Source organism: Engystomops pustulosus, chromosome 6 (assembly GCF_040894005.1).
Source record: "Engystomops pustulosus chromosome 6, aEngPut4.maternal, whole genome shotgun sequence".
NCBI classification, from domain to species: Eukaryota; Metazoa; Chordata; class Amphibia; order Anura; family Leptodactylidae; genus Engystomops; species Engystomops pustulosus.
In genome coordinates this window covers 49,196,702-49,485,059 of record NC_092416.1, presented here as the reverse complement: position 1 = coordinate 49,485,059, position 288,358 = coordinate 49,196,702, and the positions used below count along the sequence as shown (strand labels likewise).

The 288,358-nt window shown below is 42.2% G+C and overlaps 2 protein-coding genes and 2 long non-coding RNA genes across 9 annotated transcripts; 3 read left to right on the top strand and 1 right to left on the bottom strand.

Annotated features, from left to right (window-relative positions):
• Positions 1–106,763: 106,763 nt before the first annotated feature.
• Positions 106,764–258,594, bottom strand: CFAP74 (cilia and flagella associated protein 74). 3 transcript variants are annotated; one of them, XM_072155986.1, is made up of 41 exons: positions 258,473–258,594; positions 207,746–207,890; positions 207,079–207,171; positions 206,385–206,478; positions 204,455–204,598; positions 201,232–201,330; positions 199,720–199,770; positions 197,366–197,470; positions 195,439–195,612; positions 194,332–194,442; positions 192,364–192,466; positions 190,869–191,026; positions 190,376–190,577; positions 185,514–185,684; positions 182,927–183,100; positions 181,308–181,426; positions 175,106–175,172; positions 172,690–172,779; positions 170,608–170,781; positions 168,330–168,504; positions 168,051–168,124; positions 164,725–164,847; positions 162,229–162,350; positions 159,824–159,952; positions 148,929–149,016; positions 144,020–144,193; positions 142,153–142,286; positions 140,286–140,562; positions 137,850–137,993; positions 131,593–131,738; positions 127,660–127,794; positions 123,913–124,022; positions 123,199–123,251; positions 120,637–120,759; positions 118,436–118,591; positions 117,004–117,130; positions 116,075–116,229; positions 114,736–114,856; positions 111,491–111,618; positions 110,419–110,553; positions 106,764–106,988 (listed from the first exon to the last, which is right to left on the bottom strand). In XM_072155986.1, exons 1-41 carry the CDS (start codon positions 258,584–258,586, stop codon positions 106,890–106,892), a joined length of 5,316 nt encoding a protein of 1,771 aa, XP_072012087.1. In that variant the 5' UTR covers positions 258,587–258,594; the 3' UTR covers positions 106,764–106,889. The 3 variants fall into 3 exon arrangements, with proteins under 3 accessions (XP_072012087.1, XP_072012089.1, XP_072012090.1); XM_072155988.1 differs by lacking the exon at positions 199,720–199,770; XM_072155989.1 differs by lacking the exons at positions 199,720–199,770; positions 207,079–207,171.
• On the top strand, positions 209,407–215,089 carry LOC140135034 (uncharacterized). The gene is made up of 2 exons (XR_011856451.1): positions 209,407–211,788; positions 214,864–215,089. It is a non-coding gene; the product is annotated as an uncharacterized lncRNA (long non-coding RNA).
• On the top strand, positions 239,055–242,384 carry LOC140135031 (uncharacterized). The gene is made up of 2 exons (XR_011856450.1): positions 239,055–239,687; positions 240,268–242,384. It is a non-coding gene; the product is annotated as an uncharacterized lncRNA (long non-coding RNA).
• Positions 258,595–258,852: 258 nt separating the features above from the next.
• On the top strand, positions 258,853–288,155 carry GABRD (gamma-aminobutyric acid type A receptor subunit delta). 4 transcript variants are annotated; one of them, XM_072155992.1, is made up of 9 exons: positions 258,853–259,306; positions 262,513–262,625; positions 264,577–264,644; positions 265,049–265,269; positions 265,448–265,530; positions 272,729–272,866; positions 278,937–279,092; positions 282,547–282,755; positions 286,428–288,151. In XM_072155992.1, the coding sequence occupies exons 2-9, from the start codon at positions 262,565–262,567 to the stop codon at positions 286,719–286,721; spliced, it is 1,230 nt and encodes a 409-aa protein (XP_072012093.1). In that variant the 5' UTR covers positions 258,853–259,306; positions 262,513–262,564; the 3' UTR covers positions 286,722–288,151. The 4 variants fall into 4 exon arrangements, with proteins under 4 accessions (XP_072012093.1, XP_072012092.1, XP_072012094.1 ...); XM_072155991.1 differs by lacking the exon at positions 258,853–259,306 and adding an exon at positions 261,114–261,788 and having other exon boundaries at positions 278,940–279,092; positions 286,428–288,154; XM_072155993.1 differs by lacking the exon at positions 258,853–259,306 and adding an exon at positions 261,115–261,788 and having other exon boundaries at positions 282,670–282,755; positions 286,428–288,155.
• The last annotated feature ends 203 nt before the right edge of the window (positions 288,156–288,358 follow it).

Below are 288,358 nucleotides of genomic sequence, written 5' to 3'. Positions count from 1 at the left end.
TGAGGGGAATATAAACAGATGCGCAAGAAGCGCTGAAATAATATCCGTAAATGGTAAAAGTTTGCCAGTATATTTTGTGGATAACACAGCAGGGTGGCGACAAAGTTAACAACTTTGATGTGGAATCCATGAAAACAACCCAAATTTCTGCCTGACACACCTCGTTTGATAAGGGGACGATGTATGGAGGCAGCTATATGGACGACTTTTGGAGGTAGCAATGGAGACAACGTGTGGAGGCTGCTATGGAGACAATTTAATTTGGATAGTGCCTGTATGTGGCAGTCCAAAAAAGTTTTCAAACCAGAGGAGCAGGTAGGTGGCCCTCCAGAAAAATGAAATAGATTGAGTGCCTGTATGTGGCAGTCCAAAAAAGTTTTCAAACCAGAGGAGCAGGTAGGTGGCCCTCCAGAAAAATGAAATAGATTGAGTGCCTGTATGTGGCAGTCCAAAAAAGTTTTCAAACCAGAGGAGCAGGTACGTGGCCCTCCAGAAAAATTGAATAGATTGAGTGCCTGTATGTGGCTCTCCCAAAAATTGTTTAAAACAGAGGACCGGGTAGGTGGCCCTCCAGAAAAATTAAATGCATAAAGTACTATAGCTAGAGCCAGTGGGCCGTGTCAAAAAATAGCCAGTTTCCTCTGCTTTAGTGTACAAAGAGGAGGAGAAGGAGGAAAATGAGGAGGAGGAGGAGTGCATAAATTATTCAGGTTGAGCTTCCTTCACCTGGTGGAGATTGGAAATTATGAGAAATCCAGGCTTTATTCATCTTAATAAGCGTCAGCCTGTCAGCGCTGTCAGTCGACAGGCGTGTACGCTTATCGGTGATGATGCCACCAGCTGCACTGAAAACCCGCTCGGACAACACGCTAGCGGCAGGGCAGGCAAGAACCTCCAAGGCGTACAGCGCCAGTTCGTGCCACATGTCCAGCTTTGAAACCCAGTAGTTGTAGGGAGCTGTGTGATCATTTAGGACGATGGTATGGTCAGCTACGTACTCCCTCACCATCTTTCTGTAAAGATCAGCCCTACTCTGCCGAGACTGGGGACAGGTGACAGTGTCTTGCTGGGGTGACATAAAGCTGGCAAAAGCCTTGTAAAACGTACCCTTGCCAGTGCTGGACAAGCTGCCTGCTCGCCTACTCTCCCTCGCTACTTGTCCCGCAGAACTACGCACTCTGCCGCTAGCGCTGTCAGAAGGGAAATACTGTTTCAGCTTGTGCACCAGGGCCTGCTGGTATTCATGCATTCTCACACTCCTTTCCTCTCCAGGGATGAGAGTGGAAAGATTTTGCTTGTACCGTGGGTCCAGGAGAGTGAATACCCAGTAATCGGTGCTGGAATAAATTCTTTGAACGCGAGGGTCACGGGATAGGCAGCCTAGCATGAAATCTGCCAAATGCGCCAGAGTACCAACGCGTAAGAATTCACTCCCCTCACTGGCCTGACTGTCCATTGCCTCCTCCTCCAACTCCTCCAACTCCTCTTCTTCTGCTCATACACGCTGAACAGTGAAGGACTAAACAATGGTCTCCTCTTGTGTCTCGCCAACATTCTCCTCCTCTTCCTCCTCATCCACCTCCACCTCCTCTGATATGCGCTGAGAAACAGACCTAAGGGTGCTTTGGCTATCAACAAGGGAATCTTCTTCCCCCGTCTCTTGTGACGAGCGCAAAGCTTCTGACTTCATGCTGATCAGAGAGTTTTTCAACAGGCCAAGCAGCGGGATGGTGAGGCTGATGATGGCGGCATCGCCACTGACCATCTGTGTTGACTCCTCGAAGTTACTCAGCACCTGACAGATATCAGACATCCACGTCCACTCCTCATTGTAGACTTGAGGAAGCTGACTGACCTGACTACCAGTTCTGGTGGAAGTTGACATCTGGCAGTCTACAATCGCTCTGCGCTGCTGGTAAACTCTGGATAACATGGTTAATGTTGAATTCCACCTCGTGGGCACGTCGCACAACAGTCGGTGAGCGGGCAGTTGGAGGCGGCGCTGCGCTGCCCTGAGAGTGGCAGCATCTGTGCTGGACTTCCTGAAATGCGCACAGATGCGGCGCACCTTCGTGAGCAAATCAGACAGATTGGGGTATGTCTTGAGGAAACGCTGAACTATCAGATTTAACACATGGGCCAGGCATGGCACATGTGTCAGTCTGCCGAGTTGCAGAGCCGCCACCAGGTTACGGCCGTTGTCACACACAACCATGCCTGGCTTCAGGTTCAGCGGTGCCAGCCACAGATCAGTCTGCGCCGTGATGCCCTGTAATAGTTCTTGGGCGGTGTGCCTTTTATCGCCTAGGCTCAGCAGTTTGAGCACCGCCTGCTGTCGCTTAGCGACGGCACTGCTGCTGTGCCTAGAGCTAGCGACTGATGGCGCCATGCCCACGGATGGTAGTTCGGAGGAGGTGGAGGAGGGGTGGGAGGAGGAGGAGGCATAGTAGGCCTGAAAGACCTGGACCGAGGTAGGCCCCGCAATCCTCGGCGTCGGCAGTATATGACCAGCCGCAGGGTCAGACTCGGTCCCAGCCTCCAACAAGTTAACCCAATGTGCCGTCAGCGATATATAGTGGCCCTGCCCGGCAGCACTCGTCCACGTGTCCGTGGTCAGGTGGACCTTGTCAGAAACGGCGTTGGTCAGGGCACGGATGATGTTGTCTGACACGTGCTGGTGCAGGGCTGGGACGGCACATCGGGAAAAGTAGTGGCGGCTGGGGACCGAATACCGAGGGACGGCCGCCGCCATGAGGTTGCGAAAGGCCTCGGTCTCTACTAGCCTATAGGGCAGCATCTCCAGGCTAAGCAATCTGGAGATGTGGACATTAAGGGCTTGGGCGTGCGGGTGGGTTGCACTATATTTCCGTTTCCGCTCCAGCGTCTGGGGTATGGAGAGCTGAACGCTGGTGGATGCTGTGGAGGATCGTGGAGGCGACGATGGGGTTTTTTTGCCAGGGTCCTGGGCAGGGGGCTGACTATCAGCTGACACAGGGGAAGGAGCAGTGGTGTGCACGGCCGGAGGTGAACGGGCTTGGTGCCACTGAGTGGGGTGTTTAGCATTCATATGCCTGCGCATACTGGTGGTAGTTAAGCTAGTAGTGGTGGAACCCCTGCTGATCCTGGTTTGGCAAAGGTTGCACACCACAGTCCATCGGTCATCCGGTGTTTCCTTTAAGAGCCTCCAGACTTCTGAAAATCTAGCCCTCGCCGCGGGAGCCCTCGCCACGGGAGCTTCACTACGTGACACATTTGGCGCTGATGCACCTGCTCTGGCCCTGCCTCTCCGTCTGGCCCCACCACTGCCTCTTCCAACCTGTTCTGGTTGAGGACTCTCCTCCGTCTCAGAAGCACTGTGTTCACCCGGCCTCTCAACCCAGCTTGGGTCTGTCACCTCATCATCCTCCGATCCCTCAGTCTGCTCCCCCCTCGGACTTCCTGCCCTGACAACAACTTCACCACTGTCTGACAACCGTGTCTCCTCATCGTCGGACACCTCTTTACACACTTCTTCCACTACGTCAAGAAGGTCATCATCACCCACAGACTGCGACTGGTGGAAAACCTGGGCATCTGAAAATTGCTCAGCAGCAACCGGACAAGTGGTTTGTGACTGTGGGAAGGGTCCAGAAAACAGTTCCTCAGAGTATGCCGGTTCAAATGCCAAATTTTCCTGGGAGGGGGCAGACTGGGGGGGAGGAGGCTGAGGTGCAGGAGCTGGAGGAGTGCCGATTTCGGTGACATGGGTGGACTGCGTGGAAGACTGACTGGTGGACAAATTGCTCGAAGCATTGACGGCAATCCACGACATCACCTGTTCACACTGTTGTGGCCTCAACAGTGCTCTACCACGAGTCCCAGTAACTTCAGACATGAACCTAGGGAGTGTAGCTCTGCGGCGTTCCCCTGCTCCCTCATCAGCAGGTGGTGTCTCACCCCGTCCAGGACCACGGCCTCTGACCCCTGCAGTAGTTGGACGTCCACGTCCCCACCCTCGTCCTCTACCCCTAGCCCTCGGGTTAAACATTTTGAAAATGAAAGTTATAACTTTAATTTTTTTAAAACTTTTTTTTGTGTTTTTTGGTGTTTTTTTTTTTTTTGTGTTTTTTAGTTTTTAAAACCAAACGATGCTATCCTATTGCTATGGCTATTTTCTAGCCAAGTATGAAAGCACACTGCTATGCCAGATGAGATGACGCTGAGTTATGAAAAAATAAACGTAAAATAAAAAGGAAATGGCAGACTGTGCCTAATTGAAATCCAACCCCTAATAAATTTTCCCACTTCGGTCTTTGCGATGGATATGTGCGTCACTAAGCGCTAAACACAACGGTCGCAAGTCTCACTACAAATTCCTCACAATATGGTAGTAGATGCACTGCAGCAAGGACAGCCACCAGCAGATCAACCAGAAATAAAATATATATAATGCTATTGTAGGCGTAAGTAAGCCGTTTGGATTCTCCTTTGGCTATTTTCTAGCCAAGTATGAAAGCACACTGCTATGCCAGATGAGATGACGCTGAGTTATGAAAAAATAAACGTAAAATAAAAAGTAAATGGCAGACTGTGCCTAATTGAAATCAAACCCCTAATAAATTTTCCCACTTTGGTGTTTGAGGTGGATATGTGTGTCACTAAGAGCTAAACACAACGGTAGCAAGTCCCCCTGCAAATTCCTCACAATATGGTACTAGCTGCAAATAAAAAAAAAAAAAGTATAACGTTATTGTAGCCCTAAGAAGGGCTGTTGGGTTCTTTTAGACTCACTCCTGCCTAACAGTAAGCTAATATAACACCCTAATGTTATCCCTGCAGCAGCAGCAGCTCTCTCCCTAGCGGCATCCAGACACAGAATGATCCGAGCAGCGCAGGCAGGGGCTAGTCTATTCCAGGGTCACCTGATCTGGCCAGCCAACCACTGCTATCGACGTGTAAGGGTACCACGTCATGCTGGGTGGAGTGCAGAGTCTCCTGGCTTGTGATTGGCTCTGTTTCTGGCCGCCAAAAAGCAAAACGGCGGGAGCTGCCATTTTCTCGAGCTCGGACGAGTATGTTCGCTCATCTCTAATCTAGAACCTAACCTGTTATAAAACTTTATTTTGGTAATCTGTAAATTACCTGCAGAGGCTACTGAGATGTGTAGTAGCCTTAGCCCCCAGTGCCCGGCCTGGCTAGTACACGCCCCACTAGCCTTTGCAGTTAATTTACAGATTAGTAAAATAAAGTTTTTAACAATTAAAATTCCAGGATTATTAAATTACAGATTGGGGCAGAGATAGGCAGGAGGATTTTACCATCACATCTACTTCTAATGGAAAATTCCTCATAGTAGGTTTCCTTTGTAAAAGATATTCTACTTTTTTGGCATTGATGGCATCCTTTGTGTAAATATACAGACAAAATAATACATTACAGAGTTCTAACATGGTCATAAGAAACAAGAGAAGTGAGGGCGCTGCTCGCAAGAGCTTACCACTTATGATTTACTTGCTACATCAAGCTCATTATGGGCAATTTATGTGAAAAAGAACCTCAGACTCATGTATGTAAAATTCTGGTCACACCCTCATCAAAGGCTACATCATTACAGGTAACATAAGCTTTTTATGGTTTATTCTTAATAACATGTTAGATTCACTTGTATTGTTATAGGATTTGGAAGAACACGTAACTGACATAAGAAATATTGACATTTAGTAACATACAGCAAGCATGGACATAGGGTGATTGCTCTGTAACATATAAGAAGCCACTTACTTTTCAAAAAGAACATTCAACATACTTAATGCGACAGAATGGGGTAGATTTTTCACCAGGCTAAATTTTAATCCAGTTTTTTGGAGTGTCTTTGTTGCTCTTTAGATGGTCCAGATTAGTATTTTGTACATCATTTTGTAAGTGTCTTAAACAGCTTGGTGAATATGGTTTCATTTTGGCACATGCGGTGTTAATGGTTGATATCGACTAAAAAGTCACAAAATTCAGTTTTTTGAGTTTCCCTGCTACTGGAGGACTGGAGTGGATTTGCACCTAAATTTGCAATTTAAAGAAAATGAATACTTTACAAATCTGTCTACCACATCTGTCACATACAAATCCATATACAGTATAGTGTATATAGATAACCCAACCACTATATATAGTATAAAAACATTTCAATCTTTATATAATGTATTGAAATAATATATCATAAATCATCAAGAATAAAATGTGCAAAAAACACAATAGGACATCATCCGAGATAACACTTTACATTATGTGTAAATGGACAAATGTATTACACAGACTGTAACTAGTTGGTATAAACATCTGTGTATAACGGCAAGTGCTGAATATTAATCTGCTAGCTCTCTGTGTCCGATATATTGGACGCAGAGCTGATGCCAGTTCAGCTCAGGATATGAGCTGAATCGGCATCGGGATACACTTGGTGCCGGCTGTAACTAACAGCCGACACCCCAGTGTAACACCCGGGTCGGAGTAAGCTCCGATTGAGGGTGCTTAATCCGTTAAATGCCACGGTCAACGCGACCGCTAAAGCTAAAATTTTATAGCCTACAAAAAGGGCCAATGAGAAAACTAAAATTCTGGCAGCTGCCGATCCCTCCTTCCCTTCTGCGCCTCGCTGTGCGCCACATGTGGGGGGGGTCTCTGTACTTGGGAGAAATTGCAAAACAAATTGTAAGGTGGGTTTTCTCTTTATATCTTTGGAAATATGTAAATTTTAGGGCTAAATAAACGTTTAACCCACAAAATTGGACCATTCTAAATCTCACCTCCATTTTGATTCAAGTACTATGAAGATCTATGTGCTAATAATATTACTCCTCCACAGTTTGTTTGTTATATATTTTTTTTTATTTTTCTTTCTTTGTGTTGTTTGATTCTGCCTGTTATAAATCATTAGGCTCCATTTGTTTAAGACCAGCCAGGAAGATGAGCCTGGCAGGGTGTTTATAACACCCCAGGAAGTCTATGTTTGATCAGAGAAGCATGGTCTTCCTAAGTGGTAAAATTAACACCTTTCGGCCAGAGTAGTCTAGCTAGTGGGGGATGAAGAGAAGTCACAGACTGCATGTTCTTTCCTCCAAATTTAGACAAAGGGAATATCATAGCTGTCCATAACTGGGACATAATTCATAATTATAGGTCCCAAGTTACACAGGACAGTTATGGGGTCTAGACACACTCCTGGACCGAAAATCAGAACGTTAGCTGCAATGGAAGGCAGCCAATAGCAGAACACCCCTGATATTAGGCTAAGACACCCTGAGTTTGGTATGGGGTTAATGGGAATAACATGCCCGTTTGGTTGGAAGCCATGGCACAATTGCGCCATCTCCCAATCAAAAGTTATGGGGTTCTGATAAAAACCCAGACCCGAAAAGTAGCTCACTGATGGGAGGGGGATAGAAAAATCCCCCTCACAGTGACATCACAGCCAGGGGTGGGGGTCAAAAATCACCTGGGCTTAAATTAATGAAGCAGCCACATAGTAGTGTTCAGTCTGAGGATTCTATCACAATAGAAGGCTGGATCGATGCTTATGCCCTGTCCTCGGGCTAAAGAATTTCTTCCTATTCCACTAGCAAGAATTTTTTGTTTCTTCTTCCATAACTGTTTGTAAGTATTGTATGTGTATTGTTTTAATCCTTTTTTCATTTTATCTGACAATTTAATTCTTTGAGTGTACTGCATTTTTATGTAAATTAAAACTTTTTAATAAGCCTCTGCTTGTAGCCTTAAAGAATCTGAGTCTCTGAAGGGAATCACGTTACCAGAGGTCATTATTAGCATAGTCCATGTAGTAAGCGATTGCATGTTCTGTGTGAATTTATAATTGTAATATCGTGTAAGTAGTGAGTGCATGTGCTGAGTTATCATCAGGGTGCATTGTCTGTGTGGTTGAGGTGCCTACGGCCTTCTTTGCATAAGTAACTCGTGGGTGGTGGCAGTGTGGATTGGCTGGGGCTGAATTTCTGTGGAGTAAATTTAGCGTAAGGACGCCATTTTGTGGAAGTGGGCGGAGCTTAAGGGCTAAATTCTGGGACTCCATGGAGGAGTTATCCCAGTGTGTGAACTCCGGTGAGTCGGGTTCGTGACAATCTCAAAGGGTTAAGAATCTTCCTAAAAGCTGTTTCTGATAGTTTGAGGGTGAAGATTTGAAAATGGGTTGATTATGTAGGGGGTTTTAATGCTAAATATGTAAAATTTCAGTTAAAACAGTATTTATCCCCAAAAAAGTCAATTCTAAAAATACAGAAAATCGATATTGGTTTTGTAAGCCGCGTGACGTCAAAATAAATTATCCAGACATTTCAAAACTTATGAAAATGTAAAGTAGACATATGGGAAATGCTATTCAGCAACTTATTTAGGTGGTAAAAAACGCCTAAAACGTGATGATTTCGAATTTCGAAAATGTCAAATTGTCAGGATCAGTGGATCCTCTGGACCACCGCGGGAGATGTAACTAGCCAACACCCGGAACCGGAGCCTAGCGGCACCTGGTATTCACCAGAGCCCGCCGCAAAGCGGGTTGGACTTGCTGCGGCAGGATACCACTAGGTCGTTCCCAGGTGTGACTAGCCCACGGTGGCAGCCGAGGGCGAGGTACCTTAGCGGATGACAATCTCGTAGACAGGTCCAGGCACAGGGTCAGGGCAGGCGGCAGAGATGCAACGTCAGGTCCAAGTCCGGGGTCAGCAACAGGAGGTCCAGGCAGAAGAGGACGGGAACACAGGCACAGGAACACAGCAACACGGAGGAACACGGGAAACACAGGACTTGGGAGCGGAGACACACAGGAACGCAGGAATACACAGGAACGCAGGAATACACAGGAACGCAGGAAAACACAGGAACGCAGGAATACTCGCTTGGAAGCTTTCTCTAAGGCTATGAGGCACAAAGATCCGGCAAGGGTCACAGGAAGGGGAAGAAACTTATAGCAGGCCAGCGCCAATTATTGGCGCGCTGGCCCTTTAAATCTAAGAGTGACGGCGCGCGCGCGCCCTAGGAGACGGGGACGCGCGCGCCGAGCTGCGGGAGCCAGGGAGGACATCGCGGGAGCCAGGGAAGGTGAGCGGGACCCGGGACCGGGGGCAGCAGCAGGAACACGGGTGCGCCCGCGATCCGAGACAGCGATCGCGGGAGCACCCGTGACAGTACCCCCCCCCCCTTCGGCCTCCCCCTCTTCTTCTTGCGGCCAATAAACCTCTGGAGGAGAGTCCGATCCAAAATGTTCTCTTCGGGCTCCCAGGATCTCTCCTCAGGCCCGAACCCCCTCCAGTCTACAAGAAAGAACCGCTTACCCCTCACGAACTTCATGTCCAGAACTTCCTTAACCTCATAGACGTCTGGGGAATCCGCCTCAGGAGCAGGAGGAGGGGATTGTTGGGAGAAACGGTTCAGGATGACAGGTTTCAGGAGGGAGACAAGGAAGGAGTTCGGTATGCGCATAGAAGGAGGAAGGCGGAGTTTGTAGGCCACTTGATTGATGCGCTTGATTACCTCGAAAGGACCAAGGAACCGGGGACCGAGCTTGTAGCTAGGTATCTTGAGTCAGACGTATCTGGAAGATAACCATACTTTTTCACCAGGAGAAAAGACGGGAGGAGCCCGACGCCTCTTATCAGCCTGGGTCTTGATACGGTCTGTAGCTCGCAGAAGAGACTGGCGGGTCTGGTTCCAAATAGAGTTGAGGTCCAACAGCAGATCCTCAACCGCAGGGACATCAGAGGGAGTAGACAGCGGAAGAGGAGGGCGAGGAATACGTCCATAGACCACGAAGAATGGAGACAAGCCAGTAGACCCAGAGTCCAGGGAATTATATGAGAACTCAGCCCAGGGTAGGAGGTCAGCCCAGTTGTCCTGACGGGCTGAGACGAAGTGACGGAGATAGCAGCCCAAAGTCTGGTTCACCCTCTCCACTTAACCATTAGACTGAGGGTGGTAGGCAGAAGAAAAGTCAAGGTTGACCTGCAGTTGGTTACACAAGGAACGCCAGAATTTTGACACAAACTGGACTCCACGATCGGACACGATGTGCAGCGGAAGACCATGCAGCCGGAAGATATGTCTGAAGAAAAGGCTGGCAAGCTGTGGAGAAGACGGAAGACCTGGAAGAGGAACAAAATGTGACATCTTCGAAAACCGGTCCGTCACCACCCAGATGACAGTACAGCCCGAGGAGACAGGCAGATCAGTGATAAAATCCATTGCCACGTGGGACCACGGGCGACTGGGTATCGGTAACGGTAATAACAGTCCAGCTGGCTTGAGACGAGAGGCTTTGTTGCGGGCACAGGAGGAGCAGGATCCCACAAACTCCCGAACATCTTTGACCAGGTCAGGCCACCAGTAGTAGCGGGAGATGAGGGCCACGGTGCGTTGCACCCCAGGGTGCCCAGCCACACGGGAAGAATGTCCCCAAGACAAAATCCTCTTCCGAAGAGCAGGTCTAACATATGTCTTGCCAGGAGGTAGCTGCCGAAGATCAACAGGAGCTGCAACAACAAGCTGGTCCGGAGAAATTATATGCCGAGGAGCTGGTTCCTCTCCAGTCACATCAGAGGCACGGGACAGAGCATCAGCCTTGACGTTCTTGTCAGCCGGACGAAAATGGATTAGCAGGTTGAAATGGGAAAAGAACAATGACCACCGGGCTTGCCTGGGATTCAGGCGCTGGGCTGACTGGAGGTATAACAAGTTCTTGTGGTCAGTGTACACACATACAGGATGAAGAGCACCCTCCAGAAGATACCGCCATTCCTCCAGAGCAAGTTTAATGGCCAAGAGCTCTCGGTCACCAATCGAATAATTTCTTTCAGCTGGGGAAAATGTTTTTGAAAAGAAGACGCAAGTGGAAGTTCGGCCCCTGGGCCCTTTTTGGGTGAGGACCGCTCCAGCTCCCACGGAGGACGCATCCACCTCAAGAAAGAAAGGTTTGTCGGTATCAGGCCTAGAGAGTACTGGAGCTGAGGCAAAAGCGGACTTTAACTTGGAGAAGGCCTCTTCAGCTGTAGGAGACCAGGAACGTGGATTGGCACCCTTCTTAGTGAGGGCCACGATGGGAGACACCACAGTGGAAAAATGGGGAATAAACTGTTGATAATAATTTGCAAACCCCAGGAACCTCTGTATGGCTCGGAGGCCCTCTGGGCGAGGCCACTGAAGAACTGCAGACAGTTTTGCGGGATCCATCTGGAGGCCTTTGTCGGAAATTATATAACCAAGAAATGGAAGACTGTGCTGGTGAAACTGGCATTTCTCCAGTTTGGCGTAGAGATGGTTGGCACAAAGTCGATCCAGAACTTGGCGTACGTGTCTCTGGTGGGATTCAAGGTCCGGAGAGTACACCAGGATGTCATCCAGGTAGACCACGACACATGTATAGAGGAGGTCCCGGAAAATGTCATTAACAAATTCTTGAAAGACAGCAGGGGCATTACACAGTCCAAAGGGCATTACTAAATATTCAAAATGCCCATCCCGGGTATTAAACGCCGTCTTCCACTCGTCACCTTTGCGGATCCGGATGAGATTGTAAGCACCCCGAAGATCCAGTTTGGAGAACACCTTGGCGCCGCGCAGGCGATCAAAGAGTTCCGTGATCAACGGCAAGGGGTATCGGTTTTTAACCGTGATCTTATTAAGCCCATGATAGTCTATACAGGGACGTAAGGAGCCGTCTTTCTTGGTGACAAAGAAGAATCCTGCACCAGCCGGAGAGGAGGACTTGCGTATGAAACCCCTCTTAAGATTCTCCTTGATGTATTCAGACATAGCAGCCATCTCAGGAACAGAAAGCGGATAGACCCTACCTCTGGGGAGAGTAGCACCCGGAAGGAGATCCACAGGGCAATCATAGGAACGATGTGGAGGTAGTGTCTCAGCTTGTCTCTTGGAAAACACATCTGCGAAGTCCATATACGGATCGGGAAGTCTCTGCAGGGATTTGTGAGACAACGTAGAAGTCCTGACAGGCAGTGGATGAAGGACCCGCATGCAATGTGAGGAACAATCCGGACCCCAACGGAGAATCTCTCAAGAAGACCAGTCCAGAACAGGGGCATGAAGCTGCAGCCAGGGGAGATCCAGCAGTAGAGCAGATGTGCTTTGGGGCAGCACAAAAAAAGAAAGTCTCTCTTGATGTAGGGCACCAACTTGCAGAAGCAGGGGCTCCGTGCGAAACCAGATGGGCACGGAGAGAATCTGACCATTGACCGAGGCAATGGACAATGGCTTCTCGAGACGAACCACCGGGAAGTGATGCTGAGAGACCAAGGCTGCATCCACAAAGTTCGCTGTAGAGCCTGAATCCAGGAAGGCAGAAACCTGGATCTGGGTACCGGTGCCAGCGCTGAGGAGCACGGGAAGAGTCAGACGTGGAGAAGCTGTACTTACACCTAGGGACGCTTCTCCCAAGAAGCCTAGGTGCTGGCGTTTCCCGGACGTAGAGGACGGACAGGACAGGAACTGATGAAGTGCTCTGGGCTGGCACAGTACAGACAGAGGTTCTCCTGTCGTCGTCTTGAACGCTCCTGTAGCGAGAGACGAATTCTGTCCACCTGCATAGGTTCCTCAGCAGACAATTCAGGCGAAGGCTGGAGAGGTCTTTGAAAGGCAGGAGCCAGGCGAGGAAAACGTCTTACCCGGGCTTGAGGGTGCTCGGTGCGGAGTTCCTCGGCGCGTTCCTTGAACCGAACATCAATCCGAGTGGCCAGAGTGATAAGACCACTCAGAGTTGACGGCAGGTCCCGAGCAGCCAGAGCGTCCTTAACCTGCGCAGAGAGTCCCTTCTTAAAGGTAGCTATGAGGGCTGCATTGTTCCAGGCAAGTTCAGAGGCCAGGGTGCGGAACTGAACCGCATACTCTCCCACAGACGAGCTGCCTTGGCGCAGGTTCAGTAAAGCAGTCTCGGCAGAAGAGGCCCGTGCAGGTTCCTCAAATACGGCCCGGAACTCTGCCAGAAAAGCCGTGAGAGTAGTCGTGACTGGGTCGCCTCTATCCCAAAGAGGGGTAGCCCAGGCCAGAGCTTTCCCGGAGAGTAGACTGACGAAGAATGCAACCTTAGACCGCTCCGAGACAAATTGCGAAGACATGAGCTCTATTTGCAGAGAGCACTGAGTTATAAAGCCCCGGCAATCCTTGGGGTCTCCGTCAAACTTGCTGGGCATAGACAGCCGAAGTCGGGGTTCAGCGGCAGGAGGACAGACCGGAACGGCAGGGGTCGCTGGAGCGGGCACAGGAGCCTGTTGCTGTTGCTGGGTGGCTAGCAGCTGTTGCAGCATGGTGGTGACTTGATCCAGCTGTTCACGCTGAGCGGCAATCTCCCGGGATTGCTGGACCACAATGGCGGCAAAGTTGGGACGAGTAGGAAGCGGAACCTCGGCGGGATCCATGGCCGGATCTTACTGTCAGGATCAGTGGATCCTCTGGACCACCGCGGGAGATGTAATTAGCCAACACCCGGAACCGGAGCCTAGCGGCACCTGGTATTCACCAGAGCCCGCCGCAAAGCGGGTTGGACTTGCTGCGGCAGGATACCACTAGGTCGTTCCCAGGTGTGACTAGCCCACGGTGGCAGCCGAGGGCGAGGTACCTTAGCGGATGACAATCTCGTAGACAGGTCCAGGCACAGGGTCAGGGCAGGCGGCAGAGATGCAACGTCAGGTCCAAGTCCGGGGTCAGCAACAGGAGGTCCAGGCAGAAGGGGACGGGAACACAGGCACAGGAACACAGCAACACGGAGGAACACGGGAAACACAGGACTTGGGAGCGGAGACACACAGGAATGCAGGAATACACAGGAACGCAGGAATACACAGGAACGCAGGAAAACACAGGAACGCAGGAATACTCGCTTGGAAGCTTTCTCTAAGGCTATGAGGCACAAAGATCCGGCAAGGGTCACAGGAAGGGGAAGAAACTTATAGCAGGCCAACGCCAATTATTGGCGCGCTGGCCCTTTAAATCTAAGAGTGACGGCGCGCGCGCGCCCTAGGAGACGGGGACGCGCGCGCCGAGCTGCGGGAGCCAGGGAGGACATCGCGGGAGCCAGGGAAGGTGAGCGGGACCCGGGACCGGGGGCAGCAGCAGGAACACGGGTGCGCCCGCGATCCGAGACAGCGATCGCGGGAGCACCCGTGACACAAATTATTTTAAAATGAAGTAGAACATGTGGGGGACAAACAATCTCAGAATCGTTTAGATAAGTAACAGTGTTCAGAAGTTATAACCATATAAAGCGACACATGTCAGAATCCAAAAAATGGGGCTGAGCCTTAAGCTACAAAATGGCTGCGTCCTAAAGGTGTTAATGTAAAACGGGAGAAACAAATCACCTTCCCATGAGAACCAGTGGTTCGGAGGTTTCTGTGATAACCTCAGCTCTGATATATGTGTCGGCTGAGCTGCCTTTGTCCAGGGGTGGTGTCATCCCAGTGTATCTATGTAATTATAGTGCCCTCTTTAAACAGGGAATCGGCTGGTAAAAATGACATGCTTGATTACTTTTCAGGCACATGTGCGGTGGTACGCTGTATGGGTCCCACCTACCAAGTTGCATTATCCGACACATGATCAAAAGACTATGGGGGAGATTTATCACAACTGCTGCAAACAATAACTGGTCATGCGTTACTGCAGGAAAGCAGTGATGTTCACCTGTGACGTTAGTATTCCCCCTTCAGTGACTGCTGTGCTTGCCGGAAGTTTAAACAATAGGCCAGAATACCACTCTGTGGAAATGGAGGGCTGAATTAAAAGTACCATTTATACTTGCCGAGTTATTTGTAGCACAATTTATGTGCTGAAAAAGCCCCATTCGGCTTATACTCGAGTATATAGTAAAAACCCTTAGTATTTACCTCGTCTTCTCTCCACAGCTCCTGTTTCCTTTGAGCACCTGGCAGAGGCACATCAATGCACTCTGCCTGCGCAAACACTATGAATCAGCAGTGTCGCCGCTTGATTACATCATAGTGTGTGCGCGGAAAGCCTGGAGGTGAGGATAATGTTTATTATTTTTAAAGGGGATTCTGCAGGACACTTTATTATTAAGGGCGGTTCTAGAGAACATTTTATTTTTAAGGGCGACTCTTCTGGACATTTTATTATTAACGGGCTCTGCAGGACATTTTATTAAAGGGGGCTCTGCAGGACATTTTATTATTAAGGGGGCTATGCTGGATTTTTTATTATTGAGGAGGCTATTGCTGGAGATTTTTTTTAATGAGGGAAGGCTTTTGGACATTTTAATAAAGAGTAGCAAGTACATTTACCACCCTAGGCTTATACTCAAGTCAATGGGGCACATTTACTTACCCGTCCTGTTCACGCCGCCGATCCGCAATGTCCTACGAGGATTCAGAGCTGCCATGATTCACTGAGATCGTGCGTCCAATTACCTGCATGTGTCGCTTCCCCTGCTAAGGTCCGCCGGAGTTCACCTTCTCGTTGCATGTGAGTGCTGATCTTGTGACAGAATTTGATTTTTAAATTCCGCGGTTTGTCCGAATCAGTCGGGTTGTCTGATGGCCATGCCCCCCGATTTGTGTCGCATGAAAGCCGGCGCTGATGCACCACAATCCGATCATGTGTGCCAATAACCCGGGGCAATTCAGTGCAAAACAAAAAAATTCGGGAAACCCGACGGAAATGCGTCCGACGGACCCTTAGTAAATGTGCCCCAATAAGTTTTCCTAGTTTTTTGTGGTAAAATTAGTTACCTAGGATTATACTTAAATATATACAGTAGGAGCATTGTTTTTTCTAGCTCTGCCTCTACCGAATTGGTGTTTTTAATTATTATTGGAAAGCTCCTTCAAATATTCACCTTAAGGCAAGTAGCCTAATCATAAGTTTTTTAAGGAAACTGATTCCTTAAAATTCCTGTAGGTAATTATTTCACCTAAAAAATATCTTAAAAAGTAATATGTGAAATCATGTTGGTCATCCCTGATATCGTCCATATAAAAATATTAAAGATTTCTTCATCTCTAACATGAAAAACAATGACTGGAGATTTACAAAGACTGTGTTGTTCAGCAAACACTAATCAGGAAATCAATATTGGCAAAGGCGATCAGTTTCCTTAGGAAAACAATTCGGTCAGGCTCTTGTCTGTTAATTAGAAGCCAGTGGAGATTAGACTGTGACATATGTGTCATGAAGTAATTGCTTATTACTTACCCATGTGCTAACCGTACTGACCCTGTGTACAAGAGACTCTGTGTACAATTAAAGCAAGGCTCCACTATTGAACTGTGCACATAATACGCTAGAGACAGGGGTAAGCCTATTCTATTGGGGATCTATGCATCTATCTATGGTGTTCTACTGATCAATCACTTAGTTATTGCTCTCTTGTACAGAGGAACCCATGCCCCCCCCCCCCATATTAAAATTGGTAAGTTTGGTATCTCTTTGTTCATACTGACCTAAACAATAAAGAGGATGTGTTATCAGGTCTACAAAGAGAAGGCTGCAAAAGGAAATCCTATTGGAAAATAGTGCAACTGCATTTTTGGCAATTTCTGTGTATTTGGAACTATTTTTCAGCTTCCCTGTAGATTGTAGAGATTATTAAATGGTGCAATTAAGAAGTACAATTTGTCCTGAAGATAACATGTCCTAATGCAGGAAGTCAAACAAAGAGACGCAAAAACTAAAAGGGATGCGGTCCTGCATGAGTAGAAGACCTGTCAATAAGCTGGCAATGTTATTTCATTGCTGTATAAAAAAAAGGTTACTGCCCTCTTGGTGAGTATTACAAATAAAATTCCAGGGGTTATATCTTTTATATGACTAGAAAAATCTGAAAAAAAAATGATCTAGGGCACAGCGGTATTCACATGAGACTTGTTCTTCAGTATTTCGGACTGGGTGACACATCCTCTTTAACAGTCAAAGCCAAAATTCCTATCTGTCCTTTTCTGCATAGTTTTCATACATACATGAATTGCTCTTAACTTAACCAGATCTATCCTCTATTCCCTTTTAGCCCAACACACAATGGGGCTCATTGTGTGACAGGGACTGAAAGACAGACTGGCCGTGACAGGGACAGACAGACTGTGACAGGGACTGACAGACAGGCTGTGACAGGGACTGAGACAGGCTGTGACAGGGACAGACTGACTGTGACAGGGACTGTCAGACAGGCTGTGACAGGGATTGACAGACAGGCAGCGACAAGGACTGAGACAGGCTCTGACACTGACTGAAAGACAGGATATGACAGGGACTGACATACAGGCTGTGACAGAGACTGACAGACAGGCTGTGACAAGGACTGAGACAGGCTGTGACAGTGACTGACAGACAGGCTGTGACAGGGACTGAATGACAGACAGGCTGTGACAGGGAATGACAGACAGGCTGTGACAGGGACTGAATGACAGACAAGCTGTGACAGGGACTGAATGACAGACAAGCTGTGACAGGGAATAAATGACACACAGGCCGTGACAGGGATTGATACACAGGCTGTGATAAGGACTGAGACAGGCTGTGAGAAGGACTGAGACAGGCTGTGAGAAGGACTGAGACAGGCTGTGACAGTGACTGACAGACAGGCTGTGACAGGGACTGAATGACAGACAAGATGTGACAGGGAATGAATGACACACAGGCTGTGACAGGGACTGATACACAGGCTCTGATAAGGACTGAGACAGGCTGTGACAGGGGATGACAGACAGGCTGTGACAGGGACTGACAGACAGGCTTTGACAGGGAATGAATGACAGACAGGCTGTAACAGGGACTGATACACAGGCTGTGACAGGGACTGAGGCTGTGACCAATACAATGTATTTTTATTTATGACAACATGAATAGTGAGACATTACAGTCTAAAAACATAAAAAATGTGCTATAATCAAGCACAATATCCCCTAATGGGTAGAGGACCTAGGCCCTGTACCCAGCGGATACCCCAAACACCCATACACCCTCCCTATACAACCCTAACCAAAAAAAAAATCACGAATACCAATGCATACATACCTCAGTAGGAAATATACATATACATCAAAAGCAAGATAGCTTGCAGTAAACAAATAAAGATGGAGGCAGATCGGAGAGGGGAGGGAGGGCAGGGTGGGGTGGGGGAGAATCCGTGACTTCCTCAGGGGTAATCAGGGACTGACAGACAGGCTGTGACAGGGACTGAGACAGGCTGTGAAAGGGACTGACAGTCAGTGACAGATAAAATATTTTATGTCCTTTTTGTCATAGCCAAGAACAGTTATTTACTATCCCGATAAACGCTGGGAGCTACGGCTAGTGTTTGTATAATCATAAAATTGTAGCAAAGAGGTGTCAAACTGCACTCCGTCATAGATAGTTTTGTTGTGGCTGTCAAAGTCCTTCAGTGGCATTTGTTTTCTGTTATTGTGACATTTGAAGTGGTTTTAAGTCGAGATGAGCAAACTTTTCAAAAATTGGTCTGTTTTGGCAAATTTTATTACAAATTCTCGATTCAGTCTGAATTTAATCATTGCATTAAAAGTGCTGTTTCAAGCATAATTAAAGGACACCTGTCATAAGATCTCTGTCACTATTTCTGTCACCACTACCTGTTAGAGCAGCTCACAAGGATCCCATCCCAGCATTTATCTAGTTATTTTATACATTAATCATTGCAAAATCATCTATTGTTTATTATGTAAATGAGGCTGGTCACATGGTCAGAGGCAGTGATGTCACCCCTGTTCCCCCTCCCCTCTCCTCCCCCTGCTCATGTCTGTGTGTAATGTATAGTAAAGCATAGTTAGTGTATCTGCTGACATGCTGCATCCTCCTAATACACAGAGACACACACATCAGCTACACAAGTACCTGACAAGTTCTGCTATAATATGGCTGCCTGTAGCTGCTGTATCTTTCACATACACACACAGGCTGCAGGAGGCGTGGCCACCAGCAAGCACATGGAGCAGCCATTACATGGAGCAGATGTCAGTCAAGCACTGGGGGTGTGGCTGTACCTCCCACTCATGAATAAACTGGACAGCTTGAATATGCTAATGACTCTTTGGACATTTCACAGGTCATTTGCATACAGCTTTAGGACCTCATTGCTTAGGTTTACAGGCCTGTAGAGGGACAATGAAAGCATACAGGCAATGCTTTCTAATGGCAGCTTATGAAAATATATTTAGTTTAGGGGGGTTATTGTGCATGACGGGTACTCTTTAAATACTGGCAGATTATGTACTGTATTTTACAATAACTGAGAGGGAAAGGTGAACCTTCATATACAGGCGGTCCCCTACTTAAGAACACTCGACTTACATCCGACCCATAGTTACAAACGGACCTCTGGATATTGGTAATTTACTGTACTTTAGTCCTAGGCTACAATAATCCACTGTAACAGTTATCACAGGTGTCTGTAATGAAGCTTTAGTGTTAATCCTGGTTCTTATGACAACCCAACTAGAGATGAGCGAGCACTAAAATGCTCGGGTACTCGTTATTCGAGACGAACTTTTCCCGATGCTCGAGTGCTCGTCTCGAATAACGAGCCCCATTGAAGTCAATGGGAGACTTGAGCATTTTTCAAGGGGACCAAGGCTCTGCACAGGGAAGCTTGGCCAAACACCTGGGAACCTCAGAAAAGGATGGAAACACCACGGAAATGGACAGGAAACAGCAGGGGCAGCATGCATGGATGCCTCTGAGGCTGCTTAATCGCACCATTATGCCAAAATTATGGGCAACAGCATGGCCATGACAGAGTGACCGAATGAGGCTAGATAGCATCTAAAACATCCAATAATTGACCCTGACACTATAGGGGACGGCATGCAGAGGCAGCGGCAGCAGCGGCAGGCTAGAGAGTGGCATGGCGACATACCCTAAATGGACTCAGGCTTCAAACCAATGGGTGGCAGAGAGGAACCAAAGGAGGTGAGCAAGAAGCGCTCAAATAATATCGGTACATGATAAAAGTTTGCCAGTATATTTTGTGGATTACACAGCAGGGTGGCGACAAAGTTAACATGGAAGCCATGAAAACAACCCAAAATTCTGCCTGACACAGCTCGTTTGATAAGGGGACCATGTATGGAGGCAGTGAACTAGTAGTAGATTAAAGGTGCTGCAGTTAAAACTATGTTAGTTGGATCTTGGGATGGAGCTGGCGCTCCGCTGCCAAGCGAGCTTTCGCCAATCCAAGCCCCTGTCTCTAGGCTACTCCCCAAACAGCACTTCTAAGAACCTTTTGTATAAGATCAAGTGTAGTAGCGTTCTTATAAGTTTGGGATATGGCGGGTGAGGGGAATGTAAACAGATGCGCAAGAAGCGCTGAAATAATATCGGTAAATGATAAAAGTTTGCCAGTATATTTTGTGGATTACACAGCAGGGTGGCGACAAAGTTAACAAGTTTGATGTGGAATGCCCTGTAATAGCTCTTGGGCGGTGTGCCTATTATCGCCTAGGCTCAGCAGTTTGAGCACCGCCTGCTGTCGCTTAGCGACGGCACTGCTGCTGTGCCTAGAGCTACCGACTGATGGCGCCATGGCCACGGATGGTAATTCGGAGGAGGAGGAGGTGGAGTGGGAGGAGGTATACTAGGCCTTTGAGACCTGGACCGAGGTAGGCCCCGCAATTCTCTGCGTCGGCAGTATATGACCAGCCCCAGGGTCAGACTCGGTCCCAGCCTGCACCAAGTTAAGTGTAGTAGCGTTCTTATAAGTTTGGGATATGGCGGGTGAGGGAAATGTAAACAGATGCGCAAGAAGCGCATGATGCGCATGGAGCTGGCGCTCCGCTGCCAGGCGAGCTTTCGCCAATCCAAGCCCCTGTCTCTAGGCTACTCCCCAAACAGCACTTCTAAGAACCTTTTGTATAAGATCAAATGTAGTAGCGTTCTTATAAGTTTAGGATATGGCGGGTGAGGGGAATGTAAACAGATGCGCAAGAAGCGCTGAAATAATATTGGTAAATGATAAAAGTTTGCCAGTATATTTTGTGGATAACACAGCAGGGTGGCGACAAAGTTAACAACTTTGATGTGGAATCCATGAAAACAACCCAAATTTCTGCCTGACACACCTCGTTTGATAAGGGGACGATGTATAGAGGCAGCTATATGGACGACTTTTGGAGGTAGCAATGGAGACAACGTGTGGAGGCTGCTATGCAGACAATTTAATTTGGATAGTGCCTGTATGTGGCAGTCCAAAAAAGTTTTCAAACCAGAGGAGCAGGTAGGTGGCCCTCCAGAAAAATGAAATAGATTGAGTGCCTGTATGTGGCAGTCCAAAAAAGTTTTCAAACCAGAGGAGCAGGTAGGTGGCCCTCCAGAAAAATGAAATAGATTGAGTGCCTGTATGTGGCAGTCCAAAAAAGTTTTCAAACCAGAGGAGCAGGTAGGTGGCCCTCCAGAAAAATGAAATAGATTGAGTGCCTGTATGTGGCAGTCCAAAAACGTTTTCAAACCAGAGGAGCAGGTAGGTGGCCCTCCAGAAAAATTGAATAGATTGAGTGCCTGTATGTGGCACTCCCAAAAATTGTTTAAAACAGAGGACCGGGTAGGTGGCCCTCCAGAAAAATTAAATGCATAAAGTACTATAGCTAGAGCCAGTGGGCCCTGTCAAAAAATAGCCAGTTTCCTCTGCTTTAGTGTACAAAGAGGAGGAGAAGGAGGAAAATGAGGAGGAGGAGGAGTGCATAAATTATTCAGGTTGAGCTTCCTTCACCTGGTGGAGATTGGAAATTATGAGAAATCCAGGCTTTATTCATCTTAATAAGCGTCAGCCTGTCAGCGCTGTCAGTCGACAGGCGTGTATGCTTATCGGTGATGATGCCACCAGCTGCACTGAAAACCCGCTCGGACAACACGCTAGCGGCAGGGCAGGCAAGAACCTCCAAGGCGTACAGCGCCAGTTCGTGCCACATGTCCAGCTTTGAAACCCAGTAGTTGTAGGGAGCTGTGTGATCATTTAGGACGATGGTATGGTCAGCTACGTACTCCCTCACCATCTTTCTGTAAAGATCAGCCCTACTCTGCCGAGACTGGGGACAGGTGACAGTGTCTTGCTGGGTAGACATAAAGCTGGCAAAAGCCTTGTAAAGCGTACCCTTGCCAGTGCTGGACAAGCTGCCTGCTCGCCTACTCTCCCTCGCTACTTGTCCCGCAGAACTACGCACTCTGCCGCTAGCGCTGTCAGAAGGGAAATACTGTTTCAGCTTGTGCACCAGGGCCTGCTGGTATTCATGCATTCTCACACTCCTTTCCTCTCCAGGGATGAGAGTGGAAAGATTTTGCTTGTACCGTGGGTCCAGGAGAGTGAATACCCAGTAATCGGTGCTGGAATAAATTCTTTGAACGCGAGGGTCACGGGATAGGCAGCCTAGCATGAAATCTGCCATATGCGCCAGAGTACCAACACGTAAGAATTCACTCCCCTCACTGGCCTGACTGTCCATTTCCTCCTCCTCCAACTCCTCCAACTCCTCTTCTTCTGCCCATACATGCTGAACAGTGAAGGACTCAACAATGGTCCCCTCTTGTGTCTCACCAACATTCTCCTCCTCTTCCTCCTCATCCTCCTCCACCTCCACCTCCTCCGATATGCGCTGAGAAACAGACCTAAGGGTGCTTTGGCTATCAACAAGGGAATCTTCTTCCCCCGTCTCTTGTGACGAGCGCAAAGCTTCCGACTTCATACTGATCAGAGAGTTTTTCAACAGGCCAAGCAGCGGGATGGTGAGGCTGATGATGGCGGCATCGCCACTGACCATCTGTGTTGACTCCTCAAAGTTACTCAGCACCTGACAGATATCAGACATCCACGTCCACTCCTCATTGTAGACTTGAGGAAGCTGACTGACCTGACTACCAGTTCTGGTGGAAGTTGACATCTGGCAGTCTACAATCGCTCTGCGCTGCTGGTAAACTCTGGATAACATGGTTAATGTTGAATTCCACCTCGTGGGCACGTCGCACAACAGTCGGTGAGCGGGCAGTTGGAGGCGGCGCTGCGCTGCCCTGAGAGTGGCAGCATCTGTGCTGGACTTCCTGAAATGCGCACAGATGCGGCGCACCTTCGTGAGCAAATCAGACAGATTGGGGTATGTCTTGAGGAAACGCTGAACTATCAGATTTAACACATGGGCCAGGCATGGCACATGTGTCAGTCTGCCGAGTTGCAGAGCCGCCACCAGGTTACGGCCGTTGTCACACACAACCATGCCTGGCTTCAGGTTCAGCGGTGCCAGCCACAGATCAGTCTGCGCCGTGATGCCCTGTAATAGCTCTTGGGCGGTGTGCCTTTTATCGCCTAGGCTCAGCAGTTTGAGCACCGCCTGCTGTCACTTAGCGACGGCACTGCTGCTGTGCCTAGAGCTACCGACTGATGGCGGCATACCCACGGATGGTAGTTCGGAGGAGGAGGTGGAGGAGGGGTGGGAGGAGGAGGAGGCATAGTAGGCCTGAAAGACCTGGACCGAGGTAGGCCCCGCAATCCTCGGCGTCGGCAGTATATGACCAGCCGCAGGGTCAGACTCGGTCCCAGCCTCCACCAAGTTAACCCAATGTGCCGTCAGCGATATATAGTGGCCCTGCCCGGCAGCACTCGTCCACGTGTCCGTGGTCAGGTGGACCTTGTCAGAAACGGCGTTGGTCAGGGCACGGATGATGTTGTCTGACACGTGCTGGTGCAGGGCTGGGACGGCACATCGGGAAAAGTAGTGGCGGCTGGGGACCGAATACCGAGGGGCGGCCGCCGCCATGAGGTTGCGAAAGGCCTCGGTCTCTACTAGCCTATAGGGCAGCATCTCCAGGCTAAGCAATCTGGAGATGTGGACATTAAGGGCTTGGGCGTGCGGGTGGGTTGCACTATATTTACGTTTCCGCTCCAGTGTCTGGGGTATAGAGAGCTGAACGCTGGTGGATGCTGTGGAGGATCGTGGAGGCGACGATGGGGTTTTTGTGCCAGGGTCCTGGGCAGGGGGCTGACTATCAGCTGACACAGGGGAAGGAGCAGTGGTGTGCACGGCCGGAGGTGAACGGGCTTGGTGCCACTGAGTGGGGTGTTTAGCATTCATATGCCTGCGCATACTGGTGGTAGTTAAGCTAGTAGTGGTGGAACCCCTGCTGATCCTGGTTTGGCAAAGGTTGCACACCACAGCCCGTCGGTCATCCGGTGTTTCCTTAAAGAACCTCCAGACTTCTGAAAATCTAGCCCTCGCCGCGGGAGCCCTCGCCACGGGAGCTTCACTACGTGACACATTTGGCGCTGATGCACCTGCTCTGGCCCTGCCTCTCCGTCTGGCCCCACCACTGCCTCTTCCAACCTGTTCTGGTCGAGGACTCTCCTCCGTCTCAGAAGCACTGTGTTCACCCGGCCTCTCAACCCAGCTTCGGTCTGTCACCTCATCATCCTCCGATCCCTCAGTCTGCTCCCCCCTCGGACTTCCTGCCCTGACAACAACTTCACCACTGTCTGACAACCGTGTCTCCTCATCGTCGGACACCTCTTTACACACTTCTTCCACTACGTCAAGAAGGTCATCATCACCCACAGACTGCGACTGGTGGAAAACCTGGGCATCGGAAAATTGCTCAGCAGCAACCGGACAAGTGGTTTGTGACTGTGGGAAGGGTCCAGAAAACAGTTCCTCAGAGTATGCCAGTTCAAATGGCAAATTTTCCTGGGAGGGGGCAGACTGGGGGGGAGGAGGCTGAGGTGCAGGAGCTGGAGGAGTGCCGATTTCGGTGACATGGGTGGACTGCGTGGAAGACTGACTGGTGGACAAATTGCTCAAAGCATTGTCGGCAATCCACGACATCACCTGTTCGCACTGTTCTGGCCTCAACAGTGCTCTACCACGAGTCCTAGTAACTTGAGACATGAACCTAGGGAGTGTAGCTCTGCGGCGTTCCCCTGCTCCCTCATCAGCAGGTGGTGTCTCACCCCGCCCAGGACCACGGCCTCTGACCCCTGCAGTAGTTGGACGCCCACGTCCCCGCCCTCGTCCTCTACCCCTAGCCCTCGGGTTAATCATTTTGAAAATGAAAGTTATAACTTTAATTTTTTTTTAACTTTTTTTTGTGTTTTTTTTGTGTTTTTTAGTTTTTTTTTGTGTTTTTTAGTTTTTAAAACCAAACAATGCTATCCTATTGCTATGGCTATTTTCTAACCCCTAATAAATTTTCCCACTTTGGTCTTTGCGATGGATATGTGCGTCACTAAGCGCTAAACACAGCGGTCGCAATTCTCACTCCAAATTCCTGACAATTGGCTAGTATATGCACTGCAGCAAGGACAGCCACCAGCAGATCAACCAGAAATAAAATATATATAACGCTGTTGTAGGCGTAAGTAAGCCGTTTGGATTCTCCTTTGGCTATTTTCTAGCCAAGTATGAAAGCACACTGCTATGCCAGATGAGATGACGCTGAGTTATGAAAAAATAAACGTAAAATAAAAAGGAAATGGCAGACTGTGCCTAATTGAAATCCAACCCCTAATAAATTTTCCCACTTTGGTCTTTGCGATGGATATGTGCGTCACTAAGCGCTAAACACAGCGGTCGCAAGTCTCACTCCAAATTCCTGACAATTGGCTAGTATATGCACTGCAGCAAGGACAGCCACCAGCAGATCAACCAGAAATAAAATATATATATAACGCTATTGTAGGCGTAAGTAAGCCGTTTGGATTCTCCTTTGGCTATTTTCTAGCCAAGTATGAAAGCACACTGATGAGATGACGCTGAGTTATGAAAAAATAAACGTAAAATAAAAAGGAAATGGCAGACTGTGCCTAATTGAAATCAAACCCCTAATAAATTTTCCCACTTTGGTGTTTGAGGTGGATATGTGTGTCACTAAGAGCTAAACACAACGGTAGCAAGTCCCCCTGCAAATTCCTCACAATATGGTACTAGCTGCACTACTAGTGCCAGCAAGCCCAGCCACAAGCAAACAAAAAAAAAAAAAGTATAACGTTATTGTAGCCCTAAGAAGGGCTGTTGGGTTCTTGTAGAATCACTCCTGCCTAACACTATTCTAATAGAACACCCTAACGCTTTCCCTGACCAGCAGCAGCTCTCTCCCTAGTGGCATCCAGACACAGAATGATCCGAGCAGTGCGGGCAGCGGCTAGTCTATCCCAGGGTCACCTGATCTGGCCAGCCAACCACTGCTATCGACGTGTAAGGGTACCACGTCATGCTGGGTGGAGTACAGAGTCTCCTGGCTTGTGATTGGCTCTGTTTCTGGCCGCCAAAAAGCAAAACGGGAGCTGCCATTTTCTCGAGCGGGCGAAGTATTCGTCCGAGCAACGAGCAGTTTCGAGTATGTTCGCTCATCTCTAAACCCAACATTTTTAAAATCCAATTGTCACAGAGACCAAAAAAGTTCTGGCTGGGGTTACAATGATAAAGTATACAGTTCCGACTTACATACAAACTCAACTTAAGAACAAACCTACAGACCCTATCTTGTATGTAACCCGGGGACTGCCTGTACTGTATCTTCAGTAAGGAAATGCTGGAGATGGCACAGGGGAAGTTTTCTATAGTGACTGTGACTGTGATCTCAAAGGGGATGGGTAGATGCTGGTTGGCTCTCAGCATGTGCTGACAATGTCGTGTACACAGGCTTTTCATTTCCGAAAATGTGACAACATTTTCTAAAGTTCACATCAAGTTCCACTTTCCGAATTGGTTTGCTCACCTCTAGCCACAGGGATCAAAAAAAGGGGATTTGGTAGAACCTGCTTACTGATGGTAAGGGGCAGTGGTGGAATTAGGTCTTCCCACTAGCTTTAGGTTTTTGAATACATAGGTACAGCTTCGTATCCCTGATCCCTCACTACACCGTATGGTTATATTCCTGTGAACATGCCATTGTTTGACCATGTTTTTCAAAGCTGAAAATCAGCCTATGAGGGAGCTTTTTTCCACAGGCCCCTTCAGTTCAATATGGGATCTGTATCCTTGAAAAAACAGTGCATGCACAATTTTTTTATTATTTACAGATCTCGGGTCCCAAGTCTGCAGCAACTTCTTTTACTGTCACTGCAGTTTCCCCTGCTCCTGCACTGAACATGCAAGCAGGACCAGGCCTCCAGCTGTCAGACGAAGCCAGAGACCCTAGGGAAGGTAGAAGTGTTTTATTACTGCTTCTGTGTTCTCCTTGGACAACAATAAAAATTCAGTGTTTTTGGATTTTGAGTATCACCTAATAGTGCTGCAGTAGCGCTATGCAGTGAATAGCCGGCAGTGAATAACCCGGCTGGGTTCTAAAACTGGGGCTCTTATAAATGTAACACACACTAGTAAATTAATACACGGTGGCTAAGTGGTTAGCATTACAGTCTTGCAGTGCTGAGGTCCTTAGTTCATGTCCCAGGGTCGACATCTGCAAAGAGTTTGCATGTTCTCTCTGTGTTTGTATGCATTTCCTCCAGTTTCCTCCCATACTCCAAAACATACTGGAAGGCTGATTAGATTGTGAGCCCCATTGGGGACAGGGGCAGATTTCGCAAGCTCTGTGCAGTGCTTTTGAATCTGTGTGCGCTATATAAATATATAATTATTATCATGGTCATTTTTGAAAATGTAAAAGAAATATGTACTATACATTACAAAAAAGTTACAAAAAGTAACTTTGTAACTGCAACTTTTGTAACTTTAACCCCCAAAGAAACTGAAAATGGAAAAATGCCAAATAGACCAATACATACAAAAATTTGTTAAAATGCCCCATTCATTAAAGCCTTTTATGGTCTGGTCAGAAACAGGTTAAAGGTGTATTCCCAGCTGATATATATATATTATATTAGATTGAATTCACTAGTACACGAGTGTGTATATTACTGGGGTATAATGATGTTGGTGCTGTGGTATTGCCAGGGAGCACGGGTCTCCTGCTCACACGCAGTGATCATCTCAGTAAAGCCTGACTGCTGACGCAAATATTTTATCATGTCCCATTCATTACAATTACGATAGCAATAACTGTTGTCACTTGACTGACACAATGGCTGCAGGACACAGTGTGCATGGAGATTATCCCTAGATGTGTCCTTTATTGATTATAGACAGACATAACCACCTATAGAGAGTGTTATGTAATTGCCTTTTCTGTTTGTTGTATGACATTGGTAACATACCTTAGAGCATTACTGCTGCTTTATTCTACTTCTAAAACATCCGCTAGTAACACTACTGCAAGGATAATGGAAGTACTTTATGTTGTACCCTTTTAAAACTATAATAGACAAGGTCACAATTATAATATAATGGCCTGTGTCGTGGTGAGAAGTTGTAACAGAATCCTGAAGCATTGATACATGTTAATGTGGCAATTTAAGACTCATTGGGGCACATTTACTAAGGGTATGTCAGATGCATTTCCGTCGGGTTTCCTGAATTTTTCCGTTTTTGTGCTGAATTGCCCCGGGTTTTTGCCACATGTGATCGGATTGTGGCGCATCAGCACTGGCTTTCATGCAACACAAATCGGGGGGTGTGGCTGTTGGACAACACGACTGATACGGACAAACCGCAAAATTTAAAAATTAAATTGTGTCACAAGAACAGCACTCACATGCACCAGGAAGAAAAAGGTGAACTCCGGCAGACCTCAGCGGGGAAGCGACACATGCAGGAAATTGGACGCACGACCTTAGTGAATCGCGGCAGCTCCGAATCCTTGTCAGACATTCCGGATCGGCAGCGTCAACGGGACAGGTAAGTAAATGTGCCCTATTGACATGTGCTGGAAAATAATCACTTTGGGATACTAATAGAGATGAGCGAACACTAAAATGCTCGGGTACTCGTTATTCGAGACGAACTTTTCCCGATGCTCGAGTGCTCGTCTCGAATAACGAACCCCATTGAAGTCAATGGGAGACTCGAGCATTTTTCAAGGGGACCAAGGCTCTGCACAGGGAAGCTTGGCCAAACACCTGGGAACCTCAGAAAAGGATGGAAACACCACGGAAATGGACAGGAAACAGCAGGGGCAGCATGCATGGATGCCTCTGAGGCTGCATAATCGCACCATTATGCCAAAATTATGGGCAACAGCATGGCCATGACAGAGTGACAGAATGAAGCTAGATAGCATCTAAAACATCCAATAATTGACCCTGACACTATAGGGGACGGCATGCAGAGGCAGCGGCAGCAGGCTAGAGAGTGTCATGGCGACATACCCTAAATGGACTCAGGCTTCAAACCAATGGGTGGCAGAGAGGAACCAAAGGAGGTGAGCAAGAAGCGCTCAAATAATATCGGTACATGATAAAAGTTTGCCAGTATATTTTGTGGATTACACAGCAGGGTGGCGACAAAGTTAACATGGAAGCCATGAAAACAACCCAAAATTCTGCCTGACACAGCTCGTTTGATAAGGGGACCATGTATGGAGGCAGTGAACTAGTAGTAGATTAAAGGTGCTGCAGTTAAAACTATGTTAGTTGGATCTTGGCATGGAGCTGGCGCTCCGCTGCCAGGCGAGCTTTCGCCAATCCAAGCCCCTGTCTATAGGCTACTCCCCAAACAGCACTTCTAAGAACCTTTTGTATAAGATCAAGTGTAGTAGCGTTCTTATAAGTTTAGGATATGGCGGGTGAGGGGAATGTAAACAGATGCGCAAGAAGCGCTGAAATAATATCCCTAAATGGTAAAAGTTTGCAAGTATATTTTGGGGATTACACAGCAGGGTGGCGACAAAGTTAACAACTTTGATGTGGAATGCCCTGTAATAGCTCTTGGGCGGTGTGCCTTTTATCGCCTAGGCTCAGCAGTTTCAGCACCGCCTGCTGTCGCTTAGCGACGGCACTGCTGCTGTGCCTAGAGCTACCGACTGATGGCGCCATGCCCACGGATGGTAATTCGGAGGAGGAGGAGGTGGAGGAGGGGTGGGAGGAGGTATAGTAGGCCTTTGAGACCTGGACCGAGGTAGGCCCCGCAATTCTCTACGTCGGCAGTATATGACCAGCCCCAGGGTCAGACTCCGTCCCAGCCTGCACCAAGTTAAGTGTAGTAGCGTTCTTATAAGTTTGGGATATGGCGGGTGAGGGGAATGTAAACAGATGCGCAAGAAGCGCATGATGCGCATGGAGCTGGCGTTCCGCTGCCAGGCGAGCTTTCGCCAATCCAAGCCCCTGTCTCTAGGCTACTCCCCAAACAGCACTTCTAAGAACCTTTTGTATAAGATCAAGTGTAGTAGCGTTCTTATAAGTTTAGGATATGCCGGGTGAGGGGAATGTAAACAGATGCGCAAGAAGCGCTGAAATAATATCCCTAAATGGTAAAAGTTTGCCAGTATATTTTGTGGATAACACAGCAGGGTGGCGACAAAGTTAACAACTTTGATGTGGAATCCATGAAAACAACCCAAATTTCTGCCTGACACACCTCGTTTGATAAAGGGACGATGTATGGAGGCAGCTATATGGACGACTTTTGGAGGTAGCAATGGAGACAACGTGTGGAGGCTGCTATGGAGACAATTTAATTTGGATAGTGCCTGTATGTGGCAGTCCCAAACATTTTTCAAACCAGAGGAGCAGGTAGGTGGCCCTCCAGTAAAATGGGATAGATTGAGTGCCTGTATGTGGCAGTCCCAAAAATGTTTCAAACCAGAGGAGCAGGTAGGTGGCCCTCCAGTAAAATGGAATAGATTGAGTGCCTGTATGTGGCAGTCCCAAAAATTGTTCAAACCAGAGGAGCAGGTAGGTGGCCCTGCAGTAAAATGGAATAGATTGAGTGCCTGTATGTGGCAGTCCCAAAAATTGTTCAAACCAGAGGAGCAGGTAGGTGGCCCTGCAGTAAAATGGAATAGATTGAGTGCCTGTATGTGGCAGTCCCAAAAATGTTTCAAACCAGAGGAGCAGGTAGGTGGCCCTCCAGTAAAATGGAATAGATTGAGTGCCTGTATGTGGCAGTCCCAAAAATTGTTCAAACCAGAGGAGCAGGTAGGTGGCCCTGCAGTAAAATGGAATAGATTGAGTGCCTGTATGTGGCAGTCCCAAAAATTTTTTAAAACAGAGGACCGGGTAGGTGGCCCTCCAGAAAAATGGAATAGATTGAGTGCCTGTATGTGGCACTCACAAAAATTGTTTCAAACAGAGGACCGGGTAGGTGGCCCTCCAGAAAAATTAAATGCATGAAGTACTATAGCAAGAGCCAGTGGGCCCTGTCAAAAAATAGCCATTTTCCTCTGCTTTACTGTACAAAGAGGAGGAGAAGGAGGAAAATGAGGAGGAGGAGGAGGAGTGGATCAATTATTCAGGTTGAGCTTCCTTCACCTGGTGGAGATTGGAAATTCTGAGAAATCCAGCCTTTATTCATTTTAATAAGCTTCAGCCTGTCAGCGCTGTCAGTCGACAGGCGTGTACGCTTATCGGTGATGATGCCACCAGCTGCACTGAAAACCCGCTCGGACAAGACGCTAGCGGCAGGGCAGGCAAGAACCTCCAAGGCGTACAGCGCCAGTTCGTGCCACATGTCCAGCTTTGAAACCCAGTAGTTGTAGGGAGCTGTGTGATCATTTAGGACGATGGTATGGTCAGCTACGTACTCCCTCACCATCTTTCTGTAAAGATCAGCCCTACTCTGCCGAGACTGGGGACAGGTGACAGTGTCTTGCTGGGGTGACATAAAGCTGGCAAAAGCCTTGTAAAGCGTACCCTTGCCAGTGCTGGACAAGCTGCCTGCTCGCCTACTCTCCCTCGCTACTTGTCCCGCAGAACTACGCACTCTGCCGCTAGCGCTGTCAGAAGGGAAATACTGTTTCAGCTTGTGCACCAGGGCCTGCTGGTATTCATGCATTCTCACACTCCTTTCCTCTCCAGGGATGAGAGTGGGAAGATTTTGCTTGTACCGTGGGTCCAGGAGAGTGAACACCCAGTAATCGGTGCTGGAATAAATTCTTTGAACGCGAGGGTCACGGGATAGGCAGCCTAGCATGAAATCTGCCATATGCGCCAGAGTACCAACGCGTAAGAATTCACTCCCCTCACTGGCCTGACTGTCCATTTCCTCCTCCTCCAACTCCTCCAACTCCTCTTCTTCTGCCCATACACGCTGAACAGTGAAGGACTCAACAATGGTCCCCTCTTGTGTCTCGCCAACATTCTCCTCCTCTTCCTCCTCATCCTCCTCCACCTCCACCTCCTCCGATATGCGCTGAGAAACAGACCTCAGGGTGCTTTGGCTATCAACAAGGGAATATTCTTCCCCCGTCTCTTGTGACGAGCGCAAAGCTTCCGACTTCATGCTGACCAGAGAGTTTTTCAACAGGCCAAGCAGCGGGATGGTGAGGCTGATGATGGCGGCATCGCCACTGACCATCTGTGTTGACTCCTCAAAGTTACTCAGCACCTGACAGATATCAGACATCCACGTCCACTCCTCATTGTAGACTTGAGGAAGCTGACTGACCTGACTACCAGTTCTGGTGGAAGTTGACATCTGGCAGTCTACAATCGCTCTGCGCTGCTGGTAAACTCTGGATAACATGGTCAGTGTTGAATTCCACCTCGTGGGCACGTCGCACAACAGTCGGTGAGCGGGCAGTTGGAGGCGGCGCTGCGCTGCCCTGAGAGTGGCAGCATCTGGGCTGGACTTCCTGAAATGCGCACAGATGCGGCGCACCTTCGTGAGCAAATCAGACAGATTGGGGTATGTCTTGAGGAAACGCTGCACTATCAGATTTAACACATGGGCCAGGCATGGCACATGTGTCAGTCTGCCGAGTTGCAGAGCCGCCACCAGGTTACGGCCGTTGTCACACACAACCATTCCCGGCTTGAGGTTCAGCGGTGCCAGCCACAGATCAGTCTGCGCCGTGATGCCCTGTAATAGCTCTTGGGCGGTGTGCCTTTTGTCGCCTAGGCTCAGCAGTTTGAGCACCGCCTGCTGTCGCTTAGCGACGGCACTGCTGCTGTGCCTAGAGCTACCGACTGATGGCGCCGTGCCCACGGATGGTAGTTCGGAGGAGGAGGTGGAGGAGGGGTGGGAGGAGGAGGAGGCATAGTAGGCCTGAAACACCTGGACCGAGGTAGGCCCCGCAATCCTCGGCGTCGGCAGTATATGAGCAGCCCCAGGGTCAGACTCGGTCCCAGCCTCCACCAAGTTAACCCAATGTGCCGTCAGCGATATATAGTGGCCCTGCCCGGCAGCACTCGTCCACGTGTCCGTGGTCAGGTGGACCTTGTCAGAAACGGCGTTGGTCAGGGCACGGATGATGTTGTCTGACACGTGCTGGTGCAGGGCTGGGACGGCACATCGGGAAAAGTAGTGGCGGCTGGGGACCGAATACCGAGGGGCGGCCGCCGCCATGAGGTTGCGAAAGGCCTCGGTCTCTACTAGCCTATAGGGCAGCATCTCCAGGCTAAGCAATCTGGAGATGTGCACATTAAGGGCTTGGGCGTGCGGGTGGGTTGCACTATATTTGCGTTTCCGCTCCAGCGTCTGGGGTATGGAGAGCTGAACGCTGGTGGATGCTGTGGAGGATCGTGGAGGCGACGATGGGGTTTTTGTGCCAGGGTCCTGGGCAGGGGGCTGACTATCAGCTGACACAGGGGAAGGAGCAGTGGTGTGCACGGACGGAGGTGAACGGGCTTGTTGCCACTGAGTGGGGTGCTTAGCATTCATATGCCTGCGCATACTGGTGGTAGTTAAGCTAGTAGTGGTGGAACCCCTGCTGAGCCTGGTTTGGCAAATGTTGCACACCACAGTCCGTCGGTCATCCGGTGTTTCCTTAAAGAACCTCCACACTTCTGAAGATCTAGCCCTCGCCGCAAGAGCCCTCACCACGGGAGCTTCACTAGTTGACAGTGGCGCTGATGCACCAGCTCTGGCCCTGCCTCTCCGTCTGGCCCCACCACTGCCTCTTCCAACCTGTTCAGGTCGAGGACTCTCCTCCGTCTCAGAAGCACTGTGTTCACCCGGCCTCTCAACCCAGCTTGGGTCTGTCACCTCATCATCCTCCGATCCCTCAGTCTGCTCCCCCCTCGGACTTCCTGCCCTGACAACAACTTCCCCACTGTCTGACAACCGTGTCTCCTCATCGTCGGACACCTCTTTACACACTTCCACTACGTCAAGAAGGTCATCATCACCCACAGACTGTGACTGGTGGAAAACCTGGGCATCGGAAAATTGCTCAGCAGTAACCGGACAAGTGGTTTGTGACTGTGGGAAGGGTCCAGAAAACAGTTCCTCAGAGTATGCCGGTTCAAATGCCAAATTTTCCTGGGAGGGGGCAGACTGGGGGGGAGGAGGCTGAGGTGCAGGAGCTGGAGGAGTGGGGATTTCGGTGACATGGGTGGACTGCGTGGAAGACTGACTGGTGGTGGACAAATTGCTCGAAGCATTGTCAGCAATCCACGACATCACCTGTTCGCACTGTTCTGGCCTCAACAGTGCTCTACCACGAGTCCCAGTAACTTCAGACATGAACCTAGGGAGTGTAGCTCTGCGGCGTTCCCCTGCTCCCTCATCAGCAGGTGGTGTCTCACCCCGCCCAGGACCACGGCCTCTGACCCCTGCAGTAGTTGGACGCCCACGTCCCCGCCCTCGTCCTCTACCCCTAGCCCTCGGGTTAAACATTTTTAAAATGAGAGTTATAACTTTTTTTTTTTTTTTACTTCTTTTTGTTTTTTTTTGTGTTTTTTTGTGTTTTTTTTTTTTTTGTGTGTTTTTTGTTTTTTTTTGAGTTTTTAAAACCAAACAATCCTATCCTATTGCTATGGCTATTTTCTAGCCAAGTATCAAAGGAAGCACACTACTATGCCAGATGAGATGACACTGAGTTATTGCCTAATAGAAATCCAACCCCTACTGAATTTTGCCACTTCGGCCTTTGCTATGGATATGTGCGCCACTAAGCGCAGAACACAGCGGTCGCAAGTCTCACTACAAATTGCTCAGAATTGGCAAGTACATGCACTGCAGAAACTACAGCCACCAGCAGATCAACCAGAAATCAAATATATAGAACGCTACTGTAGGCTTCAAGAAGCTGTTTGTATTCTCCTATGGCTATTTTCTAGCCAAGTATCAAAGGAAGCACACTACTATGCCAGATGAGATGACACTGAGTTATTGCCTAATAGAAATCCAACCCCTACTGAATTTTGCCACTTCGGCCTTTGCTATGGATATGTGCGCCACTAAGCGCAGAACACAGCGGTCGCAAGTCTCACTACAAATTGCTCAGAATTGGCAAGTACATGCACTGCAGAAACTACAGCCACCAGCAGATCAACCAGAAATCAAATATATAGAACGCTACTGTAGGCTTCAAGAAGCTGTTTGTATTCTCCTATGGCTATTTTCTAGCCAAGTATCAAAGGAAGCACACTACTATGCCAGATGAGATGACACTGAGTTATTGCCTAATAGAAATCCAACCCCTACTGAATTTTGCCACTTCGGCCTTTGCTATGGATATGTGCGCCACTAAGCGCAGAACACAGCGGTCGCAAGTCTCACTACAAATTGCTCAGAATTGGCAAGTACATGCACTGCAGAAACTACAGCCACCAGCAGATCAACCAGAAATCAAATATATAGAACGCTACTGTAGGCTTCAAGAAGCTGTTTGTATTCTCCTATGGCTATTTTCTAGCCAAGTATCAAAGGAAGCACACTACTATGCCAGATGAGATGACACTGAGTTATTGCCTAATAGAAATCCAACCCCTACTGAATTTTGCCACTTCGGCCTTTGCTATGGATATGTGCGCCACTAAGCGCAGAACACAGCGGTCGCAAGTCTCACTACAAATTGCTCAGAATTGGCAAGTACATGCACTGCAGAAACTACAGCCACCAGCAGATCAACCAGAAATCAAATATATAGAACGCTACTGTAGGCTTCAAGAAGCTGTTTGTATTCTCCTATGGCTATTTTCTAGCCAAGTATCAAAGGAAGCACACTACTATGCCAGATGAGATGACACTGAGTTATTGCCTAATAGAAATCCAACCCCTACTGAATTTTCCCACTTCGGTCTTTGCTATGGATATGTGTGCCACTAAGAGCTAAACACAACGGTAGCAAGTCCCCCTGCTAATTCCTCACAAAATGGTAAAAGATGCAAATTAAAATAAAAAAAGTAGAACGTTATTGTAGCCCTAAGAAGGGCTGTTGGGTTCTTTGAGAATCACTCCTGCCTAACAGTAAGCTAATAGAACACCCTAACGCTTTCCCTGACCAGCAGCAGCTCTCTCCCTAGCGGCATCCAGAGACAGAATGATCCGAGCAGCGCGGCCAGCGGCTAGTCTATCCCAGGGTCACCTGATCTGGCCAGCCAACCACTGCTATCGACGTGTAAGGGTACCACGTCATGCTGGGTGGAGTGCAGAGTCTCCTGGCTTGTGATTGGCTCTGTTTCTGGCCGCCAAAAAGCAAAACGGCGGGAGCTGCCATTTTCTCGAGCGGGCGAAGTATTCGTCCGAGTAACGAGCAGTTTCGAGTACCCTAATGCTCGACCGAGCATCAAGCTCGGACGAGCATGTTCGCTCATCTCTAGATACTAACCAAATTACGGACACACACACTGTGACCGGACCGAAAAGTCATGGATCAGCTCCATTGAACATACATTTAAAGAGTAACTAAGCCTGAAGTCTGAAGTAAAGTTTTAAAATTTCAGAAATTAATAGTAATAGTAAACTTTGTTGAGATAGAAATGAACACATATAGTTTAAAAGCTGCATGTTATACCACACAACACATTTGCTTTGGTGCACTTTCCAAGGGTGGGGGTGGCACTCACATGAGTGACAGGACAAAGAAGTTAAATGATGATTACCAGATGTGGGTATAGGATCACTAGGTGACCACGTGCTGTTCATGCACTTATGTAACCAATGGGGCAGAGAATAAGGTCAACCTATCCAATTAGTATGAGTTATGTATGTGTAGCGAATGTTGATTCATGTATACAAGGTAAGCCGCTTTGAGGATTCTCTTTAAAGGAAATCTACCTTTGCCTTTTAAACCAAACATACCTTGAAAATGCTGTAGCTACACTGACGCAGAAACATTCCTTGTTTAATCCCTGAACTGAGAGGTTTTGCTGAAAAAACAATTAGAAAATTATGATAATGAGGCTCTGGAGCTGGGGGCTTTTCCTCACCCTAATTATGCACTGCTTAAGCCTGCCCAGCATAACCAGAGAATACGCGTTATCCCTTAGAGGCAGAAGTAATCAATCGCTCCACTGGGGCATTCCTGTCCCTGCTCCTGCGCACTCGTTGCAGCCTGCAAATTTTCAAATGTTAAAAGTCGTCGGCTGCATTTATTTCTACGCCATTTATTTCTGCACAGGAATCCTCCGGACACATCAAGAGGCCAAAGCTGGAGCACGAGCACCGGCTAGTGATAAATAACCTACTATGTCTTTGCAAATGGTTTTACACAACATTGTAATATAGTTTATTAAGAGAAACAGCTTCTCTATGACTTTTGTCAGCTTGTTTATTTTGCATTCAGCAGTTTATCTGAAAGCTTTATGATATACGTCCACTTCAGACAGATAAGGAGGCTAATGATTCTCCTTTTATACCTAGAGAATATTTCCCATATTGATGCAGCTCTCTGAGGAGATTAGCAGCTTAGCAATAAGTGACGTAGAGCTACATCAGTCTTGTTAAGGGTTGAGACCTCTTCATACACACCTGGGGGAGATTTATCACTGCTTTTACGTCAGATACACGATGAGACCCTGGCAGGACATGGGGATACTTTGATACCTGGATCCTGGCAACTTGGATCACCAGCTGCGTACACACACAAAAATGTAAGCAGACTTCAAGATGGTCAAATTGGTTGCTGATCCATACCTGTTTTTTAATCATCTAAATACCCCATCCGTGGCATCATTGGGGTACTATATACTGCACTACAGTATTATAGTATATACAGTATGATCATGGGATGCCAGCAGAGGTGAGTAAATGATTTTTATTTCTTTTTTTAACAGCTGCTTGTAGGGGGCATTATATAAGGTAATAATGGGTGGAAGTATATGAAAGTAATAGGGGGGTGGAACTAAAGTAAAGCAAAGAAATCATTTGGAAGGCAAATTACATTATAACATCAAATAATTTGGGGGCACTGTATGTAGATAAAAGGAAACCTACAATGAGGAATCAGAAGTAGATCTGATGGTAGATTCCTCCTGCCTGACTTTGCCCTAATCTGAAATTTAATAATCCTGGAGCCTTACCTAACTTATTAAAACTACATTTTAGCAATATGTAAATTAACAGCAGAGGCTACTTGGCTGTGGAAAAGCCTGGCCAGGCACTGGGAGCTTAGGCAAGCACATACCCCAGTAGCCTCTGCAGCTAATTTGCATATTACTAAAATAAAGTTTTAAAGTTAGGTTAGTTTCCAGGATTATTACATTACAGATTAGGGCAGAGGCAGGAGGGAGAAATCTACCATCACATCTACTTCCGGGGTTGTCTGGCATTAAAATTGTAGGTTTATGGGAAGGGGGCAGAGATAAAAATGATGATTTGCTTGTACGCACTTCTCTCCACACTCCTGTTGAGGTGCAATACTTTTCTCTGCCAGCATCTGTTTGTGCACAGCAGCAGGTGGTGACGCCGCATGCGCGCTATAACCTTGAACTGGTGCTGTAGCAGACACATCTCTGTCACAGACGCATCACTACTGACCTCTCTATGGGGGAAACTACAGCTCTACGGGGCTATATGTAAGATAATTCAAAGGGAATTAAATATAATATGTGATTAATTGTGGCCCAACATTTAAAGGACATCTATTACCAGATCAAGCATTGTGAAACAATCACACCGACATTCGGGTGTGTGCCCCCTCTGACAGGATCTGCTCTTCTTTTATCTTGTTATGCCCTGGTTTTCACAAAAAAATGGCTTTTAAAATTATGCAAATAAGCCTGAGGGGCTCCAGGCTCCATAGGAGCCCCTCTGACTCGCTTGCATAATTTTAAAGCCCTTTTTTCTTAAAAAACAAGGGCATAAGGAGCTTACAAAAGAACATATCCTGCCAGAGGGGGCACACACCAGTATGTCAGTGTGCTTGGCTTAAAACCCCTCATGTGGTGATAGATGTCCTTTAATACATTTACAGGGTACAGTATTCATTCAGGGGTTATAGAATATACAGTAGTGTCATTTATCAACCGTTCGCAATGTAATAAGAGAATGAGAAGTGTATTACTTTATTTTTTCATTTCAGAAATATATTTAGGTAATAGGGTGGTCCTCGAGACGCTATTTTAATGGTGGGCCCTAGGCACTCCAGTGCGACACTGCAGCTCCCCATGGATGACTTTTTCATCAGAATTTGGGTACAACGTAGCCTCCGATGCAGATGTGTTCATAACCTTACACTATTTTTATAATAATTATTGTATGATTGAAATAAACCTTTCTTTTACAGAATCATTACAGTTTGCTTAGTACTTTTCCTTACATTAGGGGAAGTCACCAGAACTACATATTTCTAAGTGTAGTGATAAAACAACAATTGGTTCCCCCGGGCCCTACATTAAGAGCAGCATATGCCCCGTAATGAAAGCAATTAAATATAATTTGAAGATGTCTCATGTAAATCACGAGTACAGAGTGGAAAAGTACTGTGTCTCACACAAGGTCAGTAACACAGTTATCAGCATACTACGGGTTTACTTGTTAACCTGTTGTGTGTAAGGGCAGCAATGTATACAGTGAGGGCCCTCCATTATGAGTTTTATTTAAAGGGGTTGTAGATTGCAACCCTAAACCTATAAAATGTCTGGAGCTTCTACATTTATGCCTTGAGATGTTACTCGTTCTTTTTGCAAGTCTTCAATGGAAGTGAAATTGCAATATTTTTAGACTTTTGAAGAGGGTGCATCTGATATTCCTTGGTGTATCCCTATCAATCATTGTATCCAGGAAGAAAACTTTAGGTTGCTGATCCAGGTCAGAGCTGTGGAGGGTGAATATTTAGATGGGTTTTGGCCCTAATTTTCTGAAATGGTTATCCATTTAATATGCTCACCCACAAGCTAACATAGTAATAGAAGGGCAATCATCTAGGAAGGGGAATCAGGCAAGGTTGCCAGGTCTCTCCACTTCTTTTTGCCCAAGTGATGGAGCCTCTTACAAATAGGCTCCATTTTGACCCTATTTACAGGGGAAGACAGTTTTCCTTAAAGAGGACCTGTCACCCAAAATTTCATCACTAGGAGCTGCTTACTAAAGTAAGTAGCTCCTAGTGCTTGAACAAACGCCGTAGTGTTAGAAGGATAGCGTTACCGGAAACCTCCGGTAACACTATCTAACACTGCGGCAGGGTACAGTGTAATCATCGGACTGCTCGCAAAGCTGTCTGATGTATTCATGAGGGGGCGGGGTTGGAGCGTGGTTAAGGGCGATGACTGCTGCATGATGCGCAGCAGTCACCACCACCCTATGGAGCGAGCGCCTCAGACTGCCCCCTCATGAATACATCGGACCGCTTTGCGAGCGGTCTGACGATTACATTGTACCCCGCCGCAGTGTTAGATAGATTCCGGTAACGCTATCCTTCTAACACTACAGCGTTTGTTCAAGCACTAGGAGCTGCTTACTTTAGTAAGCAGCTCCTAGTGACGAAATTTTGGGTGACAGGTCCTCTTTAAGAGTAGAACATGCTGAGAATGTTTTTTTTTGTCTCATAACGATACTACCTTCCGACAAGCTATCCAGGTCATTGATATTTTTGGGTCCTACTCTGGTTTACACATAAAGTGGTATATGAATCCTCCTAGTTTCCCACCAGCAGCTCCCAATGTATGCAGAGAATAAGTTCAAATATCTACTGGTTGTCCTGATGACAGGAACAGACTGGAACGCAGGAAGGTGATCATGGGAACACAGGAACACAGGAGGGCTTTCACTTCAAAGGAAATATCTGAAGATCCGGCGGGGAATGATGGGAGCCGCCAGATTATATAGCAGAGCCGTAATTGACAGCTCCAATCACCAGGACGCTGGCCCGTTAAAGAGAGGTGGCACGCGTGGAGAGGTAAGTGCGGGCCTGAGGATGGGGCAGCGCCACACAGAAGGGCACGGGTGTGACCACGATCCGAGACATGGCTATAAGTCTGCACACTCCTGAAAGGCGGCCTTAATTGGCAGTCTCTGTAAGGAGAACTTCCTGGCCCTAGTCACAAGCTTCTCACTCAGCCAAACCTGTTCCATACGCTGTACTGAGGAGACCCAACCAGGTCAAAACAGCGCTGTCTACAGTTGGGAATCTGTTCCTTCTGGAATAGATATACTGGTTAGGTCTTAATCCTGCAGCATGTCATTAGGCTTCTTGAAGGTCATGCTTGATGTTAAGGGAGCTGCTTCACAAGGTAGCAAAAGAGGTGTGGTTTTCTTATCCCATCCTGGAAAACCTATTTGCTCATTTTCCCAGAATCCCTTAAAGAAGCGTCAATGGCTATAAGTTTCCATAAAGAGAAACTATATCTTCATAGGATGTATCTTCGTGGAGGTTGCCTGAAGAAATGGGACAAAGTATTAGATTTATGATGTGACTCCACACTTACTTTTATGCCTAACGTTACGTGGTCTAGGAGATCTATCTTTGCCTTGTTACGTCATTTTGCCTGTGATATATGCAGATATATGACTTGAAGCCACTTTTGCTCCTAGGGTTCGGACATTTTACTGAAAGAGCCCTACTTATATTTCTACTGTTTTCAAAAGTATAGTGAAAAAAAAATTAGATAGCGTAGTATGGACTTGGATAAAAAAGGGGGATAATGGATTCATATCCACATTTAAATTTTTTTTAATGTACACTATAGTACAAAAAAAGTATACATTTCTTTGTAGTTCACTTAGGAGATGTAAGCTGGAGTAGATAGTTGTGCCTGATCCATCATTCGTTTTCAGTCACATTGATAAAACTATCGCATTTTAAAACTCTCTAGTCTCAGTTTACAATCTAACATTTAGATTGTATTTGTTAAATTGTAAACTGTAAAATTCAGTTCCAGCACCTTCATTCTGGAGCACGTTGTGGTCTCATTTTACTAGAACACACTAATTATGTGCTATCTATCTCTATATGTGCCACTGCTTCTGCAATTTACTGGCCAACCTAACCAAATAAGAGTTCCATATATGAAACCTGACAAAAGCGATTTGCTGCTATACAGATGCTTAACGACCAGGCAAGGAGATGGAAGGTAGATACATCTTTCAGGCAACAGATCGCAGATTCATTAGGAGGAACAGATAATCAATCGTATCTGTGTCTTTAAGACACATATGCAATTGATTTAGAGAGCAGCGCAGACAGACACTGGGCACTGCGGGCAGAAGAGATAGTACAGGAGCATGGGAGGTAATTAATAAGTTTGTTGTGTTTTATAGAGGGCCCACCTGAACTCAGCATTAATTAATTGAGGGAGAGGAAGGGGAGCTGTTGAACTCTCTGCATTAACATTATTAATATGAGAGGGATCCATAACTCTGTATTAGTTAGGCTGTTGAACATTATATTAAAGAGGATCTGTCACCAGATTTTGACCCCCTGAGTAACAATGCCTGCTGACAAAGGGTTACAAGTCATCCCCATATCACCTTAAATTAGCTGCCATTGGGGCCCTGTACCTTAATAACAGACATTTTTCAGATATGCAAATTAGCTTTTCTGACTTATCTTTGGCAGCCTGAGAGAGGAGAAGAGTCAGAGATACCAGTGAGCCACGCCCCCTTATTCTGACTGACAGCTCCGTGTCTCTTCACAACACTGCTCTACCCCCTTGTACTAAGGGACCATCTTCTAATATTCAACATATATATATATATATATATATATATAAATATTGTGTCAATCATTTCAAATGGTGCCTTGTGTTACATTCAGCCTCCATGGAGGATGAAGAGGAGTAGAAGTTCATGGAGGCAGCTGTGACTTCATGTGGTCAGATATATGCATGGGGTACAGTTTGATATTATTAAGGGGCTAAAAGGGCCTGAGATGATGTCACTCTGGTCACATGACATGAACTGTGACCAGTAAGGAGGCATAAGGCATGGGGAGGATTAGATAGGAGGGGCCAGCTGAGCAGGACATGGCCCCCTCTGATGCCAGATAATATAAGATAAAAGGGGATTTATGTAGATGTAAGCGATACAATTTTTAGCTAAAAGAAGGGTGTCAGTCAGGTATTAGAGCTCTATAGTAACCTGTATATGTGCAAATGTGGTGACAGGTTCCCTCAAAGTAGGACAATAATAAGTAGGGGAAGCTACTGAACTCTGCATTCAATGTTAAGAGGTAAGGAGTAGCTGCTGATCTATCCACTAACTAATAATATAATGGGGCTCCAGAACACTATTTTTATAAGGGCAGGATGCTATGCACCATATTACCATATGCACCAGGTGCTGCTGTTTTACATATTATTCATGAGTTGTTCTATGCTCCATATTAATTAATGAGGGGGTGCTGTGCTACATAATCATGGAGTGTCAGTGCTTTTACATTAATTAAGGGCACTATTTTGTAAGTGTCTCTGTTATCTTTAGGGGTCCAGTGTGGCGTTGGGAGCTTTACCAGAGAAAAGTTATCAAAAATTAAGAATTCTGGCCAGAAGAAGTCATTTTCTATATGTCCTGGAGAAGAATCATCATCTGTGTTGAGCCACCATGGATGAGGACAAGAACTGATTAGTCCAGCACAGAGGTAGAATAGAGCAGCTGTAACTGATTTATGGTATACAGCAAGCAATGTCTATATCTGACTGATGGCACTTCTGGTGTGCAGTATATAAATTGCCACCAATATTTATTTATTTATTTATTTCAACTGTTAGGCTACATTCACACGTACGTATGGGGGACGTTTATACGGCCGACATATATATGGCGTATATACGTCCCCCATACACTTCTATTGGCTCACAGCCCTGTACGGAGTGGTACGGTGCAGCACAAGTGTGACATCACACCGCTCCATAGCCTGATTACTGATTATTTTACTATTTTTTTGATTTGACAATCTGTAAGCCTATAGCAAGTGTATAATAAACAGCAAGTATATGAAGGAGGTCCTTGTCCTGTTTCATTATAAGCAGGTAGATCCTAGTACTTGCTCTTATATGGAGCATGCATTATATCATTATTTTTAACCATAAAAGTAGAAGAAGGGATAAGAATGTGCAACATGTCAAACTGCATTGTGTGATCCTGAGATGAAAAAACACAGATATCTGACCATCTAAACAATGATGTTCTTCAATAAGAATCCAAGCCTACTGAACCACTGTTAGTAACCCCCAAACAAACCTGACAACTTGAAGTTACATTTTACAGAATCTTTAATAGAACTCTTTTCTAATCATTGAATTTTCTATGAGTCTATGTTGTATGAAAGTTTTTTTTACATGTTTTTGAGGGTAACCATCTTTCCAAAGCTGCTAGTCTAAGGGTCTTGGCATGTGACTGTTTTTGGTATGTGAAACATGGTCCATTTGCTGACAATATGCCTCCACAGATTAGTGACCTATTGTGAAAACAGTACAGGACAGTAACGCAGTGATTCTAGCATCATAGATGACTGCAATGCTTTGCTGCCCGCACAGTGTTTAGGCCTGGAAAACACATGATTATATGCAATGCTCTTTATAGGAACCAAATGGACATAAGAAGCTTTACTGTGTAAGCTCAATGACCTGTGCAGGATGGAAGATGTGAGCTTGGTCTATCACCTATTTTGAATGGAGTGATCCTGTGTTATCTGCTCTCGGTGTTAGTATAATAGTGACCGCAACAGCTTTGCAGCAATACAGTATACATTGGGGCAGATTTACTTACCCGGCCCATTCGCGATCCAGCGGCGCGTTCTCTGAACAGGATTCGGGTCCGGACGGGATTTATGAAGGTAGTTCCTCCAGGTGGCGCTGCTGCGCTGAAAAGCATCGGAAAGTGCCGGAATGCACCGAGCTGGACCAGGTGAAGGTAAGCGCTTCCCAAGCGACACTTTTTCGTTTTTTAAATGCGGCGGTTTTTCCGAATACGTCGGGTTTTTGTTCGGCCACGCCCCCTGATTTCCGTCGCGTGCATGCCAGCGCCGATGCGCCACAATCCGATCGCGTGCGCCAAAATCCCGGGGCAATTCAGGTACAATCGGCGCAAATCGGAAATATTCGGGTAACACGTTGGGAAAACGCGAATTGGGCCCTTAGTAAATGACCCCCATTATGTAGCATCTAACACTTGGAAATATTAAATAACCATGATAATATCATATATAAAGTGCAATAAGCAGGAAATTGGTAGTACATAAGTAAGATTAGGTACAAAGGCCCCTATCAACACAATAAAATTAAAGGGAAGGGTGTACCAAAAAAATTACTCTTTTTTTTAGATTTAACTGGCTTTTTATTGAAAAGTATAATACAAACAACAAAGAAATCAAAACATAAAAGAAACATAAAAAGTCCTACAGGAAGCAAGCGAGTACAAGAATGTTGTACAACTGAATGACCAATCATAAAACCTTCACATTGAAAAATTAAAACAATGAAATAAAGCAATTATGAAACATTTCAAATCAAACATCCAACAAAGAGATGATAAATGGAAAGCTACTTTAAAGTAAATAAACCATTTCCATAATACCGTACCATTGCTGAGAAAAACAATTTATAAAAAAGTATAAATTAGGCTGTGGCACCCCAGAAAGTCTCTGTTTAGCCGTTGTGTACTTCGCCTGCACACAATTTTGCATAATTCCCCCCTCCTCCCTCCCCCACAGTCAGTGAAATCTGTTGACTGAAGCCACTTCTGGTTGAAGCCATGACCGATAAACTTGCCGAGACCTGGCTTACGTCATCGTCTCTCGGCCAGGGGAAATGGAAGGTGAAGGAGGGAATTATGCACACAAGAGGCGTGCATAATTATGTGCATAGTGAGCACCAAACGGCTAAACAGAAATGCCCTGGAGCACCAGAGCCTAATTTGAATATTTTTATAAATCATTTATCGGTTTTATGAAAACTGAAATGAACAGCCTGTTTTAAGATGAAAACGCTGTCCTGTAGTTGAGTGCAGCTCAAAACAGTATTATGCAAATGCTAGATTTGCTTTATAGGAGGACTACCATCACAGTTAAGCTTGGATAAACCAGGAGCACTTACTCATATATCCAGGCACTGTGACCATGTTAATCATCTTATATGGCCTCCTTACTTTTAAATTCAAATGTTAAATTATGCTTATATTGGCTTGTTACAAAAATGCTCTGTGCTCTGCCTTTACAGGCTGTTGTTACACTGTAGCAGCAAGTATCAGTCTCATCCTACCCCTGTACTTTGAGAATGTATTAGCCTGTGAATCTGCAGCATGGAAGAGCTCTGATAACATGCCCATAGCACATAAGGCTTATTAGCATAAAAGTACAAAAACATTTAAAAGTTGATTTTAGAGGGAGGAAGACCATGGAGAACAAATATAAGAAGATTACCTGTGCATGGATCTATGAGTAAGTGCCCCCAGTTTATCATGCTTGATTTTGATAGAATATTTCCTTTAACTTCTTGGTCAGCACCCATATGGTTTTCTACACTGGTCACTAAGGTGCTAGTATAAGTATAAAGACAAACCATGGTCCAACAAGATATAGACAAAGGAAAATGGTAGACAAGAATTTCAGTAATATCATAGATATCATAGAATAGTTTTATCCTTGACCCGGGGTTCTAGAACTGAACACCTTTTCTGGGGAGAGAAGAAGGAATTTCTGTCAGTGTGACACAAATGAGCTAAATGTGTCCATTTTTGTCCACCTTCTATGTCTTGGCAAATTGTAGTGCATTTTGTGGGGAATTGCTCTGGTAGATGCTTTGTAGCAGTGCAGGAAGCAGGGACATACGCAGAGTTAAAGTCCAAAAACAAGTGTTTTATTCACACTTCCTTGCAAAAACACGAATGCAGCCTTGGCTTAGGCACATACAAAATAAATCCTGCCCGGCTGGGCACTGCCTAATACAAAGTAACACCTAACAATACATGTACCAGGCTGCCTGGCACACGCTCTTGGCCCGCAGTATAACAGGAGGCACTCAGTTACCTTTGCTGTGTGAACACGGTCCAGCCTTTAGCTCTCCAGGTAGTGCCTCACCTACTGCTTCTGGCCTGCAGTCTAAATCAGGCTCTAACGAGTCCTGTGACCAGCACCTGTGGGCTATACAGAAACCCAGGCCCAAAGCCCGGATGGAGTAGGAGTCCCACTACCAGCCTACCCCTACTCCATAATAAGCAGGCCCATTACGGACATTATAAAGGTGTCTATGCTAGCGAGGCCAACATAGACCAAACAGACTTCTCCTGCTTACCACATGTCTGCATTAACCCTTGGGTTACTGCAGACAAATCCAGGATTTTTACCATATACATTTTATCTGCCTGTAGGACAGGTAGCGGTTCTCCCACACAACACCTCTCATTTTCTCACAATTTATTATCCCACAGAATAATGCCCCATGGTGCTCCTACACAGTACTGTATATTGCCCATCATTGACCCCCAACATAATGGTTGCTTCTACCACTTTTTGAAACTTTTTTGTCTCAGTTCAGACAAAAAAATCTCAACTGAGACAAATAAGTTGCACCAAGGTTAGAAAAAGTCTCAAAAAGTAGTAGAGGGACCCACAATGGCGATAAATCCCTCCAATGTACTCCCAAACACTATATTCTCCCCTACACAGTTTGAAGTCTTCTTATACTCTCCACACAGTACACTGCATACCCAGTATGATCTTATACTACTTTCCAAACCACATGCCAATGAAGGACAACTAAAGTGAAATCTTCATGAATACCCCAGAGCGGGATACAATAGTAGTTCTCCAGAATGACCTGCCTCACTCTAATGCTCACCAGGAATTCTCCTAAGGTCTTTGAATTTGTTCTTGATTAAACGTTAAGTCAGGTGAATTTATGTTATAAACATTTGTAACATTGTAAGTTATGGTGAGTTTCCTTCGCCTCAGCTTAGAGAAACTTAGCTGGCCAGCTTCATTCTACTTGTGTGGAAATTTTTCTACTTTGTATGTTTGGCTGGAGGCATGTAGTCAGCAGGTCAGGTTCTGGATATTAGTAACAGTAGCTGTGGGCAGCCGTCCAGTTTCTATTACCTTTATCAAAATGCTTGTAATTAATGAGTTGCTGATCAGGTTTCTAATTTCTAATTTTGTTTAGAAAACTTTATTAGAAATCTCCCATTAGGAGACGCTTAGTTCCTAGAAAGGGGTTCTCTTTTCAGTACCCTAATCCAAGTCAAGCCAAACCCCTGTGTTATGCTGTTGTAAGGGAAAAAGTTGGATGGATAGACAAAGACAGTGAAGCTAAAGGTTAAAACTCCTTCCCAACTGCCCTTACTTAATAACCCAGCCTTCCCAACATGGCAGGTGACAACTGGTCAACATTCCCTTCCTGCACCAAAGTGCAAACATGGAGACAATACAAACACAGAAGAGTAGTCAACAACTACAGGTTAGAACCAGAAGGACAAAAGCATTACAGAATCTTTAAGCAAATGAAGTCAGATAAAAGGACAGCAAAAAATTACAGCAATATAAGACTTATAGCAAGCAAGGCGAACATAGAACAGAAACCTTTTATATATCAGAGCCCTGGTCCAGAATGATATTGGATCAGTTCTCTGACATGCAGATAAGACAGATAAAGAAGGGAGAAATGTGAGTGGAGGAAATCAATGAGGACAGCTAGGGAAGGAATAACCCAGTGTTCAGACTAGTAAGGTGGTATACCTTCAAAGGATTTACCATTGTATCATTGACTAAGGGCTCCAAAATATGTCCCTGTATAGGCATCTTGTACTTTTGCATTGGTTCAAGTTACACCTCTGGTGGCATACCATAGGACCCTATTTTGGCTTCAGAGTTTTTTTTTTAAATTCTTTAGGAGGGAACGGGAGTGATGAGGGGGAATAGTCACAATAGAAGGACATCATAAAGGATTCTTGGGCGAGTCACATGAAGGGGGCATTATACCTTGTTGGGTTTTACAGTGGGATATTATAGTATCTGGGTGCCACAAATGTAGACCTTATACAGCGTAGGGCCCATTAGGGAGATTATTATACTGTGTTGGCCTTGGGGGCCTAGAGGGGTGTTGGGGCCACTATTAGGTGTTGGGGCCACTACGGAAGGAGGGTATTATACTGTGAAGAGCACATGTGGTTGGGGTTTCCTTTCATGGAACATTGAACGGTATGATAATCTCTTAATATAACAGGGAACACAATGTCTAGGAGAAGACAATCCTTTTTGGTGCCACTAGAGCCTTTGTCAGAATTTTTGGATTCATAAATCACTGATATGTCTAATACAATAGAATTAATTGCTGTGTTAGAACTACTATATGTATTCTTAGTATATTACTTATGTAATGGCTGGCACTTGTGATCTTTGTAATTGACTCAGATTAGTAGGTTGTTTCCATTGCAAACTTTGTGGTTAACCTTGTGGAACGTGTATAACTACCATATTAGTGTTTGCATGTCTAAATAAGGGTATGCTGGTTTTGTCTATTAGTTCTATCACCTAACCTTGCAATGTCCCCGACATTTTCATTATTATATTGTTCCAAGATTTTCAGATTATACATAATTGATGCACTTTACATATGCTGGTGGGGTGTGACTTGTCCTACAAGATGCTCTAAGACATTGTCTATTGGCAAATAGTGGAGGTCAATCAAGGACAAGACAATAATTATCACACATGAATGAATTGATGACAACAGTCACATCTACACCCATAACTAATTCTAAGTTTTCTGGGACTTCATATAATTAGAATCATTGTTGTCTTGGATCACTTTATGGCTGTAGGATTTATCAAGTCTTGTGACTTCCCCCCATACGCCACCTTCATGCCAAAAAGGTGGGGCATGGATTGGGCCTATATTTAAATTCTATGACAGACAGGGCCTGGGACAGAATTATTCAGCTGCACAGATATGTACATGATGTACCAAGAGGCAGGAGACTCATGGTATATTTCTAGAGCAATCTGCAGGGAAGGTATAACACCACACACTGCTGGATAAATCCCCCACTACTATTAGGGTTATTTAACTCTTTTGGGCTATATTTCCAAATGGTTAACCCCCAATCTACACTCCACTTTTAACCCTATTTGGAGCTGGCTTGTTCATGAACGAAACATGGTCATGGTCAATGTTTTTGGACCTTGAGACCAAAAGTCTCTTAATGTGATGAGAAGTGAAGATGATGTAGGTTAAACTTTGAAGGGGCGGCATCCCACGATCTGTAGAAAGTCCTAAATCTAGACATACATTTTACCCCTCACGCATGGTGGGGAGGACTAGCCTGAAAGATCAGAAGAAAGAAAACCACGGTCAAAGCAGCAGCTTATATACCAGAGAAGAAAAGGATGGGTCAGTTAAAATCCAACATCCTGATCCTTATCTCCCCAGAGAACTATCTATTGAAAAAAATGTTATCATAGTATCATAGTTTATACGGTTGAAAAAAGACATATGTCCATCAAGTTTAACAAAGGAAGGGAAGGGATTTAGGGGAAACAATTCTAAAAAGACATCTAGACCCTTCTTGAAGCTCTCTGCTGTCCCTGCTGTGACCAGCGCCTGAGGCAGGCTATTCCACAGATTAACAGTTCTCATAGTAAAAAAGCCTGTCGCATCTGGGGATTAAACCTTGTTTTCTCTAGACACAGACAGTGCCCCCTCGTCTTTTGATTTGATTTAATCTGGAATAACTTTCCACCATATTTTTTGTATGGATCATCCACATATTTATATAAATTAGGTTATGTTCTAGTTGATTAATAATTTATTCCAAATCTAACCATCTGAATAACTCAGGTGCAGTATAGTACGGTATACTGACACATCTTATTGAAGAAAGCTACCATGACACTGCACATTAACCTACTGCACTAGAGTTACTGAGTAAGGCAGAGGTAAACGCCACGTATTCACTGCCCCAATGACGTGGCTTTTTATTATTCACTAAACACACTAACCTCAAATGATGCAAGTAAAAGAGCTATGATAGTAGTACAATAAAAAAATGTCTAAGTTATGTACACAAAGATAAGACACTAAATACTTACTGTGATATTATGTATACAACAGCGGCATATTCTATAATGTTTAACTCAGCCTTCAGCAGCATGAGAGTTATATTTTTATATATATATATATATATATATATATATATATTTGTGGGAATTTGGCCCAGTAGAGACCGTGGTAGCGGGGTGCTGTGATGCAGTTCAAGACAGTGACACCAAAGTACAGTCCAAAACAGGTCTAGCCTGTGTTTATTGTAGCAGCAAAATAAAACAGCCTTTACATTCAGGCATTAAATAAACAAAAATCCTACCCGTCAGGGCGCTAACTATACAGGTGTTCACTAACTCACCACTATACAAAATCACTTGGCTGCTCCAGGCACAGAGGTCAGGGCTGTGTGCTCTCCAGCCTCCTTTCAGAGAGAGACAACACTCTCAGCTCTGCTGAGCGGTTTAAAAAAAAGACTGATTGGGCTGCTCCCATCACCTGTGTCCAAGGTGCTGGACACCCAACCTCAGCACTAAGGCCTTGCATAATAGCAAAAACTAGGGGAAACACACCGCCCATCCACAGTTAACCCCTTCAGTGTCTCACAATATATATACATATATATATAAATATATATATGTATATAATTATATAGACATAGGGCATAGAGACTGGTACATTGTTGCATAGGAAAATACGACTATCTTGAACACTGTGTAGTATTTTTGGGGTAGCCATTGTTATGACTATGCATGAGGAGATCCGCAAGTTCAGGGGAAACTTGAAGAAAAGTTTGTTTTGGATACAAAAATCAAAAAACACTGCACTAACATCCTTTGGGGCCCAAAACATTTTAAAATGAGAACCATTGTTTTATTAAAAATGTTTGCATAACATTGAAATATATTTTTATACTTTACAACTAGGAGACAGGATCACTGATGTATCTTGGGCCACCTGGCTACCATAAATACCCATTGCACTCCCAGAATGTGAACAATGTCATGCAGTGGATAGGTGCAAACTCCATAGATGCCACAGTCGCTATTGACTGCAACATCTAAAGCTTCTGACACAATCTCACTGGCATAGCTCCATATATTATATACAGAATATACCCCCATTCCTGTAGATTAATGGGTAAAATATATCTAATTGCCTGATGTGACCTATGGCTTGCACTTCTATAGGGTAACGTGAAACAAAGGTCATAGCAAACTGTAGAAGTCACACACCCTCCACACCCACTGAGCTCTTGCTGAGCTTACTTCACCCTGGTTACCTTAGTTTCAAAGTCCTACAAAGAACGTACGATATGTCAAACACACGTGCTGATCTGTACACATGACATGACCTATGCCAGTAGGTAGTCTCTACGTATCTACCTTGTTAAGGATTGTATTCATTTCCTTTTAGTTAATCTGTAAACCTGACAAGCTGGGACTTGATTTTGTGATGTCAATGGTCACTGCTGGATCTTGGGGCCATTAAGTCATTTTGAGGAGAGAAAGTGTGGTGCATCCTACAGTATATTCTATATGGACACATATGAAGAAACAAACACAGTGCTGCCCATGAAGAATTCTTAAAGGGGTAATCCCAAATGAAATATTTCTTCAATTCATTGTTATTTTTAAAAAATTACCTATATGCCCATAATACACTGTAAATGATAGCAAGCTACGTCTTTTCATCCTGCAGCCTCCGGCTGAGTGACGTATACACCTAGCAGAGGCAATAGATTGTATATGGGAATCGGATGCAGTGTATTACATCTTTCCCAACAGGAAACGTCGTCGGCAGGAGGGAGGACCCGGTGATGTCACTGTCCATATTTGGACAGTGACATCACTGGGGGGAAACCCCTTTCATCGGCAGCAGCTCCATTAAGGGGAGATCCTACTGTATAGGCATACAGTGGGAAACGTCTGTGCCATGCGTTGTAAGGACACATCAGAATTCTCCTGACATGTCCTTAAAACGTATGCACAAAAACGAAGTGTGAACCCGACTTAAAACCAGTATCCACTGTGCACACTTTCTTCCACACTGGCTATGCACCAGATTTATGTTTTTCTGTTGAGAACTGGTCAGATGCCTTACTTCATGTGATGTATGTAGTAATACTGTATGGTTGTTTTATAACACACATGTTCAATATGGTGTCATACTATGGCTGTATATTCCGTACATCTGTTCCCTCTTATTGTATGATTATGTATATGTTATACCAAATGATAACATGTACAAGTTCTGAATATTTGGAAGATGGACCATCAGTCAGTAGAAATGGTAAATTACCAGTTACATAAGGGACTGTAATGTCACCGACTGCGTAAATTGGAAGTCCCCAAGTGACTACTTTTACCAGGAACTGTCACCACACAAAGAACGGTGGTAGACAATCAGGTACACCCTTAGCTGAGTCTCCCATTGGATAACAGGACATGGGTCAAGGTCAAAAATCATAATGTATTGTTTAAAAAGTCAAAGTCAGACATATGTTGTTATCAGGCTTCCAACTGAAGGTCCCACGTCACTGGTAATAGTTTTCATAATCAAAAGTCAAGAGAACAGGTCACAAGCAGACCAGTATTGTTATGAGGATGACAAGACACACTCAAGTAGATAGAGACAAAGCCTGTTCCTGTAGATGAATGCTAAACCCACTGGTATCTTCAGAACCAACTGACAGTGCAGTGTATATAGGGTTGGACCTTCTCTTGTCTGATGGCTAGACCACTTTTACCACTTATCACTTACCTCTCTTTACCAATTGAGAAGATAAGAACACTTAACCTGAATTAACACATATGTAATAATAAAAATCTTTAATTATATAGCGCCATCAAATTCTGTAGCGCACATATGATAAGATTTACATGTATAAATCTTCTAGTTGAGCCCCAAGTAGCAAAAATAAGACATGTCCTTCCGAACAGAAGGATGGTTATTTATGTTGTCTGAGACTCTTACATTTTAAGGGGTTATCTGAGGGTATAAAAAAATCCTCTGATGGCTGGGATGGGGCGATTAAAAACAATAAACATGTATTTACCTCCTGGCGCCCTCCTGGCCTCCAGCGCTGCAATCTCTCCGGTCCGTGCCCTATGAGCGGAAGTGCTCAGCTTCTGGCCGGCCGAGGCACGACTTCCGTGCCTCTGGTTGTTTATATGGGGTACGGACCGTTGAGATAGCAGCGTCGGAGGCTGGAAGGGACTGGGGAGGTAAGTATATGTTTGTTTTTTTTATACCCTTGGATAACTCCTTTAAGTAATTTATTTTCTAGGGAATTTTCACAGGTGTTCAGGTTTTAGTAAGGCAATAAATGGAGCTGAATTTCATCTTGACAATAAACGTAGGGTCTCCATAACAATCAGTCTCATGATTCCTAAATCCGAATCAAATACAATGGAGTCAGACAACCCCTTTAATATACTGAAAGCTAGACCTGAGTGTCGTATATGAACAATGTGTCTTTATGGAGAGATTCCTGGGTGAGCAGGCACATGTACAAGACTGTTTATTACACTTGCCATCTTCATTATACTGTATGTATTGTTATCTCCCAGCCTGGCACATCAATAAAGAGCGTAAACCTTTTTCCACTTTAAGTAAAACAATACAAGGGCTGTTTGTATTCAATTGCTTGTAGACACATCTTGTAGGGGAAAAAGTGACGAGAAGCTGTTGTCCAGTGTTCCCACAGCCTGGCACCATTCCTATGAGAAAAACAAATGAACCACAATCGTTGATGTGAGAAGAATTATTTGTGTAGAATTTTTCCAGGAACTTAGTATGGTATTAAACTCTTTCCAAGTACATATCAAGTCTTAAGAATCCACCATTTTAGATTATACTCTAATTTGCATGGATTTTAATACCCATTTGTTGTTTGGAATCTATGGCATTCTACTTTTGCTTTGAGTAACTGTTGGACCCAATTATGTGGATATAACATGTTATTTGTATAGTTATGTTTACTATTACATTGGTTGTCCAGACAAGTGTGACATATGTTATGCCAATGTTACAGATATGTAGCGCGGACCCTTTATAAATACATATGCAAGCCGTTTGCACTAGAAAGAACGTGCAAAGCCTGACAGTAGAGGTGTCCCACTGTGTCTGGAGAAAATACACAAAATACTTTTTGTGGTATCAAAATGGCCACAACAACAAAGCCATGAACGTATACATTAGAAGATAATGCCCAGGCAACCATAAAATCTGGCAAACCTCCAACTCACAAAGTCATCGCACAGCACCCAGGAGAGGAAAAAACCGTTATGGAGGAAATCTCTAGGGAACCATGGCAGAAGGATTGTCCTTCCCTTGGGCTTAGAAGGATAACGCCAACTTTATCTCAACATGAAGCAGGCAAATGGAAATATTACATGGTACAAAATACACAATGTCAGGATCCAACAAAAAATGTACAATAATGTTTATATAATTATATGTGACATAGGTCAACAATAGTAGAGTAGTAATGTAACAGGGCGGATGTGAGGGACTTGTTACTTCATGGTTTTCTAGGGAGAGAAAGAGGAAGAGAGAGACAAGACAGGACAGGACAGGAAGTCTACTACTGGGTCCCACCCCTCTCACATTACTACCTTAGACACAATGGAGCTTATTTACTAATTTTTAGGATTTTTAGGATTTGCTCAGCTTTAACAGGTATTTAACAGGGGTTTGCTCTGTTGTGTCGCACGCGATCAGATTGTGGCACAGCTGTGCTGGCATTCATGCAACAGAAATCGGGGGGCGGCCGTTGGACAATCCGACTGATTCGGAGTGAGCGCAGGATTTAAGATTCAAATTGTGTTGCAAGACAATGCACTTACATGCACCAGGAAGAAGAAGGTGCGGTGAAGCGACACATGCAGGATATTGGGCGCACAATCTTAGTGAGTGGCGCCAGAGTGCATGATCGTCGTACACCCTATACTTCATGAACTCCAGCTAGCGGCCGGGTAAGTAAATGCGCCCCAATATACTCTGTCCTCAAAGTACTGCACTACACACCACATACTCTGTCTTCTTGAAGCAAATCACCCATATTTAATCAATATAACATAAATATGCAGTTGTTATAGGTCCACAGCCATGTCTCCCTTTTCTTAAGGCCTCAGGGATGTCTTAACAGAGGGTATGGAAAGTATTCAGACCCCTTTAAATTGTTCACTCTTTGTTTCATTGCAGCCAATTGGTAAGATCAAAAATGTTCTTTTTTGGCTCATTAATGTACACTCTGCACCCCATCTAGACAGAAAAAAACTGAAATGTAGATATTTTATTTATTATTTAAACAAGAAAAACTAAAATATCATATGGTCATAAGTATTCAGATCCTTTGCTGTAACACTCAGCACACCCTAAGCACACAGCTACAATAAGAAAGCAGAGGCTTCAGAACATCTCTGTGACTATTCCTGACTGGTCCAGACAGAGCCCGGACCTAAACCCGATTAAGCATCTTGTAAATGGCTTCCACCAATGTTCATCATCTATCCTGAGGGTACTGGAGTGGATGTGCAAGGAAGAGGCAGAGGATCCCCAAATCCAGGTGTGTTACATCATTCCCAAGATGACTCATTGCTGTACTAGTTCAAAAGCTGCTTCTACTGAGCAATGGGTCAGAATACTTATGACCACGATATATTTAATGGCAATTATGACTCTAAATGTTGACTTACTGCATATGTAACTATATACTTTTGCGCTATATAAATAAAGGAATTATTATTATTATTAACATCACACCTACCTTACTGCAAAATACCTGTCTCTAAAACATTTCTAGAATCTGTCCTTTCTTTACCATGGAAACCTCTAAATCCTTAATTGTCACACTGACGCTGGTGTTGACTACTATAACTCTCTACTAATTGGTCTTCCACTTAGTAAACACTCTCTTCTACAATCTATTCTTAAAGCACCAGCCAGAATGGTCTATTACTTCCTTCACTACACAGATGCCTCTGCTGTTCTGGATGAGTTTGTCAGCCCTTGCTTTGCAGGTTGTTAGACATTTATTTCAGTGTATGATGCAATTTCCATTTCTGACCTAAGCTTGCCCTTGACCCTTTGCTTTCTTTTGTCCATAGCCTGGGATGCAACTTTTTTCTTTTGGCGCTTCTCAACTTTTGACCTTGACTTTTGTTTCTGACTCTAACTTTATTCCAGCAGAGATAAGTAGGCATAAAAAGTTAAGAGGGGACATCGAAAGGTGGGTGGGAAGCAACATAGATAGAAAGGGAAAAGAAAGATATGGGGGCAACATAGAGGAAGGGGCATAAAGTAAAAAGTGGGTGAAACAGAGACGGAACTTAAATATGAGAAGCAACATAGAGGGCATACTAGAAAAATAGGACTCACATAAAGAGATTGGGGTCATATAGAGAGAAGAGAGGGGGAAATGTGGGGATAAATAGGAACATAGATATATGTGGGAGAAACAGGTATTCTGTGATGTTTAAACTTTTATGGTCACAGCTTCTGGTCATTCCTCCCCTATCCCTTATAGTAGATGTTTTGCAATCTAGCTCCTCTGTGACCTGAAGTTTCTAATATTAGCTTGAACTATCCATTTGTGCAAAAGTAAAAGTATGGTTCAAGAACACCTTAAATTACCAGCCTCTTCTTTACATTTTTCATTGTCATGCTCATTGTAATGTACCTGACTAGCCGGTTTTAAATCTTTTTTTTTTTCCAATTCTTTATTTTAAATTTTCAAAGAAATGTACATGACATGACAGCATTACAGTATGCTGAATTTAAATGAGTATCTTGACTTAGCATATTGGTGAATTCTTGGGATTATTTAGATTTAGGCCCATGTACATGGCAAAATATTGAATCAGTTACTTGTTCTGACAGATGACTGACATTTTTGAGCTTTACTGATGCAACATTCTTAAACCAATTATTGCTGTATCTTTGCTCTATTATTATCATAACATCCGCATTAGCCTCCACCTGGCTGCTTGCCTTTTCAAGCTTTGCCTCTACCAAATGGATTAAACTGATTAAAGTTTTAGCTAAAAAGTTATGCAACTCCACACAGAAGTCCAATTGAGCCATGATTGGCTAATTCCAAATAGGTATTTAGAAATAAGTTTAATGGTAAAATTCTAATTGGTACAACCCTGCTTTATAAACTTTGGATCTTCTGCGGTTTCCAGATCTCTTGCATGTGAACTTAAAGGGGAAGATTTACTTACCCGGTCCTGTCGCAATCCCGTGGTGCGTTGTCTGACGAGGATTCGAGTCTGCCACGATTCATTAAGCTCTTGTGCCGAAGTTCCTGTTTCCGTTGCTTCTGTGCCGAGGTCCGCCGGAGTTATACAGATAAAAATTTTAAGATGAATGTTTCGGCAGCTCTTCAACAGATACTATCACTCTTCCCTCATCCCACAACAGTGTAGAGTACGGAGGAGACATAGTAAAAACACAGAAGTAAACAGCCTTCATCCTATGTATGCTATGCTGATATAGCCCCTTTCTCTTCACTGAACCGACTATAGCCTTATCAAAGCCTAGAGAGATATTGGTGGTGTGCAGGGAAGGCTTATGGATGATAATAGATTCTTTATTAAACTGAGCTACTGGGATGGGAGGAGGTGGATTGTGTGTCGGAACATGAGTGCAGAGTGTAGCCAGTGCAGACATAACAGAGATGCCGCTGCTTCTTGTAACCACTGAGCAGAGACCTAAACTACAAGAGATGTCGGAGACATCTGAGACAGGATAGCAGGGCATTAGCAGAAAAACAGCTACAATAAGGTAATGAGACAGTATTTATGAATACAATCTTAAGGTCCTGGAAGGTAGATTGGTCATAGACAGTTAGAGATCACATGACCTCCATCTCCAGCCTTTTTATGGACATGAGTGTCAGCTGATGAGGTAAAAGACATTTCTGAATCAGGAGGTTCATTCTGTGTCATTCTGTGTCATGAAATGGCTTTGGACTGGTCTCTGCTGCAGCCATACACAGGTATCAGTGACAAAGTTTTTTTTTTCTTTCGTTATTCTAACAGCTTTACTTTACACCAGCATATTCCAGGCACTTTTTGTAATTTTTTCATGCTTGCCTTTGAAAAGCCATACATTTTACATTTATAACATGGTCATATGAGGGCATAATTTTTTAACCGCACTATTTTGAGGCACATATATTTGGCAACTTTTAACCTTTATTTGGGGAGAGGGGAATCAAATAAGCTCCCATTCAAATGAGATGATCTTCAGTAACTTTGTCTGACCACTATGCAGAAAATGGAGCTGTCTCATTTCTGTTTTAGTCTCTGTTTATCTGCTACTAATTTGTCAAATAAACACCAATATGAAACTGATGATCTATTCCATAAATATATTATCAATGTTTGTAGCCTGAAAAATCTTTTAAAATTACGGTAATATCTATGGATGGGGATTTATAGCTCTTTATCAGTAAAACCATCTATTCTAAAATATATACTATGAATTCACTTATTTAGTTTATGATCTAGATGTTTTATTACCTATTTGTGTCCAATAACATTTAGAATACGTGAGCTTAGTCTAAGTTTAAGAATGCAAACTGTCCCTTATGTAAGTTCTGTACATTACGTTCCAATCATTGTTCTATCTGGATCAGAGCCAACATCAGGTAAAATCCCTACACCATAATAGATGCATTCAATGAACCAAATGATTTCCTGCATCGCTTTAATCTTCTTTGACATGATTGATTACTGCAAATTAATTTTGGCATGGTATACATCCTGTAAATGTTCTTGTAGGTCTTATGTACCTTATGTGATAAAAAAAATCATAAATGACAACACAAGATTTATGATGTGTTTTCTGACCTGTCTTCTTGGAAAACATAGTTTACATATGTTAGAAATTAACATTTTGATATACAATATTGAAAATGTTATGATCATTTCTGCTAAGAAGAAGGACAGGTACAGTGCTCACTTCTCACTGGACCCAAAGAATTAAATGGTGCCATGGTACTGTACATGTGGAACCACCAGGCATATAATTCAGATACAATGTATATACAATGTGTCCTGATTTTTAGCATAAACAGCCCAGAACAAATTAAAAACATTAGTGACATGTAGAGATGAGCGAACATGCTCGTCCGAGCTTGATGCTCGGTCGAGCATTAGGGTACTCGAAACTGCTCGTTGCTCGGACGAATACTTCGCCCGCTCGAGAAAATGGCAGCTCCCGCCGTTTTGCTTTTTGGCGGCCAGAAACAGAGCCAATCACAAGCCAGGAGACTCTGCACTCCACCCAGCATGACGTGGTACCCTTACACGTCGATAGCAGTGGTTGGCTGGCCAGATCAGGTGACCCTGGGATAGACTAGCCGCTGCCCGCGCTGCTCGGATCATTCTGTGTCTGGATGCCGCTAGGGAGAGAGCTGCTGCTGGTCAGGGAAAGCGTTAGGGTGTTCTATTAGCTTACTGTTAGGCAGGAGTGATTCTCAAAGAACCCAACAGCCCTTCTTAGGGCTACAATAACGTTCTACTTTTTTTATTTTAATTTGCATCTAGTACCATTTTGTGAGGAATTAGCAGGGGGACTTGCTACCGTTGTGTTTAGCTCTTAGTGGCACACATATCCATAGCAAAGACCGAAGTGGGAAAATTTAGTAGGGGTTGGATTTCAATTAGGCACTAACTCAGTGTCATCTCATCTGGCATAGTAGTGTGCTTTGATACTTGGCTAGAAAATAGCCATAGGAGAATACAAAGAGCTTACTTACGCATACAGTAGCGTTCTATATATTTGATTTCTGGTTGATCTGCTGGTGGCTGTACTTTCTGCAGTGCATGTACTAGCCAATTCTGAGCAATTTGTAGTGAGACTTGCGACCGCTGTGTTCTGCGCTTAGTGACGCACATATCCATAGCAAAGACCGAAGTGGGAAAATTTAGTAGGGGTTGGATTTCAATTAGGCACTAACTCAGTGTCATCTCATCTGGCATAGTAGTGTGCTTTGATACTTGGCTAGAAAATAGCCATAGGAGAATACAAAGAGCTTACTTACGCATACAGTAGCGTTCTATATATTTGATTTCTGGTTGATCTGCTGGTGGCTGTACTTTCTGCAGTGCATGTACTAGCCAATTCTGAGCAATTTGTAGTGAGACTTGCGACCGCTGTGTTCTGCGCTTAGTGACGCACATATCCATAGCAAAGACCGAAGTGGGAAAATTTAGTAGGGGTTGGATTTCAATTAGGCACTAACTCAGTGTCATCTCATCTGGCATAGTAGTGTGCTTTGATACTTGGCTAGAAAATAGCCATAGCAATAGGATAGCATTGTTTGGTTTTAAAAACTCAAAAAAAAACAAAAAACACAAAAAAAAAAAAAAACACAAAAAAAAACAAAAAAAAGTAAAAAAAAAAATAAAGTTATAACTCTCATTTTAAAAATGTTTAACCCGAGGGCTAGGGGTAGAGGACGAGGGCGGGGACGTGGGCATCCAACTACTGCAGGGGTCAGAGGCCGTGGTCCTGGGCGGGGTGAGACACCACCTGCTGATGAGGGAGCAGGGGAACGCCGCAGAGCTACACTCCCTAGGTTCATGTCTGAAGTTACTGGGACTCGTGGTAGAGCACTGTTGAGGCCAGAACAGTGCGAACAGGTGATGTCGTGGATTGCTGACAATGCTTCGAGCAATTTGTCCACCACCAGTCAGTCTTCCACGCAGTCCACCCATGTCACCGAAATCGCCACTCCTCCAGCTCCTGCACCTCAGCCTCCTCCCCCCCAGTCTGCCCCCTCCCAGGAAAATTTGGCATTTGAACCGGCATACTCTGAGGAACTGTTTTCTGGACCCTTCCCACAGTCACAAACCACTTGTCCGGTTGCTGCTGAGCAATTTTCCGATGCCCAGGTTTTCCAACAGTCACAGTCTGTGGGTGATGATGACCTTCTTGACGTAGTGGAAGTGTGTAAAGAGGTGTCCGACGATGAGGAGACACGGTTGTCAGACAGTGGGGAAGTTGTTGTCAGGGCAGGAAGTCCGAGGGGGGAGCAGACTGAGGGATCGGAGGATGATGAGGTGACAGACCCAAGCTGGGTTGAGAGGCCGGGTGAACACAGTGCTTCTGAGACGGAGGAGAGTCCTCGACCAGAACAGGTTGGAAGAGGCAGTGGTGGGGCCAGACGGAGAGGCAGGGCCAGAGCTGGTGCATCAGCGCCAAATGTGTCAACTAGTGAAGCTCCCGTGGCGAGGGCCCCTGCGGCGAGGGCTAGATCTTCAGAAGTCTGGAGGTTCTTTAAGGAAACACCGGATGACCGACGGACTGTGGTGTGCAACATTTGCCAAACCAGGCTCAGCAGGGGTTCCACCACTACTAGCTTAACTACCACCAGTATGCGCAGGCATATGAATGCTAAACACCCCACTCAGTGGCAACAAGCCCGTTCACCTCCGGCCGTGCACACCACTGCTCCTTCCCCTGTGTCAGCTGCTAGTCAGCCCCCTGCCCAGGACCCTGCCACAAAAACCCCATCGTCGCCTCCACGATCCTCCACAGCATCCACCAGCGTTCAGCTCTCCATACCCCAGACGCTGGAGCGGAAACGCAAATATAGTGCAACCCACCCGCACGCCCAAGCCCTTAATGTGCACATCTCCAGATTGCTTAGCCTGGAGATGCTGCCCTATAGGCTAGTAGAGACCGAGGCCTTTCGCAACCTCATGGCGGCGGCCGCCCCTCGGTATTCGGTCCCCAGCCGCCACTACTTTTCCCGATGTGCCGTCCCAGCCCTGCACCAGCACGTGTCAGACAACATCATCCGTGCCCTGACCAACGCCGTTTCTGACAAGGTCCACCTGACCACGGACACGTGGACGAGTGCTGCCGGGCAGGGCCACTATATATCGCTGACGGCACATTGGGTTAACTTGGTGGAGGCTGGGACCGAGTCTGACACTGGGGCTGCTCATATACTGCCGACGCCGAGGATTGCGGGGCCTACCTCGGTCCAGGTGTTTCAGGCCTACTATGCCTCCTCCTCCTCCCACCCCTCCTCCACCTCCTCCTCCGAACTACCATCCGTGGGCACGGCGCCATCAGTCGGTAGCTCTAGGCACAGCAGCAGTGCCGTCGCTAAGCGACAGCAGGTGGTGCTCAAACTGCTGAGCCTAGGCGACAAAAGGCACACCGCCCAAGAGCTATTACAGGGCATCACGGCGCAGACTGATCTGTGGCTGGCACCGCTGAACCTCAAGCCGGGAATGGTTGTGTGTGACAACGGCCGTAACCTGGTGGCGGCTCTGCAACTCGGCAGACTGACACATGTGCCATGCCTGGCCCATGTGTTAAATCTGATAGTTCAGCGTTTCCTCAAGACATACCCCAATCTGTCTGATTTGCTCACGAAGGTGCGCCGCATCTGTGCGCATTTCAGGAAGTCCAGCCCAGATGCTGCCACTCTCAGGGCAGCGCAGCGCCGCCTCCAACTGCCCGCTCACCGACTGTTGTGCGACGTGCCCACGAGGTGGAATTCAACACTGACCATGTTATCCAGAGTTTACCAGCAGCGCAGAGCGATTGTAGACTGCCAGATGTCAACTTCCACCAGAACTGGTAGTCAGGTCAGTCAGCTTCCTCAAGTCTACAATGAGGAGTGGACGTGGATGTCTGATATCTGTCAGGTGCTGAGTAACTTTGAGGAGTCAACACAGATGGTCAGTGGCGATGCCGCCATCATCAGCCTCACCATCCCGCTGCTTGGCCTGTTGAAAAACTCTCTGGTCAGCATGAAGTCGGAAGCTTTGCGCTCGTCACAAGAGACAGGGGAAGAATATTCCCTTGTTGATAGCCAAAGCACCCTCAGGTCTGTTTCTCAGCGCATATCGGAGGAGGTGGAGGTGGAGGAGGATGAGGAGGAAGAGGAGGAGAATGTTGGTGAGACACAAGAGGGGACCATTGTTGAGTCCTTTACTGTTCAGCGTGTATGGGCAGAAGAAGAGGAGTTGGAGGAGTTGGAGGAGGAGGAAATGGACAGTCAGGCCAGTGAGGGGAGTGAATTCTTACGCGTTGGTACTCTGGCGCATATGGCAGATTTCATGCTAGGCTGCCTATCCCGTGACCCTCGCGTTCAAAGAATTTATTCCAGCACCGATTACTGGGTGTTCACTCTCCTGGACCCACGGTACAAGCAAAATCTTTCCACTCTCATCCCTGCAGAGGAAAGGAGTGTGAGAATGCATGAATACCAGCAGGCCCTGGTGCACAAGCTGAAACAGTATTTCCCTTCTGACAGCGCTAGCGGCAGAGTGCGTAGTTCTGCGGGACAAGTAGCGAGGGAGAGTAGGCGAGCAGGCAGCTTGTCCAGCACTGGCAAGGGTACGCTTTACAAGGCTTTTGCCAGCTTTATGTCACCCCAGCAAGACACTGTCACCTGTCCCCAGTCTCGGCAGAGTAGGGCTGATCTTTACAGAAAGATGGTGAGGGAATACGTAGCTGACCATACCATCGTCCTAAATGATCACACAGCTCCCTACAACTACTGGGTTTCAAAGCTGGACATGTGGCACGAACTGGCGCTGTACGCCTTGGAGGTTCTTGCCTGCCCTGCCGCTAGCGTCTTGTCCGAGCGGGTTTTCAGTGCAGCTGGTGGCATCATCACCGATAAGCGTACACGCCTGTCGACTGACAGCGCTGACAGGCTGACGCTTATTAAAATGAATAAAGGCTGGATTTCTCAGAATTTCCAATCTCCACCAGGTGAAGGAAGCTCAACCTGAATAATTGATCCACTCCTCCTCCTCCTCATTTTCCTCCTCCTCCTCTTTGTACAGTAAAGCAGAGGAAAATGGCTATTTTTTGACAGGGCCCACTGGCTCTTGCTATAGTACTTCATGCATTTAATTTTTCTGGAGGGCCACCTACCCGGTCCTCTGTTTGAAACAATTTTTGTGAGTGCCACATACAGGCACTCAATCTATTCCATTTTACTGCAGGGCCACCTACCTGCTCCTCTGGTTTGAAACATTTTTGTGACTGCCACATACAGGCACTCAATCTATTCCATTTTACTGGAGGGCCACCTACCTGCTCCTCTGGTTTGAAAAATTTTTGGGACTGCCACATACAGGCACTCAATCTATTCCATTTTACTGCAGGGCCACCTACCTGCTCCTCTGGTTTGAAACATTTTTGGGACTGCCACATACAGGCACTCAATCTATTCCATTTTACTGGAGGGCCACCTACCTGCTCCTCTGGTTTGAAAAATGTTTGGGACTGCCACATACAGGCACTATCCAAATTAAATTGTCTCCATAGCAGCCTCCACACGTTGTCTCCATTGCTACCTCCAAAAGTCGTCCATATAGCTGCCTCCATACATCGTCCCTTTATCAAACGAGGTGTGTCAGGCCGAAATTTGGGTTGTTTTCATGGATTCCACATCAAAGTTGTTAACTTTGTCGCCACCCTGCTGTGTTATCCACAAAATATACTGGCAAACTTTTACCATTTAGGGATATTATTTCAGCGCTTCTTGCGCATCTGTTTACATTCCCCTCACCCGCCATATCCTAAACTTATAAGAACGCTACTACACTTGATCTTATACAAAAGGTTCTTAGAAGTGCTGTTTGGGGAGTAGCCTAGAGACAGGGGCTTGAATTGGCGAAAGCTCGCCTGGCAGCGGAGCGCCAGCTCCATGCGCATCATGCGCTTCTTGCGCATCTGTTTACATTCCCCTCACCCGGCATATCCTAAACTTATAAGAACGCTACTACACTTGATCTTATACAAAAGGTTCTTAGAAGTGCTGTTTGGGGAGTAGCCTAGAGACAGGGGCTTGAATTGGCGAAAGCTCGCCTGGCAGCGGAGCGCCAGCTCCATGCGCATCATGCGCTTCTTGCGCATCTGTTTACATTCCCCTCACCCGGCATATCCTAAACTTATAAGAACGCTACTACACTTGATCTTATACAAAAGGTTCTTAGAAGTGCTGTTTGGGGAGTAGCCTAGAGACAGGGGCTTGAATTGGCGAAAGCTCGCCTGGCAGCGGAGCGCCAGCTCCATGCGCATCATGCGCTTCTTGCGCATCTGTTTACATTCCCCTCACCCGCCATATCCCAAACTTATAAGAACGCTACTACACTTAACTTGGTGCAGGCTGGGACCGAGTCTGACCCTGGGGCTGGTCATATACTGCCGACGCAGAGAATTGCGGGGCCTACCTCGGTCCAGGTCTCAAAGGCCTACTATACCTCCTCCCACCCCTCCTCCACCTCCTCCTCCTCCGAATTACCATCCGTGGGCATGGCGCCATCAGTCGGTAGCTCTAGGCACAGCAGCAGTGCCGTCGCTAAGCGACAGCAGGCGGTGCTGAAACTGCTGAGCCTAGGCGATAAAAGGCACACCGCCCAAGAGCTATTACAGGGCATTCCACATCAAAGTTGTTAACTTTGTCGCCACCCTGCTGTGTAATCCACAAAATATACTTGCAAACTTTTACCATTTAGGGATATTATTTCAGCGCTTCTTGCGCATCTGTTTACATTCCCCTCACCCGCCATATCCTAAACTTATAAGAACGCTACTACACTTGATCTTATACAAAAGGTTCTTAGAAGTGCTGTTTGGGGAGTAGCCTAGAGACAGGGGCTTGGATTGGCAAAAGCTCGCCTGGCTGCAGAGCGCCAGCTCCATCCCAAGATCCAACTAACATAGTTGCAGCACCTTTAATCTACTACTAGTTCACTGCCTCCATAATAATAATAATAATAATCTTTATTTATATAGCGTCATCATATTCTGTAGCGCTTTACAAATCATAGGAAACAAATACAAATGTAATGTAACAGAGCACAACATTTGTATGGAACAACAGGAGTGAGGTCCCTGCTCGCCAGAGCTTACGGTTTATGAAGATGATGGGGTAACACGAGGTAAAAGAATATTTAATGGTCAAGCCATTCTTCTTAGGGAATAGAAAAAAATATAATAAATGGAATTGCTGTCGCTTGAACCACTCAGCCGTCATCTTATATACCAGGTCCAGGGTGAATGGGACTGCAGAGAAGTCTGGTGCCTGTTGGTTGCTGGATAACAGATGGGAGGACGACACAGGACGGGTTAGTAGAAGAGTTAAAACTTCATGCAGTTAATGAGTGTTATAGGCTTGCCTAAAGAAATGGGTTTTAAGAGCACGTTTGAAACTTTGGAGGTTAGGTATTAGTCTGATAGTCCAGGGCAGAGCATTCCATAGAATTGGTGCAGCTCTAGAGAAGTCTTGGAGACGCGAGTGGGAGGTCCGCACTAGGGTAGAGGTTAATCTAAGATCACTGGCGGATCTAAGAGCACGGGTTGGGCGATAGACTGAGATAAGAGAGGAGAGGTAGGGGGGTGCAGCATTATACAGAGCTTTATGGATGAGGGTTATTATTATTTTAAACTGTATTCGAAAGGAGACTGGCAGCCAGTGCAGCGACTGGCATGAACTGTAAGCATACATGGTCCCCTTATCAAACGAGCTGTGTCAGGCAGAATTTTGGGTTGTTTTCATGGCTTCCATGTTAACTTTGTCGCCACCCTGCTGTGTAATCCACAAAATATACTGGCAAACTTTTATCATGTACCGATATTATTTGAGCGCTTCTTGCTCACCTCCTTTGGTTCCTCTCTGACACCCATTGGTTTGAAGCCTGAGTCCAATTAGGGTATGTCGCCATGCCACTCTCTAGCCTGCTGCCGCTGCCTCTGCCTCTGCATGCCGTCCCCTATAGTGTCAGGGTCAATTATTGGATGTTTTACATGCTATCTAGCTTCATTCTGTCACTCTGTCATGGCCATGCTGTTGCCGATAATTTCGGCATAATGGTGCGATTAAGCAGCCTCAGAGGCATCCATGCATGCTGCCCCTGCTGTTTCCTGTCCATTTCCGTGGTGTTTCCATCCTTTTCTGAGGTTCCCAGGTGTTTGGAAAAGCTTCCCTGTGCAGAGCCTTGGTCCCCTTGAAAAATGCTCGAGTCTCCCATTGACTTCAATGGGGTTCGTTATTCGAGACGAGCACTCGAGCATCGGGAAAAGTTCGTCTCGAATAACGAGTACCCGAGCATTTTAGTGTTCGCTCATCTCTAGTGACATGCATTTATGTATGGATTATAGTGTATGCCTCACTATCCCGCTAAGTTAGCTTAGACATTGCTTTCAAATTAATCCAAACATATACAGCTAGCTTTTAATTCATACTGTGCCCCCTGTAATAAATATAGAAACATACTGTGCCCCCTGACATAGCTATATACTATGCCTCCTCTATTAAATACCATCCTCCCTTTATTAGATATATATGCTGTGCCCCTCTCTATTAGATTTATGTGATGATGCATCAGTATACATATCATTGATCACACAGCGTATACCCCAAACGCTTCATCCCCGCAGGATGGGCGGACTGTGTTAGTAACCACGAGGAGAAAACTATCGTATCCAAACAATCAATATTCAGAAGGGAATATTGGTATCCAGCGCATTGTCCACCAGTATATAAGCATCCAGCACACAACCAGCAGTATATAGGTAGCCAGCACACTACCACCAGTATATAGGTAGCCAGCACACTGCCCCCCCCAATATATAGGTAGCCAGCACACTGCAGCCTACCTCCAGTAAGTAGGTATATAGCACACTGAAGCCCCCTCCCTCAGTATATAGGTAGCCAGCACATTGATGCTCCTCCCCTCCAGTATACAGGTAGCCAGCATACTGAAGCCCCCCTTCCCCCTAGTATATAGATATACAGCACACTGAAGCCCCTCTCACCCCCAGAATATATTGCCTGATTCGCCCGGTGAAAGAAATGGGCCTGATTATGGGTAAGTCTATATGCAAGACTATAAAACATGGGAAAGAAAATAGTTTTCCCTTGGTTCCAATGATGTTGGTTTCTGCTATGTAACTTGTTAGATCTTCTGTTTTTCCTGGATGGCCCTGCTGGAATTTAAAAAAGGGCTATTAAAGGATCATTAGGCTTTTATCCTCTCAACCATCCTGGATCGATCTGGCGTGACAGACCCGGGTTTCAGGTTCTGTCCTTCTGTCCCGGTGGCAGGAAGAATGTACCGGGTCCCCCAGATCCTGATAGAGTTAAGTACAGAGATGATGCAGAGAGTCATCAGCTTTCTGCACTACCACCAGGAGAGAACTTAAACTCTCTGTTGCAGCAGTATGGCACCCCATATTCCCCATCCAGTTGTAGTATATCAGGTTATTTTTTTAGTAAGTTAGTTCTCCAAGTAGTGTCCCATACCTGCACACAGCAGAAGGAGAGTAGATGACTGTGGTAGACGACTAACGACTGGTTAGTATCTGGAAGAGAAGAGAGGGGCCACAAAATAAGAAGGAGCTGCTTGTGGGGGGCATTATACTGTGTGGGGGTATAGTAAGAATTGAGAAGTAGGTGTGGCTTAGGGGGGAGAAAATTCTCAATGCTCTACACACTACATCCTCTTGTTCTCCGTTTCACTAAAGTTGGGAGGTATGGGTGATCACTCCTTAAGCTGTGTCTATTATTTTTATTTACTTAGCGTGATTGAAGTGAAGTTGGCTGAGTAAGCATGTGTAAGAGAGACTTGCTTTGTAAGACTGCGATCGGCCCTCTTTTTGGCACCAGTTAAGCACACACGTCAGGAAAGCTTTTACTTTCAGGACGTGTCCATAGAACGTGCCCTTTTTACACTATCATCTTCCTGGTGGAGATGGTGGAGAGCGCAGTCAGGGCGGGTTTTAGACAAACCGGGGCCCTAGGCAAAACTAAAAGTGAGCCCCTGAAATAAAACTTGTTTTTCAGACTGATCTGTTAAAAATTAGTTTTAATTTGTTTTTATAGAAGTTTTTTTCCAGATAAAAGAAATATCACAGTGAGTGTACAGGCATGAAAAACGGTGAGGCCTATGCAAAGGCCAGACTTAAATACATTTCATTTTCCCAGATAAATTGGTACAGTCACATTCAGCTACAGAAATTGTCAGACATAAAGTGTCAGACATAAAGCCTATATACTTGTACTTAAAACCTCAAAATGGAGGGGGACAGACACATGGGAAGGTGAGAAGGGAGGAAAGAAGGAGAACTACCCGCTGGGGTGGGGAGGGGGGAAAGCAAGAGAAAGAGAATTTTGAGGTCGTAGAAACATAGGTAATCCAATCTTGCCACACTTTAGTATCGAGGCTTTCTTAATTGTGCAACATCCAGTGTAGTCTGTCGTTTGTCATAATCCCGTTTATCTTAGGTTTAACCAGCTGTGAAGGAATAGTTGCTTTTTTCCAAGATGTGGCTATGGTGACTTTTGCAGTCAGGAAGAGACAGAATCTGTACCTGTGTTGATCTGTTGTAACCCCTGGAATAGTGGTATTAAACTGGTTAATTAAAAATCCTTATCCAAAAGCTACGCACTTTGGGACATTCCCAATATATATGGGCATGCGTTCCAATCCCACCAGAGCCTTTAAAGCACCGAGGCGAGACTAACTGGAACATCACGGCCAGATGGGAGGGAATCATATCCCATCTGACGAAGAGCTTATAATTGGCCTGTACAAGTGCCGTGTTAATGGAAATTTTGAACTTACATTTGGCCATATCTTGCCCCTTGCGCACAATAAAGGATTCAGCCAAATCCAGGCCACCATATAAAGGAATTTACCCCTAGGAGTAATAAAAATGGAATAAATCTGGGACATGATTTAATGACCTGAGGACAAGAAGAGGCACAATGGGGCAGATTTACTTACCCGGTCCATTCGCGATCCAGTGGCGCGTTCTCTGCAGTGGATTCGGGTCCGGCCGGGATTCACTAAGGTAGTTCCTCCGCCGTCCACCAGGCTGCTGCGCTGAAAAGCATTGTTCCGCACTGGAATTCACCGGGCCAGACCAAGTGAAGGTAAGCGCGTCCCAAGCGACACTTTTTTTGTTTTAAATGTGGCGGTTTTTCATAATCCGTCGGGTTTTCGCTCGGCCACGCCCCCGATTTCCGTCGCGTGCATGCCAGCACCGGTGCGCCACAATCCGATCGCGTGCGCCAAAATCTCGGGGCAATACAGGGAAAATCGGCGCAAATCGAAAATATTCGGGTAACACGTCGGGAAAACGCGAATCGGGCCCTTGGTAAATGACCCCCAATGTTTTAAAGGTGTTCAAGTAGAGAAGTCAGGTGCTACCTTTTTGAGAAAAAGCATTAAATGTGTAATCTGAGAGAATCTGAACAATTCTGTGATCACTCTCCTAACCTTCCTTCTTTCCAACCACCACAAAAAATCCAGAAGGCTGCATTCCGAGTGCAAAGCAGGGGTTGGAGACCTGGTTTCCAACCTGTCCCAGAGTGCTAAGTTGGAAGAGAGGAGTGGACACATAATAGTCTTTCATTGGGTTTGACCCAAGGGAGCAGGTCTAAAGAGTATGAAGGGGAGGTCTGTTCAATCAGGGCCCACAGGGTAAGCTTTGACTTCCTATGGAGGGATATCAGGGGAGTCAGTCTAGCAGCCTAATAGTATTTAATATATAAGTATTGCACCCTCATACCTCCATCAATACTCGGGATATACATCACGTTTTGTGTAGCAATTGACTGCCAATTGCAGTTGGCGATAAAAAGATATCAGGGACCCAAGAAAGCAAAATCATCTCTAAAGCCGTAACTCGACCTAACCAAGAAAGGTGTAAGGAGGACCAGAACCGGAGATCATCTAGCAGTTTTTTCTATAGTGGGGGAAAATTTGCCTCAAAGAACTTAGAAAGATGAGCTGTTAATGCTATGCCAAAGTAGTTAATTTTATCTTCCTTCGAGTTGAATTAAAAGTTCAGTTTAAGCAATTTGACCATGGGTGAGGGGTTTGTTAAGTTAAGGGCAGTGATTTCATTGTGGTTTACAGACAAGCCAGAGATCGCAGGACATATACAGCCCTATATACAGCCCCCCACAGTATATACATAGCCCCTCTGCCACAGTTTAAATACAGCCCCCTAACCCCACAGTCAATATATAGCCTCCCTACACCAGTCTATATAAGGACCCCACCCCCACAATCGATACAGCCCCCTACCCCACAGTCGATATACTACACCCCACCACCGCCACAGTCAATATACAGGCCCTCCATCACCCCATAGTCAATATACGGCCCCCATAACCCCCCACAGTTGATATACAGGCCCCCCATCACCACATATCACAGTCAATACACAGACCCCCCACAACCCCTAACAGTCAATATACAGGCCCCCATCACCCTCCTGCATCAATATATAGCACCCTTATCACCCCCAGTCAATATACAGCCCCCACCACCCCCCACAGTCAATATACAGACCCCCCACAGTCAATATACAGACCCCCATCACCCCCACCAGTCAATATACTGCACTCCCCAGCCAAAATAGAGACCTTCTCATAATCAATAAACAGCCCCACTCACAATTTATACACAGCTCCCCCCAATAAATAAAATAAATACATCTATACCTGCCTGTGCCAACGCTGATGCCGTCTCTCTTCTTCTCTCATCACGCGCTGCCTGGGTCTTCCATAGTTTACATTGTATAGGTGCTATTGATATTTTTATGGCTGGTCCGTATTCCTAATGGGCGATTTGAGTGTCTTTATTCTCTGCATAATATTTTAACCGAAACATACTCATCTCTTCAGCCTGTATCGTTACATAGGTTGATTCATCAATTAGTTTATTCAATTTAAATAAATCAATAAAAGTTTGTTTTTAGTGATCCCTATTACAGGCAGTAAACTTCTCATCAACTCATAGACAATTATTTAGCTAACATTGTGAAATAGTACATATAGGCTCAGACTTCTTGTTCTCGGAAAAAAAGTGTTATGAACAGGGCAGTCTGTCAAGACATTGTAGCCCCAGGTCTTTTTCCATGAAACTTTATAGCCTTTGGAAGACAGCAATTTAAGAAAGGGACAATACCGGCAAAACATCCTACAATTGTGACACTTGTCATTAGTCCATCATTTTCCCATTACTAGAGCACTGAGCATTACTAAGGCTAAATTCACACTGCCGTGAGCCCGCCGCACCGTAGTACGGCGGGCACACGGCAGCGCGGGGAGAGGAGGTGAGCGCAGCTCACCCCCGCCCCTCTCCATAGGAATTAATGGCGCACGGCGCCGTAATACGGGGAAAGATAGGACAGGTCCTATCTTTCCCCGGGCTATGGAGCGGTACGGTGCCGCACGTGTGCTGCACCGTACCGCTCCCGTACAGGGCCGTGAGCACATAGAAGTGTATGGGGGACGTATATCGGCCGTATATACGTCGGCCGTATATACGTCCCCCATACTGTAGTGTGAATGTAGCCTAAGAGAGGGAAGAAAAAAAAGGAGCAAATTTCACTTTCTTCAATCTAAACTACTCAACCACAAAATTTTGTAGTACAAACAGGAGACTCTGCAATATCTTATTCGACCTGTTTAATGTTTGGAAGAAAAAGACTGTAAGGGTATGTTCATATAAGATATAGTGATTCACATTTTGGCAGGTAAAATGGCCTTTTCACAATAATTTTGGGGTTATTCATTAGTCACTAAACGTTTGCAATTTTCAGACTAGTCTGACAAAGGGGGCGTGACCTTCTGGAAATGTGGGTGGTCTCTGGTAAAGGAGGCATGGTCGGAGGGAAAATAGTCAGTGCGCCAAAAAAAAAGAGGGTCCACCACATCGTGGCCTGCTAAATGCAGCTCTAAAAGTAGAACTTTACAGTCTATATACGGGTATATACATCTGATGTATATACGTCCCCCATACACTTCTATGGTCTCACAGCGCCGTATGGGAGCGGTACGGTGCAGCACACGTGCAGCACTGTACTGTTCCATAGCCCGTACAAAGATAGGACATGTCCTATCTTTCGACAGAATACGGCGCCGTGCACTGTGTATTCCTATGGAGAGGGGCGGGGGTGAGCAGTGCCTGTCGTACTATAGGAAATGTGTGACAATGTTCAGAGAACTTTAGTGAAAACACTATGGGTAAAAGTTGGAATGACTACCAACAGATTTGCTAATATATCTTTATAGGGGAAAATGCTTCTTTCGCCTCTTACTTTGGTTCTTATCAAGCTCCCCCCTTTCGCTTCAAATCTGTTTTTCACTTTGAAATCTCTGCTGAATTCCGAAAATCAGACAGAAGCTGTGAGATAACATGAAAGATCTGTTTTCCAGTGAGCAGTGAGTCATAGCAGCTAGATCTCCACCACCAATACAAGTACAAATGTACAGATTTTTAACCGCTTAAGGACGGAGGGTTTTTCGGCTCATTTCTCGCTCTCCAACTTCAAAAATCCATAACTTTTTCATTTTTCCGTGTACAGACCTGTGTGAGGGCTTATTTTGTGCGTAACAAATTTTACTTTCCCGTAATTATATTTATTTTAACATGCCATGTACTGGGAAGCTGAAAAAAAATTCCAAATGTGGAAAAATTAAAAAAAAATGCACGTGCGTCACGTTCTTGTGGGCTCAGTTTTTACGACTTTTGGGCATTTGGGCGCCATTTCCCGCCTCGGAGGTCACCGCCGCCCGTAACCGTTTTTATATTTTGATAGATCAGGCATTTTGGGACGCGGCGATACCTAATATGTTTGTGATTTTTACTGTTTATTATGTTTTATATCCGTTCTAGGGAAAGGGGGGTGATTTGAACTTTTAATATTTTATTAATTTTTTTTATTTTTTAAACTTTTTTTTTCTTTTTTTTTCACTATCTTTTAGACCATCTAGGGTACATTAACCCTAGATGGTCAGATCGCTGCTACCATATACTGCAATACTTCTGTATTGCAATATATGACATTTTTGCAGCACATTCATTACAATGAGCCACTGGCTCATTGTAACGAATCTGCAGCTGCCAGATAGCCTCGTGTCAAAAGAAGACACGAGGCTACCATGGCAACCGATCGCCGCCCCCCGATGACGTTCGGGGGCGTGGCGATTGAAAAAAAGATGGCGGTGCCCGCGCCGGCGGCAACAGGGGGGGTTAATAGCCGCGATCGGTGCTAGGCGCAGAGCGTTAAGGAGTTTTAAACAACATGATAAAAGCTGTTATAAATTAAATAAAGCAAGTCAAATAATGGAAAGAAACAGTGTTTTACACTGGACTACAGATTCCAGCAAATTTTGATGAAAGTGATGAATGCAATAAGTGATGTGAAAAAAAAACAAGTACTATCTTGTAAAATTAAATCAGTGCGGAGCAAAAATGCTCAAGGAAATTGTAGTTTCTGTTAGATTAGAAAAAGTTCTGGTATAAACAGCGCCCCTCTTGTTTGTATGGCATAGCGGGAATTACAGGTCAACTTCACAGAAGTCAGTGGTGCTTAGTTGTATTACCAGATGCAACCTATAGACATAAATGGAGCTATTAGCTCCAGCAAACAAAACCAAGAATCACAATAATTTCAGACAGTTATTTCAACATGACCTCATTATGATGTGATATGTCGCCTGATCACAATGTATAATTGTCATATGTAATTACGTATACTGAATTGTAACTTGAGCCCCAAAGAGAAATCATCAGGACTAACCTGCACCCCATTCGTACAATTGAGTGAATCCTCAATTATTACGAGTTTGCACATTCCCCTAACTTCAGGCCATTACCACTTTTTTAATTCCAACACTCAGAAAATTCTCTTAAAAAAGATCTGTCACCAGGTTTTATCCCAATAAACTACCAGCCCCCTCAGGTAGAAGATTAAATGTCCTTTCTAGAATTCCCTCTTTTATGTGAAATCTCAGACGTTTACCTATAACCCCGACTCCCCCCACCCCAAGGCAGGCAAATATGACTCTTCTCATCCCATTTTCTGTTCAATGACATAGTTGTGAGTAATTACAACTTTTCTCAGGTACACAGCTGATTCAGATACATATACACCATCTACAACAGTACGAGCAGAGATACATTGCAACTAGTAATTATACAGACTATAGATGCGGTGCCTCACTGTGTGTAAGTCAAAGGTTCATACTGATATATGGAGCTATCTCCCACTATGAGTAATAGAAATAAAGATATTGGAATCTGTGCCATTTCAATAACACATATTAAAGAACATTTACCACACTAAGCATGAAGAACACTGGGAGACATTCTTATCCCATTTTCACATGAGATGAGTCAAGTTTAGCTGTTGCAGGAGAAGGGTCACTTCAGGAGCCCCTATATTTTGTTCTATAGCACCTAGAAACATGCTTTTGTATCATATAAAAAATGAGATCTCTTCTTTCAGATGCCATCACATTTTGGTTCTGTGAGCTACAGCACTGGACATACAGGCAGCTAAAAATAGGTGAGAACTGGAACTTTACCTGCAGCTTTCATTTCCAATTATGTCTTTAGCTGAATCTCCGGTTCTATATCACAAAGCCATAAGCCTGATGTGACTAGTAGTTTAGTGGGGTAAAACCTGGTGACAGGTTCCCTTTAAACCCATAAAAAGTGGGTCCATAACAAATGTAGGTAGTAGGTTGTAATTTTTCCGCTTTGTAGTTGGCATTTGCCATTGTTATACTATGTAAATTACAGCACAGTTTCCATCTAACCACAGGCATCCAATGCCCCAGGCTGTGTCCACACTCTTTATGTATTGTCTCCAGGTATCTGTTCCATTCCCCAGGCGAGTAAAAGCTGTAAACAACACAAGAGCCATGATGATCCATTCTATATTCTACTCAGTGTGATCATTAAGAGCTTATTACTTTTTTAAGTCTATATTTTCCATTGGCGCATGTACAAGTATAATACACAAGGAGAATGTTCCCTTTGAATAACGTATCAACTCCATGATAAGGATAATAGTCGTCACATTGGGGCACATTTACTTATCCAGTCCGGAAGAGTTCCCGAAAGTGCATTGTCCGACAACAATGCACTGTGCTGCTACTCAATAAGATTGTGAGCTTGATTTCCTGCATGTGTCGCCTCCCCGCTCAGATCCTCCGGAGTTCACCATGTTCCTCCCGGTGTATGTAAGTGCATTGTCTTACAACACAATTTGTAAGTTAAATCCCACAGTTTGTCCGAATCCATCGGATCATCTGGCGGGCCCTCCCCCCAAAATCTGATCGCGTGCGACACAATGCCCTTCTAAATCCCTGTCCCAGCAGCGCGATCCCCAAAAACGTTGGAAAACCCGAAGGAAATGCGATACACTGACCCTTAGTAAATTAGCCCCATTGTGTTATCTATACAGTAGTAGAAGTGCTAAATGCAGCAGAAGATGCTATATTGGTCCATCTAACCCCAATTGCCTTGGCATATATTACAACCCTTATGTTTTTAGCAGATTCCTCAGAAATCTCCATTACAATCCCCACATCATTTAAAAAAAAATTCCTGAGTGTTTTACATGGAGATTTAGTGGTTGTCCAGTCACTCACTTAAAAAAATATGTTTTCCTTGATTCTGTGGAAAGGAGATAACTTTTTAAACTGTGAGAATCCCAGTGTTGGGACCAACACAGATTAGGAGAATGGGGACCATTGTACCCCACATCTGTCTAGCTGCTCGATTCATATCTATGGCGCTGACAGAGTGAATGAAGCGTCAGCACACATGTCCAACCTGCCGCTCTATTCTATTGTGGTGCGATGGGGTAAAACAGACCCCCATTCCACTAAGACCCACGCCTATTAGCAAATTACATCCTGTCCAGTAAATAGGATTAATCATAGTCATAGTTTATACGGTTGAAAAAAGACACATGTCCATCAAGTTCTACCAAGGAAGGGAAGGGATTGGATGAGGAAGGGATTTAGGAGAAACAATTCTATATAACATAACAGTCAATGTTATTTAGGTGTAAAGCGGCATCTAGACCCTGCTTGAAACTCTCTGCTGTCTCTGCTGTGACCAGCGCTTGAGGCAGGCTATTCCACAGATTAACAGTTCTCATAGTAATAAAGCTCTGTCACCTCTGGTGATTAATCCTTGATTTCTCCAGACGGAGACCGTGACCCCTCGTCTTTTGATTTGATTTAATATGGAATAACTTTCCATAACTAACCATATTTTTTGTATGGACCATTCATATATTTATATAAATTATAAATCCAAGCCTTATTGGCAGCCTATGCCCACCCAAACCAACCACCAAATCTTATACTGAGATGGACCTTTGCCCATGACATTCTTATACATCTGTGCCTGTTCTCAATATACACGTACACAAGAGCCATTTCAGGACCTTTGAAGGACCTGAAACCACAAATTGAAAGCAGGCAGAAGGGACTCATTCCAATTCCCCAAGAAGCTGGATTCTAATACCATATGTAAGAAGTGATTTCCAGACTTATAGGAGCTATAATATTCATACAGCCCAGGGCCCATGGAAGTCTTAATCTGCCACTGCCCTCATTTGTACAATTTATACAAGGTAAGGGCTATGCATCATTAGCTTTATCAGTGTTTTTTCTATTTATTATGAAAATTTAAATACATGTTCTGTGCAGTCATTTTATCTGCCATCTGTTGCCCTAGTGACTACAGGATCCGTCTTCCTTGGCACCAGACATTCACTTCGGGTTCAACAAGTTCACAGTAAACAAATAATTATATACAATTGGGAAACTCAATCTGCTGATATTTTGCTCATTCCATGCACCAGATGAACTTTGATATTTCTTTCCAACCACTTATATCCGGATTGTGAGTATTTTATTGATTATTTATTAGTTCCTTTAATAAAAAAAAAACCATGAGAGGTTTTTCCATCTCAGATATTATCTAAGGGATATTCCATGAATGTGTTTTTTGCTCACTTCCTATCTATCCTGGGAAGGCTGGGGGGACCCCTATCTTATGGCCACTGTGAATGTGAAATGCATGTGTGACTCTTTATCAGTTTCTATAGGTATCCTGAAAGGAGCCAAGAAAGATGTGAGGGGTTTATCAAGGCATGGAAAAGTTGTAATAGTGGGGAGCAGAGCCCGCCAAATGAACTATAACCTGCTCTTTTCCTAGCTAGACTCTATGCCAGGCAGCACCTGGTAAAGAATTCATCCAGGTGGAACCTCTTAGTATATCTGATGGGATGTGCGTCAGCATAGGGAATATCTGCCTGAAAAAATTTCTGCATGACTTACCTGATATAGAAAGGATTTCCAGATAAATTCCACACCAGGCAGGATCTCATAGATGTTAGTGGAGCACTGTGGCCATCTCTCCATTCAGTCTGGCTAGGAAAAGGAGGTATCAAAACTGAGATACCAAGCTACAGCTTCCAGTGGCAGCACTTGCATCCATAAGATAGTGTATGGAGTGACTAAATCCCTTTAAAATCATCATAGCAGTGCAGATAAGTAAAAAGGAGAACCCATATGCCCATTACATGACCAAAATTATAAGAACATAATTTTTTATTAAATTGCAGGCTACACCCAACCGCATGGTTCTAAAGACAAACATTTGACATACAGTGGGGTAGATTTATCAATGTGTCGCAATGTTAATTGGTGCAGGGTTAGGCTAGACCAGTCTTCTGCTGCTCCTGATTTATCACTTTGTATGCAAAATCTCGCATTGATACTGTGAAGTTGTACTGTGCGGCATCTATTAGTTGAGTTTATTCCAGAAAACTGAGCCAAAATAAAAATTTTGGGCCCAAGAACCCACATTTTACCTACAAAGTCATGCCCTCTTTCTGAGGCCACACCATTTGGTTTTACTAGTCAGAAAGGGTCTAAAAACTGTCCACTCTTAATAAATGTGGTGCATTTAGTTTTTTGGCACAAATTATAACAAAAGTTTCATATTGAAGTCAATTTTCATATTTTAGTCAAGTCAATTCAGTTGAAGTAATCTTATTGCGGAGACATCTTGGCAGGGCGTTAGACAAAAGTTTACTTTGTCTATACTTTGTCTATATTAGGGCTTAAACCCATTCGCTACCAACTAGTCACTTTCTTGGTAAATAGGACACCATTGAATGGACTCTACATAAAGATCATATTATGAAATATGTAGCTTGTCAAGCCTCTAGTTGTTTAATGAGCACTTCCATAACTGGTGGCAGCTTACATTGACGCAGAAGGCTGGGTAGCCAAGGGCTGAGTAAGACTGCCATGGGCCCTAGGTCAGTCATGGCAAATCTTTTAGAGACCGGGTGCCCAACCTATAACCAAATCCCACTTATTTAAAATCAAGTGACAACATGACAATTTAAACAGTAACTTATTGCTCCATGTTCTTCCACAACATTCATTCGTATTGGCCCCCTGAGGACACCAATATAGTTTAAAGCAGGAGGGCAAATTCAGACTATCATTTTAGCTTCTCTCCAGGGTCTCTCTGTACAGGAAGAATCATGGGGCCACCAAGGGGACCTCCAAAGATAATCTGGTTCTGTACACACAATTTCACTCTTCCTGCAGTTCCAATCAGTCAATGATGTGTCACCTTAAAAGAGCATTGAGAGCAGCATCTGAGAACTGCAGTTAGATTCAAGTCTTGTCTGATTAATCTTTCCTGGGCAGACAGCCTGGGTGCCACAAAAAAGGGCTCCAAGTGCCGTTTCTGGCACCCGTGCCATAGGTTCGCCATCACTGCCCTAGGTTATGTGTTTATGTGAAATAAACAATCCTTATTCACCGGAGTGCTGCCCGTTTGCCTTCTTCCTTTGGACTTTTTGGGTCTTGGAGTCAGACCCACCGAGCCTGCACCCATTTTAGGATTTCAATCCGTCATCTCACTGTGCCGCCCTTCCCTGCTTGTGATTCTGCCCTAGATTATATGAATATTGGTCCCTACAAGTCCGTAAATCACTTTCTACATATGAAGGCTTATTTACTAAGGGTCCTGCTGCATTTTGTCGGTTTTCTCGATTTTTCGGGGATCGTGTCTGGGATTGTGGGAATCTGGGGGTGGGCCGCCGGACGATCCTACGAATTCGGACTATGAGCAGGATTTAATATTGCCGCAAGCCAAGGGAAGAAGAAGGTAAACTCCGGTGGACCTGAGCAGGGAAGCGACACATGCAGGAAATCGGGCGCACAATCTTCATGAATCGCGGCAGAGTTCATCCTTGTCAGACAGTCCGGATAGAGGATCACGTAGGGACCAGGTAAATAAATGTGCCCCATAGTATTCGAATTCTTGGAGAATGGAGGATGTGCCCCTTGTGCCTTTCAATCTGCAGTTTCAGGATCTTTGGAGGACCTTCAAAAGTCCTGAAATGTCTTTTGTGTACATGTAATACTAGAATCAAGCTTCTTGGGAGAAGGATTTAATGGGTGAAATTGTTTCTCAGTATAAAATTTGGTTGGTGGTTTGGGTAGTCATGGACCCTGAGCTACCGCCCCAAACTGCCTATATTTTAATCCACTACTGTGGGTAGTGGTGAGTGCAGCTGAGAAGTCCTCACTCCTCCAGAGTCCCCGAATACCAATCTGCTTGTGTCTCCTGATGCTGGTTGAATGCGCCGGCATCAGGACCCATCCAAGAGTGTACCCAAGAGAAAGTAGAGGACCCAGAAATGGAAAGTACTTGTCAGCTGTACTGTACTACTCCTGGGTCCTCTCCTGCTCCTGGTGCAGCTCTGCTCTGGGTCATAATGCCCATGCATACAACTAGCATGAGACATCGAGGAGCTACAGGGGGGTGAAGAGGTGCCAGGATAGGAGAATATTTTTTTGGCTGCTTTGGGGTCTTCAGTATTTGTCTGCTCTGTTGGCTTCCAGTATTTGTCTGCTCTAGGGGTATCCAAAATTAGCAGTTGTCTACTCTGGGGTCTCCAGTATTAATATTATCTGCTCTTGGGTCTCCACTATTATTGTCTGCTCTGAATGCACTCTTTGGTTGCTGGGATGGTATTTATTGCTGTACTGTAGAGGCATTTTGTAGTGTACTGTGGTTGCTAGTACATCTGGCGTACTGGGGTACTTGGGCCCTTGGACCAATCAATGTTGTTCACCACTAGCCTAAATCCTTACATCGGGAATAGAAGAGAAATTTATAGAAGGAAATATGATAATTTTTATAATTTATTATATGTTTGTGGAGTTGGCCTATTTTTATTACAATTCTGACTCCACCAAATTGGTCACTGTCTCCAACTCCACAACCCTGGTGCTACAGCTCTCACTCTCACCTTAATGGAAGAGAGCAGTAGTAACACTGTTGTATAGACATGTGTTATTTCTGGTGCTGCCCAATAGGCTCTGGGAGCAGTTCCTATTAAATTGATAATGATCCAACTATGAAGAGCTCATCTATTAAAAAAGTCCTGGAAAGTCACTTAAATCTTGATTTCCCCTGACCTACCATGCGTTAGGGTCTGGATGCAGAAGCTACCAACATGTTCTCTGATTGACATTACATGCACTTTATACAATATTATCTTGCAGAAACAACATTGATTCTTTACTGCTACTTTTTTCCTGCTATATAATAGTTCGGATCAATGGCTCAATATCAGTTCTCCATTAGTATCACCAGGTGAAGGTTCCTATAGGGAATGATATCATTACTGCGCAATGGTTCAGTATTTGATGTTTATACTAATATACATCATCCTGTGACCTTTGGCATTACACATAATAACTTTAATCTTAAAAGTCATCATTATGTAATGTATTTCTACGTACAGAATAATAAAGTACACTCTCTGATTTCTTAAGGGGTACTGTACATATTAAAATTAATTTGGGGGAAGTACTGTATATAATCTGGGGGATAGCTGCATGCTGATGCAATAATAAATAAGCTACCGTATATGCTCGAGTATAAGCCGACCCGAATATAAAACAAGGAACCTAATTTTAACACAAACCGGGAAAACCTATTAACTCAAGTATGAGCCTGGGAAATGCATTGGTCACAGCCTCCAGCCAGTATATAGCCAGCAAGCACATGCACCCCAGTATATAGCTAGCAGCCCCCATTATATAGCCATCCCCTGCTCCCTAGTACATAGCCAACACTTGCACCCTAATATAAAGCCAGATCCCTGCCCCAGTATATAGCCAGCAATCCCCTAGTATATAGCCAGCAACCCCCTAGTAAATAGACACCCCCTGCCCCCTAGTACATAGCCAGCCCCTAGTATATAGCCAGAAGTCCCCTTGTATATAGCCAATGCCTGCCCCCTTGTATATCCTGGATGAAAACCTCTTCCAGAGTTCTCTGGACCTCAGACTGGACCGAAGGTTCTCCTTCCAACAAGACAATGACCCTAAGCACACAGCTACAATAACAAAACAGAGGCTGTCCCAGACAGAGCTGAGGAAAATAAAGAATTGAAAAGGCAGAAGATCCAGGTGTGGAAAACTTGTTGCTTCATTCCCATGAAGACCAAAAGCTGCTTCTACTGAGCAAAGGGTCTGAATACTTATGACCATGTGATATTTCAGTTTTACTAGCTTAAAAATTAACAAAAATATCTACATTTCAGTTTTTTCTGCCAAAATCGGGTGCAAAGTGTACATTTATGAGCAAAAAAAGAACTTTTTGATCTTACCAATTGGCTGCAATGAAACAAAGAGTGAACAATTTAAAGGGGTCTGAATACTTTCTGTACCCACTGTATATAGCGCGCTGTGCTGCATTGTCTATGGGGTTCTATTTGGGGATATTTGTTATATATGGGGAGGGAAAAGCATGTCAGCTGTGTTTCAAGGATTATATATTACTTAGGAGCACAGTATTGTTAACCAGTGAACAATACTATAAATCACTTTTATTTAGGAGCGAAGTGTGGATATGTGCTGGGGGAAAATTCTGCAGAAACATGTCTTGGCCTGGAAAAGATACTGTAAAGTTGGGGCACAGTTTAAATTTCACTGATTTCTTTTTACACTGCTCAAAAAATAAAGGGAACACTCAAATAAAACATACTAGATCTGAATTAATGAAATACTCTCATTGAATACTTTGTTCTGTATAAAATTGAATTCGCAGACAACAAAATCAAAATAAAAAACATTCACCAATGGAAATCCAATTTTTTAACCAATGGAGGCCAGGATTTGGAGTCACCCATACAATTAAAGTGGAAAAACACTCTACGGGCTGATTCAACTTTGATGCAATGTCCATAAAAGAAGCGAAAATAAATCTCAGTATTGTGTGTGGCCTCCGCATGTCCGTATGACCTCCCTACAACGCCTTGGAATGCTCCCAATGAGGTTGTGAATGGTCTCTTGAGGTATCTTCACCCAGACCTGGACTAAAGCATCCACCAACCTCTGGACAATATGTGACGGAGCGAGACATGGGGGCAGATTTATCAAGCTGTCTGAAAGTCAGAATATTCCTAGTTGCCCATGGCAACAAATCACAGCTCCCCCTTAAAACATTCATGAGCACTGGTAAAATGAAAGCTGAGCTGTAATTGGTTGCCATGGACAACTAGGAATATTTTGACTTTCAGACAGCTTGATAAATCTGTCCCATGTGTCTAAGATGTGCTCAATCGGATTCAGGTCTGGGGAACGATCTGGCCAGTCCATAGCTTCAATGCCTTAATCTTACAGGAACTGCTGACACACTCCAGCCACATTGGGTCTAGCATTGTCCTGCTTTAGGCCAAACCCAGGGCCACCCGTATGAGCATATGGTCTAACAAGGGGTCTGATCTTGTTACTTAATGGCAGTCAGTCTACCTCTGGAGAGCACATGAAGGGCTGTGCGGCCCTCCAAAGAAATGCCACCACACACCATTACTGACCCACTGCCAAACCGGTCATGCTGAAGGATGTTGCAGGCAGCAGATTGCTCTCCACTGCGTCTCCAGTCTCTGTCATGTCTGTCACATGTGCTCAGTGTGAACCTGGTGAATTTGCCAATCCTGGTGTTCTCTGATAAATGCCAAGTGTCCTGCACGGTGTTGGGCTGTGAGCACAGCCCCCATCTGTGGACATCATGCCCTCATTTCATTCTCATGGAGTCGGTTTCTACCCGTTTGTGCAGACACATGCAAATTTGTGGCTGCTGGAGGTCATTTTACAGGGCTCTGGAAGTGCACCTCCCCTTGCACAAAGGCGGAGGTAGCGTTTCAGGTGTTGGGTGGTTGCCCAACTCCATGTTCTCTGGTGTATTGGCCCATCTCCTGGTAGCGCCTCCAGCCTCTGGACACTACAAAATAGACACAGCAAACCTTCTTGCCACAAGTCGCATTGATGTGCCATCCTGGATGAGCTGCACTACCTGAGCCATTTGTGTGGGTTGTAGAGTCCGTCTCATGCCACCACGAGCGTGAAAGCACCACCCACTTTCAAAATTGACAAAACATCAGCCGGAAAGCATTGGTACTGATAAGTGGTCTGTGGTCCCCACCTGTAGAACCACTCCTTTATTGAGTATGCCTTGCTAATTGCTTGTGAAATTGATTGTCAATCAGTGTTGCTTCCTAAGTGGACAGTTTGATTTAATAGAAGTTTGATTTACTTGGAGTTATAATGTGTTTAATTTTTTTAGCAGTGAAAACGAAATTTTCTTGAATTTCTGATCCAGGTACTGTGCTCAACTTTTTGGCATCTCCTGAAACCCATGTAATCCATATAAACTGAATGGGGAAGATGTGTTACTGTGTGGGTCTTCAGACCAGTGCAGAGTAAAACTAGACAGTTCTCTGCTGCGCCAGATTAATCCTTATGTCTGATACTGGATGGTTAATCTGGTGCAGTATAAGACTGGTACTGCTACTTTGCACCTATTAGTTGTTCTAGTTTACTGCGCCACAATATAAAATGTTTTGGCTATTTTCTGTCTGGTTATGCCCCCTAGTTACTGAAGACACACCCTTTTATGGACAAGTCGATTAACAGCCAAAAAATAGTCTAAAAACTTTTAATAAATGAGGCGTCCAGCATTTTAGGTGCAAATGATTCCAGTGTGTTAGTGTCGACAGATACATCTCCCCAAGTGTCTCTACAATTATTACACATGGCAAAGAGGTAAAATCATCTATAGTTTGGGTATGCTGAAATTCCAGTCCACACAAAGACTCCATTCATAACTTATCTTTCTCATCTTAATATTTGATCCCCAGGCAATTTACAACGCATTAGTCATTCATGCCCAGGACTGCTAGCAGGGAATTTCAATACCAAGATCACAGGAATTTTCCTTTACTTTAGACAGATCAGAGGTCCAGCACTCTCATACTTGTGGGGCACAGTGTATGGCTGCCCAGGAGAGGACATGATTGTTGGAGCATCTTTGTGTCTAATTATGTCAATGCTGAGATTCTTTTCTACACGAGTATGGCTTCTCAATGCTCATTTAATCATTGCCTCCAGGCTTTTTCCATCTCACCTACAAGTAGGACAAAAGTTTTAAAGGATAGGATTGTGAAAATCTTGTAATTCCAGATTGTAGCAGACCTGTTCTATGCAGTTGTGGGGTTATCTATATTGTTGGGTGCTCCAACTCCACCCTGATCATGGGGACCTGGTACATCTTGTACCTTCCTTGATCAGCTACTTTCCAGATCTGTATAAGTGATTATTGTTACTGTTGTTTGAAGCATACAAACTTAAACCTAAAAGTTCAAAGTTAAAGGGGTTGCCTCTTTCAGCAATTTTTGAATATTTTTTGTGCAATAAAAAGTTACACAGTTTTCCAATATTCTTTATGTATATTCCCCCCAGTTTTCTTGCTGTCACTCTACACAAGACTTTGTTGTTTACTTCCTGTGTATAAAAACCAAACACACGGCTCATTATAACACAAAGCTCTGATTATTTTCTGTGATACTAATGAGTCAAAGCTCCTCCCTTTGGATGGCCCCGCCCCCTCCTCCAACATCTCATAATCCCAGAAGAAGAGGGAGCAGGACTGCTTCAGGGGAACAAGGGAAAGGTAAGTAGAAAAGATTTGTTTTTTGGATACTCAGGATCAGGGGAAGACACTGGGGAAGGGGAAGGCTGCCACTCTCACAATATGAATGGAGGGCAAGAGGCCACACAATGAGGGAGGATGGAGGACAAGTGGCCACAATATGAGGGAGGATGGATGACAGGAGGTCATAATATGAGGGAGCATAGAGGACAGGGGGCCACATTATAAGGATGGAGGCCAGGGTTCCATAGTAAGAGGGAGGATAGGGGGCCACAATATTAGAGAGGATGGAGGACAGGAGGCAACAATATGTGGTGGCGGAGGACAAGGGCCACAATATGAGAGGGATGGAGGACAGTGTCCACAATATGAGGTAGATATAGGACAGGGGCCACAATATGAGGGAGAGATGAGGGGGCATAATATGAGGGGGATGGAGGACAAAAGCCACAGTATGAAGGGAAAGGACGACAGCGGGCAAGAATATAAGGGAGAAGTAAAGGGGGGCACAATATGCGAGGTAGGGAGGAAAGGGGTCACAATATAAAAGGGGATGGAGAAAAAGGGGCCACAATATATAGGGCATGGAGGACAGGAGCCACATTGATGAAATTATGCGCTACAATGTGTGGAGAGGGGGGGCAATGTGTGCATTAGGGGGTAATATATAGGCCCATAGGCCATAGGAGAGTTGGTCACAGGAAGGGGGCATTATATTATGAGGGGGTCATAAAGGACATTATTATACTATATTTGGGGGAGGAACAAGGATGGGACGATGGCCGTGGATTAAGAAAAAAGAGGGGACTTTTTGTTCATCTTGGGAGTTGGGAGGTATGCCAATGCCCCTCTGTGCTCTGGCTCCACAGGCTGTTACACTGTCTCTCCCTGAATCATTGATGGGCTCTGGTAATGCCACCCAACGCCCTTCAGACTCATCAGCATAATTATGAAAGTTGATTTTACAAGGAAGGAGGCCATGGATTATAAATATAGGAAGATTTCCACAGTCACTGTGCCTGGATCTATGCATAAGTGTCCCTGGTTTATCATGCTTGATCATGATGGTAGATTTCCTTTAAACTGTGCTATATCACCCACTGTCTAATCGTTGACGGAACCTGATTTAGCAATCAGCAGGACATGTCCAGTTTCTGTGACTGGAACGTGCTGCTATTTCATCTATTAGATGAATTCATTGCTGATATTTCAGGAATGTCTTTTGGAGAAGAGTATTTCAAGTACAAGCAGTATTTCAGTTACGACATAAATAAACACACCATATCTACAGTATTATCATGATAAACTTGCACATTTTTGCAAGATTCTTACGTTGATTTACTGTAGTTGGTCTCCCACCTCACTGGATGCTCCCCTGTACATTCTATCCTAAATCCTTCTATCTACCCTGGTGATGCCTCCACCCTTGGCCAAACGCTGTACGCCCAATTACTTTAAAATACACCCTTAGGCTACATTCACACTGGCGTTGCCTGCCGTACCGTAGCACGGTGGGCAGATGGCAGCGAGCGGGGAGAGGAGGAGGGGGTGAGCGCTGCTCCCCCCGCCCCTCTCCATAGGAACATATGGCGCACGGCGCCGTAATACGGGAAAAGATAGGACATGTGCGGCTCCCGTAGGGCGCCGTGCGCCCATTGCCGTCTATGGGGGACGTATATCGGCCGTATATATATGTCTCCCTTGCGGCAGTGTGAATGTAGCCTTAAAGAGGTTTTCCAGGCATATATCTGCGGGTAGATTTCCTTTACATTGCTGTCTAGCAGCCCCCTCCCCTCTCTTCATACTCATTAATATGTGGCACAGGTCCTCATTATATTACATAAATAATCATCACTTACCTCCTTTGTTGTGGTAAACCCGCGCCGCCATGTTCCAGTGTAGGACGCAGGTTTGATGACATCATGCAACCGTTGCGTCATAGAGTGTGCGCTGGCAGAGTCCACAGATGTGTCTCTGCCTGTGCTGCTTTCATGATTAATTGGATATGTGTCTGAAAGACACATCCGCCATTCATTCCCTTCCCTCTTATGGACCCACAATCTGCTGGATTCCATCCCTGGGTACATTTGCGAGCCCCCTGCGACCATGATCGTTATGCCCCTGCGTTTTAGCGTGTCCTAAAACCACCTGTTTAGGCAGGACTATCACATTCCATGATCTATTAAAACTCTTATCTGATTATTTACTTCTACATAATTCCTCTTCATCCAAAACTTACCACAGTGCTCCTTTAAATCTGTGCATCCATACAGAGAATACTGGTGAGGTGACTGACACACACCTCTGTGTGTCCTATGGCTGGGGCATTGTATAAAATCGTGAATTTGTTTGTTCACATACTATCCGAATTGCAAAATGCTGCTGGAGCTGTTGGAATTTTACAAATAAAGATGATAATTATCGTACAATATTGCATAACACATACTGGAAAATTTTTACTGACGATAGATCAGATCACATCACCTTTAAATTAATACAGCATTTCATCACGCAAAGAATATAACATTTCAGTATGACAAAATAAGGCAGACTGGAAATCCATGAACTGACAGGAGAATTCAGAGTATGCTATGTAATATAATACTATTTAACCCCTCAGTGACACAGATCTTCACCTTGTTGTGAAACTTTATCCGGTAATTACTTTAGAGCCCTTCAACTCGCCCAGGTAGTTTTGAGATTGTTTTCTCGTGCCATAGTGTAGTTTAAGTTAGTGAGGAGTTGCAGCTAATACACTTTGCATTTATTAATGATAAAAGGGGAATTTGGCAAAATTGTGGAAAAATTTGCCATTTTCAAAATGCTAAATGTTCCGTTTATCAAACAGATAGGGGCTCATTTACTAAGGGCTCCATGGCCGCACTTCCGTCGGGTTTCCCGACTTTTTCCACTTTGCGCCAAATTCTGCCGGGATTTTGGCGCACACGATCGGATCTCGGCGCAATCACGCCGGCTTTCACGCGTCAGAAATCGGGGGCGTGGCCGACGGAAAACCCGACGGATTCGGAAAACCCGCAAAATTAAAAAAACTAAGTGTGTTGCAAAATCAAGCATTCACATGCACCGAGAAGGTGAACTCTGGCGGACCTCGGCGGACCTAGGCGCAGCAGCTACACCTAGTGGACATCGGGTGCACGACCTTAGTGAATCGCCGGAAGACCCGAATCCTTGTCAGAGAACGCGCCGCTGGATCCCGACAGGACCGGGTAAGTAAATCTGCCCCATAATCTTACTACCCAAATTAGTTTGTAAGTAGGCACGATTCTAGACCCAAATTAGTTTTAACCATATTTCTGCTTTGTGTTGGTATCATTTTATAAGTGTCCTTTTGTTGTATTACGATGCTAGAAAGAATAGATTTTTTGGACTTCCATTTTACCTTTCTGTTTTTCGTTCCCCACCTTCTAATATACATAACTTTTAACATTTTTCATGTACAGAGCTGTATGTGGGCTTGTTTTATGATTAACAAACTGTACTTCTTGGTGACCATATTTAATATTCCACATCTACTGGAAAGTGGAGAAATTCCAAATACAGTGAAATTGACAAAGAAAATGCATATGCTTTTACTGTTCTCTCTAAATTACAACTCTACTTTTATTCTTTGGGTCAGTACAATTATGGGGATACCAAAATGATATATGGTTTATTAGATTTTTATAGGTTTTAAAAAATTAAAACCTTTTGTACAAAAATAACATTTATTTTGTTCGCCAATAACTTTTCCACACTTCGGTGTACGGAGCTGTGCAAGGTGTAATATTGTGCCGGATGAGCTGATGTTTTCATTGCTATTATCTTTGGGACTGTGGGACCTTTTGATCACTTTTTGTAAGGGTGGAAGCTCCCTCCCTTACAAGGTATGTAGATGTGACCGTGGGATCTAATGGGTTCACTCTGGATCAGAACATATTCCGATCAAGACACCCATTAGATTCTGCAGTCACATGAAGTGACCACAGGATCTAATGAGTTAACAATCTGGATCGTAACGTATTCCAATTTGGCCTGTTGTCCGGTTGTCATAAGACAGAAGAGCAACAGCTCCTCCCTGCACAGAGAATTGCGTATGGATGGTATTTGTATGAGGCAGATAGATAGGCAGGCTATGAAAATCATAAGCCGCAATAAGCAGGGCCGGCTCCAGGCTTCAGTAGGCCCCTGGGAGACACAGTTTCAGGGGGTCCTTTTCCAGTGAACAGTGGTGGCATGCAAAATGCAGAAACTAAAGACACCAAATATATCCCTCATAGGTATATTACATACAGTCCCTCAGTACTATTAAATAAAGCCCACAGGGACTAATTATATACAATTAGTATTTTTGCATCTTTACATCACCGTTTTCTAAGTGGCATAACACTTTTGGGAGCATTTTCATTGATTTATTAATTTTTTAAACTTTTTTTTAATCCGTTCCACTATGGGACATGAACAAGCAATCGTTTGATTGCAATGATCGTCATTCCCGGAGTTCCTAAAAATTAGATCATAGGGGGATTCCCCAGCGGGCATTTCAATGCTGTGGTCGCATTGACTACAGCATTGGTTAACAACCTTGATCAGAACTCGCTCTGACTGGTGGTATTGCACAGGGATGTCAGCTATAAGATACAGCTAACACCCTGTAATAATGATAATAATAATCTTTATTTATATAGCGCCATCAAATTCTGTAGTGCTTTACAAATCATACAAACCCTGTGATGAGCTGAACTGGCATTGGGTCCATGACATAATAGAATGTCATGGAGTGCTGTATATACTATCCTGAGGGTGAGCATATACTGCTGCTCAGCTCCTCATAGTATATAGAAAACCCCACACTCATCTCATCTGTCATGCTTCCCTTAGTGAACCGAATGTAAAATGTGCATGTAAACACACTGGTTTACTCCAAGTCTGACTCCAACTCCAATTCTGCATTCTCTGTGCCGTGGCTGCCAGTGCCTCTAAGCCCCGGGCTGCTCTGCAGTGGTATCTGCTGAGCAGCCCTTCTAGGGCATAAGAGAATGAGTTGCTCCGTGCAAGTACCCGTATCCGGCACCATCACTGGTCCCATCCCAGGTAAGCACCTCTGAGAAGAGCTAGTGCCGTGGGCCCCTCTGGCATCACAGTGTCCTGGAATTTACCTGGGTATGCCGGGTGCTGGTTCCGATGTGAAGGGAGAAATCTCAAGGTTATGCTTCATAGACGCTTGTGTGCACCAAATACATTTATTTACCTTTTACCATCCGATAACTGTCAACTACTGTGAAATTACTCTGCTCTAGATATGGTGTCTGTGTCTGAAGACTACTCCCAAAGACAGCGTCGGCATCTGAGATTAGACTGGAATGTGCCCACCCTGAAGTCTTGGTCATCTTGGATCTTCCTATCAAGAAGAGACACAGAACAAAGCTGGCAACACCTGCTCTTGTTTCTATATGAGTTTGTGTACTGCATTGCATAAAGCAGAATTGCCTTTGCCTCTGACCTAGTGGGAGTTAAACCGGAAATCGTTTTTTGTCTGGTGTAATCCTTAAATGATCCCTGAAAATGTGTATCTGCTCTGTATGTAGAAAAAACATATAGTACCACATCCCCCAATCTAAGCTCAATAAAATAAATATGTGCAAGGCTCCTGGACCACATGGGTTACACCCCAGAGTTCTTAAAGAACTCAGTTCTGTTATTGCTGTACCGCTCTGCAGAGATTTCCTAATGACTGGTACAGTGCCAAGTGGCTGGCGCAAGGCAAATGTGGGGCCAATATTTAAAAAGGGCTCTAGAACTTTGCCAGGCAATAACAGGCCGGTAATAATAATAATTCTTTATTTATATAGTGCACACAGATTATGCAGCGCTGGCTCACAAATCTAATCAACCTACCAGTATGTTTTGAAGTGTGGGAGCAAACTGGGGGACCCGAAGGAAACCCACGCAAACCTGTAAGCTTAACTTCCATTGTGGAAACATACAGGAGTATGTGACATCACATGGTATAATAAGTGACAGCCAGCATGGGCTTCTAGGGGTAGAAGTTGTCAGACAAACCTGATCTGCTTCTATGAAGAGGTGAGCAGATGCCTGGACAGAGGAGCTGCTGTGGATATTGTGTTCTTGGACTTTCGTGAACTAATCATTAAAATACGGTCTGTAGTGGATTATAACATAGGCAGTTTGGGCGGTAGCCCAGGGCTCAAGCCTTCTTGGGGGCCCTAGAAAGAAAGAATAAATACTTCATTTCCCAAGAAGCTTAATTCTAGTACCATATGTAGAAAGTGAATTTCGGACTTGTAGGGGTTGTTTGAAGGATCATATCCATAGAGTTGTTTAATGATTCTGTAATGGTTTTGGTAGAAAATCATTTATTATGAAAAAATAAAACACAAGAAAATAGAGCAAAAGCAACAAAAAACCCAAAAACAGAATGCAGGATACAAAACACTGAAAAGCAAAGTCCAAGGCAGGTTGGCAGGAGATGGTCACAGTAGGGACAGCAGAAAGCTTCAAGAAGACTCTAGATGTCTTTTGACACCTAAATAACATTGATTGTTATGTTTTAATATAGAATTGTTTCCCTTACTGTGCATCCCTTCCCTGTCTTACTATGTTACTATTAATACAGGGATTCTGCACATTACTACTTTTTGCTATATATTTTTTATGTATGAACAAGAACACTGTACATTCCCCTTTGCGTACTTCTTCTTGCTGATATCACTTCACAGATTTTTAAATAAGGATACAGTGAAGTGCCACTTTCCCGGTTCCCAGTATCAACTCATGTGTTTTGTACATAGGAATGCTGCGGAGTACAACTTCCCTTATTCTGTATGCATGGATAGTGTATTGCATCAGTTGTCCTATATTGTACACATTTTAAAAAAAAATAAAGGAAAACACTAAAATACCACATATTAGATCTCAATATATGAAATAATCCAGGGGCATATTTTTATTCATTACATAGTGAAATGTGTTGAGAGCAATAAAACAAAAAAATGATCAATGAAAAGCAAAATTAATATTCCACGGAGGTCTGGGTTTGCAGTGATAGTAAAAATCAAATTTTGGGCTCATCCAACTTCAGTGGAAAAGACAAGTAAATGAGGCTCAGTAGTGTGTGTGGCCTCCATGTGCCTGTATGACCTCAATAATGAGGCAGTGAATGTTCTCCTGAGGGATCTCCTCCCAGATTTTGATTAAAGGAAACCTACCACTTGATTTCATGCATTATGAAGCAAAGATACCTTGAGAATGCTGTAGCTACACTGATGCAGGATCATATCTTGGTTAATCCCTATGCTGAGTGGTTTTGCTGATAAAACAGATATAAAATTATGATAATGAAGCTCTGTTGCTTCTATGGCTGGTTCAGCGCTTCTCCTAGCAGGTGAGTTAGTCACTGCTGGAGAGGATGATGTAATCCCTGGCTTGTGCCTGAAGGCAGAATAATGAACTGCTGCACCATTCCCCAGTTACTGTGTATGAGTGATTAAGCTCAGGTTGGACAGTCTGTGATGCAATGTGATGTTGATGGATGGAACACAACATGATGTCCCATAGGTGCTCAATCGGAATTTAGGTCTTAAGGAAAGGGCAGATCAGTCCAAAGCATCAATGCTTTCATCATGCAGGAATTGCTGGCACACTCCAGCCTTGAGGCCTACTATTGCCATGCATCAGAAGGAATTCAGGACCCACTGCATATGGTCTCACAATAGATCTGAGGATCTTATCCTGATACCTAATGACAGACATGACTATACATAGGGTCCTGCACATTAACACTTCCCCTGTTCTGTATATAAGTGCACTGTGATGTGATACTTCCCCTGATTTATACATTGCACAGCAGCACCCTATACCCTGGGTGCAGTTCTCATATAAGTGAGGATGGCCTTGTCTGGCTGAAACCTGCTCCAGCAAGACACTGTCCTACCCCACTGTGACTGCTGTCTGCCATAGAACTGACTGTTATTATGGATAGTAGATGATGATCGGAAATACAAAGTGCAAACTCTTAGCAGTTTATGGATTTACCATAAAGCTGAATGACATACGTGTTATAAAGTTGCAGTAATATATAGGAGTTTATTATGTACTATACTGTAAACTAGTGAAGACTACAAGAGATGGTCAAGGACAACTCGGCAAGCAGCACCTGGCATAGTATACAAAAGTTTACTATTAGAGATGAGTGAGTATACTCGTCCGAGTATACTGCTCGGTCGAGTATTAGCATACTCGGACCGACTAGTTGCTCGGCGAGTATCTCGCCGGCTACAGATCGAGCATTAAATTAATAAAAGACAGTGAAGAACAGTGTTTACAGTGAAGAATAACACATTACACATGTTTTCCTTGTAAGAACACATTGAAATAACACTATTCTTCCCTTTGCAGGTGTTCGTGCGTGTCTTCCGCCAAGTTAGGAGATGTGCACGAACATCTGGAATGTGAAGAATAGTGTTCTTTCAATGTGTTCTGCACTTAAATGGTCCTGTGTTCACTGTTTTTATTCTATTCTTCACTTTGCAGATGTACGCGCACATCTCCGAACTTATCGGAAGACACGCTCAAACACCTGCAATGTGAAGAATAGTGTTATTTCAATGTGTTCTTACAAGGAATACATCTGTAATGTGTTATTCTGCACTGTTCTTTTAATGTGTTCTTTCAGTGAAAAATGCTCGGGTCTCCCATTGACTTTAATGGGGTTCGTTATTCGATACGAGCACTCGAGCATCAGGAAAAGTTTGTATCAAATAACGAGGACCCGTGCATTTTAGTGCTCGCTCATCTATATTTACAATACTTACAATATGTCTCTTCTGAACAACCACTCCATATATAATATGAAAGGCTCCCTATCTACAACCCATCTACTAACAAGAGCAACTTTATGTAGGGAAATTGAACGGTGACTACTAGATTTTACTTGGAGCATACACCTTGTATAGTTATATAAGGTGCACTCCTCTCTACCATTAGTTGGGAAGAATGAGGGTACCCCATACTAGTCCACAATTATGTCATGAGACTAGATGGTACAAGAGTGGTTCCTCTACTTCTTAAAGTCATCTGATATTTCCCTAATAATATAATAATGCTACTATTTGCAACCTTAGTAACATTATCACATCCAGATGACTTTATACATAATTCAAAATGACAAAAAACATATGAATAAATCTATTTATGTAAACTACAGAAATTCTAGGTACAGCATAACAACAGCAACTATCTACAAGACCTGGTAAATATAAATACTGTAATCATATTCAGGGCACACAGACGTGTTTCATGTGTACATAGCCATAAAATTACAGTGCCAGGTTTACTATACATTTCACATTCTTTTGCCAGGGTTTCTAATCCTTCACTACCTAAATATAACAGATCCTGTTAGTCACGGCTGATGATATGTGTATAAAGTATACTGGAGAGTGGTTTCCAAGACTATATGTCGCCCTCTGGAGGACCCAGCACATTAATGTATTACATCTTTATATTCACCAGTGGCAACTTTAACCCCAGTAGAAAGTTGGAAGAGAGGATACAGAAACTTTTCTTTACAGGACGGTCCCACATTTTATTGTTATCCCCATTCCACAGGATAGGGAAAGGGTCTAATTGGTGGATTTCCGACTGCTAGGACCACCACTAACCACTAACCCCTGCATTTTATGAAAAAGGTGGTCCCATTCTCAGTAAATGATAGAGTAGCATGTGTCCTGCTGCTGCTGAGCAATCTCCAGCACCTCCATAGACACCAAATGGAGTCCCATGCTCAATGCTGGAGGACCTGCCACCCCATCAATTAGAGAGAATGGTAGGCAGACCCCTTTGATAGATAGTGGATGACAATAAAATATGGTACAACCCCTTTAAGGTTATGACACGTTTCATCAGTCACATCCCAGTGCTGTCATAACTCCCCTTTGTACAACTTCCAGTGCTAGGAAGAGGGAAGAACCTTATTGGTTACATTTCTGAGATTGTCCTATCCAGTAAGTTATCATGGTAGTCTTATAGTAAGTTCTGTCCTGCTCTACATTGCTATCTATGGGCAGAGGCTGTGATCAGGTTTGGGTTTATTTTACTTTTGGCTTATATAATAACCAATTACTCCTGTTTCATTGAGTAGATCAACAGAATCTAAATTTATTCAATAAACTTAAGCAGCAAATATCCTTAATCCCTGTGTTACGATAGAGTACATCCATGGCTTGAACAAATACTGAAAAGCCACAGGGAATTGTTGCCTTACTTGGAGTTGTCAATACTTGGTATCATACAAGTACAGTTTATGCATATACAGAACACCCGACTTACAGACAACCCCTAGTTACAGACAGACCCCTCTGCCCACTGTGACCTCTGGTGAAGCTCTCTGGATGTTACTTAAAGGAAACCTACCACTTTAAAATGACCCTTCTGACCCACATTTAGACAGCTCAGGATGAGCTGATGCCGGACCATATCTCGAATAAAAGCAGAAATCACTGTATTCGTGGATACATTATAGACGCCGCTCCCGTCTATAATTTTGTCGTGCCTGAGAGCCGGTGACTTCAACAAGCTCTCGGGCACACTTGCGGATGCGCACCAACACCTCTCGTCGCGCACCTCTTCCAGTGCGCCTGCGTGAACTACCGCCAAAGCCTCGTAGTATCACAAGGCTTCAGAGAGAAGACCGCGTGCTTGCCAAATTATAGACGGGAGCGGCGTTGACACAACGAACGGTCACGAATGTAGGGAACACCAGGATCGTGGTGCGCCGAGGTGGATTTGAATACTGCAACAAACACTTTTTCCACGAATACAGCGGTTTCTGCTTTTATTCAAGATATGGTCCGGCATCAGCTCATCCTGAGATGTCTAAAGGTATTTGTGGGTCAGAAGGGTCATTTTAAAGTGGTAGATTTCCTTTAAGTCCCAGACTGCATCATTTTCTAGACAATAATTTTCGCTAGCTCATATATTAACGTTTAATTATGTTTGATGATTCTTGTCATGTAACTGCCTTGTTACAATTTTGCACATTTCTAATTATTATTATTTTGTTAGAATTTTGTAAACCTGCCCTTGGCTTTCAGCATTTCTGGGCATGCTCCTGATGAGATTAGAGCATGTCTTGACTAAACTCCCGGATGCCTGGTACTTGTGATGGTGACCCACATGAGAAAACAGTAAAGAGTGTAATGCTCATGGGTTCACTGTGAGATCATAGGAACTATCAGATCATTTACCCCACTAAACTCCATGCACCTTAAGGTTGGGGATGAAATGTCCATTCTAGAATTACTTCTTTTATGTGACATCTTAACCTTTTGCCTAAAAAAAATCTCCTCCAAGGAAACTTAAAAATGAGCAGAGCATAGTTATATTTTGCCAAGTTTAGAGGCTGCAGAGGGAGTGTCACCCAAACACCGTTTTATTGGGTTAAATACCAACTAGAAACGTATTTTTTGTGTCATATTAGAGATAAGAATCTCATCTTTTAGTTATGGTTCTGTGAGCTACAGAACTGGAAATGTAGATAAAAAGGCAAAAATTGGATTTTCATCCACAGCTTGCATTTCCAGCTATGTCTTTAACTGCCTTTATATGTATAATATGACGCCTACCATGTTTGTAGGTGCTTCCCGATCCCAGCAGATAACCTTTTTAGGGTACATTCACACAAACGTAATGGGTACCGATATCCGTCCGCACCATTTGCTGACAGATTTCGGTCCCTATTAACACGCCTATGGTGCCAGGTCACTGTGCGGTGAGCACATGTTGTCTCACCGCCCTGTGCATGTCGAAATATAGGACATGTCCTATATTTCGCCGTATTACGCCACCGATCCAGCACTGCTCTACTGAGAGAGGAGGGGTGAGCAGCACCTGGCCGTAGGCACACATTCATGTGAATGTACCCTTAGTTTTGACACACCGGCAATCCGCCCAAGGCTAACAATTATGCACCCCTTTAGTAGCAATGGTTACCTCTTTTTTCCTGCTGGAGAACCCAGTCTTGTAACACAGGAGGCATGCATAATACGTTATAGAGCATCCATGGCTAATTAGCATATTGTTAAAAGTCTTTCTTTTACATGATTACCGGCATGTCAAGACTAACAAAGGTATCTTCCAGTATTGGGGAGAAGACGCTGACAGGGATGTTCAGTCATGGCCAAAAGTTTTGAGAATGATACAAATGTTAATTTTTACAAAGTCTACTGCATCAGGTTTTATAATGGCAATTTGCATATCCTCCAGAATGTTATAAAGAGTGATCAGCTTAACAGCAATTAATTGCAAAGTCAATATTTGCCTAGAAAATGAACTTTTTCCCCCAAAACACATTTCAACTTCATTGCAGGCCTGCCTTAAAAGGAGCCGCTTACATTGTTTCAGTGATTGCTCCATTAACACGGGTGTGGTTGTTGATGAGGACAGGGCTGGAGATCAATCTGTCATGATTAAGTAAGAATCACACCACTGGACACTTTAAAAGGAGGCTGGTGCCTGGCATCATTGTTTCTCTTCTGCTAACCATGTTTATCTCTAAAGAAACAGGTGCAGTCATCATTGCACTGCATAAAACTGGCCTAACAGGGAAGAGTATCGCAGCTAGAAAGATTGCACCTCTGTCAATAATCTATCGCATCATCAAAGAATTCAAGGAGAGAGGTTCCATTGTTGCCAAAAAGGCTCCAGGGCGCCCAAGAAGGACAAGCAAGCGCCAGGACCGTCTCTTAAAAGTGTTTCAGCTTTGGGATCGGTCTACCAGCAGTACAGAGCTTGCTCAGGAATGGCAGCAGGCAGGTGTGAAAGCATCTGCATGCACTGTGAGACTGCGGAGACTCTTGGAGCAAGGCCTGGTGTCAAGGAGGGCAGCAAAGAAGCCACTTCTCTCCAGAAAAAACATCAGGGACAGACTGATATTCGGCAAAAGGTACAGGGAGTTGACTGCTGAGGACTGAGGTAAAGTAATTTTCTCTGATGAATCCCCTTTCCGAAAATAGCTTGTTTGGAGAAGACAAGGTGAGCGATCCCACCAGTCTTGTCTCATGCGAACTGTAAAGCATCCTGCAATCATTCATGTGTGGGGCGGCTTCTCAGCCAAGGGAATCGGCTCTCACAATTTTGCCTAAAAACACATCCATGAATAAAGAATGGTACCAGAATGTCCTCCAAGAGCAACTTCTCCCAACCGTCCAAGAGCAGTTTGGTGATAACAATGCCTTTTCCAGCATGATGGAAACCTTGCCATAAAGCAAAGGTGATGACTAAATGGCTCAGGGAATAAAACATAGAGATTTTGGGTCCATGGCCTGGAAACTCCCCAGATCTTAATCCCATTGAGAACATGTGGTCAATCATCAAGAGACGGGTGGACAAACAAAAACCAACAAATTGTGACAAAATGCAAGCATTGATTGTGCAACAATGGACGGCTATCAGTCAGGATTTGGTCCAGAAGTTGATTGAGAGCTGCCAGGGAGAATTGCAGAGGTCCTGAAGAAGAAGGGTCAACACTGCAAATATTGACTTGCTGAATTAACTCCTTCTAACTGTCAATAAAAGCTTTTGTTACTCATAATATGATTGCACTTGTATTTCTGTATGTGATAAAAACATCTGACAAACCAGAGGGCAACAGATCATGTGAAAATATATTTGTGTCATTCTCAAAACTTTTGGCCATGACTGTATGTATAATCAGCTTAAATTACTACGCAAGTGATAGATATCCCTTGGGCCTATTGCCCTTCAGGGAGTTTGATCAAACTTGCATCCAGCCTGAATGCTTATAAACCGGAACTGAACTGACACGCTGAGTTCAGATACAGTTTGTGAATGTTCTGGACAAACGTTCCAGCAAGTACATGAGTTTTAGTTGCACACATCAAACTTGCTTGTGAATATAAATGTCTGATAAAAAAACATAACAAATATAACAAAACTCAATGTCATAAGTCACAAAATGGAGCTTAAATAGTTTGATTTTACAATTCACAAAGTGTTATGGCCTCTCTAAAATAGGCAGAGTTATCACCAAGATGGCTGCCACTGGAAACTACAAGTCCTTTCATTTTCAGTAACTCCTCCTCCCTCTTATGCTCTTCTCCCAGTGATGATTTAATAGACTTTCCTGCTCTATTACCATAGTAATCATGTGTAACTGCCATCACTGTACATTACCTCACTGAGTTGGGTCTCACCACAACACCGGCCATACTGGGTGCACTGCAACCAACCGACTACAGCCAAACCTAGCCCGACCAGTTGCAGCACATGTGATGTGGACATATGACCAGCGGCCACCTTCTGTCCTGTGTCTGCTCCGTGTGGAGGAAATCAACAGCCTGATTAGAGGGCCAGTAGCATTGAAATTCTTTATTACAGTGTATGTCAGCAGCATTTTTTCTGCTATGGGGAGAAAATTTTTTAAAAACAACTAATTACATATTAGCTTATATTTTAAGGACCCATTTGTATAAGAATTATGCTGATTCTTGAAATACCCCTCTAAGGCTAAAAGGATTTCGTATTAAATGGTTAGCATCTGTAAGCAACTAGTCTATAACTTGATCTACAGTTACTGTGATAGAGTGGGGGAGGAATAATCATTCCTGGTACTTGTGTGCCGATGAATGATGAAATCCCTGCCCCTCTGGAGCTGCGCCTCCTGTTATATCTGTTTGTATATCCGGTTCACTGCAGAGCACCGGCCATTGCGCTGCCCCACTTCACATCCCTCCACTCCCCTTGGCACCAGTTTTTTGGAGGATAAGCCCTAATACATGTCCCCCAGTGTTTTGTTATAGTTTTCTTCTGGAGTGCAAACCCTGGGCAAATATACTTGTACTTTAAGATTCTATGAAACACAGTTTAAACATGTAAAGTAAATAAGAGATAATAAAGACAATTGCTGGTTTGTGTGCACATTATCAGTGGACTTGCACCTTAACAGCTGTACAGAAATGCTTCTAAGCTTATGACCTTTCCAGCATATTACAGAATGTTCTCACTTTACCCAGCGCCAGGCAGCATTGAGTGATCTTAGCTAGTTTATACACAGGACTTAATACAATCACCTTGCTTAAGTAACGACTGACAAATGGCACATAGAAGCTTCTATAGTACAGGTCCAACATTCAGGCATATACAAAGCTATTCTTCATTGCTGACTTGGCACTCGGCTTGCATTGCAAAACGTCTGTTTTCATAACCTAGTTCCAGAGAAAAAGCAAAAAATACAAGAAAAGACCAAACAACCATAGACACAATAATTTTTTTGCTTTTGCCATTTATAATATACGTATGAAGGATAATGCTACTAGGCTATAAAAAAAAGGTTTTGGAAACAGTCCATAATAATTTCAAGGAAGGAATGTGACAATAAATTTTTATTGGACTCTAAAGCAATTTTCCATTTGGGTGCCCAAAAACAATATGTAGGTCACAACAATGAATAGGTGATTCTTACCTGCTTTTCATTGCATTAAAAGATGTCACTCTTTGTTGGCTGGGTGACTTACGGTGATTGAAACACTTATGGACTATTATAAAAAGGCTAAGAACTGCTGAAGGGAAAAAGCAACAACAGAAGCGGTGACTTGGTGCTTTGGGTGACCATCAGGGGCCAAAAGAACTTTAACCACACACCAAGTGTGACACTACCATAAAGAATTCTCATCACAAATGTACAAAAATCTCCTCCAAAGGTCTTTAATCTGCAGAACTGAAAGTAGACAAAACCAATCTGCTTTGACACCATAGAAACCATTAAAGAGAACCATTCGCCACCTATATTTACCCAACCATGTGCATGCTTTATAACTGGTTGATAGGTGACTTTCGGATGTCTGCTCTGGCCCAGGACCACCCATCTGATAGTAGAGAGCCAAACACTGGGATCGGGACTATGATAATTAGGCTCGCCACTCTCATATTGGTGGTCCTAGGCTGGAGAAGAGTGATTCTGCCTGACAATAGATATAAAAAAAATAATGACATTGATTGGTCAGTAGTGGTAGAGGCTAGAGAGAAAGGTCAAACAATGCCAGAATCAGTGTAGGGGCAGCTATTTAGCAATGCAAAGAGTTGGAGTTGTTGAAGGCTATGAATTGTTCTCTTTAAATAAAATTGTGTAATTTACTTGAAAAATTATCCATGTCAAAGTCAAAGGGAACCTGTCATCAGAAATTGGCCTAATAAACCACTAGCAGTATGTTGTTGAGCAGATGAGCAGCTTCTGGATAATGTTTCTTTCATGGCCTAGTGTGGTGGCATCATCCAGAAAATCAACTTTGAAGTGAGATGAAAATTGGTTTTATGAAGTCAAGGTGGCGGAGAGTTTAACACTGAAGTTATCTATAACCAAATCAAATCAAATATGTAACTATTATTATAATTTAGATTTCTAAATGATCAAAATAAATATATTTTAATTACATATTTTAGAGATTCTTCCTATCTGGGAAAGGGAATACTATGTTGATGGTGAGCCGCTATATATATATATATATATAATACTATTGAATGTAAGACAAGGGGGTAACCAGATATATAATCTTGTGCCCTTCAGAGAGTTTTCATTTTCATCTTAACAGCAGATTACTGGAAACTCTGAGGAATAATCGATAATTTTACTAGTGATTCCTGGTCATAACACACGTTCATAAATACAGGCAGTTACATACAAGATAGGGTCTGTAGGTTTGTTCTTAAGTTGAATTTGTATGTAAGTCGGAACTGTATATTTTATCATTGTAATCCCAGCTAGAACTTTTTTGGTCTCTGTGACAATTGGATTTTAAAAATGTTGGGTTGTCATAAGAATCAGCATTAACACTAAAGCTTCATTACAGACACATTTGATAACTGTTACCAGGGGCGCACCTGCCATGAGACGAGTTGAGATTCTCGCCTCAGGCGGCGCGCCTCCTGCTAGACTAGGGGGCGGCGTCGGGCTCCTGCCCGCTGGCATGGGTTCCAGCTGGCACCTCTTAAAATTTCCCCCCGGACAATACCGCCGCCCATCACATTCACCTGGCGGCGGCCGGCTCCTGTGCCGGCGCGCAGGCCGACACTTCCCCTCAGCGGCCCGCCTATCACATTCAAACACCCGGCACAGGTACCAGCGCGCAGGCCGACACTTCCCCCAGCGGCCCGCCCATCCATTCAACACTCGCGCGGCCGGCACATGTACCTGCGCGCCGGCCGACACTTCCCCCACCCGCGGCCCGCCTATCACATCTCACCGCCCGGCACAGGTACCAGTCCCTGCCCCAGCCCAATGTCCGCGCTAGCCGTCGCCCCCTCCCCCCCCCCATTTTCGCTGCCCCCCCCGACTCCGGTTTCCCCCCCCCCGGCTCCGGCATCCCCGTTCCCCCCTCCCCCACCCCGGCTGCGATTCTCACATCCCCCCCCGGCCCCCCGAGGACAAGGTCCACGAGAAAGGAAGAAAAGGAAGAAAAGAGTGAAGGTAACTTCTATGTATGTATATATATATGTGTGTGTGTGTGTGAATGTATGCATAGATGTCTCTGTGTGTGTTTGTATGTGTGTAATATATATATATTCTGTATATGTATGGGTGTATATTTGCTGTATATACTGTTTATATATGTGTATGTATGTGTGTACATTCAGCGTGCCACCATGTAAAATATACTATATGGCGCCACGCTGTATGTATTATATGGTATATGGAGGCACACTGTATGTATTGTATGGTATATGGGGGCACGCTGTATGTATTATATGGTATATGGGGGCACGCTGTATGTATTATATGGTATATGGCAGCACGCTGTATGTATTATATGGTATATGGGGGCACGCTGTATGTATTATATGGTATATGGAGGCACACTGTATGTATTGTATGGTATATGGGGGCACGCTGTATGTATTATATGGTATATGGGGGCACGCTGTATGTATTATATGGTATATGGCAGCACGCTGTATGTATTATATGGTATATGGGGGCATGCTGTATGTATTATATGGTATATGGAGGCACACTGTATGTATTGTATGGTATATGGGGGCACGCTGTATGTATTATATGGTATATGGGGGCACGCTGTATGTATTATACGGTATATGGCAGCACGCTGTATGTATTATATGGTATATGGCGGCACACTGTATGTATTATATGGTATATGGCGGCACGCTGTATGTATTATATGGTATATGGTAGCACGCTGTATGTATTATATGGTATATGGGGGCACAGTGTATGTATTATATGGTATATGGGGGCACGCTATATATATTATATGGTATGTGGCAGCACGCTGTATTGATTTTATATTATATGGCGGATTGTTGTATGTATTATATGGTATATGGCAGCACGCTGTATGTATTATATGGTATATGGAGGCACGCTGTATGTATTATATGGTATATGGGGGCACGCTGTATGTATTATATGGTATATGGCTGCACACTGTATGTATTATATGGTATATGGCTGCACACTGTATGTATTATATGGTATATGGGGGCACAGTGTATGTATTATATGGTATATGGCTGCACACTGTATGTATTATATGCTATATGGCGGCACACTGTATGTATTGCATGGTATATGGGGGCACAGTGTATGTATTATATGGTATGTGGCAGCACGCTGTATGTATTATATGGTATATGGCGGCACGCTGTACGTATTACATGGTATATGGCAGCACACTGTATGTATTACATGGTATATGGGGGCACAGTGTATGTATTATATGCTATATGGCTGCACAGTGTATGTATTATATGGTATATGGCTGCACAGTGTATGTATTATATGGTATATGGCTGCACAGTGTATGTATTATATGGTATATGGCGGCACACTGTATGTATTATATGGTATATGGCTGCACAGTGTATGTATTATATGGTATATGGCTGCACAGTGTATGTATTATATGGTATATGGCGGCATGCTGTATGTATTATATGGTATGTGGCAGTACGCTGTATTGATTTTATATTATATGGCGGATTGTTGTATGTATTTGTGCTTTGTGGTAGCTCGCTGTGTTTATTCTATAGTACACGGTGGGATGCTGTATGTATTTTGCATTGCTTTATTTTAACATTAAACTAATGTGATTGGGTCTGGTCCTGACACTCCATGATATATTACATATATGGAGAGGGGGGGGGCGTCTTTTTATAGTTCGCCTCAGGCAGCAGAAAGGCTAGGTGCACCCCTGACTGTTACAGCTGATTATTGTAGTCTAGGACTAAAGTTCAGTAAATTACCAATATCCAGAGGTCCGTTTGTAACTAGGGGATGTATGTAAGTCGAGTGTTCTTAAGGAGGGGACCGCCTGTAACTCTAAGTATTTCAGTACAGGGAATAATAGCACAAAAAAGAACATTACCCGCGGGAGCCTCAGGGAGCCCAGTATTTTACTGTATCCCCCCCCATAGTGCTATCTATGCGCTATTGGGGGTGTGCATACATTAAAATACTACGTTCCCTAAGGCGCACAGGTGACGTAGCCGCAGGCTAATTTTCATAACTTCTATTTCTGCATTCACAGGATATGGAGTCATAATAAAAAGTCCTGAGGAACATCAGTCCTTCTTACTAGGACACATCTATTAAGTTGGGGACTGCTTGTATATAAAACACATAAACCAAAAATAGCTATACGACACAGGACACATGGACATTATCATTCAGGTCCCTGGCCTCATAGCCTCTGACTACTGTAGTATAAGACGTATTGGGTGGGGCAGGAATTACTGTAATCTTATTGCTAAAACAAACGGTACTTTATTTTTCCGAGCGTTGTGTTACACATGAGTTTTCCATGTATTAATAAAGAGCAGTTCAAGTGGTACAGATCACTATGACTTGGCGCTTGTGTTTCCTAGTTTCATAATGACACGACCTGCGTTGTGAAGATAACCTGGTACGTTTCAATGATATCGCCTTTCAATGTCAGTTTTGCTGTTGTCATGGCAGGGTTACTGGGCTGTAAAATGAGACAAAATTAAAAAACAAGGTAAGTATCTCGTGAAATCATAGAAGGGGCCTAAACCTTATGTACAGTAGATCAATATACAACCAATTATTTACAATCATAGTAACTTAGAGCCATTCACCGTTTTCATGATTTGAGATTGCATGGAGCATAATAGAGAAGCACATGGCACCATAGTAAGGAACAAAGGATATCAAGTACCAGCATGGAGATTTTGCATGGGTACATAATTTTGTGTAATCTTCCTTTCTACTCACTGGGATTTCTCAGAATGTCATTCACACTGTGCTGAAATAATCTGCAGAATTTCTCTGAATCTGAATCCACTATACACAGGGTCGTAACTGACATGAGGTGAGATGAGAGTCTCGCCTCATGCGGCAGATGTCTGAGCCCTAAGGGGGAGCGGCCCGCGGCAAACAGGTGAATCACTGTTCACCTTGTGGCACTGTTGTAATTGCTCCTGCCGGGTCCCGAGTGGTGTTCCTGGCAGCTCAAGGGTGACACTGCACTCACTGTTAGTGTTGGTGGGTGCGGAGAGGAGCTGTGCAGTGAGTACTGGAGAGGAGCCGTAAAGGGAGGATTGGAGAGGAGCTGTGAAGAGAGGAGTGGTGTAGAGAAGACCAGAGAGCCCCAGGCCTTCAGGCAAGTATCAGGCCCAGTACTCCAACAAGTGAACTGTGAAGCTATCATGCTCTAAGGGTTAACAAAGCAGGCACTCCCATGGGGTAGACCTAGTCACAGCTGCTTTGTTAACCCTTAGAATGCTAGGACTTCTCTGCCTGCTTACTTACTGCCTGCAGCAAGTGACTTGATTTAATTGCGGTTAAAATCCAAAATATCTTTATTAGGGTATCAAAAAGTTATAAGATCAAATTCATCTTGATGAAATTGCTTTTATTTCATCAAGATGAATTTGATCTTTTAACTTTTTGATACCCTAATAAAGATATTTTGGATTTTAACCAGGGATTAAACCAAGTCACTTGCTGCAGCCAGTGCCAGAAGCTCATTTTCTAATGAAGTTATCCACAAGTCTGGGTGTGTGCCTGTATATACTATCTACTGGGGTGCCTGAGGGACATTAGAATAGAAGTCACACTGGGTGCATTATAATGTAATATTTAATATAATTTGTGTCTGGTTGTATCATTAAGGTCCGTTAATGTTTAACACCCGTCCTTCCCTTCCATTAATTTGGTTGATGTAATCCTATAATGTAGCAGAACAAATAAAGTCTGACTAATAGGAAATATAGTGCCAACACCCTCTGTATGTAACACTACACTGGTATTACCTTTAGATGCAGGACTCTAGGATGATAGATAGATGGAGTAGGGTTTTCTTCTGCAGTCTCAAGATTTACTGGACTGGGGGCAGTTTTTATACTCATGACCTATCCTCAAGATAGTCTAGCAAAATATGGGAGGCACCACCTTGGATAATGAAGCATGGAGGTCAGAATAGGGAGCCAACATATGTATTACTATTAATACTCCTAACTGGGGCAAAGACATGTATACAAAGGGCCCAATATTGTACAAAAATAGTTTTTATTGCATTACCCAAAGAAGCAAACCACATACAAGACCAACCATTAAAACTATTAAAAGTACAATAGTAAATGAAAAGTAGCTATTATTAGTGTGGATAAGGTGGCCCCCCTAACTATACCCCCCCCCCCCCCTCAAAAAGACAAAAATGTACCATTGCCTACCTACGGTTGAATAAGGTATCAAACACCAATATGTGCATAAGTAGAAAGCAAGTCCAAATAAGTAACAGAACCAGGGTCCGACACACAATGACATAAAGCAAGCCATGTAAAGGGTGAACATGCAGTAACCCCAGCGGATACCAGGCATAAGAGAGGCAGTAGGTGGTAGGTAAGAAGAAAAGGGTTTTTCATTTTGCAATGGACAGGTAGTGTGAGGAGAGGAGTCTTTACGAAGTCATGCATGCGTAGACAGTGAAGCTGCAGTGAAGACACCCCTGTACATATCCGCAGCAAAGAGAAGACTGCACGGATACAATATTTCCATGGAGAGGGGGTAGGGGCGAGGAATGAGCGAAGCGGAGAATATATTAGCATGGCACAATGAATCGAAACCCTGAGTGAGAAGTTCATTTGACTACGTTGGACTTCTTTGGCAAGGTGATAGGTAGATTAGCCGGAGTTCACCATCTTCTTCCGGGTGCATGTAAGTGCATGGCTTGCAACACAATTTTAAAGTTTAATACCACGCTCTGTTGCATTTTTGTTGCATGAAAGCCGGCGCCGATGCGACAAAATCCGATAATCTGCAACACAATACCCCTCTAAATTCCTGCACGGAAAACCCGACGGAAATGCAGCCGCGGGACATTTAAGAAATTAGAGCCTTAAGAAATTAGAGCTCCCTGGCGCCAGGGACTTTTTAAGAAAAAACTGTTTGGGGTTCAATAATTAAGAAGTTACAGGAAGCTGTTTAGGTTTAAGTGTCAACACCTGATGACAGGTTCCCTTTAAGTGGAGCTGTTTGTCAAATGTAATGCTTCTGACACTAAAGGAAGATGGGATCTTTGGGCCTGCAAAATACATTGGACCTAACTGATATGATACTGAAGAACTATTCAGATGAAAGGACATTAGGTAAAAATATGTCCCTCAGTCATCTAGGGTTGGTCCTTTCATGCCCTTTTCCACTACAATTATAGTAATATTAATAAATTATAAAATGATAGGTATAATACTGACAGCACAATGATTCTTCCGTACTAAGCAGTGATGCCACAGGTTCTTTAATAATTGAGATTCATCGATTGTCTGGTGATTTACTGAACCACTTTATAAAATGCATTTTAATGTGAGTGATAGAAAATCAATGCTAAGATCCTGGCAAGCAATCTGTATGGCTGGATATGAGATTGTTATGTTCTGATATGTTTATTATAATTGATGATTTTGTTATTCACAAAGAAAAGGTGTGTAATCCATAATGCATTTCCTTCTATAAATAATTCCAAATGTTAAACAGTTGCCTTCAGGGATGATGTATTCATCCTTGAGATTGCCCGCGGGCCTATAGCTTTGGGTCAAAGGGATTCTTGCAGTGCAAGTATTGTGTAGAATAAAATAATAGGGGATGGGTTGTGTTTGCCAAATTGCTAATAATTGGCAAAAGATTTGACATCAATAATATTGATGGGGGCAAAGATCCCACTATGTATTTTGGTGACTTCTAGCTACAACTTTTTTTTAAATTGCTATGAAAACCTCGAGAAAGGATTTACTAGAAGGTTGTAGAAGGGATACATAAAAAAAAACACAATTTGTGTCTTCTCAACATATCCCGGTATACAGTGACCAATAATTAGATACTCCTGCTTGTCACTGAATACATCTGTCATTGACCTAATTTTCCATTGGGGATTTACGTACATCATATCCAGCAGGGGGTATCCATGTAATGGATACAGTTTTCCTCTGTCCAGCATCAACCACAGCTTTCACTGGTTCTATGGTGAATCCCTTCTGTTGTAAGAGCTGCACATTGTCCCAGATGAATTCTACATTCTGAAAGCAGAAGGAAATATGATTTTCTAAAGGTAAAGGTAATACTACCATTGCACACTAATATACAATTAAGGGGCTGTGCCACAAAAGGTGCTCTCTCGTTATATGGTCCTCTGGATCCACAGACCGCAGCAGTGATGTGGTGTGTATATGGGCACCTCAATGCTGAACCCAAGTAAACACCATAATGGATGGTGTCACCAGTCTCCAACATTCCATAGCAATGCAAAATTTATTAAAGGGAAACTATCAGAAGTTTTAACCATGCAAAACTGCATAAAGTAAGTGCCTTGGATAGCTACTTAGTCACACCTTTATGTATGTTGTAAATAGCAGCAGTATTGTTATAATGAACAGTGTGAAGAGCTTTTCCATAGCTCCTCCCCACTGCTGTAGTACCCAACCAGTAGCTCAAAACTGGGGAGAAGGTTCAGAAAGAAACTTAAGTTTTTCCGGCGGAAAGATCCTCCCAGAGCCCTTGCTGGAGCTGTAGACCAGTATTAAAACTCCACTTTTCACAGTCCTGCTGCTACAACACACACAAAGGTGGGATTAAACAGCTCTCCAGCTACCTAACACTGTCTGCAATTTTGTCAAACTTGTATGGTCAAACTTGCAGACAATTTCTCTTTAAACTACTTCCTTTGAATTATTTGTACCAGAGCTCCTCAGCTATTACACACCATTAAAAGGTTGATCAATAGTTTCACAAACTATCAGTTATCCCTATGTACTACAATCTTGGTACCAATAAATGTCAAATTGAACATGAGAATAGGGCAGTAGAGTAAAGCATTATACATGCGTGTTCATCTTGTGATATGGTAGATGGGCCAAACACAAGATGAATAAATCACAGAGTCTCATGCTCGGACCGGGCGCTGCTTGGTTACACAGGTTACGTGCTGTCTGTATCCCATATAACGCTCTTGTTTACCTTTTTGGAGGAAGATAATAATGTACGTATGCAGCCGATGTACAGTTCTCTGACAGCTGGTCTCATTTCATCCTCCGTCTGGGTACACTGAAGGGTCACCACTAGTGAACTCAATGCTTCATCTGATTCTTAAGAAGGAAACATGGCTAAATAAGTCATTGTAGCATGCACAAGTGCTGAATTGCAGAGCGCGCTCGTAGTAGACAGGTGCAGCAGTGCATTAAAGCTCAATCTACAAGCTAAGTGCTATGTATCAGCGCAACAACATATTACTAGTGTCAAGTGTTTGCAAAAAAAAAAACCAAGCATGACGTCAGGTTCGGGCAAACATGTTTTTTTTTCTATATGCTCCACGCACAGCCACTTCAGAGGTGATGTCTGGCAGAGATTGCTATTGACGTCAATTGGGATATTAGACTTATGCCACCGGTCCCAAGACAGCTGGGGAATTGAAATATATAGAGCAGAACGTATAAAGTACATGAATTATGCAGCGCCTGGCATGACGTTTAATACATTGTGATGAAAAGCAGTGGTGAAAAGGGTTTCCATTAGTAAAATAACATGAACAAGTTATAGTCAAAAGTCAATTTTTAATATGTTCTTAAGGCTCAAAGTAATGGATATATTGGTGGCCTTTTGGGTTTAGTAGCGTTTATGCAAAGTTGCATTTAAGAAAATCTACCATAAAAATCTACTTACTTATAGATCTGAGTACCGTGACTGTGGTAATCGTTTTAATTTAGTTATCCAAGGCCTTCTAGATTTTAAAATGAACTTTTAAAATTATGCAAATAAGCCAGAAGGATTCTCAGGGGGTGTTACCAAAGTCCCTCAGTGCTGCAGTTTCACAAGTTGTTACAATGAGCAGAACATGTCACACACTCCCCCTGTTCCCTCCCTGCAGGGAGAGGAGAGACCTGCTCTGCTCATTGTAACATAATGTGATGCTACACCCACCAGAGCCCTTTAGACTCATTAGCATAATCTGAAAAGTTGATTTTAGAAGGAGGCCATGGATAACAAATATAAAAAGGTTACCACAGTCACGGTTCCTGGATCTATGAGTAAGTGCCCCTGGTTTATCCTGATGGATTTTCATGGTAGATTTCCTTTAAAAGGGTATTTTGGGAAATACATATTTTCCACAATCCACAGTATAGGTGGGAATCCCACCACTAGTACCCCACTAATCATGAGAATTTATATTGCTACTCTATTCAATAGCTCAACTATAGAGCTGGAACACATAGCACATGCTGTAAGGCCCCTTCTACACTAGCGAGTGTGATGCGATGAACTCGCATCACACTCGCAACGCAAGCTGCCGGGAACGCACGGCACGAACCCTGCACCGCGGGAGTGAACTGACATGCTGAGTTCACTCCCGCGGTGCAGTGTTCGGGCCGTGCGTTCCCGGCAGCTTGCGTTGCGAGTGTGATGCGAGTTCATCGCATCACACTCGCTAGTGTAGAAGGGGCCTAAGAGCTCCACAGAACAGAAAGTTATTCGCTGCCCTGTGTAGACTGTAAGTAGTATTACTACATAACACAGGGATACAAAAATAGTATGTTCACCACACACATGCATAGCACAACTATACATCACACAAACATGTTGCTGCTGTATCAGACATCTGCATGGTACCACTATACTGTATATCAGATACACACAATACACATAGCAAACTTAGCAAATCTGATAACACGCTGCATGCGATGCCATTGAAAAAGTTAAGTGAGTTAGAGTGTCAAGTTGGCTGCTACAGCTAAATACATAATACACATACAGACATACAATATATTATATATATATATATATATATATATATATATATATATATATATACATATTTAGAGTACAGTAAAGAGTAGAAAAGCAGCACAACAAATGTAAAAGTGGTTGCAATGCCCAGGACTTTGACTCAGCCCATCAGTATACAAAAAATAAAGATTGGCAAAACTCCAAAATAGAAAAAATAAGGTCCATTTTCTTCCAAAGTGCCCATGCAATAGTTCAGATCCTACACACCAGCGGCCATCTTCTGTCCTGTATCTGCTCCGCGCGGAGGAAATCAACGGACTGATTAAAGGGCCAGTAGCATTTTAATTCTACATTACAGTCTATGTCACCAGCATTTTTCTGCTAAGGGGAGCAAAATTTTAAATAACAACTTATAAATGGGGTTGTGACCATCAGTTGTGTTGTGCAGAAGTCAGGTGGATACACAGCTGATAGTCCTACGGAATAGACTGTTAGAATTTGTATAATGGTTAGAAAAAAGAAATTAAGTAAAAAAAAAACTAGTGGCCATCATTATTTTAAAAATTACAGTCAGTCCGAAAAAGTGGGAAAACTTTGAAAGTGCCGATGCAGAAACCATCAAGCGCTACAAAGAAATTGGCTCACATGAGGATCGCCCAAGAAAGGAGGGGGAGGTGTGGGGATTTATTCAAAATTGAAGGTATACTGAACCAGCATGGTTACCACAGCGTCTTACAGCGGCTGCTATTCCATCCAGTTTGCATTTAGTTGGACCATTATTTATTTTCCTACAGGACAATGACCCCCAAACACACCTCCAGGCTGTATAAGGGCTATTTGACCAAGAAGGAGAGTGATGGGGTGCTACGCCAGATGACCCGGCCTCCACAGTCACCAGACCTGGAACCAATCGGGTTGGTTTGGGGTGAGCTGGACCACAGAGTGAAGGCAAAAGGGCCAACAAGTGATAAACATCTCTGGGAACTTCTTCAAGACTGTTGGGAGACCATTTCAGGTGACGACCTTTTCAAGCTCATCAAGAGAATGGCAAGAGTAGGCAAAGCAGTAATCAAAGCAAAAGGTGGCTACTTTGAAGAACCAAGAATTTAAGACATATTTTCAGTTGTTTCACACTTTTTTGTTAAGTATATAATTCCACATGTGGTAATTCATAGTTTTGATGCCTTCAGTGTGAATCTACAATTTTTATAGTCATGAAAATACAGAAAACTCTTTGAATGAGAAGGTGTGTCCAAGTTTTGGTCCAAACTATATATATATATATATATATATATATATATATATATATATATACACACACATTACCCACATACATTTTACAATTACGCACACCCCCTTACTATAGCGATAAAAGTATTAAACATTTTATTTGTTCTTTGAACGATATGTTGCTCTTTTTATTTTCATTTTTATAAGACGCAATCTAAAGGGACGTTTTTTTTTTTAGGGGCAATATTTACCTTCTATATTTACCGGAACATTGCTGAGAGATTCAGTGGGAACTTCTATTGGATCACCACCCTCAATAAACATTATGTGGTTTCTTGATGCTCCCTTCAAATGAATGGTGTGCTCAATGTGCTGAAGAGACAAATCAAAAATGCTAAAATAAGCAGCTACAGCAAGTTTAACATGTTGTATAGGCTCCCACATGTGAAGACATCTTGTATAGGGCTGACTGTCTTATTTCTTAGAAATTTGTCAGTTTAGAGAAAATTGCAGTTTTTTCTTTATGTTGAAGAACTTTATGATGCAGGAGGATCGTAGCTGAACTTTGTTCATGACCCACATTCCCAATGATATTTTACTACTTGCATCTCTGGTTCTATAGAATGCAGAACTACAAGCCTGAAACAATTTACCATGATACCAAAAGCATTGTTCTAGCCCACAATAGGGTGTCTAATGTGACCGTATGCTTCCAACCTCTAAAAAAAACTCATCTCTGGCGCAAAAGTGGCGATTATATTTATAGGTAAACAGATGGGTTTTACTCAAAAACAGCAGTTAGTACAATTACAGGATTGAAACACTCAGCATAAAGCTTCCATACTTAAATCTAATCAATCTAATCATTGTTGGATTAGTTGCTACAGATCATATGATTTCAGTTGAGTCCAGGTTTTTCAGTTCATGAAATATCTCCAAGCAAAGGCAATTGGGGGCTGGCAGTCAATTCTCTCTCTCAAATTCAACTTTCAGTGAATAATAGAGGAATATCTAGCAGTCAACAATATCTTACCAAGAGGTACACTACCCAAAAGTAGAGCCAGCAGAGGGACCTTCTATTTGCCCTTATGGCATCTAATAAGATCCCAACAGTAAGCATTTACATGACTACAATTTTTGTAGTAATCCCACAATGCTATCATATTATATTTCGCCAATGAGAGTATATATTAAATATCTTGCTGAAGGGTCCTCTCTGCAGTGTACTTAGAACAGGTAGTTCCAAAAATGACTATATTGTGACCTGAAATGCATTAGCAGTGTATAATAAAGGCAGAGATTACTTAAACAGCAATTGGGTCAGTGTCAGGGACATTACGCATTTATGTGTCATTTCACATTAGTACAATAACAGTCCCACAAAATAAAGGAAGACTGAAGATGAAAACTGGGACGCACTTGATGAAGTGTATCAAGCTGTAATAGCCCAATGTGTATTGTGTACATATTTTCAGTTTATAGATACATCTGTTATGTCTAGGCCCTTTTAATAAAAATGAAAATGACCTAGATCTATTTGTGCTCCATAGAAATAAAGGAAGAGAATATCTATAATGATGTTTCTCTTACCTTACCAAAGAGCTCCACCGTGAGGATATCCGAGTATAGCACACTCTCATGGTCTGGGGAGAATGACACTGTAAAGTCTTGTGTTTTATCAGGTTGGATGATGCCCTCTACAGGAGACACACTGAAAACACTACGTCCGTTGTAATTTTGTGGGCCTGAAATAGGATGTTAAAGTTGATGTGGATTAATAAGCTATCTATCTACATAGAGAAAATTCTAAGCAGCACAATTACAAACCTTAAAATGGATGGGTACATGCTAATCCGAGACCGGGCAACGAAGGTCCCTCCAAAATATCCAAAGAAAATATAAGTAAAACTCCAAACCACAAAGAATTCTAAGAAAAAAGGTGTTTCATTTCGAATGCTACTTTTTGGCTAATGAGCTTTTTTCTTTGGAATTCTTTGCAGTTTGGAGTACTGCTTATTTTTTATCTGGATATCTATCCATCTATCTTCCATCTATCTATCTGTGATCTATCTATCTGTGATCTATCTATCTTATCATACTGGGGCACATTTACTAAGGGTCCGAACAGCGCATTTTCGTTGGGTTTCCCGACTTTTTACCATTTTGCCCTGAATAGCCCCGGGTTTTTGGCGCACGCGATTGGATTGTGACGCATCGGCGCCGGCTTGCATGCGACACAAATCCGGACGTCGGACAACCCGACTGATTGGGACAAACCGCGGAATTTAAAAACAAAATTGTGTCGCAAGATCAGCACTCACATGCACCGGGAAGAAGAAGGTGAACTCCGGTGGACCTCAGTGGGGGAAGCGACGGATGCAGGAAATCAGGCGCATGAGCTATGTGAATCGCGGAAGATCCGAATCCTCATCGGACAACGTAAAGCGGGGATCACGACGAGACGGGTAAGTAAATGTGCCCTATTGTGTTGGAATTCTCCTTTATGGAATGACATTTACCAACAAAACTGCCCGATTTCTGTGAAGTGATAAAATCTGGAAGTTTTTGCATTTCTTCATACTGGGTCACAGAAAGACTCCGCAGTTTGATGGAATAATTCACGGGCACCCTGGATGTGTTGTGTAGCTGTAAGAAAAATACATGGGATTATAAAGGCATAATGGTATACTACACACTTAACTACAATAAATAACACTGACAACCCAATGAGTGGAAAAAGTAATGGCCACGGCGTTTTATTTATTAGCTTACATAAAACAACTGAGAAAAAACTTTATTCAAAATAACTTTGTAACAACTTTTATTTACAGAAGATACGTTTTGCCATAAGGCAAAACAAACAGGGAATTTCTCCCTGGTAAATAAAGCAAAGGCGGTGACAGGATAAACAAGAAATACAATACTACACTGATGCAGAAACATATCAAGTTTCATCCGTGAGCTTCGTGGTTTTGCTGAAAAAATAATTAGAAAAAAGCAAAATAATTAGCAAAAAAAAAACAGGTAGATTTTGCTTCAGGTTATAAATCAATTGCTGTAGGTTGAGATGCACATAAAAAAAACAGAGAGTGGTGAACGATCATTCAATTGATCCAGCCATACAACTTTATCTGAAATGGCAATACATGATCCTGGGAGTAGGATGAAGTGAGGCTTGTGACCGCTGCAGTGGTCCCCTGCCATGAACAGGAGATCACTTCTTATGCAAACCTCGAACCAACTTTTATGTCTGGCCTGCTGTCCCAGGTGGAGGGAGGTATGGCCTGGGCTACAACTCGCCCGGAGTGTTTAAAGGAAATCTACCCCAAGATCAAGGATTGTAAACCAAGCACATGGACTTACAGGTATGCACCCCTTCCGGTAGGATATACTCTTCTTTTAGCTTCTTATGCCCTTGTTTAAAAAAAAAAGGTTTAAAAAATATGCAAACGAGCCTCAGGGGCTCCAGTCTATAATAATATCTATGGAGCCCAGTGTCCCTCAGGCTCATTTGAATAATTTTAAAGCCTTTTTTTTTTTCAAAAAAAAAACAAGGACAAATTTCCTTTAATACAATGAGGGAGCATGGAGCAACAAAAATGTAGGTATAAGTGAGGGGGTAAAATAAAGTGGGATTTTTATGATGGGAGTTTATAAAGTTTAATTATGATTTTAAGGCATTTTAAGGGGAGGCTAAAAGTATGGGGCATTATAACTTGGGGCTGATACAATAGGGGAATTTTAGTTGATGGGGCACATAAGATGGCATTATAAGTGAAGAGCCATCATAATTTGGATATAAATATGGGAAGGTAAAATGAAAAGGGGCATTTGGAAATTTGCCCACAGGAAAAGAGAGATTATAGAGGGTTGCAAATTATTAGTTTACTGGGATTGCGCAGTAAATGATGTTATAATGAAATAATGATGTCGGACAAGAAAATACTTTACCTTAAATGTTGATGTAGTGCTGTCTTTAGCTAAAACATATCCCATGTCTAGAATTCCTGTTTCCAGTGAACAGGACAGGGAGGGAGCTAAACCACGCCCCTTAATTCCCAAAGTTAGAGTTGCTTGCCGGTTGTGCACCTCGAGATTTTCGAAGAACTACAAGGATACAAAATCAATATACAGCATTGCAAGACACAGCATTGCAGTCCCCCCCAATGCAAAACACCATCCCATTAAGCCCTAGATGTTTCCAATCCTATTTGCTGAAATAAGCAATCTAGCCATTTCTGTTTTAAAGGAAACCTACCACTTTAAAATGACCCTTCTGACCCACAAATACCTTAAGCTAGCTCAGGATGAGCTGATGCCGGACCATATTTTCAATTAAACCAGAAACCGCTGTATTTGTAGAAATATTATTTTCTTGTGGTAGTAAAATCTCTCTTCGGCGCTTCTGTAAGCTCCCGTCACTAATTTTGCTGTGCCCGAGAGCCGGTGACGTCACCGAGCTCTCGGGCACACTAGCGCATGCGCACCACCTCCTCCCGGCGCGTCGCGGCCGGATCCCATTGCGCATGGGCGAAGTCCCGAAGCCTCGTAGTATCGCGAGGCTTCGGAGAGAAGACCGAGAAGACCACCTCCACTATGCTCGCCGCTATACTTCGCCCATGCGCAATGGGATCCGGCCGCCACGCGCCAGGAGGAGGTGGTGCGCATGCGCTAGTGTGCCCGAGAGCTCGGTGACGTCACCGGCTCTCGGGCACAGCAAAATTAGTGACGGGAGCGGCGCTGACGAGAGCGTGATCGCGGAGCAGGGTCCGGGGTGCGCGCTGTATGACGCTTATAGAAGCGCCGAAGAGAGATTTTACTACCACAAGAAAATAATTTTTCTACAAATACAGCGGTTTCTGGTTTAATTGAAAATATGGTCCGGCATCAGCTCATCCTGAGCTAGCTTAAGGTATTTGTGGGTCAGAAGGGTCATTTTAAAGTGGTAGGTTTCCTTTAAGGTATCAAAATCTGTAATTTCAGCATATCGTATGTAGTACTCCAAATTCTCTACACATTCTGGCTACCTGCAGCCACCACTAGAGTTGGCTAAAAGGAGGGAAATATCTGATCACTAGGGTCCGTCTTCCTGATCGCCCCTGGCGATAACGAATAGGCAAAACTAATTACTCCATTGAACATAAAAGAAGAAGAAGTACTGTACAGGTTAAGAATGTGCATCATAGCTTCATTTACATCGAGTTGTAGACATTTAGCATCTATTCTGAGGAAAGGAGATAAAAAACATGTTATATGCTTCATTTAATGGGGTTGTTCAGCATGGGGAAATTTTACTTTATGGGCCATGGGTTTTGTGAAAATAACAAACAACGTATACTTAACTCTACCTGACACCCTGGTTATGTTCGTATATGGGGCCTCAGCTTTGTAGGGTGTGGCCTGTCTATTGCTGGAAGAGCGGTAAGTATACAATTTTTTGTTATTTTCCTGGATCCCATAAAAATCCATCACCACTCCTTAAAGGGATGTTCCCATTTTATCAAGTGATTGATTTTGTTTAAATAATAAAAAGTTATACAAATTTCCAATATACTTTCTGTCTCAATTCTTTACAGTTTTCTTGATCTCTGCTTGCTGTCATTCTATAGAAAACTTCTGTTTATTTCCAGTGAATAGAGATCTGTCCATGGTCACACATTTGTGCACGGCTCGTTTTAGCACAGCTCTGATTACTTTCTATGATGCTAATGAGCCGTGCACCTGTGTGACCGTGGTCAGATTTCTGTCCACTGGAAATAAACTTAGAAGCTTTCTATAGAATAACAGCAAGCAGAGATCTAGAAAAATCTGAGGAAGTGATAAAGAAAGTATATTGGAAAATTTTATTATTTTTCATCATACAACAATAATAATATTAATTTGCCAAAGTGGGAATACCCCTTTAAGATGAGCCTATTTGTCCAACTTTTTCTAATAATGTGACAAGTAACACTGAGTAAAATGAGCTCAAAGTCCCCTCTGGTGGTGGCTATTGGTAGGCATTCAAAACCTATGCAATGAATTTTGAGATTTATAAGGTAGAAGTTTATGAGGTTTATTATAGAAGAAGACTCTCTGTATTTCAGTAAGAACATCCACGTTAAAGACAATACTCTGCAACATTTTGTTATAAGAATTATCTGAAGACTTACAGTTTTGTCTTCCTCGGGTGCAAAGGCAATGAGAAGAAGACACTTTGCTCCAGGTTCCACAACACCAACAGGATTGAGCAACACAAAGGGACCACAGGGATTTAAAATAGAGAAACGCGGCTTGGAGAATGAGGGGTCAAGAAACATAATAGATGTCAACAACAAGTCATAGACTTTTACAGGCAATACACTTTTATACATCAAGTGCTTTGGTATCGAACATAAAATTGAGCTGTTGCAGTAACACTTTGCAGTGCTGAATTTTAAAAGCCATTTAAAGTACCCCATGCAATGTCATATTTACAGTCTAACAGCCATATATCATTAAATCTACATATATTCGAGTATAAGCCAACCCAAGTATAAGCCGAGGCCCCTAATTTTAACACCAAAACCTGGGAAAACTCATTGACTTGAGTATAAGCCGAGGGTGGGAAATGCATTGGTCACAGCCGCCCCAGTATATAGCCTGCCGAACCCTGCCCCATAGTATATAGCCAGGACCTGCCCCCCAGAATATATAGCCTACCAGCCCATATCCCCCATTATATAGCCATCCCCATGCCCCATTATATAGCCAGAAAGGGGAAGCCAGAAAGGTGAGTTTTGATATATATATATATATATATATATATATATATATATATATATTTTTTTTTTTTTTTTTTTTTTTTACTTTAGTATAAGCCGAGTTTGGGTTTTTAGCACATTTTTTTTGTGCTGAAAAACCAGGCTTATACTCAAGTATATATGGTAATTCTATTATCTTCATATTACATGCATATAAAAAACATCATCTGAGGATGCAAGTAAATTTCACAACTATACTCCTGAAAACTTTTCAATAGATGGACTGGTTCTGGCTCCAGTTATTTCATATTTTTATTTATTATGCCTATAGAGACCTCTTGTACCTAGTCTTCACTATGTAGAAAACAGCATCTTGCTTAACATTTTGACAATGATATTTCAGAATCTCCGAGGGCTTGGTCTCTAGTCCCTTCTCTCTCCTCCACTGAATATATTCTGTACTTAAGTATTACCAAATCATTCAGGAGGGAACAGAGAAGGGTTAGAGACCAAGCTATCAGAAAATTATTCTGTCGGCTTCAGATTTACCTCCGCATAGTATTCTGCAGCTAGATGTGTATTGTAAAACAGAGATGTAGCACAAGTTTTAAAGTTGGGGTACACAACCAGTGGCTGGTCTAGCCTCAAGTTGCGGCCTGCAACCTGCTGCCTTTCAGAGACCAACGAACGCTTTCATCGCTGATGGCGCGGCGGTCATTGGTACCGGAGGCTGGGAAGAAGCGAGTACAGGGGATAAATCCTCACCGCTGCCAGTCCGTCCTCTACTGCTCCAGGTGCCACTTTGCTCTCTGTGATGATGCTAGCGTTGGATTTCGGAGCAGGGACATAGAACATCTGACAATTTCTCACTGCTATGACACATATTATTGTGTCATAGCAGTGAGAAATTGTCAGATGTTCTATGTCCCTGCTCCGAAATCCTCTTCTGATCCGGGTGAAGTTCTGCTCTGGGTCCTGTAGTAAAGTCACACACATAGGGGGCTATTTATCATACGGTGGCACTTGTGCACCAGCATATGATAATGTTGCAGCCCCTTCTGTGCAGCTGGATACATCATGAGGTCATGATCATTTATGGGGTGGACTGCTGTGCAGGGTTTATTTCTGTGCCAAGTCCTACCGGCTGTAGAAATATTGTGCAACATGTGAACTTTCAGCTTTTGAGCTGGCCCACTCTGCTGCCAGCCTCCCACCTCCACCTCACTCCCCTCCATGCCCCATTGGCGACAAAAAGGGGGAAGTTATCTCAAGTTTTGGCAGATCTACAACTATTTGTGACTATTTCAGGGATTCTATGCCAGTTTTCTGGTTTAGAAGCCCTGATAAATATCCCCCATAGTGTTAGGACAGAAAGAGCTGAAGTGGCAAAGGGAGTAGAAGAAGAGCCAGGAAACAGTCAAGTATTTTTTTTATGTCTGCTCTGGGGGTCTCCAGTATTATTAGTCTGTTCAGGTGTTTCCAGTATTTGTCTGCTCTGGGGGTCTCCAGGATAAGAAGTATTTTCTGGGGTCTCTTATTATTATTATCTGTTCTGGGGTCTCCAGTTTTATTTGTCTGCTCTGGGGTCTCCATTATTAATATTTGTCTGCACTGGGGTCTCCAGCAGTATTATTTGTCTACTCCATGAAGAAACTGAATGATCTGAGCAAGTCTACATCTACAGAAGACCTTTTAGTTCTTCAGATGTCAGGAACTGGCTCCATGTCGACTTCCTGGTTATTCCCTCGTTCGAGGAAACCACTAATTGGATAAATTGTCTTCAATCCCAACATACTAGAACGATAAAGGAACCAGGAACAGCAGCGCGGTAAGTTGGCATTTTATTTTACCTACCGCTGACCCCTGGGGGTTTCCAATATTCCATGTAAAAGCCTTTAAAAACACCTTTATTGAACTTTATTTCGGTTTGTGGTTTAAATGATTAACAATCTATATCTAGGTGATACTGTACATTCTCTTTAAAGGATATTTCACAGGTTCAGAGGAAATGTTTTGTAAAGCTACTCTCTTTACGACTCTTTGACCTGTAAAGAAACACAAAGTACCTTTCAAGCAGACAAATATGATCAAGGACTATAGAAGGACTGAGTTTTAGAAGCACTGAAAGTCAACACACATAAAAAGTGAAATAGATCTTGGAGTACTCTATACAGCCTCCGGCCCATCTGCATGAGGACTAACGATTTTTTAATGGCGGCTGCTAGTTGTTAATAATTATTGATAATTACTAATATTGGCATTTCATTCAGCTAATGAATTGCCTACTATTGGATATAATATGGTCAAAACCATTACAACCTTGTTAACACAGCAGAAAAGTAGAGGAATAAAGCGATGACATGCCAACATAAAATGTAATTGAGCCGTTCAGAGTTATGCTTGTTGCTTTTAATTTGAGAATCCATTAAATTTAGTAATCTATGGTAGAAGCGCTGCACTTCAGATAAATACATCCCCCGTTCCTTCACCCATGATATAAAATATGGGAGAAACGCCAGCATAGGGCAATTTATACACATTTAAAATGCCTGGCTTGTTAGGAATTTACTCATTGAAGGATGCCAGCAGCTATCAATAAAATGTTGATAGTAATGTTAAATGAAGCTACTTTGGTCATTTTATAATGAAGTGTAAGGAAATGCACAGTCATTAACTGCTATCTGCCTCATTCCAGTGATTGAATACCTATAGCAATCTCTCCGAAGCTGATGAGATGACGTCCGTTTTCAGAACTGACAATCAAAGGCGGCGCTACTGCAGGACAGTGAAGCTCGAGGTACAGGGTGTTGTGCAGGCTGTAGAAACACATGGCAAAAAGCAGTTTAAAGAAATATTATTTGCTGGAAAATTTACTTATCACAGTCCTGCTGCTACTACTATCTACACAGATCTACAGGACTGCTACCTGGCACTGTCCGCAACTCTGCTTGAAACTGGGATCTGCCTCTGCCATCCTATGACCCTTGGCATAGTTGTCTACCACCCAAACCTGAAACCTTAAAGCTAATCTGTCACCAGGGACCTCATTTTCACTAAATACAGTTTTCAGGAGCCAATTACAGCTGAATTCCACAGATGCCTTTATGCCTTCTCTAAGCATTTGCATTACAATAGAATGTGTTTTATAACTTACCTTGCACCCTGACAGAATCATCTGTGTAGTCATAGGAATTGGCTTTGGTCTGAATTTTTAAAAAACATGTGACTTGTCTGTGCTGCTCACTCCTCAGCTCTCAGCCCCCACCTTTGTGCTCCTGTACTGCTCTTCCCTCTACCACTGATGTCAGCTCATCACGCTGTGACCTCTGTGAAGGAGCAGGAGGGAGGAGCTGTACAGAAAGACAAAGGTGGTGACCAAGAGCTGAGGAGTGATTCAGAGATCCTGAAAATAGCGATTGATTGAAGAAAAAAGCCTAATAGTATGAAGAATGGTAGAATAGTATGAAGAGATCCTTATTTACATCCTAACCAGTTTTTTTCATATTAAAAGTATCAGGTTGCACAAAAATGTGCTTCAGGTTGCTATACCTGATTTTTTTTATAATTTATATTATCATTGGGTATTGAGTCCTGAAAATCAAAATGAGAAAGCTTCACATATAATGGGGCAGATTTACTTACCCGGTCCATTCGTGATCCAGCGGCGCGTTCTCTGTGCTGGATTCGGGTCCTGCAGGGATTTATTAAGGTAGTTCCTCCGCCGTCCACCAGGTGGCGCTGCTGCGCTGAAGAGCATCAGAACGCACTGGAATACACCGAGCCGGGCTGAGTGAAGGTAAGTGCAATTTTCGCGAAATTTTTTTTTTTTTTAATGCGGCGTTTTTTCCGAATCCGTCGGGTTTTTGTTCGGCCACGCCCCCCGATTTCCGTCACGTGCATGGCGGCGCTGATGCGCCACAATCCGATCGCATGCGACAAAATCCCGGGGCAATTCAGGGGAAATCGGCGCAAATCGGAAATATTCGGGTAACACGTCGGGAAAACGCGTATCGGGCCCTTAGTAAATGACCCCCAATGTGTTTGCTATGAGCAGAGCAAGTTCATTGCACCCATGACATATATATAAATTTACAGATACCGAAAACTTATTTAATATCTTGTATTGCTCGAAAAGAATGTGTCAGAACTACTGTATGTAATGCTCTATGGAGGGTTGGGTGAAAGAAAAATTAGCAGGAAATGCACAGGGTCCTAAGAGAGTGCTAGAGTTCTGCAAAACTCAGATTCTGAGGCAGTGACCAGTCACCCTATATGTTGCTTACCTATATCTTCCTGGCTCCTTCAAATTATGTACATTCTGTTGTGTTTTGCTGTGACCTGACCTATTGCTTGAACCTTTTTTTTAAAGTGTTTATTTATGCATTTTTAACATTTTTTAAAAGAACACATCCATGACAAAAACCTTGTCAAAATGCACCAACAACATACATACAAACATGTTTTCATACATACGCTCGCCCTCATACACCCAAATGCTTCAAAGTCAATGTGCTCAAAAAATGGTGCCCCATCACTGCAAGATGCGGGGTGTTACACCACCTTACCCAAATTAGGTCAAATTTTTAAGGACAGTGTACGCTTTATGGTAGGAGTGTCTTGCTCCTTCCATGACATCACAACCACCTTATGAGAACAAGTGTACAAAAAATCCTGTCATAATTACCATGATTTAGATAATTGATTATACCCAGGAGGCACACTTTTGGGGACAGAACCTTGGATGTATCAAAATGAGAGTGTAGAAATTCCATTACTGCGGCCCAAAATGACTGAACCCTATGGCAAGACCATACACAATGAATAAAGGATCCACTGGCAGCCTGACAGCGGAAGCGAGTGCCATTATCCATAACTCCATGTAGTGGAGTTTTACAGGGCTATAGTAGATACTATGGAGGAACTTTGTCTGGGTCAGGAAGTCCCTAGCGCTCACCACAGTATCAAAAAAAGATGATTCAAGTGTGTGCCAGTCCTCACCCGATAGGTCTGAAAGATCTTCCCTCCAGCTCAAGAGAGCCCTGTTAAAAGGCGTTCTACATGTGGACTGTTGTGGACAAAAGCTGACCAAGAAATTTGATCCCCGCACCACTCCATATATTCCACAAAGGGAGGGAGAGAACAGCAGTTTGCACCAACTCCTGAGCGTGGCCCAAGTTTACCGCAACCACTCTCAGTGGGATAAGGACAGATGTAGGAGACTTTTATCTATAAAGGAAGCTAGTAAGGGCTTCGTACGAACACAGGAGAGCCCCAGCTAGTGCATTGTCACCAACGGGCGTATACAACTGATAGACCAAGTAGTACAAGTACATATATGGAGCTGCCATTTCCCCCTTCTCCCTCGGTGCTTGCATCCGCTCTAAGCTGAATCAAGGGTAGCCTCCCTGCCAGTAAAACGCAAGGAGAATTCTATCAAAGACTTAAAGGAAACCTACCACCACAAATCTACCTATAAAGGTAGATCGGGTGGTAGGTGAATCAATGGGACGTGAGGATAGCCCTTTTAAGGGCTAATCCTCACGTCCCCGCACTGTTTTGTAAACTTTTATTATCCTAATATGTTAATTTACTTATGCGGCTACTGGGGCGTGGAGTAGCCGTATCTGAGGTTACACGAGGCGGCTACTCCACGCCCCGGTAACCACATTACCCCTCCTACTCACCATGTTCGGCGCGCAGCTGCTCGTAGCTGCGCGCCCTCGTCCGCCGATCCTGCCGTCTGCGCATGCGCAGAACAGCAGGCCCGCGTCTATGCAGCCCCGGCTTCAGAGCAGTGACCGCGCAGGCGCGGGCCTGCTGTTCTGCGCATGCGCAGACGGCAGGATCGGCGGACGAGGGCGCGCAGCTACGAGCAGCTGCGCGCCGAACATGGTAAGTAGGAGGGGTAATGTGGCTATCGGGGCGTGGAGTAGCCGCCTCGTGTAACCTCAGATGCGGCTACTCCACGCCCCAGTAGCCGCATAAAATTAACATATTAGGGTAATAAAAGTTTACAAAACAGTGCGGGGACGTGAGGATTAGCCCTTAAAGGGCTATCCTCACATCCCATTGATTCACCTACCACCCGATCTACCTTTATAGGTAGATTTGTGGTGGTAGGTGCCCTTTAAACAGACAGTAAGGAAGCAAGACTGGGCAAACATGGAAAAGATAGTGTAGTGTAGGTCCAAGCAATTGGATCCTCGCCGATTAGCTTTCTATTCCCTACTGTGTGGATACGGGATAACTCAAATAGTTGGTACAACCCCTGTTTACTAACCCTATCTAATATTTAGTGACAGACCAGGAATTCAAAGCTGTGCAAATATATCACATGGACATTATATGTTCGGAAAATGCAGTCATCATATAGATTATGATTGTGTATGTAGGGTATAAAACTGTGGAGAGAACTCCAGCCAACATTTATCAGTGCCATTTTAGAGTTTGTACCTGAAATTTAAACTTTCTTCGGCACTCCTTTTACTGACATCACAGCTAGCAATGAAACACGGTATTTTATATTTTTTAAACTTTCCCATAAACCTTCGGTAGATGGAGACTCTGGCAGCTGCATACTCATCAGAGCTGAAATAAATAAGAAGCAAGACCTCAGAAATCTAAAGACGATCTTACTAAAATCATAACTCTCTTAAAACATCAAAAATGAATCAATATTTAAAAAAATAAACATTACTATTTCCCAATAAAATAAAAATAATGCCCCACTACTTGACCCGTTTGCTTGAGACCATACATATTGAACAGTTTTTATTAATAGTGAGGCAAACTGCACGTGCCAATTGCGCTTAAACTGAGTGCATCAGGTTTTTTTGGTGCACTCAGTTTAATCGACTTGCGCCACAAATATGTCGGACTTTGTGCAGGGGTCTATCTATGTTGTTTCTGTAATCTTATGTCTGTAATCGAATTAGGCAATTACGTACAGGCAGTCCCCGGGTTACGTACCAGATAGGGTCTGTAGGTTTGTTCTTAAGTTGAATTTGTATGTAAGTCAGAACTGTATATTTTATAATTGTAACCACAGCCAAAATATTTTTGTCTCTGTGACAATTGTATTTTAAAAATGTTGGATTGTCTTAAGAACCAGAATCTACAATAAGGCTTCATTGCTGACACCTTTGATAACTGTTACAGCTGTTCATTTTAGCCTGGGGATAAAGTACAGTAAATTACCAACATCCGGAGGTCCGTTTGTAACTAGGGGTCATCTGTAAGTTGGGTGTTCTTAAGTAGGGGACCGCCTGTATCAGTAATTTTCTTTCCTTGAACCAAGACAGCACAAACGGAGAGAGGGGTCCGCCCCCAGGGACAGGAAACGCAGCCCATAAAACTTTGTACCTCCTTCTCCACCGCAGTATTTTTCCAGAGATCTGTTGAGACTTCCAACATCAGGATAGTTTCACCACTCCCACATCACACCTAGTGAATAACCATCACCAAAGCATAATTCTAAGTACACCAGAGTGTAACAAACAAAAGGGGGAAATAACTGGTGCTGTCGTGGTTCAGGGAAAGAAAATTACTAGTACATAAACCAAGTGCCTGCACAACAAATCTTGTCTACGGAAACCTCTCTAAATTCAGCCCAGGAGGTATCTACTGCCCTAGTGGAGACACCATATGAGACAACCAGATTGTCCGACTTTCCCCAGGAGGAAATTTTTTTTTAAGTACATTAAAAGAGCTCTTCTAACATCCAGACCGTAGAACTCTTTCCATATCAGATACCAGATTTGCACAGAAGGAGGGTAGGACTATCTCCTGAGATCAATGAAAATCAGATGCAATCTTTGGAAGGAAAGCAGGATCAGGGAGCAGAATAACCCTATCCCCAAGGACCCTCGTATAAGGGGCTCTACAAGATAGGGCCAACAATTCCCCAATGCGGCTAGCTGATGTGATAGCTACTAACAAGATCACTTTAAAGGGGTATTCCCATCTGGGCATTTAAATTTAATTTAATTCATTTGCCATATGTAAACATTTCTTCAATTGGATGTTATTAAAAAAAAATGTGAAGATAATTTCTCATAAATGTAGTCATGTTGTCCCCTGTTGTCCCGAGATAGCTTCCTCGGATACGACCACCTCACATTTTGGCAGCAATGGCCAGACATGCGCTATTGAGCTCTGCCTGACCACATGGATTCAGCAATCATTACCACAGGACGGCTGTAGGATATGCAGTAACTCCCAGACATTTCATATACAAAAACTTTTAGTTTCTTTGTGTAATCCCTCCAGCAGAGGTGGTCATATCCAGGGACACAGTCTTGTTTCTAAGAGACCATAAGACTAATATTATGTGAGATTTATCTTCACACAGGTAAAAAAATTTTATTGACATCTAAATGAAGAAATGTTTATATATGGAAGATTAATTAATCTGGATGTGAATGCCCAGACGAGAATACCCCTTTAAGCGTGCACCTAATGCTGAAACCTGAACCTTTAATGTAGCTGGCTTCAGACCCATATCCAATCCCCTATGTAAAAAGTCCAAGATTTTTGCCATGTTAGCATTTTCTAGATCTAGATTTGGGTCCTGGCAAAATTTATCCTAAAGTATATCTTAAAAGTTATGGCCTTTCTAAGATTTTGTAATGTAGAAACTACCTTGTTTCACAGACCTTTCCTAGAAAGAATTATCCTTTCAAGAGCCAGGCCATCAGATGAAGTCTGTTGCTTTGAGGATGAAGACTGGCCCCTGCTCTAGAATATTTGGGATATCTGGTAGAATCCAAGGATCTGTGAGTGATAACTCCCTCAGGACTGAGAACCAAGCCCTCTTAGCCCCCTTTTGGTCAATCAGAATCACCCTTGTATGATCCAGTCTGATTTTTTTCAGGACTCTCGGGAGGACCAGAGGAGGAAAAGCATAATCATGTCTGATTTGCCATATCACTGAGTCTAAGGCCCATGGACTGTCTTGAGGATTCAGGGAACAAAATGTTTTCAACTGCGTGTTCTTCCTGGTGGTGAATAAATCTATCTCTGGTATACCCCATAGATCTGTCATCTCCCTGAACACCTTCCTGTCCAGGCACCATTCCCCCTGCTTTAGGTCAGTTCTGCTCAGGAAATCTGCCACTACATTCTCCTGATCTCTTATGTGTACTGCTAAAAGAGAGACTAGGTGTTGTTCTGCCAGAGTAAATATGTTGATGGGTTGTCTGACATTATCCTTACATCCTGATTTCGGATAGCTGGGAGAGAAACTGCTAAGGCCTCCCTGACTGCAGCCAGTTCCCTGAAATTTGATGACCTCCTTGTCACTGTGTGAACCCAGGGACCCTGAAAATACTCGGATGGGCTCCCCAACCTTGAGAACTTGCATCCGTAGTTAAGACTATCATCCTTTCCTGTCACCAGGAAAGTAAGCAGCTCCTAGTGCTACAGCATATGCCGCAATGTTACAAGGCTAGTGCTACCGGAAACCTCTGATAACGCTAACAAACACTGCAGAGTTGTACAATTGAAAACGCCGGACCACGCTGCAAACGGAACAACGCTGGAGCGGGATTAGGGGCGGTGACTGCCTCCTTTATTCCCTTGTTCTATGCATCAGAATTTTGAAACTGTTTGTGGCAGTTTTTTTCTAGTCAAACTATTTATTTTTGTACTATTTATTACTTTTTCTTTAGAAATAAATAGTGCAGGAGAAAATAGTAATTTATTAAATAAAGCAGCTTCTCCGTGTCTTTTTTCTACTCCTTCTCTCTCCTGTAATTAGCAGTGGGACGCTTATGGAAATGGAAGGAAGTGAAATGATGAACTGTTTCCCTATCTAGAACATATTTCCCTTGATTTTGAAATGCTTAATTGCATATTTTTTCCACTGGAGGGCATGCCTAATTTAAATGCAAATCACTTAACACTCATTCCCCATCACTCGTGTTTCAGTGGAAACACATAAGCGTTCCAACAAAGTCCCTACCCAATGCATTTGAATTGTATTTCAAAACGCAATGCAAAGGTAACTTATTAATACAACCTGAAGTGTCAAGACGTTCCTAGGACTGTCTGTAAAGAGTTAAAGAGGTTGGACACTAATAAGGAACTTTAACAGGGTAAGTATAGGACCCTAGTAGGGTCATCCATATGGTACTTACCCTGATAATGTTTCTTGGCAGTCATGTGACCCTCCAGAAGAACTCAGACTTCCCTGTTGGCTTCTGGCTGTGAGCTCATTACTGTATGCACGTCCCCCTCCATGATAACCACTCCCACATCAGAAGTTGGAAACGCAGACTTACATGGGAGTGTTTATCATGTAAAGATGACAGTAATGACTGCAGGACCCCCTTTAGCCGTTAGAAGCCATGTTTGAATTATAGTTTGTATTATAGATGATATTCTTACTCCACTTTAATATCTTCTGTCTTTGGTAACTCCTTCAAGGTTTGCTCTACCGACTTCAGGGGGCCCTCCTTCTGAACCTGCTTAGGAGACGCAAGTTGTTTTCTCTTATCCTTCTTTGAAGAAACTTCTCTTCTGTCTTTTTTGCTCTGAAACAGAATAACGAAGAATCTTTGAATTTTTTATACCATCATCCTGGTTTATTGAAAGCATGTTTATCATGTTCACATTAAATCAGAAACTACATAGAGGGGAGCCGCCCCATGAATATGCCGGGCCCTGTAAGCTTGGTTTGGCATTCCAAGGCTATGGCAATGTTCGCTAGCTTTATTGGAAGTTTTCGATACAGCTGGGGTAGGGCTATAAGCTGCTTACATTATTAAGCAGCTCCTAGAGCATTTGTTAGGGTGACAGGTCCTCTTTAACTGTGAAGATCACAGTCTTGTTTGACATACTAAGAATTACACTACATTTAGTAGCACATAAGATATATAGTAAATTAAAAGCTATATCTTACCCACTGAATTTTTGGTCCATTTGAGGGCATACTCATAGTTTGTCTTGAATCACAGTTTATTTTATGGTAATAAAAGTTATGTTTTATAATAAAAGTAGTTATCCCAGGAAATCACCAGGATCAAATATTGTAAACCAAGCACACTGACTTGCAGGTGAGCATGAAGAATGGACCCTACAAGAGGGGGCACACACCAGCATGTAAGTGTGTTTGGTTCACAATTGTTGATCCTGGTGGTAGATTTCCTCTAATGAAAGCTATTAAAATAAACTACCCATTAAAAGCCGTTTCAGTCCTTGCAGGCTTCTTCAGTATAGTCATGGTTATGTAATGCAGGAGGTACAATCCCTTGGCCACTTGCTATTACAGTACATTATGTCTTAACTTCATGTTAACTTCCCCTTTGTCAGATTATCACAGTCACATAAATTAGGTGATTTGTTATGTCACATCCAGATGTTGTGGGGGGGGGTATTAATAAGGGCTGTGCTTCACTTGGTGACTGATTGCAAGGCTATGACACTTGGCTTTCCCTAACTCATCTCTTTGCAATTTGTGGATTGACATGGATAGGGAGGGGCTGGAGGCATTGATTCAAGCAGGGCCCAAGGTAGACAGAGAGAGATAAAGATATGGAGAGAAATCCCTTCTACTACCCAGAAGTTTGGCAGGAGATATTACAGCAGAAACTGTCTCACTTAATGAAAATACATTAGCAATATAGTAGCTTGACAAATTGGGCTACACAAACAGGGTACCTTTTTTCAACCTAAAGACAAGGAAGAGTTGTGAGTTTTTCCAAGTCCCTGAATAATCCCTTTAAGGGGGAGGATCAATGGATGTGTAGCCCCCATTTATGGTCTGTACTATAGCATGCTAATGAATAAATTCAGGGTATGCTGCAAAAGTAACTATGCATCATAAATTGATGTGAACAGCATATAGAATCCCTAAAGGTACCTTGTAGAGCCCCCTCATATGATACCCCAAGACAATGTAAAAAGGTACCTTGTAGAGCCCCCTCATATGATACCCCAAGACAATGTAATTCTTTATGGTTAGGATATCTCTGTATTGTGTCATTAAAGGCGAATGCCATTACTGTTTTCCGATTCTAAACAAGTCTATAAATGATTTTATATAGGCATAAAACCTTCATCTGTATAAGACCTTACATATCTTGAAGAATACTTGTACCTATGAAGTAAATTGAACAGCCTCTTTAAATAAATATGTATTAAATGCATCTATTTTTACCCATTTAAATGACTCATGTTAGCTTTAACAAACAGCTGCAGAGATGAAAGGGGGGAGTCTGTCAAGAGATTCTGGTAATGTATTATATGTACTGATCTGCACAAAGGATTAAGATCAAAGTAATTATAAGAATCCAGTGTAGAGAATGTTGTGACAATTCTGAGACATTCAACACAAGTCCTGATAATTCCAGCTCCCAACTGGGTGATGTTAATTAATCCCATGTTATTTCCTGCCTCCGGAATAATGTACTGCTGACATCTCTGCTTCAGAGGTTGCCACCAATTTATCTTATTACTCCTTAGTAGGTATGACAATGTTTTTATAATACATAAGGCTAAATAAATACCCCTTGATTATTTTATTTGAAGAATATGAAATGAAAGCATCCAAAATTCCTAACCAAACTGCAAACTCATAAATGTCAGTAATTACCTTGTAGGCATTACTAGAGGATGGCAGCACAAACAAACAGTGATATATAAAATGATTCCACAAATTTTTTCTTTTTTTAAATTGTGTCGCAAGCAAAGCACTTACAAGCACCGGGAAGAAGAAGGTGAACTCCGGCAGACCTGAGCGGTAAAGCGACACAAGAAGGAAATCGGGCACACGATCTATGAGACTTTTTTCCGCAAACATGTGCAACTTTGCAAATGTATACCCATAGAGTCCTTGCATCATCATTGTGATTGTTTCCCTGCATCAAGATTTTCATTCAACATTAAAGGGAATCTACCAGGCCCCAGCTAGTTTTTAGGTAATCAGACTTACATGCCGACGGATGATCCTGAAACAGGATCCTATCTTCAGTAATGCTAAAAATCTGTAAATACAGAGAAAATAAATTTATAAAAATATGTAAATAAAGCTTGGGTGCTCCTGTGAGCATTATCCAAGCTGTTCGGTGCTATGCCGGCTTATTATTATTCACGCCTCCGCTGGCTCTTGTTCCCTCATCCTCCCTAATGTCACCGAGTCTCGGGCAGGTGAAAGGAAGGGAGGCGGAGGGAATAAGTGCCAGCAGAGGCATGAATACTTATAAGTTGAAGAGGACCAAGTAGTTCCTCTTCTTCCCACTAGTCTTTGGTTTTTAAACTTCCCCCAGGGGTGGTGCCTATTAGGGTTGCACGATGCATAGAAATCTTGGTACTTTTACGATACTTTCAAAGCCAGAACGGTTCAATACCAGGTTTCTGTTAGGTGCGATACTGATACAGACTCCTTGTATCTGCAGACATCGGGCAGGGAATCCTTTTGAGAGATGTGCCGGGTCAGCGGCAGAGCAGGGGCCATGTCAGCAGGGTAATGTCCTCAATTGTCCATATATGGTTTCTACACCTCCCAGGGATTCCTAAGACACTCAATTAAATACATTTTTGCCCAGCCTGGGATTTGAACCCACAACCTCCTCACTCCACCTGCCATAGAGAAACAGAGCCTCTATGGGCTTAGTGGTTGTCTATGGGAGAATTTTATGTAACTAAGAACTTCACTGTTACACTGTGACACAGGCTTAATGCACTGGTATACGGAGAGGGATCTTCTCAGAAATTATTATTGATGATGATTGAAATTGATGATGATGATGATTGATATTGATGATGATGGATATTGATGATGAAGATTGGTATTAATAATGATTGATGATGATGATTGATGATGATGATATTTTAAGCATTAAAATTAAATGACAAAAAGACAAAAAATAAGGGGTCATGCAGACAAGCGTGTCCGCTGCCCATCTGCACATACGTACGCCATCCTTTTTTTTACATAAGCTAAAAAAGCTGATGGGTTTCTAATCTACTTCTTGGCCTGCCCAGTTGGTTGCAACATTTGAGAAAAAATATTCTGCATACGGATGTCATGCATGTGCCGCCCATTGGATGTCCATGGTTCACATGTGAGACAAAATAACGCTTGCTGCAATTTTTTTCTCACTGTCTGCACATCTGTGAAAAAAATGGATATGTGAACAGACCCATAGGAAACAGTGGTTCCATATGACTTCCGGAAAAAAAGGATAGCATATGGACATCAAAAACACCCGACTAAATGAGCCCTAAATTATACTATTTAGTATAGTATTTTATATTAACATAACCAGGACAACCTTTACAATACATATACTACACTGTCAGCACTTCTCCTGGCAAATCACTGGTGACCGTTACTGATCGCATGTGTTTCAATGTAAATGCAAATACGATCAGACTGAACCCCACCCCCGACTTTTGCATTGCATTTCTAAACGCAATGTAAATGCCCATGTAACCGCACTCTAAACATTCAGATAATACTGCATTTAACATACCATAAGGGCATTATGGGTACCTGGTAACTGCCATTTGATTGTATAAAACGAGTCAGCCTCGTGTCTTCGGAAGACCCGAGGCTGTCATGGCGATGGATCACTGCTCCCTGATGACATCACGGGGAGCGGCGATCCTTTTGCTGCAGATTGCACCAAAGACTTACTGGGTGTTTTCCCGCTGATCGCGGGCGGCAAGGTGGCGGCGGTTAAAAAGATCTTGCCGCCATCTTGCCGCCCGCGATCAGCGGGAAAACACCCAGTAAGTCTTTGGTGCAATCTGCAGCAAAGACTTACTGGCACCGGGACCCGGCGCACGCCATACTAGTATGGTGTGCGTCGGGAAGGGGTTAAATACATGTGCAAGCAGTTTGCACATTCTTTTCAGTGTAAAGTCAGACAGAAAACTGGCGCAAACACTTTAATAGGTCTGGGCCAATGTCTCCATGGTGCTGTAAAATACACTGGACTATCCAAATAACCATAATAATAACATAAGGATATTTTAACACACTTCAGCTTCATTGACAGTGTCATATGGTTTTTGAGCCAAAGCTAGCAATAGATCCAAAAAGTATGGGAAATATAAAGGACATGTGATTCTAGTTCCAGAACTTCTGAACTTGGTTCAGGAAATTGCTTCTCAACTGCAGTGACTTTTTTTGCCCAAAAACTTTGGGGCACATTTACATACTTGACTGCCGAAGTTCACCGAAAGTGCATTGTCCGATGATAATGCACTGTACTGCGATTCACTAAGATCATGCACCCGATATCCTGCATGTGTCGCTTCCCTGCTCAGGTCTGACAAAGTTCACCATCTTTTTAGTGGTGCATGTAAGTGCATGGGCTTGCAACACAATTTGAATGTTAAATCCGACGGCACACCTCCTAATTTGTGTCACATAGTGGCCAGCGCAGCTGCGCCAAGAAGGGACGAGTGCATCAAAATCCCAGTGCAGACACTTGTTAAATACTTGTGCAAGCCATGCAATCCCTGAAAAAGACGAACAGTCCTACGAAAGTGAGCAGCGCAACCCTTAGTAAATGAGCCCCTGTCTGTGTCTGACCACTCTTAATGTTGTCAGCCAGGATACATTCACCTGAGTGGAGTTTTATCTCTCTTGGCAATCAATTAAGAGGCCACTAATATAAAGATAATAATAATATTTGTGGGGGTCTCTAAAAAATTGGGTAAACAAAGACCGGACTTTATAAGGGGAAACATGGTTTTGATGTGAGATTTTCCATTTCCTCTCAGTAAACATCTCTTATAACAGCTTATTTCTAGCCTACCCATGGCTGGGTGGGGGCACTGGCTTGTACTGGGAAAACTACAACAGGGGGTGTAGAGTTATAATCATTTACAGCGGTGGTCTCCAACAACCAGGGCCGTGGCCCAAGACCGGGCCATGATGAACCCAGTCCTGGGCCAATAGAACTTAGAATAAAGAGCTGCATGCCCACCTCTGACGCTCCTCTTCTCCCCGCGGCTCCAGGTTCTACTTCGCCCCATGGCTTCCCAGCAGTCAGCCAGAGGCACTTCTATATGCGCTGCCAGTGCTCACATAATTGGCCGCAACATAGTGTGTGCGTACTGGAAGCGCACATAGAAGTGCCTCTGGACGTCTGCCGGGAAACTTTGGGGAAGAGGAGTGTTGGAGGTGAGTATACAGTTTTTTATTTTTAAAGGGGTTGGGCACGGGACATAACTATGGGGGCTACAGGGGGACATTACTATGGGAGCTGTGGTGGGGACACTACTATGAGGGGGGGGCTGCGCTGGGGACATTACAATGGGGGGGCCGCACTGGGGACATTACAATGGGGGGCCGCACTGGGGACATAACTATTGGGGCCATGCTAGGGACTGTACAATTAGGGGAAGTGCTTTGAGGGGACCCTGCTTTGGACATTTTGTTAATGAGTAGCAGCTGAATTTCCCACCATTGGCTTATACTAGAAAGGGGTGCATCTTGGATCGGGGGCTGCAGGAAATGATACATTATATGGGTAGAGGTTAGATATGGGGTATTTGCTGGGCACACAATTTTTTTTCCAGGGACCATTGTTACAGTACCTGGGATATAATTTTGGGTGCAGCCAGTCGCCGAATACAAAAAGGTTGGGGACCACTGATTTACAGAATGCAGATTATTATGGCATACAAACCATGGCTTCATTTTCCACCACTGGCTCTGCCTGCTTGTCTAGGAGGGCCTTTGTTTCAATGGCTCGACGAAGCATCCGGACAGCTTCCTCCCTAATTTCTTGATCCAAAAGAGTTGGTTTAAATGATACCTGGATCAAACACCTCTGGAAAAGACAAAAAGAAAAAATTAGGAAAATAATTATTCAATGGTTAATGGGTACCTGTCAGTAGAAATTGACTGAATAAATTACCACCAGTATGTTATCAAGTAACTTATCACCTTCCAGATAATTTGTCTGCCATCGTTCAGTGTGGTGGCATCATCCGCAAAATGAACATTGAAGTGAGGTGTAAATTATTCGTATAAAGTCACAAAAGTGGAGAGTTCAGCACTGAAGTCAAGTTCTCTCCCCCTCAGTACGCTCCCTCTGCTGTGATTGACATCATGAACAAGATTTTCACGCAATAATGATGTCCTTGGATGCAGGACCATCAATTACAAGGGATTTGTTTTCCATGAAAGACGGCGCGATTACGCCAAAATCCGATTGCGTGCGCCAAAATCCCTGTTAAATTCGGAGCAAATAGGAAACAGCCAGGAAACCCGACATGCGTTCCGCGGACCCTTAGTAAATGCGCCCCAATGTCTTTGCTATCCTCCTCAATTATTTCTCTGTGAAACCGCCCTTTATTTACACAAATTTTCGGTCTAACTGCGGGAGGGGAGGGGCTGCTGCTCCCTGTTCACTCTGGAGGGAGAGGTCATGAGATATTCACTGTGTGTAGCTAGCAAAAGAGCTGCGTGTACAGATCTTTGGATTCAGAAAACTACTACAGGCAGTCCTCGGGTGACGTACAAGATAGGTTCTGTAGGTTTGTTCTTAAGTTGAATTTGTATGTAAGTCGGAAATTTATATTTGATAATTGCAAGTCCAGACAAATTTTTTTGGTCTCTGTAACAATTGGATTTTAAAAATGTTGGATTGTCATAAGAACCAGGATTAACGATAAAGCTTAATTGCAGGCACCTTTAGTAACTGTTACAGCTGTTTATTGTAATCTGGAGCTAAAGTACAGTAAATTACCAATTACCAGAGATCCGTTTGTAACTAGGGGTCGTCTGTAATTTGGGTGTTCTTAAGTAGGGGACCGCCTGTACACAAAATAGTGAGATAAAATGTCTCCACTGTTGGGTTTTATTATGTCACATGCCTCAATAGGGTATACAGAATGGACAAGGCTTGCATGTGGGTACAACTAAATGATTGTGAGAATTGTGCTATTGGCTTTCAGATATGGTGGGTCTCAACTCTGTATTCTAACCTTCTGTGATATTCATATTATTGCTTACTTACTATAATGTTGACAACATGTCATGACCATTCTTTCCTGTAAACAATATAATTCCCTTAAAGCGGTCACTCTTTAAAGGGAACCTACCACCACAAATCTACCTATAAATGCTTTTAAGGACTAATCCTCACGTCCTCGCACTTTTTTGGAAACTTTTATTCGGCACATATGTAAATTTTTTTATGCGGCTACTGGGGCGTGGAGTAGCCGCTTCTGAGGTTACACGAAGCGGACGAGGGCGCGCAGCTACAAGGAAGCCGAAGATTGTAAGTAGGAGGAGAAAAGAGGCTACCGGGGCGTGGAGTAGGCGCCTTGTGTAACCTCAGATGCGGCTACTCCACGCCCCAGTAGCCGCATAAAAAAATGTACATATGTGCCGAATAAAAGTTTCCAAAAAAGTGCGAGGACGTGAGGATTAGTCCTTAAAAGGGCTATCCTCACGTCCTATTGATCCACCTACCACCCGATCTACCTTTATAGGTAGATTTGTGGTGGTAGGTTTCCTTTAACACAAAATTGCCCATGTGCCTTTACTGACTTAATAATAATCCCTGAATGTTCATCAATTGAATCATCATCCCTGATGCTTACTTTAGTGCTGTCTGTAGACTCTCTGGGGGAGATTGATCATCAAGTTTCTGAGGTAAAACTGTTCTAATTGCCCATGGTAACCAATCATAGCTCAGCTTTAATTTTATATACAGCTGTGGGAAAATGAAAGCTGAGCCCTGATTGGTTGCCATGGGCATCTAGAACAGTTCTGCTCTAAGAGACTTATGATAAATTTCCCCCTCTGGGTCTGAGCACTGAATAATATGAGGGACTGCAGCAGGAGAGTTGTGACTCACAGTGCCCGCCCCTCTCCCTTTATTGTGAGTGAGATGGACTGTGAGAAAAAAAAAGACACGGTGGAGCTCGCCATTAGGACGGACTGAAGGAGTGAGAAACAGGAATTTGTGCATATATTCAGAGGGCAGCATGGTGAGAAAAGGTAAAGGCTACAGCTGTCAAAGGAGGCAAAGTTATAGGTACATATACATGTAGAGATATGTCTAAGGCAACAGATTTATTGAAAAGTGGCCAACCCCTTTAATGTTACCTACCTTCCCAGGCAAAACGGTGCCAACTGATGGGGATATCGTGATGGGTGAATCCTCAGGCAACTGGAACTGAAATGATGTAGGGCCAACCGGTGCAATCCCACCCTTGCCGATTCTTGGTACAGGATGAGTAAACTCATTACGACTAGTGTGTGAATTGACAACATATATGGTTGCAGTAGAGGTGTCATTTAAAGCTGTCGCTGGGAATTGAACCAATGAATCAGATAACTCCAGGGGTGGATGAACGCCAATGGCTTTGCAAGATATCTTGAACTGTCTTAAACCAAAACAAGGAAATTTGGATTATTGTTCAAATTTAGTATGTACAAAGCTAAAATAGGTATACAATAACAATTAATAACTAATTTGTCTAGTGTTTCAGTACTGTACCTCCAAGTCAATATGGTTGCAGATGTAAGCAGACCATGGATATACCTAAACATATGTTTAATTACTAAACTAACCCCTACAGCAAGTATGAGTGAATAATCTCAATTTAATCTACTAAAGCCACACACCCTGAGCATATATGCCAGGTAAGCTCCCAATTTATACTCTGAGTGTATATATGGTCAAATACTAACAGATACAGGAATCCTTTTTGACACAGCAAGCTACTTCTTTCCATCCTGCTAAATAAGGTATATGCTCAGTAGAGGCAATAGGGGACGGATACAAAGTATTGCATCCCTCCCCCGGCCACTGCAGAGCGTATGATCAGGAAGGTCCCCAGTGATGTCACTGTTCATATAAGGATGGTGACATCACTGGGGGAACACTAGGCAGCAGCCAATCACTGGCTGATGTAAATGTTCAGTCCTCCTCACATTTTCAGGGGGGTAGGGGAGGAACATGGCACCGTAGCCCTCTGTTGTAAGGGTGTGTCAGGAATCCTCCAATTGTATCCTTACAACGGACTGCAAAAACGTGTCGATGGTATTTCTGGTAGTGTGTGGCAACCATGGTTAACCTTGGCTATCTCTTTTTTTTTTAAATCAGGTAGTTTTTATTGAAAAGTTTTTTAAACCCCCTTTTACCCCCAACAGGTACAGACATTACATAAAATAAAGCACATTTAAAGACTCATTCGACAGTGCTTCTTTTACAATATCACATTTGTGTATTGCAGCCATAGTTACAGTGCAGTATGGAAATTTGCAGGCTTCAAACATACAATTTATTAAACCAAACAATACAGAGATATCCCCCCTTATACCAACCCCCCCCCCCCCCCCTCCCTGTGAGCCAGCTTCAACTATAACCATTTGTTACCTTGTTTCCTGACCTGGGCATTTGCAACTTATTATTTTACCAGTGATAATTGGTATTCAAGACTTGGCTCTTAACCTTGGCTTTCTCTTGATATGTTGGTTATTTTATCAGGTATATATAGCGGTTGTAGCAGAAGACCAGCAGGCAAGAAGAACAGAATATTCTAGTGATCATCTGGGCCCATTTTATGCAAAAAACATGCTGTACATATTCTGCATTAAGGGGTTAATCACGAGCCTCTATTGATTCCTTGTTGCAATCTTGAAAGATTCCAAATTATCTTAGCCAGTTGTCAGTAAGACACAAGTGCTGAATTATCAGAATCTCTAGATTGTCTAACGCAACAGTAATCTCACTTTTGTCGAATCTTGTGGTACTTAAAAGGAATAGAAAAGAAGTGAGATGTCTGTTAGGGAAATGATTCAATTCTGTTGAATAATGTAGGTCGTAAGGCAAGGTCACATTACCACTAGGTAAAAAAGAATACAATCTTTCATATAATCCTAATATCATTTACAAATATGAATTTCCAATTAAAAATAATACATGCTGTTCTCCTTTACACAAATCTCCAAACAGCACAATTTTCACTTACCTATTAATAGCCGATTTGCAAGTGAGGTCAAATTTATATTCTCCAGCTTTTGGTGCCTTCAGTATTATATCAAGTGTAATTGTTTCCAAGGGAAGAATTGTTCCAAAGCCGTCATTTGGCTGAATATCCACATACTGTAAATCAAAAGAAAGATCAACCTGACAGATGCAATCTGCTTTATCTGCCAGCCAAATACACCTACGGTACCTGTCAATTTCCCCCACATATATGAAAATGTGCATATTGGAAAATTAAAAGTCAAATATATAATGTTAACGTTATGTTAAAGGTGTTGGCCACTAATACAGAAATTTACCAGGATAAGCATATGGTCAATCATATCATAAAGATATGGTATCATGGCATCATAGTCCTGGTGCCGACAGGTCATGCAATAAAATTCTGTATTAGTGGCCAGCCCCTTTAATCCCTTTTTATTAAGGTATTTTCCTTTATCACAATATTGATGGCCTACTGAAGCCATTCCATTCAGATTGTGTCTTAATTATAACATAAATTTCTGACTAAAGCCTTTTGCCCAAGTCCAACTTGCATGATGTGCTTGCTAGAACGTCTAGCGCCAATGCTGAGCAACCGATACTGAACTCAGCATGTCAGTTCACTCCCTGTTAGCACACAATGCGAGTTTGATGCATCCAACCCGCTTGTAGGCAAAAGGTATAAGCCTCCTAGTGTTTCCTGTAGTTTTGGGAGATGCCCAGGAAGTCGAGTGGTGCATGAATCGGTAACATTATCATAGCAAGTAACATTTTCACTTGCATTTGTCACCTATATGCTTTAATTACTGGACGGCCAAAGTGTTTTCAGATACATTTTAAGAGGATGCATGAACAGTTTTTTGGGCATTTAAGATGAGAAAGCTCGTAGTATACATGCTAAACATTTTCATAGATTCCAAATGAACACATTGAGGCACATTTACTTACCCGGTCCTGTCGCAATCCCCAATCCGGACGGTCCGACGAAGATGAAGTCCAGTGGGATTCACCAAGATTGTGTGCCTGATATCCTGCATGTGTCGCTTTCCGGCTGAGGTCCACCGGAGTTCACCTTCTTCTTCCTGGTGTATGTAAGTGCATTGTCTTGCGACACAATTTAAACGTCCCGTCCGATTTGTGTCGCGTGAAAGCCGGCGATGATGCGCCAAAATCCCATTGCGTGCACCACAATCCCCTTTTAAATGCGCCGCAAAATGGTAATCGTTGGAATATCTGACTTTTGTGCGGTCAGCGCACCCTTAGTAAATGATCCCAATTTTGTCAATCAACAATCCTCATGGCATTTTGCAAAGCAGTTTTTATCAGCATAGCATTTTCACTGTGTGGATTAGCGTAGCATTGTACTGCAAGTACTACAAATCCTATACTAAATCCAAGCATTAAGATAACATAGAGAAAATCTACCATCAAAATTAATCATGTTACCAGGGAGACTCTCATAGATACAGGCGACATGGCTGTAGTAATTATCCAGCAATTTGTTATTCATGGCCTCCTTTCTTCTTAAGTAAAATTATGATAATGAGCCCGAGGCCCACCAAAGCTCATCAGACTCATTAGCATAATTTTAAAACTTTATTTTAGAAGGAATGAGGCCATGGATAACAGATATAAGAATATTACCACAGTCACTGTGTCTGGATCTATGAGTGCCCCTGGTTTATCATGCTGGATTTTTGATGGTAGATTTTCTGTAACTTAAAAGAACTCAGAACTCAAAACTGTGAGAAGTAAGGAAAACGTGTATAATATGGCGGTGAGATGCTGCACAGATACAGCACCTGTTCTTGCACCTTTCATGTCCATATATCCTTGTCCAGATAACCACACTATGTTTATACACATACCTCTGGAATCCCCATGAAACCAAATTCTTGGGGCAGAATTGACTTATTTGAGAGTTGTATGGAAGCCTGAACAGCCTCATAGATAGTGCAATGTCCAAAATTCACTTCTTTTGGGCTGATTTCTAAATCCGATGTAGTCACCACGGCATGAACGGTGAAAGAAATAGGTCGGGTCTGTAAAAAAAAAATGGTTTTGTGCAAACCACAAGGATTTTAGGCAATCTATAATTGCAACATAACAGATTATCAGGTAGTTGTGTAGGATGTTACATGAGAATAAATTTCTATTATGTGAGAATAAAACTGGCGCTACAACAAAAACATCCAAAACCAGTTACCCGCGACTTGCCCGTTTTTCTGCAGCCCCCAAAGGTTTTTAACTTTTCTAAAGTTGTAAAGATTCAAATCCACTAGAAAGACCTGCAGCAATAATGAACATGCTGTGGGTTTAAAGCCCCCCACAAGTTTTTAACTTGTGGGGGGTTTAAAGTTGAAAAAGTTCATTCCTATTCACAGGTAAAACCTGGGGCAATAATGGACAAGCTGTAGATTTAAATCCCCCGGGGCAGTTTACTTTAGTTTTATGTTTGTATTCACAGCATGAGAAGGAAATATGTGCCTTACCTGTGGAAATTTGTATCCATAGCCAACAGGGGTATTATCATCTTATAAAGTGAAGGCATAAAGCCGCAATTTTTCATTGATCTTAGGGGACCCTTGCTCGACACAAAGACAACATATGGGGGCAAATAGAAACACTATTGCTAAATCCAGCCCTGACCACGTGTTTCACAGAAGTGCAGTGTGGGCCCAAGGCTGTCAGTGGGTGCCATTTATGTATCAGTAATATGTGATCTTTTACAAAAAGTTGCCATAAGGAAAAATGTCCATTATAATAGGCTCCCTTCTCAGAAAGCATAAAAAGAACTACCTGCAGCTGTTACTCCGCAGACAATCACTTTACATAACTCTTTATCCCGCTGAACATTCAGCCTCCCTGTGGTTCTCTTTTACATAAAACAAGAGGTTTTATCTCTTTCAATAATCTTACAAAAATAAATACTATATTTTGTGATTTTTGATAAATCATTAAATCCTTCTTCAGCTTAATTATTCAGATATGAATATCTAACAAGAGTCCTCGCACCGTGTGGTCTGTATGTCATCACTGAAGAAGCTCTTTATTTTCCCTTACAAAACATCCAGAGCATGAAGTGCCAACATTTTAATATGACAAATTGCAATGTTAAAGGGCCATCAAACTATTTTGTGCTACTTTTTCATGCACTTGGTAAGATAATGGGGGTCATTTACTAAGGGCCCGATTCGCGTTTTCCCGACGTGTTACCCGAATATTTCCGTTTTGCGCCGATTGTACCTGAATTGCCCCGGGTTTTTGGCGCACGCGATCGGAATTTGGCGCATCGGCGCCGGCATGCGCGCGACGGAAATCGGGGGGCGTGGCCGAACGAAAACCCGACGTATTCGGAAAAACCGCCGCATTTAAAAAAAAAATTGTGTCGCGAAAATTTCACTCACCTTCATCCTGGGTAGGCCGGTGTATTTCGAGGCATTCCAGCGGACTTCAGCGCAGCAGCGCCACCTGGTGAACGGCGGAGGAACTGCATTGATGAATCCCGGCCGGACCCGAATCCAGCGCAGAGAATGCGTCGCTGGATCGCGAACGGACCAGGTAAGTAAATGTGCCCCAATGAGTTTTATAAGTGATTTTTAAAGGCTAACCGAGTGATAATCACATTTTTAATCAACTCGGCGGGAACTGAGGCGTAAATCTTCATCGTACTGCTCAAACTTTTGGAATTGTTTAAAAAGTTGAAAATTAACTTACTATATAATAAGTCTTATAATGAACTAAATTCCCAGTGAAGGGGACATTCCCATTTCAGCCAACTATGACCAACACGGGAATATAGATCACGTCTATACCGTGATATACACTCACCGGCCACTTTATTAGGTACACCATGCTAGTAACGGGTTGGACCCCCTTTTGCCTTCAGAACTGCCTCAATTCTTTGTGGCATAGATTCAACAAGTTGCTGGAAGCATTCCTCAGAGATTTTGGTCCATATTGACATGATGGCATCACACAGTTGCCGCAGATTTGTCGGCTGCACATCCATGATGCTAATCTCCCGTTCCACCACATCCCAAAGATGCTCTATTGGATTGAGATCTGGTGACTGTGGAGGCCATTTGAGTACAGTGAACTCATTGTCATGTTCAAGAAACCAGTCTGAGATCATTCCAGCTTTATGACATGGCACATTATCCTGCTGAAAGTAGCCATCAGATGTTGGGTACATTGTGGTCATAAAGGGATGGACATGGTCAGCAACAATACTAAGGTAGGCTATGGCGTTGCAACGATGCTCAATTGGTACCAAGGGGCCCAAAGAGTGCCAAGAAAATATTCCCCACACCATGACACCACCACCACCAGCCTGAACCATTGATACAAGGCAGGATGGATCCATGCTTTCATGTTGTTGACGGCAAATTCTGACCCTACCATCTGAAAGTCGCAGCAGAAATGAAGACTCATCAGACCAGGCAATGTTTTTCCAATCTTCTACTGTCCAATTTCGATGAGCTTGTGCAAATTGTAGCCTCAGTTTCCTGTTCTTAGCTGAAAGGAGTGGCACCCGGTGTGGTCTTCTGCTGCTGTAGCCCATCTGCCTCAAAGTTCGACGTACTGTGCATTCAGAGATGCTCTTCTGCCTACCTTGGTTGTAACGGGTGGCGATTTGAGTCACTGTTGCCTTTCTATCAGCTCGAACCAGTCTGCACATTCTCCTCTGACCTCTGGCATCAACAAGGCATTTCCGCCCACAGAACTGCCGCTCACTGGATGTTTTTTCTTTTTCGGACCATTCTCTGTAAACCCTAGAGATGGTTGTGCTTGAAAATCCCAGTAGATCAGCAGTTTCTGAAATACTCAGACCAGCCCTTCTGGCACCAACAACCATGCCCCGTTCAAAGGCACTCAAATCACCTTTCTTCCCCATACTGATGCTCGGTTTGAACTGCAGGAGATTGTCTTGACCATGTCAACATGCCTAAATGCACTGAGTTGCCACCATGTGATTGGCTGATTAGAAATTAAGTGTTAACGAGCAGTTGGACAGGTGTACCTAATAAAGTGGCCGGTGAGTGTATATAGATATCATCTATACTGTAACTCCCCTAGAGGTAAATAGGAGTTTCAGAATCTGTTTAGGAATGGAGGCTACTCTGTTTCTGTAATTCCTTTTACAGAAAAGGCATAGCCATGACGGGCCAAGCCAAAACGGGTAGATCTCTGCTCTCTGTCCCTTGTGTATTATGAAGCTCTATCATTTTTATGGAATAAAGTTGCCAGAAGATTTATTGCAAGCGTAAGGAGTGCTGGATCCCTTTTTCTGCATGTTTGTTCTCCTGAAGTCTCGGGACTACCCAGGCACCGCAAGTGGTTGCAGTACAAGGAACGGTGAGAGTGTGGCATCCTGTTTTGAATCCTTTTACTGTAACTTCCTTAAAAGGCTTGTCAACTTTAATCAAATAATTGACATTGGTTAAAGAAAAGTTATACAATTTTCTAATTTACTTTCTGTATCAATCCATCACAGTTTTCTAGATCTCTGATTGATGTTATTCAACAGGAAGCTTCATTGTTTACTTCCTGTGGATAAAAACTGGTCCATGATCACGTGATGTCACACAGGTGCACGGCTCATTATTACACGCAGCTCTGTGATATAACGAGTCGTGCACCTGTGTCACATGACCAGTGACCAGATTTTATACACAGGAAGTAACCAATGAACGATAAACGACAGCAAGCAGAGATCTAGAAAACAACCAGAAACTGATACCAAAAGTACATTGGAAAAATTTATAACTTTTCATTACACAAGCAATATCAATTATTTGGTGACATGGGACAGCCCCTTTAACTCATATGTACCTCTATGGGAGTTAAAATGTCTGTGATTAAAGCCATACTTAACCATCACCTACGGAGTTAGAGATAGATTTATTCTTCTTTGAACCAGTAACAGCGATGATGGGAATAATCATGAAATATATGTATATCATTTTATAATGTATACCATAAAGCATAGCACATATGGCTCAGAAACAGCTTTCTTGATAATTCAGCACAGTTAATTTCCGGGTTATGTACAAGATAGGTTCTGTAGGTTTGTTCTTAAATTGAATCTGTATGTAAGTCGGAACCGTATACTTTCTAATTGTAACCCCAGCCAATTATTTTTGGTCTCCGTGACAATTGGATTTTAAAACTGTTGGATTGTCATCAGAACCAGAATTAACAATAAAGCTTAATTGAAGACACGTATAATTACAGTTTTAGCTGTTTATTGTAGCCTAGAGCTAAAGTACAGTGAATTACCAACATCCAGAGGTCCATTTGTAACTAGTGGTCGTCTGTAAGTCGGTGTTCTTAAGTAGGAGACTGCCTGTATACATATATTTTTAAAAATATTTAATTGCTGGGTGTTTTTTTCTTTATCTTGTGTCAATCCTTAATACTCCAAATTTAGGAATAGATGGACAACAGTAGTCTCTTTTATACCATAACTATTGTGTAGTTTCATAGTGATAATATAATTCCCATAAATCACTTTTATTAATAATTCCATAACACTCCCTTTTTACTTATTTTAACCACAGTAATGATTAATATATTCTCTACTGTAGGATACTTAAGGGTCAGCTGTAACATTCTTTGTAAAATTTGGCAGCAAAGGGTTTATCTGGGTTCCTATAGTATTAACGATGTTAATAATTGTCCCTCTATGTGTGCCCCCAACCTGAGACAGAATTCTGTTACATTCAGTTTAGTAAGTCTGCCCTCTTGTAAACGGAGATCAATCAAGATACTGACCTGATCAACTACTGAGATTGTCAACGGAGCCTCCAATACACCAGTCTCTTTATCAAAATATGCACTGGCATCTTGTGGGAGTGAGGGCCTAGAAGAATAAGTGAGAATATTTAGCAAAAATTTGCACTGATCATTACTAGCATGGTGACAGATCGCATTAATGTAATTGTTGCCTGTCGGTATATACTGCACTTTACATTTCTTACTGCTGTTATGGCTGTCAAGACAAACAATTATTTGCAGGTACTCCATTTCCATACCAAAGAACATAAGCTTCATATGCACAAAAAATAAAAATCTAAATAACAAACCATAAATATTAATTGGACTGTGATCCCTAAAGGAAATTTCAAAAAGCAAAGTAAATTATGCAAATGAAAAACAAAAAGCTTTAACATGGCAGGTTATTTCTGCTGCTCTTTGCTAGATATAGATCTTGACTGTCATGGTAGAGCACAATGGGGCACATTTACTTACCAGTCCCTGGGGAATGTCCAACTGGAATGCACTGTGGCGCGATTCACTTAGATTGTGTCCGATTTCCTGCATGTGTCCCTTCCCTGCTCAGGTCCGCCGGAGTTCATCTTCTTCTTCTTCCCGGTGTATGTAAGTGCATTGTCTTGCGACAAAATTTTAAAGTTAAATCCCGCGCTCAGTTCGAATCCGCCGGATCGTCCGACGGCCCGCGCCCCGATTTCTGTCGCATGAAAGCATTCGCCAAAATCCGATCCTGTGCGACACAATCCCCTTCTAAATAGCTATCCCAGCAGCACAAATCCCCAAAATTTCCAAAATCCGACAAAAATAGTAAATAAGCCCCAATGTTTCTGTTAGTATGCTATGTGATAATTCAATAGATATCACATGGACAAATTCATTTCTATGGGCTCACTTACATGTACTCCATACATACAGATTGTCAATCACAGAGTATGGGCGGGGACATCAGGACTCTTGCTGTCTCCCATTAGAGTCCTCTCAGGATGTGTTGCTATAGCACCCAAGGTCCCATTACCTAAACTGCTAAGTTCCCTAAAAAATAGGATTACCTTCAAATTTGGGTTTAGCCTACATGAGGGAACGATTCATGCAATAATACTGGAGAATTCTAAACCAGATAGTGCTCTACAGCACAAACCGGGCCAATCACTCTGTCGAGGTCATGTTCTGCTCCGTCTCACTGAGTAAAGTCTGGATACAACTTTGGTGAGTGAAACATTTTTACCCTCACACAAAGCAGATAACCTTCCATTACTGCCTAGCACCACTTTAGCGATCCATTACATCCCCAGCACCAGCATGATAAAACAGGAGCACCTACAGGCACTGTGAATGTAGGAATCTTCTTATATTAGTTATCTATGGCCCCTTCCTTCAAAAATCAACTTTTAAAATTATGGTAATGAACTTCAAGGGCTATGGAGGATGTTACGAGACCCCGTCTGTGCTGTAGCTTGAAAGGCTGTTACACTGGCTCCCTCACCCTGTTCAGTTTTCCCTCAGACACTTTTAACACTCTCAGACACTCTACCAATAAGTTTTCAGTATGCAATTTTTTTTCTCATAGTGAAAATGACAAAGACAAGGGGACATTATAATTCTGTCGGAGGCTATAGAAATAGGGTTAGTCATATCTTTTTAATTCTTTGACATTTGCTGCCTACACATGGTACCAGAACTAAGCTTCTTAGGAAAGAAAGGGGTGCCCTACTGTCAGTTCTACAGTTTATGGACCTTTTGAAGACATTTAAAGGTCCTGGAAGGGACGTGTGAGTGGAGAGTCAGAGGCATGTATTACAGGGTTGGAGGTCGCTCTTTTTATTATCTCTTTAGGGTAGTATCAAACTTGATGGATGGTTTGGTTTGCCCAAGGCTCAAGGCTACCACCAGAACTTCTCATATTTTAATGGTGACTGATCATGAATGCCTCCTCTTCATAAACCATCCCTCTCATTATCCATCCATCCAACTGACTTATCATTTTGATATTTAGGAACCCTATTAAAATCCCTACACTGTGCTTATCTTGTCTTCTATTATTTCCTCGTAGTGGAAGGTCACAGGATTTATTATTGTTGTGTTATCATGTGTAAACTGAAGTTAATTTGTTTACAGTGCGTTCTGTTGGCTTTTGTTCTACTGCAATGCGGATCCTTCTGGTACCAAGTGCTATAAATTACTCTGACTTTTCTGTTTAAAAACGTTCTGTTGAAAATTTAACTTGCATCAATGATTTCTAAAGAATAATGGTTTTGGCTTCAATTATTGTGACACCTGCCTGTACTGATGTACACAACCAACCTGCATCCAAAGTTAATTAAACGCACATACGCCAGAAGAACATCTACAAGCTGTTCTCCTTCTTGGGGGCTGTACGGTTATCTCTCTGTCCATATGTCACCTTGACACTGACATTCAGTAATTATGACCCCAAGCCTCTCTAATAATAGGACCTCGACACGACTCTGGGGAGTAACAAGGTCTACCTTCAGACATTAGCCGGACTATATATTATCACCCTCTCAGCTGTACTAGAGCGTAGTAGACAGGAAATCTAAAATACAGCAATGTAAAGAGACTAATTTTTAATAAACATGAATAAAACCACAGACCAAAAAAGTAAAATAAAACAGCAATTGCCTCTTACAACCCCAATGATCCACTGCCAGGGGGACAACTTTATCCTTGTTCTGTGTGCACTGACAGACAGCATGCTATCCCAGTAAACATTTTACAGGGATCACAAATTGTATTTCTGCTATCATGGCTAAAATGGAAGGAGCTACAATGCCAGTAACACAGCAATTGCCGGCTACAGTGGGCACATGTTACCTTTCAATACACAAAGATCAGGGGGATAGCAGGAGATGCTATTTTTTTTTTTGGGGGGGGGGGAGGGTCTTAAAACACCTATAGTAGAATTTAAAGGAAATTTACCCTCAAAACCAAGCAGGGGCACTTAAGCATAGATCCAGGCTCTGTTCCTGTGGTCATCTTCTTATATTTGTTATCCATTGCCTCCTTCCTTATAAAATCAACTTTTATAATTATGTTAGTGAGCCTTAAATGGTACCAGGGCCCCTCCATGCTGCAGATTCACAGGCTGTTAGACTGTCTACCCCTCTGCTCCTGATCAGCACTTCCCCCCTCCCCCTGCCTGATGTAATCTCACTGCAGTACAGGAAGTCCCAGCACACAGAGGGAGGGGAAGTGCTCCTTGCACATTGTAACATTAAGTGTAGCTGCAGTAGCGAGGGGTTCCGGAACCCCCCCCCCCCAGTAGCCTTTCAAGCTCATCAGCATAATTTTAAAAGTTGATTTTAGAAGGAAAGAGGGCATGGATAACACATATAAAAATATTACCACAGCCTGTTTTTTCCTTACATGTTGTACTTCATTTTAGTGGTAAATTTTGCCATTTTTGAAATTCGAAAATCATTGCACTTACAGGCAGATTTACCATCTAAATAAGTTGCTGAATAACATTTCCCATATGTCTACTTTACATTTTCATAATTTTTGAAATGTCTGGATAATTTATCACGTAGCTTACAAATTGAATATCGATTTTCCGTATTTTCCGAATTGACTATTTCGGGCATTAATACTTTTTTGAATGAAATTTCACATATTTAACATGAAAAAACCCTATATAATCAAACCAACGATCGGCGCCCCCCATAAAGACGGTGCGGGGGACCGATCGTGGGGGACAGACCCCCAGAAGTCAGTTTAAATGCCGCTGCCATGCAGACCGCAGCATTTACTGCGTTAAACACCCGCAATCGGAGCCCGCTCCAACTGCGGGTGTTACACTGGGGTGTCAGCTGTTAGCTAAGTTAACTTAGAATTCGGCAATAGGGGCTTTGTTCCCCTAACAAAAATATGCTCTGGCACCAGCTCACCCTGAGCTGGTGCCATGTATATGTGTATAAACCTACCACTTTTAAGTGGTAGGTTTCCTTTAATGGTGCACCTAAAAAAGATGGTGCACACTTCCCGAGCAGTGCAGGGTGCGCCATATAATTGAAGACCCTGCGCCAGTATCCAATAATGTGGCGCACCATGCAGTATTTGTGAAGCAAACTGCACTTTGTACAGTTTGCCTCAATTTTGAGCCATGGTGTCCAATGTCTGCAGAATTCTGCTTGCACGTGGTTTGGGTTTAGTGCACTACTTTGCATTGACACCACTGTGCAGTGCGATTAGTCTAGTTTGGATCACTGACTTATGGTTACTCTACCATAGCTAGCATTAGCCCTTTGAGCCAGTTGTACCCATGCCTGCAACTATCCACTGAGGACTAAAAGTTATGTATGGCTTACCCTCAGGGGTTTCATGAGCAGGATCTGCACTTCAATAAAACAAAACGGTTTTCTATACATTTTTATTTCTCTGAATTAAGAAATAGTGTTGAGCAGACCCAAACAGTAAAGTTGGGGTCCATACTGAACTTTGCAGATTTAAGCCTCAAATTCAGATGCAGACTTTAGTCAGGTGTCAGCTCAACACCCCCCCCCCCCCCAATTGCTGGCACCAATCATGGGTGTAATCTCTTTAAATTCTCAGAGCAAAACCACCAGGGGCATTTAAATTAAAGTAGCACAGGGTGCAGCTGTTTTGGGGAGGATCATCGCTTTCCGTTGATGATCAATGCATCACAATAATTTAAATGCCCCTAATAACTTTGAATAGACTATATAAAGAGATAATATCCAACATCATTGCCAGAAGCAATCACGGGTGTTTATTCAAGGGGCTTCAGGGTTGGGTCCCAGGAATAGGACAAAATACCACTTATCAGCTTATCACTATTAAGAAACCTCTGTCACCCAGTCACCATATTGGTTATCAATTTCTAATTTCTTAGCAAGTTTTGTTAGTGACAAGTATCAAGAAAGAGATCCATTATATCCTGGGGACAGTCATTGTGGTATAGTCCATACAATCACCTGATAACTGAGCCAACAGAAAGGTATTAAATTCCCAGGGGTCACCAATGGATTACCCGACTGAACAGGAAAGAAAGTTCCCAGTGAAGATGAGCAAATCATTTGGTTTACAGAAGCTTTGCCAATTTTTTTGAAAAATTAGGATCTATTTGGTCCAATCCAATGTTCCTCCTGCAAATCGGTATGAAAGCCCATCTAGTCCTCTAAAACCCAGATCTCTCAATAATGGCACCTATCTTGTTTTGTAAATTATTTTCTTCATTTTCACTCACCACTGCTCCGTTCCTAAGATCTGGGATGAATGACAGCAGTAGTCAGCTACCATTTTTTGCACGATGCAAAGCAGAAAAGATTTGCGGCTGAAAAATTGGAGATTTGTACCGAATTTTCATACTTTCATCTCAAGTTCCCAGGTATTTTTTTTTTTTTTAGAAAGAAATAGATGACTAAAGTTATACTTATTTCCATGTGTCTGTAAACCATATAAGCAAAAATAAATTGAGTAGTGTATTAAAAAGTTTTATTTCTTAGTCTGAAGCTGTTCCTAATGAATACTATATTATAGATACATACCCTTTAAATTTTTGTTTTATGCAGCAGCAGTTATTTTGCTTAAAGTATTTTGGCAGTTTACAAAATTTGAACATTTTTGACAATTTAATTAGAAGGAATAGGAACATAAAATATTACAATGGAAGTCAAATAATTCCCTTAAAATATCTTTTATCTGCAAGTGTTGGATTCTGTGAATTTCTCTAGTCATCAACAAGCTTGTCATTGGGATTGTGCTGAAAAAGATAGGTTGCTGTGTAAATTACTTCCAACCGGTTTTAATCTCACCTGCTAATTCAATGGGAATGGAACCAAGCACTTACTGTACTTTGCCAGCTCTATTTGTTGTGCTAAGCTATAAACTTTCTATTTTCCGAGTATCTAGCAGTTTTTGGAAAGCAACAAACAAAAAAGAAGCAAAAAAGAGCTACAGATCTGTCACGTAGTGTCCTGTATTAATCACTGGAGTCCCTGTGCTACAACACTCAGGACAACTATAAATATCCCCTACATGTGAGACTGCTCAATGAGTCTTCAAATAAAGAGTTGGGCATAGACATGTAGAGGAGAGGTCTGCACGGCCAAGGAAACAAAGTAATCTGTAGAGTCTGTATTTCATCAATACGTCAAGATTGTTGAAATGAACACCGGTCCCTGGTGTGCTGCTCTAACAATGCGTTTTCTTTCCAAATTGGCACTAGGAACTGCACAGTAAGGAAACCATAGAAATATAGATCATCAAAATATTTTGATGTAAAATATAATATAAGTTTTAAAGGGCTTTTCTGAGATAAAAATATTGATAACATATCCATAGAATAGATCATTATCATATGATTGGAGTAACTAGGAGAGGCTTGGTCCCATAACAAACTTGTGGTGGGGCTTCCATGATTTAAGAATAAACATCCCAGACTGTAATACACATCACTGTACATGTCTCTCCCTCAGGGGGCACATCCAGCAACATTGATGGAAGTCTAACACCAACCTGACCTCTTATAAATCACTGGTACTACTATATGGAGCCCCTCAGAGCTGCAACATAACGTTGTTATAAGAAATTGATATTAGTTTCTTAAAGGAAATCAACCACTGAAAATAACAAAAAAAATATATAAATTTATATAGTACACACAGATCAGAAAGCGCTGCACAGAGCTTGCCAGCTTACCTGTCCCCAATGGGGCTCACAATCTAAGCTACCTACCAATATCTTTTGGAGTGTGGGAGGAAACCAGAGACCCGGAGGAAACCCAAGCAAACACTGAGGGGCTGAAACGTCGCACCTTTTACTCTGGGTGAATAAAAAACACCTTTAATATCTCAGCAGTGCTGCCTCATCTTCTATTTCTTTGGATTAACTGCTTGCTTACCCTGGAGTCGGGTTTGCTGAGGCTTGCACCCGCATCTGGACGTATTATCCAAAATATCACAGTGCTGTTCCACCCTATATCCTTCTAACCAAACTCTTTGCAGATGATGTTGATCTGGATGGGACTTGAACCAAGGACCATTCTACAAATACTCACCTCCGTCCTCTTCACCTTGATCCCAGCATTGTCCATTGCTAAGCTTGACACGTTCGGATCACCTAGAAAATGAACTCATAATCAGCAGCTGCTCATTATGCACACCCTCGCCACCTCTGCTGGGAGAAGGAGGTGACGTCACAAGAGAGGAGTGAATTCATTGCTCCAAGCACAGGAGAGGGAGGTGGCTTTGGTGTGCATAATTAGCAGCCCAGAGCGCCGGACATCTTGTTCCGCTGCTCCGTGCTGCTAATTATAAGTTTGTTTTCTAGGTAATCCTCGTGTGTCAAGTTTAGTGACGGACATCACTGGGATCAAGGTGAATAGGAGCGGAGGTGAGTATTGGTAGCCTTTTTTGTTATTTTCAGTGGCTGATTTCCTTTAAGCTATCTTCAAGCTCTTCCCCTCTGAGTGTACCTCTGTTGCGATTGTTGTCATGAACCCTACTGGAGACTTGGTTAGTGATATCCCTGGACTTAGGGTCGTCAATGACAACAAAGGGGTATTTTTTAGGCGAAGGGAACTTGACTTCAGTACCTCCTTCTTTATATATATCCAACTTACATCTCTCTTCATAGTTTATTTTCCAGATGATGGCACCACACTGAATAATGAAAGAAACATAATCTGGAAGCACTTAACCTGTTTACTTGTTGTGGTTTATTAGGTCAAATTAGGTGCATGAGCCAACACCTTCACATAAAAGACTCAGACCATGCCCTTTTTGAAAGATTATAGTGCCAGCCAAATCCTGATGAAGGGTATGTGTTCCATGATGTTACATGCACTAGAGAGGGAATGATCTTTGCCTCAACTAACTGCTCAGTCAAAACAATCTCTTTCTAATCTATCTAATTTATTTGATTTTACTGACATGTATCTAGAGAAGACATTTGGCAGGGAATGTGTCACCACCAGAATTTCAATGTTTTTTTTTAACAAGCAAAAATGTAATCCGTTATCACATAACACAGAGCATGTAAATAAACTGAATCGCTTCAGTCTATGAAATAAAATTTAATGGGATGAAAATTGATTTACTTACCTGATTTGTGTAAAATATGCATAATGTGTGATTATAATCTCTCATTATTGCCATGGCATTTGTCTTTGCAGCTTAATAATAGCGGTAAGCCATTTGGTGTAATGTTTAAAGGCTATAAAAGAGTGTTTTAGCTACAAAAAATACAGCTCAACTCTTCAGTTAATGTTAACATTGTGAAAGCTGTTAAGTGAGTGCCGTGATTTAAGAGATGAGACTCCGAGTGGCCTTTATTGCAGTAAATTGCAGAGTTCTAGAACTGAAATGTTCAACATCCAACCAGATTATTTATTTTCACATCTCATATTGTTGTATTGATGTGTAACAGGGGACGTGGATGTGGCTGCATCACCTAATTTGCAGTACTTATAAGATGCCAAGGGAATATTTGTACCAGTATCACTCATGTAATCTGGCAGTATCGCTAGTTTATTGTTTGTCAATATAATGTGCAGCAAAATCAATATAGCTTCCACTATGTCCTCGGTTTTTTACTCTTTCTCTCATGAGGGAGTTAGAAAAGGGTTAATATGTCTTACATGTTGTGAATTATATTAAAAAAGGGAACATACATGGATCTCACTTAAGTTACCTAGCTACTAATGTACAAAAGGAATTTGCACTAATTATTTGGACCCGTTTTGTAATAATGTGGGCAACTTTTACCATAAAACTATAGAAACTATTCTACTCAGGGATTACGGCATGTGGGCTTATGTCTATATGTTTTCTTCTTGATAAACTTAATAAAACTTGAAATGTGAAAAAAAACTCCATGTGGACTTTTGTGGTACATGCTACATTAAAGTGTATGCAGTGAAATGTTCAGATACTGTTAATTTGTAAAATTTATCTAGAGTAATTTCAGAGTGTTCGTTTTGTGACCCCCTCTTAATTCCCATTCCTTGTACGGTACCAAGACGTTCTGCTTACAAGGGCCGGATTAAGATTAGCGGGGGCCCCCGGGTGTAAAATCTGGTGGATTCACCCACGTGGAGGCCTCCACTGAATGCAGCATAGGTAAATGTCCTCCTCTGCACTATCCCCCCCCCAGTAATACACCTACATACAGCTGTCAACCCCCCAGTATTTCATCTACATACACCAGACAACCAACCAGGGTTACATTTACATACAACCGCCAACCACACAGTAATACATCTATATACAGCCACCAACCCCCCAGTAATAAATCTATATACAGCCGCCAACCCCCAGTAATACATCTGCATACAGCCATCAACCCCACAGTAGTACATCTACATACAGCCATCAACCCCCCATTAGTACATCTACATACACCCACCAACCCCCCCAGTAATACATCTACATACAGCCGCCAACCCCCAGTATTACATCTATATACATCCACCTCACCCTCCAGTAATACATCTACACACAGCTGCTAACACCCCAGTGATACATGTACATAAAACCGCCAACCCAGCAGTAATACATCTACATACAGCCGCTAACCCCCTAGTGTTCCCTGCTCTGCCTCAGACTAGCCGAATAGCCGGATCAAGGTATAGTGTGCAATTTGGGCAGCCTTGCGACCTCTAGAATCACGCACTCTTGGTGGCGGCCTGCTTAATGGCAACATGGTGGGGGCCCTGGGACGCACGTCCCATGCGCCCTCCTGTAATACTGCCCTGCTACTAACTGTATTTGTACAAAATGCTATTGAGATCCTTTACGAAATTGAGATAATTGATCTGTAGACTTGGTATGAATCTACAATTTTTAAGGCACCGAAGTGAGTCCCAATCTCTTATGATTCACTCCCATCAAATATTTCAAATGGTGGCTGTCATTTATCTTATAGCAGAGGGGGACTAAAACATTTTTAAAGAATACCAAAGAAATTCTGGAAATGAAAGCTGTCACGATAGAAAAAAAGAGTGCAGGCTCTAAACTCACCCACAACCTATGTCACTCACCTCACAGGCCTTGCATACACTACTGGTCAGGGACTTCTGGTCAACAATCCCTACACTGAATGGGTGTATAGGAAAGATGAAAAGACACAGAGGGACAAAACAACAAAGAAGACAGACAAGCAAACCTGGTCAAGACCAAGATGGCAGCAAATTACAAAATTTGAGAAGCATTTGATGGTCCAGTAAACGTATCAAAGTTCGGATACACCAAATAGCAAAGCAATAGGCAAGGGAAATGAACAACAAATGTCAAAAGACTGAAATAACCAGCAACCTTTAATGAGAACTTGGCAGATATATAAAGGAGTTTCTGGACTCCACCCCTAGCAGCTGACAGGTTCAACCACCCATCCACAGCTAAACACAAACTGAAATTAAAATGAAACACCCATCTTTTCCCAAGGAGCCGATCCTAAACGGTACCTGTCAATCAAAAGTAGCCCTGGGAGTGTTTTTAAGCACAGAAGCCAGAAACCCGATCCCATTGAAAGGCTTCTGACATGAGACAATCATTGATTCAGAAGACTAGAAATGGTTATGTGCCAAATTCAAGGACAATGGATCAACACTAGTTCAGACCAATTCAATCGGGACCAGAATCACATTTTCCCATTTGTTAATTGCTTCAGCAAAGCTGTTTAATATTTTTTTTAATTAACTATTCACTAAAGCCAAAAGATATATATGAACTAACTCTTAATAGCTATGAAGGCGAACAACTTTTAAACATTAATTATTTAAATTTATTTATCATATATTATGTATATGGGACATTTATGATAATAGTGGTTGAAAAAACTGGGGAAAAAACCCTCCATTTAACCGTGAGCTCTGTATATCAAACCTACATGACCTTTTGTAACTTGTAAGTACTAACCTGGGTAGAAACTTGAGCTGAACACTGAAAGCTGATTGAGCTTGTATGAAGCCAGTCTTTGGAAGCAACTCCATGTGGTTCCTTAGTTCTTTGCAAACCTCAAACTTTAATCGGAGGGCGGTTGTTGCTCTATAAATGACAAAATAAAATGTATATGAATTATGTAAAGTCATTTTGTATACATTTCCAAACATAAAATCCCACAGCTTTTTCTAAAATTAGATTTTGGGTGCCTTGGTTTATACCCTCCGTTAGTGGAATAACTTTAGCTCAGCTCAGCTTTCATTTTACCAGTGCTCATGAATATTTTAAAGGGGAGCTGTGATTGGTTGCCATGGGCAACTAGAAATATTCAGATTTTCAGATAGCTTGATAAATCTGCCCAATTGAGCATTGAAGTTTTTTATTTGATGATGATAAAGTACCATATTTTTTGGACTATAAGGTGCACCGGATTATAAGGCGCACCTTCAATAAATGCCGGCGAAAACGTCTAGGCCTGCTAAAACGTCTAGCGCCTGTTTATAAGGATGAATGACCAGCAGGTGGCAGACCTGTGCACAGCTCACGGCAGCTGTTGCCTGTAAGTGTGGTTCATATATAAGGCGCACTGGACTATAAGGCGCACCTTTGATTTCTAAGAGAAACAAAGGATTTTTTGTGCTCCTTATATTCCGAAAAGTATGGTAAAATAATGACAATAATTTTACAGAGGTTTTCTCCCTGTGCTGCTGCCTCTGCAGATATACTGCCAAAAATATTTCATAAAGTTTCTTTTTTGTCCATATAATTGGAAAATTTACTTTTTCTTTCAACCAATTATGTTGGAAGTGTTTGGGTGGCATTAACCGCTGCTTGTCAAACATCAAAGTAAAAGAAAATTAACAAGTTTCATGCATAATACATATACGTGTAACATGCATTTAGCCTCAAGTATGAATCATCCAAATCCTTACTAAAATCACTCAAATTGCTGTGCTGTTTTATATTTTTTTCACTACAACTAGCAGTTAAAGGACATTTATATTGTATGAATACTGTGGTGCTCATAGTGTTGGGAAGTGAAACAGGCCACAAATTAGGTCAAATATGGTGAGATAAATTGAAAATTAGATCAGCACTTTATACATCCATTATACATCCATAAAGTGTCCCTAATTAATTCTCAACCTACATACGGTAACTGTGGTACAACATTGATTAATTAATAAAAGTAGTTTTTAAGAATATGTCCACTGATTTATTAAACAAAACAATTTTGAGTAGCTTAAAAAAATGTCAGTCATACTCAATGTGATGTATGTGACAATCTCATGGTTTTTAATATTGTCTCTAGTGTGTGACCTGGAGCCTGCACTCACTTTGATCTCCAGTACGTACCGCTTATAGTCTATAATTTACTTGGCATCGAACCCCTGCTTTACTTTTGGACTTGACCTCATTCCTCTACTATATGCTAGCAACCCCACAAATATATGAAGATTAGAGCAGCAAAGTTCAGAAGGTGAATACTCTATGCCAGCCAGTCAACCCAGTAGATGTTATGCGAGTGGGGAAGTAATAAAGGAACCATAGCCTTAATCTTCTGGATGGGGCAATAAACAAGAGTGGTGTTTCAAACTCATAAACCCACCTGAAATACATTTGAATACAACATATAATAGGTGCCTTAAACCGTAACTGTAAAGTTAATAATTTTACGAAATTCTCATATGGGATAACCCCCTTTAAAGACAAACAGAATGATGCACATATTGAGCTGCTCTTTTTCCCAAAGTTATGGCATTTTTCTGTTATGAAAGTGTTTGTAAAAAATCTTTCTCACCAGAGGTGAAGTGGGTGGAGACTACTGTCTTCCTGTACCTGCCTTGAAGCTGAGTCCAATTTACTTTGCCCACAGATCCCATGATGCGTTGTGTTCTCTCTCAAAGTAGTTCAGCATTAAATCTATTTAATCTATTATCCATAACATGGAGAAACGTGGAACGTGTAATAAGTGGAAGAAATCATAATATCATAAGAAATCATAATTGTAAAACAGTTACATGAAGTGTATAACCTGTGCCATGTGAGGACTAAGAGGTAATAGCTTCCCTGCACAGAGTTTATATAGGGGTACAGTATTGTATGAATACTGTGGTTGGGAAGTGAAAAAGGCCACAAATTAGGTCAAATATGGTGAGATCTTAAACAAATTTAAAATTAGATCAGCATTTTATAGTAGAGGAATGAGGTCAAGTCTAAAAGTAAACTGCTTTATATAGGTAACAAAGATAATAGGCAACATTGTTTTACATCCCAAGAGCTATTTATCTGTGGAAAAAAATAAAATTTACAGTTGTTTTTTTGTTGTTTAGTTTGTGATAAGGTAAAGTAGCTGTTAAATTCATAAACTTTCTTCGTACCTGTTTTTAACGACAATGCTGTCCTGATAGAGGCGATCGTACATACAGATCTTCAAGTCAATGTTACAATTTGGAACATACACAGGGACGTCAATTGCCAAGCCCGTGGCTGTCACCTGAATCTGAGAAGAAATACATCTTATACATCAGTGGTTTTTTAATGGAACCATTCAAATTTCGTTCACAAAGCGTCAAACGTCAACCTTTAGTTTGCCTTTGCATGGAGTGGGTGTTGGCACACAGGGAGCCGGCGCGATTGCGACACAATCCGATCGCGTGCGACACAATACCCGGGGAACCCCACAAAAATGTGGCTGCAGGACCCTTAGGAAATAAGCCCCTCTGTGTTTTACTGTATGGGATCATACACCAAACTCTTTGCTAGAAGAATTTTAATTAGAAGAAAAACATTTTCATTGTATGTTATCTATTGGTACTTGTTGCTATTTTTTTTTAAACTCAATTCCTCATGAATCACCAAGATAAAACCTTTATATGTCTTCATATGAAATCTGATACATAAAGAAAAGGGTATGGGCCAGAAGATTTCTATGCATCATGCATCTCAGCTGTGTAGAATAGAATTCAAGTCTCATCCTATGGAATATTATAGAGCTCTCTTTAGCTCTCTCTTAGCTCTTTGGGCGCAAGCAGGCACAACTAGCAGTGCTGGATGTGAATGAATCAAAAGCCGTCAATTCTGAGAGGTGCTTAGGTGATGTCAGCCTGAGCATCTTCGGCTAATTTAGATATTTATAATCTATAATATATATTAAGATTGCACTATACAGTAGGGAGAAAAGTATTAAGTCAATCACCAATAGTGCAAGTTCCCCCACTTAAAAAGATGAGAGGTTCCTGTAATTGTCATCATAGGTAGAACCTCAACAAGGAGAGACAAAATATGGAAACAAATCCAGAAAATCACATTGTGATTGTATTTGCATATTATGGTGGAAAATAAGTATTTGGTCACCTACAAACAAGGAAGATTTCTGGCTCTCACAGACCTGTAACTTCTTCTTAAGGGCGTGTTCACACGTGGCATTAATGCATGAGTTTTCAAACGCATCAGAACAGCAGAGAAGAGGAGATTTTCCTGATTACAGGGCTGTTAACATTGTGTTTATAAAACACATGAGTTGACGCAATGTTAACGTATGCATTAACACATGCGATTGCAATACTGAATTACAGCAGGTGGCAATGTTATCAAATGTCATATGGTGAGGGCAACATATAATACAATTAAAAAAGAAGGCAAACTTTTTCAAAGAAATCTGCACTTTACTGAGAAGTGAGGTAACAGTAAGCTTCTGGAAAATTTTAGGAAACTGATTATTTGTATAGAACCAGAAGTAAAAGTCTGATAGTGCCGCTGGGCAGCATAGATCAAACAAGAAATGCTCTTATGATTCAACTTTATTTTTTTACTGGAAAAATAAAGTTCTCGCTTTGAAACCTCTGTGTCTCTATCTTCTTTTGAAAAAGAAGAAGGGCTGCATTTCAGCAATGAATAAAGATCATAAAAGATGTTGAAGTTAGGATGCTGTGGTCTTAATTAAAGGGCCACATGTATATGAATAATTAATATTCAAATGGGTCATATTCAATTAGTCTTGTCACTTGGCCCCAGTGTAGGAGACACAGGGCTGAAGATGGCTGCTCTCTGAACTGGTCACATGTCCACATCACATGTCCGTCACCTGCCAATCCAAGTCATGAGTGATTGAAACCAGTTTGACAGTAAAAAAAAAACTCTACAGAAATAGGAATTTTTTATGCTTTTTTAACAGTCGTTGCAACAATAAGGAGCTAGTGGAGAAGCTGTCATTAAAGAGAACCTGTTAGCAGAAACTGACAGTATGCAGGTAAACACATTCCAGATCATATTTCTTTCATTGATCATCATGGTGGAATCATTCAGAAAATCTAATTTGGAATAATGTAAATTGGCGAGGAGTTCAACACTGAAGTCAAGCTCTCCCTGCATCAGAACATCTCCTCTAGACATCATAAATTAAACTTCTGGCATCACCTTACAAAGGTCCTTCAGTTACAGTAGCTGGGGTAACAGTATCTGAGATGGGAGAGCTTCACTTCTGCAATGAGCTCTCTGCCCCAATGATGTTATACAACCAATTTACATCTCACTACAAAGTTTATTTTTTGGATGTTCTGAAAGGTGTTTAGCTGCTTGACAATATACTGGTTGTGGTTTATTAGGGTAATTTCTGTGGACAGGTTCCATTTTAGCCAATGTTCTGTAAAAATAATAAGATTGCTCTGTTTATTCTACAGTATATACTGTGTGTTTCTGTTTGTCTTCAATAAATAGAGTATATTTAAAAGAAAATAAATTAACATTAGTTTACAATAAGTTAACATTTTAAGGAGCAGGCATCCAGTACACATTCACATCCAGAAAAACTGAAATAAAAATAATGCTTTTATTTCAGTCGCAAGCTCCAAATATTGCAAAAAATTACTACTTACAGTTTTACAACTTTGGTTTTCAAAGAATATTTCAAATGAGGAACTTGATGTTCCAGGAAAGCTCGGGGAAAATGTAAGAGGTATTTTAATGGAAGAAAAGGCTCCTATCTCTCCATCTGTCCCCTGAAACAGAGATTACATCAGACACAACAAAAACAGCATGAAACAGAATTTCTTGGTTGGATAGAAACAAGAACAAGCACATATCTTGGCAATAAAAACATTTCTATAGAACCATCCCCACAATTGTCTCGTATACAAAATAAGCCAAAATTTATTGACTGTGAGGGTATTCCCAACAATCAGCCTCTGAGTTCTTGTATACAAAGAATTAAATTGAGTAATCCTGTATCACAATTCTTCTTCAGTGAATTGACTAATGGCGGATCTTAATTTAGTTGGTATGGGAAGGCATCCAGGGCCTTTGGCTTCCCAGGGGCCCACAACAACTGTATATGAAGATCGATTGGCAGGTTAAAAAAACACTATACTCACCTTCGGATTATTTTCTTGATGGGTCCGTGTTCTCCTCTTTGGCCCTTGTGCATCACTATGACATGGCGGGGATCGTTGCCACGTGACGTCATAGTGTTAGGTGCAAGAAAGAGGAGAAGACAAAGCCACGGGGAGAAGAAGCTGAAGGTGAGTATAGTGGGTTTTTTTTAATGGTGCTCATTGTGGATATTTCTGCAAAAGCAGGCTCTGATGTGGCCTTCAGTAAAGGGGGAATCCACTGTCGCCATTTCTGTAATGGGGGTCTCTGCTGTGGACATTTCTTTATTGGGAGGAGGGCTCTGCTGTAGCCATTTCAGTAAAAGGGGCTCTGTAGTGGACATTTCATTGAAGAAGGGCTCTTGAGTGGTCATTTCATTAAATGGGGGCTCTGCTGTAGACATTTTATTTATTGGAGGGGTTGTGCTGTGGCCATTTCATTAAAGGGGGGCTCTGTTGTGGCCATTTCATTAAAGGGGGGCTCTGAAGTGACCATTTCATTAAAGGGGGGCTCTATGTGGACATTTCAGTAAAGAGGAGGCTCTGCTGTGGACATTTCTGTAAAGGGGGACTCTGCTATGAACATTTCTGTAAAGGGGCTCTGCTGTAAACTTTTCTTTAAAGGAGGGCTGAGGGGGGCATTATCGTTGGACTGAGGAAATTAGTCTTCGGGGCACTAGGTTGGTTTGGAAGCTGGGGGACCCTAGTCATGTGAACAGCCCAGGGCCCATTACACTACAGCCCACTACAGTCTCCAGTTATAAAAGTATTCTTACAATTTTTTTTACTGTAATATCAATAGACAAACTGTTGTATTGTGTAAATTTTAATATTATGCAGCAAATTTCTCAGAAATGTGGAAGAATGGTGTAAATAATCTGTTACATTACATCATCTGTTGTCAGTGGTGATGTAATGATGGGTCAGTGTTATCTATATAGAGGTCATTGTACAGGGAGGGGGAGGAGATAAGCTGTGACATCATCTATTGTCAGTAGTGATGTAATGATGGGTCAGTGTTATCTATATAGGGGTCATTGTACAGGAAGGGGAGGAGATAAGCTGTGACATCATCTGTTGTCAGTAGTGATGTAATGATGGGTCAGTGTTATCTATATAGAGGTCATTGTACAGGAAGGGGAAGGAGATAATCTGTGAAATCATCTATTGTCAGTAGTGATGTAATGATGGGTCAGTGTTATCTATAAAGAAGTCATTGTTCAGGGAGGGGGAGGAGCTAAGCTGTGACATCATCTATTGTCAGTAGTGATGTGATGATGGGTCAGTGTTATCTATATAGAGGTCATTGTACAGGGAGGGGAGGAAATAAGCTGTGACATCATCTATTGTCAGTAGTGATGCAATGATGGGTCAGTGTTATCTATATAGAGGTCATTGTACAGGGAGGGGGAGGAGATAAGCTATGACATCATCTATTGTTTGTAGTGATGTAATGATGGGTCAGTGAGAACTATATAGAGGTCATTGTAGAGGGAGGGGGAGGAGATAAGCTGTGACATCATCTATTGTCAGTAGTGATGTAATGATGGGTCAGTGAGAACTATATAGAGGTCATTGTACAGGGAGGCGATAAGCGGTGACATAATCTATTGTCAGTAATGATGTAATGATGGGTCAGTGGTATCTATATAAAGGTCATTGTACAGGGAGGGGAGGAGATAAGTGGTGACATCATCTATTGTCAGTAGTGATGTAATGATGGGTCAGTGAGAACTATATAGAGGTCATTGTACAGGGAGGCGATAAGCGGTGACATATCATCTATTGTCAGTAATGATGTAATGATGGGTCAGTGTTATCTATAAAGAAGTCATTGTACAGGGAGGGGGAGGAGCTAAGCTGTGACATCATCTATTGTCAGTAGTGATGTGAAGATGGGTCAGTGTTATCTATATAGAGGTCATTGTACAGGGAGGGGAGGAAATAAGCTGTGACATCATCTATTGTCAGTAGTGATGCAATGATGGGTCAGTGTTATCTATATAGAGGTCATTGTACAGGGAGGGGGAGGAGATAAGCTATGACATCATCTATTGTTTGTAGTGATGTAATGATGGGTCAGTGAGAACTATATAGAGGTCATTGTAAAGGGAGGGGGAGGAGATAAGCTGTGACATCATCTATTATCAGTAGTGATGTAATGATGGGTCAGTGAGAACTATATAGAGGTCATTGTACAGGGAGGCGATAAGCGGTGACATAATCTATTGTCAGTAATGATGTAATGATGGGTCAGTGGTATCTATATAAAGGTCATTGTACAGGGAGGGGAGGAGATAAGTGGTGACATCATCTATTGTCAGTAGTGATGTAATGATGGGTCAGTGAGAACTATATAAAGGTCATTGTACAGGGAGGCGATAAGCGGTGACATATCATCTATTGTCAGTAATGATGTAATGATGGGTCAGTGGTATCTATATAGAGGTCATTGTACAGGGAGGGGAGGAGATAAGCGGTGACATCATCTATTGTCAGTAGTGATGTAATGATGGGTCAGTGTTATCTATATAGAGGCCATTCTACAGGGTGGGAGAGGAGATAAGCTGTGACATCATCTATTGTCAGTAGTGATGTAATGATGGGTCAGTGTTATCTATATAGAGGCCATTCTACAGGGAGGGGGAGGAGATAAGTTGTGACTATTTTTATCTAAATGAATAATCTATATTGATGTGGGGGTGCTAGGAACCACTGTACTCATGATCTGTCCAGCAAGCCATCCCCTCACTTATCATTGCCAGAATCCCCTACAATATGCTAAGTAATAAAAAAAGACAATCATGTCAGACTGGAAAAGGGGCCACTCTTACCTCACCCAGTTTAATATCACCAGTTTCCTCAAGAGAATCTCTCAGTAACTCTTCTTCATCCACAGCAGATTCTTCTAGTAAATGAAATTGATATAAAAATGAAGGCTATACACAAGTAATTCCACCACTACATTCATTTTTCATACATTACAATTTATCTGTTTAATCTTTATTTTACTCTGATTTGGATACTACCAGTACCTTCTGAGAAACACAGAGAAATGATCACTGGTAATAACTGACTTCAATACACAAGAAACATATTAGGATAAGCGGTACCTGTGGTATGTGTAGGAAACTGTGGGCTCCTGGCATCTTCTCTCTGAGGACTGGATTGTTCAGGGACTACCTCTTCTTGGGATGACTTTGCGATCTCTGTACTTTGATCGGTGAGTTCTGGAGAGAAACGAACATCTGCATCTGGGGAGATGTTGATTACTGAAGTTGAAGGCATCTGAGAACGTGAAAATTGTGTATAAGTAAGACATATAGCAAAGAGCATAGAAGTGAGTCAGAATTACATCTATGATTGATAATAGCCAAAAACCAGCAACTGAACACGGCATCAACATTTGAAATCAAAAGATGCCTTAATAAGTTAAAACGTAAATTTTAATATAGTAGTAAAATCCCAATTCACAAAAATTCATAAAACACTAAAAATTAGCTGACTACAATGTCACATAAACCTAGTGAACGGAACACTCATTCATGTAGATAAATAGGCAAAAAATCATGCATTAAAGGGGTTGTCCGAGTTCTGAAAAAAAAACTAAGGGAGGCCGGGAGGGAGCAGCTTAAAAAATTAAAGTCTTACTTACCTTCCGGTGCCCTCTGGTATCCAGCGCTGCTGTCGCTCCGGTCCGGGCACCATGTAAACAAACGTGGCCGCCGGAGCAGCGCTGGATTCAGCTTCCGGCTGGCCGTGGCCGGCCACGCCTACCCGTCCTATTCACAGCATTGTGAATGCGGGCCAGAAGGTTGTCGGGTCCGGCCGGAAGCTGAGTCCAGTGCTGCTCCGGCGGCCATGTTTGTTTACATGGCGCCCGGAGCGGAGCGACAGCAGCGCTGGATACCGGAGGGCACCGGAAGGTAAGTAGGACTTTATCTTTTTAAGCAGCGCCCTCCTGGCCTCTCTTAGTTTTTTTTCAGAACTCGGACAACCCCTTTAACCTTATAACGCTTTAGCTCTGCATAAGGACAAGTAAAATTTGAAGAGTTGGGAAATATAGAAAGAAACAGGTTTGATCTCATCAGTCTTCAAATGGGTTCGAGGGATCCAAGTTAAAACCAACCTATTTGTCCCTATTTTAGCTTCAGACCTGACCCAGTGTATTTGCTCTCTGCCCTTACAAGGGTGGTCCCAACTCTGTCCCTACCGGTGGCTATTATACCCTATTGCTGAAGGATATAGTATTTTACACTTTCCCTGCACGTTTTTTGCATAAATAGATGCACTCATCAGGGAAACACACTAACACTAAAAACTAGCAATACTGGTTACTCCAGCCTTTCACTAAGTGAGCGATGTCCCAAATCTTAGTGTTCATAGATCGGGCAGTGGCTCGTCTATTACTCAATCTGTAGATCTGGTCATGGGCAGGAAGAAAAAACACAGGGTCAAAAACTTGGATCCCTTGAACCCTGAGACTCCCGTTTGAAGACTGGTGAGATCAAACCTGTTTCTTTCTATATTTCTACTCTTCAAATTTTACTTGTCCTTATGCTGAGCTGAAGAGTTATAAGGTTAATGCATGTTTTTTTGCCTATGTATCTGCATGAATTAGTTCCCTTTCACTAGGTTATGTGACATCGTAGTCAGCTAATTGCATGTGTTTTATGAATTTTTGTGAATTGGGATTTTACTACTATATGAAAAGTTACATTTTAACTTATTAAGGCATCTTGCTAGCATTTAGTATGACATATAGGGGGAGATGTATCATATGTATAATTGTGGCCATGCCCAGTGGCGTAACTTGAAGCTGATTGGCCCCAGTGCAAAGTCTGTGCCAGGCTCCTGACTACAATGTATGGTTTATAGTACTAGTCTTCTCATATGGTAAGGTGACAAATGATGGGCCCCCTAAGCCTCTTGGGCCCAGGTGCAACCACACCCTCTGCACCCCCTAAAGTTATGCCCCTGGCCATGCCCCCTTTTTGTGTTGCATACATCAAGAGGCTTAAGCCTCTAACGTGCATTATAAGAAAACTCTTGGAAGGGGTAGAGAAACAGGTAGTGTACTGTTCTGTTTTCAGCGGAGTAGTTGAACCAGGCCGAAGTCTAGTTTACATTCAAATATTTGGAAAAATCCCTTTAAGGTTACACCAATTGCTATTGACATCAAAAGGTTGGAGGTATGGGGCCGATGGCAACTTGCTTGTATATGAGGGACCATTGCCGCCGCTGGGCTCTTGTGTCTGGGCTCAAATTTAGTATTTGTGATTGGGGGTAATGGATGTGATATTCCAGAGGAATCTGTCTATTCTGCAAAAGTTGGTGCTAATGTTCATATTCTCTATCAGTATTTTACCACAAATTTTGTTTTCTACTTACCATGTCCCTAGATGATACATCTGGAGGTGTCTTCTTTGCGTCATTAACTTGCGTTATTGGCTTTACAGAAAATCTTGTCCCAAGAGCTCCTTCATTTGTCAGAGTGATGTACTGGGTGACTGTCTCTCCAATGACATGTGTGCCAAAATCAATACATTTCTTATCTACGGCCAGCTGTAATATATGTGATTGGTCAGAAAATCATTAAAATTTACCACATGTATACCTTCTAAAATGAATTATATTGATTTCATAAGATAATCACAAGCTGCAAAGATGTAAAGCTGCAACGGATCACAGACCATGTGGCATACTGTAGTATATAGATTATAATAACTTGTATACAGATGTATACCCATGCATTTCTTAACACTTACAAACACAATTTACAACTTATATAGGATTTGAGGATACCATGATGGGGATTATGCAGCCAGTAAAATTTTAAGGGAAAATGGCTCATGTTATCAAAAAAGGCATCTGCACTCAAACACCAATAATCCTAATCCGATCCTCTAAATAATCTGCTGCAGCATCAGTGCAGCCAATAACTGTCTATATTATTGACCCACAACAAGCAGGGACTGGCAGTGTCAGTCATATGTCAGCGTCAGGATGTCATCTCTGCAGCAGGAATAAGAGGGCAGGAGTTTAGCAGGACAGGGTTGAAATGGGAGTGCACCTAATTTATGCTAAATACAGGTGGTCCCCTACTTAAGGTCACCCGACTTACAGACAACCCATAGTTACAGACAGACCCCTCTGCCCACTGTGACCTCTGGTGAAGCTCTCTGGATGCTTTAGTATAGTCCTAGACTGCAATAATCAGCTGTAAGGTGTCTGTAATGAAGATTTATTGATCATCCTTGGTCCAATTACAGCAAAAATTTTGAAACTCCAATTGTCACTGGGCAAAAGAAAAAAATTTGTCTAGAACTTCAATTATAAAATATACAGTTTCAACTTACATACAAATTCAACTTAAGAACAAACCTCCGGACCCTTGTCTTGTATGTAACCCGGGGACTGCCTGTAGGAATTTTATACTTTACAGGGATCTTTCATATTATTCCTTATACATTCTACTGAGCAAGAAAAAGATGAACAGATAAAGGACTAACACATTATGCTGTGTAATGTCACCAAACAATGTCATATCATTCTTCTTGGCGCCAACTTTTGTCATATTATTCTGATAGACTACAGTCACTTTTAAAGGGAATCCGTCACTAGCTATTACCTCGCTAGAGTAATAGATCCCTCACGTAGGGTAGGGTGTAAGCTTTCTATAATTCCCTCTTCTATGTTCAGACTCATCCATTTACAGGCAGTCCCCTACTTAAGAACACCTGACTTACAGACAAACCCTGGTTACAAATGGACCTCTGGATGTTGGTAATTTACTGTGTCTACAATGAAGCTTTATTGTTAATACTGGTTCTTGTGACAATACAAAAGTTTTAAAATCCATTTATCACAGAGACCAAAAAATATTTGGCTGAGGTTACAATTATAAAGCATACAGTTACGACTTACATACAAATTCAACTTAAGAACAAACCTGCAGAACCTATCTTGTACGTAACCCGGAGACTGCCTGTACCACTAAAAAAAAATATGCATATGAGCTGAGAGGAGTCACTCTTGGCTGCATTGAATCAGCTCACTTCAGATTCTCCTATCTTGGGGTATCTTGTATCTAAAACTATGGTTTTGCTTCCATATTAATATATCAGGCCTGTGGTTCTGTGTGCTATAAAAGTGAAGATACTTTTCTTTAGTAAACAAAGTTTGATATTAATATGATATGAAAACTATGGTTCTATGTACTATTGTGACCAGGTACAGGTGACTTATCTCAGGTAAAAAGTGACTCATCTCATCTCATTTGCATATTGATCTGGAAGTGAGGTTTCACATAAAACAGATATTGACCGCATATCCTAGCAATCTGCCATCACCTAAAATGGCAGGAAAACACACTTAGGTTAGCATGTGAGTATTTTAGAATAAAAGTACAGTGGTTGAGTTAATTTTGATGAATGCAGGGTTGGTACAAGGCAATATTGCAGGTCTCATTACCTCGCACTTCTTAGTTGTGCATTTGACAGGAATAGAGAAGGGTCCAGTCTGAGACAGCATCATCACTTCCCCTTCAAGATCTTCATTAATCTAAATAATGAATAATCGTTAGACTCAGTCCACAAACACAGAGTTTCTAGTTTACTTGCTTGACTTTAACTATCAGAATGTGTTACTGAAATCGATTCCAGTAAAGAGCATCTAGACAGACAGAGGATAAACGTCCTCTAAAGTATTCCTGATTTAGTTAGTGAGTCCTGAATTGCAAGAACTGCTCCGGGACCATACTTTTCCTAACAGACTCATCTGTGCCAATATCTGGCATGTTAAAAGAAGGATTTTATAGTAATTGATTTGCCTTATGCCATTTTAGTTTGCTTTCAGAATGCTTTATTATTAAGTGTGACCTTTTGTTCCCTAAAAAAGACAAAAATTAACAATTCTTTCCCCTTAAAACAACAACCCTGGGTTTCAATACCACTTAAAGTGTAACCAAACTTTTAGCCAGATAAAGGAACCCAATAAAGTGTCTAGTGACTAAAAGGGGTATTCTCATTTTGGCAAATTACAGTTATTTTTTGCATGATGAAAAATTATACATTTTTCCGATATACTTTTTGTATCAATTCCTCATGGTTTTCTGGATCTCTGCTTGCTGTCACTCTATAGAAAGCTTCTATGTTAACTTCCAGTGGACAGAAATCTGACCATGGTCACACAGGTGCACGGCTTGTGTAATCAAAGATGTGTGTAATATGCTGCGCACCTGTGTGACCGTGGTCAGATTTCTATCTATTGGAAGTAAACATAGAAGTTTTCTTTAGAATGACAGCAAGCAGAGATCTAGAAAACTGTGAGGCATTAATACAAATAGTATATTGGAAAATTGTATAACATTTCGTTATACAAACAATAACATTTATTTGCTCAAATGGGAATACCCTTTTAACTTTTTGCAGACTAACCCTGGATAGTCTAATACTCCTCAGCGAGCTGAAGCATCCAGGGAAATATGTGATAGGTATGGAAAGAGTTAATCATTAGCCTCCTTATCTGTCTAAAGAGGAGGGACCTCAGGAGGATTTCAGATACACTGCTCACAAAAGGAGAAAGAACACAAAAAGGTTTATTGTTATCACCTGCAATATTAATTTCTACAATTAAAAAATATATGCATCAAAGGTTTAGTTGAGCTTCATGACTATGAAACAAAAAGGTAAAAGTATTTTTTTAAATAATAAGTTCCTATTCTTACCGTATATACTCGTGTATAAGCCAAGTTTCTCAGCACAAAAAAAGTCAATTAAAAAATTAAAAAACTTAATACTCACCCTCCGGTGCCCGGATCCTTGGCGCGGGTCCCGATCCTCGGTGCGGGTCCCAGCGGCTCCTCTTCTTTCTTCTCTCTTCTTTTTTCTCTAGCCGGCAGAGTCATGTCCATGCGATCTGCTGGCCGGCGCACATCATGGGGGCTGGCTGTATACTACATGGAAGTTGGCTGTATACTACATGGGGACTGGCTGTATACAAAATGGGAGCTGGCTGTATACAAAATGGGGGCTGGCTGTATACTACTTGGGGATGGCTGTATACTACATGGGGCTGGCTGTATACTATATGGGGCAGGCTGTATACTACTTTGGGCTGGCTGTATTCTACAGGGGGCTGGCTGGCTGCATACTATAGAGGGCTGGATAGCTGTATACTACATGGGGGCTGGCTGGCTCTATACTACACCCTCGGCTTATACTCGAGTCAATAGGTTTTACCAGTTTTTGGTGGTAAAATTAGGGGTCTCGGCTTATACTCGGGCCAGCTTATACTCGAGTATATGCAGTAATTTATGCTAAATAAATATATATAAAAGAGTCCGACGAACAATGGAGAAGTGCTCTGTGTAAACCGCGTGTCCCTTGATAAAAACAGATAAACTTATAAAAATACTACACAGCCACTGTCTCAACATTCAAAATGGACTTCAAGTTTATGTGCTCTAAACCGATCATGTAAAAGATCTCAACCATCAAATATCTAAAATGTTAAAAATACTGTGTATACAAAAGGAATGGCCTGTTACACCAGAAGATCATCTGACCCATCCCAGAATCAGTGGAGGCGCGCTGTGCACAGCGGCACGAGTGGGAGTATTCTAAATAATCTGAGATTCTTATGTCGAGGTAAGCACAAACACCTTTTTGATTTCCCAAAGTGGAAGGCCTAATGAAAGACTTACCGTAAATGAAAAATGAAAATGTTACGATTTGTTGAGGTCTGTTTAGAGTACATTGGAAGTCCAATTTCAGTTGTGGACAGTGGCTGTGTAGTATTTTTAAGTTTTTACGTATTTTAAGTTCATTTATTCTTAATTTATGTTGTTGGTGTTTAATGTAAAAAAAGTCAAAATGTATCTACCTACCATTGGCCTAAATATTACAGTCATTTCACATGACATTCCAGCTGACAATTGTCCGGGTGGGTCAAATCTGTAAACAACAAAAACAAGGACTCACATTCAGCATGCAATCTCACATTGTCTTCTTGTGGCAGCTTTTGATGCATTTTTTGTTCTAACCAAAACCACAAAAAGATAACAAATACAGGTTTAAATTTTTTATTTATGCATTATACATTTTAGATCAATTTCCAGCTTTGGAAATACTGGGGAACATTTACTTACCCTGTCACCGGAGTTCAAAGAAAGTGCATTGTCCGTTTATAATGCAGCATGCGGCAATTCACTAAATTTGTGCGCCCGATATCCTGCATGTGTCGCTTCCCCGCTCAGGTCCGACCAAGTTCACCATCTTTTTAGTGGTGCATATAAGTGCTTGGGCTAGCGATACAATTTGAAAGTTGAATCCTGCGCTTAGTCCGAATCAGTCAGACTGTCTGATGGCAAGCCCTCTAATTTGCGTCGCATGGAAGCCAGCGTAGCTGTGCCACAAAAAGTGTCATGTTCGCCACAAACCCAGCGCACTCACTTCTTATATACCTACGCAAGCAGTTTTAGCCCGAAAACGGTGCACTGTCCGACAAAAGTGTGTGAACCCTTAGTGAATGAGTCTAACTGTGTGTAATTTTGACCTTAGCTGTGTAATGAGTTTCTTTAAAATAATTTTATTAATTTATTAATTTAATAATTAGATATACATATTAAAATGTGCCTATATGTTAATCTTTCTTTTATCTCATATTCTCTTAGCATTCCATATCAATCTGAAAATCCATACCTTTGAAAATAGAAATATTAATAAGCCTTTTATATTCCCCTCCCCCTCCCCGACTGACCAGAGAAAATATATATATATAACCATAATGTCTGACTAAATTGTCTTACATCTAAACAGAGAGCCGAATTTCCTATAGCCGAATTTTTCGTACATAGCAATCTTCTTAAACAATTTATCACTTTAGCCAATAAAGCCCTTCTACAAAAAGTAATCAAATGCTTCATGAGGCAAATGGGGTGATTTTCATTAGAAAAACTGTTTAGTATAAACCTAATTGGTACAAAATTCAAGGGGGTCCTTAACCTATTTTTCATTATAGCATGAATCCTGACCCAAAAGGATTTTAGATCATAAATAAATATAAACATATATGAGTAAAATCAGCTTCACCTCTCAAGTGCATCTTATATTATATCCATGGGGTATAAATGTGGGGAATAAAATTAAAATTAATAATTCTATGATTCATATTAATTGATACATTGTTCTTGTGAAACAACCACCAAAACACTTTTCTCAATTACTTTGGCAATTGTGCACAATCCCCTGTGAAATTTCATAATGAATTATCCTATATATTCTAGAAATGTTATTCTTTTGTACAGCTGTGTGATGAGCTCATTCAGGAGTCTATGAACTACAACTTCAAAGCCCTCACTTATATGGTTTCATATTGCCATATTATTACTCTATACTCCACTCTAATATAAGAAGATTACCACAGTTGTGGTGTCTGGATCTATGAGTAAGTGTCCCTAGTTTGTCAAGTTGGCTTTTGATGGTACAGGGGATTTTCTTCTTAGTATAGGTGGTTATCATAAGATCAGAGAGTTTAATTCCTGTTTCAGCAGTTAGAGGTCAATGTAGTGTTTGGACAGGTCTGCCATGCACAACGATGTACACAGCATAGTGACTGTGATTGGTACTATGGTTGAAATGGTTTATTATATGGTTTATTTATAAACAAAGAGGCCAGTAACTGACATATGTGACATGAACTACATAGAACAGCTCATAAATGGGGGAGCCAGGTGTCAGATCCGCACCATTCTAATAAAAAAAAACCTATTCGAATGGGTAAACAATACAGGGGCGTAACTTTAGTGGGCTACAGAAGTTGCGATCGCACCCAGGCCCAAGAGGTTTAGGGGGCCCTTATGGTGTGACTTTCCCATATTAGAAGACTATTACTATAAACCATACATTATAGTCGGGGGCCTGGCACAGACTTTGCACTGGGGCCCATCAGCTTCTAGTTACGCCACTGAATAAACCTCAATAATAACTTTATTGTCACAAACGGGAACTTAAAGTGTCACATCTGCAATACACTAATTCAACAGAGATATAACATATTTAAAACTCACATAAAACCACATACACCATAAAAAAACACAGGTACAAATAAATATACATGACACAAATTTACAATAAATAGTTAACTGAATTAATAATAAATAGTTAATAGTACCCCCCAAATACATTTCTTGAAGTCGTACCGCACAATCCTTACTTAATCTACCCCTGCTCACTGTATGTGACAGCTCGAGAGCGGCCGGTATAAATGTCTTCTTGAATCTCTCCGACCTGCATCGCATAAAAATAAAACGGGAACTAAAACCACTAATCTGTGCCTGCAGTACTCCATGCATGGGGTGGTCAATGTTATCCCTAATTTTATCTAATTTTCTCAATATTCCACACTGTACCAATTCCTCCTATCTCTCAAAGGGTGAACCCATTATCGAGGAAGCTTTCTTAATTATCTTATCCATCCTCTGACAATCCCTACTAGAGATACAGTTACCCCAAGCTGCTAATGCGGATGCAAAAGCACTCATCATAACCGTGCTATAAAAACCTACCATCATAGGCCTTGATACGTCAAATGCCCTTAATCTATGTAAGAAAAATAGATTACTATTAGAGCGTCTGCATAACTTTTCGATATGCTCATGCCAGCTTAATTTATGGTCTATGACCACGCCCCAAGGGAACCTGCCATATTCAAGCCATGTTCAAGCACAATATGGGAAGTAGATTGGCATATATTGGAAGGCATATTGGGTTAAATGCGCCTTGGTGTGTTCCTAAAAACTGGGATTGTTGCATGATTGTTGGATTAGGGGTATATCGCTGTTGTGGGGTACAGAGTGGCTCTAGCTTAAACAGTTTATGTCTGATCCACGTCTTGTCATTTGTAACTGTGGCTTTCACTGATACATACGGCAGCTTTATGGGAAAAGATGGATAGCTTTTATCTGCTAAGTCTAATGATTGATCTTAAGGTGTGAATGACATGTGATGATTCATGTGAACAAACTTCCAGGGAAGAGATAAAGTTTCTGCTTTATACTTAGAGATGGAAAAAGCTTCAGGGCATAAAGGCATTATGGTCCACTGTAATTATTATACGTAATTACTTGTGATTCCTGATTTTATGGAATAATGACAAAGCATTATATATACATAATAATATATATATATTATATAGGTTTATTTATAGCACTAAATATATACAGTATATACCATTAAAATAAAGGGCACAAAAGCCTTCATTGTTTTTCCTGTCAAATCATCACCCTGAAACCTTGTCACCAGTGAGCTGCAATGTGAAAGTTTCTACAACAATCTAATTCTGTGATGTGACATGTTGCTTCCACCGGCTCATAAACTGCATCACACTATATCCATAACTCACATCTCAAAGTCACTTTAAGCTTTAACATACAGTGACCTTAAAAACTTTTCTTTTGGTAATAAAATTGGATTCTTAAAATACTGTAAATTATTTTGAATAGTTATATATTGGTCTGTGTATATATATATATATATATATATATATATATATATATATATATATATATATATACACACTCACCGGCCACTTTATTAGGTACACCATGCTAGTAACGGGTTGGACCCCCTTTTGCCTTCAAAACTGCCTCAATTCTTCGTGGCATAGATTCAACAAGGTGCTGGAAGCATTCCTCAGAGATTTTGGTCCATATTGACATGATGGCATCACACAGTTGCCGCAGATTTGTCGGCTGCACATCCATGATGCGAATCTCCCGTTCCACCACATCCCAAAGATGCTCTATTGGATTGAGATCTGATGACTGTGGAGGCCATTTGAGTACAGTGACCTCATTGTCATGTTCAAGAAACCAGTCTGAGATGATTCCAGCTTTATGACATGGCGCATTATCCTGCTGAAAGTAGCCATCAGATGTTGGGTACATTGTGGTCATAAAGGGATGGACATGCTCAGCAACAATACTCAGGTAGGCTGTGGCGTTGCAACGATGCTCAATTGGTACCAAGGGGCCCAAAGAGTGCCAAGAAAATATTCCCCACACCATGACACCACCACCACCAGCCTGAACCGTTGATACAAGGCAGGGTGGATCCATGCTTTAATGTTGTTGATGCCAAATTCTGACCCTACCATCCGAATGTCGCAGCAGAAATCAAGACTCATCAGACCAGGCAACGTTTTTCCAATCTTCTACTGTCCAATTTAGATGAGCTTGTTCAAATTGTAGCCTCAGTTTCCTGTTCTTAGGTGAAAGGAGTGGCACCCGGTGTGGCCTTCTGCTGCTGTAGCCCATCTGCCTCAAAGTTTGACATGCTGTGCATTCAGAGATGCTCTTCTGCCTACCTTGGTTGTAACGGGTGGCGATTTGAGTAACTGTTGCCTTTCTATCAGCTCGAACCAGTCTGCCCATTCTCCTATGACCTCTGGCATCAACAAGGTATTTCCGCCCACAGAACTGCCGCTCACTGGATGTTTTTTCTTTTTCGGACCATTCTCTGTAAACCCTAGAGATGGTTGTGTGTGAAAATCCCAGTAGATCAGCAGTTTCTGAAATACTCAGACCAGCCCTTCTGGCACCAACAACCATGCCAAGTTCAAAGGCCACAAATCACCTTTCTTCCCCATACTGATGCTCGGTTTGAACTGCAGGAGATTGTCTTGACCATGTCTACATGCCTAAATGCACTGAGTTGCCGCCATGTGATTGGCTGATTAGAAATTAAGTGTTAACGAGCAGTTGGACAGGTGTACCTAATAAAGTGGCCAGTGAGTGTATATGTATATATATATATATATATATATATATATATATATATATATATATATATCTAAACTATGAATTAACACATGTGGATTTAGATACTTAACAAGTGTGAAACAACTTAAACTATATCTTATATTCTAGGTTCTTCAAAGTTGCCCCCTTTTGCTTTGATTACTGCTTTGCACTCTCTTAGCATTCTTTTGATGAGCTTCAAGAGGTAGTCACCTAAAAAGGTTTTCACATCACATGTGCCCTGTCAGGTTTCATAAGTGGGATTTCTTGCCTTATAAATGGGGTTGGGACCATCAGTTGTGTTGTGCAGAAGTCAGGTGTGGATACACAGCTGATAGTCCTACTGAATAGACTGTTACAATTTAAAGAAGTAAAAAAAAAGTGGGCATCATTACTTTAAGAAATAAAGGTCAGTCAGTCTGAAAAATTTGGAAAACTTTGAAAGTGTCCCCAAGTGCAGTTGCAAAAACAAGCGCTACAAAGAAAGTGGCTCACATGAGGACCGCCCCGGAAAGAAAGACCAAGAGCCACCTGCTGCGGAGGATACCAAAGGTGGCTACTTTGAAGAACCTAGAATATAAGACATATTTTCAGTTGTTTCACACTTTTTGTTAAATATATAATTCCACATGTGTTATTTCATAGTTTTGATGCCTTCAGTATGAATGTGTGAATCTACAATTTTTATAGTCATGAAAATACAGAAAACTCTTTGAATGAGAAGGTGTGTCCAAAACTTTTGATCTGTACTGTATATAAAAATATATATACTTAAAAGTGACATTTGCCATGTTTACTCGGGGCACAAAAGCTGATCAGTGAGGGGAAGGCTATTAAATCCTGGTCAATCCCTTAAAGTCGTAGCTGAAAAAGTTGCAATTCCTGGCACACAGCCAGAAATTGCAACTTTTATCCCCCTACACCATCCTCATACCAATAGGACAGTCAGGGGCATGAAGGGGCTGGGAGAGGGAAGCCTTTACCTGTCATATTTGCAGGATCCTGGCACAGGCTACTGCGAAATCCCATGCTAGGCAAGACCTGAGATAGAATTCACCCAGGTGCAGATGGGTAGAAGCCTCTTATATGTGGCTCATCGTACACTAGTGCATGGAGTATCAATACTGGCACATATGGGCTGAGGTTCCATTGTATAGAATCTACACTGTACTCCTGAATGTATAGTACACTACCCAGCAATACACAACAGCTTATTGTTGTAGATTCTCCTTTTGGATCTTTTTCAAGGATGAAACAGATACTAAGTGCAGGGGAATTATGAATTACTTACTGTATGCTGATGAAATCCCTCAGATGATCACTTACTCCCACCAGCTTGCAGAAATTAATCGTATATGAGGCATTTGTCAAAGTGATTTTCTTCTTATATGTCTTACCCACATCAAGGTCCTGAAATAGAGAAGAAGGATAGGAATAACACCAGGTTATTACATTTTAGAACTTTGTTGATTTTTTTTTGCAGTAGTGATTAATGGTATATTGTTATAACATATATATATATATATTTACTCTGCTTTACCGCTCTGCTTTACCGCTACAGCTACAGGTCTCTCCCAGTGTTTTCCCAGTAGCAAAATTACTCAAAAAGGACTAAAAGTAAGCTGTATTCATGAGCAGAGCGCTCCCTTCATCTTCCCTACCCTGGAGGGTGCTAGTTATACACACATACAGCAGTCTGGTAGCTGTAGGGTGGATGGAAGTCTTTGCTCACAAACACAGAAGTTACATTATTAATACATTTAATAATACAAAATGAATCAAACCTACTAAAGCAATTACAATTTTTTTTTTTTGGCCCTACAACAAGAAATTATGCACATTGATGTACAATGGCTCCATTTTCACCAGAAGTGCTTGGAACCTTGACAGACATTTAAGCCGGGCTGTAGGCATGAACCCCTAGGCTCAGTTCACACTTTGCATGTTAATGAAGTGTATGTAGCCAGAATTAGGAATTGATCCAAGAAAGTGTAGCCTCATAAAGTTTTCAATTAAAGTTCCTCTCTTGAGTGGCTTCTGTTCTTGGCCAACAAAAAAAAACTAATTTGTTATGACTATGGAGTTCATCGCTTGGATTTAGTAAAGAGTCTAGTTGTTGGGGGAGAAAAAATAAAAGCAAGGCTGGATACAATTTGGGTTTTTGTTGCTTTTTGGAGAAGATTTGCGAAGGTCATTACCTAGAGTGGATTTCAAATGAATGGAGCATATATAAGGACTTACCGTACTTCCTGCAGTATCTATTCCTGATTCTGGCCCAGAAAAGCAACACAAGCTTGAAGTGCATCTCCAGCCTACAAATGGACTTGTGTATTTTGGGTTTTTTTTGACAGCTGTGAAACTCAATATGGTTTCACTTTCTGTTGACATTTTTGCAAAAATGATAGCAACAATAACAAGTAAAACTCCAATATCTTTGCAATGTAACATTAACATCCTTTCAATAAAGACTAGTTTGAGTAATGCTTTAACTTTTGTATAACTTTTGATTTAATATTGTAATGAGTCTGATCAGTCCTAATGCAACATCTAGGACTGCAGCAATAATAAGTATATGGGTTCTGAAAATATCCCAAAGTGCTCCATATGAATTCTCAGGATCTCCACAAATCATACATACATGAAATCCCATTTACTATGGAATATTACAATGCTGTTCATAAAACCAGACACTGTGCAGTGTAATCCAAATAACTATATCAGATTTCTGCTCCCCCTTTAACATTTTGTTGAAATTTCTGTTGCTAAACTGAGAAGGGACATTAATAACTAATGGAGAATATTCACAGGGCAGTGGAGTAAAATATGTTGCCTCCCACTGTGAATTAACCATCATGTAAAAATATATAGGCATATTTTAAGATTTATTTCTGCCATTAAGATAAAACAAACCTTGAAGTGAATGATCTTTGGTTTGCTGTAGAATGGACAGCCTTTAAATTCATGTCCAGAGACCACTTGCTTTTCAATGATGCCATTACGGAGTTTTCTTAGGGTTTCGGTCATAATTTCCTTTTCCATTTTACTGCCCCCTAGTGGCTTAGTGTCTATGTCGTCTTTTGGTACCTAAATAAACATGAACATAGGTCAGTGTAGGTTAAAATCAACTGTTCTGAGAGTTAAAGACATTTTTTATCCTATCGATAGCCAGTAAATAATTGAATGTACGACCAATGGAAGTCTTATCAATGCCAAGAACATTGTCCAGAGTCATCACCATTATAACAACTCATGTTCCAACTTATTACATTATATGGGATTGGAAAAGAGAAGTTCAGTACAGCAATTGGCTCCCTCCAGAAATCGCATGGATATACCATATGCAATATATTTGATTAATGGTGTTCAAAGCCACCAGAACCAACTCAACAATATCACAGCTATACAGGCAGTCCCTGGGTTACATACAAGATAGGGTCCGGAGGTTTGTTCTTAAGTTGAATTTGTATGTAAGTCGAAACTGTATATTTTATAATTGTAGATCCAGACAAAATACATTTTGGCCCCAGTGACAATTGGAGTTTAAAATTTTTTTTGCTGTAATGGGACCAAGGATTATCAATAAAGCTTCATTACAGACACCTTACAGCTGATCATTGCAATCTGGGACTATAGTAAAGCATCCAGAGAGCTTCACCAGAGGTCAGAGGGGTCTGTCTGTAACTGTGGGTTGTCTGTAAGTCGGGTGTCCTTAAGTAGGGGACCGCCTGTACAGTAAAAATGGGATATCTGATTACCAGAATACACCTTTAGCATAACCCTGTGTATATGAAAAGAAGCAATTTTTTTTTTCCACCGTCATCAAGATAGTATGTAGCTATCTCCATCCCACAAAAGTGAATGAAACAGTAGCTGTGGGTGCATCCAACCAGTCCATTCACACAGGATTATTAATGGAAAAACATTTTTGAACCTTTGACCTAGGTTCTGACTTCTGGGACCACAGGGTTCCCTCATCATTTGCACAGGAAGAGTTTTTATGTAATGTTCTTCACAGGGGAGTAACTACAGGGGTAGCAGCCATAGCAGCTGCTGTGGGGCACACAGTGTCAGGGGACCCAGCATCTGCGGTATTGGGTGTGTAAAGGGTGTGTTATATGTGTGTGTGTGTTTGTATGTGTGGTGTGTATATACTGTATGTGTGTACAGTATATGCTATATATGCTCTAGATGTGTGTGAATTTGTGATGTGTATACGCAGTATGTATTTGTATATGCTTTATGATTGGGTGTATAAGGAAATGTATTACCGGTATGTATTTATATACTGTATGTATGCATATATGGTGTGTATATAAGGTGTAAATGGTGTGTATATGCTGTATGTATAGAAGTATATAATTATGTGTTTATATATTAAAGTATAAATGTGAGTATTTTAAAGGGAAGGGCCCCTTCAGTAGTTTGCTATGGGGCCCTGCCTCTCCAAGTTATACCCCTGGTTCTTGAATAAAGCTTGAATATACTGTATAGAAGTATATAATTATGTGTTTATATATGAAAGTATAATTATGAGTTTTTTAAAGGGAAGGGCCCCATTCAGAAGTTTGCCATGGGGCCCTGCCTCTCCTAGTTATACCCCTGGTTCTTGAATAAAGCTTGATCGAAAAAAATATTTGATAAAAATGTCTGTTGCAAAAAAATATACCTCATCCAACCTGTTACACTTAAAGGATATGAAATTCTTCATACTATAAAATTAAGATGCCATCTGCAGATGCCGAATATGCTAAATATAACAGTAACCACAGAGTGACTTGCAAAAAAATAGCAAAATTAGAAGTCTTGCCTTGCTCATTCAATATGGGCTGATAAAGAGGCCTGAAAAAAATAATCAATTAGAAGAAACTCATAGAATTGCAAATTACCACATGAAATGACTGTGAATTCCTAGCGCTGCTGTCATGTTCAGTTATGTATAGTACACAAGCCAGAGAACACAATATGATCTGCGGCTTTGCAGTCCATGCACGGAAATCAGAGAGGAGACTAATCATTGAGAGATCAACGTGTAGGCATCTATCCAGGGCGTTCTTCTATGAGCAGTCGCTTCTGATCAGAACTCAGCATTTAACGCAAGTAAGCCCTGACATGACTATGCTGAAAGACAATTGATTAGCTGACGAGAAGCTGTCGCGCTGAAGTATGACTTGCAGGAAATTAAAGGGATACCAACATCAATGTTAAAGCTATCTACATTTGCTTGATTATTCTGGTGTAAAGGGGACTATAATAATTACACAAGACTTGTGTTAATCTTGGAAATTTAAGGTGACAGCCATAATGGGGGTCAAATGCCTCTACTGCAAAGAGGATTACAATGAAAGAGTTACTGCCTTTATACATTTCAGAAAAACGAAGGCCTTGCGGTCCCTCCGGCGACTACTTTCAGACAGTGGGAGACACAACGACCCTTGTTACTATATTGTTACCCTTAAACCTTTAACAACCAATGTTTAAAATAGTCATCCTCCTTCACCTTGTAGGGTTTGAGGTCTTCGTTCCATAATCCTTTGAACTCTGGCTGTGCCAAGTTTTCATTTTCCCCTTCAAATTGATGTGCAAGTCCTGCAGACACAACAGGAGACCACTCGGTCTGTGAGTTGTCATCTTCATCGGCTGATACAGGGGAGGGGGAACGCCACTTATTCTGTAGACAAAGGAAAACAGTATGAGAGTTTTGCTGTCTGGCTTTGGCTCATTAACATGCAATACACACTCACCCGCTGGCTTAAGAGCCCTGGAATAAAGAGCTGACGCTAAAACTTTCTTAGACTTTGTTCACATCTGCATTGAAGACTGAATTCATAGTCTCCATTGCAGACTCCATTATATTTGACTTGAACACTGTTCTGTATAGAGTGATATACCTCACATGAGCATGATGGAATCCAATAAACCCCAGAGTGAGGCTACCTGCACACAAAATAGGCAAACAAAATAAACATATACTGGGGGGGCAGTGAGCTGGATGCATATATACTGAGGGGCAGTGTTCTGGATACATATACACAGGTGGCAGTGTTCTGGATACATATATACTGGGGGCAGTGTTCTGGATACCTATATACTGGGGGCAATGTGCTGGATACCTATATACTGGAGCAGTATGCAGAATACATATATACTGGGGCTATGTACAGAATACATATATATTTTGGCAGTGTGCTGGATATATATATATATATATATATATATATATATATATATATACTGGGGACAGTGTGCTGAATACCTATATACTGGGGGGCTGGATATGTATAAACTGGGGGGGCAGTGTGCTGGATATATACTGGGGGCAGTGTTCTAGATACCTACATATTGGGGGGAAATGTACTGGATACCTATATATTGGGGGGCAGTGTGCTAGATACCTATATCTTATAGAAAGAGGTATAGTATATATATATTGTAAAGTGAGGATGGAATGTAATAGAGGGGCCACAGTATATAGTTTATACAATTACAATGGTGCACAGTATGAATTAAAACTGGGGAACAATATACATGTCAATTAGAGGGCTCCGTATATATGTAAATTGATTTGGGATACTGTAAATATGTATATAGGGATCGGGAATTGATCCTGGTGAAGTTTTTCTAGTACTGTACTTATGTATTGATCTCCATAATGGCGCTGTATTTATAAACTACCGTATATACTCATGTATAAGCCGAGTTTTTCAGCACAAAAAATGTGCTGAAAAACGTCCCCTCGGCTTATACACGAGTCTATCACAAAAAAAAAATTACCCACTTAAAAAAAATAAACTTAAATACTCACCCTCCGATGTCAGCGCGGCTCCCCGATGTCGGCGCGGCTTACCGATGTCCCCGATGTCAGCGCGTCCCGTCTTCTTTCTTCTCCGCGGCTCCTCTTCTCTCTTCTATCTTCCGGCACGGAGGCGGCCATGGTTTCTTAGTTGCCGCGCATACTATGACGTCAGCAGCGGCCGCGTCATAGTATGCTAGAAGAAGAGATGGCCGCGTCCATGCCGGAAGAGAGAAGAGGAGCCGCGGAGAAGAAAGAAGACGGGACGCGCTGACATCGGGAACATCGGTAAGTCGCGCTGACATCGGGGAGCCGCGCTGACATCGGAGGGTGAGTATATATAAAGTTTATTTTTTTAAGGGCCGTGTGGGCAGGCTGGCTGTATACTACTCGGGGCTGCTGTATACTTCTAGGGGCTGCTGTATACTTCTAGGGGCTGCTGTATACTACTAGGGGCTTGCTGTATACTACTAGGGGCTGCTGTATACTACTAGGGGGCTGCTGTATACTACTAGGGGCTGCTAAATACTACATGGGGGCTGGAGGCTGTATACTACTGGGGGCTGGCAGACACTGTAAATTTTAATTAAAGGTGGACACTGTATACGTTAGAATTAATTTGGGGGGAACAATATCCGGGCTAACTTAATGCGATAGTGCTGCATACACTATAATCCATACAGCAATGCATGTCTCTAATACTTTTAATTTGGTGGGGGGGCTGTTTATGCTAAAATTGTGACACGCTATTTATATTTTGAGATATGCTCTTTTCAACAATCTAGAAACTGCCCTGGTGCAGAAAGCTGTCATTAGGTTTAAAGGTGGAAAACCTGATGACGGGTTCCCTTTAAAACAGATAACATTCTCACCAGGGCTTTATTCACACCTGTACTGCTACCTACATAAAACAGCTAGAAATCTACTAACACCTACTGTGTCTTCTACTGGACTCCCTCCCCCCCCCCTTCTCCCTCCATAGAAATTTCAATGTATGTTCATAGAGGACAGTTTAGCAGCGAAAAGAGGAGAAATAGACATAGAACAAAGCTTCTTTTTTCATTCCTTGGATCTTGACAGTCTGATAATTAAACTGATACCCATAACTCCAAGTTTTTATAGCAAAATTTCCAGCATGTATGCTCCCTCTTTAACCAAAATCACAGTGATTTTTAATTAATCATTAGGTACCTTTGTTTCTGGGAAAGTTGTGTCCTATACTTTACAGCTGTCACAACAGGTATCCTGCCATTAAAAATCTAAGTCTAGTTATTGTGAATTTTATTGCCTCCCACACATTTCTCTAATAGTAGACAGGCTTGTCGTTCAGGATTTTAGAAGAACCGATTGCTAATCTCCAGCAGATAAGCAAAGTAAATATTGCTCCCTTAATAATAGAGTATTTCTGTCCAAATATATTACTTTTCCCTTTTGTGTTGTCCTTTTAGAAAAGTGTAAAATCATAAAAATTACCCAAAAAGGCTCTTGAACTTGAAACATTGAAATCATTTCATGGTTACTTTAAAAATTGTGCTCTGTGATTCTTGTTCTGTATCGTAATTAGTATCTTTATAACATGCTGTTCCGATACAATTAAACCGCAGGTAGCGAGCATATTATGAGGCTTCATTACATTTCTTTCCTCGTATCGGAGACGGCTGGGTAAAAGACTGCATAGCGGCTGGGAACATTGATGCCACAAAAAAATTAGCCGCATGTGCTTTGAAACGAGGCTGAATGGATTTTCAACATGAAAAGACCTCTACAATGTTCAAAATTTATTTATATAGCTAGTGGATATAACTTTTATAATGTTCAGTTGAGGGCGTCAATAAGGTCACTTTGTAGCATTGTTTAACACAAAATTATGGTAGTTTGGTAACTATTGTACTAAGGCTAGAGAAGGGCTAAACATTTGCAAATCTACTTTTCTACAAGCATAATTTGGGCAAATTTCTGCATCTGAATTAGAAAAGTATCAGCCTGGTGTTGGATTTAATATCCAGGATCTATCACATTATAGAGATCTGTAATGGAGTCAGTTCAGTTCAGGTCAGGGCATATCAGAACTGTCACTCATAACACTGGGGAGCCCTATACATAACACTGCTTGGGGTGTTGGATATCTGGATATAGAAAATTGAAAATGTTAAAAAAAATTGGTTCTATTGATACAATGAGTAATATTCTGTTGTTTTTCCATTCTTGCTGTAAAAAACTGTAGTTATATCTTGTTATAGCTGAAATAAGTAGTAAAATATAAAACACATTAAAAAACAATTTTTCCGTTTGTTGAATTTCTCTTAATTTGTCTTGTATTTATTGGATCCATGGTGTTTTTCTCCAAAATGCAAATAAGTATTCCAGGATGGGAAAAGTAAAACCACGCCTCTTTTGCTACCTTGTAAAGCATCCCCCTAACCACCAAGCATTACTTTCAGGAAGACTAATGACTTCATGCAGGATTAAAACCAAACCAGTATATCTATTATAGAAGAAACACATTCCTAGCGGAGTGGTTTTCCTTTTCCAATCCTGGAATACTTATTTGTATATTTTCCCAGAATCCTCCAGTGATGCGCTAATGACTACAAGTCTCCACACACCTGCAAGGTGGCCATAAAAGTGTATTCCCTTGAAGACAAGTTTCTCAGATGTACGAGGGATAACAAACGAACACATTCTCTAATTCACTGTTATTAACAAAAATACTCCATTTCACAGATATAATTCCAACCTGTCTTTATCAGTCCTGGTGTACACAGTAAAGGGTTAAAATGATCTTTATTGTGTTAACATCACTAGGGGATTAAAATTTGAGAATTTTCTTTCATGGAAGAATTCCTTTAATAGGCAGTCTACGTAAGGAGAGTTACTTCCTGAGCCCTCTCCAAAATGCAGCATGCTGTATGGTATGGCATATTTTAATGACAGCATTCCTATTTTTGGAACATGAAAAACAAAAAGTTATATAAAACATGCATGAAGCATATCTAAAGGGGTTGGTGACCAGTTGAAAAGTGTAGAGTTTAGCCTTTGCATTCAACTTATGCAACGAGGAGTCCCATGTATAGGCTGGATTCACAAATGATCAATTTCCCATCACTTACCCTAGGAATCAAAGCCCTAGATATTAATAGCCAAAATGCCAAAAAAAGCGACAAAGATGCATCAAATTTGCAAAGGTTAGTAAATTCAGCACATGGTTCTCGAATACATGTTAGCTCAATACTGGACTATGAAAGACCAGTCTTGGTAGAGATTGGCCAATGTGTTGGGGGGCAACTTGGCTTTCAGACATTTAGAGTAATCTGCCTAGAATCTCTGTCAAAATAGGTTTCATATAGGCTTAGTTATAGATCCTCTATGTGACCCTTCATAAGAGTCTATTCACATGCCATTGCAAGTGTTGTGGTGGTTTTTGGTGCAATACCAGGCTGTCATTACAAATTCTAACTATTGATTATTATCTTTGCAGCATTTGCATGAACTCTTACGACTCAAGGCCATGTATATACGGAAGTGTTTCATAGCTGTTTTGTGTTATGAGCAATGCAGTTACTTCCTACCATCAGCTCGTGGTCGTCCTCTGGCTCTGTCTCTACGGCTGACTGAATATACTGCAATGTTCTGGCTCGCAGTCTGCCATGTTCCCGGATCCGGCTCATTTCTAAAGAGGCTTGTCTTTTTTGTTTTACTTGGCTGGATTCTTCTTGTAAAATCCGACTAACAATTTCTTGCTTCCTTTTATTCTGTGACTCTTCAAATTCTCTAAATAAAAGCAAAATTTAAATCCAAGTTATCGAAGTGCAAAAAATTAAGCATAGTAGTAACTTCCACATCCAAATTGATTTTTAATTTTTTCATTTATTTTAGGACAAGTGTATATGCACAGCCTGACCTTCTATTCAGACTGGAAACCAATTATTGTGATTAATGGTACCAGTAGTTTTATCCCCACTAATCGGAATGTTTTACCCCAGACAACCATGCAATGTCGCTCTCAATAGACATGAATTGGGGGAAGTTTATTGTTTTAGTAGATTCATACTCATCACTTACTTTTTCCTCCTTTCATACTCTTGCAGCCTCTGCTTATGTACAATAAACTTTGTGACATCTCCTCCTTTGGCAAGCACAGCTTCCTTCTCCAGCATCTCTTGTCTTTTAGTCAGTGCAGCCTGGGCTTTGTTTCTAGACTCAATGGCACGCAAGTTTTCCTGTAAGATAATAAAATATGAGTTGTAGCAAAGCTAATAACAATGCTACAACTTACAGCAGAGCCCACATCAAAGCGGGTTGGACTTTGGTTGGACTCCACGGGCGTGACTTTGCTCACGGTGGTGGTCAAGGCGATGTACAGAATTGTAAGGCAGACACGGAGTCGTGGTCAGGCAGGAGGTCAAGATAGGTGGCACAGGGTCAGAGTCAGGAACAAGGCAGAAGCTCAGGGCTGGCGGCAGAGGACCGGAGTCAGGAAAGGAATCAAGGTCGCAACAGGAAATAACTATAAACTCGAAGGCATAAGGCACAAAGATCTGGAAGGGGGCACAAAAAGGGGCTGGCAAATTTATCAGGGAAGGCAGCCGGCCAGCGCCAATTATCGTCAAACTGGCCCTTTAAATCTTACAGAACGTGCACAGTAGGAGGCGGGAACCTGTGCCGTAACTCGGGGACTCCCGCTGGAGCGAGGGTAGGTAAGTGAGGCTGTAGACAGGATTCAGGGGCACAGGGAGGCACATGGGTGCGCCTGCAACCCAGGACATGGTTCGCAGGAGCACCCGTGACACTGCCACAGCCTGTATCCTAAAACCTAAAGAAAGGGTAAGGTATGTTAACCTTTAAATTTGCTGTCTATTTTGCTTGCCGAGCAGAATAAAATAGAGCGAAAACACTGATGTCTATGTAAAATGGTCTTAGATTGGAATACATCTGCACCAACATTCTTAGGCCCCTTTCACACTTTGTACGCGTGTGTTCTGTATGTGTATTTCACATGCAGAACTTGCATTGCACTCTGACCCTTTGTATTCAATGGGTGTTGTCACACTTGCATATTTTTTTATGCACACAAGCGTTGTCCCCCCATTAAAACCTCAGCATGCTCTACTTTTGCAAGTCATGTGCAAGAAAAACGCAAATCTATGGAGACACATCAAAAATGCAATGCACATGAAAGTGCAATGCAAATGCAATGCGTTTTTCACTGATCAATTGCCATAGAAAAGATAGACCTCAGCCCTGAGTCTTTTACACGTGTGTTATCTGCACGTGAAAAATGCATCGAAAATGCTTTAAAAACACACAAAAAATGTGTGTGAAAAACTGAGAAACTGAACAAGCTCTGACTGAAAACTCTGATGAAAAATGACAGTTTTTCACTGACCAAATCCTGAACGCACCCTGATCAGACTCTGACGTGATCTGCAACGCAAGTGTGAAAGAGGCCTAATAATTAATAGCCTTTACTTTGGATTTATGTGAGATTCATAGGGTCCAATGACCAGCCAATAGCAAGTGTACTAAGCCATCTGTAAAAAAGATTCTCCATTCATACCCGGTTTGTGGAAATGCTGTTCTTCAGAGACAGGATGGCTTGCATCCTTTTTTCCATGTGTTCTCTGCCTTTTCGTTCTTTTTCCGCCTCCATCTCACGAACCCTGGATTGTCAAAAAGCAATAATCTATACCACCTTAGTGTACACAAGTCCATCATATGTTGAATGGTTTCTAGCTATTCTTTCTAACAAAACTCTTTGGTTTATATATAGTAACTAAAACATTGTAAAAAAAACACTCCTCATATAGAAATGTTAACAAAATATCCACAAAGGTAAGTGGTGAATTAATGGTCTCAGGGGCATTCCAGGATTGCTGTCAATTTGGGAGTGTTATGCGGGCCAGGCACAACGCTTCCAGGATACAGACTGAGGGCGCATTCACATGATGCGTTGCATCGCTTTTTTATGCCTTTTTGACGCATTCCAAAGGCTTAAACCTTCATCACATGTTGAAGTAACATTGCGTTTCCATTGCATTTGCTAACACGCACTGTTACTTCAACATGTGATCAAGGCTGAAGCATTTTTAATGTGTCAAAAAAGCATCACAAACCGTGACGCAACGCATCATGTGAATGTGTCCTGAGGCTATGATGGCTATGCAGTCAGCTCTCAATTAATTGCTACAGATAGATGCCAGGGAGAGACAACAATATTGGGAGTCTAAGGCCTGTTACCTACCAGTAGTTTGAGGTTCAGTTCAGGAAATCCCATCAGCACATCTCATCAGTTTCTTGGGGCTAACCTTGAACCATGGGCATAACTTGAGGGGGGAGTACAGAGGGTGCAATCGCAACTGGGCCCAAAAGGTGTCACTCTCCCATATGAAAAGACAACCATAAACTATGGTGGGAGCCTGGCACAGACTTTGCCCTAGGTCCCATTAGGTTCCAGTTGTGCCACTGCCTTGAACCACTAAAGTAAACTGACATTCTGGGGTAGATTTACTTACCCGGTCCATTTACGATCCAGCGGCGCGTTCTCTGTGCAGGATTCCGGTCTTCCGGCGATTCACTAAGGAAGTGCGCTCGATGTCCACCAGGTGTCACTGCTGCGCTGAAGTTCATCGGAGTGCACTGAAGTTTACTGTTCTACGCTGGGTGCAGGTAAGCGCGTGTCAAGCGACACTTTTTTTTTTTAAATGCGGCGGTTTTCCCGAATACGTCGGGTTTATGTACGGCCATGCCCCCCGATTTCCGGCGCGTAAATGCCGGGCCAATGCATCACAATCCGATCGCATGCACCAAAATCCCGGGGCAATTCAGATAAAATCGGCGCAAATAGAACATTTTCGGATAACCCGTCGGAAAAACGTGATTCGGGCCCTTAGTAAATGATTCCCTCTGAGTTCAGTCCAATAAAATGAGATGCAGTCCGGTAAATCCTGCCATCGCTCAAGTGAGTTTGTCGGACTGAACTCCCTGGTGGGCAACCGAAAGCTGCAGGATTATAGAGAATGCAGAAACAAGGGGTATGAAGAAGATATAACAATGTAAAAGCACCTTTTAGACTTCCCTTATTGTCGTGTTTCCCTTACTAACAAGTGTACTATATTAGTATGTATATTCAAAAGGTCTTAGATACCTGCACGTGATATTTTCGTACAATAACAAGCAAAGGGGGAAAATGGGGCAGATTTATCAAGTGTCTGAAAGTCAGAATATTTCCAGTTGCCCATGGCAACCAATCACAGCTCAGCTTTCATTTTACCACTGCTCATGAATGTTTTAAAGGGGAGCTGTGATTGGTTGCCATGGGTAACTGGAAATATTCTGACTTATAGACACTTGTTAAATCTGCCCCAATAATGTGTTTCTCTGACAGATGTTGTCACCATTGATACAATGGATTTGCAGTAAGAGATATAAGAGTTAAAAAAATTTCAAAATAATAATAAATAAAAATGTAAATTATATGGTGAGTAATTTATAATACTATATTACACGTATTATCAGGAAAACCCACCTTGCCATAGTTTCCTTCAGAAAAAGAACAGCTTTTGCGTGACTTTTCTGTGCCTCCTCCACAGCTTTTCGATACTGCTGTTCCCGTTCCTTTAAGAGTTTTGCTTCTTCTCTTAATACCAAAAATAAACACATTTTTCACAGTGATGTTTTACCAAACAATCTCAACCTTTAGGAAACAAGTTGTAATACATATCAATTTGCAGAAGATGAACCAAACGTTCTGTACATGTTCACTGCCAGCATTAGTTAACTTATAACTATATAATCGGTTTGACTCATACAACCAACCCTCCCCCTTTGTAAAACAGTTATATGATGACACATCTTGATTTTCTGTGCAGACCTCGGTTATGTCTGTTGTATGGAGAAGAACTCTGCCTATACAAATAGTTGACACTCAGGGTCGGTTCCAGGTTTCAGTAGGCCGCTGTGTGACAGCATCTATGGGCCCCTTTGCAGTGAGCTCATATTGTAGCATTTAAAATTCAGATATGAAAACAATCTCCTGTTCCCTACAATATTCCCTAGATTATAACAAACAGCCCCTTCATGGTTATTTTATTTAAGCCCCCTCACCCCCTATAGATTCACTAGATACAGCCCCCTCACTCCTATGTACAGGCAGTCCCCGGGTTACATACAAGATATGGTCTGTAGGTTTGTTCTTAAGTTGAGTTTGTATGTAAGTCGGAACTGTATATTTTATCATTGTAATCTCTGCCAGAACTTTTTTGGTGCCTGTGACAATTGGATTTAAAAAATGTTGGGTTGTCATAAGAACCAGGATTAACAATAAAGCTTCATTGCAGACACCTGTGATAACAGTTTCAGCTGTTTATTGTAGCCTAGGACTAAAGTACAATAAATTACCAATATCCAGAGGTCCGTTTGTAACTATGGGTCGTATGTAAGTCGAGTGTTCTTAAGTAGGGGACCGCCTGTATTCCTTATGTATAGCCTTATGTCCCCCCGGTCCTTCCCTGCAGCTCTGGGCCTCATCACTTGCCCAGGTATGCCCAGTGCTGGTGCCAGGCCCTGTTGCCACTCCAACAAGAAGTCAAGTGGCTGATTAGACATTAGATATTTCTAACATGGATTTACTTACTTTTTTTCTGTCTGCTTTTTACGCTCTGCCAGAGTAAGTGAAATTTTCTGCCTCAGAGCTCGCTGCTCCGCCAAGTCTTTGCGCTGTCTGTCTAGTTCTTCTTCATCTTGTTGAAGCCTTTCACGAAGACTGGTAAATTTTCCTTGTTCCACTTCTATGTGCCAGAGGTCATACCTATCCAATGGTAACACTTATTTACAAAACTTTTGCTTAAAAGAGATTCTGGACCAATGTACAAGCACTTTTACTGCTTGTGTTAAAAAAGTTTTTTTAATAAGTAGTAACTTTTACCAAAATATGTTATAAATATGTACAGCATCATTCCATCATCCATTCCCAGTTTCAGATGCAGAGAGTGCATGTACTTCTGCAAAGTGAGAGTCTGAGACTGAAGGGGGTCACACTTCAAACTCCTATATCTCTCGAACCCTTGCACCTAATGGTAATATGATGTATGGATGCTTAAAGGGAACCTGTCACCAGGGACCTCATTTTCACTAAAGACAGGTTACAGAAGATTATTACACCTGCAGTGCGAATATCCCTCACTGTCTTTTATAAGCATTTGCATTACAATATAATTGTGTGTTATAGCTTACTCTTGCACCCTGACAAAATTCTGGGGTAGTCACAGGGGCTGGGCTTTGGATACATTTCAAAAAACAAAATGTGCCTTGTCTGTGTTACTCACTCCTCAGAGCTTGGCCCCCACCTTTGTGCTCCTGTACAGCTCCTCCTCCTGCTCCTTCTCAGAGGTCACAACCTGATGAGATGACATCAGTGGGGGAGGGACAAGCTGAACAGGAGCACAAAAATGGAGGCAGCCTGTAGCTCAGACAAGTCACATGTTGTTTTTTGAATGCATCCAAACCAAAGCCCAACCCCTGTGACTACCCCATGATTTTGTCAGGATGCAAGAGTAAGTTATAAAACACAGTTATATTGTAATGCAAATGCTTAGAAAAGGCAGAGAGGCATTTTTGCACTGCAGGTGTCATGGGCTTTTACAATCTGTCTTTATCCGGGATTTATTAAGGTAGTTCCTCCGCCGTCAACCAGGTGGCGCTGCTGCCCTGAAGAGCATCGGAACGCGCTGGAGTTCACCGAGCCGGGCTGAGTGAAGGTAAGTGCAAGCTCCGCGACACATTTTTTGTTTTAAATGCGGCGGTTTTTCCGAATCCGTCGGGTTTTCGTTTGGCCACGCCCCCCGATTTCCGTCACGTGCATGCCAGCGCCGATGCGCCCCAATCCGATCGCGTGCACCAAAATCCCGGGGCAATACAGGGAAATCGGCGCAAATCGGAAACATCGGGTAACACGTCGGGAAAACGCGAATCGGGCCCTTAGTATATTACCCCCAGTGTATTGCATACATTGTGGCTAAATACTGCAACAGAAACTAGCCATTTTGTGTCTGGCTTCTGTTGCAGTTGATGGGTAAAAGATAAAGTGTAAAAACTTTTTTTTGTATTATAAAACGTTTTTCATATTATAACCTTTTATGCCATATAACTGGTGTGCAAGGCATGATAAATTGCCCCAATTGTCTTTCAACTCATCGTATGCCTTGAATACTGTGTCAGAATTCCAGTAAATACAGTCATGGACGAATAATAGCAGTAATAACTAATGAAGGTGTTACAAATGTCTGCACGTTGGGGAAAGATGGGGAAACAGTGGACTGTAACTTATCATACAACTTAACACAGACATTATCATAATTGAACATGCTCACAATAAATAATATGACAACAGTATATCCGCACAAGGTCTGCAGTGCAGAAAACAGCAAATTATACATTTTCCGAAGGTTTTTTTTTTTCATACGTCAAAAAGCTGCAATGTCCTTTTTTCAGCAAAAAAAAAAAAAGTAATTTACCGGCTATACCCCACTGATTTCTGTACAGAACAGGTCATCACAACTCACTCATTATCTTTCAGTATGTTGGCAATCTTTGTTTTCACATCCTCCTCATTGATCAGCTCAGTGCTCAGGCGTTTATGTAGAGCCCGCAATCGGAAGACAGCAGCCCTGTAACAGCAAACAAAGGATATAAGTTTCATTAAAGACATTTGGAAAATCCACAACATATTATAATTATAAATAATCTATACTTGTATTTGTCATACAATAGCTACTGATGTGCAATATGAGGGATTCTTCATCCCTGCAGAAGATATGCATACAGACTGAGACTGAGGTCCTTGGCCACAGATAAAATTATTTGTTGCACCCATCACCAAACAATTCCTAATAAACAGACCTTAATAGCCTATAAACAAGGTCTTCTGGGTTCCATTACAGGCGGCCCCCGACTTAAGGACACCTGACACGTAGGGATGATCCTTAATTACAACTAGACTGCTACTGCGAGCTTCAGCTTTACAGATTCTTCACCAGCAGCACCGCAGCCGTATGTAAGTGATCGGTGCTCAGAACCCCTGTATAGCAGTGCTTGATTTCCTTTAAGAACAACCCTGCTAAACCTATTCTATATGTAACTCGTGAACTGCCTGTATTCTCAACTTCTACCAACCCCCCTACTGCATTGAGATTGATAAAACATTTGCAAGTTTGTGAACACTCATATTTAATAAATAAATATGATGTAAACCTACTGAAATGGGCACTTGTTTAGAAAAATTGCAAAAGTTGAAAAAAACGAATATGCTAAAAGCAAGATTTCAATGTCGCAATAGCTAAGATCCTTTAGCTGTATCTCTGAGGACTTGAGATTCCAGATTTACATAAACTGGTTTATATCCTTACATACAGCAATTCAGTACAGGTCACCTTTTATTGATGGAAATATAGACAGGCTTCATGGGCTGAATACAAAGCACAATGAGAAATAGGACATGTCCTATGAAAGTTGAAATAGTTTATGAAAGGCAAAGAGCATGAACACACTGCAACAACTTCAATGGCAACAAGAAAGCAGATACTGCTGATATACCTAACTACTATGTGGCATTTATGGCCTACTACAGACGTGAAAAACCTTTGACATATGACTCATGGGACAGGATTAATATGAATAAAGCTTGATTTTACCCTCTATGCCACAACTCTATACAGAGAATGTTATATTTGTATAGATTATCTCTTAAAGCTGGAAGTAGTCGGATGCACTGGAAAGTAGAAGTGAGGTGCACAGCCGTATGCAGCAAGTATTTTAAATGTTCCCATAAACTTCTACAGGGCATACATAAGGGAAATATGGGAGAAAATAGAACATCCTCTATATATTTTTATGTCTTGCTAGCGGTACAGTATGGTAGAAAATACAGAAATTTAAATGGATGTCCGTATTGTCCAGTAAATTGAATGTGTACTCATTCTACTACATCTGGCTCTTTTCATATGTTTGTGTGAAAGAGGTCTAACTCTGACTATTATCTATACAGGTACAATTAAGAGCTATACTAAATCTTTAACTCTAAACGATACATCAATCTGTTCAGCTCCTCTTCAACATACTGCCTGCAGATAACATCATTTTTTAAGGCACCATTTAAGACAGTGATGGCGAACCTTTTAGAAACAGAGTGCCCAAACTACAACCAAAACCCACTTTTATGTTGCAAAGTGCCAACATGACAATTTGACCAGTAACCTATTGATCTCTGCTGTATCACAAGTTTCAATCCTATTGGCGTCCTCAGTACACCAATACAATATAAAGCAGGAAACATTTGGATTGAAGCTTCCCTCCTGGGTCTCCTAAAGAGGAAGAATCAGGGGACCCAAAGCAGGAGCTCCAACGATAACCCATCTCTGTACACATTTTCAAGTTCCTCCTGTAGTTTTGGCAGCCAAATAGGTCTCACCTAAAAATAGCACTGAGTGTGGCGCGTCCTTAGTATGTCTTGGACTGCAGGAGGAAGCCTTGAGTCCTAACTGGTAAATTTCTGTGCTGGGTGCCCACAGAAAAGGGCTCCGAGTGCCACCTCTGGTACCCGTGCCATAGGTTCGCCACCACTGCTTTAAGAGATGCTCTAGAACTATTATATTATGAGAAGTACAAGTAATTACTAAAAAGACCTGCCAGAGTGAATGAAAGAACAATGCAGTCCAGTTTTCAAAATATGACATGCAACTAAAAATTTGACTACAGATTTTTTTTCAAAATAAACATATCTTATATCATGGTACCATTTATTCTTCTGCGTCTTACCTCCATGCTGTTGTATTTTCTCAGACAGCAGATGATTGTTAATGTTAAAAACAACAGGCTAGCAATGCGGTACAACAAAGGACCTTAGAGACTCATACATTACCTGTACCATCTGCTTATCATTGGGGAACAAACCATGGCTACAGCACGTACCCTGCAGAACAAGCATTCTGTACTGAACTGATGATTCACCGCACCTACACATGGCTATATACAATCCAGGGAATATATATTCTGGGAATCAATGATATTACAGAAATCTCTGTCCCTAATTTAATATTTAGCTGGATCAATAAAACAGGGATTGCTGTCAATCTGTCTCCAGTTCACAAAGCGCTGCGTCCACTGCGTAAGAGATGGCCAATGTAAAGAACATGTATGGAACATGCTCTAGAAAATCTGATGTAGATTGTGACTGCCCAATCTAATTTTGCACCTTATTTTAGTAGGATAGCTTTATGGCATCAATTTCTACCACTACTTCAGATTGGAGGACCACCACTACTCAAGACTGTAATGGCTTCTCCCATTAATACTTGAGTCTAACCTAAGGGCAGCAAGCAATAGATCAATGACATAGAATTTCTGTTCCCTAGCTGTCAATGTAGAGATGTGTATCTTCAGTGTATCTCCCCTGCCTCCTGCTTATTATACATTTTCCTGTACGCTGTAACAAGCTGGAGGCAGCATTGTCATTACTTGTCATTGAATTCAGATAGGGCAATATAACACGGCAGGTTTTAAAATGTATGAATACAATTGACCTGGCATGAAACAAAGTACACAGCATTGAGTAAAATCGTTTTATGTATGCAAAAATAAGAACCCAGCCACCAGTAAAACTTTGAAGTGTTACTTTAAGCTTAGGGAAACTGCTTTCGTCTTTCTTCCCCGTAGAACAACTGAACCAGAGGTTTAACTAGGAGAGGTTGGGCCCCTTAGCAGACTTCTGCATGACTTCTAAAGACTTCTGCCCCCCTTCCTCCCAAAAAAAAAAAAATGACATATATGTACACACACACATTTATATAATAATATACGTTTATACACTCATATATACACAAGGTTCTACACACATGTATACACTTTTACACACATGCATACATGTTTAAGGTTATATGACATATTCATGCACTCCTAAATACAATTATGTACTCATACCTACAGTATGTACTGTGCATGCACATAGTATGCACACATCCATATATTCACACACACACACATACAGCAGATGCACACAAAAACCATTTGCACAGCATATACATGCACATACAGCACATATAGTACAGCGTACAGCATTAAAAACACCCGACTTACAGACAACCCGAAGTTACAAACGGACCTCTGCATGTTAGTTACTTTAGCCCTAAAGTAAGAACAAACCTACAGAACCTTGTATGTAACCTGTGGACTGCCTGTATATAACTGCACCTCTTCCATTCTTTAGGGTTTTGGATCGGGAGGCTGGGCCCCCTGACACTACAGTTACATGTAGTTACGCCCCTGAACTTAACAGAAAATGAGCATCAACCTTGCTGGGTTATTAGCAATTTTATATCTGGATTAATTAAATGTTGGCTTCCTGTAGTTTATGGATATAAAGATATTTGCTTACACATTATTAGTCTTCTGTTCACTCTGAATATCCATTTCCACACTGAACTTTTGTTGCTCCAATAATTCGATTCTTTCCTGACATGCCTTTAGCTCTTCCCTGTTGCAAAAGATTAAAATTGTATAAATAAAAGAGTCGGAAAATGGCCAAAAACTACTCTAAAAGCCTTCATAAATGTGAAGGCATTTAAGGCATTCTTTGGGGGTAAATCCATCATTTTCGGGTGCAGGAGCAATAATGAATTCCCTCCATTGAATGTTGATATAAATTTTCTCACCAAAAGCATCATGAATAAAAATGTCAGTAAATTTCAAGAATGAGAAATGTTATATAGATTATACAATATACATAAAAAAATATAATTTTACATTCTCTCTCCCGGTCGATGTATCACTACTCCATCATTTTTAAAGGGGTTGTCCACTTTCAGCAAATAATTGATATCTGTGGAATGAAAATTTATACAATTGTCCAATATACTTTCTGTATCAATTCCTCACTGTTTTCTAGATCTCTGCTTGCTATAAATTTGTAGGAAGCCTCATTGTTTATTGGATCAAAAATGGTCCTTGGTCATCGTTATGAAATTTAGCGCTGATTACTCTCTATGCTATACAATGACCCGTGCACCTGTGTGACATCACATGACTATGCACCGGTTTTTATCCGCAGGAAGTAAACAATGAAGCTTCCTGTTGAATGACAACATGCAGAGATCTCAAATACACAATAGAAAAAGAAGTGTGTCACATGACAATTCTATAAGCAAAATACAATAATTCCTTATTAAAGTCAGACAAATGAAGGAAGTCTCCAATAGGAGATGGAACGTGTGGGAAGCCCTCCATCTCCACCTAACTTTTTAACTACCTCCATAATGCACTGCTCATGACGCTTACATATGGACTTACACTCACCGGCCACTTTATTAGGTACACCTGTCCAACTGCTCGTTAACACTTAATTTCTAATCAGCCAATCACATGGCGGCAACGTGCATTTAGGCATGTAGACATGGTCAACACGATCTCCTGCAGTTCAAACCGAGCATCAGTAAGGGGAAGAAAGGTGATTTGAGTGCCTTTGAACGTGGCATGGTTGTTGGTGCCAGAAGGGCTGGTCTGAGTATTTCAGAAACTGCTGATCTACTGGGATGTTCCCGCACAACCATTTCTAGGGTTTACAGAGAATGGTCCGAAAAAGAAAAAACATCCAGTGAGTGGCAGTTCTGTGAGCGGAAATGCCTTGTTGATGCCAGAGGTCAGAGGAGAATGGGCAGACTGGTTCGAGCTGATAGAAAGGCAACAGTGACTCAAATCGCCACCCGTTACAACCAAGGTAGGCAGAAGAGCATCTCTGAACGCACAGTACGTCAAACTTTGAGGCAGATGGGCTACAGCAGCAGAAGACCACACCGGGTGCCACTCCTTTCAGCTAAGAACAGGAAACTGAGGCTACAATTTGCACAAGCTCATCGAAATTGGACAGTAGAAGATTGGAAAAACGTTGCCTGGTCTGATGAGTCTCGATTTCTGCTGCGACATTCGGATGGTAGGGTCAGAATTTGGCGTCAACAACATGAAAGAATGGATCCATCCTGCCTTGTATCAACGGTTCAGGCTGGTGGTGGTGGTGTCATGGTGTGGGGAATATTTTCTTGGCACTCTTTGGGCCCCTTGGTACCAATTGAGCATCGTTGCAACGCCACAGCCTACCTGAGTATTGTTGCTGACCATGTCCATCCCTTTATGACCACAATGTACCCAACATCTGATGGCTACTTTCAGCAGGATAATGCGCCATGTCATAAAGCTGGAATCATCTCAGACTGGTTTCTTGAACATGACAATGAGTTCACTGTACTCAAATGGCCTCCACAGTCACCAGATCTCAATCCAATAGAGCATCTTTGGGATGTGGTGGAACGGGAGATTCGCATCATGGATGTGCAGCCGACAAATCTGCGGCAACTGTGTGATGCCATCATGTCAATATGGACCAAAATCTCTGAGGAATGCTTCCAGCACCTTGTTAAATCTATGCCACGAAGAGGCAGTTCTGAAGGCAAAAGGGGGTCCAACCCGTTACTAGCATGATGTACCTAATAAAGTGGCCGGTGAGTGTATGACCGACTATTTGGACTTGTAATGTATGAAGGTTTTTGGATGCACAATTACTGTGGCTTAGTATTTTAGCCTTATTGTCTTTCCATCCGTGTATTGATTTACTTTGCTACTGTGAGCCTTGCATTAAGACATTTACCTTTTGGATATACTTTTCATATACTATAGGTATTCAGATAAACATATACCATTTAAAGGAGGAGGTGTTTAGTTGGCCAACCTTACATGGTTGTCCTGACTAGTTGTATATATCTTGTCCACTCTGTACACTTTTAATTGGTTTTATCATGTCTACTATCCTTTGTCGGATGATATTTTTGTATTTGTCTGACTTTAGTAAAGAATTATTGTATTTTGCTTATTGAATTGTCATGTGACACACTTCTTTTTCTATTGTGTATTTGAGTTTAATATTGTGTGTCGACATATTTCTTATCCTTGCGGGTTGTGCTAGGGCCACTCTATTAATTGTACAACATGCAGAGATCTAGAAATAATGTGAGGAATTCATATAAAAAGTAGATTGGAAAAATGTATAACCTTTCATTACACAAACAATGAAAGTGGGCAACCCTTCTAACCAAGGACGATTCTCAGAAGGTTCATCCAACTTGAAGTTCCACGTTACCACGTTTATGTGAATTCCAGACTCCACCATATATACATCGCACATGAAAAAAATTGAAATAAGAGCTGTAGCTGAAGAATATAGAGTCTTTCCATGCCTTAGCTCTGCTCATCTACAGCTCCAAAGGACATAATGCATCCGCTGGGGCTCGATGTGACTAGAAAGCCCCACCAATGCTCTGGGCCATAGGCTTCTGCCTTATTAGCTCTAATAATTATCTGTTCTGGCACACAAAAATTACATCTGTTTTTCTTTGCTACAGATACTTGCACTTTAAATGTGAAAGAGCTGGAGTAAGCGAAGCTGTCAATCTTTATAATGAGGCCTAAAGTTCAGCTGAGATAACTGCAGGGATTCCCAAGAAATCTCAACAGAATATTATTACTTGCAGTTACATTATGCACATAGAGAAAACTGTTGCTGCTTCCAGTCCACAATCCTGGCTCTAGTGAAGTTTACAAAAAAAACAAACCTGACTTTCTGAATCATTAATTCCTTCTCTTGTTGAAAACTGTCCAACTGGTTTAGTTTCTTACGCAGTCTGAAGACCCGAACCTTATCGACATATCTTGTATCTTTCATCATCTCATCCTGATCAGTACACTGCTCATAGGACCTGGACGTGAGAAAAACAAAGATGAAGAAATATTTTATGTTACCATGAAGAGAAACTGTCAGCTTGGATTTTGTTTTCTTAACAAATTATTTACAGATACTGTCTTTTATAATAATAAATGATAATACAACATTAATAGGTGTTTCTCAAAGGAACACTAAAACTTGAGTTTAGAGCAGGAATGTAGTAGTCTATTTACTGCATGATCATAACCAGCAGTTGTCTTTTTCGTATGTTGATTTAAAGGGAATCTAGCATCTCCCCCAGACATTGTAATCCGCCAGCAGCATGTTGCAGAAAAATGCACTACGATTTAGAAAATACCTTTATTACTTTTGTACATTATGCCATTACTGAGTAATCCCTATTTTTCATCCATCGCTAATGAGACAATTAGTAATCGAGGGTTGTGTCCTCAGCACCCTGAGCACTGCCATTCGTGCCTGGACCATTACTCTCTCCATCCGATAATCAGGGGATTTGTTTTGTTACAAGCTTAGGGCCACTATGGAAGAAAAAGGAAGTGGTTTAGGTGGGAACAGCAGTGTTCTGAATTCTGAGGACCCTCCCTATTCGCACCACCTGCCTCATTAGCATATGGATAATACTGGTAATAGCTTGTAAATAAAATAATGGAAAGAAATAAAGGTGAAATCATGGTACATTTCTCTACAATATGCTGGCAGTAGATTATATCACTTGGGGGAGTTTGTAGACTCTCTTTAATCCTCTCATTGACCATTGATGATTTTCGCAAGTTAATTTACATGGAAATCATTGTGGCCACTTGAGTATTAGTACAATAATATAAAAATCTTTATATTAGTACATTCCTCCAATTTTAAATCCTTCTGGGAATTGTAAAGTGACGTGGTCGAGGACTTCGGCAGCTGCCCATGTTTAAGGGAGACCTACACTTCTACAAAAAATGGACGTCCAGTGCCTTAATTGGGTTTTCCCACTAGTGCTTTAGAAAATTTGTTCCACCTTATAAAATGATCTGCCATGCCACTTAGACCTGCAATGATCACAAGTCAAGTACCACCAAGGAACACATGCTTAGCCTACACTCTTATAAGTTCTATGGAATTGCCATCCCAGCAGTCGTCTATGGAAGGTAGCCGTCCCAGCAGTCTTATAGTAATGTATTGGTGGACAGGCATAAAAATGTACATTACATTTTTACTACAGGCATATTATGAAAGCCAAGGAAACTGTATGGATTCGAGAATGTCCTTATGTTTAAAATTCACATGGTTCAATTTGCTGTGTTAATAAGACAAAACTTCGGATTGGACGGTTTTGTTTACACAACACTTTTTCCCTGGAGAACCAATTATATAATAGCAGAGTTTTTTTCACAGGTTCGATTTGATATATCACATTATGTCTTAAAAATGGACTCATTATTTCCATTTTGCATGTTTTTCTATCATAGAGTCCATTTATTGAGCTATTCCTATGCTCAGCCAGCTCTAGATCTCCCCTAGTATCAACTGTCAGCGTTGTAATGGTTCAGCAGAAACTGCTCATTTAGTAGCTACTCTTCAAATAAACAGGCATACCTGCGCTCTGAATAAGCCTCCGAGAAGCTTCAACCTATTTCACCAGAGTTTAATGCTCTGACGACTGCATAAAAATAGCATAAAACAACAATGGAATGGTTATTGTTTGCTATCTATTTTCCTGTGTGCATCATAAAAAGCTATGGTGAAATCACAACAATCATAATGCATTCCCGAGATAAATGACACGCTGAGACGTCGGCCGGCCCGGATCTGCGTACCAGTTAGATTCTGAATCCAAGCTGTCACTTATTACATCTGCGGCATCTTGAAGCTGATTTTTTTCTGTTGTGTCTCCGAAAGCAAATTCATCATCTTCAAGGAGAAAAGAAGCAATAGACTGCATGAATAAACACATAATTATATTCTGCGGAGGTACGGTGAAAGAAAATGGAAAGTAAACATCTAATACAATTCCTTTTTAAAGAATGCAGGCAAAATATGTAAACAACGCATTTTAACGGATCCGCTCATCACTAGTAACATTCCTGTCTTGCAGTCCACTGTCATTACAGAAGCCATATCTTCTCAAAGGATAGCACATATACAAATTCCCATCAATGGGCTCATACACACGCCTGTGGATTCAATAGCCCCATGAGGGAGCTGACTGATCACAAACAATGGATCACGGGTCTGTTGTTTTCAGACCGAGGTTACAAATGTTTGAGTAGAGGTTGGGTAAGTCATTGTCACATACTCAAATATTCTTTAAACCTAATACTATGACAAGGATACAAACTTTATCATCAAAGGCTACCTTCATAACTGCATCGTGGACTCTAAAAACAATAGCATTACAATAATGGGTGTCCAATGAGTCTATGAGATGGTAGGTTTGTCCTGGGGCTGTCAACATTTTTTTTGGTCCTACAACAGAAACACACAATGGGGCACACGTATCAGAAGTCTGACCTTGTCTGTCTATTTTTTGGGACTTTTCTTGGCTTTCCTGCTGGTCAGATGTATCGTAGCGATTTTTCCTTATTGATACATTTGGCGTTTGGGCTAAAAAAAATAGCAAAAAGTCGTAATCAGCTCCAAGCTAATATCTACACCTGGTCAGGGGCAGAAGTAGATTTTCACAAAACTTTGCAACTTTTTTTAAAAAAGTTACCAACTTTTACATCTGGATTCAGGTGCTAACTCAGGGAACACTGGACTTTAAAGGGAGACTGTTTTAGGCGCAAAAAAAAGTCGCAAATTAACACAAGTACCATGAAAAGTCTCAAACATTAAAGAAAAAGGCAAGGCAAAAGTTTAATACATGTCCCCCAATGGGTTAGATTTATCTTTTTACAGCATAAATCTGTAGTCATTTGTGGCAAAAGTGGTCTTAAATGTTTTGCTCAGTGAAAGTAGGCCTAATATGGTCTGTTCAAACTGGTGGCTAAAGATGAGTGGACCCAAACTTTAGGTTTGCCATGCTCCATTTGGTGTTGATTGATGGGCAGCTTCACACCCATAGCAACTAGGCATGGCTGTGATTACCTGGGGTGTGATATCCACATATCCTTGTCACACGTAACAAAGTCTCCATAATTTTCAATAATACTCTCCATCCTAGAACATGACATTTCACCTTTAATGTTTTCCTCCTGAGTCCAGAGGTAATCTGGCAGGTTTTCCTCTTCAAAATATGAAACCATCTCTGTTTCATCTTCTGGACTTTCAAAACCAATCGATTCATCCATGTCTAAAGACATATTTCTAAAAGTAATATTCACCTGTACAAATTAAATTTATCAAAGAAGAAACAAAAATGACAATCGTTAATACCAAGGTAGCTTGATTTAATCTGTAATTAAAGGGGTATTCTCGTCTTGGCAATCACATTCAGTTTCACTAATCTTCCATATATAAACATTTCTTCAATAGAATGTTATTAAAAAAAATGTTCCTGTGTGAAGGTAATTTCTCATAAATGTAGCCATGTTGTCCCTTAGAAACCAGATAGCTTCCTCGGTTACGACTACCTCACATTTGGGCAGCAGTTGCCAGACATGCACTATTGAGTCCTGTCTGACCACCAGGATTCAGCGATCATTAACATAGGATGGCTGTGGGACCTGCAGTAACTCCCGGACATTTCATATATAAAAACCTTTTGTTTCTTTGTGAAATCACTCCAGCAGAGGTGGCCGTATCCAAGGACACAGTCTTGTTTCTAAGGGACCACATGACTACATTTATGAGAAATTATCTTCACACGGGAACATTTTTTAAAAAACATCTAATTGAAGAAATGTTTATATATGGAAGATTTATCAAACTGAATGTGAATGTCCAGGCGAGAATACCCCTTTAACAATGTATTCAGCCATATTTCTGATATGTCTGTTGTTTGGTTACAACCGATTTGCTGTTCTATCAATCTATTATCTATATAACCTACAGTCTTATTGTATTATTTGTATTAACAGTAGTAATTCAAAAATAAATCTCAAGTAACATAAAAAAAAAAATCTTGCATTTTATTGTAACTGCTGTTATGCCATGGATTAATTAAGAAACTACTCCTATTCAAGAAACAGTGTGGACCTCATCCATTTCAAATCTTTTATCCGCACTTTGTTGCCAATCCTATACAGCTTTAGGGGACATACCAAGTTTGCATGTTATTTTCTATCTACAAGACAGAGGATAACAATCTAATCAGCAGGGGTAGAACTGCTGAGACAACAATCCAGGGCCGCCATCATGGGGGGTCTAGTGGGACCGTTTTCAAGGGCCCTTCCGTTTTCCAACCAAAAATGGGGGCCAAGGGGCTCACAGTACCCACAAACCCCCCATACCCTGGCCCTATATAATCCACCATGAGTTTAAAAAATATATATATATACTTAACTTTCAGCTTCTTCTACCCAGCCTCACAACTCCGTCTTCTCCTCTTCTGGCCTGGGTGCATACACTATTATGACACGCGGCCGCGACACAGCCTCATCATGGTGTATGTTCCCAGGTCGGAAGAGGAGAAGACAGTGCCGCAGGGCCGGGGAGAAGAAGCCAAAGGTGAGTATAGATTTTTTTTTCTCCAAGAGGGTCCTGCAGGTTTCGTGCCCTAGAAAGTTTATACAAACTCCTCCCCTTACCCCTTTTATTGTCTGTGCTTTGTTTTATTTTATTCTGATCCTTTAAATACCCATATAAATGGTACAAGAGTGACCAATGTGACAACCATGTTGTAATTACTTCTAATCAATGAATGTAGTAGAAGAGGATGAAGTTCTATACAAAGGAAAGGTGTGAGAAGATAAGTCTGGGGGCTCCAGGATAGAAATAAATTTCTACCTGCGGCCTAGGGGAGGCAGTGTTTTTGTTCTCTTTCAACAGTAAAGAATAGTATAGCTTCTGCTCCAAACTTGAGAGCGGGATACATGGAGAAAATTGCAGTATGAAGGAAAGGCGCAAGAAGGTGAAAATGAAAAGAACAAAGGATCCAGGATCAAGGTTACAGGTTAGGGGAGTCTGTGTTTGTTTTCTCAGAAGAGAATAGCAAAGTTGTGTTGCGAGTTCCGGTGTGGTTTTGTGAAGGCGAGACGCTGCATGATGGAGAGGATCTACCAGGACATGGCCAAGCTGAGAACACAAGTTCGATAAAGCACATCGGACTCAAATCTGGTGCTCCTCGCGCCTGTACACCGATTTGATAAAGCCAGAGTAGAACAGCCCAGCTTTAGTGCCCTTGTATTGTATCTTCTGCACATGGGCAATGAAGTGGGGGTGTACTACAGGGCCTTGACTGGACCAATGCGAAGGTGTTGACAGCTCCTGACTGCGGTAAGTATACCAGTTTATCTTTTCATTTTTGGTGGAAAGGGAAAATTAATGGACCATTGGAGACACTAAACCTTTGGTCATTAAGGACTTGTGGGTAGTTTGGTGTCCTAACATCACCCTTTTAAGTCATCCTTTTAAAGCTTCAAATTAGGTATAATTTGGATAATCTGAGAAAATTTAGTTACTCTAATGAAATGAGGTGGCCCTGTTTTAGGTCTAAAAATGATAAAAGTGTGACCAATGTGACTTGCATATTGTAATTACTTGTTATCAATGAGTGCAGTGGAGCAGGATGTGCCTTCTGGTCCTATTGTGACATCATCATGATGTCATAGTGACTATAATTCTATATAAGCGAACGTGCAGGTAACAAATGGTTATTTGAGAAGATGAAGATGAGAAGAGCAGAGGGTCCAAGAGAAGGTTAGAGGTAAACATGTTCCTGTGGCCTAGGGGGGCAGGGGCTGTGTTTGTTTTCTCTTTTGACAGAAGAGGATGGCATAGTCAAGCTGCAAGTTTCAAGGTGGATCTATAAAGGGAAATTGATGTAGGAAGCAAAAGAATTAGAAGATGAGAAGAGCAGAGGATCCAGGGTCAAAGACCAAGGATAGGGTAGGCCGGGTTTGTTTTCTTTTTTTACAGAACCGGATAGCATATCTAGCTGCACGCTCCAGGGCAGTTCTGTGAAGGAAAGACAAAGTACAAAGGAAAGGTGCGAGAAGAGGAAAGTGAAAAGGGCAGACGGTCCAGGATGGAAGATAGAGGTAAACATGTGTCTGTGACATAGGAGACGCAGTGTTTTTATTCCTTTCCAACAGTTAAATAGACCTGCCGCAAGCTTTGGAGCTTGATACATGGAGAGAAGAGCTGTATGAAGGAAAGATGCAATAAGAAAAGGAGATGAGAAGAGGAAAGGGTCAAGAATAAGGAGGGGGGGGGGGGAGGCTGTGTTTTTTTCTCTCTTTTAACAGTAAATTATAACATAGTGTAGCGCTAGCTACAAGTTCCAGTGTGGATCTGTGAAGGGGAGATGCTGTATAAAGGAAAGGCGCAAGAAGATGAAGATGAGAAGAGCAAAGGATCAAGGACACAGGTTAGGGGAGGCAGTGTGTCTGTGCTCTCTTTTGACAGAGGAGGGTAGCAGAGTCTTGCTGCAAGCTCCAGGGAAGTCCTGTACAGGGAGGTGATTTACAAAGGAAAGGCGGTAGAATATGAAGATGTGGGTCCAGGATAGAAATAAACTTCTACCGGTGGCCTAGGGGAGGCAGTGTTTGTGTTCTCTTTCAACAGTGAAGAATGTAGTCATGCTGAAAACTCTAAAGTGCAACATGTGGAGGGAGGCGCTTTATAAGGGAAAGGTGTAAGAAGGTAAAGGTGAAAGGAGCAAAGGATGGGAAGAGTAGAGAGTCCATGAGAAGGTAAGAGGTAAAGGTATTCCTGTGGCCTAGGGGAGGCAGTGTTTGTGTTCTTCTTCAACAGTGAAGAATATAGTCATGCTGAAAACTTTAAAGCGCGATGTGTGGAGAGAGGCGCTTTGTAAGGGAAAGGTGTAAGAAGACAAAGGTGAAAGGAGCAAAGGATGAGAAGAGTAGAGAGTCCATGAGAAGGTAAGAGGTGAAGATGTTCCTGAGGCCTAGGGGAGGCAGTGTTTGTGTTCTTTTTCAACAGTAAGGAATAGTATAGTCGTGCTGTAAGCTCCATGGCAGATATGTGAAGGGGAGACTCTGTACGAAGACGTGGGGCTGAATGAAGGAAAGACACAAGCAGATGAAGATGAGAAGAGACAGTACAGTCCTGTTGAAAGCTCCAGCGTGGATCGGTGAAGAAGAGGAAAAAACCTAGCAGGCAGGGGCGTAACTAGGAGAGGCTGGGCCCCATAGCAGATTTCTGCATGGGGCCCCCCTTCCCCTTAAAATATATATATATGGCAGGCACACGTCGGGCGCACTGGAGAGGAGAAGAGGTGAGCGCGGCTCACCCCTCCCCTCTCCATAGAGAATAGAGCCGCATGGTCGTTCTTACGGCCATAGATTGAGCACGCTCTCTCTCTTTTGCTCAAAACAGTGAGTACTCGTTGTGCTCACCGTGCCGAGCCCTGGCGTATAGAAGCTTATGGGGGAAGTATATCCGGCAGCAAATCTGCGGCCAGATATACGTCCCCCATATGTTCTTGGGAAGGTACCCCTATACAGACATGTTTATACAATTACACACATTTATACACTGATACATACGCACCTTTATATACACACATAAAGTTCTACTCTCGTATACTCACACCCTTATACATACAAGCATTCACTTATATACACACATTTATGCACTCCTATACATTTATACACTAAGGGTACATTCACACGCGTTATGCCCGCCGTGCGGGCATACCGCCGTGTGCTGGAGGTGAGGAGGAGGTGACCCCTCCTCCCTCCATAGGAAATAGCGGCACACGGCCGCACATCCGCCGAAAGATAGAGCTTGCTCTATCTTTTTGCGGTGTGCGGCCCGGATTGGTGCCACACATGTGTGGCACCGGATCCCCGCCGTGCCGCTATTGCCGTCTATGGGGACGTACATGCGGCCGCAAATTTGCGGCCGCATGTACGGCCCCGCAGACGGCAGTGTGAATGAGCCCTAATACACAGAGTATATACAAACTCATACAGTATACACATTATATACATATAATACATTTACAATACACACACACACACATATATATAAATATATATATATACATATATACATACATACACAAATACAGTATACACTGACCATATATACACATACATGCAGGATAAAAACACCATATACACACATGCTGCATATACATACAGAATATACACATACATTCAGTATATACAGCATACATACTTACCACATACAAAAACACACATCATATATATATATATGCTAATATAAATATATGCATGTAAAAATACAGTATTTGCTTCAATGCATTTATACACAGTATATACATGTATACATAGTAGATGCATATATACACATATACATAGGATTTACATATATATACAGGCGGTCCCCTACTTAAGGACACCCGACTTACAGACAACCCATAGTTACAGACGGACCCCTCTGCCCACTGTGACCTCTGGTGAAGCTCTCTGGATGCTTTATTATAGTCCCAGACTGCAATGATCAGCTGTAAGATGTCTGTAATGAAGCTTTATTGATAATTCTTGGTCCAATTACACCAAAAATTTTGAAACTCCAATTGTCACTGGGGCAAAAGAAAATTTTTTTTCTAGAACTTCCATTATAAAATATACAGTTTCGACTTACATACAAATTCAACTTAAGAACAAACCTTCAGACCCTATCTTGTATGTAACCCGGGGACTGCCTGTATACACGGAATATGCATAAACAATATATATATATATATTTATGTATACACAGTATATATACAATATATACACATATACACAGTATATACACAAATATTCACAGTATATATACAATATATACACAGTATATACACACATATACACAGTATATATACAATATATACACATATACACACTATATATACAATATATACACATATACACACATATACACAGTATATATACAATATATACACATATACACAGTATATATACAATATATACACATATACACACATATTCACAGTATATATGCAATATATACACATATACACAGTATATACACACATATACACAGTATATACACACATATACACAGTATATATACAATATACACACATATACACAGTATATACACACATATACACAGTATATATACAATATATACACATATACACAGTATATACACACATATACACAGTATATATACAATATATACACATATACACAGTATATACACACATATACACAGTATATATACAATATATACACATATACACAGTATATATACAATATATACACATATACACAGTATAAACACACATATACACAGTATATATACAATATATACACATATACACAGTATATACACACATATACACAGTATATATACAATATATACACATATACACAGTATATACACACATATACACAGTATATATACAATATATACACATATACACAGTATATATACAATATATACACATATACACAGTATATACACACATATACACAGTATATATACAATATATACACATATACACACAGTATATATACAATATATACATATATACACATATACACAGTATATACACATATACACTGTATATACACTGTATATACACATACACTGTATATACATATGTACACAGTATATGCATATAAATACATATATACATACAGTTAAATACATATATACATACAGATAAATACATATAGACATACAGATAAATACATCTGTATATACTTACCTTTTAGGAAGTTTGGGAGCTGTATGGGTGTTCAGGCAGGTGTTCAGGTGGGTGTCCAGATGCATTCAGACGGCGGGGGGGGGGGGCGCGAGCGGGGGGGGGGGGCGAGCGGGGGAAGGGGGGGCGAGCGGGCGGGGGGGCCGAGCGGGGGAAGGGGGGGGCGGGGGGGCCGAGCGGGGGAAGGGGGGGCCGAGCGGAGGAAGGGGGGGGCAGAGAATCAACTGTGCCGCCCTGCAGGCTGATGAGCGGGCAGGTCAGGGAGATGAGGGGGGCGGGTCAGAGAGGTGGCTGGGGGGCAGGTCAAGGATATGAGCAGGCAGGGATCCCGGAAAGAGGTGGATGGGTGGGCGGCCGGGCTCAGGAGACGTGTAGATGCACAGAGAGGGAGGGGCCCGGGGGCACGATCCGGCATTGCAGCCCCGGACCACTTACCCCAGGCCGTGGCAAAGCACTGCAGGGAGCGTGAATCCCCGGGCCCCTGAACCTCACGGGCCCCGTAGCAACCGCTACGGCTGCTACGGCGGTAGTTACGCCACTGCTAGCAGGTCATGGTAAAGCTAGAAACACAAGACATCTACCGTTGCTTGTTTTTGATATTATAGATAGGATTAGTTATATTTATTACAGCCTTGATCCAGGGTTCTAGAACTGATCGCCTTTTCTTGGGGTCAAGAAGGAATTTTTTCCCTGTCCAGGTTTTTCGCCTTCTTCTGGATTAATGGCTTAGGTGTAGGTAGGAAATGTATTTAATAAATGGTGTTTAATAATAAATGCCCTGTCTTCTTGTCATTTCTTAATTTTATATAGCATTTGAGAAAATGTTTATACTGGTTCTCAGGTTCACAGACAATCGCTTCTACATGATAATACTAAAATATATGGGAATCAATTTTTTTGCCTGGTAACCCAAGGGGTTTATCCGTACTTCATACACTATATAAATTATGACACTGGTCATTGAAATGCCATATACCACAAGATATTTGCAATAATAGATATAAACTGAATGGACATGCACCTGATTTCTCAAACAGATGTGTGAACCTTCTTTCCAACATGTTCTCTAGAACTGGTAAGATCTAATGCACATGAAAAGTTTTTGGCCTGGTGGAGAAGAGAGGAGGAACGGTTCCTCTTCATTAGTAGCTAAGTGGCAGCAGTGCAAAAACGAGTAGGAAACGAGTTGGGCCCAGTTGCATCGCTCAGATCAGTAAGACACATTTGCTAAACACAACTTTCCCGTGCGCCATACACCTCCAAAGGGGCCATTACCTGGCCGCAGTTTGTGTAGTGTTGAGATGTAGACTCCTCTCCTGGATAGCTGAACTATGGTTTAGCATCCCAAATCGCCCTGTTATTGCTCTCTCTGTGGCAGCTATAGAAAAAATCTCAAACCTAGAGATAAGGCACATCAGAATTACTTATGGTGCAAAATAGTTCAATGAAGCCAGAACAGTACACCCCAGCTTCAATGCCATTCCTTCAGCATGAGTGCAGTCAGGGTGTACTACAGGGGCTTGACTGCACCGCTGCACTTTGACAATGAGAGCTTCATACCACGATAAGTATATCTGTTTGGGGTTTTTTTTTTGCAGATGCGAAGGGTAAAACTGTACTATTTAAGACACTCAACAACAGTAAACGAGGACCTGTGGGTGGTTTGGTGTCTGAAATCATCGTGGCAGGCATCCTTCAACCCCTACATGCACCAGGACATTATAGTACATCCCTGCGGGAAGATACTTCCCGTACCGGGACGTGCTATAACATCCCTGCTTCTGTCAGCGGCTCACGAACGGAGCCAGGACTAGAAGCAGAGGCTGTCAGCTGTATATCAAAGCTGACACCGCGCTCCAACACTCACGATCGGAGCTGACTCCGACCGTGAGTGTTAGCCCCTTACACGCCGCCATCAAGCATGACAGCAGTGTGAAAGGGTCTTCCCCTTATGGAGCTGATCCCCCTTGCGGCTTACCAGGGGATCCGATCTACTTCTGGCCAGCCCCGAGGGCTGTCCAGGTCTGACTGTAAACTGTCTGCGCATGCGTCTGCATGCTGAGACAGTTTACACTGCTCTACAATGAATAAGTATTGTAGAGCAGTCTATTGTACATGAACCAGCGATCAGAGCATTGCTGGTTCAAGTTCAAGTTTGTATACGTTAAAAAAGTAAAGTTTAAATATTAGAATAAATAAAAAATAAATACATAAAAATATAAGCCCCTTAACTGTCACTTTCCCATAAAAACACTTAATAAAGTATAAAAAATACAAATAAAAACCCCACATATTACCGCGTTCGTAACAATCTGTATAATAAAACAGAATCATTACTGGACCTACACAGTAAACACCTAAAAAAAACACAAAAAATGTTCCGAAAAAAGATCATTTTTAATTAATCCCTTTCAAAAAATGCTCTAAAAAGTGATTTATAAAATGTTACGCACTCTAAAATAAGACCACTAAAAAGAACAACTCCTCTCACAAAAAATAAGCCTTAACCAGATTCGTCAACCAAAACATAAAAGGTTCTGCATATGAAAAAATAGTGATGCTAAAATGAACATGATTTTCTCCAAATTTGTTTTTATTCAGTAAAATTGAATAAATTACACAAAACCCCCATATATTTGGTATCGCTAAGTCCGTGACAATCTGCATAATAAAACAGAATCATTATCGGACCCACTAAGTGAACCCCGTAAAAAACAACCGAAAAAAACTCTCTGAAAAAAAAGCAAATTTCTAATTATTACCCTTTCATAAATGCTCTTAAAAGTGAAAAAAAAACTCTTACACACTCTAAAATAAGACCACTAAAAAGAACAGCATTTCTCGCAAATTATAAGCCATTAACCTGATTTGTCAGCCGAAAAATAAAAAAGTTATGCATATGAAAAGATGGTGATGCTAAAATTAACATTTTCGCCAAATTACTTTTTATTCAGTTAAATTTGGAAAAAAGTCAAAAAAATATATATTTTCCCTCGTTATCCCCAGGCAATATCTCTTCTCCGGGGCTCCGACTGACTCACCGAGGGGACGGGGCAAGCTGGGGCGGAGCAAAATCCGCACACGACTCGTCCAGACATCATGTGAAGAGGTATCAGGGGCTGATCCTGCCTCCTCCTGGTTCTGATGCTGCAGCTCTAATGTACGGGACCAAGAGGAGGTGGGAAAAACCAGGGGAGGCGGGGGGAACCCGGGACATTCTCCCAGCCACCCGTGGGAATGGATACCGGTGGGGGGCACAAAAATATTGAAGTCAGGGGTTCCCAGTATATTATGGGACTGTATAAAATTGCCAAGCACCCTGCTATCTCCAGCACCCCAATCACTGTCTACAATACCAGGGTTCTTCGATGTTCCATAATGTGGACTGGAGTGACAGCTCAGTCATAGGGAAGCTAAAGTTTTACTATAAACCTGAAGTTTTCCTGCATGCTCTCCTCTGTCCTGAGATGTCACTAATAATAAATTGCTTATATTGTCTCAGAGTCTTTAACCCAGTATGTACTGTAAGAACAGTGGGATAGATTATAGAAGTGGCACCCTGACCCCAGTGTCTGCGGGCCATCTCTGACAACAGGAAGACAACAGTATTAGAACAGCTGGTTTCCGGAGCAATAGAATTACCTATCGCTGGTACCTTGGGGCCTATATGTGACAGAACTCTAGGCAGTATCTTAGGAATAAACATTTCTATGGCATCTGTAATTGGTATACACTGAGGGTTTGTTTCTTTTTGACAGAAGAGAATAGAAAGGTCTAGCTGCAAATTTCAGGGTGGATTTGTTAAGAAGAGGTGCATAAGGGAGTGGTGCTGAATGAAAAAGATGAAGTTCTATACAAAGGAAAGGTGTGAGAAGATAAGTCTGGGGGCTCCAGGATAGAAATACATTTCTAGCTGCGGACTAGGGGAGGCAGTGTTTTTGTTCTCTTTCAACAGTAAAGAATAGTATAGCTTCTGCTTCAAACTGGAGAGCGGGGTACATGGAGAAAATCGCAGTACGAAGGAAAGGCGCAAGAAGGTGAAAATGAAAAGAACAAAGGATCCAGGATCAAGATTACAGCTTAGGGGAGTCTGTGTTTGTTTTCTCAGAAGAGAATAGCAAAGTCGTGTTGCAAGTTCCAGTGTGGATTTGTGAAGGCGAGGCGCTGCATGATGGAGAGGATCTACCAGGACATGGCCAAGCTGGGAACACAAGTTCGATAAGGCACATCGGACTCAAATCTGGTGCTCCTCGCACCTGTACACCGATTTGATGAAGCCAGAGTAGAACAGCCCAGCTTTAATGCCCTTGTATTGTATCTTCTGCACATGGGCAGTGAAGTGGGGGTGTACTACAGGGCCTCAACTGGACCACTGAGCAGTTGTTGACAGCTCCTGACTGCGGTAAGTATACCAGTTTTTCGTTTCATTTTTGGTGGAAAGGCTTAAAGGGAAAATTAATGAACCATGGGAGACACTAAACCCTTGGTCATTAAGGACTTGTGGGTAGTTTGGTGTCCTAACATCACCCTTTAAGTCATCCTTTTAACCGGTTCGCGACCGCGTTCGGTCGTGTTCCGATGCATGGAGAGGGCTCGCGGGCCGAGCCCTCTCCATAGCCGGTAAGTCTTTGCTGCATATTGCAGCAAAGGCTTACCGGTAACGCCCGCGATCGGTGCCGGCACCGATCGCGGGTGTTTTCTTCCTGATCGCCACCGGCAAAGCCGCCGGCGGCTTCAAACAGATGGCGGCGCATGGGTGCCGCCATCTTTCCGAGGATCGCCGCTCCCCGTGACGTCATCGGGGAGCGGCGATCTGTCGCCATGGTAGCTTCGGGTCTCACGAAGACCCGAAGCTACTTCGGGTTAACCCATTCATTACAATGTGCTATCAGCTATTGTAATGTATGAGGAGTAAAATCCCCATATACTGCCATACTGTAGTATGGCAGTATATGGTAGGATCGATCAGACAACCTAGGGTTAAAGTACCCTAGGGAGTCTGAAAAATAGTAAAAATAAAAATAAAAAAAGAGTTAAAAAAAAAATATATAATAAAAAAACCTAAAAATTCAAATCATCCCCCTTTCCCGAGAACTGATATAAATATAAATAAACAGTAAAAATCATAAACACATTAGGTATCACCCCGTCCGAAAATGCATGATCTATCAAAATATAATAACGGTTTTTCACTGCCTTTAACCCCGTAACGGAAAATCGCGTCCAAAGTCAAAACTGGCACTTTTTTGCCATTTAAAAAAAAATTAAAAATTCTATAAAAAGTGATCAAAAGGTCGTACAGTCCTTACAGTCAAATAATATCATTGAAAACATCATCAAAAGTCGCAAAAGATGACACCACCCTCAACTCCATACAACGAAGTATGGAAAAGTTATAAGCACAAGAAGACGGCAAAATAAAAAAAAAAATTTTGTTCATGAGGTTTTAATTTTTGTAAATGTATGAAAACATTATAAAACCTATACAAATTTGGTATCCCTGTAAATGTACCGACCCAAAGAATAAATAAGATGCGTCATTTGTGGCGTGAAGTGAAAGCCGTAATATCCAAACCCACAAGAATACGACACAAATGCGTTTTTTCACCATTTTCACTGCATTTGGAATTTTTTTTCCGCTTCCCAGTACATGGCATGGAATATTCAATGCAATCACTATGAAGTGCAGTTTGTTACGCAAAAAATGAGCCGTCACACAGCTTTTTACGTGTAAAAATAAAAAAGTTATAGATTTTTGAAGGTGGGGAGTGAAAAATAGAAATGAAAAAACGGGAAATGGCCCGGTCCTTAACCGGTTAAAGCTTCAAATTAGGTATAATTTGGATAATCTGAGAAAATTTAGTTACTCTAATAAAATGAGGTGGCCCTGTTTTAGGTCTAAAAATGATAAGAGTGTGACCAATGTGACTGGCATATTGTAATTACTTGTTATCAATGATTGCAGTGGAGCAGGATGTGCCTTCTGGTCCTATTGTGACATCATCATGATGTCATAGTGACTATAATTCTATATAAGCGAACGTGCAGGTAACAAATGCTCATTTGAGAAGATGAAGATGAGAAGAGCAGAGCAGAGGGTCCAAGAGAAGGTTAGAGGCAAACATGTTCCTGAGGCCTAGGGGGGCGGGGGGCTGTGTTTGTTTTCTCTTTTGACAGAAGAGGATAGCATAGTCAAGCTGCAAGTTTCAGGGTGGATCTATAAAGGGAAGCTGCTGTAGGAAGCAAAAGAATTAGAAGTTGAAGATGAGAAGAACAGAGGATCCAGGGTCAAGGAAAAAGATAGGGTAGGCCGGGTTTGTTTTCTTTTTTTACAGAACCGGATAGCATATCTAGCTGCACGCTCCAGGGCAGATCTGTGAAGGGAAGACAAAGTACAAAGGAAAGGCGCGAAAAAAGGAAAGTGAAAAGGGAAGACGGTCCAGGATGGAAGATAGAGGTAAACATGTGTCTGTGATATAGGAGCAGTGTTTTATTCCTTTTCAACAGTTAGATAAACCTGCCGCAAGCTTTGAAGCTTGATACATGGAGAGAAGAGAAAGGCACAAGAAGAAAAGGAGATGAGAAGAGGAATGGGTGAAGATTAAGGAGGGGAGGCTGTGTTTTTTTCTCTCTTTTAACAATAAATTATAACATAGTGTAGCGCTAGCTACAAGTTCCAATGTGGATCTGTGAAGGGGAGATGCCGTATGAAGGAAAGGCGCAAGAAGATGAAGATGAGAACAGCAAAGGATCAAGGACACAGGTTAGGGGAGGCAGTGTGTCTGTGTTCTCTATTGGTAGAGGAGGGTAGCAGAGTCTTGCTGCAAGCTCCAGGGAAGTCCTGTACAGGACGGTGATGTACAAAGGAAAGGTGCTAGAAGATGAAGATGTGGGTCCAGGAGAGAAATAAACTTCTACCGGCGGCCTAGGGGAGGCAGTGTTTGTGTTCTCTTTCAACAGTGAAGAATATAGTCATGCTGAAAGCTCTAAAGCGCGATGTGTGGAGAGAGGCGCTTTGTAAGGGAAAGGTGTAAGAAGGTAAAGGTGAAAGGAGCAAAGGATGAGAAGAGTAGAGAGTCCATGAGAAGGTAAGAGGTGAAGATGTTCCTGTGGCCTAGGGGAGGCAGTGTTTGTGTTCTCTTTCAACAGTGAAGAATATAGTCATGCTGAAAACTCTAAAGCGCGATGTGTGGAGAGAGGCACTTTGTAAGGGAAAGGTGTAAGAAGGTAAAGGTGAAAGGAGCAAAGGATGAGAAGAGTAGAGAGTCCATGAGAAGGTAAGAGGTGAAGATGTTCCTGAGGCCTAGGGGAGACAGTGTTTGTGTTCTTTTTCAACAGTAAGGAATAGTATAGTCGTGCTGTAAGCTCCATGGCAGATATGTGAAGGGGAGACTCTGTACGAAGATGTGGGGCTGAATGAAGGAAAGACACAAGCAGATGAAGATGAGAAAAGACAGTACAGTCCTGTTGAAAGCTCCAGCGTGGATCGGTGAAGAAGAGGAACAAACCTAGCAGGACATGGTAAAGCTGGAAACACAAGACATCTACCATTGTTTGTTTTTGATATTATAGATAGGATTAGTTATATTTATTACAGCCTTGATCGAGGGTTCTAGAACTGATCGCCTTTTCTTGGGGTCAAGAAGGAATTTTTTCCCTGTCCAGGTTTTTCGCCTTCTTCTGGATTAATGGCTTAGGTGTAGGTAGGAAATGTATTTAATAAATGGTGTTTAATAATAAATGCCCTGTCTTCTTGTCATTTCTTAATTTTATATAGCATTTGAGAAAATGTTTATACTGGTTCTCAGGTTCACAGACAATCGCTTCTACATGATAATACTATACTATACTATAAAATATATGGGAATCAATTTTTTTGCCTGGTAACCCAAGGGGTTTATCCGTACTTCATACACTATATAAATTATGACACTGGTCATTGAAATGCCATATACCACAAGATAATTGCAATAATAGGTATAAACTGAATGGACATGCACCTGATTTCTCAAACAGATGTGTGAACCTTCTTTCCAACATGTTCTCTAGAACTGGTAAGGTCTAATGCACATGAAAAGTTTTTGGCCTGGTGGAGAAGAGAGGAGGAACGGTTCCTCTTCATTAGTAGCTAAGTGGCAAAACGAGTTGGGCCCAGTTGCATCGCTCAGATCAGTAAGACACATTTGCTCAACACACCTTCCCCATGCGCCATACTCTTCCAAGGGGGCCATTACCTGGCTGCAGTTTGTGTAGTGTTGAGATGTAGACTCCTCTCCTGGATATCTAAACTATGGTTTAGCATCCCAAATCGCCCTGTTATTGCTCTCATCTATAGAAAAAATCTCAAACCTAGAGATAAGGCACATCAGAATCACTTCTGGTGCAAAATAGTTCAATGAAGCAAGCACAGTACACCCCAGCTTCAATGCCATTCCTTCAGCATGAGTGCAGTCAGGGTGTACTACAGGGGCTTGACTGCACTGCTGCCCTTTGACATTGAGAGCTTCAGACCACGGTAAGTATATCTGTTTTTTTTTTTTTTGCAGATGCGAAGGGTAAAACTGTACTATTTAAGACACTCAACAACAGTAAACGAGGACCTGTGGGTGGTTTGGTGTCTGAAATCATCGTGACAGGCATCCTTCAACCCCTACATGCACCAGGACATTATAGTACATCCCTGCGGGAAGATACTTCCTGTACCGGGACGTGCTATAACATCCCTGCTTCTGTCAGCGGCTCACGAACGGAGCCGGGACTAGAAGCAGAGGCTGTCAGCTGTATATCAAAGCTGACACCGTGCTCCAACACTCACGATCGGAGCTTTCTCCGACCCGTGAGTGTTAACCCCTTACACGCCGCGGTCAAGCATGACAACAGTGTGAAAGGGTCTTCCCCTTATGGAGCTGATCCCCCTTGCCGCTTACCGGGGGATCTGATCCACTTCTGGCCAGCCCCGAGGGCTGTCCGGGTCTGACTGTAAACTGTCTGCGCATGTGCCTGCATGCTGAGACAGTTTACACTGCTCTACAATGAATAAGTATTGTAGAGCAGTCTATTCAACATGAACCAGCGATCAGAGCATTGCTGGTTCAAGTTCAAGTTTGTATACGTTAAAAAAGTAAAGTTTAAATACTAGAATAAATAAAAAATAAATACATAAAAATATAAGCCCCTTAACTGTCACTTTCCCATAAAAACACTTAATAAAGTATAAAAAACACAAATACACATAAAACCCCCACATATTACCGCGTTCGTAACAATCTGTATAATAAAACAGAATCATTACTGGACCTACACAGTAAACACCTAAAAAAAACGCAAAAAATGTTCAGAAAAAAGATCATTTTTAATTAATCCCTTTCAAAAAATGCTCTAAAAAGTGATTTATAAAATGTTACGCACTCTAAAATAAGACCAATAAAAAGAACAATCCTCTCACAAAAAATAAGCCTTAACCAGATTCGTCAGCCAAAACATAAAAAAGTTCTGCATATTAAAAAAAATAGTGATGCGAAAATGAACATGATTTTCTCCAAATTTGTTTTTATTCAGTAAAATTGAATAAAATACACAAAACCCCCATATATTTGGTATTGCTAAGTCCGTGACAATCTGCACAATAAAACAGAATCATTATCGGACCCGCTAAGTGAACCCCGTAAAAAACAACCGAAAAAAACTCTCTGAAAAAAAGCTAATTTCTAATTATTACCCTTTCATAAATGCTCTTAAAAGTGAAAAAAAACTGTTACACACTCTAAAATAAGACCACTAAAAAGAACAGAGTTTCTCGCAAATTATAAGCCATTAACCAGATTTGTCAGCCGAAAAATAAAAAAATTATGCATATGAAAAGATGGTGATGCTAAAATTAACATTTTCGCCAAATTACTTTTTATTTAGTTAAATATGGAAAAAAGTAAAAAAAATATATATACAGACGGTCCCCTACTTAAGGACACCCGACTTACAGACAACCCATAGTTACAGACAGACCCCTGTGACCTCTGGTGAAGCTTCTGAATGCTTTACTATAGTCCCAGACTGCAATGATCAGCAATAAAGTGTCTGTAATGAAGCTTTATTGATAATGCTTGGTCCCATTACAGCAAAAAATGTTTAAACTCCAATTGTCACTGGGGCTAAAATTTTTTTGGTCTGGATCTACCATTATAAAATATACAGTTTCGACATACATACAAATTCAACTTAAGAACAAACCTCCAGACCCTATCTTGTACGTAACCCGGGGACTGCCTCTAAATAAGGTATTTTCTTAATCGTGGCAACTCATAGAATATAAATAATATACTATTTTAATTACATGGTAAACGGCCAAAAAAAAAACCCCAAAAATTGAGTTACTAAAATCTCACCAATTAGCTATAGATGCCCCAAAATGATGTAAATTATGCAAAAAAATAAGCCCCTATAAAAAAATGTGACAATGCAGATCTGATCTAGATGGCGCCTCCTTCCCTTCTATGCCTGGCCGTGCGCCCATACAGCAGGTTACCACCACATATAGCAGTGATTTTCAACCAGTGTGCCGCGACACATGGTCGGGTGTGCAGCGGGGAAAGTTCCCCAAACTATGGTGTCCCCTGTGTTTTGTTTCCCAGCGATGTGCAGTCACGGCTTCTTACAATGTAGGAGACGTGTACAATAACACATGCGCAAGCTTTGAACCTCGCGCCACAAAATGACGTCACCGAGGCCGGCGCATCATCCTGAGAGCGGAGAGACTCCCGCATTTGCCCACCACCAAGGTAATGCCCACCAATAATGCTGACTATATGAGCTTTTGCCTGAGTATATGAACTGTTGGCAGAATACTCAGCATATGAGCTGGGACTTGTAGTACTCCAGCAGTATACTGCATATAACAATGAGAAATGTAAAGTGAGAAATACTATAGTCATGAGGCTGGAGTACTACAAGTACCAGCTCATATGCTGGGTATAAGAGCTGGCACTTGTTCTCTGGCCTCATGGCCATAGTACTTCTCATTGTACCCCTTTATTTAGCAGTATATGAGCCACATAATAATCAGCATCATATACTAAAAACAGGGAGAAAATGAGAACTGTTGAGAAAGAGCTCCGTGTGTGTCTTTCCACCATTCCTGCCAGGATATCCCTTTTGTGTTTATCGAAACAGGCCCAGGTTTCACACCGAGTAGATAAATTTAGAATCTATATTATTAATTATATGTATAATATGACTGTTTTAGTGTCATTTTGTGCTATTTTGGTTGGTGGTGTGCCCCAGGATTTTCTAAGTATAAAAAGTGTGCCGCGGCTCAAAAAAGGTTGAAAATCACTGACATATAGGGTATCAGTATACTCAGGAGAAATTGGGTAGCAAACTTTGTGGAGCCTTTTTTCATTTAATACATTGGAAATGTTTAATTTTCCACCCAAAATGAGTGTATTTTAAAAAAAATATTACAATTTGTAGACAGCACCTCCATTTTTTTTAACCTCTATAAAACACTGAAAGGATTAAAAAACTTTTTAAAAGTGCTTTTTCATACGTTGAGGAGTGTAGTTTACATAATGGGGTCATTTACTAGTCTAGCTATTATTTAGGCCTCTCAACGTCAATTACAAGTTCAGCAGGTCCATCTAAATACAGGTTTTGCTGATTTTCCAAAAAATTGAAAATTGGCCCCAAATTCTGAGCCTCATAACATTCTACCAAAATATGTGGAATCTTAAAAACCATGCCAACATAAAGCAGACATTTGGGAAATGTAAGTTATGAATTTATTTGGGTGCTATGACTATCTGCATCAAAAGTAGAGAATTTAGAACTTTGAAAATAAAGAATTTTTCCAAATTTTTTCCAAATTTAGTTTTTTTTATACGTTGCATACTTGTGCGTGTTATAACACACAAATCTCGTTATTTGATGTATTCATAGGGTAAATAAAGAAATAATGTATGAATGTAATTAATAAGAGCAGTGTTTACTCCGAGGGAGGAGAATGGTACAGTCTACAGCCAGGTTATGGAGACCCATTCACTACACAATTGTGTGACTGAGCAGTGTGAGGGGGATGGAGGAGGAGGGAGCCCTGTGTAATTCCTGTCAGGTTAACTGCAATGTGATTACTACCCTAAAAAAAGAAACAAATCCATATTATAAAGTGTCAGTCATTTGCAACACAGCTTAAACCTGGCATAGAATTATCTATGTTTTATAGAGTCTTTTTCACATTTATTTCTCACTGCATTTAAGTTGCATTTTTCCTGACAAATTTGCTGTAGGCAAATATTTAGCAACAAGTAAAAAGTTAGATATAAAAAATACTATCAAACATTGGAAGTTTGAAATAGGCAGTAAACCGACATTGTCCCTCATGTCCAAGGTGTGGACTAAAGCCAAGGATATAATAGGTATCCCTAAATATAAATCTGACACTCCTCTCTGGCGAAACCCTGCTTTGCCGGAAATAATTCGATTGGAAGGTTTTTCCCCATGGGAAGCGAAAGGGGTTAGGACGCTGAAACATATTTGTTCAGAAGGAAACTTTAGAACGTTTGAGGAAATACAGGCTGAATTCCAATTGCCACATGCGTGGTTCTATCAGTATTTGCAAATTCGACATGCTTTTGAGGTACAGCAAATAGAGGTGGGCTCCAATGGGGCACTGAATAGAATATTGAAGTCCACTTCTACTAAAGGCTTGATCTCATATTCTTATACAGTGCTATTAAATGACTCTATTAAGAATATTCCATTAAAATGTTGGGAACTTTGGAATAGAGAGGTAGGCCCCATTGAAGAGGAGCAGTGGACTGAAGCTTTGGAATTGGTGCCAACCCTCTCGCCCAGTGAAGCACGTAGGATGTCTCACTTATTTCTTTTGCAACGAACATATAGGTCACCCCAAATACTATTTCGAATAGGAGCTAGGCCTAATCCCGAATGCCCGAGATGTGGAACTGAAGAGGCAGATATACTCCACATGATGTGGGGATGTAGGGAGCTGGAGTCTTTTTGGAAATCTATATTAGAATTGACACGTAAAGTCTTCTCGGTAACAATTGAGGAAAGTCCCCTGGCATGTTTATTGGGAGTACTAAAGATAGACAACCTGACAGAACCTAATAATATTGCAATACAAAGATCCTTGTATCAAGCTAGAAAAGTTATAGCTGCTCATTGGATTAGGCCTAGGCCACCGGATAAGAAAGAGTTTATAGACCGTTTGAATGCAATAATACTACTGGAATATAGCACGTATGTGAAGAGGAATGGGGTCTCCAAATTTGAAAAGATTTGGGGCAAGTGCAGTGGCGTAACTACCGCCGTAGCAGCCGTAGCGGTTGCTACGGGGCCCGTGAGGTTCAGGGGCCCGGGGATGCACGGCCCCACTCCCTACAGACTAGTGCTTTGCCACGGCAGGGGGGGCTGCACTGCCGGGTGCCTGCCGTATCGTGCCCCCGGGCCCCTCCCACTGTATCCCGGTCAACGCCCACATCTTTCCTGGTCTGCCCAACTCTTTCCTGGATCTCCTGCCTCTCATCTCCCTGGCACGCCCGCTCATCTTAATAACCCTCCCGCTCATCTCAATGACCTGCCCGCTACCTCTCTGACCCGCCCGTTAATCTCCCTGCAGGGAAGCACTGCTTACACTCCGCCACACCCCCCCCCCTTCGCTCTCGCCCAATGTATGCATAAACTGTGTGTATATATGTATGTACTGTATATATACTGTGTATATATGCATAAACAGTATATATGTTTATATATTCTGTGTGTATTCATGTATATACTGTGCATATGTGTATATACTGTTTATAAATGCATATTCTGTGTGTATTTATGTATATACTGTATATATTCTGTGTATATATGTATATACTGTTTATAAATGCATATTCTGTGTGTATTTATGTATATACTGTATATATGCTGTGTATATATGTATATACTGTGTATATGTTTTAATACTATGTATATGTGTATATATGCATCTACAGTATATTTATGTATATATATATGTATATACTCTGTATAAATGCATAGAAGCAGATACTGTATTTATATAAGCTTATATATTTGCACATTTAAATATATATATATGATGTATGTGTGTTTTTGTATATGATATATATATATATATATATATATATATATATATATATGTTTGTGTATATGTATATAATGTGTATACTGTATGTGGGTATATACTGAATGGATTTGTATATACTCTTTGTATTAGTGTATAAATGTATATCAGTGTATAAATGTGTGTAATTGTATAAACATGTCTGTATTAGGGTACATTCACAAGAAAGTATGGGGGACGTATATCTGGCTGCAAATTTGCTGCCGGATATACTTCTCCCATAAGCTTCTATACCGCCTGGGCTCGGTACGGTGAGCACAACGAGTACTCACTGTTTCGAGTAAAAGAGATAGAGCCTGCTCAATCTTTGGCTGTAAGAACGGCCATGCGGCTCTATTCACTATGGAGAGGGGAGGGGTGAGCCGCGACCACCTCTTCTCCTCTCCAGTGCGCCAGACGTGTGCCTGCCATATATATATATATATATATATATATATATATATATATATATATATGGAAGGGGGGCCCATGCAGAAATCTGCTATGGGGCCCAGCCTATCCTAGTTACGCCCCTGGGCAAGTGGCTAGATACGCCTGGTTTACCATCAAGCTCCCTTATAAGACTAAGAACTAGCTTAGAATACCAATTATCATTGGCAAAATAAGTAAAGATAGGTTTAGGTCTTCTTTAATATGTGAATAATTATATGAGACCTGACGGGTCTTAGTAGAGCTGGCTCGCAAGGGTTGGGGGGGGGGGGGGTTGAGAAGGGAAGGAGGGAGTATGCTACGAATAATAAGCATATATGATAAAATGTAAATCCTGTATGGGAAAAAGGATACAACCTTAATTCTCTTGTAATGCTTTTATGAATAATTTGAGTTTGTATTATTGTATAAAACCAGAGCTTATTGTAATGATATGTACATACTCCCCTCCAGGTTGTACTTGTTGGGTGTGTTGTTATATAAAAAATGTTCAATAAAAATATCTGATTCAAAAAAAAACATTGGAAGTTTATTTTGGGATCATTCTGAAATGTGTCGCGGCTGCACTATGTCCGACAAGACAGAAAAATGTGAGCCTTTGGGGTTTGCGCTATGTTTATTACTGAAGTGCGCCACAATTCTGCAACATGAACAAAAAAAAAATGGTGCAGGGGGCGCACGATATCATGCATGTGTCGCTTCCCCGCTCAGGTCTGCCGGAGTTCACCTTCTTCTTCCTGGTGCATGTAAGTGCATTGTCTTGGGACACAATTCGTATCTCAAATCCCGCACTCAGTCCGAATCAGTCGGATCGGCTTCCTCCTCTTGTAGCCCAGCATCCTCCTCCTGTCCTCCAGCCTCCTCCTCCTGTCCTCCAGCCTCCTCCTTCTGTCCCCCTGCCTCATCCAGGCCTTTAGCCTCCTCCTCCTGTCCCCCAGCCTCCTCTTATCCTCCAGCCTCCTCCTTCTGTCCCTAGATAGCCACCCCTCTCCTCTATCCCCCTCCTGTCCCCCAACATCCTCCAGCCTTCTCCTGTCCTTCAGCATCCTCCTCCTGTCCCCCAGCCTCCACCTGTCCTCCAACCTCCTCCTCCTGTCCACAGTCTGCTCCAGCAATCTTCTGTCCTCCAGCCTCCTCCTGTCCTTCAGCCTCCTCCTCCTATCTCTGTGCCTCCTCCAGCCCTTTAGCCTTCTCCTCCTGTCCCCTAGCCTCCTCCTATCCTCCAGCCACCCCTGTCCTCTATCCCCCTCCTGCCCCCCAGCCTTCTCCTTTTCTCCAGCCTCCTCCTCCTGTCCCCTGCCTGCTCCAGCATTCTCCTGTCCCCCAGCCTCCTCCAGTATACTCCTGTTCTACAGCCTCCTTCTCCTGTCCCCCAGCCTCCTCCTGCCCTCCAGCTTCCTCCTGTCCCCCAGCCTCCTCCTCCAGACATCCCCTTCTGTTCCCCAGCCTGCTCCAGCATCCTCCTGTCCCCAATCTCCTCCTGTCCTCCATCCTCCTCCTACACACTCCTCCTCCTTCATCCTCCTCCTGTATCCCAGCCTCTTCCAGCATCCTCCTGTCCTCCAGCATCCTCCTGTCCCCCAGCCTCATCCTATCCTCCAGCCTCTTCCTGTCCCCCTACCTCCTCCTGTCCCCCAGCCTCGTCCATCCTCCTCCTGTACCCAAGCCTCCTACAGCATCTCCCTGTCCACCAGCCTCCTCCAGCTTCCTCCTGTTCTTCCGCCTCCTCCTGTCATCTAGCAGCCTCCAGCCTCCTCATGTCCCCCAGCCTACTCCTGTCATCTAGCAGCCTCCAGACTCCTCCTGTCCCCCAGCCTCCTCCTGTTCTCCAGCCTCCTCCAGTCCTCCGACCCCTTTGTCCTCTATCCTCCTCCTGTAGCCTCCAGACCCACATCCTCTATCCTCCTCCTGTCTTCCAGCCTCCTCCTCCTGTAGCCTCCAGCCTCTCCTGTCCATTATCCTCCTCTTGGCCTCTATCCTCCTCTTCCCTTGGCCCCCAGTCCCCTGTCGCTTAACTTCACTCGTTATCCCCAGTCAATATCTCTTCTCCGGGGCTCCGACTGACTCACCGAGGGGACGAGGCAAGCTGGGGCGGAGCAAAATCCGCACACGACTCGTGCAGACATCATGTGAAGAGGTATCAGGGGCTGATCCTGCCTCCTCCTGGTTCTGATGCTGCAGCTCTAATGTACGGGACCAAGAGGAGGTGGGACAAACCAGGGGAGGCGGGGGGAACCCGGGACATTCTCCCAGCTACCCGTGGGAATGGATACCGGTGGGGGGCACAAAAATATTGAAGTCAGGGATTCCCAGTATATTATGGGACTGTATAAAATTGCCAAGCACCCTGCTATCTCCAGCACCCCAATCACTGTCAATACCAGGGTTCTTCGATGTTCCATAATGTGGACTGGAGTGACAGCTCAGTCATAGGGAAGCTAAAGATTTACTATAAACCTGAAGTTTTCCTGCATGCTCTCCTCTGTCCTGAGATGTCACTAATAATAAATTGCTTATATTGTCTCAGAGTCTTTAACCCAGTGTGTACTGTGAGAACAGTGGGATAGATTATAGAAGTGGCACCCTGACCCCAGTGTCTGCGGGCCATCTCTGACAACAGGAAGACAACAGTATTAGAACAGCTGGTTTCCGGAGCAATAGAATTACCTATCGCTGGTACCTTGGGGCCTATATGTGACAGAACTCTAGGCAGTATCTTAGGAATAAACATGTCTATGGCATCTGTAATTGCAAGTTTCAGGGTGGATTTGTTAAGAAGAGGTGCATAAGGGAGTGGTGCTGAATGATAAAGATGAAGTTCTATACAAAGGAAAGGTGTGAGAAGATAAGTCTGGAGGCTCCAGGATAGAAATACATTTCTACCTGCGGCCTAGGGGAGGCAGTGTTTTTGTCCTCTTTCAACAGTAAAGCATAGTATAGCTTCTGCTCCAAACTTGAGAGCGGGATACATGGAGAAAATCGCAGTATGAAGGAAAGGCGCAAGAAGGTGAAAATGAAAAGAACAAAGGATCCAGGATCAAGGTTACCGGTTAGGGGAGTCTGTGTTTGTTTTCTCAGAAGAGAATAGCAAAGTCGTGTTGCAAGTTCCAGTGTGGATTTGTGAAGGGGAGGCGCTGCATGATGGAGAGGATCTACCAGGACATGGCACAGCTGAGAACACAAGTTCGATAAAGCACATCGGACTTAAATCTGGTGCTCCTCGCGCCTGCACACTGATTTGATGAAGCCAGAGTAGAACAGCTCAGCTTTAATGCCCTTGTATTGTATCTTCTGCACATGGGCAATGAAGTGGGGGTGTACTACAGGGCCTCAACTGGACCACTGCGAAGGTGTTGACAGCTCCTGACTGCGGTAAGTATACCAGTTTATCGTTTCATTTTTGGTGGAAAGGCTTAAAGGGAAAATTAATGGACCATTGGAGACACTAAACCTTTGGTCATTAAGGACTTGTGGGTAGTTTTGTGTCCTAACATCATCCTTTAAGTCATCCTTTTAAAGCTTCAAATTAGGTATAATTTGGATAATCTAAGAGAGTTTAATTACTCTAATGAAATGAGGTGGCCCTGTTTTAGGTCTAAAAATGATAAAAGTATGACCAATGTGACTGGCATATTGTAATTACTTGTTATCAATGACTGCAGCGGAGCAGGATGTGCCTTCTGGTCCTATTGTGACATCATCATGATGTCATAGTGACTATGATTCTATATAAGCGAACGTGCAGGTAACAAATGGTCATTTGAGAAGATGAAGATGAGAAGAGCAGAGGGTCCATGAGAAGGTTAGAGGCAAACATGTTCCTGTGGCCTAGGGGGGCAGGGGCTGTGTTTGTTTTCTCTTTTGACAGAAGAGGATGGCATAGTCAAGCTGCAAGTTTCAAGGTGGATCTATAAAGAGTAGCTGCTGTAGGAAGCAAAAGTATTAGAAGATGAGAAGAGCAGAGGATCCAGGGTCAAGGACAAAGGATAGGGTAGGCCGGGTTTGTTTTCTTTTTTTACAGAACCGGATAGCATATCTAGCTGCACGCTGCAGGGCAGTTCTGTGAAGGAAAGACACAGTACGAAGAAAAGGTGCGAGAAGAGGTAAGTGAAAAGGGCAGAAGGTCCAGGATGGAAGATAGAGGTAAACATGTGTCTGTGACATAGGAGACGCAGTGTTTTTATTCCTTTCCAACAGTTAAATAGACCTGCCACAAGCTTTGGAGCTTGATACATGGAGAGAAGAGCTGTATGAAGGAAAGATGCAATAAGAAAAGGAGATGAGAAGAGGAAAGGGTCCAAGAATAAGGAGGGGGGGGGAGGCTGTGTTTTTTTCTCTCTTTTAACAGTAAATTATAACATAGTGTAGCGCTAGCTACAAGTTCCAGTGTGGATCTGTGAAGTGGAGATGCTGTATAAAGAAAGGCGCAAGAAGATGAAGATGAGAAGAGCAAAGGATCAAGGACACAGGTTAGGGGAGGCAGTGTGTCTGTGTTCTCTTTTGACAGAGGAGGGTAGCAGAGTCTTGCTGCAAGCTCCAGGGAAGTCCTGTACAGGGAGGTGATTTACAAAGGAAAGGCGCTAGAATATGAAGATGTGGGTCCAGGATAGAAATAAACTTCAACCGGTGGCCATGAGAGTAGAGAGTCCATGAGAAGGTAAGAGGTAAAGATGTTCCTGTGGCCTAGGGGAGGCAGTGTTTGTGTTCTTCTTCAACAGTGAAGAATATAGTCATGCTGAAAGCTCTAAAGCGCGATGTGTGGAGAGAGGCGCTTTGTAAGGGAAAGGTGTAAGAAGACAAAGGTGAAAGGAGCAAACGATGAGAAGAGTAGAGAGTCCATGAGAAGGTAAGAGGTGAAGATGTTCCTGAGGCCTAGGGGAGGCAGTGTTTGTGTTCTTTTTCAACAGTAAGGAATAGTATAGTCGTGCTGTAAGCTCCATGGCAGATATGTAAAGGGGAGACTCTGTACGAAGACGTGGGGCTGAATGAAGGAAAGACACAAGCAGATGAAGATGAGAAGAGACAGTACAGTCCTGTTGAAAGCTCCAGCGTGGATCGGTGAAGAAGAGGAAAAAACCTATCAGGACATGGTAAAGCTAGAAACACAAGACATCTACCGTTGCTTGTTTTTGATATTGTAGATAGGATTAGTTATATTTATTACAGCCTTGATCCAGGGTTCTAGAACTGATCGCCTTTTCTTGGGGTCAAGAAGGAATTTTTTCCCGGTCCAGGTTTTTCGCCTTCTTCTGGATTAATGGCTTAGGTGTAGGTAGGAAATGTATTTAATAAATGGTGTTTAATAATAAATGCCCTGTCTTCTTGTCATTTCTTATATAATTTTATATAGCATTTGAGAAAATGTTTATACTGGTTCTCAGGTTCACAGACAATCGCTTCTACATGATAATACTAAAATATATGGGAATCAATTTTTTTGCCTGGTAACCCAAGGAGTTTATCCGTACTTCATACACTATATAAATTATGACACTGGTCATTGAAATGCCATATACCACAAGATATTTGCAATAATAGATATAAACTGAATGGACATGCACCTGATTTCTCAAACAGATGTGTGAACCTTCTTTCCAACATGTTCTCTAGAACTGGTAAGATCTAATGCACATGAAAAGTTTTTGGCCTGGTGGAGAAGAGAGGAGGAACGGTTCCTCTTCATTAGTAGCTAAGTGGCAGCAGTGCAAAAAACGAGTAGGAAACGAGTTGGGCCCAGTTGCATCGCTCAGATCAGTAAGACACATTTGCTCAACACAACTTCCCCGTGCGCCATACACCTCCAAAGGGGCCATTACCTGGCTGCAGTTTGTGTAGTGTTGAGATGTAGACTCCTCTCCTGGATATCTGAACTCTGGTTTAGCATCCCAAATCTCCCTGTTATTGCTCTCTCTGTGGCATCTATAGAAAAAATCTCAAACCTAGAGATAAGGCACATCAGAATCACTTCTGGTGCAAAATAGTTCAATGAAGCAAGCACAGTACACCCCAGCTTCAATGCCATTCCTTCAGCATGAGTGCAGTCAGGGTGTACTACAGGGGCTTGACTGCACCGCTGCACTTTGACATTGAGAGCTTCATACCACGGTAAGTATATCTGTTTGGGTTTTTTTTTTTGCAGATGCGAAGGGTAAAACTGTACTATTTAAGACACTCAACAACGGTAAACAAGGACCTGTGGGTGGTTTGGTGTCTGAAATCATCGTGACAGGCATCCCTCAACCCCTACATGCACCAGGACATTATAGTACATCCCTGCGGGAAGATACTTCCCGTACCGGGACGTGCTATAACATCCCTGCTTCTGTCAGCCGCTCACGAACGGAGCCAGGACTAGAAGCAGAGGCTGTCAGCTGTATATCAAAGCTGACACCGCGCTCCAACACTCACGATCGGAGCTGACTCCGACCGTGAGTGTTAGCCCCTTACACGCCGCCATCAAGCATGACAGCAGTGTGAAAGGGTCTTCCCCTTATGGAGCTGATCCCCCTTGCGGCTTACCAGGGGATCCGATCTACTTCTGGCCAGCCCCGAGGGCTGTCCAGGTCTGACTATAAACTGTCTGCGCATGCGTCTGCATGCTGAGACAGTTTACACTGCTCTACAATGAATAAGTATTGTAGAGCAGTCTATTGTACATGAACCAGCGATCAGAGCATTGCTGGTTCAAGTTCAAGTCTGTATACGTTAAAAAAGTAAAGTTTAAATATTAGAATAAATAAAAAATAAATACATAAAAATATAAGCCCCTTAACTGTCACTTTCCCATAAAAACACTTAATAAAGTATAAAAAACACAAATACAAATAAAAACCCCACATATTACCGCGTTCGTAACAATCTGTATAATAAAACAGAATCATTACTGGACCTACACAGTAAACACCTAAAAAAAACACAAAAAATGTTCCGAAAAAAGATCATTTTTAATTAATCCCTTTCAAAAAATGCTCTAAAAAGTGATTTATAAAATGTTACGCACTCTAAAATAAGACCACTAAAAAGAACAACTCCTCTCACAAAAAATAAGCCATAACCAGATTCGTCAACCAAAACATAAAAGGTTCTGCATATGAAAAAATAGTGATGCTAAAATGAACATGATTTTCTCCAAATTAGTTTTTATTCAGTAAAATTGAATAAATTACACAAAACCCCCATATATTTGGTATCGCTAAGTCCGTGACAATCTGCATAATAAAACAGAATCATTATCGGACCCGCTAAGTGAACCCCGTAAAAAACAACCGAAAAAAACTCTCTGAAAAAAAAGCTAATTTCTAATTATTACCCTTTCATAAATGCTCTTAAAAGTGAAAAAAAACTGTTACACACTCTAAAATAAGACCACTAAAAAGAACAGCATTTCTCGCAAATTATAAGCCATTAACCAGATTTGTCAGCCGAAAAATAAAAAAGTTATGCATATGAAAAGATGGTGATGCTAAAATTAACATTTTCGCCAAATTACTTTTTATTCAGTTAAATTTGGAAAAAAGTCAAAAAAATATATATAAATAAGGTCACATAACTTCCCTCGTTATCCCCAGGCAATATCTCTTCTCCGGGGCTCCGACTGACTCACCGAGGGGACGGGGCAAGCTGGGGCGGAGCAAAATCCGCACACGACTCGTCCAGACATCATGTGAAGAGGTATCAGGGGCTGATCCTGCCTCCTCCTGGTTCTGATGCTGCAGCTCTAATGTACGGGACCAAGAGGAGGTGGGAAAAACCAGGGGAGGCGGGGGGAACCCGGGACATTCTCCCAGCCACCCGTGGGAATGGATACCGGTGGGGGGCACAAAAATATTGAAGTCAGGGGTTCCCAGTATATTATGGGACTGTATAAAATTGCCAAGCACCCTGCTATCTCCAGCACCCCAATCACTGTCTACAATACCAGGGTTCTTCGATGTTCCATAATGTGGACTGGAGTGACAGCTCAGTCATAGGGAAGCTAAAGTTTTACTATAAACCTGAAGTTTTCCTGCATGCTCTCCTCTGTCCTGAGATGTCACTAATAATAAATTGCTTATATTGTCTCAGAGTCTTTAACCCAGTGTGTACTGTAAGAACAGTGGGATAGATTATAGAAGTGGCACCCTGACCCCAGTGTCTGCAGGCCATCTCTGACAACAGGAAGACAACAGTATTAGAACAGCAATAGAATTACCTATCGCTGGTACCTTGGGGCCTATATGTGACAGGACTCTAGGCAGTATCTTAGGAATAAACATTTATTGAGGGATTTCTATGGCATCTGTAATTGGTATACACTGAGGACTTGTTTCTTTTTGACAGAAGAGAATAGAAAGGTCTAGCTGCAAATTTCAGGGTGGATTTGTTAAGAAGAGGTGCATAAGGGACTGGTGCTGAATGAAAAAGATGAAGTTCTATACAAAGAAAAGGTGTGAGAAGATAAGTCTGGGGGCTCCAGGATAGAAATAAATTTCTACCTGCGGCCTAGGGGAGGCAGTGTTTTTGTCCTCTTTCAACAGTAAAGCATAGTATAGCTTCTGTTTCAAACTGGAGAGCGGGATACATGGAGAAAATCGCAGTATGAAGGAAAGGCGCAAGAAGGTGAAAATGAAAAGAACAAAGGATCCAGGATCAAGATTACAGCTTAGGGGAGTCTGTGTTTGTTTTCTCAGAAGAGAATAGCAAAGTCGTGTTGCAAGTTCCAGTGTGGATTTGTGAAGGCGAGGCGCTGCATGATGGAGAGGATCTACCAGGACATGGCCAAGCTGAGAACACAAGTTCGATAAGGCACATCGGACTCAAATCTGGCGCTCCTCGCGCCTGTACACCGATTTGATGAAGCCAGAGTAGAACAGCCCAGCTTTAGTGCCCTTGTATTGTATCTTCTGCACATGGGCAGTGAAGTGGGGGTGTACTACAGGGCCTCAACTGGACCACTGAGCAGTTGTTGACAGCTCCTGACTGCGGAAAGTATACCAGTTTTTCGTTTCATTTTTGGTGGAAAGGCTTAAAGGGAAAATTAATGAACCATGGGAGACACTAAACCCTTGGTCATTAAGGACTTGTGGGTAGTTTGGTGTCCTAACATCACCCTTTAAGTCATCCTTTTAACCGGTTCGCGACCGCGTTCGGTCGCGTTCCGATGCATGGAGAGGGCTCGCGGGCCGAGCCCTCTCCATAGCCGGTAAGGCATATTGCAGCAAAGGCTTACCGGGTGTTTTCTTGCTGATCGCCACCGACAAAGCTGCCGGCGGCTTCAAACAGATGGCGGCGCATGGGTGCCGCCATCTTTCCGAGGATCGCCGCTCCCCGTGACGTCATCGGGGAGCGGCGATCTGTCGCCATGGTAGCTTCGGGTCTCACGAAGACCCGAAGCTACTTCGGGTTAACTCATTCATTACAATGTGCTATCAGCTATTGTAATGTATGAGGAGTAAAATCCCCATATACTGCCATACTGTAGTATGGCAGTATATGGTAGGATCGATCAGACAACCTAGTGTTAAAGTACCCTAGGGAGTCTGAAAAATAGTAAAAATAAAAATAAAAAAAGAGTTAAAAAAAAATATATATAATAAAAAAACCTAAAAATTCAAATCACCCCCCTTTCCCTAGAACTGATATAAATATAAATAAACAGTAAAAATCATAAACACATTAGGTATCACCCCGTCCGAAAATTCATGATCTATCAAAATATAATAATGGTTTTTCACTGCGTTTAACCCCGTAACGGAAAATCGCGTCCAAAGTCAAAACTGGCACTTTTTTGCCATTAAAAAAAAATCAAAAGGTCGTACAGTCCTACAAATAATATCATTGAAAACATCATCAAAAGTCGCAAAAGATGACACCACCCTGAACTCCATACAACGAAGTATGGAAAAGTTATAAGCACAAGAAGACGGCAAAATAAAAAAAAACAATTTATTCATGAGGTTTTAATTTTTGTAAATGTATGAAAACATTATAAAACCTATACAAATTTGGTATCCCTGTAAATGTACCGACCCAAAGAATAAATTAGATGCATCATTTGTGGCGTGAAGTGAAAGCCGTAATATCCAAACCCACAAGAATACGACACAAATGCGTTTTTTCACCATTTTCACTGCATTTGGAATTTTTTTTCCGCTTCCCAGTACATGGCATGGAATATTCAATGCAATCACTATGAAGTGCAATTTGTTACGCAAAAAAAGAGCCATCACACAGCTTTTTACGTGTAAAAATAAAAAAGTTATAGATTTTTGAAGGTGGGGAGTGAAAAATGGAAATGAAAAAACGGGAAATGGCCCGGTCCTTAACCGGTTAAAGCTTCAAATTAGGTATAATTTGGATAATCTGAGAAAATTTAGTTACTCTAATGAAATGAGGTGGCCCTGTTTTAGGTCTAAAAATGATAAGAGTGTGACCAATGTGACTGGCATATTGTAATTACTTGTTATCAATGATTGCAGTGGAGCAGGATGTGCCTTCTGGTCCTATTGTGACATCATCATGATGTCATAATGACTATGATTCTATATAAGCGAACGTGCAGGTAACAAATGCTCATTTGAGAAGATGAAGATGAGAAGAGCAGAGCAGAGGGTCCAAGAGAAGGTTAGAGGCAAACATGTTCCTGAGGCCTAGGGGGGCGGGGGGCTGTGTTTGTTTTCTCTTTTGACAGAAGAGGATAGCATAGTCAAGCTGCAAGTTTCAAGGTGGATCTATAAAGGGAAGCTGCTGTAGGAAGCAAAAGTATTAGAAGATGAAAACGAGAAGAACAGAGGATCCAGGGTCAAGGACAAAGATAGGGTAGGCCGGGTTTGTTTTCTTTTTTTACAGAACCGGATAGCATATCTAGCTGCACGCTCCAGGGCAGATCTGTGAAGGGAAGACAAAGTACGAAGGAAAGGTGCGAGAAGAGGAAAGTGAAAAGGGCAGAAGGTCCAGGATGGAAGATAGAGGTAAACATGTGTCTGTGACATAGGAGACGCAGTGTTTTTATTCCTTTCCAACAGTTAAATAGACCTGCGGCAAGTTTTGGAGCTTGATTAAATAGGGGGGAAGCTGTGTTTTTTTGTCTCTTTTTACAGTAAAGTATAACATAGTGTAGTGATAGCTAAGTTCCAGTGTGGATCTGTGCAGGGGAGATGCTGCGCTAGAATATGAAGATGTGGGTCCAGGATAGAAATAAACTTCTACCTGTGGCCTAGGGGAGGAAGTGTTTGTGTTCTCTTTCAACAGTGTAATATAGTTTGTGCTGCATACATGATACATGGAGAAAGCCACTGTATGAAGGAAATGCGCAAGAAGGTAAAGATGAAAAGAGTAAAGGATCCAGGATCAAGGATACAGGTTAGGGGAGTCTGTGTTTGTTTTCTTTTTTTAACAGAAGAGAATAACATGGTCATGTTGCAAGTTACAGTGAGGATTTGTGAAGGAGAGGCACTGCATGATGGAGATCTACCAGGACGTGGACAAGCTGGGAACACAGGTCCGATAAGGCACATCATGGATCAGGATGTGCTTTCTGGTCCTATTGTGACATCATCATGATGGCTTAGTGACTATAATAATATATGAAAAAATAAGCTTATTTGAGAAGATGAAGATGAGAAGAGCAGAGGGTCCATGAGAAGGTTAGAGGTAAAGATGTTCCTGAGGCCTAGGGGAGGCAGTGTTTGTGTTCTCTTTCAACAGAAAGGAATAGGATAGTGGTGCTGTAAGCTCCATGGCAGATATGTGAAGAGGAGACCCGTCCGATGAAGAGGGCCTGAATGAAGGAAAGACACAAGCAGATGAGAAGAACAAAAGATCCAGGAATAAGGGTATAGGTTAGGGGACGCTGTGTTTCTGTTCTCTTTCAACAGTAGGAAATAGTATAGCCGTGTTGTAAGCTCCAACGTTAAGCCTTGGATGTGAGGTGCTGTACGAAGAAGAAGAGGTGCTGCATGAATGAAAGACAAAGCAGACACAGATGAAAACAGAAAAAGGATAAAGATGCAGGTTAGGAGAGGCTGTGTTTGTTTTGTCTTTTGACAGAAGAGGATAGCAAAGTCTAGCTGCAGGTTTCAGGGTGGATCTGTGAAGAAGAGGTGCTGAATAAAGAAGATGAAGATAAGAAGAGCTAAGGATCCAGGATTATAGGGGAGGTAGTGTTTCATTTCTTTTTTAACAGAAGAGGATAGCACAGAATCTGGGAAGGTGCAAGAAGATGAAGATGAGAAAAGCAGCAGATCCAGGGTCAAGGACAAAGGATAGGGTAGGTTGGGTTTGTTTTCTTTTTTTACAGAACCGGATAGCATATCTAGCTGCACGCTCCAGGGCATATCTGTGAAGGGAAGACAAAGTACGAAGGAAAGGTGCGAGAAGAGGAAAGTGAAATGGGCAGAAGGTCCAGGATGGAAGATAGAGGTAAACATGTGTCTGTGATATAGGAGCAGTGTTTTAATCCTTTTCAACAGGTAGATAAACCTGCCGCAAGCTTTGAAGCTTGATACATGGAGAGAAGAGAAAGGCACAAGAAGAAAAGGAGATGAGAAGAGGAATGGGTGAAGATTAAGGAGGGGAGGCTGTGTTTTTTTCTCTCTTTTAACAGTAAACTATAACATAGTGTAGCGCTAGCTACAAGTTCCAATGTGGATCTGTGAAGGGGAGATGCCGTATGAAGGAAAGGCGCAAGAAGATGAAGATGAGAACAGCAAAGGATCAAGGACACAGGTTAGGGGAGGCAGTGTGTCTGTGTTCTCTATTGACAGAGGAGGGTAGCAGAGTCTTGCTGCAAGCTCCAGGGAAGTCCTGTACACGGAGGTGATGTACAAAGGAAAGGTGCTAGAAGATGAAGATGTGGGTCCAGGAGAGAAATAAACTTCTACCGGCGGCCTAGGGGAGGCAGTGTTTGTGTTCTCTTTCAACAGTGAAGAATATAGTCATGCAGAAAACTCTAAAGCGCGATGTGTGGAGAGAGGCGCTTTATAAGGGAAAGGTGTAAGAAGGTAAAGGTGAAAGGAGCAAAGGATGAGAAGAGTAGAGAGTCCATGAGAAGGTAAGAGGTGAAGATGTTCCTGAGGCCTAGGGGAGGCAGTGTTTGTGTTCTTTTTCAACAGTAAGGAATAGTATAGTCGTGCTGTAAGCTCCATGGCAGATATGTGAAGGGGAGACTCTGTACGAAGACGTGGGGCTGAATGAAGGAAAGACACAAGCAGATGAAGATGAGAAAAGACAGTACAGTCCTGTTGAAAGCTCCAGCGTGGATCGGTGAAGAAGAGGAACAAACCTAGCAGGATATGGTAAAGCTGGAAACACAAGACATCTACGATTGTTTGTTTTTGATATTATAGATAGGATTAGTTATATTTATTACAGCCTTGATCCAGGGTTCTAGAACTGATCGCCTTTTCTTGGGGTCAAGAAGGAATTTTTTCCCTGTCCAGGTTTTTCGCCTTCTTCTGGATTAATGGCTTAGGTGTAGGTAGGAAATGTATTTAATAAATGGTGTTTAATAATAAATGCCCTGTCTTCTTGTCATTTCTTAATTTTATATAGCATTTGAGAAAATGTTTATACTGGTTCTCAGGTTCACAGACAATCGCTTCTACATGATAATACTATACTATACTATAAAATATATGGGAATCAATTTTTTTGCCTGGTAACCCAAGGTGTTTATCCGTACTTCATACACTATATAAATTATGACACTGGTCATTGAAATGCCATATACCACAAGATATTTGCAATAATAGATATAAACTGAATGGACATGCACCTGATTTCTCAAACAGATGTGTGAACCTTCTTTCCAACATGTTCTCTAGAACTGGTAAGGTCTAATGCACATGAAAAGTTTTTGGGCTGGTGGAGAAGAGAGGAGGAACGGTTCCTCTTCATTAGTAGCTAAGTGGCAAAACGAGTTGGGCCCAGTTGCATCGCTCAGATCAGTAAGACACATTTGCTCAACACACCTTCCCCATGCGCCATACTCTTCCAAGGGGGCCTTTACCTGGCTGCAGTTTGTGTAGTGGTGAGATGTAGACTCCTCTCCTGGATATCTAAACTATGGTTTAGCATCCCAAATCGCCCTGTTATTGCTCTCATCTATAGAAAAAATCTCAAACCTAGAGATAAGGCACATCAGAATCACTTCTGGTGCAAAATAGTTCAATGAAGCAAGCACAGTACACCCCAGCTTCAATGCCATTCCTTCAGCATGAGTGCAGTCAGGGTGTACTACAGGGGCTTGACTGCACCGCTGCACTTTGACATTGAGAGCTTCAGACCACGGTAAGTATATCTGTTTGGGTTTTTTTTTTTGCAGATGCGAAGGGAAAAACTGTACTATTTAAGACACTCAACAACAGTAAACGAGGACCTGTGGGTGGTTTGGTGTCTGAAATCATCGTGACAGGCATCCTTCAACCCCTACATGCACCAGGACATTATAGTACATCCCTGCGGGAAGATACTTCCCGTACCGGGACGTGCTATAACATCCCTGCTTCTGTCAGCGGCTCACGAACGGAGCCAGGACTAGAAGCAGAGGCTGTCAGCTGTATATCAAAGCTGACACCGTGCTCCAACACTTACGATCGGAGCTGACTCCGACCCGTGAGTGTTAACCCCTTACACGCCGCGGTCAAGCATGACAACAGTGTGAAAGGGTCTTCCCCTTATGGAGCTGATCCCCCTTGCTGCTTACTGGGGGATCTGATCCACTTCTGGCCAGCCCCGAGGGCTGTCCGGGTCTGACTGTAAACTGTCTGCGCATGTGCCTGCATGCTGAGACAGTTTACACTGCTCTACAATGAATAAGTATTGTAGAGCAGTCTATTCAACATGAACCAGCGATCAGAGCATTGCTGGTTCAAGTTCAAGTTTGTATACGTTAAAAAAGTAAAGTTTAAATACTAGAATAAATAAAAAATAAATACATAAAAATATAAGCCCCTTAACTGTCACTTTCCCATAAAAACACTTAATAAAGTATAAAAAACACAAATACACATAAAACCCCCACATATTACCGCGTTCGTAACAATCTGTATAATAAAACAGAATCATTACTGGACCTACACAGTAAACACCTAAAAAAAACGCAAAAAATGTTCAGAAAAAAGATCATTTTTAATTAATCCCTTTCAAAAAATGCTCTAAAAAGTGATTTATAAAATGTTACGCACTCTAAAATAAGACCAATAAAAAGAACAATCCTCTCACAAAAAATAAGCCTTAACCAGATTCGTCAGCCAAAACATAAAAAATCTGCATATGAAAAAAAATAGTGATGCGAAAATGAACATGATTTTCTCCAAATTTGTTTTTATTCAGTAAAATTGAATAAAATACACAAAACCCCCATATATTTGGTATTGCTAAGTCCGTGACAATCTGCACAATAAAACAGAATCATTATCGGACCCGCTAAATGAACCCCGTAAAAAACAACCGAAAAAAACTCTCTGAAAAAAAAGCTAATTTCTAATTATTACCCTTTCATAAATGCTCTTAAAAGTGAAAAAAAACTGTTACACACTCTAAAATAAGACCACTAAAAAGAACAGAGTTTCTCGCAAATTATAAGCCATTAACCAGATTTGTCAGCCGAAAAATAAAAAAATTATGCATATGAAAAGATGGTGATGCTAAAATTAACATTTTCGCCAAATTACTTTTTATTTAGTTAAATATGGAAAAAAGTAAAAAAAATATATATACAGACGGTCCCCTACTTAAGGACACCCGACTTACAGACAACCCATAGTTACAGACAGACCCCTCTGACCTCTGGTGAAGCTTCTGAATGCTTTACTATAGTCCCAGACTGCAATGATCAGCAATAAAGTGTCTGTAATGAAGCTTTATTGATAATGCTTGGTCCCATTACAGCAAAAAATGTTTAAACTCCAATTGTCACTGGGGCTAAAATTTTTTTGGTCTGGATCTACCATTATAAAATATACAGTTTCGACATACATACAAATTCAACTTAAGAACAAACCTCCAGACCCTATCTTGTACGTAACCCGGGGACTGCCTGTAAATAAGGTATTTTCTTAATCGTGGCAACTCATAGAATATAAATAATATACTATTTTAATTACATGGTAAACGGCCAAAAAAAAAACCCCAAAAATTGAGTTACTAAAATCTCACCAATTAGCTATAGATGCCCCAAAATTATGTAAATTATGCAAAAAAATAAGCCCCTATAAAAAAATGTGACAATGCAGATCTGATCTAGATGGCGCCTCCTTCCCTTCTATGCCTGGCCGTGCGCCCATACAGCAGGTTACCACCACATATAGCAGTGATTTTCAACCAGTGTGCCGCGACACATGGTCGGGTGTGCAGCGGGGAAAGTTCCCCAAACTATGGTGTCCCCTGTGTTTTGTTTCCCAGCGATGTGCAGTCACGGCTTCTTACAATGTAGGAGACGTGTACAATAACACATGCGCAAGCTTTGAACCTCGCGCCACAAAATGACGTCACCGAGGCCGGCGCATCATCCTGAGAGCGGAGAGACTCCCGCATTTGCCCACCACCAAGGTAATGCCCACCAATAATGCTGACTATATGAGCTTTTGCCTGAGTATATGAACTGTTGGCAGAATACTCAGCATATGAGCTGGGACTTGTAGTACTCCAGCAGTATACTGCATATAACAATGAGAAATGTAAAATGAGAAATACTATAGTCATGAGGCTGGAGTACTACAAGTACCAGCTCATATGCTGGGTATAAGAGCTGGCACTTGTTCTCTGGCCTCATGGCCATAGTACTTCTCATTGTACCCCTTTATTTAGCAGTATATGAGCCACATAATAATCAGCATCATATACTAAAAACAGGGAGAAAATGAGAACTGTTGAGGAAGAGCTCCGTGTGTGTCTTTCCACCATTCCTGCCAGGATATCCCTTTTGTGTTTATCGAAACAGGCACAGGTTTCACACCGAGTAGATAAATTTAGAATCTATATTATTAATTATATGTATAATATGACTGTTTTAGTGTCATTTTGTGCTATTTTGGTTGGTGGTGTGCCCCAGGATTTTCAACCTTTTTCAAAAAAGGTTGAAAATCACTGACATATAGGGTATCAGTATACTCAGGAGAAATTGGGTAGCAAACTTTGTGGAGCCTTTTTTCATTTAATACATTGGAAATGTTTAATTTTCCACCCAAAATGAGTGTATTTAAAAAAAAATATTACAATTTGTAGACAGCACCTCCATTTTTTTTAACCCCTATAAAACACTGAAAGGATTAAAAAACTTTTTAAAAGTGCTTTTTCATACGTTGAGGAGTGTAGTTTACATAATGGGGTCATTTACTAGTCTAGCTATTATTTAGGCCTCTCAACGTCAATTACAAGTTCAGCAGGTCCATCTAAATACAGGTTTTGCTGATTTTCCAAAAAATTGAAAATTGGCCCCAAATTCTGAGCCTCATAACATTCTACCAAAATATGTGGAATCTTAAAAACCATGCCAACATAAAGCAGACATTTGGGAAATGTAAGTTATGAATTTATTTGGGTGCTATGACTATCTGCATCAAAAGTAGAGAATTTAGAACTTTGAAAATAAAGAATTTTTCCAAATTTTTTCCAAATTTTGTTTTTTTTATACGTTGCATACTTGTGCGTGTTATAACACACAAATCTCGTTATTTGATGTATTCATAGGGTAAATAAAGAAATAATGTATGAATGTAATTAATAAGAGCAGTGTTTACTCCGAGGGAGGAGAATGGTACAGTCTACAGCCAGGTTATGGAGACCCATTCACTACACAATTGTGTGACTGAGCAGTGTGAGGGGGATGGAGGAGGAGGGAGCCCTGTGTAATTCCTGTCAGGTTAACTGCAATGTGATTACTACTCTAAAAAAAGAAACAAATCCATATTATAAAGTGTCAGTCATTTGCAACACAGCTTAAACCTGGCATAGAAGTATCTATGTTTTATAGAGTCTTTTTCACATTTATTTCTCACTGCATTTAAGTTGCATTTTTCCTGACAAATTTGCTGTAGGCAAATATTTAGCAACAAGTAAAAAGTTAGATATAAAAAATACTATCAAACATTGGAAGTTTGAAATAGGCAGTAAACCGACATTGTCCCTCATGTCCAAGGTGTGGACTAAAGCCAAGGATATAATAGGTATCCCTAAATATAAATCTGACACTCCTCTCTGGCGAAACCCTGCTTTGCCGGAAATAATTCGATTGGAAGGTTTTTCCCCATGGGAAGCGAAAGGGGTTAGGACGCTGAAACATATTTGTTCAGAAGGAAACTTTAGAACGTTTGAGGAAATACAGGCTGAATTCCAATTGCCACATGCGTGGTTCTATCAGTATTTGCAAATTCGACATGCTTTTGAGGTACAGCAAATAGAGGTGGGCTCCAATGGGGCACTGAATAGAATATTGAAGTCCACTTCTACTAAAGGCTTGATCTCATATTCTTATACAGTGCTATTAAATGACTCTATTAAGAATATTCCATTAAAATGTTGGGAACTTTGGAATAGAGAGGTAGGCCCCATTGAAGAGGAGCAGTGGACTGAAGCTTTGGAATTGGTGCCAACCCTCTCGCCCAGTGAAGCACGTAGGATGTCTCACTTATTTCTTTTGCAACAAACATTTAGGTCACCCCAAATACTATTTCGAATAGGAGCTAGGCCTAATCCCGAATGCCCGAGATGTGGAACTGAAGAGGCAGATATACTCCACATGATGTGGGGATGTAGGGAGCTGGAGTCTTTTTGGAAATCTATATTAGAATTGAAACGTAAAGTCTTCTCGGTAACAATTGAGGAAAGTCCCCTGGCATGTTTATTGGGAGTACTAAAGATAGACAACCTGACAGAACCTAATAATATTGCAATACAAAGATCCTTGTATCAAGCTAGAAAAGTTATATCTGCTCATTGGATTAGGCCTAGGCCACCGGATAAGAAAGAGTTTATAGACCGTTTGAATGCAATAATACTACTGGAATATAGCACGTATGTGAAGAGGAATGGGGTCTCCAAATTTGAAAAGATTTGGGGCAAGTGCAGTGGCGTAACTACCGCCGTAGCAGCCGTAGCGGTTGCTACGGGGCCCGGGGATGCACGGTCCCACTCCCTGCAGACCAGTGCTTTGCCACGGCAGGGGGGGCTGCACTGCCGGGTGCCTGCCGTATCGTGCCCCCGGGCCCCTCCCACTGTATCCCGGTCACCGCCCACATCTTTCCTGGTCTGCCCAACTCTTTCCTGGATCTCCTGCCTCTCATCTCCCTGGCACGCCCGCTCATCTTAATAACCCGCCCGCTCATCTCAATGACCCGCCCGCTACCTCTCTGACCCACCCGTTAATCTCCCTGCAGGGAAGCACTGCTTACACTCCGCCACACACTCCCCCCCTTTGCTCTCGCCCAATGTATGCATAAACTGTGTGTATATATGTATGTACTGTATATATACTGTGTATATATGCATAAACAGTATATATGTTTATATATTCTGTGTGTATTCATGTATATACTGTGCATATGTGTATATACTGTTTATAAATGCATATTCTGTGTGTATTTATGTATATACTGTATATATGCTGTGTATATATGTATATACTGTTTATAAATGCATATTCTGTGTGTATTTATGTATATACTGTATATATGCTGTGTATATATGTATATACTGTTTATAAATGCATATTCTGTGTGTATTTATGTATATACTGTATATATGCTGTGTTTATATGTATATACTGTTTATAAATGCATATTCTGTGTGTATTTATGTATATACTGTATATATGTTGTGTATATATGTATATACTGTTTATAAATGCATATTCTGTGTGTATTTATGTATATACTGTATATATGCTGTGTATATATGTATATACTGTGTATATGTTTTAATACTATGTATATGTGTATATATGCATCTACAGTATATTTATGTATATATATATGTATATACTCTGTATAAATGCATAGAAGCAGATACTGTATTTATATAAGCTTATATATTTGCACATTTAAATATATATATATGATGTATGTGTGTTTTTGTATATGCTGTGTATGTGGTAAGTATGTATGCTGTATATACTGAATGTGTGTTTATTTGCTGTATGTGTGTATATTCAGTATGTATATGCAGCATGTGTGTATATGGTGTTTTTATCCTGCATGTATGTGTATATATGGTCAGTGTATACTGTATGTGTGTGTATGTATATATATATATATATATATATATGTGTGTATATGTATATAATGTGTATACTGTATGTGGGTATATACTGAATGGGTTTGTATATACTCTTTGTATTAGTGTATAAATGTATATCAGTGTATAAATGTGTGTAATTGTATAAACATGTCTGTATTAGGGTACATTCACAAGAAAGTATGGGGGACGTATATCTGGCTGCAAATTTGCTGCCGGATATACTGCTCCCATAAGCTTCTATACCGCCTGGGCTCGGTACGGTGAGCACAACGAGTACTCACTGTTTCGAGTAAAAGAGATAGAGCCTGCTCAATCTTTGGCTGTAAGAACGGCCATGCGGCTCTATTCTCTATGGAGAGGGGAGGGGTGAGCCGCGACCACCTCTTCTCCTCTCCAGTGCGCCAGACGTGTGCCTGCCATATATATATATATATATATATATATATATATATATATATGGAAGGGGGGCCATGCAGAAATCTGCTATGGGGCCCAGCCTATCCTAGTTACGCCCCTGGGCAAGTGGCTAGATACGCCTGGTTTACCATCAAGCTCCCTTATAAGACTAAGAACTAGCTTAGAATACCAATTATCATTGGCAAAATAAGTAAAGATAGGTTTAGGTCTTCTTTAATATGTGAATAATTATATGAGACCTGACGGGTCTTAGTAGAGCTGGCTCGCAAGGGTTGGGGAGGGGGGGGGGGTTGAGAAGGGAAGGAGGGAGTATGCTACGAATAATAAGCATATATGATAAAATGTAAATCCTGTATGGGAAAAAGGATACAACCTTAATTCTCTTGTAATGCTTTTATGAATAATTTGAGTTTGTATTATTGTATAAAACCAGAGCTTATTGTAATGATATGTACATACTCCCCTCCAGGTTGTACTTGTTGGGTGTGTTGTTATATAAAAAATGTTCAATAAAAATATCTGATTCAAAAAAAAACATTGGAAGTTTATTTTGGGATCATTCTGAAATGTGTCGCGGCTGCACTATGTCCGACAAGACAGAAAAATGTGAGCCTTTGGGGTTTGCGCTATGTTTATTACTGAAGTGCGCCACAATTCTGCAACATGAACAAAAAAAAAATGGTGCAGGGGGCGCACGATATCATGCATGTGTCGCTTCCCCGCTCAGGTCTGCCGGAGTTCACCTTCTTCTTCCTGGTGCATGTAAGTGCATTGTCTTGGGACACAATTCGTATCTCAAATCCCGCACTCAGTCCGAATCAGTCGGATCGGCTTCCTCCTCCTGTAGCCCAGCATCCTCCTCCTGTCCTCCAGCCTCCTCCTCCTGTCCTCCAGCCTCCTCCTTCTGTCCCCCTGCCTCATCCAGGCCTTTAGCCTCCTCCTCCTGTCCCCCAGCCTCCTCTTATCCTCCAGCCTCCTCCTTCTGTCCCTAGACAGCCACCCCTCTCCTCTATCCCCCTCCTGTCCCCCAACATCCTCCAGCCTTCTCCTGTCCTTCAGCATCCTCCTCCTGTCCCCCAGCCTCCACCTGTCCTCCAGCCTCCTCCTCCTGTCCACAGTCTGCTCCAGCAATCTTCTGTCCTCCAGTCTCCTCCTCCTATCTCTGTGCCTACTCCAGCCCTTTAGCCTTCTCCTCCTGTCCCCTAGCCTCCTCCTATCCTCCAGCCACCCCTGTCCTCTATCCCCCTCCTGCCCCCCAGCCTTCTCCTTTTCTCCAGCCTCCTCCTCCTGTCCCCTGCCTGCTCCAGCATTCTCCTGTCCCCCAGCCTCCTCCAGTATACTCCTGTTCTACAGCCTCCTTCTCCTGTCCCCCAGCCTCCTCCTGCCCTCCAGCTTCCTCCTGTCCCCCAGCCTCCTCCTCCAGACATCCCCTTCTGTTCCCCAGCCTGCTCCAGCATCCTCCTGTCCCCAATCTCCTCCTGTCCTCCATCCTCCTCCTACACACTCCTCCTCCTTCATCCTCCTCCTGTATCCCAGCCTCTTCCAGCATCCTCCTGTCCTCCAGCATCCTCCTGTCCCCCAGCCTCATCCTATCCTCCAGCCTCTTCCTGTCCCCCTACCTCCTCCTGTCCCCCAGCCTCGTCCATCCTCCTCCTGTACCCAAGCCTCCTACAGCATCTCCCTGTCCACCAGCCTCCTCCAGGATCTTCCTCCTGTTCTTCCGCCTCCTCCTGTCATCTAGCAGCCTCCAGCCTCCTCATGTCCCCCAGCCTACTCCTGTCATCTAGCAGCCTCCAGACTCCTCCTGTCCCCCAGCCTCCTCCTGTTCTCCAGCCTCCTCCAGTCCTCCGACCCCTTTGTCCTCTATCCTCCTCCTGTAGCCTCCAGCCCCACATCCTCTATCCTCCTCCTGTCTTCCAGCCTCCTCCTCCTGTAGCCTCCAGCCTCTCCTGTCCATTATCCTCCTCTTGGCCTCTATCCTCCTCTTCCTTTGGCCCCCAGTCCCCTGTCGCTTAACTTCACTCGTTATCCCCAGTCAATATCTCTTCTCCGGGGCTCCGACTGACTCACCGAGGGGACGAGGCAAGCTGGGGCGGAGCAAAATCCGCACACGACTCGTGCAGACATCATGTGAAGAGGTATCAGGGGCTGATCCTGCCTCCTCCTGGTTCTGATGCTGCAGCTCTAATGTACGGGACCAAGAGGAGGTGGGAAAAACCAGGGGAGGCGGGGGGAACCCGGGACATTCTCCCAGCCACCCGTGGGAATGGATACCGGTGGGGGGCACAAAAATATTGAAGTCAGGGGTTCCCAGTATATTATGGGACTGTATAAAATTGCCAAGCACCCTGCTATCTCCAGCACCCCAATCACTGTCAATACCAGGGTTCTTCGATGTTCCATAATGTGGACTGGAGTGACAGCTCAGTCATAGGGAAGCTAAAGATTTACTATAAACCTGAAGTTTTCCTGCATGCTCTCCTCTGTCCTGAGATGTCACTAATAATAAATTGCTTATATTGTCTCAGAGTCTTTAACCCAGTGTGTACTGTAAGAACAGTGGGATAGATTATAGAAGTGGCACCCTGACCCCAGTGTCTGCGGGCCATCTCTAACAACAGGAAGACAACAGTATTAGAACAGCTGGTTTCCGGAGCAATAGAATTACCTATCGCTGGTACCTTGGGGCCTATATGTGACAGAACTCTAGGCAGTATCTTAGGAATAAACATGTCTATGGCATCTGTAATTGCAAGTTTCAGGGTGGATTTGTTAAGAAGAGGTGCATAAGGGAGTGGTGCTGAATGAAGAAGATGAAGTTCTATACAAAGGAAAGGTGTGAGAAGATAAGTCTGGAGGCTCCAGGATAGAAATAAATTTCTACCTGCGGCCTAGGGGAGGCAGTGTTTTTGTCCTCTTTCAACAGTAAAGCATAGTATAGCTTCTGCTCCAAACTTGAGAGCGGGATACATGGAGAAAATCGCAGTATGAAGGAAAGGCGCAAGAAGGTGAAAATGAAAAGAACAAAGAATCCAGGATCAAGGTTACAGGTTAGGGGAGTCTGTGTTTGTTTTCTCAGAAGAGAATAGCAAAGTCGTGTTGCAAGTTCCAGTGTGGATTTGTGAAGGGGAGGCGCTGCATGATGGAGATCTACCAGGACATGGCACAGCTGAGAACACAAGTTCGATAAAGCACATCGGACTTAAATCTGGTGCTCCTCGCGCCTGCACACTGATTTGATGAAGCCAGAGTAGAACAGCTCAGCTTTAATGCCCTTGTATTGTATCTTCTGCACATGGGCAATGAAGTGGGGGTGTACTACAGGGCCTCAACTGGACCACTGCGAAGGTGTTGACAGCTCCTGACTGCGGTAAGTATACCAGTTTATCGTTTCATTTTTGGTGGAAAGGCTTAAAGGGAAAATTAATGGACCATTGGAGACACTAAACCTTTGGTCATTAAGGACTTGTGGGTAGTTTTGTGTCCTAACATCATCCTTTAAGTCATCCTTTTAAAGCTTCAAATTAGGTATAATTTGGATAATCTAAGAGAGTTTAATTACTCTAATGAAATGAGGTGGCCCTGTTTTAGGTCTAAAAATGATAAAAGTGAGACCAATGTGACTGGCATATTGTAATTACTTGTTATCAATGACTGCAGCGGAGCAGGATGTGCCTTCTGGTCCTATTGTGACATCATCATGATGTCATAGTGACTATGATTCTATATAAGCGAACGTGCAGGTAACAAATGGTCATTTGAGAAGATGAAGATGAGAAGAGCAGAGGGTCCATGAGAAGGTTAGAGGCAAACATGTTCCTGAGGCCTAGGGGGGCAGGGGCTGTGTTTGTTTTCTCTTTTGACAGAAGAGAATGGCATAGTCAAGCTGCAAGTTTCAAGGTGGATCTATAAAGAGTAGCTGCTGTAGGAAGCAAAAGTATTAGAAGATGAGAAGAGCAGAGGATCCAGGGTCAAAGACCAAGGATAGGGTAGGCCGGGTTTGTTTTCTTTTTTTACAGAACCGGATAGCATATCTAGCTGCACGCTCCAGGGCAGTTCTGTGAAGGCATGACAAAGTACGAAGGAAAGGTGCGAGAAGAGGAAAGTGAAAAGGGCAGAAGGTCCAGGATGGAAGATAGAGGTAAACATGTGTCTGTGACATAGGAGACGCAGTGTTTTTATTCCTTTCCAACAGTTAAATAGACCGGCCGCAAGTTTTGGAGCTTGATTAAATAGGGGGGAAGCTGTGTTTTTTTGTCTCTTTTTACAGTAAAGTATAACATAGTGTAGTGATAGCTAAGTTCCAGTGTGGATTTGTACAGGGGAGATGCTGTTCTCTATTGACAGAGGAGGGTAGCAGAGTATTATGCAAGCTCCAGGGAAGTCCTGTACAGGGAGGTGATGTACAAATGAAAGGCGCTGGTATATGAAGATGTGGGTCCAGGATAGAAATAAACTTCTACCTGTGGCCTAGGGGAGGAAGTGTTTGTGTTCTCTTTCAACAGTGTAATATAGTTTGTGCTGCATACATGATACATGGAGAAAGCCACTGTATGAAGGAAAGGCGCAAGAAGGTAAAGATGAAAACAGTAAAGGATCAAGGATACAGGTTAGAGTAGTCTGTGTTTGCTTTCTTTTTTTAACAGAAGAGAATAACATGGTCATGTTGCAAATTCCAGTGAGGATTTGTGAAGGAGAGGCACTGCATGATGGAGATCTACCAGGACATGGACAAGCTGGGAACACAGGTCTGATAAGGCACATCATGGATCAGGATGTTCCTTCTGGTCCTATTGTGACATCATCATGATGGCTTAGTGACTATAATAATATATGTAAAAATAAGCTTATTTGAGAAGATGAAGATGAGTAGAGCAGAGGGTCCATGAGAAGGTTAGAGGTAAAGATGTTCCTGAGGCCTAGGGGAGGCAGTGTTTCTGTTCTCTTTCAACAGAAAGGAATAGGATAGTGGTGCTGTAAGCTCCATGGCAGATATGAGGTGCTGTACGAAGAAGAAGAGGTGCTGCATGAATGAAAGACTGAAGCAGACACAGATAAAAATAGAAAAAGGATAAAGATGCAGGTTAGGAGAGGCTGTGTTTGTTTTCTCTTTTGACAGAAGAGGATAGCAAAGTCTAGCTGCAAGTTTCAGGGTGGATCTGTGAAGAAGAGGTGCTGCATAAGGGAGAGGTGCTAAATAAAGAAGATGAAGATAAGAAGAGCAAAGGATCCAAGATTATAGGGGAGGTAGTGTTTAATTCCCTTTTTTTTCTTTGTCTTCCCTTCTCTGTGAAGGGAAGACAAAGTACGAAGGAAAGGTGCGAGAAGAGGAAAGTTAAAAGGGCAGAAGGTCCAGGATGGAAGATAGAGGTAAACCTGTGTCTGTGATATAGGAGCAGTGTTTTAATCCTTTTCAACAGGTAGATAAACCTGCCGCAAGCTTTGAAGCTTGATACATGTAGAGAAGAGAAAGGCACAAGAAGAAAAGGAGATGAGAAGAGGAATGGGTGAAGATTAAGGAGGAGGGGTTTGTGTTTTTTTCTCTCTTTTAACAGTAAACTATAACATAGTGTAGCGCTAGCTACAAGTTCCAATGTGGATCTGTGAAGGGGAGATGCTGTATAAAGGAAAGGCGCAAGAAGATGAAGATGAGAACAGCAAAGGATCAAGGACACAGGTTAGGGGAGGCAGTGTGTCTGTGTTCTCTATTGGTAGAGGAGGGTAGCAGAGTCTTGCTGCAAGCTCCAGGGAAGTCCTGTACATGGAGGTGATGTACAAAGGAAAGGTGCTAGAAGATGAAGATGTGGGTCCAGGAGAGAAATAAACTTCTACCGGCGACCTAGGGAAGGCAGTGTTTGTGTTCTCTTTCAACAGTGAAGAATATAGTCATGCAGAAAACTCTAAAGTGCGACATGTGGAGGGAGGCGCTTTATAAGGGAAAGGTGTAAGAAGGTAAAGGTGAAAGGAGCAAAGGATGAGAAGAGTAGAGAGTCCATGAGAAGGTAAGAGGTAAAGATGTTCCTGTGGCCTAGGGGAGGCAGTGTTTGTGATCTCTTTCAACAGTGAAGAATATAGTCATGCTGAAAACTCTAAAGCGCGATGTGTGGAGAGAGGCGCTTTGTAAGGGAAAGGTGTAAGAAGGTAAAGGTGAAAGGAGCAAAGGATGAGAAGAGTAGAGAGTCCATGAGAAGGTAAGAGGTGAAGATGTTCCTGAGGCCTAGGGGAGGCAGTGTTTGTGTTCTTTTTCAACAGTAAGGAATAGTATAGTCGTGCTGTAAGCTCCAAGGCAGATATGTGAAGGGGAGACTCTGTACGAAGACGTGGGGCTGAATGAAGGAAAGACACAAGCAGATGAAGATGTGAAGATGAGAAGAGACTGTACAGTCCTGTCGAAAGCTCCAGCGTGGATCGGTGAAGAAGAGGAACAAATCTAGCAGGACATGGTAAAGCTGGAAACACAAGACATCTACCATTGTTTGTTTTTGATATTATAGGTAGGATTAGTTATATTTATTACAGCCTTGATCCAGGGTTCTAGAACTGATCGCCTTTTCTTGGGGTCAAGAAGGAATTTTTTCCCTGTCCAGGTTTTTCGCCTTCTTCTGGATTAATGGCTTAGGTGTAGGTAGGAAATGTATTTAATAAATGGAGTTTAATAATAAATGCCCTGTCTTCTTGTCATTTCTTAATTATATATAGCATTTGAGAAAATGTTTATACTGGTTCTCAGGTTCACAGACAATCGCTTCTACATGATAATACTCAAATATATGGGAGTCAATTTTTTGCATGGTAACCCAAGGAGTTTATCCGTACTTCATACACTATATAAATTATGACACTGGTCATTGAAATGCCATATACCACAAGGTAATTGCAATAATAGATATAAACTGAATGGACATGCACCTGATTTCTCAAACAGATGTGTGAACCTTCTTTCCAACATGTGGTAAGAACTGGTAAGGTCTAATGCACATGAAAAGTTTTTGGCCTGGTGGAGAAGAGAGAAGGAACGGTTCCTCTTCATCAGTAGCTAAGTGACAGCAGTGTAAAAACGAGTAGGAACTGCTGTAACCCTTTGCGGCCCATCTGCATGGCTCAGGCATGGCATAGATCAGGAAGACACATTTGCTCAACACACCTTCCCCATGCGCCATACACCTCCAAGGGGGCCATTAACTGGCCGCAGTTTGTGTAGTGTTCAGATGTAGACTCCTCTCCTGGATAGCTGAACTATGGTTTAGCATCCCAAATCACCCTGTTATTGCTCTCTCTGTGGCATCTATAGAAAAAATATAAAATCTTTATACTTACCTAAAGATAAGCCACGTCAGAATCACCTCTGGTGCAAAATAATTCAATGAAGCCAGAACAGTACACCCCAGCTTCAATGCCATTCCTTCAGCATGAGTGCAGTCAGGGTGTACTACAGGGGCTTGACTGCACCACTGCACTTTTAAATTGAGAGCTTCAGACCAAGGTTAGTATATCTGTTTTGTGGGGGGGGGGGGGGTTGCAGATACATAGGGAAAAACTGGACCATTTCAGACACTAAATGGTCAACAAGGACCTGTGGGTGGTTTAGTGTACAAAATCATCCTGACAGGCTCCCTTTAAGTCATCCCTTTTGAAGCTTCACATTAGGTACACAGTGATTTGGCCTCACTTAAAGGGGTTGTTCGAGTTATTAACAAAATTTTATACTTACCTTCTCTGGCAAAGCCGTTGCCCCAGCGCGAAAGTCCATCGGTGTATTGCCCCTGTTTCTTTACAGAGGCAGGCACACTTGACACTGTTAACGTCCACCCAATTGGCACACCCACTCATCGCCTCATACAGAGGTGGGACAGGGGTCGGAGACAATTATGCCTGCCCCTGTATACAAACATGGCAACTACAGCATCGGAGAAAGGTAAGTGTGGGTTTTTTTACAGCCCCGCTTCCCCCCAGGCCACCAGTAGATTTTTTAATAAACTCGGATAACCCCATTAAACATTTATTTTACTATAGATTAATTTAGTCACTATTACTCATAGTATTGAGTTTCTTTGAGTACTACATGTAACTAAGTGGCCCTGCATTATATCAATGATTAAGGGCTCATGCCGACAAATGTTGTTTTTGGTTAGCCCTTGTTTAATTGACTAGCACACTGCCTCTGTATTTCAATGGGCTCATACACATTGGGGCCCTCTGCACCCTCTGCACTATACACAGGCAGACTGCATTTAGTGCAGTAAGTGTGCCCCATATGGGTACATTTACTAAGGGTCCATCGGACGCATTTCTATCGGGTTTCCCGAATATTTCTGATTTGCCCTGAATTTCCAATTCAAATTGTGTCGCAAAATCAGCACTCACATACACCGTGAAGAAGAAGGTGAACTCCGGTGGACCTGACACATTCAAGAAATCAGGCGCACGCTGTAAGGGAAACGCGGCAGCTCCGAATCCTATACGGATATTCCGGATCGGCGGAGGGTTTGTCATACCACAAAAGGGACATGATCCCCCAAAATGAGGACCTAAATGTTTAGTGGGTATCTTATCGGGATCATCTCCCACAGAGCAAGTTATTTGCCATCTGTGACTGGCATACATCATACGCGACACACAGACCCTCAGAAATCATGCTGCATGGACAAATATTGTGGAAGCTGCAAAAAAAGTTATTTCTTGTTAAACGGAAACTTTTTTGACAAGATACAAGAATATGAAAGTGCTTTACCTGCTGATATATTAACCCATGCAACATGTTATACAGGATTTCTAGATTATTAGAAGCTTTTACTAAATGTCACTGTAATTATTTATCATTTACCATTAAACACAATGCAAATAATTGACCTACAAAAACATCTTATTATCACCTGAGCAGGTTATCTTAATATTTGTATGAAAAAAACACTGAGTAATTGGGCAAATTCATCACACCCTGTAATAAATACCTGGAAATATAAGAACTTCGGAAAAGTTTTATCTTTAGAAAAGTTTCTTTCCCTTCCGCCTGCAGCTTCATAACAGAGGACACAACGCGTCACCATGACCACGGGACAAACCATTTCATGCGGGGGAGAGAGAATTGACTTGTTTGTCCTCGCTTTCGTGACAGTTTGCATACTTGTGCGTGTTATAACACACAAATCTCGTTATTTGATGTATTCATAGGGTAAATAAAGAAATAATGTATGAATGTAATTAATAAGAGCAGTGTTTACTCCGAGGGAGGAGAATGGTACAGTCTACAGCCAGGTTATGGAGACCCATTCACTACACAATTGTGTGACTGAGCAGTGTGAGGGGGATGGAGGAGGATGGAGCCCTGTGTAATTCCTGTCAGGTTAACTGCAATGTGATTACTACCCTAAAAAAGAAACAATTCCATATTATAAAGTGTCAGTCATTTGCAACACAGCTTAAACCTGGCATAGAAGTATCTATGTTTTATAGAGTCTTGTTCACATTTATTTCTCACTGCATTTAAGTTGCATTTTTCCTGACAAATTTGTTGTAGGAAAATATTTAGCAACAAGTAAAAAGTTAGATAGAAAAAAATACTATGAAACATTGGAAGTTTATTTTGGGATCATTCTGAAATGTGTCGCGGCTGCACTATGTCCGACAAGACAGAAAAATGTGAGCCTTTGGGGTTTGCGCTACATTTATTACTGACGTGCGCCACAATTCTGCAGCGTGAACAGAGCAGTGCAGGGGGCGCCAGATATCCTGCATGTGTCGCTTCCCCGCTCAGGTCTGCCGGAGTTCACCTTCTTCTTCCTAATGTACGTAAGTGCATTGTCTTGGGACACAATTCATATCTTAAATCCTGCGCTCAGTCCGAATCAGTCGGATCAGCTTCCTCCTCCTGTAGCCCAGCCTCCTCCTCCTGTCCTTCAGCCTCCTCCTTCTGTCCCCCTGCCTCATCCAGCCCTTTAGCCTCCTCCTCCTGTCCTCCAGCCTCTTCCTCCTGTCCCCAGACAGCCACCCCTCTCCTCTATCCCCCTCCTGTCCCCCAGCCTCCTCCAGCATCCTCCTGTCCTTCAGCATCCTCTTCCTGTCCCCCAGCCTCCACCTGTCCTTCAGCCTCCTCCAACTCTCCTTCTCCTCCGGTCCCCAGTCTGCTCAAGCATCCTCCTGTCCCCGTGCCTCCTCCAACTCTTTAGCCTCTTCCTCATGCCCCCTAGCCTTCTCCTATTCTCCAGCCCCCCCCCTTGTCCTGTATCCTTCTCCTGCCCCCCAGACTCCTCCTTTCCTCTAGCCTCCTCCTCCTGTTCCCTGCCTGCTCCAGCATCCTCCTGTCCCCCATCCTCCTCCAGTATCCTCCTGTTCTACAGCCTCCTTCTTGTGTCCCCCAGCCTCCTCCAGAATCCTCCTTTCCTCCAGCAGCCTCCTCCTGTCCCCCAGCCTCCACCTGTCCTCCAGCCACCCCTTCCTGTTCTCCTGCCTGCTCCAGCATCCTCCTGTCCCCCAGTCTCCTTCTGTCCTCCATCCTCCTTCTCCTCTACCCTCCTCATCCTTCATCCACCTGCAGCATCAAGCCTCCTCCTGTCCCCCAGCCTCCTCCTGTTCTCCAGCCTCCTCCTGTTCTCCAGCCCCTTTGTCCTCTATCCTCCTCCTGTAGCCTCCAACCCCACATCCTCTATCCTCCTCCTGACTTCCAGCCTCCTCCTCCTGTAGCCTCCAGCCTCCAGCCTCTCCAGCCTCTCCTGTCCAGCCTTCTCTTCCGGTGGCCCCCAGTCCCCTGGAATTAAACAAAAAAATAGTTTCTTAACTTCCCTTGTTCCCCCACAGTCAATCTCTCTTCTCCGGGCTCCGATTGACTCACCAAAGGGGTGGAGCTAAGTCCTCACATGACTTGTGCAGACATCATGTGAAGAGGAAGCAGGGGCTGATCCTGCCTCGTCCTGGTTCCGATGCTGCGGCTGCTCTGCAGCTCTAATGTACGAGACCAGGAGGAGGCGGAAAAAACCAGGGGAGGTGGGGTGAACCCGGGACATTCTCCCAGCTACCCATGACTGCAGGACAGAGCCCAAAACCTAGGACTGTACTGATGAATCCCAGACGGTTGGGAGGTATGCTCTCTCTGCACCCACCTCAAGATACCCCTGTAGGCATAGCCCCCAATCATCCTGGATTCGACAGGCAATTCCCAATTTTACAGCGCTGTCCCACTGGCCCGGACGGTTGGGAGAATGTCCCGTTTAATAACCAACAAAAGGGGAGGACAGGAGGGATATATGAGGTAAGATGGGGAACAGGAGGCCACAATATGAGGAAAGATGGAGGACAGGGGGCCACAATATGAAGGAGGACTGGAGGCCACAACGTGAGGAAGAATAAAGGACAGGATTCCACAATATGAGGGAGGATGGAGGAAAGGAGGCCACAATATGAGGAAAGATGGAGGACAGGAGGCCACAAAATGAGGAAAGATGGAGGCCGGGTGGCAACAATATAAGGGAGGGTGGAGGACAGGAGGCCACAATATGAGGGAGGATGGAGGACAAGGGCAATGGGAATCAATATTATACTTTGCTTGGGTTGAGGTAATGGGCTGGGCAGTGGGCTTGGTTTAGGGAAAAAGAGAAGCAACTTTTTTTCCCTTTTTCACTGGTCCAAAAATTGGGAGGAAGGGTTGAGTAGGAAGTCATATGGAGGTAAAGAGATAGCAGTGTTTCCCTAGTCTCTACAATCTCTTCACAATGTATCTGTTGGTTTAGAAACCTGCTTCCCTATAAAAGTAGAGGATTACACAATGTCAAATTTACAGTGCTGGGTAAAACTAGATGAGAAGAGAAATCCCTGTATTGACCTTAAATGTATTTGCCCTATCCCTAACTAAATAACTATGATTTTGATAATCTTTCTTAATACTTAATCCACTTATTCCAAGATTATTCCGCATTCTGAATTTGTATCTTTTTATATGTGCATATTAACAATTACCTTTCCATGTAATACGTCCATTACACTACAAACATCACAGAGGAAACAAATCACAAAATATACCAAACACCTGACAGTTCTGCAATCTGCTCTTTGTGGCTGGAACTGTGCATTTTTGGGCACCGCTTATTGGCGTTCAGTGATCTGCACTGGCATCCAGCATGGTACAAGCCTCTTGTAACAGCATGGCTGCATGACATGATTGTGATGGAATACAGCGCTAGTCTAGGAGAATCCACCAAGCTCTATAGACATGGGATATATCCTCTGGACCTTGCTTTTTTCTGTAACATTTACCACACATGCGAGAAGCTACAGGTAACATGCAATTATTTATTTTTTGGTGAAATTTTCTTTGTTCAGATATTTCATTTGTAGAACAATGTATCTTGTTAGTAAGATGATGTTGCTGAATTTGGTAAATGTACTGCATGTAACAGTTATCTAACTTTCTCTGACTGCATTGTTATATACAGTACATTCAGGTGTAGCAGGGACTAAGGCAGTATGTTCTGGGTAGTAAGGAGTACAAACCAGTAATGCTTTTTGGTGATAGTATTTAGATACCGGTCTAGCAAGGAGTACTCCCCGCATCTATATACCAACATTACCTCTTTGTGTTACCAGCTCTGCATCAATACATATGTAAGTTATCGCTGACCTGACCGACTGCAAAATGTAACCCCAATAGGGAAATTAAGATTTTAAATTGCAGAGACTCTTACCAAAAACATGAGGTATATATGACAAAAAAATCTAATTTTGCTGGAAACAATCATATGAACTGGTGCTCTGTTTATGAGATATTCCCATATTACGCTAACTTTGGAACCATTCCATTCCCCAGTGATCTATATTTTATAGAGTGTTTCATAAATGATCTATGATATGAACCTTGATATCAATAAATTTTATGACAAAATTAAATTGGCTATTCTTTTAAAAGCAGGTTATAATGCAGACCTCTCTGTGATACAGACAAGTAGTCTCACTGCATCTATATACATGGTGTTGCGTTACTACTATTCTGTTTTTTACTCAGTGGTGCAGAAGACATTGGAGATTACATTGGAACTAATCTTGATATAGCCTGGATGCCAAGTTTAGAAGGACTCATGAAAGGTTATGCAAGGAAATTTAGACCTGGTATTGGAGGTAAGAATGTGGATTTTAATTACTGATATTTTATTTAACGAGAATATGTTCACAGCTTCACCTACAAAGCAAAGCAGTCATTTACGGGAACTATTCCAAAAATAAAAGTTAGATCTGGAAGGAGTAATCATGTAATAGATTGTCACTCATTGCTTAGTGCATGATTTGTCTGTGGAGGTGAAAAATACACCCCATTAGTCACATACTAAGAAATACCCTATTCAATAACACACAGGTGGTAACTCACTAGGGGGGCATTTATTTTTGGTTTTGCACAAATTGTTGGTTGTTTTTTATTTGTTGCTGCGCCATATTTATTATATGTTGGCACCACAATTTAGCTTATTTTCAGACGCTCACATTTTTTTTAATGTAGCTCAATATAGGCACAGCTCTTCAATCCCTACATTCTACCTACACTAATAGTTTCCCAAAAATCTTTTTGGCACATTTTTTGGCACAAAGTTAGACCAACAAAATGCAAGTCTACCAACTTCGAAACCCCTTCTTGCATATGGTTTGACATTTCAGAAGCTCATTTGTTGTTCTTACGCTGCACCAAATACATTAAGGGCATGCGCCACAATGCAAATTACTGCTTAAATCAGGCGCCAAAAAACATCTGTCACCAATAGTAATGAATGCCCCCTACTGTGTCCCTGACTGAATTGATTGGGGATACATATGAGGGCATTGTTAAAGTGGCCCCCTTGCACTAACACTTTAACCCTGTATGTGACTCACGAGGAATAGTCTTTGACCCATATTAATCAAAAGTGGCATCAAAAAGGTCCAGCAAGAATGTGGCCAAAAAGCAGGCTAGAGAGGGCGGGTAAAGATTGATTTTTATCTATAACACAAGCAGAAGTTGTGGGCAAGTGGCACATTTTTTATAATGGTAAAGTAGACTGGGGTGAGAAATTGGGCAAATGGATGAACTAATATAGATATCTTTACAAGAAACAAGGTCATACCTCCTACAGCTAAGGATGATATACCCCTGGAGGTACACAATCCAGATTAAGACCATTAATAGTGCCCCTTTTGGACAATTCTTCAACGATTACTTAACAAGAATACCGCTGACTGGTAAAAGATCGTGTGTAGCGCACTTTATAAGAAAGTCATGACATGTCCCCCTGTGCTACACACACTATGGTTCACACCACTAGGGGTGTCCGTTAATCTATTCTGTTATGGACTATCATAATTAAAGGGGTTGTCCACAAAATAGGACCAAACTTGCTGATAGGTGGGGGTCTAAGTGATGAGACCTCCACAGATCACAGGAATGAGGGGTCCAATGGGATCCCAGGTATTTCAGTCAGACCCCTTGACGCTCCTGGAGATTAATGAAGCAGACAGCCGCTCATGACCGTTCTGCTCCATACATCTCAATGGAGCTGGCGGAAATGGCCAAGCGCATCTCTTCAGTGATCTCTTTTAAAACCTTGAGCAACGAGAGGTCTGACTGAGGTACCTGGGACCCCACCCCTTGTTCTCGTCACTAAGATCCCCACCGATCAGCAAGTTATGGCCCTTTCCTGTGGATAGGGCCTAATTTCGTTTGTGGGACAACCCCTTTAACACCTTGAATAGGTTGTAAAGGGAAGTTCTTTTGTTTACAATTTTTCCCATTGACTCCCACTCACCTACTGTTACGCATCCGTTATTTATAACGCCAAAAATAATGTTGCAGCTAGCTTTATTTCTGCTGTTAAAAATTACAGATATGTACTGGGCCTGAACTGGTGTGAACATCTCTGGTTTCCTGCTGTGACTGGCAGCACTGCCAAGAACAGAGACTGTATTACTCATTTACTCTAGGCAGTAATCACACAGTCCCCAATGAAGGAAATGGGAGGATTTGTTGTGCAATAATTATAAAAGAAAAACATGTATTTAGATGTCTACAAAAGAATAAGATTTACTTTATATTTTTAATTTGTAGGTCCTCCCGTGATTGTTGCTGTAGACATAGAAGTAACAAGCATCGACCACATCTCTGAAATAAACATGGTAAAAAAACAGATATCAGTTGTCAACACTAGATGACGCTCTGTAAAAAAAAAGCTGACATTAATACAAGCTGTAGAGAGATTGACCTTTAATAGCGATATGACTACAGGCAACTTAAGATTTTACTTAAGTGTACTATAAATATGAAGACGTGAAGCTGCTCTGTAGATACTGTAAATTAACAGACAAAGGGTCTCCGTAATAATGAAATTGTGATTTTGAATTGACAATATGGACACATACCTTCAATGTGGATAAGTGTTACACAAGGGCGATGTACAGTACATTTTTATTTTTTTAAAATAATTATTATTATTTAAAGTATTATGTTGCTCGCGTCTTCTGCTGTAAGATATTTACCTGATTTTAGGATGAAACTTACCCTGAGTTGTTTCATTGTTCAGGAGTACACAATGACAGTGTTCCTACGTCAGAGCTGGAAAGATGAAAGACTTGCTTACAATCACACCAACAAAACTCTTGGCTTTGACAGCAGATTTGTGGAGAAACTTTGGCTTCCAGACACATTTATAGTGAACGCCAAATCTGCATGGTTTCATGACGTCACGGTAGAAAACAAATTAATCCGACTGCAACCAAATGGTGTTATCTTGTACAGCAGTAGGTAAGAGGTCAAGATGCAACCCTTCTGTGTGTAATAAGATTACCGGTAGCAGTAGAGGGGTATTCAAAAGCTATTAGCCCTGTAGAAGAATGAAGAACATTAGCTAAGAGTCTGTTAGGGTCTATCCTAAAATTACAGTCATTTGATTGCTGAATCTAAAACTTTGTGTCAATTGCAGAATAACATCAATTCTCTCCTGTGACATGGACTTAACGAAGTACCCACTGGATGAGCAAGAGTGTAGGCTGGACTTGGAAAGCTGTAAGTTTTTGAAGCCTCACTATTATACCAGTTGAAAATTTGGATGAGTAAGCTAAACCTGATTATGATGAAAAAGGGGTTATACAAGAGGTTATTATAGAATTCCATACAATGAATCCTCAGGTTACTTCCAGGATAAGTCTGAATCAGAAACACATGACGAGTAGAGGACTAGTTCACTGTACCAAAACCAGAAACCAAATTTGTCGGTGTGAAGCAATCGGGAGGTTTGAGCAGGTGACAGTCAGAACTACAAGGTCCAGAACAAGCAGAGACCATACTAAGAAACATTTTTCTAAAAAACACTAAGAAGAACTTTTTTAGAATACCTTTTGCTTGAGTGTTAAAGCGTAGGTAGTGGTGGATTTATTCATAATGCAACCAATACAATTATTTGGAGCCCCTGAAATGGGGGGGGGGGGGTTTCTACTCAGTTTTAAGACACCAGCACAATTTAGAATTGCCTGCACCAGCACTGGGCATACCTGGGCAAGTGCCGGCACCCAGAGCTGCTGGGAAGGCCCACATAAGGCTGTACATAATGAATCCATGGGGGTGAGGGGGGCTGTATCTAATAAATCCAAAGGGGGTGAGGGGGGCTTATTTAAAATAACCATGAGGGGGCTGTTTGGTATGATAAACTAGGGTACAGGAGATTGTTTTCATTTTTGAATTTTTAATGTCGCCACGTGAGTTTACTGCAAAGGGGCCCACTGAGGCTCTGTTGCCCAGGGGCCTACTGAAACCTGGAGCCGACCCTGTAATTTAGGCACAGCATTTAGGAAGCAATAGACTCCTTCCTCTGCCACTGAGAGCAACACAAAGCACAGGGTGAGTGGTCCCTCAAATCTACCATCAACTTCAAGCATAATAAACTAGGGGCACTTATGCAAAGATCCAGGCTCTGTGACTATTGTAATCTTCTTATATTTTTTATCCATTGCTTCCATCCTTCTAAAATCAACTAATAAAATTATACTAATGAGCCAGAAGGACTCCAGGGGTGTTACTTGAGCCCCTCAGTGCGGCAGATTCACAGGTTGTTACAATGAGCAGAACATGTCTCATGCTACACCCTAATCTCTTCCCCCTCCCTCTGCCTGTGTAATATAGCAGCAGCAGAAAATGTAGGGGGAGGGTAGACCTGCTCTGCTCATTGTAGCAGGAGGTAAAGCTACAACATATAGGGGCTCTGGTAACGCTCTCCGCAGAACCTCAGGCTCATTATTATAATTATACAAATTGATTTTAGAGGGAAGGAGGCTATGGATTACAAATATAAGAAGATTACCACATTCAATGTGCCTGGTTTATAAGTGAGTGTCCCTGGTTTATCGTGCTGGATTTTAACCACAGCAAAGATTTACAGAGCTGGATTGCAAATGCTGAGATGCACATTACATAGGATTTTTTGGATTTGGCCTATGGCCCTTAGTACCAATAAGGGTAAATCTTAAAACTTTGGCATAGTAAGAAATTGTACTTTGTCAATAATGTGGAAACAATTTGCAGAAAGCCTTTTTCTGTTTCAGCATAGTCCATAAATCCATGATCGGTGCAATTTGGTTGTGAAGAACAATACTTTCCCATACCCTAAACCCATCAAACACATTTGGGATAAATTAGAACGAAGATGGGTTGTTGTCATAAAAGCTCCTCTCTGTGTTATTCGCAGGTGTTCTAATACTAACAATCTAGTTCTAACAATCTCTATAGCAACACAGTCCTTTTTGCAGTTCCTTCAAAGCGAAAAAATATTCTTTAAAGGACTTTTGTTATATTTGTTACATTTTATTATGTTGAGAAATATACTTGCAGACAGCCCAGTGAGTTAACCAGCTGGGGGCGTGCATATTTTAAGACGGTGGAGCTCCTGGATCATTAAAATATCATTTACATATTTTATGAAAGTATATTTTTTAATTGATCAAAAGTTTAAGAAAACAAGTAAAGATGCGCAGGGATCCACCTAAGTTAACATGCATGTCAGTGAGGACAGTCTAACATCAGTAAATCTGATGGTAGATGTCCGTTAACCCCTTCCCGACATTTGACGTAATAGTACTGCATGGCGGGAGGTGCGTTCCCGCAAAATGCAGTATTATTACGTCAAGCTTCTGGCGCCGGCTCCTGAACGGAGCCGGCGCCAGAAGCTGCGGGTGTCGGCTATATATTATAGCCGACACCTGCCTCTAACACCCGCGATCGGAGATTTCTCCGATCGCGGGTGTTAACCCCTAACACGCCGCGGTCGCGCTGACCGCGGCGTGTCAGAGGCATTTAAATGTAATGTGAGGGGAATCGGACCCCCCCCCCCCCCCCGCGGCGCTTACCGGGGGGGTCCGCTGCTCCGATCGCAGCCCCGGGACTGCCGGTGCCCGGGGCTGCGAGATCTTCATCCGGAAGCCGGGTCCTGCCTTCTGGCAGGACCCGGCTGTAAGACACTGGGCATGCGCAGCATGCTCAGTGTCTTACATTACACAGTGCAATACATCTGTATTGCACTGTGTAACCTGTAAAAAAGCTTGAACAAGTGATCAGAAGATCACTTGTTCAAGCTTAGATGTCATTAACTGTAAAAAAAAAGTTAAAACAATAAATAAAGGTTTTTTAAAATAAAAATAAATAATAAAAGAAAGTGAAAGTCCCCCCAAACACCACATTTCCCTTTACACAAGTAATAAAGTATAAAAAACACTAAATCACAAAAAAACCCCACTTATTTGGTATCGCCGCGTCCGTAACAATCTGTACAATAAATCCTAATCATAATTGGACCCTCTAGGTGAACGTGGTAAAAAAAAAACCCCAAAAACTTGCCAAAAATTAAAACTTTTTATCAAATTGCTTTACAAAAAATGTTCTAAAAAGTGATCCGAAAAAGTTACAAGCGCCAAAATGATACCACTGAAAAGAACAACTTGTCACGCAAAAAATAAGCTCACAACCAGCTCCGTCAACCAAAAAATACTATAATTATGCCACTATAAAGATGGCAATACTAAAACAAATGCAATTTTTTCTATTCTAGTTTTCCTTCAATAAAATTGGACAAATAAAAATAAAACTATATAAATGAGGTATCACCGTAATCGTAGTGATCCATAGAATAAAGATAATATATTATTGTTATGCTACAGCGAACACCCCCCCAAAAAATGCTAAAAATCCAAAATAAGAATTGATGATTTTATTTTCCTCCACACGAAAAAAGTTAATAAAATTGCTTTGATAAGCTAAACACCCTCTAAAATAAAGTTTTTTTTTACAGTGCATCGCGTCTCGCAAAAAATAAGCCCTTATTTGTCTAAATTGCTTAAAAAATAAAGATTGTATAGCCTATTCCCAACGCGCGTTGTAATAGAACGGTGCGGCGGGTAGTGACTTGCCAACACCGGTCAGACACAGTGATCGGGGTAAGACTGCGGCTGTTCCTGACAGCCATCCATCCTGCCCCATGGACCAGAAGGGTTACGTCCCCCCCACACACCCCCAGTTTATTATCGCTGCTATTGGCTCATCAATTCAGACGAGCCAATAGCAGCGAATTTACTTATGACGTCAGTAATACCGATCACCATGTCTGTAGACACGGTGATCGGGGCAGGGTGGTGGCTGTTCCTGACAGCCACCGATTTTACCTTGTGGTTCAGAGGGGTTTTGTTGCCCCCCTCTGTCCATGTTTGCCGCTATTGGCTGGTCGATTTGGTCCAGCTAAAAGCAGCAGTATTCGTCACAATGGGCATTGCTAGGGTGAATAAGAGCAACACTTGGCGATAATTTCCCTACGAAAAACGAAGATATGGTACAAAAGCGCTGGCCGTGCACATTGTACAGATTACGCTGTACAACTCTTATGTGCTGTTCCAATGTGCACGCCCTGCCGTATCATTTCTCCGTTTTCAAGAGGAAGATATTAGGAAACTAATATTGGGACAAGAAGGACGGGGCCCCTGTACCTCTGGTTTAGATGTTCCTGTATTTTGTCAGGGCAGCATTTTCACGGTAAATTCTGCTGCTTCTAAAGGAAGGACTCAGAAAAGAGTTTGTTCCAAAAGAGGAGTTAGGATGGACACTATATACTAAGGATGGACACTATATACTAAGGATGGACACTATATACTACTAAGAGACCTGCGACAACTCCAAGTGTGACAAAAGTTTAGATGGTCCCCTGGTCTATTCTACCTCCTTATACGCAACACATTCACAATTCACGCCCAACCTGTTGTGAATTCAGTAAAATGAATAATTTAACAACTGGTAGGTCACGTTGCTCCCTATACCCCTCCATTATTTCATAAGGGGCGCCACATAACTGGCACTGAACGTTCCAGAAATAATTGCAATTTCCATCTTGGACTCCATCGCACATCGTATTTGGAAACCACCTGTATGTTCAAATGCTCATTTCACGACGTGTATTACACTACACCACATATTACACCTTGCTAAATTCCCCAAGGGGTGTACATTCAACAATTAGGGTCACTTTTCGGGTTTTCCTCTGTTTTGGTACCACTACGGCTCTCCAAATGTATCCTGACACATGTGAAGGATTTCTTGCAAATTTGGCCTCTAAAAGACAAACATCCCTCTTTTCCTCTACTGTGCGCCCATAAAGCATTTTATATGCACATGTGGGGTACTTCTACACTCGGGAGAAATAGTTTTACACCTTTTTCGGGGTTATTTAATATATTATCCCTTGTGGCTTACAAAAATTAGGAGTAAAGTGACATTTATAGGAAAATTTTCACCTTTTTAATGTTTAGGGCCTAATTGGATCTTTCACCTGTAGGGTCAAATACATATATTACACATTGCAAAATTCTCTAAGGGGTGTGTGTTCAAAAATTAGGGTCACTTTTCGGATTCTTATCTGTTTTATACCACTAGGGTTCTCCAAATGCATGTCAAACATTTCTGTCAAATTTGGCTTCTAAAAGGCAAACATTCCCCTTCCCTTTTACTGTGCGCCCATACAACATTTTATATACACATGTGGGGTACTTCTACACTCGAGAGAAATAGGTTTACACATTTTAAGGGGTTATTACATTTTTTTTATCCCTTGTGGCTATAAAAAATTAGGGGTACAATGACCTTTATAAGAAAATGTTCACCTTTGTCCTATTTAAGCCCTAATTAAATCAAACACCTATATGGACAAATACTCATATTACACCTTACTAAATTCTCTAAGGGGTGTGCTTTCCAAAATGGTGACACTTGTTGGGGTTCCCCTCTGTTTTGGTACCACTACGGCTCTCTAAATGCATCTTGACACATGTAAAGGATGTTTGTCAAATTTGGCTTCTAAAAGGCCAACGCCCCTCTTTCCCTTCTGAGCTTCACTGCGTACCCATACAACATTTTATTTGCATGTGTGGGGCAATTTTATACTCGGGAGAAATGCTAGTACACATTTTTTGGGGTTATTTTATCTTTAATGCCTTATGGGATACAAAAATTAGCCGTAAAAGTGACTTTTTTGGGAAAATGTTCATCTTTTTCCTTTTAGGGACCTAATTGAAGCAAACACCTGTGGGGGAAAATACACATATTACACCTTGCTAAATTCTCCAAAGGGTGCACTTTCCAAAATGGTGACATTTGTTGGGGTTCCCCTCATTTTTGGTACCACTAGGGCTCTCCAAATGCATCCTGACACATGTAATGGATGATTGTCAAATCTGGCTTCTAAAAGGCCAAAGCCCCTCCTTCCCTTCTGAGCCCTACTGTGTACCCATACAACACTTTATATGCAAAAGTGGTGCAGTTCTGTGCTTAGGAGAAATAGTTTTACACATTTATGGGAGTTGTTTCATCTTTTATCCCTTGTGGCTTACAAAAATTTGGGGTAAAAGTGACTTTTTTGAGAATATTTTCACCTTTTTTCCCTTTTGGGGCCTAATTGAATCAAACACCTGTTTGGGCAAATTACACGTTGCTAAACTCTCCAAGGGGTGTACTTTCCAGAATGGTGTCTCATGTTGGGGCTTTCCTCTGTTTTGGTACCATTAGGGCTCTCCAAATTCATCCTGACACATGAAAACTTTTTCAGCCATATTTGCCCTTCAAAAACGAAACAACGCTCTTTCCATTCCAAGTGCCCCCCTGTGCCCGTACAGCAGGGTACAGTGACAAAATGGGCATTGGCATGCTCAGGAGGAATTGCCCTAAACATGGTAAAATGCATTTTCCTTTTTAAACCATTGTGAAGGTGCAAATTTTAGTGTTCAAAGAATCTATTGTAAGATAAAATTACATTTCTGTAATTTCACTTTCATTTATCTTTCACCCTCATGAAACGCTCAAAGGGTTAACAAAATTCCCAAAGGTTGTTATGAATATTTTGAGGGGTGTAGTTTCTAAAATGGTGTCATTTGTGGGGGTTTTCTATCATGTAGGCCTTATAAAGTCACTTCTAACTAAACTGACCCTCCAAAAGTAGGTTTTGATGATTTTCGTGAAAATCTGAAAAATTGCACCTAAAGTTATAAGCCTCCTAGCATCCTAAAAAAAGGAAAAGATGTTTGAAAAATGATGCCAAGTTAAAGCAGACATATGGAAAATGTTAGTTATCAAGTTATTTTAGTGATATGACTAACTTTCCAAAAAGTAGAAAATTTTGAATTTTGAAAACATTGTTTTTTTCTAAATTTTTGGCAAATTTCCATTTATTTCATAAATAAATACTAAACATATTGATTAAATTTCTCGACCAACATGAAGTACAATGTGTCACGAAAAAACAATCTCAAAATCAACTGGATATGTTAAAGCGTTCCAAAGTTATAACCACTTAAATAGACACATGTCAGATTTTAAAAAATGGGCCGTGTCAGGAAGGTGAAAAGTGGCTTCAGCGTTAAGGGGTTGATTCCACAGTCTGCTATAGAAATTGACTTTTGTATTTTTTCTATTTATTCCAACAATCTTATATTTTGAATCCAGCTAAAGGTTACCTGTCAGGCAATATTTTCATTTTGACAAATGAATAAATGTATTTATGAACAAACGCAACAGAAGTGACAATGGTTTGCCCTGAGCAACTATAAGAAAGGAGAAAGCGCTGAAGTGTCACTGTTAGGTATTGTGCTTCAGTAACCAAGTTATGTAACCTTGTACATTCCTTACTCCAGTAAAAGTCTATGTTTTGTATGGTGGATTATATCTTTCCATTGTCATCCAGATGGCTATTCAGCTGAAGACATTCTCTATAACTGGTCAGAAAGCCAGGACCAGATCCATGGACTAGATAAGCTGGAGCTGGCACAATTCACCATCACTGACTACAGATTCACTAAAGAGGGGATGAACTTCAAATCAGGTAATATGGAAACAACATGTATTTTAAACATAAGAAAAGTCATAAAATTAAACATTTCCATGAAGGACCTTTAGAGGGGAATTCCAATTTAGAATATTGGTAAAAAATTCAGAACATTTTCTAAAAACCAAACTGTTCCAGCTCCACACCAAATGTTTTCAGCAGCCGGAATGCAGGGAAAGCAAACAACTCCTTTCTACTTGTAATGGTCAGATTAGGTAACTGCATTTGAATGGTAGCTAAGATGCAGTGACTTTCATTTTCCTTTCTATGTTCTTTTCCATAACTATGTGTTAAACTCCAATATGACTGTAACAGTCTGTGAAGCATAAAATATCTCACCCAACCCCTGCTCTCTTTTCTCTCTCTTCTCACTCAGCCTGTGTAATCTAGCAGCAGCTAGATGTGCAGGGGGAGGGGAGACCTGCTATGCTCATTTTATTAGCCTGTGAAGCTACAGCACAAAGAGGCTCTGGTAACGCCTAAAGAGGCCCTCGGGCTCATTAGCATAATTTTAAAAGTTAATTTTACAAGAAAGGAGGCCAAAGATAACAAATATAAGGAAAATTACCAAAGACATGGTGCCTAGATCTTTGAGTAAGTGCCCCTGGTTTATCATGCTTGATTTTGATGATATAGTTCCTTTAATTCTTTTCCCTTTGTTGAAATTGTAGATATTTGAGGGTTAGTCACTGGCAGTTCGGCTGCAGTTAACCCGCAGTGAATAGGCTGCATGTGTCTAGTACGACTTATCTTGCTTCACCTATAATAAAATGGGTCGTCTTCATGTTAGATTGAATTCTTTGATAAAGAACATAGTATAATGAACTGTGCAAATAAAATCCAAATTCCAAAATTCATATCATACTATCATTTATGGTTTTACGCCAATGAATAGCCAAAAATGTCAAAAGCCATAAAGCAAGGAACAGACTACAATATGGCTCCAAATGAAACCAAAATTAAGGATTATCTTTTAAGTGAAAAATAAAGTGGGGATAGGTAAGAATTCCATGAGGTTTTGTGCACGGCTTTATTATTATCATTGGGAGAATGAAAAACCTTATCAAAATGGTCATCTAATTCTCTTCAAAACCAGTGGGAACAGACTCTTGTTAAAGCCTACTTTCATAATGGTAGAGAATAATGGACATTTCTAACAGAGATGTGAACTTCTCTGAGTGAAGCGAATAAATGAACACACTTTAGCCTGTCGCCCATGAATGTGACTTCTTATCACAAGAGCAGGTTATCGCTCTGTGATATTTTTCGGTGGGCGAGATGTATGTGTGATTCCTCGTGTCAGCCTATTCCAGTAATTGCAGACATCTCTCTCTGCAATCAATATCTCAGCTGCTTATTATTCAGCAGATCAGCATCCTTCATTAGATCTGCAGGGTGTCCCTTATGGAGAAAAATAACAGATCAACAAATTTTTTTACTAATAAATTTGAAATAGAATTTGGCAACAAAAAGAAATATCTTTCTGTAGCGGTGGAAAAAGCAATTTTTCCAAATGTTCTTTATTTATTAAAATCTTCAAACATTAGTCCTTAAAATACAGCTTACATAGCAATTGTGCCAGGTCATCCAGTAGAGGGAGCTCATCTAGATAATAAAAGAGATCAGGAGTTGTCAAAAATGTTATCGCTCCATCTACCAAGTACAAATAATCTAATATTGCCTTGTATGATGGGCTTCAATGTAGATTAGAAAGTTTTCCAAATTGTTAAGGTGTTGAATAAGACAATCTTATTCCACATACTATAAGGACATTGTGAGTTTATAGAAGAAGTTCCTTATTTATTAAAGGGGCCCTGCACATTCAGGAAATAATTGATGTTGATTATGTAATGAAAAGTTAAATAATTTTTCAATATACTTTCCGTTTCACTTCACCTCACTATTGTCTAGATCTCTGCTGTCATATTTTGGAAAGATTCATTGTTTACCTCCTGTGGATAGAAATCTGTCTCTGGTCATGTGATGTTATACAATAAACGTCTCGTTATATCACACAGTTCTGATTACCGTCTGTGATATAACGAGCTTTGCACCTGTGTGACATCACGTGACCAGGGACAGATTTCTATTCACAGGAAGTAAACAATGAAGCTTCCTATAGAATGACAGCAAGCAGATATATAGAACACTGCAAGAAATCGATACACACAAATCACAATTTCTTGCACACTTCAAAATTTGTGATTATTCCATCAAATGGTTGTGGAGGGGGTGTGAAGGGGCACACTTGCCAGCAGAGTGGGCAGGCGTGGGGTGCCTTTCTAAATGCCTGCAAAAATTCACCACCAAACGTTTGCAGGTTTTTTTGAAAAATTACGCCATGTTGGGTTTGGCATAGTTTTGCTTGGCAGTGCAGCCACCCAACAGATAGATCAAGAGGTCTAAGCCTCATAATGTATCCTCTGCGAAGAGTGGGCAGAGAATTTATTATTGTGCACGGAGCTCTGACTCAAGCAGTCTCCAGAAAAAGACTACTATTTAAACGGGTTGTGCAGTTTCAGCAAGTAAATGTTGCTATTTGTATAATGCTCAATTATAAAATTTTCCTGTATACAGTACTTTCTGTATTAATTCCTCACAGTTGTCTTATTCACTCGTCCATCAGTGGAAATGAGGGACATCTTAGGAAAGATTTGCCAGCCAAACACTGCACAAACAAATGCCTCCAGTATCTGTGTTTTGTGTCTACTCCTATATGTATAATAAAGAATGTTATAGAATAAGATAGGATACCACATAGGATGATTCTGTATTCGGTATATTTCATCATAGAAATTTAGGAAATTACTATTTGGAACCATAGCCCCCTCATTTGCAATCTCTTTTACTCTTTGACACATATATGGTTTTAGTATAAGAAATAAGCATAATCTATAAAAGATGTCTTGCATTTTGTCCAACTCGGAGGGTGTGCTCTGATTCAGCGCATTTGAACATGATCTTGTTTTATTCATGATTCACTTGAGCTAAATTTTATTAAAAGAGAATTTTGATAGCAGTAATTCTTTATTGCTGCAGGGTGGCACTGATCCATATTTATCAGAGAGAAGCATCCCCCAGTGCTAAGGGTGAAATAGAAAGCACAAAAAGAACAGTTTGGGAAGTACATAGGCATAAGGTGTCTTTGACAACTGTCTAGGGCAGAACACCTTGTTCTAACTAATGGTTGCCTTTGCATTCTACTTTACATGTTCTCTAAAAGAGTTTGAGAGTCAACCAACAAAACTTCATGATTATTGCTTAAACATGATCTAACTCAGTATAATAGCACTACAGGCTGTCCCTGGGTTACATATCTGTAGATTTGTTCTTAAGTTGAATTTGTATTCAAGTTGGAACTGGTAAACTTTATAATTGTAACTTTAGACAATTTTTTTGTGCATTTGATAATTCAATTATCAAAGATTTGTGCTCTCTCATAGGAAGATATGTTTATCAATAAAACTTAATTATAGGCACTTTAGAGCTAATCAATGGAGCCTGGGACTAAAGTAAAGCATCCAGAGAGGTCACAGTAGGCAGAGAGGTCAGTCTTTACCTAGTGGTCGTCTGTAAGTTGGGTGTCCTTAAAGGGAACCTGTCACCAGGAGACCCATTTTTAGCAATCCCTCAGCCCCCACAGAGCATAGTACATACACTGCCAAAGTGTTTTTGTATAAAAAATTGGTTACCTTTCATTAGCATCTGCTGTGTGACTAGGCAGTTGCCCAACAGGAGGGGCTGGAAAGGAGCAGTTCCTTGTGAAACATGTGACCTTTTCAAATATATGAATAACTCCCCACACTCAGGATTGGCTGTACAGGAACAGGGGGCATCGCTAAGCCCAGTGATGGGTGTTTTCATATATTTGAAAAGGTCACATGGAGTAGCTGTTCCCCAAGGGTGGGGGGGGAACTGCTCCTTTCCAGCCCCTCCCATTTGGCAACTGCCTAGTCACACAGCACATGCTAATGAAAGGTACAATATAACATATCTTTTTTTCTGTAAAACCAATTTTTTATACAAAAACACTTTGGCAGCGTATGTACTAAGCTCTGTGGGGACTGGGGGAGTGCTAAAAATGAGTCTGGTGACAGGTTCCCTTTAAGTCGGGGACTGCCTGTACATGCTTTAAATAAGCAGCATCTATGAATTAAAATGCTCACTATATGACAAACTGCTTCAGAAGTACAAGTGAATACATTATAAGAAATTTGTAATATATGTTTCTTATCTCTGGAAATGCGATCCGCAGACCCTTAGTAAATAAGCCCCAATGACTTTATTGGTGAAAATTTTTTTACTTTTGGGGGGCTATAAGTTAAAGGAAACTGTCATTGGGTTGCTAGATCAAATCCTGATGACAATTTCCCTTTAACAATCAAACCTATGGCTCATGACACTAAGGTCCACATTTTAAGTGTTTGCACCAATTTTCTGTCTGACTTTGCACTAGGAAGAACGCTAAAGTGTTACGGCTGCACTGTGTCCATCAAGACAAAAATAATGTGCATTAAAAAAAATGGTGCATTCTGCCGTAGCAGTGCAGGGGGAGCCAGATTCATGGAGAACATGTTCCACAATTCATGAATCTGATGCATATAGTACAGTTTACACTGGTTTTGATAAATATGGGCCTAAGTATTTATGTAGAACTAACAACCCCTCTAGTTTACATGCTATTTGGAAATTTCACATAAATCATTGCACTGCAGCTCAAAGAGAGGTCATATTACATAAAACTCCCCGAGTGAGGAAACAAGGGCAAATATCGAGCAAACTGAAGCCAAATATTAAGTTTATATCTTATCTCAAGTGCTCTCAGTTATTCTCTATAATATCCTATAGCAGTGATGGCGAACCTATGGCACGAGTGCCAGAGGTGGCACTCGGAGCCCTTTCTGCGGGCACTCAGGCCATTGTCCAAGGACAAAGTTCACCAAACACTAATTCTTCAACTTAAGAGATGCTGCTCTCAGCGCTATTTTAAAGTGACACTTTATTGGGTGTTTGGAACTGCGGGGAAAGTAAGAAGGTGCTGAGAGAACTGCATTATATTTGGAGGTCATCTTGCTGGACCCACCATTTCTTCCTGTACAGAGAGACCCTGGAAAGAAGCTACAATGATAGTTTGAATTTGCCTTCCTTCTGTCAACGATATTGGTGGCCTCAGGCGGCCAATACAATTGAAAGATGTGGAAGAGCAGGAAGCAGTAAATTACTGTATAAAATTCCATGCTTGCGCTTCACGGTAAATAAGTGGATTTTGGATGTAGTTTGGGCACTCTGTCTGTAAAAGGTTCGCCATCACTGTCCTATAGGATCCCAGTGATGATTTTGAAGGTTAGATGAGCAATATCCATTCTTCATTATTTGTTCAGTGTACGGGAGACATCATGGCAGGTAATATCCACCCAACAGCTGAGAATTTGGGCAAACTATATTTGCTAAAATAGTGTTCTCCTTATACACACACAGCTCTATTATTTTATGCACAGTTTGTTAAAAAGTTAGGTACATTTTATGTTAATTTAAATATTTAAATCAAATCAAAATTAAATTTGGCCTAAATAATATATTTCTGCTGTTCTATACTGTACTGTTCTATATAACAGCATTGCATTCCCATACATCAAGCTTCACTGAATATTTTTAGGCATGAAATATTTACCTTACAGGCCAAAATCTTTTATAAATAATTACCCAGGCCTGATTACAAACATTTAACGCCAGGAAAGAGAGATAAAGTGAAAACTCTAGTTGACAATTTACCTTACACCATCATTGCTGGGACACAAATCACATACAAATGAGGATTTACTCATGTTTCAGATTTGCAAGTATCAACAAATGTAATTCCTATACATTTTATTAGCAGAAATATCTGTTGGCTAAGTCATTCCATGTTCTTTTTGACTGTGATTTATTCAAAACGTTAAAAATCATTTCCCCATACAAGATATATGGGGTCTAACAGCTTCTAGTTACTCCACAAGTTTTTATTTTGATGCAGATGACCTTCAAGATTCAACGTGATACAAGTTCTGACAGTTCTTTTCTATTCCAGCAGGTCGGTTTCCCAGGCTGACTCTTCATTTTCATCTGAAAAGAAATCGAGGGATGTACATCATACAGTCCTATGTGCCGTCCATTTTACTTGTGGTCATGTCATGGGTTTCATTTTGGATCAGTCAGTCTGCCGTTCCTGCTAGAGTTTCACTGGGTAACATTCTTGCATAAATACCTATTAAAATTCTTTAAAAATCATAGTTAAATGACATATAACATCAAAATCCATTATGATAAACCAGAGACACTTACTCATAGATCCAGGCCCTGTGACTATGGTAATCTTCTTATATGTGTTATCTATGGCCTCCTTCCTTCTAAAATCAACTTTTAATATTATGCTAATGAGCCTGTAGGGTTTTAACTGAGCCCCTTCATGCTGCAGGCTTCACATGCTGTTACACTATCTCACGCCTTCTCCCTGCTCCCTTAGCACTTCCCCTCCCTCTTAAAGGGGTTTTACAGCTATAGGCATTGTCTGTCATGTTGTATATAAGCTAAAGTGTGAGCATTAAGTAATTAATTGTTAATAGATTCCTGGCCGTTATGTATATACTGAAATCAGTAGTTAGTAGGATTAAATCTTTTCTTACTACTTGGTAATGACCAGGAGACTTGCTTCAGCTTCAGACGCAAGTGCGGCTCTCTGTTGCTCTGTTGCGCGGCCACTCGTACTATCCAGCCTTTGTTCGTGCCCACACAGTGTGGACGCACATTCTGTGGACGCACACAGACATCTCCGAGGGAGCGGAGTATCCTGGGACTTGAGTTCCTTCTGCGGAACTCAGCGGCCATCTAGTTTACAACATCCGGGGAAAGCAAGAATAAAAGGTAAAAACCATTTTTAAAAAAAACTATTAGCCACAGCAAATTCCAGCAAAAGTATGGGTATTTTAAACTTAGAGCATGTATTGATGATACAGAGTAGTGTTTTTTTTTTTACTTTTTATGGCCATAAAATCCCTTTAATGTAATCTCACTGTAGCAGAGGAAGTTTCAGCATACACTGGGGGGGAGGGGGGAATGCTCCAGCACAGTGTAATCTGCAGCACGGAGGGTCACTATAAACACCCCCAGGAGCCCTTCAGAATCATTTGCGTAGATTTAAAAGTTGATTTTAGAAGTAAAGAGGCCATGAATAACACATATGAACATAACGGGAGTCATGTTTCCAGGTTCTTTTTAGTAAGTGTCCTTGGTTTATCATGCTTGATTATAATGGTAGATTTAACACCTTGAGGTGTTGGTGTCATATTGTTGTTAAGGATGCTTAAATAGTGAATCCTCTTCAAACATACCGGGTGTATGCTGCATTATGCAGTAAACGCTCACCTGTAACACCAGGTTTAACCATTTAAATTCTCCTGGCATAGCCACTGTAGGCATTTAAATTCCAATTGACACATGGGAACCACCATTTTGAAAGTATCGTTGCTCCCCGTGATGTGATCGGGAAGCGATAATTTGTCTCTATGACAGACTGGAGTGTGACAGTGGCAAATTGTAACAGATCTTCAGGAAAATCACCATATAGTGTAATACAGCTGTATTGTAGTATATAGTTGGAATGACCAGACATCCCCAAGTGTTAAAGTATCCTAAGAGGTCTGCAAATACAGTTAAAAAAAGTTAAAACAAATTCAAATCACCCCCTTTCCCTAAATTTGATATAAAAATAAATAACATAATAAATGAATAAAATAATAAACAAAATAAATCATAAATATGTCAGGCATTGCTTCCCAAAAGTACAGGTTTATCAAAATATAAATATGGTTATTCCCAGCTCTGAACCCCGTAACAGAAAATAGTGCCCAAATGTCCAAATCAATACATTTTTTCAACTAAAAATTTAAATAAAAATTTATCAAAGGGTCATATAGTCCGGAAAATGTTAGAAATGAAATCATTACATCCCACAAAAATGAACACCTTACACAGATCCATAGGCCAAAGTGTTAAAGACAAAGGGGCACATTTACTTACCCATCCGGAGTTGTTCACCGAAAGTGCATTGTCTGACCGGAATGCACTGTGCCGCGATTCACTAAGATTGTGCGCCCGATATCCTGCATGTGTCGCTTCCCCGCTCAGGTTTGCCGGAGTTCACCTTCTTCTTGGTGCATGTAAGTGCTGGATCTTGCAACACAATTTGAAAGTTAAATCCTGCGCTCAGTCCAAATTCGTTGGATCGTCCGACGACAAGACCCCCGATTTCTGTCGCGTGAAAGACGGCGTAGCTGCGACACAATCCCCAGTTAAATACCTGTCACATCGGCGCAATTCATGAAAACGTTGGAAAATCCGACGAAAGCACGAATGCGGACCGTTAATTTTTTCGAATTTATTAAAACCTAATATAAATCTATATATATTTGGTATCCCTATGATTGTACCAACCTAGAAAAAAAAAGGAGGTGTCATTTAGACCCCACCATTAAAGCCATAAAAACAGGAGAAAACACAAGGAAATAGCACAAATGCAATTTTTTTTTATCAATTTCACCACATTTGGATTTTTTTCCTGCTTCCTAGTACATGGCATAGAATATCCAATACTGCCACAAAAGTTAGGGATTTTTTAAAGCAGGGGAGCAAAAAAGGGAAGCGCAAAATCGTAAAAAGAGCTTCAGTGGCAAGGGGTTAAAGCATATTATATTATATTGATAGGCTCATTTGTATATTTACGGTTTTTAGTATATTAAAATTCCACATGCTGGGTATACTACAGTGTATTATGGATTGGAAGTACTCCATGAGTGATCTTCTATATAGGTAATAGAAATAGCCTATGTATAGTGACTACAACTAAGAACATCCACATCATTTTTCTTTATGACTAAAGACTGTGGTGTAACTCCAAACTGATGGGTCCCAGTGAAAAGTCAATGCCAGACCCCCGACTACAATGTATGGTTTATATTACTAGTCTTTTCATATGGGAAAGTTACACCTTATGGGCCCTCTAAGCCTCTTGGGCCCTGTTCGAACCACACCCTCTGCACCCCCTAGATTAAAGGTTTATTAAAGACATTTCCAATGTACATTATTGTTTAGACGGCAAAATATCCTTCTTCAGACTCAATTCCTACTGTAGGCTTCTACAGCTTGATCTCACCCCATAGCCATGTCCTTGTTATGAAAGCGTTCAAGAGAGTGTGAAACTGCTAAAAATGGGTGGGATCAGCAAGAGGTTTCCATGCAGGCAACAGATAGTTCTAGCTTGTCTGGACAGTCTTTGCTTCCTACATGGCAACAAACTGTGACCATGTCCCAGGGTTGACAAGGGTGAAGTTTAATCATTTTGTGTGTCAGCTACAGTCAGCAGAGCCGATTAGGCCGGTTATGAGCTCCCTCTCTGAACGAGTCGGTGTTAGGTTGTAGTTGTCTAAGGTAGGACAAGATACAGTCTCCTCGGAGTGGAGTTGTGTGGAAATGCAGCGCAGAGTATGTATAGGCACAACACAATATGCATCAGATATTGTATTTTACTATTTTCGACAAACATAGAATAGTTAATTTTAATTTTCTATCAGGTGATACATACATTCAAGGAAATGTAACTGACAATATCAAGAATAAGTCATTTTGATGTTTTGTTTCCTTAGGAATAACTACTGTGCTGACTATGACAACTCTTATGGACAGTGCACGTTCTTCACTGCCCAGAGCATCGGCTGTCAAAGCTTTGGATGTCTACTTCTTAATATGCTATGTCTTCGTGTTTGCAGCGCTGGTGGAATATGCATTTGCCCATTTTAATGCTGATTATTTAAAGAAACAGAAGAAGACAGTAAAGCACAAGAGGAAAGGCAAGGTCAGATATTTTCATATAAATGGTCTAAGACTGAATTCACATATACAGGCAGTGCCTGGATTATGTACATCATGGGTTCTTTACTTTCATACTTTAGTCTGAACTGTATATTTTATCATTGTAGCTTCAGACAAAATTTTTTTGTCCCTTAAAAATTTGGATTAAAATTTTTGTTGTTGTCATGGTAACAAGAATTAGCAATAAAGCTTCATTACAGACACCTTACAGCTGATCATTGCAGCCTGGGACTAAAGCAATAGCAGCCAGAGAAATTCACCAGAGGTCACTGTGGGCATAGAGGTCAGTCTGTAACTAGGGGTCGTCTGTAAGTCAGGTGTCGTTAAGTCAGAGACTGCCTGTACACAAGATCCCTGTCAGTTTCCTTTCAGCTTGTTGTAGAAAAGAGGGAAACTGAAAGCAGCAAGGATCCCATAAATTTCTATGCATTCCTTTCTAGGGTCTGGTCATCAGTTTTAATGTTTTCACTCTATGCTGAAAACGTATGCTGCATTTTTATATCTGACTCTCTTTTTGGTGCTGGATTGGTGCATCTTACCCAAAAGTCACCCATTGTGTCCAACTCAAACATTAAACAGCTTGATACACATGCAAATGAATGCAGGCTAAGTGATACCCATGGAGGAAATGTGAACATAGCCTTATTGCAAAGTATCACCTCTCTGTTTATTAAACACTGTTGATATTAAGTTTTCAATAAGATAGTTAACAATACAATACATGACAATAGACTAAAGCCCAGTTGGCTGATGTAGGTCAAAGACTATGATACCGACTACAACAAACATCAGGAGAGACGCAGGGTGTCCACAAAAAGTAAAGTGGGACATTCATCTAGACTGATACATTTATGGTCCCATATGTCAAACAAAGAAATCTGTCTTGTTATGTAATGTATGATTGCATCAATGTCCTGTATTTAAAGTGTAACTCGATTTCATAATGATTTTTACCAAATTTCCATATGTGATTCCCCTATGGAAACCTTCTACCTCAGTATTCATTGGAGAAGACTCCTGTGTCCACATATTTACACAGACATGTCTCTCCTGCTAGCTACACTCAGAGAGCATCATATGACCTTCCTCTCACTCCAGAGTGAGCAGGGAGCAGCAATCCCTCACCTTCGGGACTTACAGCCCCTAGAATTTCTTGTGTAAACAAAGGATGGTGTCACAGAAATAAGCAGTGCACAGGAGATACAGCTACTGTATGGACAGGCTTAACTGTACAAAGAAACTGCTGCCCGCAGGTAATGAAAGTAATTGGCAAAGTTCTCCTATTGATTTATGAAATAAAAAATAAAGAGTTGCGCTTTGAAGGTGTTTTCTAGGCTAAATATATTGATAGACTAAGGCCTCAATATCTGATTGATGGGGATCTAAATCCCAGCCCCAGATGAGAATCAGAGAATATAACAGGGAGCAGACACCTTCATTTGCTGTGAAGTCGCCAGTCCACACGACTACAAATCCATTTTAATTAAATTGGAGGTTAGTTGCAGTGCAGAATAAAAAAAATAGTATTAAAGTCCAACTCACCTGATGATGATTAGTTTGTTCCTGTTAGATTTAGCCCTGCAGGTGGAGCAACGCTAGTTCACTTAAGGCTGTACATAAGGAATCCATAGGGTTGAGGGGGGGGGGGGGGGCGTATATAAAATAATCCAAGAGTAGCTATTTGGAGTGATAAACTAGGGAATATTTTTTTAAGGCTATATTCACACTGCCGTTGCCCGCCCGTACCGTACCGTAGCGGGCAGCGGCAGTGTACGGGGAGAGGAGGAGGAGGTGAGTGCAGCTCACCCCCGCCCCTCTCCATAGCAACCTATGGCGCACGGCGCCGTATTACGGGAAAAGATAGGACATGTCCTATCTTTTTCCCGGGTACGGAACGGTACGGTGCCGCATGTGTGCGGCACCGTACCACTCCCGTAGGGTGCCGTGCGACCATAGAAGTGTATGGGGGACGTATATCGGCCGTATATACGGCGGCCGTATATACGTCCCCCATACGTTCGTGTGAATATAGCCTAATGAACAGGATTTTGAATGCTGCCACGTGAGTTCCCTATAAAAGGGCCCACTGAGGCTGTGCCTGGAGCTGACCCTGGATGTGGACATGTGACCAGTGGCCATCTTCTGTCCTGTGTCTGCTCCGCGTGGTGGAAATCAACTGACTGATTAAGGGCCAGTAGCATTTTAATTCTTCATTACAGTGTATGTCAACAGCATTTTTTTGCTAAGGGCAGCAAACATTCAAATAACAGTGAATGCATTTCTATACTCATACCTTCCAATCGAGCAGTAACAGTAGTCACATTACATTACATTCCAATTAAAATATGCAAAGCATCAAATTTTAACTATGTTTAAGGCATTTTAACTGAAAAGTCAGTTAAAAACTGTTCCTACGTCTTCCTTGTACGATTGTCCTTCATAGTTTCCCTGGTGCCCCTGCTGTGTTGGTGATTTCCTGCTCCTCAGCATTGTGCTGCCACTGAGCCCTCAACGTCAGTTGGCAACTCTGCCACTAGTGCATTCTATCATTTTTGAGCTCTGAATCAATTATATTCTTTTATCTTTATAGCGCTGCCTCTCCCTTGTGTAAAAGACGCAATGGGAAAAACCAGACCCTTCCTATATCTGCCATAAAAACTGCAATGAGAAAAACTAGGCCCTTCCTCTCACTGGTGTAAATGATGTATCAATTGGTATCCTGATGAAGTTGACAGGTGAAAAATGAGCATGTAGCCATGCTAAAGCATGCTGCTGCCCCTGCTGCTTTGGCAACTTCCTCCTCCTCCTCCTTGGCCTTATGCTGTCACTAAACCCTCAATGTCAGGTGGCAACTCTGCCATTAATGCCTCCAGTAGGGTGAACTTGTACTCTCTCATTTTCAATCACGCTGTAGTGGTGGATTCAAGAATGCTACGTTTTTTTATACGGTAGTATCCTATTAATCTTTACTGTTGACTATGCAGGCAACTTGGCATTTGTAGTGCAGCCACTAAAACATGTAGTGTCTCATGTGAGCAGGGCTGCCATAGACGAAGATAAGCTCTCCTTACTGGGATCTAACTTCTCCTCCATGCCATGCTCAAGGGATGATCTGCCACCCTGCTGTGAGGAAATCTCCTTCTCTTCTTTCTCCAAAACCTTACCCTGGCTGGGCAGTGGAGTATGTGGCCACTGTTGGGGTAGCAATCCATCCTACAAGCCATGTGTATACTGACCTGACACCTCTTTCTGGGAACAAAACAAGCTTGCGGTCGTACATACGCCTCCCATAGACAGCAATGGGTGCATGGAGCGTGCAGAGCGTGCGGCACCGTACCGCTCCATGCACGGGGAAAAGATTGGACACGTCCTATCTTTCCCCATGTTACGGCGCAGTGTATCTCTATGGAGAGGGGAGGGGTCACCCCTCTTCCTCTCCATGACGTTGGACAGGTGCCTGCTCCGCTATGCCCGGGCGGTCACACGTTCATGGGCATGTAGTCAAACAGCAAGAGGATATCCTAAATGTCTATGTTGTAACTTATTGAAATTCGGAATAGATAAATGAAAAGCTTTTTCCACACTTTTTTACATAACACATTTTATCTTATATTCTTCTTGTTATATTTTAATATATAATTATGTTGTGTTTCAGACGACTCTCCAGGATGGTAAAGATGCCATTGTTTTATTTTCATTTACAATACTGGGAGTAAATTATAAGCATGTCCATGAAGAGACTGTAATTCCTAGCACAATGAGCAATCTCGCAAAAATTAGAAGACAACGTGAAGAAAACAGACGGGAGCTGAAACCTGGGAAGAGAGGCAGACTGAAAATCCACCTGAAGCCCATAGATGCTGATACAATTGATGTATATTCTCGGGCAATTTTTCCAGCAACCTTTGCTGCTGTAAATATGATTTACTGGGCCGGTTATACACATTGAAGGCATAATTTCAGATAAAATCATATTGATTCATTAAAGGACATCTATTACCAGTAGGCTGTTAGTTATGTCTAGGACATGGCGGGGACAGTGTTTTACGTGTAATGTGGCGTTTTTATTGTCAAAATAATAACTTTGTAAAAGTGCAGGAGGCGCTCAGGCTGATGCCGCCCAAGTATCTCTTGGATTCCTCAAGTCACGCTGCAAGCCTCCTCCTGCCGCGGTCCAGGGAATTACAATCCCGCCAGTGACGTCAGAGCCGGGGGCGTGAATATGTTAAGATCCAGGGAAGCCGAGAGGCGCTGGTAATCTGGTGGTAGATGTCCTTTAAATAATTCATATTTTTCATAATATTATATTAACAAGCTAAGTTCACATCTACATCGGAGGCTTTGATGGAGCTAAAAATTGCAGATACTGTGAACTTAGCCTTTACTAGTCGATGATATAGGTCACCCTTTATTATCTAGCTATCATCCATTACATTTTCCATCTCCCACTATGTAAGCAGTATGGTGAAACATTTTTATAAAGTGTTTACCAAGTTATAATTGTATAAAAGTTGCATGTAGTATAAAACAGTATTACGGTAAATTTTCACACTTCAAAAAACAACTATGTGATATTCCTTGGTAACTATTAGTCTGACCGCATGTAATGAATAATTGATATGTATTCTGAAATCCATTTGGAGACCATAAATTTTTAGTTGTGTTTATCTAAAAGCTATTTATACTTAGATGCCATTCCTAGTGAGTATAGTAAGTCAACAGTTACTCTTTATTCCCCAGTTCTCCTATAATAAAATACACTTGACAAACTTGTAACATTAAATACAAATCAATACTGAAAGGAGATAATTAGATGCCATTTATTCCAATAATATTTTTCTTGACTTCTTTTTAGCTTAACTTTAGTGGTGTGATCTATGACTACAGTTTCTATGTATTCTAAAACTGAAACCATGGAGGTAAGTTTAAGATTACCTGATCACAGTGCTATTGTAATGCTGTGGTAAGGGAATGGACTAAGATAAGACAGATCCAGAAAGTGAGGCCTAAAGCTAGACACCTCCCCAGATGTGCCTACCTAATGGCCCATCCTACCCTAAGCACTATTTGACCACTGGTTGGTGTTCCCTTCCTGCATCAAAGTGAAAACACAAAGATAAAAACAGGACAAAACAAACATAGAAGAGTGGCCATACAAATATGGATCAAAACTAAAAGCAATGCAGTACAGAATCAAGAGACAAACAGATGTCCAGGAAACAGGCAATGGGTCAAATAATCCAAAATACAGAAGTCCAGAAAATGCTAGCAAGCTCCAAGGATGACTTATGATATATCAGAGTCCTGGGCCAGCAAATGACTGGATGGGGCATTTGTCCATCACAGCTAGCTTAAATGGAATAAGTCACCAGTTTTTGACTGGTAACAGGTTCCAATAGACACTGAACAGTACGAAGTAAGCATGTTTTTATCTATTCTTTATGTTACTTGGTTGTAAAAACCCCTGGGACTTGGCTACATAAGCTGGCAGGGAGTTTACCATAGCATATTTCTACAACCTAATAACAGAGAGAATAGATAAAATCTTGCTTGCTATGTACTGTTCAGTGTCTATTGGAACCTGTC

Bases quoted from the DNA above. Each gene is read 5' to 3' on its own strand.
- CFAP74 (XM_072155986.1), bottom strand. From the start codon at position 258,586: ATGGTTTGTCCCGTGGTCATGGTGACGCGTTGTGTCCTCTGTTATGAA. The intron at 197,471-199,719 runs GTAATGTATGAG...TTGCTGTTACAG, and splicing joins ATGATAAGCAGATGGTACAG to GGCTGCTGTCTTCCGATTGC. The intron at 144,194-148,928 runs GTCAGTATCTTG...TTTTTTTTACAG, and splicing joins CAATCTCAGTAGTTGATCAG to ACCCGACCTATTTCTTTCAC.
- GABRD (XM_072155990.1), top strand. From the start codon at position 261,724: ATGGGATATATCCTCTGGACCTTGCTTTTTTCTGTAACATTTACCACA. The intron at 264,645-265,048 runs GTAAAAAAACAG...TTCATTGTTCAG, and splicing joins ACATCTCTGAAATAAACATG to GAGTACACAATGACAGTGTT. The intron at 272,867-278,936 runs GTAATATGGAAA...TTTCTATTCCAG, and splicing joins GGGGATGAACTTCAAATCAG to CAGGTCGGTTTCCCAGGCTG.